This window comes from Rhineura floridana, chromosome 11 (genome assembly GCF_030035675.1).
Source record: "Rhineura floridana isolate rRhiFlo1 chromosome 11, rRhiFlo1.hap2, whole genome shotgun sequence".
Lineage (NCBI taxonomy): Eukaryota > Metazoa > Chordata > Lepidosauria > Squamata > Rhineuridae > Rhineura > Rhineura floridana.
The window spans coordinates 41,986,774-42,275,131 of NC_084490.1; the positions used below are offsets into that span (position 1 = coordinate 41,986,774).

At 45.0% G+C, this 288,358-nt stretch overlaps 4 protein-coding genes and 1 pseudogene across 9 annotated transcripts; 2 read left to right on the forward strand and 3 right to left on the reverse strand.

Moving 5' to 3' along the window:
- The first annotated feature begins 5,018 nt into the window (after positions 1-5,018).
- On the forward strand, positions 5,019-38,593 carry SAMD14 (sterile alpha motif domain containing 14). Of its 2 annotated transcripts, none has more exons than XM_061588132.1 (10): positions 5,019-5,354; positions 12,206-12,257; positions 24,866-25,023; positions 26,973-27,282; positions 27,973-28,060; positions 28,202-28,276; positions 32,111-32,270; positions 34,807-34,926; positions 36,503-36,658; positions 37,600-38,593. In XM_061588132.1, exons 2-10 carry the CDS (start codon positions 12,218-12,220, stop codon positions 37,759-37,761), a joined length of 1,269 nt encoding a protein of 422 aa, XP_061444116.1. In that variant the 5' UTR covers positions 5,019-5,354; positions 12,206-12,217; the 3' UTR covers positions 37,762-38,593. The 2 variants fall into 2 exon arrangements, with proteins under 2 accessions (XP_061444116.1, XP_061444118.1); XM_061588134.1 differs by having other exon boundaries at positions 24,887-25,023.
- An 8,687-nt stretch (positions 38,594-47,280) lies between these two features.
- On the reverse strand, positions 47,281-78,194 carry PDK2 (pyruvate dehydrogenase kinase 2). 3 transcript variants are annotated; one of them, XM_061592223.1, is made up of 12 exons: positions 77,952-78,194; positions 74,024-74,165; positions 66,490-66,561; positions 64,806-64,990; positions 64,461-64,550; positions 62,800-62,877; positions 61,351-61,380; positions 56,260-56,336; positions 54,453-54,551; positions 53,780-53,887; positions 50,967-51,080; positions 47,281-49,221 (listed from the first exon to the last, which is right to left on the reverse strand). In XM_061592223.1, exons 1-12 carry the CDS (start codon positions 78,070-78,072, stop codon positions 49,081-49,083), a joined length of 1,257 nt encoding a protein of 418 aa, XP_061448207.1. In that variant the 5' UTR covers positions 78,073-78,194; the 3' UTR covers positions 47,281-49,080. The 3 variants fall into 3 exon arrangements, with proteins under 3 accessions (XP_061448207.1, XP_061448209.1, XP_061448208.1); XM_061592225.1 differs by lacking the exon at positions 77,952-78,194 and adding an exon at positions 75,256-75,375; XM_061592224.1 differs by lacking the exon at positions 61,351-61,380.
- Positions 78,195-84,926: 6,732 nt separating this feature from the next.
- Positions 84,927-208,461, reverse strand: ITGA3 (integrin subunit alpha 3). 3 transcript variants are annotated; one of them, XM_061588974.1, is made up of 28 exons: positions 208,400-208,460; positions 191,017-191,146; positions 190,249-190,917; positions 143,033-143,160; positions 139,068-139,150; positions 136,205-136,454; positions 131,528-131,611; positions 130,310-130,517; positions 130,020-130,213; positions 126,637-126,725; positions 125,320-125,453; positions 124,643-124,729; positions 118,455-118,522; positions 115,223-115,356; positions 113,355-113,501; positions 111,216-111,313; positions 109,189-109,354; positions 107,127-107,195; positions 106,106-106,185; positions 104,684-104,761; positions 103,509-103,611; positions 101,983-102,165; positions 99,173-99,289; positions 98,256-98,369; positions 97,226-97,324; positions 96,034-96,159; positions 93,348-93,505; positions 89,214-89,301 (listed from the first exon to the last, which is right to left on the reverse strand). In XM_061588974.1, exons 3-27 carry the CDS (start codon positions 190,476-190,478, stop codon positions 93,395-93,397), a joined length of 3,180 nt encoding a protein of 1,059 aa, XP_061444958.1. In that variant the 5' UTR covers positions 190,479-190,917; positions 191,017-191,146; positions 208,400-208,460; the 3' UTR covers positions 89,214-89,301; positions 93,348-93,394. The 3 variants fall into 3 exon arrangements, with proteins under 3 accessions (XP_061444956.1, XP_061444957.1, XP_061444958.1); XM_061588972.1 differs by lacking the exon at positions 93,348-93,505 and having other exon boundaries at positions 84,927-89,301; positions 208,400-208,461; XM_061588973.1 differs by lacking the exons at positions 93,348-93,505; positions 208,400-208,460 and adding an exon at positions 193,800-193,819 and having other exon boundaries at positions 84,927-89,301.
- Positions 106,643-106,761, reverse strand: LOC133368171 (5S ribosomal RNA; annotated as a pseudogene).
- A 42,927-nt stretch (positions 208,462-251,388) lies between the features above and the next one.
- On the forward strand, positions 251,389-266,407 carry DLX3 (distal-less homeobox 3). Its single transcript, XM_061590409.1, has 3 exons — positions 251,389-251,916; positions 254,977-255,167; positions 263,501-266,407. Exons 1-3 carry the CDS (start codon positions 251,586-251,588, stop codon positions 263,846-263,848), a joined length of 870 nt encoding a protein of 289 aa, XP_061446393.1. The 5' UTR covers positions 251,389-251,585; the 3' UTR covers positions 263,849-266,407.
- Positions 266,408-288,358: the final 21,951 nt, after the last annotated feature.

Below are 288,358 nucleotides of genomic sequence, written 5' to 3' on the forward strand. Positions count from 1 at the left end.
AGTGAGTACTGCCACAAGAAAACCACTGATGACACTGATTCGTATTGGTAATGACTAGTTTTGCTATTACACTGTGATGGCCACTGAGTGATGATAGAATGTCTCTCAAACTCCAAAATAGTTTATTTTATTTCATTTTCATTATTTATTTGAGTTCTATAGCACTGTTCCTCCCAAATAGGAGACCAAAGACATGTCAAATCATATCTGTCCCATTGTACACTATGTATTTGACAGCAAGGGTTCAGTGTGGTTTTCCACCCATACACTACATGTATCATGTGTATATGCAGTGGAACTTATCCATCATTGTCAAACTGATGGTAGATTCCATGCTAATTCCTCTGTTGAATTGTTTTCCATGTGGGAATTGATTAATACATTTATATCAGCTCCTCATCTGTTGCAGCAAAAAATGAGAATATTGTGGCACCTTAAAGACTATCATAGAAGAGCCCCTTGAATATATTTTAATATCTGCTACAACAGGATTTTGAAATTCCATTTCAATTAAACATGGCCAGCAGAGATGGCCCTGGTTACCCATGTATCCTTAAACATGTTTATTTGATGTAGCAGTGTTTTCTAAATGCCCAGGTGAGCATCTCCCTAGCTGATAAAGGCTGATTAGACTGACCACAGGTCTCACCTATCTGGATATCCTGGAGAGGCCAAATTACCACCTCTATTTTGTCCTTGATTTTCCCACCTTTGCATTTTAATTACAAACTCTGCACGAGGTGAAGCTCAAAGACCTATACCTGATTGGTCAGAAACCGCAATATGCCTCAAAGTGAAACAATGGACCCCTCCGATTGGCTGGACACCCTTGGAATCAGATTGCATCTTCCACATTCCTTTGGGATTTTGCCTTTGCATGTTTAAAATATTTATGTTATGTTATGTTATGTTATGTTATGTTATGTTATGTTATGTTATGTTATGTTATGTTATGTTATGTTATGTTATGTTATGTTATGTTATGTTATGTTATGTTATGTTATGTTATGTTATGTTATGTTATGTTATGTTATGTTATGTTATGTTATGTTATGTTATGTTATGTTATGTTATGTTATGTTATGTTATGTTATGTTATGTTATGTTATGTTATGTTATGTTATGTTATGTTATGTTAATGTTTATTTGTACCCCGCCTTTCGGCCAAAAGGCCCTCAAGGCGGCTTACAGAAAAAGTAAACACAAATATAAAAATACATCCACAAGGCAATACATCAATAAAGCAATACATCAATAAGCAATACATTGTACAAACAATTAAATTAAATAGCAAATAACATTATATTAAGAAACAAAAATATCCAGGAAAGGCATTCTGTCTCGCCTGAACTTACACCTATTTCAAGGGGCGGTACACCAAATGAGCAAATTTGATCACATGTCCTGCCTTTTCATCCATTAGGATCCACAATACAATTTTTTAAAAATAAAATTGCTACATTATAATATATAATGAATTAGAGCAAATCAACATCAGTCTTCAAGAGAGGTTTCAGCCCCTATCCAGTTGGCAAAGATTCTTCCTTGTTATCCTCTTCTGCAAGCTGGTTGAGCAATTTCCTTGGAGCTGTCCATTCAGCACCAGCCATTCTCCATACTGAAAACATATTCTTACCTTATCCCCTCCCGCTTCTCATTTCCAAGAGCAATTTACTCCAGGAAAAAGCTGGAGTTCAAATCTTGATTTGGAGGTGCAGGTACAAATGTCTATTCCAATTTCAGTTTCTTCATCTCAGGGAGGCAGGAATGAGAATAATTATGAGGGTCTTCTTTGCAAGTTCACACCAAGGAATTAATTGGGTAAATAATTTACCTGCTAAGGAGGGGTTTTCACATGACCTGCTCATCCAGAGATAAATGCATTAACTTTTTTGACCTCTGAATTGTTTACCTTATATTCATAAGGTGCAATAAACAGCAAAGTGGGCTAAATGGAAGAGAGAATAAGAGCTCTTGAATCACTTCTGTTTCATGTCAAGATGAATTCTAAATTCCACAAGATGTCCAATACCTTTATTAGGACCAACCAAAATGTAACAAAACAGTGAGCAAGTTTTTGAGTTTTCAAGAACATCAGACTGCATGTTACACAAAGCACACAAAGTTTAGGGGGGACAGGAAAAACATCCCACGTCAACAAAAATATAGTTCATTCTTGCAACCATAGGGTCTGCATCTATTCTAGACTAAGTCCCAAAATGGAGTGAGGAGAAGACTGAAGACTTTATTATATTAATCACTGCCATATGCTATGCAGGTCTCCTACACCTAGGGGAAAGAAGCAATAGTTGATCCCCATTTTGACATTATTCCGATAGCATGTCAAGAACAACATTGCTGGAGTCTCTGTGTATGTGGAATTCAAACAATCCTTGCAGCTAAAAATCTGATGTGCTGATGAGTGTATGTCCTCTTAAAATTTATATGCCTGATTTATCCAAACTGAACATGAATATTGTATTTATACAAACTTTATACATAATGTGGCTTGCATTACTCAATATAAGAAATAAACAATAATTTATTTAATACAATTTATATGCCACTTAATTTAAAAAAGAAAAAAATCTCTAAGCAGTCTAAATAAAATAAAATCCATAAAAATCAATATTAATTCATATAAAATACAACATCAAACAAAACTTTTCAAAAGCTAAATAAAATCAGAAGAGAACTATAGACCATAGATAAAACTGAGCAATACACAAAAAGAAAAAGTGTAAGAATTAGGGATCAGGGTGCTGGAAAGCTCAGGTGAGATATGTTTAAAGCTGGTTACTGTCACCACCTCTCTATCTACCTGGGTAAGGCATTCCAAAAGGTGGGTGCTACCACTGAGGGGGGAAAAACACTTTTGTGTTGTCACCCAGTGACATTTCTCTCGTGAAATGACCAGGAGGGTTTCTCCAAAGGATCTTAAGGCTCAGCTTGATCTGTACTGGGGGAGGCTGTCTGCTATGTATCCTGGTCCCAAGTTGTTTCGGGTTTTAAATGTCAACAGCTATATACGGTATATAAATGTAAATAAATAAATAATACAGTGATCACAAATTAAAAGTATGGTAGCAATACCAGCATTCTTCCTTTTGCACCTTGTTTGCAGTACCAAGAGGTCTCCAACTATATTTTTATGTAAGCTGCCCTCTATGAAGAAGTAAGCAAGAATCTGCAGTGACTGACAGCATAAAGCTGTTGTCTACCTTTATAAATATAAATAGGTAGTTCATGAGAAGTAAGCAGGAATTGACCTTGAGGAGCACCTGCAATCTGCAGCTTACCTTGGTTTAACACAACTTGGTAGTTATACCCTAGTGTAGTCCAGAATTGCTAAAGTGGGGGGCCACAGGTTCATTATGAGGCTGTGGGTAAGGCATTATCTCAGCCTTAGTTCTCCTATCTAGAAAATGGGCCAAACATCAGAAAGAATTAAGAAGAGGCCAGCTAGATCTTCCCATTTAGCCCAGCATCCTGTTCTCACAGTGACCAATCACACACCACTGGGAAGCCCACAACAAGGGCATGAAGGCAATAGCCCTCTCCTGTTATTTCACAGAATTTTTTCTAGTAGCATACTGCCTCTGCAGCTGGAGGGTGCATATAGCCATCACACCTAGTAGAAATTGATAAACTCATCCTCGATGAATTTGCTGAACCCCCCCTTTAAAAGCCATGTAAGTTAGTGGCCATCAAATGCAATTTGCAATTAGAAATGTTAATCAGCAATAATTGTACTACTTCTCTAAACAGTGCCTCCAGATCATTCATTAGAGATGTCCAGGGGGAGGAGTGTAGTCACCGTAACTTATTTTTGAGTATAATTATGGGGACAGAAGGCAGCTACTGCTGGGTTTAAACAGAGGAGTGTGTGTGTGTGTTTGTATGTGTGCATGTGTGTGTGTGTAAACATGATCTAAGCATACCTTCCCTACATGATATGTACAGCAGTAACTTTGTTATATCTGGATCTGGAAATTAGAGGGGTTTAGGGACTCTTTATGCTTGCAGTGATTAAAGGTCTATCTGTGATGTTATATGTAAGACTATAAGAAGGATCAGACCAATGGCACATCTAATTTAGCACCCTGTTCTCACAGTGGCCAACCAGATGACTTCACACATGGAAGTTTTTTATTGTTATTTTCATTTTACTTAATAGCATGTATAAACCACTTAATATATAAAAATCTCTAATCGATGTACAACACAAAAGCAAGAAACAATATCATTAAAACAACAATTCAACATAAAACGAGTAAAACAGTAGTATAAGAGCATACAAAAACAGGAAATCGTGTGATTCAAACAATTTTTTTAAAAGGTCTAACCTTATGGATCAGGGAAAGCTTGGACAAAAAGATATATCTCTTTCCAAGATGTCTGAAGCAACTGATGGTTGCTGCCTCAGCTTTGGCAAAGGGAAAGGCATTCCATAGTATAGGGGCAACATTGGAAATAAATGCCTGTTCTCAGGTCACCGTGCTATGGTTTTCTGTAGCGGGGCGATGTCAAGAGTAACTTTCCCCAGATCTTACCGGTCTACACACGGGCAGGCAGTTTATTTATTTATTATTTTATTTTCGTAACCTGATGCTGTCACTTGATGTTGCAGCCATCAGGGGATGAACAGGCACCTCGGAATCATCCTTTAATTCCAGACCTGGATGGGGGTACCGAGGAGCGAGTGCGCAGATTTTTGTAACGTTGCCTGCCCTTGACTCTTCTTCCCCTCCACGCCTTCCCCTTTTCTCATCCACGCCACCCTTTTGCTCCTTCCCCTCTTTTATCCTCAGGAGGGACGCCTCGCCTAGTAAAATCGCATCCAGGCCCCCTGAGGATGCAGAGAAGCCAAGCCAAGTTCCAAGCCAAGCAAAAGCATATGGGAGGGGATTTCAGGAAACAAGCGCAGCGATAACGTCTTCCTTCTCATGACTTCAAGCCAAGCTGCTGCTGCTTCCGGGTTCCAGTTAATCCCCGCCTCCTTCTCCCCCTCCCACTAACTCCCTGGGACCATCCCAGTCCCAGTTTGGGTATTTCAGAGGTCAGTTTAAAAAAAATAAAAACCAGCACCGCAAAGCTGCAGTCTTCACCACGAGAGCCCTGCCTTGGATCTGTGTTTCTTCCTCCTCTCGTCTCTTGCCTTTCTCCTCCGCCGCCCGATGCTTTAATTTTGGAGGCGAACATCACAGGGACAAAAAGATAATCATCAGCATAACAATCGGAACCGGCGGGAGACTCGGAGAGGCAATGGGGGGGAAGAAAAATGGCCCTGGAATCCAGGCATGGAATTCGTAGAAGATCTCTAGGAGATTTTTGGGGATGCCTCCGTGCCTCAGGTAAGCCACTCCTACGCTTCCTTCAGGGGTTTACATGGCAGTTTCAGTGTGCTAGTCAATTTCACTTGCCCTGGCCTTTGATTAGAGTACTTAAACACTAAAAAGGGCCTTGAAAGTAGTAGTACTATTAAAATCATGAATGAATTATAATGCAGGCCCTTAGATGGCACTTTTGCTTGACGCTAATCTTTCCCCTTTTCCTTGCTATTTTTCCTACCTTGAATCTAACCTGCTGCATTGTGGTTTGAGATTTTCCATTACTATTATTAGTATTTCACTTGCCCGTTTGGCCCTGCTCTCTTGCCTTTTTTCTTTCTGATCCCACTGGCAAAGGTTGATTACAAGATTCCCCACAAGCCAGATCAGAATGGGAAACAGGAAGGAAATGTACATAGTGGGAGATAAAAGAATTTTCATTCTTAACGTCTTATCATGGAGGTATAGCAGAGACAAGGGACAAGTGGGTCTTTTGCATGTTTGGGAGTCTTGAATTCATGGCCCTCCACATTTGCATATTATAATCAACATTTTGTCATAATTTCTGCAGTATGCAAAAATATTTTGATATTCTTATTTCACTGTCCTCGTTTCATCTATTATGGTCCTTAAAATATGCCCTCACCTGAAATGTGGACAGTATTTTGAACAAGGATTACTTTCGTACTTTGCCTTCAGAATACTATTTTTTCTTTCCTTTATTTTTATGCCATTTTATAGGTGTGCCTTTAACTGCTACATGTTTGTGTGTTTTTTATTTACAGTGCAATCCTAAGCATGTTCACTCAGCAATAAGCCCCAGTCACCTTATACCCCAAGTAAGCGTTCTTAGGATTGCACTGATATTTATTGATTTTCTGTCCCTTATCTGGCCTCCAGCATTAGCCACTCCAAGTGTGTTTTTAAATCCCAGTTCTGGGTGGATTTCCTCCCTCCACCCCCATTCTATTGCCTTTCTCCAATCCTGGAAGAGAGTCTGGCAGCTAATTGGTCTCTCCCACCCTGTGCATGTCACTGTGAATTTGGAGGGTTATAAAGAGATGGTGCAGTGACTATAATGTTTGGTTTGGATGTAGGGAAACTAGGTTCAGGTCCCCACTCAGCTGTAAAGCTCTCTGGATGGCCTTTTTGACATCTCCCTCCTTCCCTCTCTGAGCTTAATCTACCACACAGGGTTGTTGTGAGGCTGAACTGCTGCTGTGAGCCAAATGGAAGGGTGGAACCTAGTAATGCAACACAGACATTAGGCTCTTACTGTTGGACAGCACATTGCTTTCCTTTGCAAAAAAGGCAGGGTGAGGCAGGGCAGTTTAATAATGCTGTATGCTGAAGAGGTGGGGTGCTGGCTTAGATCTAGGCTTTGGGTGTGATTCTGGCCTAGTTACAGCTTTTCACTTCTCTTGCATACCATTGTATAGATGGAGGATCTCCAACCTTATGCATCCATTTCTCCTCCATGCTTTTCATTCTCCATTCTATATCTCTGCAGATCGACCTTCTCCTGAATCCCTTCTTCCCCCTCTTTGTTTTTCTACAGCCCCCCCATATTCCCACAAGCTCTTCTGTCCTGCTCAGCTTTTTCTTCCTCCTCCCCCCCCCTCCTCCGGATTTTCTCTCTCTCGAGATGTCAGATGCCTGGGAATGTGGAAAGCATGTGAGAAAAGGAATAATAATCAGAAGCTGTTCACCTCTAGAGGAAAAACATGGCCACGCTGATCCAGCAAATGTGCTGAAGTGAGCTTCTGGGGCACATCTGGAACCAAGTGTGCCTTGTACAAGATGCTTTGTTGTGTGGGAGACAAAAACAATTTCCAGGGAAAGAATAATATAATGCATGTGCAGCTCTATGCATAACTGCCATAAAGGTTTCCCTCCACATGCCCAATTACATGCATTCAGCACTGTTCCTCTTCGGGTGCTCCATTTGTTTTCTGGATTGGGACTGGTCTGAGTTTCATATTCCCCCCACTCCAACAATGGACATTTTGATGAAAACATAGATACCTGCAGCAATTATTTATGTGATCATATCCTTTATAGCCTAGAAAGATAAAGTATTTCTGCATCTACCTTGGCCTTCATATTATCATTCAGATCCAAAAGAAACTCCTGTTTGCAAAGATGTGGCTGGGACATTAAGAGATCATTAATGAGAATAAAAATGCAGCTGGGCCATCACTGAGGGAAAAAGTGTTGTACATACTTCAACTTCTTCCTGTCCAGGCTATGAGATAACAAACAATGCTGAGTGGTTGTAGCTCAGTGGCAGAGCACATGCTTTGCATGAAGAAAGTCCCAGGTGCAATCCCCGACATCTCCAGGTAGGGCTGGGAGTGTCTCCTGTCTGCAACCCGGAAGAGGCCCTGAGCTAGGTGGACGAGTGGACTGACTCGGCATAAGGAAGCTTCCTATGTCCCTAAATACCCTCCTCCCAAGCAAAGCTTTTGTTTTCTCTCTGTCAGTATTTCTCTTTTTATATTTACTTATCTCTCCATCCTCTTTTCTAGCCCCTACAAGAGACAATTCCTCTCTTCTTCTTTCGCATATAGATTCTAGGTAATCTCATTGTCCTGGTAGGTAGGCCTAAGCAATAGATATTGCTGAGCTTGGGTATGCCCCCCCCCCGTTTGGTTTCTGGCTTTTCCCATCAGCCCTGTGTCAAGGCAGAGGGTGGGATTAGATGAGAAGGATGGAATTATTCCCTCCCCCAAGCTGGTGGTTGACTAGGGAGGTGTCAGCTGTTCTCTAGTGAGCAGGCCCTGTTGAAAAGGGCTCTTGCAATGCAAGAACGGAACACACAAAGTGTGTTCTCCTGGGACACAAACGGCAAAAGCTATCAAATCCATTAGTGTGGCTTATTCAAATATATTTTGCTTGTAAGTGTGAATCCTGTTTCCCATCCTTCCTCTCCCACTCCAGCAACTGAAAGCGGTAGAAACACAAACACAGCACATGGGCTGGGATGAATTGTGTGTGTTTAGTTATCTGGATACCTAAAACCAAATAACAGAAAGTGAATATATCATCCCACAGCTACTTAGCTGCTAAAATGAGCATAAAACGTGCTAAAGACCCTACCTCAGACGGCAGATTTGGGACAAATGTTAGGGGTATAAAATTAGAAACAAATGTTGTCCAAAACACGTCTTTTCTGGACTGCACTTGCTTCAGCCTCTAGTCTTAGCCCCTGGACAGGCCTCCAAGATGGGGCCAGGCATGCAGGCATCTTAGGATGGTTGCTGTGGAAGGAACTTGTGTCCCTCCAGATACTGTTGGACTCCACCTTTTATCAGCCCCAGTCAGCATGGCCAGTGATCAGGGATGAGGGGAGATGCAGCAATTTCTGGGAGTTCAGCAACACCTGAAGAGCCACAGGATTCCCACTCTTGCTGTACAGTAAATATTCTCTTGTCCAAGAAGGTGTCACCCAGAGAGAAATTACTCAAGGAAGCTGGTGTGCAGTATGCACGCCTAACACTAGCATGCACAATCAGGTGTCCCAGTTACATGGAGCCCCTCCCCCTACTCACAAGCAGGAGCTCACACTCTGGGCTTTATTCTCACACAACCATGTGCAACAACACAGTTGTGGCCCATAAAAGACTCGATGTTGGGGGTGGGACTAAAGGTACAGTGCCACTCCTCGCTCTACCAGCAAGTAACTCATTCATAGGGGTTTAGCCACCTTACAAGAGGTTATCAACAGTTCAAAAGACACCTCATCAGTTGCTGTGTGCACTGTGTGGGGCCATGGTATCCACACATGTGAATTTATAGACATGCATATTAGTAATAAGATGGGTGATATCTGGTGGTGATCATACTCAGAAGAGACCCATTGAAATTAATGGACTGAGTAACTTGTATGACTCAGTTGAATGTCACCCAATGTCTCAGTCCCCCACTCAGAGATTTAATCTGGGGAGGCAACTAAACTTTGAATCCCCAAAAGCCAAAAATAGAGACAAAATGAGGACAGCAATTTACGGGGGGGGGGAGAAGCAGATACCAGAAAATGGGTTGTTAAGGCACACAAGGAACAGAGGAAGCTGCCTTGTACTGAATGAGACCTTTGGCTCATCTAGCTCAGTAGTGTCTACACTGACTGGCAGCACCTTTTCAGGGTTTCAGACGGGAGACATCCCCAGCCCTACCTAGAGATGCCAAGGATTGGAACTGGGGCCTTCAGCATGCAAAGCAATTGCTCTACCGATGAGCTATGCCCCCTCTCCTCAAAGCAAATTGGGACAGTTGTAGCTCAAGGAAAAGCTTTTCTGAAAAGACACAATCCCCCTACTGCCGTCAACTGTTGCCTACTCCTCAGGGTTGGTTTCTAAGACATTTTGCTGCCTGAGGCAAAGGACAAGGTGCCAGCCCCTCCCCATCTCACAGACAGAAGCCAACTAGACGGGCAATTGAATCTTAATTCAGCACTGGTAATGGGACAGTGTCTTTCATTTCTCCAACAGAGGGGAATGGCCAAGTGGGCTCTTGCTGCCCCTAGTATCTGTTGCCTCAGGTGGTTGCCTCACCTTGCCTAATGATAGGGCCAGTCCTGCCAGTCCTACCCCCTTTGTTCTTTCCACCACCACCACCACTGCCAGTACTCTTTGTCCAGTGTCACATTTCAGACTTTAATGAATCTGCACTGCCACACAAGGGGAGGTTTGGAAGTTCAAATCTGGGATAGCCCCATGTGGACAGTGTACAACTGCTAAACTGAGAGGGAAATTTTGCACGTGAAATCCTCTAATTGGGATGCTCTTTGTGCTCACTTGTGTATTTTATTAATTTAATTTATATCCTGCCCCCTGTCTCTACGGCGCTGTCAATGTAATTTCAAATACTCCAGATTATTATTATTTTTAAATGGCAAGCAGTGCCACCCATACTTAAAACCTGTAAAATATAGCATCAGCAACATACATCAGCCTAGCCAGCTCCTTGTCTCAAAATGAAACAATCTTGGCCAGCTTCCAAAAAGCCATAATGGAGTTGGTCTGGTGAGCATTTTGCACAAGGCATTCCATAGTGGAGGGTGGGGTGGACCCTGAAAAGGGTCTACTTTTTCTAGCCTAATTTCTGCAGGCCTAAGCACTGAGAGCAGAACCTCTCCCGTTGCTCTAATGTTTCTAAGCTATGCAGAAGCAATAGGGAGTTGCTGGAGAACCACCATTTATGTTTTCTTTGGTTCTTGCCTCCTCATCTGTTGTGAGGGAAGGCAGAAGGGAGGAGAGCAATCTCCCCATGCACACATCAAGAGGAGTTTGTATTATGCACTGAATGGATAATGGGAGTGCAGGACAAAAGGAGTGTGGAGGGCTCTGATTACCGGCGAAATCTGCAGGGATCCTCTTCCATGCTTCTTATGCAGATGATCTTTTTTTTCCCCTAACCCAGCAATCTCGTAGCCAGCAAGAGGCCCAAGGACTGGTTGTGGTTGCAGCTACTCAGTGATGACTTTATGCTAGGAATGGGGAGCCTATGGCACTCCATATTTTGCTGGAAACATAATCCCTGGTCGTTAGCCATGCTGGCTGGGGATGATGGGAGTTGGAGTCCAAGAATGTCTGGAGGACACCAAGTTCCCCACTCCTACACTATGCTCAAAGCATTCTCAGATGCAGGTCCTGCCCCTGAAATTTGATCATCAATGCTCTTCATGCTCATTTCAAGCTCAAACCAACTTCCTTCATATTGGCAAATTGACTCACTCATCTAAGCAACAGGTCTTTGGGATCTATTCATACCCACACTGAAAAATTGAAGACTTGATCAAGAATCCATCACCATTTACATTTCTTTCAGCCCTACTGTAGATACACTGACTGAAATCAACATGCATGTGTATTCTTCATAAGTGCGAAAATCTAAGCTGCCTTCATTAAAGTTCTCCATGGGTTTTTCCACCCCTTGTCTTTCTGCTTTTATGTCCCTGCCCTTGACATCTGCTCTGTCAAACTCTACCACCTTCAAGCACCTGAAGCTCTCTTGTTCCTTATCCTGACTCTGCTTGTTCACTCTTGAGGTCCCCTATGAGTGGAACTCCCTCTTTACATGGTGCCAACACAAGCTCTTCCATCAAGTTCCCCCTTTAAAAAACACCACCACATACAAACATAAATCTTTTCTAAGCAACCTTTGGCATATCATCTTAATCTTCTGTCTTCGTCACAACTGACGGCACACAACTGCATTTCCTCACGTTCATCCCTCCCTTGTCTCTTCTCCTCCCACCTCGATTCAGAGTTGTTTCCCTCCCTTGTCTGTTTTCGAATGTAAGCTCCTTGTCTGTTTTTGCCTACATAGCTCTGTAAGGCGCCGTGTGAGGCTGTGAGGAAATGTGGTCTATGAATTTGGTAAATAAAGAAATCTACCTTGGCTCTCGAGGAGTAGTAACCCAGCAGCACTGAAAGTATTTTGTTCTGGTTTCCCTAAAATGGGGACTCATGGGAATGCTCTGAAAATAAGCTCCAGTGTTCTAGAATCTACCCCTCACTCTTTAAAACAGGGGTGTGGAATCTTCTTCATGCCAACCTTCCAGGGGCCACATGCCTGTGGTCTGCAGGGCCAGAGGCAAAAGTGGGCAGGGCCACACCAGAGGTGTTTACACACATGCCCCACCCACACAGATCTCTATCCTCCATCCAGGCAAGTAAAAGGCACTATCACAGTTCAAGGACACATTCCAGTCAGGCAAAAGCATTTGAGGAGGGCTGGGAAGGGGTGTGGCTTAGAGGGAGTCCCAAGGGCCAGATAGGGAGGTTTGAGAGGCTGAAGGTTCCATATGTCTGCTCTGAAAACCAAGTTAGCTGAATATTCTGACTGGTATTTGTTTCTCTTTCCCTTCACAGATTTACTTCATTATGTCTTCCTCCAAACTCCAAGATGTAGATGAGGTTTTTGGTAAGCTCCTTATGCTTCCCTAGCTTCACCCAATCCCCACCCCATCCAGTGGCTGCTGCCTAAGCAGAAGCATTTGTAAACCTCCTAGAACCTTCACTGGGGTGGGGGAGAGGAGCAGGCTCTGTCCTCTGCTCGGGAATCCCTACCCCCTAGACCCAGATGTTGGGGAGTTGACTGTCGTGAGGTAAACATTCTGTATATGCTCAGAGACCCAGTCATATTACAGCTTCACACGTTCAAGATGAGCCTTGACCCAAATTAAGAACTTGGCAAAGCCTGAGTTTATCATCGCAGGGCTACATGGGCTAATGACATCTTGAACAATATAGCTAAGGGGCCTTCTTTCGCATCATATAAACATATGAAGCTGCCTTATTCGAGTCATACCATTGGCCATCTGCCTTAGCACTGGTTCTCCAAGCCTTGTTATATGGGACCCTTTTAAATGGAAATGCTGGAGACTGAACCCAGGCATGGCTTTTTTTTAGAGTGTGAGAGCTCCAGGAGCTCAATGTTCATTTGAGCCCCTCACACTTCCTTTTCTTCAGCGTAGAGTGTACTGTTTGTCAATGCCGATGTAGCCCCTCTACGTGTGAGGCCCAGGGCTAGGCCTAGCATTATCACACAGCATCCATTAGCAAAGAGAGAGTTCACCTTCCATCAGAGGACTGACAGCTCCCCATAGAGAGGACTGTCCTCTGTAAAGGCCCCACTACCCACCACTGATGATTGACCTGGACCCTGCTTTTAAAAAAACACTGAATGTTTGTGGGGTGGTCATGCATCTTAATTTGCAGAGGGCAGTCCTCTCTATGGAGGGCTGTCAGTCCTCTGCTTGTAGGTGAACTCTTTCTTTGAAGGGCTGTCCAGTTAAAGATCAAGAACCCTAAGGAGGGAGACCAGCAGAGGACCTTGAAGTTGCCCATCAACAGTTAGTACCTGGCCAGCTGACTGAGCAGGCACACGGTCACCTTATTACGGTTTCCCCCACTATGTTGAGATGTATTGCATTTACTGTTTAAATTATGGTACTTATTTCTAAATTAGTATCTATATAACTTAGCATATGCAAATACTCTTTTGGTGATGCATTTCCCCTGTTTTGGCAATGTGCAGATGGCCCCCCCTAGATGTTAACTTGTTGATTTTTATTTAACAAAATTTATATACTGCTTGACCAACAAAAGCCTCTAAGCAGTTGGCAAAACACTAATATAAAATATTCATTTAAAAATACTGTTAAAATCAGTCATTAAAAACCCTTGTCATAAAATTATCAAAATATAAACAAAATCAGCAGTTTTAAAACACATATACACAATAAAATTATAGGTTTCAAATTACATGTCTGCATAGGCTTGCCTTAACAAAAAAGTGTTTAGCAGGCACTAAAAACAAAACAGCGAAGGCATCAGCCTAATATAAATGAGCAGGGGGTTCCAGAGAGTTGGTGCTGCCACACTGAAAGATTGATTCCTTGCAAGTGGCTAGGAACATCATTTTAATCTCTCTCAATGCCTCAGAATAATGGTATCTTGGGGGCACTGTGGGAGTTAAAGCAGGACTTCCTGACTGCTCAGTGACAGTGCTGCTGCTGCCCACCACCATTAATGGGGCCCTGTGGTAGGAGGGTACCTGTCACATGACACTTTGCTGAGAGCCCTCTCAATCTTGGAATGGCCCTGCTCAGGGCAATTGTACCCATTGTCCTTCTCTAAAAATAGGCCTGAACCTGGAATCTTTTGCATGAAAACCATGTGTTCCACTGCTGAGCTATGGCCACTCTTATAGCCTCCCCCTGTTCTAGACCAGAGACGGGCCATGGGCCTTATACAGCTAGCACACTTGGGAAACATGGCTTTCGTTAACCGTTCTCACTTTGGTGGACCTCTTGCACACACATTCTATTATGCTCCTGTTCAAAAATGTGTTTCCAGTGGCTCCTCACAGGGACTGAGACCCTTCTCCAAGCAATCATACAACCACAACATTTATCCAGGGCACTAAATTTGAAATCACAGACATCACCCTGACAACTACCTGAATGATCTCTACACACAGCCATGTACAGAGCTAGCTGAGTAAGGATGGAACAAAAAAAGAAAAAAGAAAAATCCTCAGCCTTGATCACTGCTGTGTGTAGAATGTGATACTGCTGGCATGATGCCCACTGATGCCTGCTGGGCATTTTCCATTTCTGTGCTTTTGAGCTCACAAGCCTGGCGTCAGAGGGAGAAAGTAAAGAGGCAGGGTTTGGTTTTGGAGCAGCCATCCTAGCTTCCCAGATGTGTCTGGGGGAAAGTCAGTTTGCATGTATGAATATGCTTTTTTTTTTTAATGAAAGGCACAATCTGCTAAAGCATGACCCAGCACCATGTCTTCCTTGTGTGATACTCCCGTTTCTTTCTTTTCAATGCCAAAAGACTCATATCCTGACCACCCTTGAGATCATAGGAAGCAGCCTTATGCCAGGTCCGATTATTGGTCAATCTAGTGCAGAGTTGGGAGTCTAGGCCCACCAGGCCTCCCCGTTTGACCCACAAGGCTGTTTTGGTCATGCCATGCCCACCTGGCTGGGCCAAAAGTGGGGCTGCAGGCTTCTCCCATCAGCCCTGACCATTGGCTAATGGGAGTTGTAGTCCAATAACACCTGGAGGGCCATAGATTCCCCAGCCCCTCTGTACAGTCTCAGGGTGCAAAGGTTCTTTCTCTTTCATCTGCTACCTGATCTTTTTAACTGGAGATGCCAGAGATTGAACGTGGGACCTTCTGCAGGCAAAACACATGCTCTATGACTGAGCTACTGTCCCACACCTAGATATATAATAGATGTGTTGGGGGAATAGCAATGTCACATTATTTAGTACATTTACATCCACCCCCATGAAGCCTAGGAGGTCAAGGTGGAACACAGGGTTCATTTCATCCATTTCACACAGCAATCCTATGAGGTAAATTAGGCTGAGATATAGTGACTGGCTCAAGGTCACCCAGTGAGCTTCCCAGTTAAATGAGGATTTGAATCTGGGTCTTCCCAGTGCTAGTCATAAGAACATAAGAAGAGTCTACTGGATCAGGCCAGCATCCTGTTCTCACAGTGGCCAACTAGATACCTATGGGAAGCCTGTAAGCAGGACCTGAGCACAAGATCTCTCTTCCTGCAATTTCCAGCAACTGGTATTCAGAAGCTTGCTGCCTCCAACCATGGAGGCAGAGATAGCCATCATGGATAGTAACCACTGATAGCCTTATCCTCCATGAATTTGTTTGATCCTCTTTTAAAGCCATCCAAGCTGGTGGCCATCACTGGTGCCCCTTGCGGGAGCATATTCCACACTTTATACGCTGCATGAAGGATTACTGTCTTTTGTACATCCTGAATCTTCAAACATTCAGCTTCATTGGTTGTCCATAGGTTCTAGTATTATGAAGAAGAAAGACAGCCCTTTCCAGGACTCTAACCACTCTACCACACTTCCACAGGCTTTAAAAAAACATAGCTAGATAATGTTGCAAAAGGAGAGGAAAGTATATAACTTCCAAATAATATTTTTTAATTTCTTTTTTAAAAAGCATTCAATAAATATAAACAAAAGTTTTAACAAAGCAGTAGGGGGAAAGCCAATTGTTTGCTTCTTTTCAGCACTTGAAAGAATCTGCCTATTAGAACTGCTCAGTGGGGAGTAGAAAGCCTCCACAGTATTAAAGTCAAATAAAATAAAACTCTTTAAAGATTTTCAAAATGGTGCAGACATTGTGGGGGAAAAGGATGGCCTTATTAATTTTGAGTCACATCACAAAGATACATTTAGAACCGCACTGCAGGGTGCCATAATTTTGAAGAAATAGTAGGAGGGGGGAGGGCTTAAGCTCTCAAGCCTCACTCCCACTTTTCTGTTCTAAATTCCCCCTCCCTCCCTCCCTCCCTCCCCCCCGCTGCCAAAATGAAAAGTCACTTTAAAAAATATCTGCCTGGCACAGTTGAGACATATTTGCATATACAGTGTTGTGAGCTCCTTTCAGTTCCAGAGGAGTATTATTTATTAGTCTCATTTATATACCATTCTTAATTTAGAAAATCCCACATGGTTCACAAATCAAACTGTCATATACATGACAAAACAAAATCAAGCCATAAAATCATCTTCAGCCTTAAAACAGCAGCAAGTTAAAACAATCTCGTAAACTTTTACAGTTTTATAAAAACAATCTAATGATTTACACGCAATGAGGCAGCTAAAATAACTCAACGAAAGGGAAGGCATCAATACCAAAGTATTTGTCTCCCCCTCTATATTAAATCGACTACCTTCCAACCCCACACAGTGTGACAGTAAAACACACCTTGAGCGGTCAATCAACCAGGGGGGCAATGATATTATGACACTATCCACCGCTTTCTTCCTTCCCAGTCTGCCTCTTACTAGGTTCATAGTTTTGCCCTAAAAACTGGTTCTCATCCAGCAACTTTGGGGGACCAGGCTGTGTAAGTTTATTAAAGCTGTTTGCAATCTGTTTTGCACAGGGTGCAAGTAGGATGAAATTAGCCTCAGAATGTATACTTGGATTTCTGGATCCCACTTGCCACTCCTTTGATGCACTCCAGGGCTCTTGAGACCTCACTCCACCATTCTCTCAGATCACTGCCAATTAAAAATGCATTATATGACAAAGGACTACGGAATATGCAGAGGATGATGACATACTTAGATTCGATAGCATGGCCACATCATCGAAAAAAGTGGAAATACAGCACACAAAGAGAACATAATTTGCACATGCTAAGTTCAAGGTGCTGGTTTTGGTGTATAAAGCCCTATATAGTTTGGGACCAGGATACCTGAAAGATTATCTCACCCCTTATATACCCAGTCAATCACTGTGCTCTGCAGGTGAGGGCCTCCTGTAGGTAGCATCTCATCAGGATGTCCTTTCTGCACAACATAGGAAGTAAACCTTTAGTGCTGTGGCACCTACCCTTTGGAATTCCTTCTTCTTAATTATTAGACAGGTGCCATCTGTGAAGACCTTCCTCTTTCAACAAGCCTTTTAAATAGATACCTTTTCCCAGACTGCATCTATATTGTAATTGTTTTTAAGATATTTTGTTTTAAAAGATTTTTGGTGCATTGTCACTGTTGTTTGCTGCCCTCAGCTCCCTTTGGGAGGAAGGGTGGGATATTAATTAATTTATTAATAGGTATAGATTAACATTTAGAAATTATTAACATAATTTGAATAGAGCTGTGATACATCTCACCCTAATGGGGAAGACTGTGACCAGGTGACCTGTGTGTCCACTCAGTCTGCTGCCCTGGTATTCACTATTGAAAGGAAAATTTGAGGCCCCTGCTCTCTTTAACTTTAACCTGGATTTGGACCAGATGGCCCTGCAAATAGAGGACACCTTCAACTAGAATACTGTCCTCTGACAGCTCTTTAAATAGAGGAAGATCTTCTGTAAAGTAAGCCACATGCCCACCATAACACCTGGAAGACTAAGCTGTTTCCCTACTAATTTGTCTTAAACTGTTTTTAATATTGAATTTTAAATTATTGTAACTCACTCTGGGACCTTAGGGTGAAGGGTGAGTAAGAAATCAAATCAAATCATTTTTATTATTAATCTATATGCTACATCCCCAAAGTTCCCCGCCCCTTCACACACACATCAACTTACACCAGGAAAAATAGCACTGATAATGTCAACATAACCTATTTTGAATAGGTTGTAGTACTTCACAGGCTTTTGATTTTCACATAATTCTTCCCCAGGTACACAACCTGAAAGCTCAGTCCAGTAAAAATAATGTAATTTTGCCTACTTGGCGTCTTCTGCCCTTTAACACCCATACACAGCACCCATGGCCTATTTTGGGCATTCCTCTCATGTGATTAACAACTGTGTGAGGAGGAGAGCAGGGCTGTTTCCCACCTCCAGCATTGGGTCCTTATTGGCCCTACATACATATCACATGGGGCGAGGGGGAAGTAGAGGGGAGCTTGCTATATGCAGTAACTAAGAATGTTTAACTTGGAATCCTGGCAATAACTAAGAACTAATATTCACAGGGTCACCATAAGTCGGAATCAACTTGAAAGCAGTACATTTACATTTAATACCTGAGTTTGCTTATTTCCTCCCCCCTCCCAATCCAGTTTCCTTTTGTGTCAAGTTTTTATTTTAAGATTATAAGCCTGAGGGCAGGAAAGATCTTCTTTTTTTAAGTGATCCTGTAAGCTGCTCTGGAATCCTTTTTTGGCTGATGCTCAGGCTAAACAATCATTTAAATCAATGAATAAATAAATAACATATGTATGTAGGCTCCCTCCATGATGTGGAGCACTTACAAATCCTGATGAGTTTTTATCTTTTGACACTGTCTTTTTATTATTGAATTTTTATTTTACTTGTATGCCACATTGGAAGGATTTGTATCTTTAAAGGCGTGATAGAAATCAGTGCAATTAATTAATACTCATTGTGGAGTAACCACAACCAACTTTCACACGGCTGGGATTTGGGGAGCAAGTGTCTTATGGCAGAGAGTATCCTTGCAACCTGAGTCCCAGCATTTGTCATGTCCAAAATTTAACAGTGTTGTGTTTGCCTTGTTTGTGTGTGAATTGATATGCTCTCTGCCAGCTCTCTAACTTTGCCTCCTGATATTTCATGCCCTCCAGTATTGATGTTCCTCATTTCCCACTCCCAGCATCTTTGTCTAGTCAATTAAGCAATGGCTGACTTTTAGCTCCCAGGAGACACTTTGCCAGACACATGGCTATACACACACGCAGGCCCGCCCGTCCGCATACACACACAGACCGCTTGCATCTTACCAAGAGGTGCCGAGCAAATTTGATTAATCCATGATTAATCCATTATAGCCCTGGCTGTTCTGTATGCAGGGAAGGTGCTGTTGAGAAGGTGTGCAGACACATATAGCAAATTGCAGGGGAGTCAGAATCACACAGTAGTGCAATTTTGTGTGTATGGCAGAATTTGAGCATTTAAGGCAGTGTATGAACAAGTTAGTGTGTGTGTGTGTGAGAGAGAGAGAGACAGAGAGAGAGAGAGAGAGAGAGAGGTATGTACCAATGAATGGTGCAGTCTCAGAATTAGAATCTGTGCGTGAGGGGGCAGAGGTTTGTGACCAAACTACCTGCAAACGTGTGTAACTGTAATCTGACAGCCCTTTTTGTTTGTTTTAAAAGCCACTTCAGGAGGACATCATTGATAACAGAGAAGTGGCAAGAAGGGAGGGTGTTTAATCTTTCTTCAGCCATTCCCGCAGACTAAATGTCACATACACAGTGGCTGCTGGTGGCTCCGTGTCAGTGAGGCAGTGGAAGCACCTTGGATGGCTCCTTGAAAGTTAAGCCTAAAGCCGCTGCCCCGCTGACATGAAGCCACCAGCCACCACTGCAAACATACAATTCTATAGTTCTCCTCCCTGAAGGATGTTGAATGTGTATTTGCAGAGGGAGGAAAGAGAACAAATAAAGAGTTTGCGTAGACAACAATGTGTGTGTGTGTGTGAGAGAGAGAGAAAGAAACAGAGGTGCATATATTATTATTTCCATTTATAGACCACTTACTATCTAAAAGATCTCAAAGTGGTTTACAGTAGAATACACAAGGTACAATTTAAAAAATCAAATTAATTTACAAAGCAAAATACAGAAACAATATCCATATACATAAACGTATACATAAACACAGTATAAAATTCACCAAGGGAAGCCCATAAGCCGCCCTCCCCGCTCTATAAAAGTGTCAGAAAACTGAAATTATGTTGATCGTGGAGGAGGGTGACAAGCAGGTAAAAGGTTATCGCTCCCCTGCTGCGGCTTGCCACCATTTCTCTTGCCTCTCCTTCCTCCCGGGGGGCTGGGGTGGGAGCACCCGCCGGCTGTGAGGCTCCAGGACTCAAGCCTCGGCAGGCCTGCGTGTCCATTGTTCTGAAGGCGGAGCATCTCTCCGGAGGCCGGTTGTGATCACAGAGCAGGACTGGCTTTAGCTGGGGTCTAAAGAGGGTGGCTGTTGTGTTGATGTTGATGGGGGACTTCATGTGACCCCCACAATAAGGAAAATGTCTGTATGTATCTCTCAGGTACATCTGGGTTTGAAGAAAAAAAAATCTGTAGACTTGAATGAAAAAGAAATATCTCTGTATGCAAAACTTGGGCTGCAATTAGGGTTGTGTTCTACTCAGAGTAGACCCATTGAAATTAATGAACCTCAGTGAGGGTGGTATTTTATCTGTATGTTTCAATTTTTGAAGGCCACCTTGCATCCCAGTTTGTGGGAAGAGGTGGGATATGAATGAAATAATAAATAAATAACAAACCCTTAGTCATGTTCATTAACTTCAATGGGTCAACTCTGAGTAGGACTAGTACTGGATACAACTCTTATCTGGAAGTAAGGTCCATCGAACTCAATAGAGCTTGCTTTTGAGTAGACATAAAGCAACTATATTAAGCACAGGTAATTCAAGTTAGTGTGTGTGTGTGTTACATCCAGTATTTGACTGTGTGTGACTTGTAACAGTGTTTTGACAGCTGATTTGCAGTGGACGTAGGGTGCCCACTTATGCATCCCCAAGAAAGAGGAAATCCATCACACACACCCAAAGCAGGACAAAAAAAGGTACATATTTGCATAAAATTGGCAGCTGCTGATTTGTATGTATAGATGCAAATTTAGAAATCATTACTATAATTTAAATAGAAATACCATATATCTCAAGTTAGTGGGGAAGACTGTGACCAGATGTCCTGTGTGCCTGCTCCATCTACTCTCCAGGTGCTGCCCACTCTTGAGGGGCAACTTCAAGGCCCCTGCTTGCTCTCCCTTATTATGGTTCTTGAACTTTAAACTGGACTCAGACTGGGCAGCACAGTCCCAACAGAGGACCGCCTTATCTGACAACCCTTCAAACAGAAGACTGCCCTCTAATATAGGACACAGGGCCACACTATGCGGGTGTTCAATATTAAACAATATATGAGACCTACAGCAATAAACATTTGACGACTGTCTTTTTATAATACTTCTTGTGTTCTTTTTTTTTCTTGTACACCACTTAGAGATATCTTTATATATTAAGCAGTATAGAAATAGTCTAAATAAATAATAGGTAACTTGTCATAGAATTTCAACGTTTGAAATGTACATTTCTTTATCCCACAATTTGGATATTGCAAACTTCCAATATCATCCAGAATGGGGGTGGGAGATGGTGGATATCTCACAAATAATTTTTCATAACTCTCTATACCAGCCTTTCCCAACCTTTGGGTCCTCAGATGTTGCTGAACTACAACTTCCATCAGCCCCAGCCAGCATGGTCAATGGTCAGGAATTATGGGAACTGTAGTCCAGGAATATCTGGAGACCCAAAGGTTGGGAAAGGCTGCTCCATACCATGCTGAAAGCCTCTATTTTATTATTTAGTTAAGATGTTTCTATCCCATTTCTGTACATCCTTGAAAAGGCTTGCAACAGAAGTTAAAATCATAAGCCACACAACCCAGAACACTGATTGTAAAAACTGTAATAAGAAAACTTATTCTTATTAATGATGATGATGATGATGTAGTCCCAGTATTCTACGCAGACCTGACCTAAGACATTTTGCTACCTGAGGTAAAAAAGCATTGATGCCCTCCTCACCAAGTCAAGGTGTACAATACCCAAGTATGGTCTAGTTATTTTGGTAGCTGAGGTCAAGAAATCCCACAAGTGCTACTCCCTTGGAAAAGGAAGAGTTATGACAACAACTTGCTATCCTTTTGCAATACCTAATAACAAAAACAATAACAATTTGCTATCCTTTTGTAACACCTAAAATCTGCCAAATTGCAGAGCTAGCCCTGACTTCAGGATTTGCATCCAGTCAGTTGTTGGTTGCTGTTTTTAAACACCACCCCTACCCATTTTCAAAACAGGACCTGAGGGCCAAATTAGATATACTGGCAGCCATGTTTGTGATTCATCTGTCTTGGCTGTTTGTGTATGAAGTGAGGGGTGTGTGTGAGCAGAGTGTAATTTTAAAACCAAAAGGGAGCAGGGGTGAGAAGAGCTGAAAGTTCCCCACATCTTACCTCCTAGAAGTCTGTCTCCTCTGGTTATTTTAAATGTACTTCTACCCCAGCTCAGTTACTGAAATCATCTGCAGGAGCATCTTTGATTATCCCCAGAGTTGGTGAGGCTCACCTGATGTCCACACAAAACCAAGCCTTCAGTACCATCGGCCCAGTCTTTGGGAATGCTCTTCCTATACAGCACGTGTGGGGAGCTTTTGGCCCTCTCCATGTTGCTGAACTTCAACACCCATCATCCCTGGCCACTGACCATGTTTGCTGGGGCTGATGGAAGTTGTAGTTTGGCAATGTCTGGAGAGCCAAAGTTTTCCCACCCTTGCAGCAGGCACCCTCATTATTACCTTTAGACATGTACTGAAAACAGATTCACACAGATAGTTAAAAAAAAACTTTTTTTTACAGTTAAATGGTAATTTGTGATACTGCACATTTTTATAGCATATATATTTGTACACAGCTCTAATATTTTTTCTGCCATTGCAGCATTCAGGGTTGTCTCTAACTAAGTCCTGATCAAAGTACCCACTGATATGATGGACCTAAATTAGTCATGTCCATTAACTTCAGTGAGTCTACTCTGAGTAGAAGTAGCATTGGCTACAACCCTCTATGTATTGCTGTAAAATAAATGTATGTATATCTATGTGCCTGAGAGGGCAGATCACGGGGATGAACTGTGGGGAGAAGAGAGCTCCCAGGCAACAGCATAGTTCCCTGGAGCTGACATCTGCCCTAGGCCTCCTACACTGTTGGGTGGATGGCTATGAGCCACCATTTTAAATTTTTCAAAATGCCCTGGAACACCCATAGGGTTGCCAGGCCCGGGGCCTGAGACTGATCCTGTATCTTTAGGAGCAGAGAAAGTCAGCCAAGTGCAGGTGTACTTGCAACCCTGTAATGGGAAAAACCACAAGGTGGAATTCTCCCTTCCCCTGCACAACTTTTAAAGATACAGAAGACCTCTTGGTTGCCAGGCCCAGCCTCCAAAAGGTCTTCTGTATCTTTAAAAGTTGTGCAGGGGTAAGGGAGAATTCCACCTTGTGGTTTTTCCCATTATAGTTTTGCAAGAACACTTGCACTTGGCTGACTTTCTCTTCTCCTAAAGATACAGGATCAGTCTCAGGCCCTGAACCTGGCAACCCTAAACACTCACTGTAGCATCTCACCATGGCACTGTGGGGAATCTTAAAATTATGGCTGTTGCTGCTGTTATGGCCTGGGAATGCATGGAGGGCATTCTGCTAAGAGCCCCCTCAAACTTGGAGATAGCCCTGAGAGCTTCTCTCATTCACATATCTCTTTTGTTGTTATCATTTGACTTTGGTCCCATCTGCACTATACATTTAAAGCTGTGTTATACCACTTTAAACAGTCATGGCTTCCCCCAAGAATTTGGTAAGGGTTCTGAGAATTGTTAGGAGACCCCTATTCCACTCACAGAGCGGTTTAACAATCAATCCCTCTTCCCAGGGATCTCTGAAGACTGGCTCTGTGAAGGGAATAGGGACTTCCTAACAACTCTGCACTTTTAACAAAATTCCCAGGATTCTTTGGGGAAAGCCATGACTGTTCAAAGTGGTATGATACTCCTTTAAATGTAGAGTGCAAATAGGGCCTCTCTGCTTCCTGCTTTGCACAGTAACAGGACAGACGCATGAATAAAACAAGACTTAGGGCACATGAATGGAGTGCATTCTCACACACAAGCAGTTTGCTCTGCCAATGCAATGTCCACATGATGGACTGCTCATGTTCAAGGGGCTCCACACCACTACAAAACTTGTAGAGAGGGTAATGAGCAGAAGCAACATGGAAAAAACGGCCACATTTGCCCAGCAAGCTGCATCACAACAATGGCCCATCATGTCAAGAAATAACTCAGAAGGGCATCTGCGGGGAATCAGTGGCCCTCTAGATGCTGCTGGACTACAACTCCCCGTTGTTCCACACTACTGACCATCCTGGCTGGGGCTGATGGGAATTGGAGTCCAACAATGCCTGGAGGGCCACAGGTTCCCCACCCCTGCAGTAGAGGCAAGTGACATGAGTCTCCACATATCAGTAGCTGTACCATGATGCCAGCCCTAAAAGTGCAGTAGCCTGTTTTGTCATGGGAGGCCAAGGCCATCCTCTGGTCATGTATTTTGAAAGGATGATGCTGAATGATGATGTGTTCTTTTCTTCTCTGAACACTTTCTCTGTGTCTCCTTCCCTTCTTACCCTCCATTCCACCACACCTTTTCTGTGTCCCCTACTCTGCGGGTTTAATTTTAACCGTTTACCCTCCCCCTTCCCTTCTTTTATGTTGCATCTGTCACCGCGCACCCCCCTTTATGCCTCCCACCACACTGCACGCCATACTTCCTCCCATGGCTGCCTTTGTCTCTCACATCACCTTGCACCTTCTCTCTTCCTCTCACTCTCGCGCTTCCTTGGCTGCCCTCTCCCCCACTCTGCCCCCCACTGCCATCCTTCCCGTTTCTCTCTTTCACTCCCAGATTTTAATGATGTGATTCCAGAGACCCAGAGGCTGGACAGCAGTTTGCAGAAGGCCCGGGCCCAGCTCTCCGCCAAGGGCAGACGGCAGCGTCCCTCTCGGTCCCGTCTGAGCGACAGCGTCAGCTCCACGGAAGGGGATGAGATCCTGGAGAAGAAGGTTGGTGCCCAGGTGCTGCCTACCTATGCATAATTCTCGTCGTGTGTCTGCCTTGCTACTTGTACCTCTAGAAATTTGTTCAGCCTCCAAGAAAGTCTTGTAAAAGAAGAGCTGCAGGCAGGGTTCTTTGGTTGTGCCTTGCACTCTAATGAACTCCTGCACCACCGGACTAGATCAGTCAATGCATCTACCACAATCCAGCCTTAGAAAATCTTAAATGTTGGAAACTGCTTCATACTGAGTTGGACCATTAATCCATCTTGCCCAGTATTATCAACACTGACTGGCAGCTGCTCTCCAAGATTTCAGGCAGGTAGTCTCTCCCAGCCCTACCTGGAGAGGCCAAGGATTGAACCTGGGACCTTCTGGATGCAAGGCAGATGCTCCACTACTGAGTTACAGCCCTTCCGTGGAATATGATTTACAGCACTGGTGGGGAATCTCTGGCCCACGGGCCTAATTAGCCCACGAGGTAATTTCCTGTAAACCAGGTGACTGAAAAGTGTCTTGACCCACCCCCCTGTCAAAGTCGGCCCACAGCAGGTGGGGAAGTTTGGAAGTTGGCCCAGAGGGGTGGGAAAATTTGGAATCTGGCTCACCAGCCAGATCCAGTTATCCATCTCTGGATTATAGGTTCAAATTAGAAGAGTATTTTGACTAAACGTGAGGAAGATCTGAACAGTGTGAGCTGTTCAGCTATGGAACAGACTGCCTCAGAAGGCATTCTGCCTCTCCTTTGCTAGAAGTTTTTTCAGCGGAGGCTAGATGGTCACCGGTTAGGGATGCTGAAGCAGATTTCCTGCATTGACAGGGTGTAGGACTGCATGATCTTTTAGGTCACTTCCAACTCTAAAGGTTCTCTGTGAAACAGTGGGCTCCGTTGGATGATACCTCCACCCCAACCAGGCCCAACACTGGAGGGGAGCAAATGCACCCATCTCTACTACACTAAGCATCCAGGACACCTGCCCCACCTATACATATGGGGACAGCATGTCCAGATGGCATCTGTATGTGTGCAGTTTGTCATGCATGAGGGGGGAAATTGTGTGGTTCCTGATTCAATTGGAAAGTCAACCATGTGACTTTTGAGTATATGTGAATGTGGCATTTGGACAATACATCCCCATGTGCACAAGAGAGATGGGGAGGAGCTGCATGCCCTCCCTCCCCTCCTTGTGTTGGGCCAAGTCATGGTACAAATATCATCAGGCGCAGACTACTATTTCTCATTTTCAGTGGTTTATCAAAAGCTTTTAAAAGAAACAGGTTGTAGGATTGAACCTGTGCCCTGTCCAGCTGTTAGAGTTGTTTTTTATATATAAAATCATAAATGGCTTGATAGTTTTCACCCATTTATTTAACCAATAAGGAGATACTCTGTGAAATGGGTGGCAATAATTTTTTAAAAAATCAAGGAACAGCCTATGATAGCCTTCCCCAACCTGTTGCCTTCCAGTTGTTGGATTACAACTCCCATCATCTCTTATCATTGGCTATGGTGGCTGGGGATGATGGGAGTTACAGTCCAAAACATCTGGAAGGCAGCAGGTTGGGGAAGGCTGGCCTGAGACAAATTTCAAATATAGTTTTACCTGATTTAAAAAAAAAAGTTTCCTTAGCTTTTGTCACCACTTCTTGGGTAGGATAGACAAAAAGCTTAAATCACACTGTCTCATATCTATATGGGCATCCTCCAGATTCATTTAGAACTGAGAACATGCTAGGCCCTGTATAAGAAAAAAAGAGTAATGTATTCCCTGCCAAAAACAATAACTGAGTGTTTTTAACAAGGAACGTGCACCGTGGATGGTGAGATGGTTGAGTGTTCCCTCCTAAGTGCTTCTTGAAGGGGCCCCCGGTCCACCAGGTGGGAGGCACGTATGACTTCTGCCAGAATGTCCCCAGCAGCTGGACCCCTTCTATCTGCTCTCTGCTTTCCTCTGCAGGCGGGCGATAGCTGTGGAAGTCCACTCCACCGCCTGAGGTCCCCTCTTCATGGTTCACTCCAGGCCTCATCGCCCCTCTCTGGTTCCTCACCCTTCACCCGCACTGCTGAATTCTCCTTTGATGCCCCGACAGTCCGACGGTCGCTGGAACAGGAGGAGCATGCTTCGTCACCTCTCATCCGTTATCGACCTCTGACCAACACCTCTTCCCAGGAAGCCTTAGGGGGCACCCCTACCAGCTCTTCACCCAAGTCCTGCCACAGTTCAGACAGTTCGCCTATCTATGCACGCAGAGAGAGGCACAGTGGAGGTAAGCTGGCTCTGGGCATTTGGGAGTTGGGGGAGACATAGTCCTTTCCACAAGGAGGGTTGTAGAGAGAAAAAGTGCATATGGTGCAATCCTGTGAGATGCATGACCTACCAGTGCCGGCTGGTGGCTCCATGTCAGTGGGGCAGTGGAATCCGCTCCAGATTTTAGTCTGAGCTTTCAAGGAGCTATCCAAGGTGTTTCAGCTAAAACCTGGAATGGATTAGCCTGCACAACTGGCATGGAGCTACCAGCCATTACTGCTGCCTACCTGCATCTCTTTCTAGATTGACTTGATGCAGAGAAGGTTATAGCTCAGAAAGATCCCGTTAGGTCTTAAAGAAAATAAACGTGTAGCATATTTTTGCTCCTTAATAAACTTGCTCTTGAATAATTTTCTCTGCACTTCTTCCCAAGGCTTAATTCCATCCAGGGCTTCATTTCAGAACTTAATTTTCCAACGCCAAGCTATGGGTGCAGAGTATGAGAAGCAGTGTTCGAAAAGACAGAGTTCCTGAGCATGTGCAGAATGCCTTTCCTTCACTTAGCCAGCCCCCACTTCTCTGGGATTGGAAGGAAAAGTGTCAGTGCCTGCCAACTCAGTTGTGAGCCAGGCTTTGGCCCAAGCACTTCTCATTTCAGAAATAAAACGCTTCCTTTCCCCTCACCTCCCTGCCCCATTTCCCTTTGCAGACGACAGCCAGGACACGAGTCCACCAGAGCCTGCAAGCCCCACTATTGGGCTCGACAAGAAAACCCGGCGAAAGTTTCTGGATTTAGGGTGAGTCTTTGAAGCTGTGCTACTTCTTTTGTTTCCTTGGGGCTCCTTTCATGTCCAGTTCTGCCCATGTGCTTTCTACCTGTCTCAGAATGGTGCCAAGTTCTTCCGTATGTGCCCAGTTATCCCTTTCCCTACCCGCAGGGTCACCCTCAGAAGAGCATCTTCTGGAAAAAGCAGGAAAGAAAAAGGGAGCAATCGGCTCTCCATGGGCAACAGGTAAGCAATTTTTGAATTTCCTAAGGCTCCTCCCAATTAATTTCTTGTTGTACCCTACAGTTATTTGCAAAGTGGGTGATACATACATACACACACACACACACACACACCTTGGGGCATCAGAAATGTCCACCAAGAAAACGGTGTGGTCTTGAGTCCAAATAAGATGCCTCTAGCAATGACTCAGAAGACGGCCTTAATTCAAGCTCCGGGTCCTATTATGATAGGAATTTTGGGGCAGAGAGGTGGCATGATTAATCTGGATATTTTAAGCTTCCTCCCCATCCTGCACTGTGTTGCTTGTACATAAAAACTGCCTTATACCAGGTCAGACTATTTGTACGTCTACCACAGACTTGACGACTGCAATTGACAGTAGCTTTTCAAGGTCTCGGGATAGGAGTCATGGTTAGGGAGAAGATTTGATGACATCATCACTCTGACTGAAGCATATCGCACTGTGATAAAATGCTGTAAAAAATGTAAATGTACTGCCTTCAAGTCAATTCTGACTTATGGCAACCCTATGAATAGGGTTTTCATGAGGCTGAGAGGCAGTGACTGGCCCAAGGTCACCCAGTGAGCTTCATGGCTATAAGGGGATTCAAACCCTGGTCTCCCGGGTCATAGTCCAACACCTTAACCACTACACCACACTGGCTAATGCTGTAGGCTCCCTCAATGCTGTAGGCTCCCTCAATTAATTTGGGGGAGCCTAAAGCACAGAGTTGGTCAGAGCACAGAGCATCCTGCTGTGACTTAGAACCCACAGTATACAAGCCTCATTCATTCCTCCAAGCCCCACAATTATAATCAGTGGCAAGGATGAGGTGGGGTAGCAGATCAAATGGAACTGTTCAGAAAGTGTGAGTGCACACACAAGTATAGGAGAGGAAGGGTAGAAGGGTGCCCAGTCCAGACTGACCTTGTGATGTGACATGTGATGTGCACCTGAAAGTCTTAAATTACCAGCTCTTCCAGTACAATCTTTCTACTGTTAATCAGGGTAGTGACATCACAAAAAAGAAAGAAAATGCATCACCCAAAAAGATGGCATATATTAATTTAATTCAAATAGAAATAAAATACATCTCACCATCGTGGGGAAGACTGTGCCTAGGGGGCCTGTGTAAGTTGTTCAGTCTCCTGTCTAGGTGCAAACTGATGATGGTCAACTTCTTGGCCCTTTGCTTTCCGTTCTTAGGGTTCTTTATCTTTAAACTGGTCTTGGATCATGCAGCCCATCAAATAGAAGACTCCTTCAAATAGAGGACTGTCCTCTGACAGCTCTACAGATAGAAGACTGTGCTCTGTAAATTTGGGTGCATGGCCATCTTAGGGCAGAGGTTAATTCATTCATTAAAAGTGCAAACTGTTTAAATCAACACAACCTTGATTTCTCAATTGTACTGACATCATTAAAATGTTGAGATCATTTTCGGTTTTGCACATTACATGTTATTTATGAGCCCAAAGATTATAATCAAATGTGATTGTCAAGTAAATACTGCAATTCATCACATTTATCCCCAAATTTCCCTATTTTTTCCAAACAAAACTAGGACAATATTGTTTCCCTCCCTTCACACACACCCCTATGCAGCTTGGCAAGCTTTAATCTATGGGTTAATGAATCAAAGCTTTCATTGCACATTAGTGTATGTCACCCGGTTAATTGGGATGGAGACTGAAGGGGATATTAACCTGCAGGTCTCACTGGCAGGAATGCTTAGCTGCCTCTTCGCTATCTAAATCTAAGAAGCTTCAAACAAAAGGATTTTCTTTGTATCCAAAAAGTAACAGGCAAAATATGTCAAGGATCAGGGTGAAAGGAAAACACAATGGCTCCATCTAGCAACAAGCACAGCAGCTGAAGAGCTCGATGCTGACACATCTTTTTTAAAAACAGCAACTGCATTTTGAATAAGCATTTTGGAATTCAAAGCAAAAACAATCACACTTCAAACTGAACAACAATAAAAAAACACTTTGCTAAAAAAGAATAAGAATAAAAAGAACTATGCCTGAAATATTACAGTCATTAGGTGATGATTTTGAGGATTACAATAATCTCTTTTTAACTTGGATCTTCTGCACCACAATCTTTATAGCTCTGATGTACTTGTGTTCAATGAATATTCTATAGTGTAGATTCTCAGATTTTAAAAGTGGCCTTTCTCCTTTTAAGAACGAGGGGTCGCATGAAATGCAAGTTATCTCCCACTTAAGAGAACTGTTTCCTTCCATCAGTTGCCTGTTCTGGATTGCAGAAGCAGCCTCCTGCTTCTCTCTGGTGCTTTCTGGAATCTGGTATTCAAGACACTTTCTGGAATGGGGCCCGGCGGACATTTAAATGAAATATCAGAGTCAGGAGTGGAACTGCGTGGCTCTTTCTAGGGCCTTATCATGACTTAGTTGTCTGGAAATCTCACAACTGTGCTGAGAGAACAGAAGGATGCAAGTGAAACTAATCAGCTGCTGACCATTTTTCATACTTGCTACCTTAATAGAAATGTATTTCAATGTGATTAAGGTATTATTTAGTTGATATATTTATGCATTTAAATAAATTATACCCTGCCTTTTAGGAAACCTTTCCTTAAAAGGAGGCTTATGAAAACAAATTAATAACAACATAGTTAATGCACAAACACAATATACAATTCACAATACTTTCAATAATCCAAAACAGATGAAAATATTAAAAACAGCATAGTCCATTAAAAGCATAAAATTACAATTGATTAATTGTGATGAATCAATTAAAAGCCAAGTGATTAATCAACTAAAAATGTTTTAACTCATTGACTGACCCACTTTGCCCGATTGTAACAGGCCAATGATTCTTATGTTCCACAGGCCACCTCATGGAAGCTTAACAATGTGATTTTAGGTTGCTTTTAACCATTTTTAGTGATATAATTTAAAACTTTGTGACCTGCCGTGGGACCTCTGGGTGAAGGGTAGGCATAAATCATCATCATCTCTGGTGCTCATGCAAGTTTAAGCAATTGCTACCACCAAATTCTGCACACACAGAATTTAATTTCAAAACTGTCACCTGTCGATAGAACCACACGGAAACAGAGAATTTAACAGACCCTGGTATGGTTCCACCCGTTCTGGAGCCCTTGATGACATGGTAAGCCTTCTTGCATATCCTCGGAAGCCTCTTGCACCAATGTGGCATGACAATATAAAGTCCATTGGATTGCAGTGGTACTTTCTGGAATCTGGTATCCAAGACACCTTCTGGAATGGGGCCTGGCAGGCATTTAAATGAAATATCAGAGTCAGGAGTGGAACTGCGTGGCTCTTTCTAGGGCCTTATCATGACTTAGTTGTCTGGAAATCTCACAACTGTGCTGAGGGAACAGAAGGATGCATGTGAAACTAATCAGCTGCTGACCATTTTTCATACTTGGACTCTGCCCCCTCCCCTTCCTGATCCTATTATTAGCTTACTTTTAAAAAGATTTAAAGGTTTATTTTAAAAATGAATTTTGTACAGAGGGTGTAATAGAATAAGGAAATAATCATGTAGTTAAATAAAAAAATCATACAATTGATTCTTTTAACAATTATAATTATTATAGATCAGTTCAGATTATCTATAGTTTCTCATTTATATGATTAAAATTATATCTGGTACTAGTTTTCCAACATCTTGATCACTAGTTCTCAGATTCCAATATTGCATAAAGTTAGACCATCATTCCAATGGAGTCTCTCTTAATGCCATGACCTTCCAAATTTTTCTTACAATCGATTTTCTTAGACATTATCAGCTTAATAACCCCCTTTCCTTGTTAATATTTGTCCCCTCTCCTGCAGGGACCTGATGGAGGGCTCCAGTCGTTCCTCTGCCTCACCCTTCATGCCTTTCTCCTGGTTCATGGATAGCAGTAAAGGCTCCGCCTCCTCAGGAAGCACTGCCTCCCCCACCTCCTCCCCCAAGAATGAGGCCTTCAGCCGCAAGAAATCTGCGTCCCAGGTTGTGAATCCATCTGTTGGGTAATGGGTTGGTGCCCCATACTAGTGCACTGTTCGTGCTGATGTGGTGAGGCCGAGAAAGAGCGGTTTGTGTTACGGAGCTGGGTTGCCAAAAAAGAGGACACAAATTTGTGCATGCTAATGCAGAGATGGATATACATATACCCCAGATACAAGGTTTTGCAAGTTGATTGCCAAAAAACTGAACCCCAAACCTTGCACAAAGGTTTCTTGCATACTGCTGAACTGCTTTTTTTATTAGTAGCTTTGCCAGCAAGCTAAGCCAGAGATGCCTAGACTTGGCTCTATTGAGCCTAGCAAATGGGGACTCTCAAGAAATTGCAGTGGAGAGCAGGGGGAGGAAAGACATGCTTTTCTTTATTCTGTCATTTCTTCATTCCTTCATTTCTCTAATGCAGTGTTTCTCAACCAGTGTGCCTCCAGGTGTTGTTGGACCACAACTCCCATCAGCCTCAGCCAGCATTGCCAATGGTCAGGAAAGATGGGAATTGTGGTCCAACAACATCTGGAGGCACACTAGTTGAGAAACACTGCTCTTATGCTTTCTTTGTCAAGCATGTGCTTGCACTCATAATCCACAAATGCATTATGGCCTGAGCAGATGATATGTGAAATATGTGATTGCATTTAACGTATTCTGTTGTTGCTGTTTAAAGGATAGCAGCTGCTCCGGTGGGGGAGGAGGCAATCAGAACATGGATGGGGGCAAGCAAGGAGGGCTTTCCTCACTTTCCTTCCGTGCTAAGCTCCTGATGAGAATCCTGCCCCCCAAGTTGCTGTTCTATGGGAATAGCAGCTTGATGGGAGTGATTTTATTGGGCCTGCAGTACAGTGTGAAAGAGTTAAAACCTCATACAGTAGGGCCCCGCTTACCGGCGCTCCGCTTCCTGGTGTTCCGCTAATGTGGCGGCTTTCCTCCCCTCTTTCAAAGCCGGTTTTGCGGCATTTGCGGCATTTTTGCAGCATTTTTGCACAACGCGCCCCATTAAATTCAATGGGGTTCCGCCTTACGGCGATTTCCGCTTTATGGCGGGGGTCCGGAACGGAACCCGCCGTATAAGCGGGGCCCTACTGTATGAGCCGCAGTTCCAATCCTGAACACACAGACACACACACCTTTACAGAACAGATATGTGAAATGCAACCACACATTTCATGTTTTAACTGGCTTGATCCTCACCCATATATTTATATAGACCAGAATGCTTGCATCCTTTCCTCCTGCCCCACACATGCTATTGTATAAAAGCATGTGTATTGTATACAAACATGTGCTCTCTCTCTCTAACACACACAGAATTGAGGAGAGGGAGCATCCCTTCTCCCTCTCCCACCTCTTTCTTTCTTATACCCTGTGCCCTAGCCTAATCCTTCTCTCCCCCTCCATACCCACCTTTCACGCTTGGCTTCCATTAGGTAGTAAGTGTGGCACAGAAAGTGCCCTTTATCTATTTATTTATTTATTGCATTTGTATACCGCCCCATAGCCGAAGCTCTCTGGGCGGTTTACAACAATTAAAAACGTTAAAAACAAATATACAAATTTAAAAACACATTTTTAAAAGCAATTTAAAAACACATGCTAAAATGCCAATCGCTAGATGTCATTCACTAAGAAATGCCCTTAGCTGAGCAAGAAAATGAGAGGAAGCTGCCAATCTGTGGAGCACCGAGGCAACATTTCCTTGCCAGTCAAATCCCTGTTAAAGGGACAAAAGCAGCCCAGGCTGGTGTTTTTCCCTCCAGGATCGTAATTGTTTGTTTGTATGCCACTTTCCCATGGTAAACCATGCTCCCAGCAGCTCATAACATGAAAAAGTTAATTTAGTAAGAATTGCAAAACAGAACAAAACTTAAATAATAAAATAAACAAAGGCTCATATGAATAAATATACAATAAAAATAAACACCCCACCGATATTTATTTATTTATTATTTGATTTATATCCCGCCCTTCCTCCCAGCAGGAGCCCAGGGCAGCAAACAGAAACACTAAAAACACTTTGAAACATCATAAAAACAGACCTTAAAATACATTAAAACAAAACAACTTTAAATACTTTAAAAAAAAGCTTTAAAAACATCTTTAAAAAAAGGGTTAAAAACACATTATTTAAAAAAAATATTAAAAAGCGATTCTAACACAGACGCAGACTGGGATAGGTCTCAACTTAAAAGGCTTGTTGAAAGAGGAAAGGTCTCACAATAAAAATACAAGAACACAGACGAGATAAAAAGCAAAAATAATGCAAAAATAATACAATTTTAACTCCAGCAACTCCCCCTAAACAATATCTCATCCCAGTGGTCTCTAGGCACCTCGGTCATCAGAAGCATCCTGTGTAGCTGAAGTCAATCAGGGCCTCAGCCTCCCAGGTCAGGTGGAAATGGGCCAGACAGAGTAAAGGCCGGGTCTTGCAGGGCTGTTCCTGACCACTTGATAGTTGTCGTCCCAGCAGCTTGTTTAAGAAATGAACCATTATCCTAACCCTTCCCTGTTTCCCCCTCTTTGATAGGAATCCACCCTGAGCGATGACTCCACCCCTCCCAGCAGCAGTCCGAAGACTCTGAGCACAGCCCCTCCTGAGCCCAAGTGCTCCTACCCCTACCACACCCTGTCGCAGTCATCTGATGAGGTAAGCTTGGCAAGCAGTACCCTGGCACATCTGTGTCTTCAGGCAGGTATCGTGTCCCAGTTTGCTGTTACATTTAAGCCAGTGGAGGCTGGCGCCTTAGGGCAAATGGGGCACTGCCCCACCACGCTCTGCCTGCCTCTTACTTCCAACCAGTCTAGTGGATGACACTAGCTGTCAACCTCCTCCTCCTTAGTCTCAGTGTTGCCCTTGTAGAACTCAGCAGGGAGGAAGATGGGGGCAAAACCAGAATTAGTTAGCTCCATCTATGGCTACGTGCACATCAGCTCCTTAAAAAGCAACAAGAATGTTTGTCGGTGCAGTTTGAACCGAATCTGTTCCCAACTGTATACATCTTTATTGTTTGATTCATTTTTCGTCGTATTGACCCCATGTGCACACCAGTGGGTGGAGCAGGGCAGAGGAGAGCAGTGATGACAAAACAGTTATGAAGTCAGTGTGAAGCTGGCTGAAAGGGAAAACGCATCCGATCTTAAAAATCCCAGGTTCTGGAGTAAAATGGGGCAGAGTTTGATTGACACCTTGTGCCTCCAGAATCACAACACAGAGGTGGGCACGCACTGAAACCAGTACAACTGCACATGTGTCTTATATAGCCTGCCATTGGCTCTGGCTCCACCTACTGTTGGTCTCCCTGCCTTTCAGCCTACCAGTGCCAACAGGCACCAGCCTTCACTGATCCAAGGACTTGTAATTTTTTATACATAATTTTTCTTGGATTCTGAACTCACTTGGTTTTGGCTCAGCCGCCTGATATAATGTTTCTCAGGGTTTTGCCTGAGCCAAGGTTCACCAGAGTTGAACCATGTAAAATAATGAGGGCCTCTGAGACTATACAAACTACATCCCTTACTACTGACTGACTACAAATATACCTGGATTAAGGTTTCTCCTTCTGTAACATCAAATTGTATTATCACTCCAGTTGTATAGACCGGATAGTAGATTGGATTTAAAAGTTTGACTCTCTTGATATATAATGGAATATTTTTGTGTGCTTGTACATTATGACCTGTAGTTACAGCATTAAATTAGACTTGACTTGATATAATGGAATAAGTAAGAATGGAAGTAAACCCAGCAAGAAGCATTATAAAGAAGCAATGATAGATGTCAGAAGTAACTTTTTAACTTGCAAATTTATGAAACACATAGGATTAATGTAAATTCCATCCAATGGTGTGGACTTAATGGAAAGTATTTCCAGTGGCACAATCACGTTTTTGCCAGTTCCCACCACCACTGCTGCAGCCCTCCATGCCATGTCCTGTACGGTTCTGGGAGAGCAGTTTGGGAGGGGAGCTAAGGTAGAAGGAAGCAGTGAAAATTGGGTGCCTCACCTTCTGTGAGTGGAGTGCTTTCTGCTAAGGCAAAGTTCACCCTTGGATACTTCCCAAAGTTCAGGAGAGCCCTCTAAAATAATCAGTTGCATCAATGATGTACGTTTCAGATTTTAATAATGAGGAGGAGGAGTTTAGACTTTGGAAAACTTAAGAGCAATCTGTAGGATCAGGTTTCTTGGAATTCCCTCCCCCTTAATCCATAATCCTTTCTGTAGTTCCTGGATGAGCCTCTAAGCACAGCTTCAACATGGAGCACTCAGAAAGTGGGCCAGTGGTTGGAGAGCTTGAACCTGGAACAGTACATGGCAGAATTTGCTGCTCAGGAGGTGGATGGCCATCAGTTGCTGCTCCTTGATGGAACCAAACTGAAGGTAATGGAGGAGGTGGGTGGGTTTTTTACATCCAATCCAGTCCTGCTTTGAAATCACTACTGGTGGGATGTCCTTGCGTTAGCAGACTGCAGAAGACTTGTGGCTTCCTGATTTGGGTAGTGGGTGGGTGGAGGTGTTCTTATTTATATTGTTTATGCTACTAATGTAAGTTTCTGATATGGCAATTGTCCATCTTACAGATGAAGTTCAAGATAAAAATACAGAACCTAATTTTGGGCATTTACTACTGGGCCCTTCTTGAACTTTTGTGTACGCTACAAAATGGTGCAATGCCAAAATCTTTAGGAGAGCACCTGCAGAATTAAAACGCCTGCAGGCACTTTTGAAAGGCAAGGAGTCATAGGGATCCATGAAGCTGCCTTATACCAGAACAAACTATTTGTCCATTTAACCCAGTACTGTCTACTCCAAGGGTAGCCTATGTGGTGCCCTCAAGCTATTGTTGCATTGCTTCCCATCTTCCCTGACCATTGGCTATGCTGGCTGGGGTTGATGGGAATCATAGTCCAAAACATCTGGAGGGCGCCACAGTGGCTACCCCAGTCTGCTCTAACTAGCAGTGACTTTCTCATGTAGAGGGCTTTTCCTTCACCTGCTGATTTAAAAACAACAACGATGGATTGAACTTGGGACCTACTATAAGCAAGGCATGAACTCTTTATCACAGTGCTATGGTCCAGCCAAGATGGGACTCTGGAAAGGAGATCAGATGTGCCACCCTGAGTGTCATGCCACAGCACAGAACCGATAATCAACCAACTTAAGAGCAATAATGGTATCTTCACCTGCTGATCTCTACTTCATTGAGACTGAAGGAGAAGGCTTCAAATGCAGGAAGTGATGCCGTTACTGACCCTACAAACCCCGCTATTGTGTGTGTTGCCTGTTCCTTCAGTCTCCTGCTGTTTTCCTTCCCGCAGGCGCTGGGAGTCAGCAACGCCCATGATCGGTCTATTCTAAAGAGAAAGCTGAAGGAGCTGAATGCAGCAGTCGAGAAGGAGAAGAAAGCTCAGGAAAAAGTGGAGAAACAGAAGGAAAAACAGAAGAAGAAAGAGCGGGAACAGGAACAGAAGAAGAGTTAGAAAAAGAGGGGAAACATGGGGATGATTGTTCCCAGTGCACGTGACTTACACCCTTCCCCTTCTTCACCGATGGAGCATTTCTAGGGTGGGGGGGATGGATCATCTACAACCAGAAAAGAGTGGGGGGACAGGGGAGACAAGAAGCCGGTAGGGTCCTGCTGAAGGTTACAGGTTTGGGTGGGGTTTACAGCAAGGCTGAAGTTGCTGTGGGCCCAGGCACGGTGGGGATAGCTAAGCACCACTGCTGATGGCAAGATGGGCCATGAAGATGGAGAGGGTGGTATCTCTGCACATGGTCGTCCCCCCGCAGCGCCTGGACTGTCCAATCGCATGTTCAGTAGGCTAACAAGCCCTCCTGCCTGCTGTGCTGTGGAAGGGTGGTGGCGATATTGTTGTTGTACACTGAGCCCTTGCTCTGTGAATTCCTTCAGATAACCCCTCCTTACTTTCCTGTCACGTCTACCCCTGTAATGATGCTGCCCATGCCAGAGGCCTAGAAGCGTTCACGCTCAGTGCCAATTAGGTGGCCTCTCACACCATCCCGTTCCTATGAGCCACTGGTGAGCCACAGCTGCCTCACAGGCAGAAACCACACACGGACACGCACACAATCTCCTGAAATGCACCAGGAGGAGACAAATGCACAGCAGTACCCTGTATGTCTTCCCCTCCCCCACCCACCCCCAAACAGATTCTGCATCAGGACTAATCAGGCATGGCCCCCTTGACACCTGCCTAGACACCTGCATTGTGGGGAAAGGGGGGCAGGCTCAAATAAGAGGAAAAACTGTGTGAGAGAGCCATATATGTCTGGTGATGCACAACGAGAAACCACAAGGAATAAAAGCAGTTTTAAATTGTTTACAGGATGTGCTTTTTGCACTGAAGGGAGAGTTGTGGTGTAGACTGTGGGAATGGGTTATAAAGAGTAGACAGCTCCGTGTCTACCTTAGTTTTTTTTCTTTTTGCATCCACCACCACCACCAAAAACAATGGGTTCTTGTGGGGTTTAGCAGAAGATTTGCTTTGGGGCCAGATCAAGGTCAGCCACACTAATTTTAAAAATTAATCATGCATAGAGGCCCAGCTACACATTACACAGGAACACAGCTAATGTATTAAACAGCCTTTCATAAACACACACACAAAGCAGAAGTTGAAAGTCTCTTCAGGAGGTTGGAATGGGAAGCAAGAGAAAAGGGAGAGGGCCCTTCTCGCTGCCCACTCTGTCTCCAGTCCAAATCCCCACCAACCGTTCATGGACTCTCTCCTACCTCCCCAAAGTTTCAGATGGGTGCAGTTGTCTTCAGGCACGCATAGCTCTAGTTATGCTTCCTATAAACATGATGTAGATGAAGGGTGGGGGATTTTTTTGCCCTGATGGCCAGAGCCTTATCTGCCCCTACCCAGTGCATGGGACAATTTTGACAGGCAAGACAGCTGTCAGTCATCTGACCTAAAGTGACTGTCAAAGCCGCTTGCACAGCACTTCCCAGCTGGCTGTTGGGCTTTTAGGGAGTGACCTATGAAGCACTTTGCAAGCCCTGCCTACTTTTCAGGCACTTGGAAAGTGGTGTGCAATGGGGCTTTGCAAGCACTGCCAATCAGCAGTGCCTGTAACACCCCTTTTGGCCAAGCCCCACCTTTTCCTGCCCCACACCTGACATTGTATATGACATCAGGTTTAGGGCAGGTGGGCATTACCTGCATGCGACAGCCTGGTGGGCAAGGTGTTCCTCTCCCCTGATGGAGATGATGGGAGAGATTCCAGTTCAAAAACCTTGCAGATGTTGACATGCTGAGAGTTTTAATGTTAGCATAGTGTGCAAGAACCTATAGCCCTCCTTATGTTCTTGGACTGCACCCCCTTATTAGCCTCAGGCAGCATAACAAATGGGCAGGGATGATGGGAGCTGAAGTCCCATTTCCATTTTAGGAGATCAGGGTGGGAAGTGTCAGAAAATTTGAGAATGTAGCATTTAATCTCAAGGCAGAATGGAGCAATGGTTACCTCCTCCCAATATAAAGCCTGGGCTACATCTGTGGTAGAATGTAGCTGTTACAATGGACTATACCAAATCAGCTGGTGGGAGGTTGGTGTGTGTGTGTTATTTTGGAATATTGCCCTATGTGGACAAACACCTCATAAACAGAAATCTAATGGGACAGGCTAGACAAGGATCTTTTGCCCGAGGATTTTTTTTTAAAAAATGGAATTTTGTAGGTAGCGGGCATTAAAATCGTGATCCACAGAGAGAAATGTGCCCTAGACCTTCAAGATCCCACTTCAGTCTCCTCACAGCTGGTGTCTCCACGAGCTAGAGGGAGCCCCAGCTGATGAAGCATCAAGGCGAGTTAAGCAGCAGAGCGAGTTAAGCAGCAGAGCGAGGAGGCCAGGGCCCCCCACTCTGCCCGTCTGTTCCCTGACTTCAACTAAACCACAGTCTCCAACCCATTGACGTAATAAACCTTAAACAAAACTATGCAGGTAAGAAGCCAGCAGGGGTGTGGGGGCTTTCCAGTGTTTTGCACCGCCTGCAGCATGTACGACTATCTGCCTGTTGGACAGAAGTCGTGGGTGTGCTCTCGGTGCAATGAGCTCCTGGCTCTCCGGGAACTTCATTTCCTTGAGGCCAAGGTGGCGGACCTGGAAAAGCTGAGAGAGGCAAAGAGGTGTGTGGAGGAGGCCTTCAGGGACGTTATAGCTGTGTCCCACTCCAACGATGATAGCTCTCCTGCTATCATGGACAACAATGGTCTCGGGGAAGGAGAGCATTCAGCTGAGGAAGAGGGACACGATCCCTTAGAAGGGACCCATTCCTTGGGGGATGAGCAGCTATCCTCTCGTGCCGAGGATATATCTCCAGGGGGTGGAGGGATCCTTGTAGTGGGTGATTCGATCATTAGGAACATAGACAGTGGGGTGTGTGATGGGCGTGTAGACCGCAAGGTGTTTTGCCTGCCTGGTGCGAAGGTTGCGGATATTGCCCGTCGTTCAGATAGTTTGGTAGACAGTGCTGGGAAGGAGTCAGTGGTCGTGGTGCACGTTGGCACCAACGACATGGGGAAATGCAGCCGTGAGGTCCTGGAAGCAAAATTTAGGTTGCTAGGTAGGATGCTGAAAGCCAGGACCTCCAAGGTGGCTTTCTCTGAAAGCTACCGGTTCCACGCACAGGACCAGCCAGACAGGACCAGCTTCGCAGTCTCAATGCGTGGATGAGACGATGGTGTCGGGTGGAAGGGTTTGGATTTGTTAGGCACTGGGGAACATTTTGGGACAAGCCGGGCCTGTACAAAAGGGACGGGCTCCACTTGAACCAGAATGGAACCAGACTGCTGGCACTTAAAATTAAAAAGGTGGCAGAGCAGCTTTTAAACTGACTGAGGGGGGAAACCCGACAGGAGCTGAGAAAGGTCCGGTTTGGAATAAACCTCCCCCCTGGGATAAAAACCAAAGAAATGATGAAATTTTAAAAGGGGTAGGCCTAGAAGTAGGCATTGTGAGAGCAGGGGCACAGGATATAAATTCAGAAGAGCAAAATTACCACAGGCCTAACCACAAGTGCCAAAGACACTTGAAGAGAGACACTGCTTACAAGTGCTTGTACGCTAATGCTAGGAGCCTGCGAACCAAGATGGGAGAACTGGAGTGCTTGGTCTTAGAGGAGAGCATTGATATAGTGAGCATAACGGAGACCTGGTGGAATGGAGAAAACCAGTGGGATACGGTTATCCCTGGATATAAACTATATCGGAAGGACAGGGAAGGACGTATTGGTGGCGGAGTCGCTCTATACGTAAAAGAAGGCATTGAATCCAGCAAGCTCGAAACCCCAAAAGAGGCAGACTCCTCCACAGAATCGTTGTGGGTGGTGATACCGTGCCCCAGGAGGGACTTAATACTGGGAACGATCTATTGTCCCCCTGATCAAAATGCTCAGGGAGACCTGGAGATGAGATATGAAATTGAGGAAGCATCCAAACTAGGAAATGTGGTAGTAATGGGTGACTTCAACTACCCGGACATAGACTGGCTGCATATGTGTTCCAGTCATGACAAAGAAGCAAAGTTTCTAGATATTCTAAATGACTATTCCCTAGACCAGTTGGTCATGGAACCGACCAGAGGGACGGCAACCCTGGACTTAATCCTCAGTGGGGACCGGGACCTGGTGCAAGATGTAAGTGTTGTTGAACAGATTGGGAGCAGTGACCACAGTGCTATTAAATTAAACATACATGTAACTGGCCAATTGCCAAGAAAATCCAACACGGTCACATTTGACTTCAAAAGAGGAAACTTCACAAAAATGAGGGGATTGGTAAAAAGAAAGCTGAAAAACAAAGTCCAGAGGGTCACATCACTCGAAAATGCTTGGAAGTTGTTTAAAAACACTATATTAGAAGCTCAACTGGAGTGCATACCGCAGATCAGAAAAGGTACCGCCAGGGCCAAGAAGATGCCAGCATGGTTAACGAGCAAAGTCAAGGAAGCTCTTAGAGGCAAAAAGTCTTCCTTCAGAAAATGGAAGTCTTGTCCAAATGAAGAAAATAAAAAAGAACACAAACTCTGGCAAAAGAAATGCAAGAAGACAATAAGGGATGCTAAAAAAGAATTTGAGGAGCACATTGCTAAGAACATAAAAACCAACAACAAAAAATTCTATAAATACATTCAAAGCAGGAGACCATCTAGGGAGACAATTGGACCCTTGGATGATAAGGGAGTCAAAGGTGTACTAAAGAACGATAAGAAGATTGCAGAGAAGCTAAATGAATTCTTTGCATCTGTCTTCACAGTGGAAGATATAGGGCAGATCCCTGAACCTGAACTAACATTTGCAGGAAGGGATTCTGAGGAACTGAGACAAATAGTGGTAATGAGAGAGGAAGTTCTAAGCTTAATGGACAATATAAAAACTGACAAATCACCGGGCCCGGATGGCATCCACCCGAGAGTTCTCAAAGAACTCAAATGTGAAATTGCTGATCTGCTAACTAAAATACATAACTTGTCCCTTGGGTCCTCCTCCGTGCCTGAGGACTGGAAAGTGGCAAATGTAATGCCAATCTTCAAAAAGGGATCCAGAGGGGATCCCGGAAATTACAGGCCAGTTAGCTTAACTTCTGTCCCTGGAAAACTGGTAGAAAGTATTATTAAAGCTAGATTAACTAAGCACATAGAAGAACAAGCCTTGCTGAAGCAGAGCCAGCATGGCTTCTGCAAGGGAAAGTCCTGTCTCAGTAACCTATTAGAATTCTTTGAGAGTGTCAACAAGCATATAGATAGAGGTGATCCAGTGGACATAGTGTACTTAAGACTTTCAAAAAGCGTTTGACAAGGTACCTCACCAAAGGCTTCTGAGGAAGCTTAGCGGTCATGGAATAAGAGGAGAGGTCCTCTTGTGGACAAGAAATTGGTTAAGAAGCAGAAAGCAGAGAGTAGGAATCAACGGACAGTTCTCCCAATGGAGGGCTGTAGAAAGTGGAGTCCCTCAAGGATCGGTATTGGGACCTGTACTTTTCAACTTGTTCATTAATGACCTAGAATTAGGAGTGAGCAGTGAAGTGGCCAAGTTTGCTGATGACACTAAATTGTTCAGGGTTGTTAAAACAAAAAGGGATTGCGAAGAGCTCCAAAAAGACCTCTCCAAACTGAGTGAATGGGCAGAAAAATGGCAAATGCAATTCAATATAAACAAGTGTAAAATTATGCATATTGGAGCAAAAAATCTGAATTTCACATATACGCTCATGGGGTCTGAACTGGCGGTGACCGACCAGGAGAGAGACCTCGGGGTTGTAGTGGACAGCACGATGAAAATGTCGACCCAGTGTGCGGCAGCTGTGAAAAAGGCAAATTCCATGCTAGCGATAATTAGGAAAGGTATTGAAAATAAAACAGCCGATATCATAATGCCGTTGTATAAATCTATGGTGCGGCCGCATTTGGAATACTGTGTACAGTTCTGGTCGCCTCATCTCAAAAAGGATATTATAGAGTTGGGAAAGGTTCAGAAGAGGGCAACCAGAATGATCAAGGGGATGGAGCGACTCCCTTACGAGGAAAGGTTGCAGCATTTGGGGCTTTTTAGTTTAGAGAAAAGGCGGGTCAGAGGAGACATGATAGAAGTGTATAAAATTATGCATGGCATTGAGAAAGTGGATAGAGAAAAGTTCTTCTCCCTCTCTCATAATACTAGAACTCGTGGACATTCAAAGAAGCTGAATGTTGGAAGATTCAGAACAGACAAAAGGAAGTACTTCTTTACTCAGCGCATAGTTGAACTATGGAATTTGCTCCCACAAGATGCAGTAATGGCCACCAGCTTGGACGGCTTTAAAAGAAGATTAGCCAAATTCATGGAGGACAGGGCTATCAATGGCTACTAGCCATGATGGCTGTGCTCTGCCACCCTAGTCAGAGGCAGCATGCTTCTGAAAACCAGTTGCCGGAAGCCTCAGGAGGGGAGAGTGTTCTTGCACTCGGGTCCTGCTTGCGGGCTTCCCCCAGGCACCTGGTTGGCCACTGTGAGAACAGGATGCTGGACTAGATGGGCCACTGGCCTGATCCAGCAGGCTCTTCTTATGTTGTTATGTCTTCCTAACTTCCCATCCCTTAAGTCTCCCAGCACTTTTTGTATTGCCTTTCCACTAACAGGACACAGATCTTTCTGCCTTAAGGCCTTTCCTAAGGATTATCCCCATCTCAAAACAGCATCTGCTTCATTGTCATTGGCACATGCAGTTGGGGGAAGGGGGCACATACTGCTACCCACAAGCTGTGTGTGGGTGCATGTAGATATGCATTTCCCCCAGCAAAAAATGATGGCGGCTTAGAAACCTTGAGTTAGATAATGTGGGATTTCTCAAACCTGCCTTGCATCTTCAAAAAGAATTCTCTTGGCTAGAATGGATAGAAACCCAGTTTTTACAAGTGTTGCAAACAATCCCCTTTCTGTAATACTCAGCTTTGTCTCTGTTGAATCATACCCAGGAAGGGTTTTAGCCTTCGCATCACCATTTGACTCCTGCCCGGCACTTCTGCTCGCCTGTGAACCCATGGCAAGGACACAGATGGCGGGCCCTGCAGCCAAGTGTGAATTCCAGCCTGCTTTATTTTTAGAGCTGAAAATGTCAGACTGCACTGTTTTATATGTTTTGAAGATGCACGACAAACACAAGTTGGCGCTGCCTGGGTGCTGTGATGTCATTCAATGATCTCGTATGTTGCAAGTCACAGTTGCCCACAACTGGCATGTGCCTTTTAGCATCTGGGATTCTACCCGTATATACTGTTACACTTTGAATCTGGGGGAGAATTTGAATAGATTCTTCTTTCTTCAAAATGAAAGGCACAATATTCTAGAGACACAACAGCACACACTGAACACCTGTTTCACAGTTGCTCACTCTTATGCATGCACAAGAGGGCTACATTAAAATAAACTCTCTATACATCTGATACCAGGAGTTTTGTGCCACCTTGAAAAGGTGTTCCCAAACCACCAATAGGCCTTCAGAGAGCAGAAGCCACAGCTGTGGGAGACAGGAAAGGACTCTGATTGTCAAAGCTGGAACACAATGCACAGCCACTACTAGCAGCTAACACAAGCCACATCCTGGAACTAGCAGTTATGGGAGAAGTTGCAGCGCCTTTGCGACGGGTACAGCGTGTTTCGGAAGCCTGCCTTGCAAAGCTTCCTTCAGGCTCAGAGAAAAGGACAGGAAGGGAGGAGGTCCTTCAAAGGACATTCGCAGCGGCTTAAAACACTGCATCAACTTGTGTGTGCTAGAGGAAAATGTACCAGGAGTGGGTGCTCTTCTGTGACCTTGCTCCACAATAAGAAACACAAGCAAAGGAAACAATACCTGGCAGGTTGCTGATGGCGAGTTCTATTCCCGAGTGTGCCCTGGCTACTGAGGGGTATGCTTGTGGGCAGCCAAAGTACTGCCATTGGGTCGGAGAGGCCTAAAAAAAGACTGCAGACAGTGTAGACAACAGCTGATCCATGGAAGAAACAGCTGAGCCAAGAGCCCCTTCGATGGCAACGTTCTCCATCTTTCCTCAAGGGAATATGAGTTGCTGCTGTTCTCAACAGGATGACAAAAGCAAAGCACAGCACCAGTAACTTAATCCCCACTGAAGTGACTGTAATATGCAAAAAACAAGCTAAATGGGACATTCATTGCATGGATTCTTCGGTGTGCACTAATGTTGCATGATTGGATGTCCTGGTTTCTGTTCATATAAGATATGGCAGGCTGGGCAACATGCGGCCTTCAAGACATTGTTGAACTTCCAGCTCCCATCATTCCTGACCATTACTCAAGCTGGCTGGAACCAATGAGAAGTTATCAGCTCTGACAACATTTAGATGGACACAGATTCCCCATGGCTATAATATGGGGATGATGATTTACACTTGTGATTATTTGGGTGTTTCTTCCTGACTGTCCAATCATAGATCTCATGTGAAGGGCCCATCTGGAAGTTGCCAATCCCTAGAGGCTTCCTCATGTTATTTGACAGAACATGTGTTTGTATACTAGCTTTTTTTTTTTGCAAAGGAGTCCTGTATCCACATAGATCTGACATAGAACATCATTCATCCTCCTCTTAAACAATGTTTAAAGGAAGGAAACATATATCCACTAGGTGTCATCATGACACCTTGGATAACCAAAATCTTCTCTCCAAAAGTCTTTCCATACAGCAGGGGATATTAAAGCCAATAATTAACACGCAAAAGCCACACAGGAGTGCTTTGATATCCACTTTACAAGGCTTACAGTACCGTAGGGCCCCACTCACATGGCAAGTTCCGTTCCAGGCCCCCGCTGAAAAGTGAAAACCGCCAGAAAGTGGGGCCTTCTCAGCTGTAGCACTGGAGCTCCCTGCCCTACAGCTGACAGAGATCAGCTGGAGCGCATGATCAGCTGGAGCGCGGGGAGCTCGTGCGCTGCAGCTGATCGCTGTCAGCTGGAGCACGGTGGCTGGAGCTCCCCGTGCTACAGCTGATTGCCCCGCTGGTGCCGCTGTATTAGCAGAATGCCAAAAAGCGGTGCGCCGACAAGCGGGGCCCTACTGTAATGTGTTAACAAGTCAAGGTGGCTGCTGCTTTCTGCACTTAATGGAGGCCCTCAACCTGCATCTTCTCAAGCCAGAAAGCTGAGGAAGCTGCTGAGTGGGCAGCTTGAGAGCAATATTGTGTTTTCACAATACAGTCCTATTGGCTGTTTCTTTCCCACCTAAAGGATAAAGGGAGAGAAAACACCATAACAGGAAGAGACCTAACGTGTAACCAGGAACCCATCTGATGACCAACATGTTGCGAGTTAAGGGACAATCTCAAAGGAGGAGCTCCAGAACAACTTCAGGAGGCACCGGCACTCTCCCTGAGCATGTCACCACACTGCAATTTCCTGAGATGTTAGTACCAGTGGGGCAACCAAAACCGAAAGTTAATTCACACTGAGGTTGATGCCCACATCCAACACATCACACAATCAGGAAGATAAGGTTTAACATTTAATGGTTCTTCCCATATGCTATTTAATTCATCAGTGAACAACAAATACTATGGCAGCTTTTGTGTCTTAAACCATGACTGTGGTTCCACCCAGAGAATAAAAATATATATATTTATACATGGACACTTCCAGCCAATTCAAGAGCATGCCATGCAAGAGGGGCCAAGGGAAGAATGGGAGGCTGGCTGGCAATGGCTTAGAGAGTCAAAAAGGAAGGGAGAAAGGTATGCAGGTGAGGCTGGAAGAATCTGGGGGCATGGATGACTCCTGCTTAGAAGAATGGGGAAGAGAAAGACAGGAGGCAATCTGCAGTCACTCCCCTCTCTAATCAAACTTTGACCATGTACCCAAATTGCTCTGAACAAAGACCAGAAATGTGATATCCTAGCAGGAGCTACTGGAGGGGGAGTATGAGAAGAAGGGAGGGAAGAGGGTCTGCAGTCTTAGCTCCTCCCCCAGTGGACACCATGTGCCGGTACTGCAAACAGCTCCTTTTGCCAATCTCTTCTATGCCCTGGAAGCAGCTGGTCAAGGAGGTAAACAGCGTCTCCTCTAGATGCATATCCCACTTGCTCTGTTGCAGTTGAAGGACAAGGAGAAAGCCTTAAATACTCCCATCTCTCTCCCCTTCCCCGCCAAATACCCTGATGAACAAGGCCCAGTCTTGCTTTATGCTCTTTTCTACTATCATGTTCTCCGATGAGAATGTGTCACTGCGCCACTAGATGCGCATGGCACCTGCAATGGCCAAAAGGAGATTTCATCTTCACAGGGCTGACCCAAACTGTTCACCCCATTCACCGAGACTTTTTTGCTCATGGAGAACGGGGCGTGTAATTTCTTCCCCACAAAGGGAAGCGGGGGATTTGCACGCCAAGATAGGCCGCGCGGGGAATGGTCCAGCGCCGATTGACAGAGCCATTTGGGCACATGGCGGACAAATCGAAAGGAGCAGGGAATGACCAAAGGGTGTGGAAAGAAATTTTGAAGGCCTTCAATGCTGGCATAGATTCCACAGCACACTGAACATTTGGCCCTCGTTTGGACGCCCAACTTCCCCCACTGTTCCAATGGCCAATTTCCATGTTGACTTGCCCAAGTTGGAGATTCATATGTGTGGTGGAAAAGGTACAGAACCTAAAGCAAGAGCGTCCATGCACCACTTTCCCCCTCCTGGTGCTTGCATTGAGAAGGAATCCAGTCCCCTTGCTTTTCTCCAACTTTTCTTCTCATTACAGTCAGTATCTCTGGCTCTGTCATTCCCATCTCCCTCAGCATGGGCCATCCTCTCCATGTTTGGAAATTAACATCACCTGCCCACACACAGCAGCTCTGCCATCATTCTCTTCTGCAGATCTCTTCGGTTCTCTCCAAAGCTGAACGCACAGCACTTTAAGCTCTTTGAATTCCTTCCATTTTACAGTCCAAGAATAATAAATGTGGCTTGAGAAACATCGAATGTGATAAAAACCAGACTCTCGGAAGGCCAATTCCAAGGTGCTAGACCAGAGGGCAATATTGAGGGTGGAGCAGGGAGGAGAAGTTCCATGCTGTGGCAACACAGTGAAAGAGAGATCTATGCTACATACGTCTGAAAACAAGTATGAGAGAGTTAGTGGGCGCCGGATTGCCTGATGAATTGACCAGGCCAGCCAAGAGGTTCGCAACATGAGGTGGGTTTCTGCTGGTGATGATCAATTTGTCTCTCTTCCTTCACCAAAGTTTGGCATCTTCATCTCTGAGGCTAGGCAGACACCTTTCCTTCTATGCAAACAAAAGCTTGGCTTAGGTCACCCGGTAAGTGGAGGTGTTCTTGGGTTCCGTACTGGGCACACACCAGTCGTCGGCTTCCTGGATGGTTTGGTAGTGGCGCCAAGCCGACTTGTTGTACACTGGAAGCCGCTCCACGGAGTCCGTTGACAAGGCCTGGAAAGGTACAAAGCAGTTTAGGATGGCCTTCTGACAGAGTCAGGCACATATCCAACTCGGGTCCTGCCACAGTGACAGGCTACACTTGCCCAATCCAACTCAGCCTCTTAGCACAGAGTGGTTTTAATCTCCTATGCCTGGCATTGCACCTGGGGGCCTCCAGGTGACTGATAGGAGCCCTGCAAGTTGTATATCTCACTCTAACAAGGACAGCCAATGTGGTACCCTTCAGATGTTGTTAGACTACAACTCCCATCATCCCTGGCCATTGGCTATGCTAGCTGGGGCTGATGGGAGCCGTAGGCCAACAGCATCTGGAGGGCACTGTGTTGGCTACCCCTGTTCTACAATATTAATATGGGTTATTCCTGTAAGCAGAGACACTTGAATAATGTAAGAGGCTTTGGGTTCATTTTTGTGAAGAAGAGCAACTAACCAATTTAATAAATAAATAAAGCATACAGATTCCAGAGAGAAAATCCTGGTAAAATTTAACTGAAGAAAACAGTGCATAACTTAAGCGGATAGAGAGAGGTTTTTCCTTTTTCACAGCCCTTGTTCAGAGCAGGGACACATTCAACTAAAAATCCACAAGAAAATTCCTTTGCGGCTAGACGGCCTATCAGAGCATGTGCTGCCTCACTAAAGTTCATGCCACCTTCCCTGATTGCGATGCAAGACCTCCACCCCCACTGCCCTCTTGGCTAGTTGATTTACTGACGACAATTCCAATGCCACACTCTACCTCCATTCGCAAAAAATAGATAAACAGAAAGGAGTGGCACCCTTCTCATTATTCCTGTTTTAATAAACCAGACCTGTAGGAAGTTATTTGTAGTGGCACAAAGCCTGTGAAATTTCTCCTAACTCAAATATACATTTGAATTAAGTGTTTTTCTAGCCTAAATTTCTTTTGGCATTCCCAAGGATACTTCAGGAGGGAGAAACAGTAACAAATTTGGCATAGGTAATGTTAGCGCCTTAAAACTTTATCCAAAGATTTAGCCCGGTCCTATGCATGTGAGCTCTGCTGAATTTAATAGGACGTACTCCAATGTAAATGCAGATAGCATGGCAGCTTTGAAAAGCAGAGCTTTAAGAAGAGGGCTTCAGAATGAATTTCTTAAAAGTGCAAAAAAACCCACAAATTTGACTAGTAATCACGTTTTGTATTTGTTTGAGGTCTTCTGCTGCCACTCTGGGGACACACTCTTAGTGTGCTCACATTCCTCTTGGCTGCCTGGAGAGGAGGCCACTGACTGGCAGGAGAGGTTACAAATGTTACATCCAAAACTCTGCTACTGAGTGGACAATCGAACAAGTGGGAAAGGATCCCATGGAGCAGTGATATCAGCCAATGGAAAGAGAGGCTCCCCACGCACGCCCACCTTCGGTGCTATGGGACAGTGACCCTACTGGTGTCACTAGCGGACTGCCTGTATTCATTTTTTATCCAAGGCAAATGACCTCAGGAGCACAAGGCTGAATGAGCACAAGCTAGAATTGAAATCTTTGGCTCAGTTTAAGCTACCCAACAGCCCACACCTTTGGAACAGGCATCCCTACCCTCTTGGGGAGAGATCTATGAAAGACAAACCTGTTTAAATTTCACATACGACTCCTGAGAAGTGGGAAAGGGACATTTCCACAATTGGTCAATAGATATTGAAGAGTCTGGATCAGCACTCAGAGAAAGAATATTGGGGTGGGGGAAAGAGAGGAGGAGGAAGAGGCTATCTCACCTTCAAATAGATGACAGCATCTGTCCCAAACCCTTCCATGGAGAAGAGCTGAAGATCACCTTGGAAATACTTAGCATAGAGCCTGGAAATAGGCAGTCCATAGCCGAAACCAGCCTGGTTTTAGCAGGGAAAGGACAGAAGTATGGTTAGTAACTGGTTCTGTCTCTGCAACCCAGCTGGCACTCATTGCTCACCCCCTCCACAAACAAACTGAGAGCAACCTTGAACATTCCTGCTAAGAGCCTGCTGGCAAATCCTCCCTGTAGACCAGGGATGGGGAACCTGTGGCCCTCCAGATGTTGCTGGACTATAAGTCCCATTAGAGCTGACCATTGGGGTGCACTGGCTGGGGGCTGATGGGAGTTGGAGTCCAACAACATTTGGGAGGGCCCCAGGTTCCCATCCCTGCGGCAGGGTCTCCTTATAATGAAGCTTCTCATCTGCTCTCCCCATTACCTCTGCCACCAGGCTTTGTCCCTCCTAATAAAAAAAGGAGCCAAAACAGATGTGACATGGGAGAATTACAATCAGATCCCCCTGGTCGTATTTTATTTATTTTAATGTATTCGTTATTGTTTTCAAAGTTCATACCCTGGCTTTTCATCCAAATGATTCTCAAAACCCCAGTGAACACCAGGTGCTGGGAATCACAGGTAAAGAGTGCTGTTGTGCTAAGGTCATTTGTGGGCTTTCCATGGGCATCAAGGGTCACATTCACACCATACATTTATTCCACTATTATTACACTTTCACCAGTCATGGCTTCCCCCAAAGTATGGTTTGTGAAAGGTGCTGAGAGTTGTTGGGAGACCCCTATTCCCCTCACAGAGCTACAATTCCCAGAGTTTTCTGAGGGACTGTTAAACCTCTCTGGGCATGGTAGCTCTGTGAGGAGAATAGAAGTCTCTTAGTAACACTCATTACCCTTTACAAACTGCCCTTCCCAGGATTCTTCGGGGGAAGCCATAACTGTTTAAAGTAGAATAATAGTCGAATAAATGTACGGTCTGAATGTCACCTAGTTGGCCATTGTTGGCTGGACTATGATGGGCCCTTGCATGAATGAAACTTTATTTTTACCCCGCCCTTCTTCCAAACTGGAACTCAGGGCGGCTTACAAATAAAACTATATGTAGTTAAAATCATACAAAAACATACAATTAAAATACAATTAAACTATAAGCAACCTTAAAACCATGAAACAGGCACTTAAAATACTAAAAAACAATTTAAAATAATACAAATAATGGCATAAAACAATAAAACAAACCTTGTAGAGCCCAATCCTAAACACCTTCTATCCCAAAAGCATCGGAATAAAAAAGTCTTTACTTGCCGACGGAAGGATGGCAAGGAGGGGGCCATTTGTGCCTCCCTAGGAAGGGAGTTCCAGAACCTAGAAGCAGCCACCGAGAAGGCCCTATCTTGCGTCCCCACCGATCGCGTTTGCGAAGGTGTTGGGACTGAGAGAAGGGCCTCTCCTGAAGATCTCAGGGCCCGGGCAGGCCCTTGGCCTGATCCAGCAGGATTCTTCTTATGTTCTTTGGTAAAACTGCTTAAAACAGGTTGCAATCCTGCCAAAACAAACATATAGCAAAACTCACACAACCCAGAAGCCCACAGTCTTCTGGAAGACAAATGGGGCCACAGCATGCTTTCCTTCAGTTCTGCAGCGCCAGGGCAACTGTCAGAACAGAGTATTTCTTCTGGTCGAGGAGAGAGGGAAACAAGCACCCTGCAACTGGGCCTTCCCTGTCCAACAGATAGAGAAGGGTAGTCTCTGCCTTGCCATGATGCCCTTCCTGGGAGGCAGGTAGGGAGCAGCCTCCCAATGGCCCTTGCTCTCCTGGCCAACGGCAGAGGCCACAGTGCATCCTTCTTCACCCCTGCAATCCCAGGGCAAGTGGCAGCTGGAGAAGGGTGTTCTTTCTGGCAGGGAGGAGGAAGCAAATTCCCTGCAACTGCTCCTTCCCTGGCTGATGGGACTTTAAATGTTATGAAGCAGGGAGGGTTTTTTGGTGGTGGAGGGGATTTCTGTGCTGTTTTCCTGATCTAAACTGCCTCCCAAAGCTGGCCCTGCTGGGACAAAAATACACGTACAACGTTAAGGTTGCCAGGCTCAGGGCCTGAGACTGATCTTGTATCTTTAGGAGAAGAGAAAGTCAGCCAAATGCAGGCGTTCTTGCAACACTGTAATGGGAACCTGGCAACCAAGAGGTCTTCTGTAGCTTTAAAAGTTGTGCAGGGGGAAGAGAGAATTCCACCTTGTGGTTTTTCCCAACCTGCACTTGGCTGACTTTCTCTTCTCCTGAAGATACAGGATCAGTCTCAGGCCCTGAGCCTGGCAACCACCAGGCATATTTCGCAACTTCCAGAGCAGTTTAGATCAGGAAAATGGCAGAGGGTTAAACCTTCCTTTCCCTATCAGCGCTGCTCTGATAAAAATCAGAGTGCCAATCCTCCCCAGCTGCTTTAATGTTACTTTCTCCAAACTTCAGAAAATCCAGTCATGGACCTCTCACATCACATCTGATTTGGCCCTTTAATGGTCTGCCAAATTCTTATTCCATTCCTGCACTGATTTTTCCAGCCTGCAGAAGCAGAGGTTTCATTCACATATAGTCCACAGGGGGGGAAATGTTAAGGCACATTTACACATTACATATTTTAAATTTAAAACCATTTGAAAGCCAACTGCCATGAATTTTCGAGACATACACCATTGTCAGAAGCCATGATGGGCTTTTAAAAGGCTGATGACAATTTAAAACAGTCTCTTCCCCCACCCCTCTGGCCCAGTTAACAGCATGTACCAGGGGAGTCCCACCAGTGCCCAGCTCCGGTTTGGGTGCTGTGGAATACATATAGCTGAAGAGTCGCTCAATCTTGCGTAGAGGAACCCCACCTCCACGGTCACTCATCTGCCCCAAGACAGGAGGAAAAAAAGCATCAACAGAGATACGGTGTATTTATTATTATTATAAATAACAAACAACAACGTCATTTATTTGTTGCTTACTACAAAAAATGTCTCAAAGCATACATAACACAAATACAAAATTTGAAATACATAAACGTTTTAAAAAATGATGAAGTGGTGCCCATTTTGCAATAATATTAAAAGGGCAGATTCTATCCTGCCCTACCAGCAATGACAATGAAATTCAGGCTGGGTTATGATAACAGCCTATGATTTCAATTCAGATCCAAATAGTTAGCTGAACAGGAACGTCTTTATCTGCCACCTAAAAGTTGGTAATGAAGGTGCCAGGCATCTCTCTCTGGGGAGGGCATGCCACAGTCGGGGAGCCACCACTGAAGAGGCCCATTCTTGTGTTGCCACCTTCTGCACCTGCCTCGAAGGGGGCACACAAAGGTGATGAATGCAGGGGCCAGGTGGAAAGGCGGTCGCTAATGTATAGGTGTGCAGTTACTACTGACAGACTGTTTCTTTCCATAATTCCTCCCCGTCCCAGCCTCACTTACCCTGATGGAGAGATCCTCTTGCCCCAATGACACCATCACCTTAATGGGTGGGAAAGTGGGGCTGGACTCGTGACTTTCTACGGTGGCCCTCATGGCATTCTGGAAGACAACGACAGACAAGGACAAGGCTATAAAAATAGTCTCCCTAGACAATCTAATTGGCCCTCCTTGCCCCAGCTAGGCACTTCATAGGTTTGGTCTGCCATTTTTATCCCAGCATGCATTTGCTTGTCATTTTGAAAATGCACTTAGGGTAACTCAAATGGGTCCATGCCAAACAGCTTCCTATGAATCCATGAATCGCTTCAGATTCCACTGGACAAGTCATGAGATTGTTTCTTCCGATTTTTGCTTCTGTTGTTGTTTTTGCTTAGTAAGATTTATTGTATTAAGCTACGTATGTGTTACAGAAATTAATAATCATAAACATCTCAAAAGTACAATTTTGGTTTATCAGACTTAGACAAAAATAAACAAAATATCTAACTACTTACAAAAGAGGGGAGAAAAGATAAGGTGGCATTTTATCAGTTTCAGAAACAGTAACTGTCAGGATAACAGCCATCTTTCCATGAATTTATCTGATTGAGGACTACAGTTACTTCTATTAAAATACGTTAATATTAAAAGTGCAAGTTTCCCAGACCTCAATCAGCCACTCAGATAACTGCAGAATTTCATCCAATTTCCAGTGTTCAGCAATCCATATTTTTGCCCCCAATAATCATTTAAGAAATAGTTGTGAATCATAATTCTATTTCTTTAAAAACGCAAAGCAACCTTGCAATCAAGAATGAGAAGAGCAGGTGTTGGTGGGTGCTTAACTCTTTTCCTTCCTGCTTTTTATCTCCTCAAAATCCCCCCTCCCCAAAGTTGGTTTCACATTGCACTCAAAGCTGCATAGAAAGAAATTCCCTTATGGCTAGCAATACAGATGGTGGGTGATTTGGAGTAGACAAACAGCAGGAAGAGAAAGGGTGAAGCAGCCACTGAAGCTGCTTTGTATTAAAAAACAAATACGGGGAGGAGAGAGAATCACACAACTGAGCATGACATGCAGTTTGAGCCTCACAAAAAAGGAAACCACAAGTAACCAGCATAGCCCCTTCCCTCCTTGAAACTTCAAGCAACTGTCTTCACCAAGAACACAGGAAGAGCGTTGATATTCCTTCTGCAAGGCAGTTCATTACATGATTAAATTTCATTCCCTTACTTAAGGGAGGAGCTTTCTTAAGACATGAGCAGGGAATTATGTTGCTATCCTCCCTCTGCCCATTGTGCTCCACATTCTGCAAAATCCCACAAGAGAAGTAATCCCAACTGCAGGATGCGGTTACTTTCCACTATTGGCAAGAAGCCCACTGTCGCTATAAATGCCCCAAGGGTATTTGGGAACAAAAATGGCTGCCGGAGATTGATTGAGCGACTGGGATCCCTGCAAACAGAGAACCTTCTAAGGGAGCTTTTGGCTGAAGTGTCACGGCCCTACTACTTCGGGATGGAGCAGACCTCCCTACGCCCACCCCAACATTTAACCCAAAGTCGTGGTGCTGATGCCCAGCCTGGGTTATAGTGCAGCTCGTAACTCGGAGGTAGAGTGTCTGCTTTGCATGCAGAAGGTCCCAGGTTCAATCCTTGGCATCTCCAGGTAGGACTGGGAATGTTCCCTGCCTGAAACTCTGGAGGGCAGCTGCTAGTCATTGTAGATGATACTAGGGGTGATGGAACAATGTGCCTGACTTAGTATAAGGCAGCTTCCTGTGTCAGAGTTAGCAATGGAGAAAGACTTCCAGCCCCAGAGAATTACCTTGAACAGCTCAAAGAGCATGTGGTACAGGTGAGATGGGACGTAGACCATGTGGATGGACTGGCCAGGGTGGTTGGCTACAAGCAGAAGAGAGGTCATTAAGAGCACGCAGGTTACCATTCTCTGCCCTCCCTTCTCCCAACCCACCATGCACAAGCCGCCCATGCTCCCGCTGCATTTACCTGCTCACAACTGTACAGGGAACTTATTTTCAGAGATACTGCTTTATCAACACAGGTTTTAATGTTCAAGACCATATCAGAAAGGTTAGGTGTCAGGTGTTATCCCATGAGGCCATACCTCATGCCAAAATACAGAATATGCCTCAGCCACTCAACTAAGCAGAGAACATTTCACAAGCAGCAGAGATTCCTCACCTTCCCCTGCTCCCCCCAGGTTCCTTGCTTGGTTTCCTGATTGGTTGGGAGCTCTCTAGAACTTCCTTGGGTCAGTTCAGCATCAGGATGACGTCTCTTGCCACCACGTCAGGACAGCCTTTCTATTGCTTTTCCTTAAGCCCCACACTCTCTACAAATGCACAGTTACCCACATTTCCTCCCCACCCACCCCTCCAGGCCATTTTTCACAACGAGAACCTCCAATACCTCTGTGGAATTCCAGTTGCTATAGAACCTTCAGAACTTGTAGATGGTAAAAAGTTACAGGGAAAATTATGGAACGATGCACATTTATCCAATGATACAATGCAACTGTTTGGCTTTAGAAATAACTGACAGAGCAGAAGCAGGTACACACGTTCCCCTGTTGTGAGGTGGAATCTTTTTTTCTAAATACCACTGGACAATTTGGAGGTCCACTTGGGGATTAAAGGGTATTTTTTAATCATAAAAAGAGCAAAAGAATAATAACAAATAAATAAAAAGAGCCCAACTGAATCAGACCAAAGGTACATCTAATCCAGCAGGACCAACGGGAAACTGACAAAGAGCATGACTACAGCCTTTCCATTTTGTTGACCCTAGCAACTGAAATTCAGTGGTATATTGCCCCTGAACATGGAGGTTCCATTTTTATTTATTTATTTATTTATTTCAAAAATTTATATACCGCTCTAGTTCCGAAACTCAGAATTCAGAGCAGTGAACATTAAAAAACAGAGATAATACAAAAATAGCATAATAGAATACCTAAAAACAAATAAGTAAATTAATACTAAAAAGTTCGACAACAATCTCACTTCAAACATTAAAAGCTAGTTGAAACAGGTATGTTTTAATCCGCCGACGGAATTCAATGAGAGACAAGGAACGTCGTATCTCAGATGGTAAATTATTCCAAAGAGTAGGGGCTATGACTGAGAAGGCCTTCCTCCTGGTGTTCATTTGGCGGATCATGAAAGTTGAGGGAATAATAAGAGTGCTTTCAGAAATCGATCTCATAGGGCGATAGGTTTTGAATTCAACGAGACAGTTTGTCAAATATACCGGCGCCAGTCCGTGAAGAGCCTTAAACGTTAGAACCAGAATCTTAAACTGATGTCTGGAGCTAATAGGGAGCCAGTGAAGATGGTAAAGAAGAGGTGAAGTATGAACCCGAGGACCAGTTTTAGTGATCATCCTCGCGGCCGCTCTTTGTACCTGCTTGAGCGGTCGAAGTGCTCTAGCAGAAAGGCCAACATATAAAGAATTACAATAGTCCAGTCGAGAGGTTACTAAGGCCTGAGTTACTTTCATTAATTCTGATGTCCCTAAAAATGGGCGGAGTTGACAGACCAGTTTTAGTTTTGCAAATGTGGCTCTAGACACGGCTGCAACCTGGGGTTCAAAGGTTAGGGCTGAGTCCAAGATTATACCTAAACTACGGACTTGAGATTTTAAAGGGAGAAAAACTCCGTCAAGTGAAGGCAGATGTCCAGTTCCTTGGGGGAGATTTTTGCCAATGAGAATGACCTCTGTTTTTTCTGGGTTTAGTTTCAATTTGTTTTTATTCATCCAACTTTGCACTGCTAGGAGACATTGATTAAGGCAGTTGACAGTCTCTACAGTGTTCGGTGGAAAGGAACAATACAGTTGTGTATCATCGGCATATTGGTGATAATGAATCCCAAATTTTCGAATGATTTTTCCTAAAGGGCTTACATAAATATTAAATAACATCGGGGATAAAACAGAGCCCTGTGGAACGCCATATTTTAATGGCCAGGGTTTAGAACAATGATCCCCGAGGGCAACTCTCCGAAGCCTTTTTTCCAAAAAGGAGCGAAGCCATTTTAGTACTGTACCTCTGAGACCCATTTTAAAGAGACGGTCTAACAGAATGCTGTGATCAATTGTGTCGAATGCGGCAGATAAATCCAATAAAACTAGAAGGGACAGATTGCCTTTGTCATGTTCTAGTCGAAGATCGTCGACTAATGCGACTAGAGCCGTTTCAGTCCCATGATTCGGTCTGAAACCAGATTGGAAGAGGTCATAACAGTCGGAGGTGTCTATAAACTTTTGAAGCTGTGAGGCTACCACTCTCTCAATGATTTTACTCAGAAAAGGTAGATTAGATACCGGTCGATAATTATTTAATATTTTAGGGTCGAGAGAGGGTTTTTTCAGTAAAGGTGTAACCATTGCTTCTTTTAGGCATTCCAGTAAGTGGCCTTGTTGAAGAGAAGAATTTACGATTGTACTAATCCAGCTTGCTAATTTCAAATTTGATGTTTTTATCAACCAGGAAGGACATGGATCAAGTAAACAGGTTGTTGGATTCATTCCATTTAAAAATCGAAGAATGTCATCTGAAAAGATTAATTGAAAGGTGGCAAAAAGCGCAGGGTAGTCATTTTCTGATCTGATGTTCTTTTCCTCTGCCATTTCAGTATGATCTATATTAAAACGAATCTGATCCACCTTAGCTTCAAAAAATGAGGCGAATTCTTGGCAGCGGGCTTGAGAGCAGATTAAATGAGAGTTTGTTTGTGGTGTTTGAAGGAGATTATTCACTATCCGGAACAGTTCTTTTGGATGATTACTCGATGAGGCAATAGAGGTCGAATAAAAAGATTTTCGGGCTGCCATTCTCATCTAGGCATAGGTTTTTGCACATTTGTTGGCTTGAATCTTATCAAATGAGCTAGTTGACTTTTTCCAGTGCCGTTCTAGACGCCGGTAGGAACGTTTCATTTTTAATAGGTCTTTTGAGAACCATGGAGCTAATTTCGATCTCACCATTTTCAGTGGGCGGAGAGGGGCCATTTCATCCACTATTTCGGTCATCCTATTATTCCAAGAGTTGGTCAAAATTTCGATTGACTCTCCCATATGGGGGTCAGCATACTCTTGTAGCCTAGATGCGAATATATCTAGGTCTAGTAATCTTTTTGGACGATATAATCTAGAGGAAATATTAGTCTCAGTAGAGAAGGACGGAATTAATAATTTGAATTGGATCAAATAATGATCCGACCATAATAATGGCGAAGTAGCCACATTATCAATTTGAAAATTCTTAGCATCTGGATCTGATTGAAAAATAAGGTCGAGAGTGTGGCCTGCCATATGAGTTGGAACACCTACTAATTGTTGAAGTCCTAAGGTGGACATCATGGTCAAGAACTCTTGTACCAACTTAATAGAGGGGGATTCCGCGTGAATATTAAAATCTGCTAATACTAACAGTTTTTGGGATTCTAGCCATAATCCTGAGATTAGGTCAAATAGCTCTGATAAGGATTGATTTAAAATATTGGGGGGGGGCAGTAAATTAACAAAATAACAATAGGGTCTTGTGAATTAAGTTTAAGGCACAGGGATTCAAAGCTAGAGTACTGTTGACAAGATAGTCTAGAAAAAGGAAGTGATTCACGATAAATAATTGCTACACCCCCTCCTCGATTAACAAGTCTGGGTTGATGGAAAGCTGAATAACCTGGGGGGCAGAGACTGTTAAGATTCACTCCCCCTGGTTCTTCCAACCATGTTTCAGTTATACATGCAAAATCAGCCTGTTCATCTTTAATCAGATCATAAATGATCGCCGTTTTGTTATTTAGCCATCGTGGCTATTGATAGAACATTCCTACATGAATAAGGTTGCCCCTTTTTATTGCAGGAGTAAAGAAGGATGAATGGCATGGCAGTTGTGACATTCAACCACCATCATGACAGAGGGCATTGAGCTAACTGGCTAGCTGAGAAGGGATCACAGTGGAGGAAGGCAGTGTGGTGGGGAGAACCAAGCACCACACATGAGTCAAGGGTGGTATAAGATAAGGGGTGAATCTGATTTGGAACAAGAGGACCGCTTTCTGTGAGTGGCAGTGGATGGGCATTGCTGAGCTATTCTTAAGCCAGAGATTGGAAACCTGTAGGCCTTTCAGATGTTGTTGGACTACAACTCACATCATCCCTGGTCATTGGCCATGCTGGCTGGGGCTGATGGGAGTTGTGGTCCCAACAGCATATGGAGGGCCACTGGTTCCTTATCCCTGGCTTACGCTATTCCCTGGCTTTTAATTAGATGTTCATTCTTGTGTTAGATGGGAGTGTGAATCTTGGGGTGGGGGGTTGGATGCACAATGCAGTTTACTTGCTCCACATTGTATTGTTTTCATCATTATTTGATTGTGCTTTTTTGTACTTTGCTTTTGTATTTTATCTTCTGTTCTGCAACTTACTTCTGGACTTCTGCTGGTTGTGGCAAGCAAATGACAAATTTAATAAAACTTCTAATAACTGAATTTAATGACTCATCCAAACCTGGATTTCGGCTAAAAGCACTGGGATGATAACAGGGTTCCCTTCTTATAGTTCACCTGAATTATTATTTTATATATATATTTCAAAAATGCTGTAAACTTGCCCCAAGCCTTGATGAAAGGGAGACAACAATCCAATCTAAATTTTCCATTAACTAGGACCTCCAGTTACTGCAATTTCTGTGTTATAAACAGCTGCACTTGTTAATTCTCCATGCCATGCTGCCAGTAATGGGACAGGAACAGCTTGTCATTTAGTTTGGGAGGCGAGGCAAGAAAAAGCCACAAGGAAGGAAGCCAGGATTCTAGCAAAGCTTTAGCCGTCGAGCTGCCGTGCTAACTCCAGGAGAGCCTGCTTATCAAATGAGGACTTTGCTACTTACTAAGCCATGAGTGAGGTCCTGTTCCAGTGACTGAATTAAAAGGGGGGGAAATGAATGAGGCCAATAGTCACTCTACCAGCTCAAACGATGCAGATTTTTTTTAAAAGCTCATTTAAAACGGAAGCTCAAAGTATTCAAGTCTGCCAAATGCAAGAGGACAGTATATTGTCCAAAACAGAAATAGACCATCCTAGGGCATTTCCAGACTATCAAAATGTTACCTTTATATGGAACTTGTTCCCAAGAGTGAAAGGAGATGATCACAGATGCATCTCAGGGTTTAAAAACATACACACACCCCGGTGGCTACCAAACTGTAATGGCGGAACTGTTAATTTTTACACACTCTCTCATCACACACGTGCGTAACGTAACAATAGGTGTATAACCTTCACATTTGGGGCTAAGTTTCAGAAGTGGGTGTATTACTGAGGGGTTGAAAAAGGACTACCTATAATGAGTAGACCTTTGATTATTAACAAAGAATTGCAAAGCATTTTGGGATTCCCAAACAGCACGAGTAATAAAATATAGTATTAAGAGCCAGACTGAGTGATAGATGGACTTGGATCTCAGAGACCTAAGAGGTTTGGCATCCACCCAGACTATCACCACTAATCAAGCGGAAATGACGGTTACTTCCAGTCCCTCCTCCCATTCTCTCTCTGTCTCCCTCCCTCCCTCCCTCCCAGGGCTACAGCTTCAAGGCTGCCTGCATAGCACCCACACCCACCTCTTAGGCATATTCTAGGCTCTTTCCCAGAGTTTTCAGCTTCTACTTTCTCCACCCCCTTTAAAAAAAAATCCTTAGTCCTTGTGGAAATGTAAGGAAAAGTATGCAAAGCCGTATTCTGCCCAGCGGGTTTGGTAAAAAGCAAACCTGCTTCCCTCTCCCAGTTTTCTGGCCAACGAGTATGATGGAACTGGGGCAACTGACAAAGAACAGGCACATTTTAAGATTTTAAAACAACAAACATTTATTTTTACAAATATTTAATACTGTTAAATAGCATACAAGGCTCCCTGTATTTCACTTCTACTTGTTTTGCTGTGATTTACTCTGGTATACATTTAGGCCCCCTTACCACAACTATTCTGAATTTATGCCTCACGCACACATTTGGGGGGGGGGGGAAGAGAGTGAGCCTGCAACTTTTCTGTACAATGGGAAGCTTTGCAAAAACACTCTGCAGTCAAGAGGGCCCGCCACAGCTGGCTCGCCACACAATCCTAACCATGCCTGCTCTGATGTAAGCTTTACTGAATTCAGTGGGCTTTCTCCCAGTTAAGCGGGGCTAGGATTGCAGCCTTAGTCAATGTCCACCATCTTTTGGCCTAAGCACCTCTTCAGAGCCCATCATTCCTTGAGCACCCGTCCCTCTTAAACAAACTTAAACTAACCCTTCTCCTCCTGCCCCCCCCTTCTACTCTGGCCCCTGCAGGACTTACCATTCACCTCCTGGATCTCCAGTTCGGGAGAAGCCAAGTAGTATTTATCACACAGGAGCTTGGCCATGTCGTAAGCATCTGTAGAAGGAAAATACACCCAACGTTTCAGGTTATTGCAGGAGCCAGGCATGCTGCCTTCCTTGAGTGAGGTCAGTTTTGGGCACTCCCAAGTAATAAAACAGAATTAAAGGCAGTGTGAGCTGCTCTGCTTCTGCCTCTTTGCCAGTGAAGATCTGGCCTCCTTTCCCTGCTCCAATTTCTACATTTCCCTTAGAACTGCTGTTTAGGAACAGTCAACCGAGCCAGAGGCAGCTATGAATTGAACAGCCTGGCTTTGGTCGTCTGTGCTCTGGTAACCTCCAGGTTAGACTACTGCAATGCGTTGTACGTGGAGCTGCCTTTGAAGATGGTTTGGAAACTACAGCTAGTGCAGAATGCAGAAGTTAGATGGTTAACTGGAACAAGAAGGCATGGACATATAATGCTGGTTCTGGCCTGACAGTACTAGCTGCCAATTGTTTTCAGGCCCAACTCAAAGTGCTGGCTTTGACCTTTAAAGCTCTACACTGCTTGGGACCACTCTACCTAAAAGACTGCTTTTCCCCATAAAAACCTGCCAAGATCCTGAGATGATCATCTGAAGCCCTTCTCTACAAGCAACCACCAAGGGAGGTCCAGAGGGCGGCAACAAGAGAGCGGGGGTCTCTTTCTCTATAGCAGCCCCCCATTTATGGAATACTCTCCCCAAGGTGGCCCATCTGACACTTGTCTTATCATTTCAGCTTTTTGTTTTTCCAGGCACTTGGGCAGCACCAATGATATCTAATTTTAATATATGTAATTATATCACTGTATCTTTTACTTGGTTGTAAAATCACTTTGGGACGTTTTAGTGGGAAGTGATATATAAAACTTGCAAAGTAAGTCTCCAGCTTGCACTGCTGCCCAAGAAGGGACTGTGAGGTGTCCTTCCTGTATCAGCATACAGGCAGAAAGAGGCTTGATTACACAGGTACCCTCATTAAGTAGGAAACGAGTAAATAAGCCCCTTGACATTTCCATTATAAAAGCTACTCTGCTGGATAAGGCCAAAGGTTTATCTGGCCCAGCATCTTGTTTCCAACGATGGCAAGCCAAATAATCCAGGGAAACCCACAAGCAGAGCAGATAAGCAACAGCCCTTCCCTGTCATTTCATCCTCAAGCAGTTGGGATTCAGAGGTATGCTGCCTCTGAATCTGGAGGTTCCATTTTGCTATTGGCTTACAACCATGGATCAAGCTTGTCTCCATAGACTTTCAGTGTCAGTGGCCACCACCACATCTGTGGCAGTGAAGTCCTTATATTAACCCTTTAGTGTCCATCCCCCCCAAAATATTCCAGACATAGGAATGGGCAGCCATATCAAAACTCACAGACACACACATCCAGCAGCAGTGTGAGAAAGGCACAAACTGCTCCCCTCGCCCCAGCCGGCCAGATATCCTTAGTACTGATGCGTCAACAGAGCCCTTAATTTTGCTGGGTGCCTTTCATCCATCCTCTCTGATCTTAGACAAAATTGAGTGATGTAATGACTGAGAGCACAAAGGACACAGTGGGCGGGAACAGGAATAGAGAGATGCTGCTGAACAGACATGGATGTGCTAGAAGTCCACTGACCTCTGACCACATCCGAGACGTTGCAGTTGGGATCGATGCTGCCAATGTGCTTGGGGTGGGCTGGGTTGGTGCTGCCGTCAAAAATCAAGGCTGGAAGGAAAGGGAGACATCAACGACGGCAGAAAGGCAGAACACGGCACACGACAACGACATGCGGTTTGACAGGGCAGGCATGGGTAGATGCATCAGAAGGAGCGGTGGGGTGACTGCCCCACCCACAGCAGTTAATTTCAAGGTGGCGACATAGTCCAAGGAACTGCAAAAGCAGAAACCAGCACCCCAGGCTGGGAAGAAGGGCAGAGGGAGGAGGAGATGGGATGCCAAGGTGGCTGCAGGGACACTCACTGTGCTGGTTAATCAGCATACGGATGGAGATGCGGCTCAGGTAGAAGCGGTCTAGGAAGTACTGGATGTTCTGGTTGGAGACGGGGTCGTCCCCATAAGCCTCCTTGTACTCGATCACGCCCTGTGCCATGGTGGGGACCACATCGTTGTGCCGGTTACGGATCGTGACTAGGGCATTTGTGAACCTGGGAAGAGAGACAGGCCATCGGTGGGAGGAAAGGAAAGAAAGATCTCAAAAATGATAGGCAGATCTCCGGTCTGAGAGTGGAAGAATGCGCTTCTAACTGTCCTTGTGAGGCAAGGGTACGGGTCTCATGCTTTCCTCTGATGCACTCACAGAGGGTGGGGGTGTGTTCAAGGGAATGTCCGCTCACAGCAGAAAGAGGGGTGGATGGGCAACAATGGCCAATGGTCAGGGATGATAGGAATTGTCATCTAGCAACATCTGGAAGGCATCACACTGGCAACCCCTGTGGCATAGCATGGCACCTTTCCCAAGCATGCACTGCTAGGGCTGCAGCTCAAGGCTAGAGCCCTCTTTAACGACCGTAAGTGCAGTTAGAAGGGAACGCTGAGCAGGAAAGCCGGGGCTGGAGAAAAGCTAGCCACCCCCCCACACGCTATTCACTGAGACTCAGCAACCAAAGATGCATAGCAAGGACTGGGTGGCGCAATGGTCCTCAGGCTCAGGAAGCTGCCATGGGTGGTCTCCCACAGGGCTGACCTCTGAAGCCAACAGCTAAGGTTGCAGCTCAGGCAGTCCTAGTCAAGAGTCACTCACGGGTCACTCCAACAGCACCACCTACGGCTGGTCCAGAAGAAGCAATTAAGCCATCTTCCCCGGCACACACTTCTTTTTTTCAGTCTGAGGGACACATGGTCAACCTTCTGGGGGCCGCACGCCAGTGACAGGCAGGGCCAGAGGCAAAAGTAGGCAGAGCAACAGATGTGACTCTTTCTCTTTGCACAGCAGGCTACGTTCCAGCCCCAGAGAAGTCAGAAGCTCCCACGCATTCCCCTCTCCATTCAGGCAAGCCAGAGGCATTATCACAATTCAGGGACACACTCCAGCTAGGCAAAAGCACTCAAAGAGAGCACAGAGCAGGGCTGGGAAGGCATGGGAAGAAGGGTCATGGCCTGAGCAGGGGGCATTGCCTGGGGAGAGCCCTGAAAGTGGGAAAGAGAGACCTGGAGGCAGTGGGGGGCTGTTGACTCCATGCCAGAGGGGCAGTGGAATCTGCTCCAGGTTGGAGTCCAAACTTTCAGGTGCTTCAGCCCTTGAAAGTTCAGACTCAACCCCAGAGCAGATTCTACTGCCCCACTGACATGGAGCCACCACTGCCTGGAAAGCTGCTTTGGCCCATGCGCTGAGGTTTCCCACCTCTGTTTTAGAGGGTTTTTCAAAGCTTGACCTCCGGAGCACCAACAATGCCATTCACTTCCAAACAGAGTCCAAGGGAAGCGTCATATGGGACTTTCCCCAGTACTTTAAAAAGTACTCAGATGTAGGAACAGACCAGGCCACAAAGCCAAGTATTGCATGAACTCCACACAAGAATGGTCCATTATCAACTTTCTCCATGCAGGAAAGGTGTTGCCTGAGAAGCGACTCTGCAAGACACGTTGAGCTAGGATTCTTCTATGGATTGTGCTCAACAGTTCCTCCCCAAACCCCAAAACTCACTGTCCCAATGTTCCTTGGTCCTCAGGGTCCTTATCCAGGAACACCATGATGTCCAGCAAGCTCTGCACATACCTGAAGGAAGAAAGAGAGAAATAAGAGAGGGAATCACTGATGCTCTAAAATCTCTTGGAGAGAAAAAAAGTTCATAAAGGCCTGTCTGCGGCCAGCAGGGACTGGGCCCGTTCCCCCTTGCAGATGCTGCCTGAAGAACCAGCTATTAGGTGAAAAGATATGGAAGAGCGAGTCAATCAGCAGCCACCCGCTATGGCTGCTACCCCCAGCTTGGGACTGGACTCTGACTTTTCACCAGGGTTCATCTGAGGAAGACCTGAAAAGATGTGCGTATCAGCATGGAGCCCCATCTGCATTTAGAACAGTATCACACCACTTTACAGTCACAGCTTCCCTTAAAGAATCCTGGGAACTGTAGTTTGTTAAGAATGCTGAGAGTTGTTAGGAGACCCCTATTCACTTCAAAGAGCTACAATTCCAAGAGATCCCTGGGAAGAGGGATTGACTGTTAAACCACTCTGGGAATTGTAGCTCTTTGAGGGGAATTGTTGTTGTTATGTGCCCTCAAGTCGATTACGACTTATGGTGACCCTATGAATCAGTGACCTTCAAGAGCATCTGTCATGAACCACCCTGTTCAGATCTTGTAAGTTCAGGTCTGTGGCTTCCTTTATGGAATCAATCCATCTCTTCTTTGGCCTTCCTCGTTTTCTACTTCCTTCTGTTTTTTCCAGTATTATTGTCTTTTCTAGTGAATCATGTCTTCTCATGATGTGTCCAAAGTAGGATAACCTCAGTTTCATCATTTTAGCTTCTAGTGACAGTTCTGGTTTAATTTGTTCTCACACCCAATTATTTGTCTTTTTCACAGTTCATGGTATGCGCAAACTCTCCTCCAACACCACATTTCAAATGAGTTTATGTTTCCCTTATCCGCTTTTTTCACTGTCCAACTTTCACATCCATACATGGAGATCAGGAATACCATGGTCTGAATGATCCTGACTTTGGTGTTCAGTGATACATCTTTGCATTTGAGGACCTTTTCTAGTTCTCCCACAGCTGCCCCCCCCCAATCCTAGCCTTCTTCTGATTTCTTGACTATTGTCTCCATTTTGGTTAATGACTGTACCAAGGTACTGATAATGCTTGACAAGTTCAATGTCCTCATTGTCAACTTTAAAGTTACATAAATCTTCTGTTGTCATTACTTTAGTCTTCTTGACCTTCATAAACTACACTTCCCAGGATTCTGTGCATGCACATGCACTCTCCTTTTACACCTCTCCTTTTGTTTATGATCTGTGGTAAATTAAAAGGAATTTTTCAGACAAAAGGGTGAGCGAGGGATGGATGGATGGATATTGAGAGAAGGCTGACAAAGGGTAAGCCAACTATATATCCACAGGGATCTGCTAGCAACAGGTTGCATCGCGGAAGTTTTTAAAATGCAACCTTCCAAATGCCTGTGGAATGCCCTCCTTGATGAGGTGTGTCTGTCTCCCTCATTATTAACTTTTAGGGGGTACATAAACACATTCCTGTTCACCCAGGTATTTGACAGCTGAAAGATACTGTTCCCGGCAACCATGAAGTGAACAGATGTGAGGTCTGGGACTGTTTTCAAGTGTTTTAAATATGCTTTTATTTTCATTGCATTGTTTTGCTACTTCCGCTTGCAGCCTTGGGCTCCTTTGGGAGAAGGGCAGGCTGGAAATTCAACAAATAAATAAAATATTGGTTTCCAAGTTTCCCGCATAAAGTAGAGTTTCATATTTAGGATTTTAAATATTGCATGTTTTTCACTGAATGGCAAATGCCACTGCTTTCAGAGTTCCAAACCCTTTATGAAATAAGCTGAACTGGAGTGTGTGTGCACCTTTATGTGTTCATGAGCTTGTGAACACTGTGCACGCAAGAGGAAACAAAAGAGGGATTAAGAGAGCGATGCGGAAGTTAACAGTGTTAGCAGGTGGGAAGGTAATGGGATCCTTGGCTACTTAAAAAAACCCTATTGATATTGTGGCCTTCTTGCTTTTGCATTCTCACACTCCTTTAAGTTGTGGGCCCTTCGGATGAAAATGTTATGACTTTCCCTGAGCCCAAAGGACAGCACATGCTATAAATATACGCTTGTGCCTTGTGCTGCCTTCTTCACAGCCTCCACTGCCACATGGTAGGTGTGACTGTGTGCACTAATCAGTGTTCCGTTGGCCATGGAGCGAGACTTGCACCACTTGTGCTCTAGGCTTCGTCTGGTTTGTTTCATAGTTCAACTCCCCAGAATACCAAAGAGCCACTCGGGCTCGATCGTGGCAACCACCCATTTCATCTTGCCATTCCATAGCGAGACTAGGGCTCTGTTGAAAAATCCCCCAGAGCATTCAGGAACACATCAGGTTCCATCAGTCTCTGAGGGCAAGCCATCCAAATGGGCCCACCACCCTTACCCCATATGTGCCTGTCATCCCTTCCCACTCGCCCACCACCACCTCCACCTGGCCTGTAGTAGCAGATGAGGGGGCACGTTATTTATTTCTTCCCAAATACACTTTTATATAACAACGCTGCTTTAGTTCCTCAGCCCTTGCTATATCCACCAGGGTTACAGGCAAGCCTCACCCCCCTGTGCCTCTTTGTATCCTTTCTAAAGATCACAGCTATGGGTTTGCTTCCTTAACCTGCTGCTGTAACTCTGAGGTAATTTCACTGCCACAGGTTGATACTGTTTCACAACCCTTGCTTATTTTTACCAGTCTTTACATATATTGCAATAGCTGACCAACTAATCAGGCGTGTTTTGAACCAAAGTGATTTATTAAATAACAGATCTGAGTATGAACAAGAATACTTTGTGTTCAGGTTCTTAAGTGTGTGGTTACAAATAAATGTTCTTCTAAATGAAGCACTCTCATTAAATTGCTCAATTAACACCAATATGACCTAACTACCCACACTACACACTCTTCCCACCCTCTCTCTTCAAAAATCAAGCCCTTTCTCTTTATAAACTCTTTCCTATCTACTGTTCACCTGCCAACTACTGAAATACAAAACTCTCAACCCCCATTTACTCAGCCAATCGCAAACCAGCCTATCCTAACATTCTGTCTCACTCATTCCCCCTCCCAAATCTCACCACTTACTTTATTCATTCTAACTCACCACATGAATGAAAGCACAACAGAATACCCAGATCGGCAGGGAAAAGGCAAAAAATCAAAAAGAAAAGAAAGCAATTTTTTTTTTAAAAAAATTAAAAATATATAATACAAACACAGACAACATTTGAAACTACAAATGTGGAACATCACATCACTCACTTCAGCATTTTGCTCTGTGGAACAGGCACTCTTACAGGTGCCACATAGTACTCATTCAGCATTTGAAAGAAATTGCTCTTTTAGTGTGGCAGCACCTCCTCTTCGGAACTCCCCGCCGATTGACATCAGGCAGGTGCTTTTGCTATATTCCTTTTGGAACCTGCTTGAAACTTTTCTGTTTAGGCAAGCCTTTCCAGACACATAGATTTGATCTCTTGGAATCTTTTAATTAGTAGCTGTTTTAATTGTTTTAAATATGTTTTGATTACCTATTTTAACTGTTTTATTGGTAATTCTAATGTTTTGGTAAACCACTTAGAGGTCTTTACATTCAAGCAGTATATAAATTTTGTTAAACTAGGGGCTGCCGCCCTTGTTTGCTTTCGCCAACATTGGCTACCATCACCAAACTCCCCACCACCACTCCCCAACCTCAACTCCCCCCATGGTAGACCTTCCCCTTCCACCTCCTGCAACTGCTAAGCCCTTCCCTCCCACAGGCCTAGATAAGCCCCCTCCCTGTTATCCCTTAAACCCCACCCTCCATGGGTTGCCAAAGTGAGGGGGAGCACCATACACCTGCAGGCTGCAAAGGGTCAACAGCCAACCAATCCTACAGAAGGAGGTGCCAACAAGGAAACTGGCAGGCTTCAAAGCCAGCTTGAGCAGTAGGTGGGGGAGGGGAGGGACAACATACAGCCCCCCCGCTTTGCGACAATGAACTTGGCCTCTTTGCTCTGCAGCAGGAACTGTGTTGTGCATTTCCTATGCTGTGTTTCTCCGGCAGCTGTCAAGGGATGTTAAGAGCAGGGAGATCCGGAGCGAAACAAACAAACCAGCTGCCTTGTCATGTGCTCTCTCAAAGTAGGGCAAAGTTCACGCAGGCGGCTTAAACAGCTACATCAATGTCTCCTTCCATCCTCCCCATCTGCCCTGTTCATCTTTTGAATGCCAGTAAACCCAAATCTAGCAAGGATGACACTTTCAGACCAAGGCTACCTGCTAACGGAACCCATAAAGAAAAAGGATAAAAAATAGAGGACAAACAAGGAAGGTATTCCTTAAAGATGTTGGCAAACATTCGAACCAGAAGCCTTTTTCTTCTCCCAGCCTATTAGATCCGCCAGGCGACATACTACAAATTCCAGATAGGGAGCCACATTAGTCTGTTACAGCAAGAAAACAAAACACACAGAGAGAGTCTCGTGGCACCTTAAAGCAGCCTTCACCAATCCAGTGCCCCTCCAGATGTTTTGGACTACAACTCCCATCAGCCCCAGCCATATAGATGGTTCGCAGTTGACTCCCTCATCGCTTTTCCAAGGAGGGATTTATCAGACCCTGCTGGTGTTCCAGTACGCTGCTGGTGGTCTGCCAAGCATTCTGATAACATTCCCAGGAGTCCACCCTGATCCAGTTGTGGGTCTGAACGGCCAGCTATCACATTGTCCATTGGTGTGGACTGGAGACCAGGCCGTACATCCCTTGGGAGTTTATGGAGCGGCAAGACAATCCCACCAATTATAACCCTGTCCCAAACATCTGGAGGGCACCAAGCTGACAAAGAGTACCTTAGAGGCTAACAGACTGGTTGTGGCATATGCTTTCATGCCCTTTCGCCAGCCTCTTTGCTTGTTTATTTTTTAGATGCATACCCCAGGTTTCAACCATCAGGTGGTTGAAAGCAGCTGACATGTTCAAATGAAATCTAAAGTACTTCTCACATGCCAACCCCTCTGCATCTCCATCCAGGCACATTTCCACTACATAAACTCATCCCTCCCCAATGTCTTATGACCTGTCCTTCCCCCACCATTTTTCTAAATCAGGGAAGAAAAACACATCATTATCATCTCTGCTCTAAATCAAACACTCTCCTAGAACCCCAAACAGCCACTCCCCTTACAGCAGAGATGGGCAAGCTGGTGGCCTCCAGATGTTGTCGAACTCCAACCCCCATCAGCCCCAGCCAGCACAGCCAATGGTCCAGGATGATGGGACTTGTAGTCCAGCAACATCCGCAGGCCCACAGGGCCCCCTTCCCTGCCTTAAGCCATTCCAACCTCTCCTCTTCCACTTTCTTGTTCCTCTCACAAGGGAACTTCCTGACCACTGCAAAAAGAATCCACCCTCCTAACTCATCGCTGTCCAGCTGTGGCGCGCACACACAACCATCTCTTCAATTTACGAGAATGCAAATAGGCCCTGTGCTTTCAATGCAATAAAGAGTACCATGGCATCTGACTGGCCACGTAGTATAAGCTTTTGTGAACTGTAGGGCTCTCATAAAGTGTTATCACACAAAAGGGGGGGTAGAAAGGATTAGCTGGGTGGGAATGGGTTTGGGTCAGGAGATTACCAGTTCTAGCCCAGGTTGCATTCATCCCAAATTTCTGTGGAGTATGAATTTGCTTTCAGTACCCCTCAAACAAAAGCCTCTGTTTGTCAACCCTGAGTAATTGTCAGTGAAACCCACCCTTAAAGGGTGGGCACACCTACCTTGTCCCTATACCAGGAACGGGAGAAACCTCTGGCCCTCCAGATGTTGTTGGACCACAGCTCCCATCTTCCCTGGACCCATACTGGCTGGGGTTGACAGGAGTTGAAGTCCAACAACATCTGGGGGCCCACAGATTCCCATCCCTGACCTACACAGTGCTGTTAGCACAGTAAGAGTGGGACCATTGTTTTTATGTCTGCATGCGCACATGCGCGCGTGCACACACACTCACACAGTCTAGAAACACACATTCATAAACAGCGGGACACAATCGCCCATTAAATGTAAGAGGTATAGTCTCTGCTTCTTTTTTAATCCATGTGTGTGCGGGCATGAGAATATACACATACCAAAAGACACCACCTGAAGGATAACACTTTTCTCCTTAGGTTTTTGGATTCCAAGACCGTAATGCTACACACTTACCTGGGAGTAATCCCAGAGCTTGGAAAAGTTACTTTTTTTGATCTACAACTTTTGATCAGCCCACTCCAGTGACCATGCTGGCTGGGGCTAATGGGAGTTGTAGTTTAAAAACTAATTTTTCCAAGCTCTGAGTAACCTCATTGGACTCAATGGGACAATGCACAGACTTGCACTGTAAAAGAGCTCTGCAAGGACAGAAGTCTTCAGGCAACTGCTAAAAGGTGCTGGACATTGTGAGGCTGCCTTATAGCGAGTCAAGACTATCTGAAAATCTAGCACAGGAATTTCTACTCCAGGGTTGCAGAACCACTCGTGTTTGGCAGGCGGGATCAAAGTGGGCAAGCCTCTGCAGGCCACATTTGAAAGGTAGGTGGGGTCTCCCAGCTGTCAATCACCTGATGTCATATGAAATCAGGTGGATCTGATCCTGTGGGAAAGCAGCAGGGCTGGCATCCAGCATCAGATTTAAACAGCATCGAATGCAGGTGCTAAACTGTGCACTCCCACTTGTTCCTTGGTAGCCAAGGCTTGATCAGTCCCGTGCCTGATGTCATATGATGCTGGACGAATGACAGGGGAATGTGGCCAGCAAAAATGGACTGGCAGGCCAAATTGGGCAGCTTTGCCCATGGCTCAGAGGTTTCCCACTGCAGGTCTGCTCTGACTGACAAACATCTCTCTGGCATCTCAGGCAAAGAGAGTTCTTTCCCATCATCTGCTATTCTATGTCTTTTTAAGCCGGGGATCAAACCTGGGACCTTCTGCATGCAAAGTGACGTGCTCTACCACTAAGATATGGCCCTTTTCCTAAGGCAAGGATGGGGAATCCTATAGAAATTATTGGACCACACCACCCATCATCCTTGACCACTGGCCATGCTGGCTGAGGCTGATGGGAATTGGAGTCCAATAACATCTGGAGGGCACCAGGGTCCTCACCCCTCAAATAGATGATCCCCAAAATTCCCACTCCTCTCTACAGTTTGTACGGAATGGCACACATTTTAGCCAGTTTGCAGGTTCTGAAAGCAAAACAGGATTTGGCCCATTGGCAGGAGTGGTTCAATCTGCTATTCTCCAGCATATTGGTCCCAGGGTATGGCGAGACACATGAAGCCACCACTTTGCTAGAGCTAAGCAGGTCTAGGTGTGGTCAGTGCATGGATGGCTGACAGCCTGGGGAATGTATATGCACCGCCTTGGATTTTGTGATGAAAGAGAGGTGAGATCTAAATGTCATTAAAGTCATAAAAAATGGAGGGGAGGAACTCACCAACTCTGCACCAGCTGAACAGAAGGGGTGCTCAGTACGCGGTCTGGAAGAAGGTTGATTTCCTTCATGATGTTGGCCAGACGTACAGGAAGTTCTTGGCGGAGGAAAGTGAATGAGGTTTTCTCACAGGCATTGCTGGATCCTAAAAACAAAAACTCCCTGCCATTAGCTCATCTTGCATGTCCCCCGGGGGTGGGGGGTTACACCAGCTAATGGCCCCCCCAAGATCAGTACAGGAAAGTTAGTACATGTCGGTCTGTCATGTCAGGGACCGCATAATCCGAGGATAATGTTTTAGAATTCTAGCCTTAGAGACACAGCTCCTGGAATTAACATTGGCTCCAGGTAACCACAGCATATTACATCTACAGCATGCATGTGCACACAGGGACATGTGTATATATTATATCTTCCTTCGCTGCCTTCCTCACACATATGATGCCAAAGGTTATCATCTATGAAAGGTCAGGTTACCCTCTTAGTATTTAAGGAACCACAGGACTCTTGGTTGCTTCTACTATATAGAGTAAGGTATTGACCACAGAGTTACGTAGTGGCAGAAACAGCATCAGAGTCTGCTCTTGGAGAGCAAGTTGCTAGACCTCATGACTGTAGGGAACAACATGAAAAGGAAGGGGGGCAATTTCTTCTCAAGGCTTGGAAACCAAACGGGGGTTTAAGTAGTCAGCAGCAGGAGTTTCTTCCCCATTATGGCTGCCACTGAATCCCTTCACTCAAACCCTATTGCTCAGTTTCAGGGATGGAGCCTGGATTTCCAACATCTGTCATGTATCACCTCGGATTTCCACATGGTCCCCTACTCAATGGAAAAGAATCTAGAACAACCATTTCTTGGAGTGGGAAGCAAAAGAACAAAGAAAAAGAAATGAACAGTAGCAATTAACAGTGCAACCCTAACCATGTCTACTCAGAACTAAGTCTGACTGACTTCAATGGAGCTTACTCCCAGGTAAATTGGACTAGGACTGCCTGTCTCAATTCCTTACATGCAAACCACAGCCCAGTTCTGGAACCTGTTCACAGTGCCACAGCTCTGCCCTGAAATTCAAGAAGATTGTAAAACAACAAAACAAATCCCGGTTTATTTTACAAAGGTCCTAAAGCGCTTAGGAAAATTAGACACCACCATAATGTATCTAAGAGGGAGCACAGAAAAACACCTTTTAAAAAACAGTTTAATCCCAACAATTGTAGAGGATCCTGGAATTCACCTTATTGCCAAGTCTTAATTTTAGAAACCAGCCTGTACAGACGCAGCAGGCTTCTTTACAAGCAGGAGGGAGGTCTGCAGACAGTATGAACGTGATGACTTTGCTACTGAAGTAGCTGCAGAAGCCATTTACGTTGTTTGAAAAGGGAGAAGGCACCCAAGGCCGAGATCTTTCAAGGCTGAGCAAGCAGAGGGAAACAGAGCTGGAGAGTCAACAGAGGGGAGGGCACAGCCAGCAAGGCCTGCAGGAGAAGGGAGGCTGGGCCACCCTCAGCCAAACGAAATCCAAAGCCGCTTCCAGGTTTTCCTCACCATCCTTCCATCCAAACTCTCCACTAAAGTAAACCTGCACAGGCCAGACTGGGGGCAGGGGCGCTTGGCACCTATTGCAGATTTCCATTTGTCACCAACACCAGGCAAAGATCCTGGCGTTCTTTATTTAGCATCACTGTTTTGGAAGAACGCTAGACACAGTTTGGATAAAGCACTGCAGTAAAAGCGGGGTGGGGGGAGGGGGGAGGAGAGAGAGAGCACGTGGGACTAGGGGAGGTCCTTTCATCCCCTTTGACGCTGAGGATCCCCCAATCAGCACCAGTTGTCCTTCATACCCTTCAGAGGGCATCACAAACTCCCTCCGCCCAACATTTCAGCGATTCACAAGAGCAATTTGCATCTGCTTCAGCCATCAGGGATGTTTAAATCTTGTTTTTCCCCCATCCATCTTTGACTCCCTGCTTTCTGCTATTCAAAAAATGGGCGGAAGCAGGGAAGGAGGGAGGGAGGGGGGGGGATAGAGATTATTAACCCAGGTAGAGAAAAGTGCAGACCTTGGCAGAAAGGACATTGTGGGGAACTTGGTAACTCTGCCAATATTAGGACTGTGTTTGGCTCCCAATGTCATGGATAGAGGGACAATGCAATGCTGTCAGTTCAGATCTGGGTTATTTACCAGCATTAAAAATAAATGGCAAAGAGACACATTCCTATTGCACCAGCAAGTCAACTGATTTTGGGCAGGGGGCTGTACGCAGCCATTCCCTAGCTAATCCACATATATTTACCCCAGAGGAACCCCATCCCTTCACTTCCCATCTCCAAGGTTGTGTAGTGAGAACTATTTATTTACAGAACGTTAAACGGAGCCTTCCGCAGCTCACAAAGCTCTCAGTATCGTGGCTATGGATTAGCAGGAAGGGCACATGCATTATATACCACAGGAAGTATTTATGTGCAGAAATGGGAACCATGCAAGCCCTTTTAGGAGTTGCACATTCATCTAGGATATAAGACATACTTCCTTATGGAAGCACACTCTGTGTCTTGTAGAAGCACAGAGATCAGGCTGAAGTATTTGGCAATGGAGGGGGGGAGTTAAAGGTATTATGGGAGCATGTAAGAGGAAGAGATTGATGGGGGTGTATGGGAGATGAAGAAGAGCGCAGTCCAGTAAATCAGCTGGGTTAAGTTAACTGCTTTGAGGAAAGTTGGATGGGTGGGCACACACACGCTTGTAAGAATATTTATCTACTTATATAACCTTTCAAACAAAGTGTGTGCCTTACTACTGAGCTATGTCCCCGTTTACTCTCTCTCACGCACAGAGAGTTCAGGCCATGGAACATTCCTCCACAGACAAATAGGGAACACTTGTTTGGTGAGCCAGAGTATAATGCCACTTGGTATATTTACCCAGAAGACAGGGGAATCTAAGGACATTTCTCTGTTCAACTGATTACACTGAATAGTTAAGGCACGGTGTGGCCAACCCATCTAACCTGTAAACAAGTTCCAGAGAGGGAGCTGTCTCATCGGTCACTGGACTTCTCTTGCATAACTAAGTTTTGCAGAAATGTCAAAACCTCTCGCTGTTCATGACTACCTGTTTCCAGTTTCCTTCTCCCTCCACCCCCACATGAAGTATAAACATGATCTACCAACTAAGGCTGGCTAGCACTCCACACATCCCCTGAAGCAGACTCGAATCCACAATATATCTGTCAGTCTGCAATTTGGGATGCACTCTTACCTGGCGGTCAATTCCATTCAGCTGTTAAGTCTGTAAAGACACCACAGGGACTTCTGGGGAGGAGGTGTTTTTTTTAAAAAAGGACCAACTTTGGTGAATCCCAGACAAAGATTCTGGGATCAGTTTACCCAGGTTAGGGAGGCGAAGGGAGAAGAGGGCATTTAATCCAGTTTAGTTTTGAGCTGGGAAAAAACTGGCCAGTTCTTGCTTTATTTTATCTACCATGTATATTATTCCACCTTTCTACATAAACCACCCAAGGGAGCTAATTGTTTTATTTAATTAAAAAATGCACTCCAGCTGTAATTTTACACACGTTTAGCAAGGAGTAAGTCCCCCTGCGCTCAACGGGGCTTACATCCAAGTGGTCAGTAAAGGAATGCACTGCAAAAACTTTTTCGTTTTGTTAACAGTTTAAAAATCAATAATAAACCCAATAAAGCAGATACAATCAATCAAAATACCCGGTGCGAGTGCGACCACATTTATGGATTGACACATTTATTGATTTATTGTTGTTTTGGGCCAACCGTGTCCCCTCCCCGCTGCATATTTGCTCACGGGAGGAAGGACTGCAAACCCCATGACTTTGTGGGGCTGCTTCTCTGCCTGCCGGCCTGCCTGCCCACCCTCCTCCCTTCTCCCTTCTCCCTCCTCTCCCTTCCACGCACCGAAGTCGAGGAACTGCTTCATGGAAAGCGGCGACGGCGAGAACTTGCTAAAGTGTTCGATGTACTTGGGAGCCCCGGCCAGCGCCGACTGGCCCTTCATCAAACACCGCAGGAGACGCATCGCGGCGGCACTGGGACTGCCAGGCCCGGGCAAAGCACTCTCGGGTCTCCCTCGACGAGCAGCTTCGCGCTGACCGGGACCCTCCGGCGGCCAAGCGAGCTACTGGCAACGGTGCTGGCAGAGCTGGACTCCGAAGGCACCACCCCTTGCCCGATCCTAGCCAATCCCCGGCAAAGCCCGCCCGCTCCTGGCCAATCCCCGGCAAAGCCCACCCGCTCTGACAGCAGCAGCCCAATCGCGAATGAAAAACAAGACATTGTCACCCAATGGGAAGACGCTTGCACCACGTGGCAAGGAGATGGCAGGGAAGAGGTGGTTCAGTGACTCGATACGCCCATGTAACGCCTTCTTTTCTGCTGCACTATGTTATTGTGACTGTTGTTGCCGCTGCTTCTATTACTTTATAACACAATAATAACAATAACATGTTACTACTGCTGATAGTAGCAGTAGCTGTTGTTATTGTGGTCTGCATGTGCACGGACACTTTACAGAGAAATGTAAAAAAAGCGTATTCCCCCAGGAATTGAAATGGTGGGAGTGTTGAGTAACTTTTCAGAGCAGCAAGAGCTGAAGGGCGAGTCCCTGCGCCCTTGTTGTATGTGGGCTCACCATAGAGAAAAATAAAAAACGGTTCACAAGTATGACCAGCCATTCCACTTGATTTAACTGACGTTTTAATTAAAATTGTGGTATATTTGCATCCTTTCTCTCTGCTTTTTCTCCATTGTTGTTATATACCTTCAAGTCGATTATGACTTATGGCCACCCTATAGGCCATAGGATCGCCATAAGTCGTAATCGACTTGAAGGCACATAACAACAACAAATGAATCAGCGACCTCCAATAGCATCTGTTGTAAACCACCATGTTCAGATCTTCAGGTCTGTGGCTTCCTTTATGGAATCAATCCATCTCTTCTTTGGCCTTCCTCTTTTTCTACTCCCTCCTGTTTTTCCCAGCATTATTGTCTTTTCTAAGTGAATCATGTATTCTCATTGTGTGTCCAAAGTATGATAACCTCAGTTTCATCATTTTAGCCTCTAGTGCTAGTACTGGTTTAATTTGTTCTAACACCCAATTATTTCTCTTTTTCACGGTCCATCGTATGCACAAAGCTCTTCTCCAACACCACATTTCAAATGAGTTGTCTTATGTCCATACCATACATTTAAAGCACATCCAGTGCACATTTAAAGCACCTGACTACCCCCAAAGAATCTTGGGAACTGTGGTTTTCCTTTCACTTAGCTACAATTCCTAGCACCGTTAAACTAGAGTTCCCAGGATTTTTGGGGGGAAGTCATATGATTTAAAAGTGTGTTGGATTGCTTTAAATGTGTGGTGTGGAATTCAGCCACAGTTTCCAGTCGTTTATTGTACATGTGATGCTTCTGCTCCTTCCACTGACATTGAAAGATTGGGGGGGGGAGGCTTCAGCAAGATGCCCTCAGTGGGGATCCCCTTCCTACTTGGACCCACCACCTCCTTGCTGCTGCCACCATAACTCATTCACTTGCCTCCTCAGTGCTGAGAAGGAGAAGAGTGGAAGCCACTGCTCCCTTTCCTTGTTCTTAAGAGATGAGGAACCTGCACCCCTGCACATGTTTGCTGAACTACATCTTCCATCATCCCTGGCTATTAGTCATGCTGGCTGAGGCTGATGGGAGTTGGAGTCCAACAACATTTGAAGGGCCACAGGTTACCTCAGCCTTGTTATAACTGTTGCGTGCCTGGAACAGGTGACCACACAGCAACAGCAATGCAGAGGAGAAGGAGCCCAGCAAAGCCAGGGGACTATGTGGATCAGCAGTGCCCCTCCCCGCTATGGTGTGGATCTTGGCAGGCAGGTGCCCAAGCATACCAACCCCTGGTCCTTTCAGTAAATAGGCTTATTACTTCTTTCACATGATCAGCTGATGGTTCCCCCCCCCCGAGCATAACTATTCTTTACAATTTAATTTATTATAGACATTGCTAAACCAGCCTTCAGTCAAATTCAGTGGGACCTTTAATGTTCTTTTCCTCAATGAAAAAGAATGTGCAGCTGTAGCAGTTGGGTTTGCAAGCAGCCAGAGATGACCTTGTTAATTCAGGGGATGCAGCAGCAACGTTTGGGATGAAATAAGTTTTCTTTTCAACTAGAAAATGACAACACTGTATCTGACTTGACTGGGGGAAGGGGAGTGCATAGAATTCAGAGGATGTGTGCATCCCCTAGCCAGTGGTACACAACTAAGTGTAGGAAACTCCCTGAAAAGACAGATCACGGCCCCAAGGACCTGACAATCATTCTCAGTTTTGACAATAGGGAAAACAATGTTGGGGTGCGCTCCAGACATTTTGAACTACAGCTCCCATCAGTCCCACCTGCCTGGGGCTGATAGTAGTCAAAAATGTTTGGAGGGCACAAGGTTGGTGAAAGCTGCTTTAGCTTTTTGAGGAAGGATTTGAAGGAAGAGAGAGGCAGTAGTGCAGGTAGGCCATTTTAGACTCTGGACTTCATGGTGTTATGGGAGTGGAGGGGGGACCTCTTTAAATTGTAAGGTGTATTAATTTATTTAAAATGTAGTAAGCCAGCACAGGTGTGCTTGGGAGCTCTCCTGCTCATTCCGTTGAGTGGGCCCTGCATGTTTGCCCCAAAGTCCTACCCTGGCACCACCACTAGAGAGAGGTATGAGACCATGTGATATTCAAGAAGGGAGTTCCCAGTCATAAGGGGCAGCAAGGAAGAACAGGTGTTCATTGGCTACCATGGAAACTAAGCAGGCTATTGCTCCATCTATTGGTCCATCTCGCTCAGTATTGTCTACACTGACCGGCAGCTGCTCTCCATGGGTTCAGATAAGGGGCATTCCCAGCCATACCTGGAGATGCCGGGGATTGAACTTGGAACCTTCTGCATGCAAAGCAGATGCTCTACCTCTGAGCTACAGCCGTTCCTTTAGGAGGAAGATTGCACCATCCTTCATCCACTTGTTAGAAAGCAGATTTATCTATTTATTTACTTTTTTACTGGCCTGCATTTCCATGCTACTAGCCTCTTAGCAGGCTAGATAATTGTGCAGGCTGGTTATTTTTGAGGGCTTATTTACAAGGCTTGACAAGAGTTCCATCTCTGTCAGAAATTTCCTCCCCAAGGAAATGCATCTCAGATCCCAGCTTTGCTACTGATAGCAAGAGACACTTGCTGATGCACCTGGGAAGGACAAGAATCTTATACATTACTTACTGCATGCATTTAAAACGTTTCTGTGCTGCTTCTCACAGCAGCTTCCAAAATGAAATGCTACACTAATGAATGATTAATAATTACAATTTAATAAAAGTTACTGCTGAGTAAACATCACTGGCAGCTAGTGGCTTCAAGTCAGAGGAGCAGTGGAATCTGCTCTTGAGTTTTAGTCCGAATTTTCCAGGAGTTGTCCAAGATGATTCAGCACCAGCTGCCACTGGTAAATACATACATGGCTGTACGTATGTCATGTAAGTTGTGAATCACAAGAATACCCATTCACTGATGCCAGGAGAAATTTTCTTAGGTGGTGGCAACACCTGCAATCAGGACTGCATTTCCAAAGGTGGAGAATTTCATTTTTTGTGTGTTTGTTGGTGTTCTTCTTACTTTGCTTCTTTCCTGTGTTGCTACTGTTTCTACAGAGAATCTAACCTAGAAAATTATATTTCTCTCATTATTCATCCTAGAAATCTGTGAAGTTTATTTTTATTAATTTTAAAGCCTTTTTATTGGTCAATATCATAGGACAGTGAAGACAGCCTTTTCTGTTTCAAACTGGAGGTTATGTTCTAAATCTATTTTGGGTACATTAACAGTCGAATCTGAAACTGCAGTTTGATGTCAGATCAGACTGATTACGTTGCTACTTAAGCAGTTAATTTGAAATGGAAATGGACTGCCTTCAAGTTGATCCCGACTTATGGCGACCCTATGAATAGGCTTTTCATGGTAAGCTGTGTTCAGAGGGGGTTTACCATTGCCTCCCTCGGAGGTTAGTCCTCCCCAGCTGGCTAGGGCCTGCTCAGCTTGCCACAGCTGCACAAGCCAGCTCCTTCCTTGTCCACAACTGCCAGCTGGGGGGGAGCAACTGGGCTTCTTGGGACTATGCAGCTTGCCCACGGCTGCACAGGTGGCAAGGCATGTAACCCCTGAGCCACTCCCTGTGGGGGTGATCTTTAGCTGGCCCTTGATACCCAGGAGACACAAGCAGGGATTTGAACTCAGAAACTCTGGACTCCCAGCCAGGCTCCCCTCCCCACTGTGCTATACCAGCTGTTGGAAAAACAGACTTGGCCTGTCCAAGATAGAATCATAGAATAGTAGAGATGCATGTGTTCAGCCTGCTATGATTAAACCACTCCACTTAAGGAAGGGTGGACATGGTTAATTAAAAACATAGAGCACACCTAGAAATTTGCTAGAATATATTTACCTCCCACTGTTTTATCTTGTGCAAACCATTCCTCATGTCCATTGGAGACTATTCTGCAGAATAGTTAGTGCCATTATTACACAATTGTTTGCAGAGTTTTTTTTAATGTAAATTATGCCAAGTGTTGCTGTACTTCACATATTCACAGAAAGAGAAGCAAAAGAAAATGATTTACTATAGGAAACTTTACTAAAACTGCAAAGTAAATTAAACATATTTAAAGTGACTATCTGAACTGTATCAACTGTCTTAATATTGTTGCTTCCTCCCTGCTAAAACAAGATCAGCACACCACATTTTATTTATTTATTTATTATTTGATTTATATCCCACCCTTCCTCCCAGCAGGAACCCAGGACAGCAAACGAAATGCTAAAAACACTTTAAAACATCATAAAAACAGACCTTAAAATACATTAAAACAAACGTTAAAGCATTTTTTAAAAAAGCTTTAAAAACATCTTTTTAAAAAGGGTTAAAAACATATTAAAAAACATGTCTTGTTTCTGTTCTTTGGTCTGATTGCAGGTGTTGCCACCACTCACCATATGGTCAGAGGCACGTTACCAATTTCTTCCAAGTTATATAGGAAGTAGACTGTGAAAGACCAACACAAATTATGTTTGCATTTTGACAACTTTGTAGGGCAGTACAATATCTCAGAGAGGAGGCCAGGTCTCCTGCTCGCCTGGTGCATTCACTATAGCTGCCCAATTTCCCTGCTTTTTAAAGTTTGATAGAAATATCTGTGGGCTATAGGTATGTTATTAAACTGCAACGTTTTTTTGCCTGTTAGTGAATTTCTCTGCTTTTTAATCCGGGGCGTAAGAAAAGGGATCCTATGCAAGTTTGCTGAGAATGGATTGATCGTTTGCATGCTTTTTTAGTTCAACAGGATTTACTCCCCTGCAATCATGCTTAGGATAGTTGAAACTGACAATGGGGAAGGCATGGAGGAGGGCTGGAGTGGGCAGAGGAGAAGGAAGAAAGAGGGGAGGGAAGGAAGAAGGGAGGAAGAGGTGAGGGAAGAGGGGAAGGAGGAGAAGGGAAGGAGAGGATAGAGATGGAAGGGAAAAGGCAGGCCTGATCATTTGCATGCTTATTGAGTTCAATGGGATTTACTCCTGTGCAATCATGCTTAGGATAGGTAAAGCTGACCATGGTGGAGGAGGAGAAGGGGGGAGGGGAAGGATGGGGAGTGGGAAGGAGGTGGGAGGGGATTGCTAGGAGAGGCCCTATTCCCCTCACAGAGCTACAATCCCCAGAAGAGGGGCTGTCGCTCGAGCTGTCAGGGGACTAGGAGTCTCCTAACAACTCTCAGCACCCTTCACAAATTATACTTCCCAGCATTCTTCAGGGGAAGCCATGACTGTCTAAAGTGAAATAAATGTCTGGTGTGGGTCTGGCCACCTGATTAGCCAAGCCAAACAGCTGTGAGTCTGGCTTTCAGAACACTGATAGTTGGTTCATACTGAGCATGCCCGTGCTTATCATTGACTCCAATGTTAATTTCTTAATTAAAAATCAGCCAGGCATTTTTATACTGCAGAGGATGAAGTTCAGAGTATGGGGCAAGGTCAGAAATAGGATTACAGGTACTCTGTGAACATGGCTGATTTTTAATTAATTTCAACAAATTATGATAGAAAAAAGTTCAACAGGGGTCTGGTTTTTTTTTGTTTTACATTTTGAACTCTCAATTCTCTCTGAATACTTTGTGTATCACTATGAAAACTTAAGCAAGCACTTCTGAGTTCAGGACTATAAGGTTTGTAAGGTTTTGTTTTGAAATGAGTTTATGGGAAGCAGCAGAATGGAATGGAGGGTATTTTCAATTTAACATTACAGAATATGAAAAATCCATGCTGACTATAGTATACAGCCCACTCTTGTGGCTGTAGTTATTTAACTCAATCGAGCCTACACCCAGGTAGGAGGGGTTAGGATTATGAAAGAGTAAACTCTTTAAGTTGTATTTCAAAAGCCCAGGGGGGACGTTTTGGCAAGTCTGAGCAGCAGAAAACGTAGTGCCATATCAGAAAAGAGAGACTAATTTATGTGTTAACAGCAAAAAGATGGAAGGGCATTATTGTGGGTGCTGCATGCGAGTCTGTGCCTGTCTGGCAACTCTTCCGTTACCATTCTGCATCTCTCCACCAACAGGACCCACCTTCTGGTTGAGAAGCAGCTTCCCAACACCTATCATGGGCCAGATGAAATTCAGCAGCAGGCCGGATCTAGCCCATGACCAGGAGTTCCCTACTCCTGGCATTAAACAGCTCAGCAGATCCCATCCTTCTTTGAAAGCATAAACAAACATCAGAGGCTGAAGTGAGTTCAGGGATTCTAATTCATTAAATTCAAATAAAAACATGAAGTTGCAAGTTAGAAATCAGAGTCTTTTTTTTATTCATAAAATAACCACTCAAGCTTATTTACAACCAAGGCACAATGATTCAAGACCTCCAGTACCATAGTGATAAATTCCAGTGAGCAACAAATATATATATATATATATATGTATATACATATAGCTATTGTTAAGTACATTCTTAATAATTTAATATACAACTGGATGTTGAGGGCAGTGGGCAGATTTGGTGTGGTCATTTTCTCCAGGACTTGAGTGCATATTAACATAAACCTCATTTCCTTCCCTGTGACATGCAGAACATTTGGAGGTTTGCTCCCTTTTTAGAGGATCTTTTCCACGGTCCAAATCAGCCCTGATTCCAGCCCAATTTCTGCAGCATACATTGGTGCCAGCCACATTTATAAAACGGAGAGGAATTGTGACTGATTTAACAGATGCATGACCAGAAATCAAGACCGTCGGTCAACACTTTGGATGTTTAGATATGAAACCTGAAAGTGGAAATGCCCCTTTTATAAAGATCCACAATCCAACTCCAGCTTCTCCGAGTCAGACATGGCCAAGGGCTGTTTGAAATTAAACAATGTGGACTGAACTGTCCTATGCACACAGAAGCAGTTGACCCCAAACCCACCCCTTTCTGATGCGGAGTGTGGAATACATGAGGATAAGTTTTCTTCAACATTCAAAAGGGCAGCCAGGAAGTGTGTGAGAGGGGGGGAGGCAAGCCTTGCTTCCACTGAAATACAGACTGCCCCCCCACTCCATCCATCCCATTCTGCTTTCCCAGGCACTGCTTAATGTCTGGAAACAGGAGCTGCCAGGCTTTTACCCCTGCATGTTCTTTTCACTCTCTGACCTGAATGCTCATTCCCCACCACCCATCCTCACATCCCCAGACGTGGGGAACCGTTGGTCAGTTTTGAAAGAAAATCACACTCCTTTATTATGAACTCACATATTTCACTGAGGAACGCTGATACTGAAAACAGATTCCAGGGCTGATTGTTAGCTTACAGTAAGTCCTAACTGAAAAATCTTAAATCCTTTTAGCTGAAGAGCATCAGTGCCAGGCATCCTTGAGCAGGTGCCAGGGCCCCAGCAGGGCCTACTGATGCTTGTTCCAGATCTCTTCTTTATTTAAAAGAAATCTGCTCTTGTGCTGAGAGCTGCTCTAGGTGGCTGGGTCTAGCTGCTATCTACATTTCACATATCACTCTTGACATAATGTTGCTCTGGGGCACTGTGAGATATTAAACTAATGGCTAGACCCAGCTACCTGTCATTATTTGGAGCACTGTTGCCACCAAGTACATCAGAACAGGGAACCCTCGGCCTGCAGGCCCAGTTTGGCCCACAAGACTGTTCCCTCAAACATACAGCCATCTGCCCCCACCCCTGATATTATGTGATGTCAGATGTGAGGACGACAGAGATGTACCTGCCAATGAACTATCATGAACCCTAAAGTGTACTCTTGATTGTTCATTGGCAAAGGATGCTTCCTGTCACTGCCAATTAGCTGGTACATGCCGACTTCAACCCAAAGGGATCCGTTGTTCTATTGATGATGCACCATAGCGCAGCCAACCTCTGCTTAAAGCAGGGCTTGAAATCAGCATTGATAAGCTGATAGGTGCTGTCTCCATGCCTGCTGTAACTCCATAGCACAGCCAATCCCTGTTGAAAGCAGGGCTTGACATCAGCCCCAATTAGCTGATCAGCAGTAACTTCAAGCCCTGCTTGGATCTCCCTTTGCAACATGGCTTGAACTCAAGCCACACTACAAAAGAAAAATGGGTTATCTGAAGCCATGGTAACATCAGGTGATTGACAGATGAGCGGCCCTGCCCACCTGTCTAAGTGGCTTGCTGGGAGAAGACAAAACCAGGATCTGGCTGGCTGGCAAAGGTGCCCCACCCATGAGGTAAGTCAACCAGGGCTTGCTGATAGAGGAGGGAACCCACCAAAGGGCGCTTTCCCCATGGCCTCCTCAGAAAGTGCAGAAAGTGGCTTTCACATCTTTTTATAATTCTGCCCCCTCCCTACATTTCAAGCCCAGAAGTCTCCTTTGTGCTACTTAAGAAGCTGGACCACAGTAGTAGTAAAACCACCCTCCTTCCCTCCAAAGAATGATGGAGGAGGTACAAGAAATACACAGTGACTAAAATGATCAGTAGTATGAGCTCCAGTGGCAATACATCCAGTGTTTATAGCAATATGGGGTTGGGGAGGTGGGCAATTGAGGTCATAGCAGGGGGACTGAAGTCTATTCATCCTTCTCTCCAAGGAATGCTTAGTCTAGGGGTGTTCACACATTACATACAATGTGTGTACAATCTACATCCATCCAAAGCTGAGCAATATGTTCATACAGTTATTCACATGTAACACTCTGCCACTGTACTCTTTCACACAAATGCTTATACATATATAGAGATGGCTTGTCTCTGTGTTCAGTGTAATGTGTGAACCAGTCTTCCACAAAAAGCCGGGGAGGAGAGGGGGGAGAAAAAGAATTAAGAGAGATGGCTGTAATCTCAATCAAAGGGCAAAGGAAAGAATGTAGAATTCCCTGGTGCATCAGTGACTAAAAGCGAACAAGCAAATATATAAAAGGAAAAACAAAAGAGTGAGCATCTGAGGTATTAGTGAAAAGTACAAACAACCTGGCTTGTACACATCTGCATTAGCAAGTGACCTCACGCAATGGCACAAATGGTTGCCCTTGCACAAGGATAGGTGTTCACAAGCAAGCGGCCTTGCACAAGTGTCTGAAGGGCAGGCGTGCAAGACGTTTAGTTCAACATACATTTCTGATATATGAGCTGGTGCACTTGAGTGCCAACGAAAATCCAAAGAGCCATAGACAAACAGTTTCTAGACAACCAGTGACTGTACGCAACTCTGCAAGAAAGCATGGCTTTATACAAGTAGGCATACTACAGTGGCTTTGTAAGGCTGTCATATTAAAAAAAAACAGAGAGGCACATGGAGGGCAAGGGCCATAGCCCAGTGGTAGAGCACAGGCCTTGCATGCAGAAGGTCCACAGTTCAATCTCTGGCACCTCCAGGACAGAGGTGAGAAAGACCCATCTCTGAAACGCTAGGCAGCCTCTGCCAGTCAGTGTAGACAATACTGAGCTACATGGACCAATGGTTTGTCTCAATATAAGGCAGCTTCCTATGTTCTCATGTGTTTTGCAACAAAGCGATAGTTTGCATGAGAGTTGGCCAGAGAAGCCCAGGGAACAGTCTGAAGGCGCATGACATGGTCCTGCTGCCAAGTTGGTTTGGCTCTGTAAGCTGCCAGAATGGGAGGCTGCCCGAGAGCCATTCAGAAATTGCTCTAAGCTCTCTGGAGGGATAGTCAAGTATAAATGTAATAAATAACAATCTTGTGAATTACAACTGTGTCTGTGAAACCAAAGCTGTGTGAGTGGGGAGTCTTTGTGTTTCAGTCACTAAGATAACTGCCTATGCACCATCTCCTCGTTGGGTACATGTGTCCAGTATGAAGTTAAGCTGATTTTTGCACCTGTCCCCTCTTACAGAAATGCTATTTCAAGGGCCCTGGCAGTAGTGGAGAGGGAAAAGAAGAGTCTATCACTGTATGTGAAAAAACTGTCCCTTTGTGCCTCGCTTTTCACAAATGCCTAGCACAGGGATGGGGAAACTCAAGCCCAGAGGCCAAAATGCAGCCCTTCAGGCCTTTCTATCTAACCCTTGGGGACTCTCACCAGGCCACATGCCTCACCAGTCCTGCTTTGCACCCTCCTGGCTGGAATGTGTCCTAGAACTGTGATGATGCCTCTTACTTGCCCAAATGGAGGACGGCGAAATGGGTCTGCATGGTATATGCACGTACAAGCCACTGACATTTGCATGACCAGAATACAGCTTGATGTATAAAGAATCATCCATTGCCCCGCCCACATTTTGCCTGTGGCCTTGCCCATCACTGGCACGTGGCCCCCCAAAAGCTGCCCACCAGGTAATGTGGCCTTCAGGCTGAAAAAGCTTCTGCACTCCTGGCCTAGCAGGTCCAACTTGCAAGGACCATTTCCTCCTTACGAATCACAGTGTCTGGAGAAAGCTTTGGGTCATCGCCATCATATAACTTAGGCTTAAATAACAGTTCCCTCTTTTTTTTTTTTGGTCCAGCGCTATATACAGAAGAAAGCAAAGCAGCCGGTGAGCGAGCGTAGAGGGGTGGGTGGGAAGAGGAAGGGAGGCAGGCGTCAGTAGTATCTCCCTGTCTCCTGCCAGTTTGTCACCCACTGCTTCTTGTGCTTTGAAGGCAAGAAGCCACCGGCCGGCTGATAGCGCTCCTCCTGACGGATCCGAATAGCATGGTACTTGGGCATGATTCGGTAGTAGCGGGTTCGCTTGAAGAAGTTGCACTACGCAGGGAGAGCAGGAAAAAAAAGACGTTAGCGGGAGGGCACATATGACACTTCAACCAAAGTTGGGAATTTGAGCAAGGGAACGATTCAGGGAGTGGAGGCAGGACAAAAAGGAAGCAAGAGAAGGAAGAGGGGAAAGTAGTTAAGAGGGCCAGTTCATCGGACCATTTTTCCTTTGGTGGTTGAAAGATGGTCCAGCTAAGGTAAGGCTCAATGTCAGTTCAAGGACTGAGAAACTAGGGTATGGCTCATGGCCCAGCTACCCATCACTAGCTGGAATCCTGCATTTGTTGGCAATTGATTGGCAAAGAAAATACGTTTTGAGGACTAGCCACGTAGATAAAGCACATAAATACTTGCCCCACTCAGAAGGCCAACAAGCCTGAACTCACTAGTGGGGTCTAGAAAAATTGCTTGACCCTCCTGAACACCCCAAACATAATTTTTGGATTTTCAAGGTGTTCATATTGATTGCCCAGAACGTTTTGAAGGGCTTTTTGAGTATCTGATATGAACAGTTGCTGCTCTCACTTCCCCGCTACCCTTCCCCAAGCCACACACACACACACAAAAAAGTGGGGGGAAGCCTTACCTAGGGGCAGGGTTGTCATGCAGCAGAGATCTCTAGCAATGTTGGAGTGGCCCTCTGTAGCCTTCTCTTTGGTGGCAAATGCTGTATGCAGCATCAGTTCTTGCCAGGGATCATGGGATTTGTAGTCAAGTCCCATGATGCCCTGCAGGAACAGATGCTCATCTCCTGAGTTGGGGTAGTCCTCACCCACATGCATCTCCAAGGAAGACATTTGCAGCTTGTGGGAAAAGTGGCCAGGAAGCAGCATCCACAGAAGACAAAAGGAACATTCCTGATTTCCTGCACCTTTCCCATCCTGAACATCAACATTCTCACCATGTCATTTTTTTGAGGGGCAGCCAACAAATGGTGACTCAGAAACCAAGAGGGCAACCTCCTTTGCTTCACATTTTTCTAATTCTTTATGTTGTCCTTCAGGGGTGGCGTGGTGAAGGGAGATTTGATTAAATGGCTTAATGTTGGCTTTGGTGCAGAGCTTGGAAAAGTTACTTTTTTGAACTACAACGCCCATCAGCCCAATCCAGTGGTCATGCTGGCTGGGGCTGATGGGAGTTGTAGTTCAAAAAAGTAACTTTTCCAAGCTCTGGTTTGGTGTCGTAAAATGTTCCATGGACCTTTGACACCTCCCTGATTTTGCCACACAACTATCTGTGCGTGTATAAAACAACTCAAAATATGCAGCGGTGATGTCTGCCAATTGGCACATACATTAGAGTATTCACAAAACTGATCACCGTGCCAACATCAACCCACGCTGGCTTTGCCATCTCCGCATCACCTCAGAATGGTCGCTTGGATTGGCCCACTGAATAGGAAGAATGAGAGTAAAAAGAGAAAGGAAAGACCCTTATCACAACAGTAGGTGCCATCTCAGAAGCCACCTGAGAAATACCTGGTTATTAAAGCCTAGGAAAAGAAACAAATTTGAGTTAGCGACACAAGTAGGTAAAACAGAGAGGCTGACAGACTGACCAACACCTGGTGGAGAGCATTAAATGTACTGTAAGTGACATGCCTCAAAGGGGACTGGGGTGCTGCAATCTCTAGTGCTCGCTGATGTTGAGAGGGCAGGTCTTCCAAATCTCAAAGCCCCAGTGGAAGGTGGGCCCCCAATAAAGAGATGCAAAGGAGCATCAGGACCAGGCTGGAGCCGTATGTGCCTCCTCACCACCCCCAAATCCAGGCTCTCTAGCTCAGGGTCCTTCTCCATCCACCCTATGCATTTAAAACACATTTAAGGCATTTTATTTCTCCCCAAAGAATCCTGGGAACTGTCGTTCATTAAGGGGTCTCCTTAACAAACAGCACCCTTAACAAAACTATAATTCCCAGGATTCTTTGGGGGGGAAATAAAATGTGTTAAATGTGTTTTAAATGCATAGCGTGGATAAACCCAACTTCAGCAGCCTGAGCTTGGGGAACTGGAGTAGGCAGAACATGCTGCCTGTCTGATCAGACAGAGGCTAAATGCCAGGTTGTTATTTTTATACTCCACCTGGCCAATCCAGAGGCTTCTTACTGCCTCCCAGTCACAGGGGCCTGACATTCCACATCTGTTATTTCCTTCTGTGCCTAAAGAGGGCTCTGAAGCAGGAGCATCCACAGTGTATCACTAGGCCAGAGCCAAGCCTCAGGGCCAGGCCACACATGGCACAGGAGACCCAGAATCAGATTTCCTTTTTTTAAAAAACAACAACAGTATACGTTTTAATGTGTTTTTAAAGATGCTTTGTTTTAATGTGTCTTTAAAAATGTTTTGTTTTAATACGTTTTAAAGTCTTTTGTTTTTAAGATGTTTCAGAGTGTTTTGTGTGTTTTCGTTTGCCACCTTGGGCTACTTTTAGGAGGAAGGGTGGGATATAAATTAAATAAATAAATAAACATTTAAAAACAGGTACAGGCAGCTCTGAATTTGATCAGAACAGCAGGGGGGAGGATGCTTAACTCTTTCTCTCCAAAGCATTGCCCTGATCTAAGCCCTGTTCTATTAGCCCTGAGGGGATGAAGGCGGGAAAATACAAGTAGAACTTCTCCCTTGTTACATGTAGTTTGGCCCTCATACTCTACAGCTGCAATCCTATACACTCTTACCTAGGAAGTGTGCCCCACTGAACGCAGTGGAAATTTCTAGTGTAGACAGGTATGAAACTTCACTGTGCTGCTTCAAGCCCCGGAGATGGGAAAAAGCATTGGTTCATTTCTGCTTGCAAAAGGCTGAAGAGCCTCACTCGTTAATTTCTAAACTACAAATATACAGCATATTTTACTATTGCAACAAACCAGCAGCCTCATCCAGTAGCACAGACCATAGCCAATGAACACTTTTTTTTAAAGTAAGTGTTCCTGGCTCTGTGTCACTTTGGGCTTCCTGTGCATGGTTTCCTTAGACAAACCAAAGATTAACTTGGTCTGGATTTTTTTTTAAAGGCATCTGATAACTTTTTATCATAATGAGAATCAAGGATTTCTCTGAGCACTGATGTGCTATGGACTCCTTGAGAGTACCTCCCAAGGGACCATAGCTAATGAGCAGAGGACATGGGTTACATGGAGAAGGTCCCTAGCTCAGCCTCTGGCATCTCCAGGCAAAAGGATAGGGCTATGGAAAAATGGAAATGGACTGCCTTCCAGTTGATCCCGACTTATGGCGACCCTATGAATAGGGTTTTCATGGTAAGCGGTATTCAGAGGGGGTTTACCATTGCCTCCCTCTGAGGCTAGTCCTCCCCAGCTGGTAGGGCCTACTCAGCTTGTCACAGCTACACAAGCCAGCCCCTTCCTTGTCCACAACTGCCAGCTGGGGGGCAACTGGGCTCCTTGAGACTATGCAGCTTGCCCACGGCTGCACAGGTGGCAGGGCACGTAGCCCCTGAGCCACTCACTGTGGAGGTGACTTGTGGAATCACTGCCCATCAGAAGAGGCAGTAATAAGCTACACAGACAAGGGGTTGCATCCAGTTAAGTTTTATTTAGTGGACCCATGTTAGGACAGATCCACACCATACATTTAAAGCACATCCAACATTCATTTAAAAGAATTCTGGAAACTGTCATTTTCCCCTCACACAGCCACAACTTCCCAGCACCCTTAACAAACTACAGTTCCCAGAATTCTTTTGGGGAAATCATGAGCTTCAAATATGTATTGGATGTGCTTTAAATGTATGGTGTGGTCCTGCCCATGTCCATTAATTTCAGTGGGTCTGCTCTGAGGATAACTTAGTCTGAGATTACTCCAACAGTCCAACTTGGTATACGGTAGCCTCCTATGTGCCTGTGACCAGCTGGCTTGTCCAAGTGCCGCTTTTCCTGACTCAGCACTGGACTACAGCTCTCCACACCAGGGTCTTCTGGGAAGGATTAAGAAGTGGAGGGGTTGACAGAGAGAGTGAATGAGAGGTAAACCCTGTCCCCCACCCCACCCCACCCTACCCACCCCACCTTGATTTACCAAGAGACAGGGCAAAGGGATGGGTATTGTCCCCCCTGAGACAGGAACTAGTAGCTATCGGTCAGCTGCTTAGTTTCAGATGGCTGGATCTTCATCATGGCTTTCTGGCCCTTGGCCTCGTACATGGCTCGTGTGCTTGCCCGCCGGAAGAAGCCACACTATGAGGAAGCAGGGGGTCAAAGTCAAGCACAACAGGGAAACAGTGTGATGGGGTGGGGCAAACAACGAACTCAAGTGTTCCAAAGGATATCACTTTCAATGTGCACACTGGATAAGCCTTGTTTTATTGGAAGGTACTCGGCAGGATCACATGAGGCTGGCACTGGTGGTTAGGTGAAACTAGGCCCTTGATAATCTAAAAAACCCCTGAATTCTTCAATGCAAAACTCTCACAATTTTGGGCTGCCTAGGGATTTTCCACAAGGCTGCTACTCTACAGCAAAAATTTCAGGCATAATTAACAGGAAGAGGACGAACAGCAATGGCTAATCTGGTAGCAGCAGGGATGCCATACTTGATGGTCAAAACTTCAAGCGTGCCCTTGAATGCACCTGTAGAGCACTAAAGGTCAATTTCCATGTTGCCCTCTTAAACAGAGCTGGGGAACTTTTTTGGCCTAGGGGAACAGAACTTTATCTCTCTCCCCTCCCCCCAAAGTCAACTTTGATAGGTGCAAGGTTGGCCCACAGGATTGAAACCTATGCATCAGCTGACATCACCCAGAGGAATTAGCTGATTGACAGTTGGGTGTGGTTTGGGGAAATGGCCTAATGGGCCCAACTGGACCTGCTGGCGGACCAAGATAGGGCCATGGCCTGGTGGCTCCCCACTCCTCCTCTCTAGAAAGATAGACACGTGTTTGAGACCTATCTTGCCTTTAGTGGTTTTCCAAAGAAGAGAGCTTGCCCTAGCAGCCAATACAGGCACCCACAGCTGGAGAGTGCTTCTAGCATTTCCATTCCATTTTGCTGTGTCCTGCATGCTGCCCTTGCTACACACCATCAGGTACTAAGCCACAGGGTGGGGGGTGGAATACTTCATCCGCTCAGACAGTGGTTTTTTCCCATGTTCAAGGGAAAGCAGTTGCCAGTAGAGTAAATGGAGGGGGGGGGTGCCCCTTTGGCTCTGGTCGTGAACCCCCCAGGTGAATGTGTCTAGTCATTTCTGGGAGATGCAGAGCTAGAACATAGCAGTAGTAGAGCCTGCATAAAGCCTTAGCTTTGTCAGTGCTCTCCAGCCATGACTACCTTCAGGACAGGCGCCAGGCATGACTGGGCCCTTGGGCACCAGCCTGTCCCTGTCCCTCAATACTGTAGCCCAACACCCCCTGATACAGGCGGCACATGGGTAATATGTCTGCCTGCGCGCCCCACTTACCACTTGTGTTGTGCGAATGACATGTGCATGTAGCATGAATGCCTGCCATCAACCAAGGTGGCGGTGGGGCATCAGCCCCTTACGGCAGCCCCTGCCTGCCATCTTGGGTGATGGCAAGCATGCATGCATAGTGCACATGGCATTCACACTGACAGGAGAGGTAGATGGGGTGCGCGGGCAGGCTTCTTGGAGCCCATGCTGTCTGTATTGGGGGGTGCCTGGGAGCTCCCTCTCTGCGATCTGCAGCAGGGTCGGGTTGCAGGACCTGACGCTGCCGCAGATCATGGAATGCGAACACCATCCTCTCACCCTAAGGAGGCGCCCTTCAGGGATCCCTCTGGACCGCAGGGGCCCTCATCCAGGGCCCAACCTGGCTGCCCTCTGGAATCAACCCTGACTACCTTAAAATGTTTAAATACTTTGAACTCTATGTGGTACTTCCCACAGTGGCCCCTAGGAACCGGGAGCTTGCTTCCTTTTTCTGGAGACCAATACAACAGAGGGGAGCCTTGAAAACACACATTCTCTCAATGACGGGATAATGTGCGAGTTGCCCCTGAGAAACTAGCCGGCCAAGGATTAATGAAAAGCTTTAAGTAAGTGCATTACATAGTATGCTCAAAGCATCAGTGAAGTAAACTGCTTAAGAAACCACAATGAGTTGTTGAGCAAATGGGCATTGAAGGGGCAACTATAACACCAATGAATGATGCAATCATTTTATCCTCCTGAGGCCTGCACCAGAGGGTCCCAAGTATTCACCCAATGCCTAGATTAATTAGGATCTATTGTAAATGTAGTTTCCTAACCATCCAACCAGTTTCTCCAGTGCCAAAATGAGCATACGGAACATCCCACAGATGCACTGAGCCGCTTGGCTCTTCTCCAGAATTAAGTGTGCCTGCTAAATACCAACGTCAAAATCACCCCCTACACTCAGAGCAGATTGCATCACCTCTGGAGAAATGCAGGATTACTTCCTGCTTGATCCGTTTCAAACTGGCCTGGCCAGTTTTTGCTGCAGCCTTATGCGTGAACATTTTGTTCTCAAGCGAGGCCAGCCCATCCATTTGCTAATCAAGCTATTTGTGTCAGCCCTGAAAATACTGCTCAAACATTCAGGCTTGCTGCAAACAATTGTGCAGATTGTTTTTTTCTCTTCTTCGAACTGCTTGCGGTGAGCTTTGCAGCAGCAGTTCTCAAAGTGTTACTATTAGTAGGTAAGGCAAAGAAGGGGAAAAAAGAAAGGAGTTGCTACCCCAAGCCCATCATTCCCCTACTGCCCTACTCAAATTTCTTCTCTTCTCACCTTCCACAGCAGTAAGACGATGAAGCCCAAAAGCAGAAGTCCGGCTGCGACGGCAACCAGCACCAGCCACAGTTCAATCTCAGTCGGCTGCTCCTCGCTCAGTTCAGAGTCAACTGCCACAGTGAACTAAAGGAAAGGGAAGAAAAGGTAGACGTAGTTTTGCCTTAAAGGGAGTAAAGGGCAGAATGGGGGGGGGGGAACTGTCTCAGGTGAGCTGCATGCATGCAGTCGCCCCAGTTCATAAGAAAGGAAGGAACAGCTGCCCAAAGGCAGCATGAGGATTCCTGCACATAAGTTCAGGGCTGGCTAGCAGGGGCATTGCTAGGTATTTAAAGGAATCGGGCCACAAGCCCATGGCACACATTTGCATAAATGTGTAGAGTACTTCTGGGCAAATTAAGATGGCCAGATGAAGGTGCAAGAGGGAGCGGGCACAGAAGACCCAGCGCTCAGGCCATCTGCCCCAGCTATCTGGCTTAGTTAAAAACACAACACACTTGGCATTTATATACATTGCAATGTTTCTGTGCCTTGCGAGTGCTTGTTAGGTGACCCTTACAAGAGCACTGCAAAGTAGGTCAGCATTATTGCCCCCATTGTGTAGACTGGGATGGATGGGGAGGTGCTGAGGTCAGAGACACAGGCACTTTTCACTCAGTTCCTCTGTGTGCTCAGTGAATGCATGGAGTGGGGAGAGCTATGGCGTAGAGAGGTGAGTGGGATCCGAGGTGAGTGGGAACTCACTGGAATCTGCTACGCATCTGTACAGCGCTTCCATTATGCTGGGATTCACTAGGTATGCAGAAGCCTGCCATGCTGACCCAGTGCGTGACGAGCATCATAGCCACACCTAAAAAGGAGGGGAGGGTTCAAGTGCTCCCCATCACCACCAAAGTCCCAACTCCAGCTTCGTATGCTCATCCAGGCTGATGATTTCATCAACCTCTGACAGCATGCAGTACTTCAACCCACGTTACTGACGGGAGCGTGAGAGCAGCCTTGGTCTGAAAATAAATTGATTCTATTGGATGAACAAATTGGCTATCCAGGAAGAATTGGCAGAGTCCCCTAACTGTGGGGGTTTTGGGAGAGAGGAGGGCCAACTTGATGACCTCCTATTGGGATTGAAAGGAGGTTTTGGCCTTGGTGACTTTCTGCAGGTGCCTCACCCTATGAACCCAGTTGCACTCACCGACAGCGTGAGGTTTTTCATGTTGATGGTGGAGGTGTTTGTCCTGAGAAACAGTGTGGCTTGCCCATCTACCTTCACACGGTCAAAGTCGCTGTAATCCTGCATTTCCATGGGGATGGACAGGAAAGGGCACACGTGACAAAAGCAGCAACATCAACGGTTTTTCCATTGTACTCCCACCCATTGATCTCTGAACATAGGAAGCTGCCTTATGCTGAGGACTCCTCTGGACAACCTATTTGCTGAGCATTCATCCCAATTTGCTTGCACAAAGTTTCTGTGGTTAGATTATATTTGGTCTTTATCGAGCATTCATTCTGATTTGCTTACTGGGTTGGTATACGGCAAGGAGCATCCATCCGGCATTCATCCTGATTTGCTTGCAGGGTGTTTATAAGTCTTTCCTGTAGTCATTCATTCATCCCACACTTTTCAATGCATTTCCCTGTCACTTTCCAAACCATAAAAAGTCTAGAGCAGTATCCAACTAAGCAGATCCCCCAGAACAGATTTAGGGAGGCACCGGGGGTGCATGGGGAGAGGAGAGGAAAGGCAAGTTCCTTTGCACAGCTAAAAGTCCTTACGCTAGTGGATCTGTTTAGTTGAATAACGCATCTAGTTTGTTTGTTTTAGTGGATTTGTTGCACCAGGACAGGTGTGGGAAATCTTTGGCCCTGCAGATGTTGCTGAACTACAGTTCCCATCATTCCTGGCCACTGGACTGCTTTCTGAGGCTTGATGAGAGTTGTAGTCCAGCAACATCTGGAGGGCCAAAGGTTCTCCACCCCTGTACTGGGATGACAGAGTCATTTAATCCACTGTCAAGGTGCAAAGTGAAAATTCCCAAATGTACTTCCTCCCACAAAATGCCAACAGTCTGGAGGGGCCCTGGGTTCATCCAGCTCAGTATTGTCTGTGGCTCTTCACCATCTCAGGCAGCGACCCTCACCCTGCCTGGTTCTAGTCTGACACTCTAGCAAAGGTAACATCCTTAACAAGAGTCAAAACCGGAAAGGGAAATAGCATATACCTCAATGAATGTGCTGTTCCAGACCCGTGCTCGGACCTTCACGTCTGTCACACCTGCAATGTCCCACAGGGGGCACTCAAACCAAATACAGCGACATGTTCCTTCGGGACAGCTCTGGAAACAAATGAAGAGTTAGAGGATTAATTTCAGTGGTGGCTCCATGTCAGCGAGGCAGTGGAATCCTCGCTGAGTTTTAGTTTTTGAAGTTCGGACTAAAGTCCAGAGCGGATTCCGCTGCCTCACTGGCATGGAGCCACCAGCTGCCGCTGCATACACGCACATCTGTAGTTTTCCTTCAGCACCTTAGACAGCTTCTTGAAAGTTCGAACTAAAACCTGGAGCAGATTCCACTGACCCACTGACATGGAGCCATCAGCTGGCACCGATTAATCTGGAAGACTTCCCCATATGTACAATCTGAAAAATGTGCAACTTTTTAAAAAAGCAATGCTATAGGACTTTGGGATGCAGTCAAATTAAAGATTCTCCTAAATATATGTAAGAATTGTTCAGTGGTGAAAAGAGTGCCCAGACTCCAACTCCTACTATGCTATTTCCTGCCTGAAAGATGTGTCCCCCATAAACTACTCATTGGCTGCATTTGGATTATCATAACTTGGTTTAATAAGCTGAAATGTGAGCAAGATCTGTGCTCCTGCATGCAGCTACTTCACTCCTCCCTTCAAGCAGGCTAAGCAAACAACCGAACTATGGTTTCCTGTTTAGTCCAAAGGGGTAGACTATGGTTAATATGGAGCTATTATTTGAAGGTGGCTTCATATCCTAGCTTCGTCTGAAGCCCTTTAACCAATTTCCTGGTTGGAACAAATAAGAACGACCCGTCTGGAACAGTTCTTGATAAAACCCTCCTGAGCAGGAGCAGAAATGGCATGGGTGGGCAGGTTTGAAATACTCACCAGCAAAGTTTCTGATTTGGCTTTCTTGGAAGCTGCCAAGGTGATAGGAAGCTCAGTCTTTGGAGATGCCTGCAGCTCACGCTTCCTCCGTGCTGAGGTGCTGCTATGATCTTGTAGCTGGAAAGGGAGAAGAGTCGGTCAACTTTCTCTCCCTGAAACACATCTGCTTAAGAAGACTACAAATGCTAACTAAGGGAACAGGGAAGAGCTCTTAAAGCAGGGGGCTACCTTTCTGGACCTGTCACTGTCAGGTACAAGAAACATGACGCTGGAAAGGGCAGCAGGGGCAGGGCATGCATCTACGGTATGTTAGGGGTGGGACGTCATGTTCCCTTGACACAATCGTCCATCTGGCTCAGAGACAGACTAGAAGGGAGAGGAGGCATCACTTGGCAGCCATTGCCCCACACTACTGGACTATCCAGGCCAGAAGATGTGGCCTTTTCAGAGTCCTCCAACTCAGGGGACACCCCTCCAATCCATCCCTCACCACCTCCATACTGTAGGACCCAGTAGCTACAGAATAGGGTGATGATCCTTTAAAATAACAGAGAGCTCCTTGGAGGGGGTGGGGCTAGCAGGAGGTTCAAGACCTCATGCTACTATGGCAACAGCTCTCCCTGAGTGAGTGCTAGCCAGCACTGGCCACTGTGACCTCTCTAGGGTACTAAGAAGTTGTCTTTTGCCCCACTGCCTTGGTTGTGATCTCGCAGTGCTGACCTAACTGAACCACTGGACTTGCCTTGGCTAGTCCTTGCTTTTTCAAATGTGATGTACGTCTTATCAGCAAGTGCCCTAGTGTCAACCTGTCCTCCCCTGGATCCTAAGATGGACTAATGCTGCTGGACTACAACTCCCATCATCCTTGACCATTGGCAAAGCTTGATGGGGCTAATGGGAGCTGGAGTCCTACAGCATCTGGAGGGCACCATTTTGGCTACCCCGATCTATACCTTTAGATATGCTTGACAAGAATAAAGCACAAACAAAAGGCTCCTGTTTCTCTTCCAGATTTTCTAATGCCTATTTATCACTTAAAATGTGCACAGGAGCTCTTGCTAGGATTGTCTTGCAGCTCAATTTTATCTCACAGCAAAGTTTGTTTTCCTCATTTTGGGTGAATTGCAGAAGTTAACTTGTCAGGAATCCTGGCTTGATCTAGCAGCTCAGCTTTTGCAAAACTTATCTCTCTCTTTTTTTAAATGAATGTACAGAGATTGATCTGGCCATCTGGATTATGCAAGCATTTATCCTCATTGCCAAAAATGCTGGTATTAGTCCTTTCAGGGATTCTTTTCTCATCTTGCTTTATTGTTACTCAAACTTATTTAGATATACTGAAAAGAAAAAAATAGGGATGTTGCAAAACGCTCTCCCACTAAATCACATTTAAAAAAAATGAAATAAAAATGGGAAAAGGGAGACCAGACAAGAACCAGGATGAACAAAACAGGATAAAACAGTGAAGTTGTTGGCTAGCCATCTGCACAGGTCCCAGTGCAGCTTGCACCTGGATAGGGCATTAGAGGCAAAATGTACAGGCTAATTATGGTATATAATACAGCATAGGATGGTGTACCTTATAACCAAAATTCTGGTGGCAATCGGTGTCATATTACCTTTTGCATGACCATGTACAGAGAGAGAGAGAGAGAGAGAGAGAGAGAGAGAGGGAGAGAGGGAGGGAGGGAGGGAGGGAGGGAGAGAGAGGGAGAGGGAGAGAGAGAGAGAGAGAGAGAGAGAGAGAGAGAGAGAGAGAGAGAGAGAGAGAGCGTGTCATCCATGGCCAAAGGTGCCTTTGATGGACTTGCCTCTGATAGGGCACTCCCACGTGTGGCTATCACCTGCTCACTCACCCAGACAGCTAGCAAGCCGCTGTCTTCTTACTCACCTGCCCTCTCCCTCTGGGCACTAATGAATCCAATTCCACTGCTGCCCAGAGGCAGAAGACATGACACGAAAAGATGCTCCTGAATGCCTTTGCTCAGCCTTGTAAATATGCCCACAGAAGTTACCAGTCCACAAAAATGTTTATTACTCTGCCGAGAAGCTAGTAGCATGCGCTTCCATCTGGCTGCGGAGGAAGGGAAGGGGTTTCCTCCCTAGCTAGTGTGGAAATGAAGCCTACTGGAAATTGCCGCCCTGGGCTCCTACTGGGAGAAAGGGCGGGACGTAAATCTATTAAAGAAAGAAAGAAATACTAGCAGGCAAGAAGAGGAAAGAAGCCTTCTACCAAGCAGATGGGGAAAGGAGGTACAGATGACCTCATCCTTCCTACACCAGCCCATTTGGTTTCCATGTTGGTTGCAGGTGGAGGATCCATCTCTCCTCCAGCAGCCTGCTCAATTGCCTGCACCACGGAACTTCTGGTCATCTATGGCTACCAGACAAGTTGTTCATGGCTGGCTTGACTCATCTGCCCAAGTGAGTGAAAGCTAAGAAGATCAGCAGGGGCAAAAGGAGGGTTTTTTGGTCTCTGGCAAATGTCCTGGCACCTGCTCAAAGTTGCCAAGCCAACCCCTGATGCCAGCCCTGCCTCCATGTAAGCACAGCAGAATCCACAACTGTTTATGTGTGGTGGCTAAAATACTGAGGACATAACTACATGCACAACAGTCAAAGGAAACACAGCCGTCAAGACTGGGTACTAGTAGGCAGTACGAGTAGCACATGAACAGGGCAGTGATGGCCACAGCATGGTAGGCCAGAGTGGATGGTATGGCCTGTGAAAAAATATACATAAGGAAATGAGTAAATGAATAGAGAGAAAGAAAAAAGGAGAAAGGGCTGATGGTGGAGATCAGACTCACTGTGAGGTTGCGGTTGTTGATGACGTCCCCGGGGGGTACACAGGCCATTCTCTCATTCCCATTCCCTTTCACAGTGATCTGAGTAGGGTACAACAGCCATTTCCCATTGCTGGCTTCATAAGGCCATTCAAAGCCTAGCGTGATTGTCCCCAAGGAACCTAAAGGCTCACCCTTTGTGGTCACCTAAAAGACAAAAGGCCAGATGACAAGCTGAAGGCCTGTTCCACTCTCAGACCGCTGTGGTCACCAAAGGTAGAAACAGTCTGCAAAGAAGGGTAACTGCGGACTGGGGGCATTGATCACCCTTATTACAAAAAAAATCTTAGGCAAGTGTGTGGGGACAGGATAGAAGTTTATAAAACATGCTCAGTGTCAAGTGGGGGAAATTATTCACTTCAGGTTCATGGCCCTCCAGAAGTGGCTGAACTACAACTCCCATCAGCCCTAGCAAGCATGGCTAATAGTCAGGGATGATGGGAGTTGTAGTTCATCAACATCTGGAGGACCAAAGGTTCCCCACACCTGCTTGAAAGGATAAACAGGAGACTGTAGTGTTGAGATAAAGCTGCTTAACTTGGTCCCTCCCAGCTGTTTTGCTTTTCTCATAACTGTCCTCCTGCAAGTGGTTGAGGGATTGTGAGTAGAAAAAAAGTGGGAGGGAAAGGAGCGAAGTATCCTCTCCCCATTAGTCCTTTGCTTAGGATGACAGCCTCCCAACGCTGCTTTTGGCTTTAAAAAAAAAAGTCAGGAGAAATATATACTCAACAAGATATCACACAATGTTGCAGCAATAGAAGGAAATCTGCATTTAATATCTTCTTTTAAAATCATATTTGGGATAATGGGGTGCTTTGTATTATAGCAGTAAAACCAGAGCCAATACAACTTAAACAGTTTTTTTGAAAAAACAAAACAAATTAATTCAAGGCCCAAGAGTACATAAGAACTTAGCAAGCTGCCTTAAACGGAGGCAGACCTTGGTCTATCTATCACAGTATCATCTACACTGACTGACAGCTGTTCTCTCCCAACCCTACCTGGAGATGCCAGGGTCTGAACCTGGGGCCTTCTGCATTCAAAGCAGATGCTCTGTCACTGAGCTTTGGCCCTTCCCCAAAGTATCTTAAAAGAACCAGGTTTAGAAAATGTGTTGAAAATCAGCTGCAACCAAGCAGTGTTGGCTTCAGTTTACTCATCTATTCTGGATACAAATCGGAAGGAAAAAGCATCTTTTTCAATATTTGGCATAGCATTTTGCACAGGGAAAAGTAAGTTGACAGATGCCCTTCAAGAATCCTCTGCCTTTTGCTTGCTCTCAACTCCACAAATTAACTGCAAATGGAATGGGAATTTTTTAATCAAGTCACTCCTACCTTGCGTCTTAGTTGGTTTCAGTACAAGCGATTAATGGCCCCGTATGGAATCCAGCTCAGGTAAATAAACTCACATTGGTTTTTAACTATGAAAACTCAGGAGATTAGCAGTCTCTGACAATACTAGCTTCACCTCGCAAGGAAGACCCTTACCTGGAAGTCAAATTCGATGGGACTGCCCACATCTTCCTCATGCTTCATGGCTGACTCGCCCATGACTGTCCCACTAAAATATGTCTGGAGCCACCGGTTGACTCTGCCGCAGAGAGAGGAACACAGACAGAGTTAAGAGGGATGGAGAAGTTTACAAAGTGAGGAGCCTCTCACTGTGTGCATGTGTGTTTGCTGTACACTACTTTGATATTTTGTAATGAAATAGGGTAGGTAAGTAGTTTTAAAAATAAAATAAAAAATCAATGCCAATGTATTCAATTTCATCACTCTTGCATGCTCAGTTTCCATTCTGTCAAACCACTTTGCACTTTGCAATCTGTTGCTAGCAGTGGGCAGATGTCACAGGGCTGAGGAGCCTGCAGCCCTTGGGCTAATTTCTTGAAGGTGAGGGGAGTCTGGAGGGTGGGAGGGATAAAACATGGGGAGGGGGGAGATGAAACTGATGGAGCAATGCAAGGAGGTGAGGGAAGCCCCCTGCAAGAGATCAATTCAGCCCTCTAGCGAGAGCAATCTCTCCAAAAAAGCAGGAGGGAGGGAGGGAGGGAGAGAGATGAGGGCGGTGGGAGGTAGACAAAAACGGAAAAGGGGTGATCCTTTTGAGCTCTGGCGCCACCCTCACTGTCTTCAGCCCCACCCACCATCAGCATGTGTTCCCCAATAGATTACCCTCAAGGGAATGCAGCCCTCAAAAGAAAAGGATCCCCACCCCTGGTCTGAGAAGTATAACCATCTTCTGAGACTGTGGGCACTTCCTGTCAACCTGTTAACTGATCATTCATCCTGACTTGTTTACCTGTTTAATGAGCATTCATTTTGATCCATGGAAAGGTTAGACAATGACACTGCGTCAAAGCAAGTGTTATCCCACACTTTCCACTGCATTTTCCCATTACTTTTCTTACAACAAAAAGTCTGAGCTTTTGGGGAAGTGGGTTTGTTGTGCAAGACCCCTTTCCATCAACTATAATTGCACAACCTGAATTTGCCAGTAGAGGATTGAATCCCACCTGAAAATAGGACCAGCCTTGAAGTGCCCTGCCTTTCTCTGCATAACACACATCCCGTTTTAGTGTCACATCTTGCATGGCAATGAAAACCCCATTCATATAACTCTCCTTATTAAACCCATGTTGAACATCATAATGGATACGTACATCCTCAGCGACGCATCAACTGTGTAGTCCACCGACAGGACTGCCGACACTGGCATGAGATCTTCTTGATAGCTGATCCTGTTAGAGACATGACAACATTCAGAGGGTCAGTTTGGGCCTACCAGACTGGCTTCTTAAGGTACATCGACATCAGTGGAGGCTGGTGGCTCTGATGTCAGTGGGGCAGTGAATCTACTCCAGGTTTTAGTCTAAACTTTCAAGGAGCTCAGTGCCTTGGACATCTCTGCTCAAACCCAGAGCAGATTCACTGCCCCACTGACATCAGAGCCGCCAGTCTGTACTGGTTGGCAGAATGTCCACCACAACAGTGCCAGTCCCCTCATCAGAGGAATAATGCAAGAGCCTCAGATCATGTGGGAAGAGTTCACAAGGTGTTCCCTCCCCATGCCATCATCACAACTCAAGAAATTGGGTCAGTGCTGATGTGGGAGGAGCCACAGCACAGGCTCCTCCCATGCAACCCTGGGCAACTTAGTGTTACCTAGCAATGCAGAAAGAAATGGTGGTGCTGCTGTGGCTGCCCTAGTACCAACATTCCATATGAACCCAGCACGACAGGTGAAATGCAGCTGGAGCACCCCGTCATGCAAATGGAACACCTACAGTCCGCCACTAAGGCCAGGCCTACGCATGCAGCAAGTCCTGCATGTAGAGTTCTGCGGTGTTAGCCTGGACTGCACCACTTTAGGCTGCAGGTGGGAAATGTCATTTTTAAAAACACTCCTCTTAAAAAAAACCAAAAAACAATACCAACAACCTTCCTACGAATAGAAATGCGGCACTTCAGGAATAGGGCAGGGCTACAGAGAAAATGTCTTCCTTCCTGTGCTAGATTTCTTAAATGTAGGTATAATTTGCAAGGAGTACTTTGTAATTTTAACGTGGGTGAGCATGTCAAAGTGGTACGCCTCAGTGATAGCAGTGCCTTCCATTCTACTGCCTCATTCGGCTACATATGTACATCCAAGCTAAAGTAGCTTGATTGGCAGCTTGAACAGTTCCCAAGTTGTGCCCCCACCCCAAATGCTCCAATGCAGTGTGAGGGACAGGTAATATCAACACACTTCCCAGTCCCACCTCTTGCCCCATAAGATATGACTATAGCTTCATTCTAGACCAGCCTTCCCAAGCTTGGTGTCCTCCATTTCATGCTGGACTACAACTCGCTTCACCCCTGACCATGGGCCATGCTGACTGTCATCGATGGGAGTTGGAATCAAGAACATCTGGGAGAGCACCAGGTTGGGGAAAGCTGCTTTAGACACTAGTGCCAGTGGTCTGCTAAGGTGACCCAGTTGCTAATCCTTCAGCCAAAACCCAAGTACACTAGTACTGACTGAGCTTCTTGATACAGTCCCCCATTTTCAGCCACACCTACTTAGTAATGGGGACAAGACTCACGTGGAAGGCTGCACCTGTACAGTGACATCCTGAGTATACAGCGTAATTCCAATAATTTCAAATGTGATAGTCAGCTCTGCCTGGAAGGGAGGCAACATTGCACAACCTGATTACCCAACATGCGTTGCTACAGGTCGGAGAAGCAAATAAAAAGAACCAGCATTTTAACTACCTTGGGAATCTTTGGTCAAAAACCAGGATGTAAAACCAATACAACAACAGCATCCTATATATGGAACTCCCAGGGGATATTCATTTGGCCCCCATAGTAAAACTCTTAAGATAGAAACTGATTTTTTAAAACGCATTCCCTTTGGATCAAATTAAGCATTGGTAGATCCAATATATACTCTGATGATGATGTGAGAAATTTTGATGGGATTTGATATATTTTAAATTATGGGCACTTTTGTTGTTGTTATATGCCTTCAAGTTGATTAGGGTTTATGGCAACCCTATGAATCCTTTTTTGATATATTCATAGGGTTTTCATGGTAAGAGGCATATTCAGAGGTGGTTTACCATTGCCTTCCTCTAAGCCTACGGCACCCGGTATTCCCGGGCGGTCTCCCATCAAAGTACTAACCAGACCTGATCCAGCTTAGCTTCCAAGTTCAGCTGAGATTGGGCGTGCTCAGGGTAGTATGGCTGTCGGGGCCATGGATGCTTTTACTGATGTTTTATTTTTATTATATTGTTAGGCTGCCCTGTGCTCCTGCTGGAGGACTGGCAAAAGTACAAAAATTATGTTTCAACAAACAAACATTCCTGAGGAATAATTACATGCAGTCTGACTCTGAAACAGAATGACTGCCCTCCCTAAATGGCCCACCAGGAACAGTCAGCTTCTAGTAAAACGTTCCAGTATTTGGTATGTGGAACATCGAAGTCCCAAAAGTCACTAAGGAGGCCACAGCTCCACAGACCAAAGTTTGAACCCGTAGTTTGTACTGGATGAGACCCCACCGATAGACTTCCCAGACTGGCCGTTCAGAAGCACCCAGACCCAGAAACAACTTACCCGCTGGTCCTTTTTGAAAGGGTTGCCTAATTCACACATCACTGTCTCCTCAAATGTGCAGGCGCCATTCTGAAGAAACGAAAGACCACCTGGCTGAACATTGCTATATTTCATTCACATTTATCTATCTATGCCTTTGTATAAAGAGAGCCTGTGTGTGTGTGATGTAGCACGTGCTGCACTCAGACAGGGACATCTAGTCCAGGTCTGGGGAACCTCTGGCCCACCCCGTGTTGCTGAATTGCAATTCCCTTTAGCCCTGGCCATTGGCCGTGTTTGCTAGGGCTGATGGGAGTTGTAGTTCAGCAACGTGTAGTGAGCCACAGGTTTCCCACATCTGCCCAGTCCTAACCCCCCCCCCGAGTCATTGGGTGGCCTTGGGCAAATTGCCAGTCTCACCTCCTGACAGGTTAGTAACACATTTTGCAGGTTAGTGTCTTTGGTGGGCTCATTTACAAGGCTGGTCTCGTGGGGCCTAAGCAGGCACTAAGGTTTTGCTCTCTGGAGAGGAATCATTTCAGGACACTCAGAAGAAAAAACCTTAGGCTTTGATCTCCAGAGTGGAAGCATTTCAAGGCTTCTGCAAAAACCTCTCCACAACCTCCCCCCCGCTTTTTCTTTTTCCACTCTAAAAGAAGACATAGAGAGATCCCTAGGGCCCCTGCAAGACTAGCTATTTTTGTAGCAGGCACTTTGGTCGTGATGATAAAAGAAACACCTGTATTTTTAAAGTTAATGCATCATCTCATTTGTAACAACTCCAGGTAGCCTGCAAATCATAGCATCTCCATGAATAAAGAAAGGGAGGCGTGAGGGTGTTTTTGCTTTTTTTTGTCTCAAATGAAGCAAGGACAGATTTCTCCCATACTGATTGCACAATGTGCAAAGCACTTGCATTTTGCAAAGTGAATAAAATAAAGGAGAAGGAGAAAGAGTGAAAAACAAAACCCAACTCATTTTGCCGGCAGGTTATGGTGGTGGAAAGGCTTGGCCCGCGATTTCCCACTGGTGCTCCATGTTATCCCACTTGTTGATCGAGGCCCAGAAGTGAACAGGAAATGCAAAAGAATTCCTTGATCAGCTTGCAAAAGCTAAGGGCTCAGGAGAACACAGGAGGAAACACAGACTAGCTCAGTGTTGTCTGCATCAGAGATGAGGAACCTGTGGCCCTCCAGATGTGGTTGGGCTATGACTCTCAGCATCCCTGCCATTGGCCATGATGGCTGAGGCTGATGGGACTTGGAGTCCAACAACATCTGAAGGGCTACAGGTCCCCCTCCTGTGGTCTGCACTGACTGCCAGTGGTTCTCCAGGGTTTCAGAGAGGGGACATTCCCAGCCCTACCTGGAGATGCCAGGGGGACGGAACCTGGGCCCTTCTGCAAGCAAAGCAATTGCTCTGCCACTGAGCTATGGTCCTTATCTGAATGCAGTAAATAGGGAAGAGTACCCCTGATGATGACTGGATTTCTTTTTCTTTACACCTTTAGAAATATATCTGTACACCGCTATTTCATTAAAAAACATCAAAGCAGATTGCAACAAGCTAAAACCAAAACCAAAAAAGTGCAGTAAAAACATTTTAGAAAAAAACAGGAAAAAGAAAGGCCAACTATTGAATGGCGGTATATGACAGAAATGTGTGGGATAATCAACTAGGTGGAGAAACCGGGCTGTGTGGCTGAATTTTTCTCCAAATTCACAAGCTCAGTTACCCCCTGAATTACTAATCAAGGTTAACAAAAGAATGAAAGAAAGTGGCATCTCATCACCAAAGATGTAAGCAACTTGTGGAACTCATGGGGACATGATGATATGAGGGCCATTAGCATAATGGCTTTACAGTGGCATCTGAATCTCTAGGGGAAATGTCTTGTTGGTGATCCATGACAGTCAGAAGCACAACAGAGAATGTGAGTGTAACAGACACTGGGGTGGGGTCTAACACTAGAGAGGACATCACCATACTGCTTGTGACCATCTCTGTGGCTTCTGCCAAATCGTTGACCACTGAGCTAGATAACCCAAAACAAAAATCCTTATAAAAGAGGAAGCACTCTCACCGGCCGAACAGAGGAAGGTAGCAGAGAGGGTGGGAACGTGATGTTGAGGACGGTCTCGTGGGCATCTTCACCGTTAGTAGGTGATGACGGGGTATTGGTGACGGTGATGCCCAAGTTCAGTTTCCTGACTTCCCGGCTGTATTGCAACAACTGCATACCATTCCGACTGTCACAGGGGAGATTATTTTATTTATTTATTAGATTTATATCCCCACCTTTCCTCCCAACAGGATCCCAGGGCGGCACAGTTTACACAGATTACACAGGGTTGTCCGTCCGTCCGTCCATCCATCCACTCCCCCCTCCCCTCACTAACCATCTGTCAGGAGCTGCCAGGAAAAGAACTGCAGGCATGCACATCTGCATGCTGCTGCCCCTAGTGGTGCCCCAGTGAGAGTGCAGATTGGAATGCTGCCTGAACTGAGCCCTCTCTCTCATGCGCCACCCATCTAGGCCAGCCATTGGCTCCCTTCCATTGGCCTGGAAAGATGATAAAGGTTTCGGGATCAGGCTGGGGCTTTCCCTGGGCAACAGCAGTATCCCCTGCTTTGTGACTGTGGGCTCCGGGCTTCTTGCTCAGTGGCTGCCTAAGGTCCAGCATCAACACCATTAATCAGGAGCCATTTCATTCCTCTGGCAAAAAATCTGCACCTTTTAAAAGTGACGGTGTGGGGCAGGCAAAGGGAAACCTCAGGCCCAGAGGCCAAATGTGGCCCTCCAAGCCTCTCTATCTGGCCCTCAGGACTCTCCCCCTCCTCCTCAGCCCCATTCCCTCTGTCCAGCCTTGCTCATCACCAGCCCTGCTCTGCACCCTCCTGGAGCATTTTTGCTTGGCTGGAAAGCATCCTTGAACTCTGATCCCGCCTCTTGCTGGTGTGGCTGCTTGTCAAAGAGGATGAGCGGGTGCAGAAACTAGCCTACTGCACACAGGTAAAATCTGCATCAGGGTGGGGAATCTTTTTGGCTCTGGGAGCCATATCTGGCCAGACCATCTGGCTAACTTTGACAGGTGGGTACGACAACCCACCTGTCAGTCACATGACATCACTATAACATTTTGCAAGCATCGGCAGCTGCCCACGTTGACAAAAGGCACTTTTCTTTCTCCCTTGAGACGGATGGGAGAAAGAAGTGCTTTCCCAGCACAATGCTCGGCACCAGCAAAGCCTTCAAAACATCTCCCCTCCCCATCAGCTGAAAGGGAGGGGAGAAAGAAGCCTGCATTTTGCAAGTATTAGCTATACACAGGAGAAGCCTCTCTTGTAGCCAATGCCTGCAAAAAAAAAACACCCCCCCCAAACCCAGGGCTGCTTGCCTGGGCTGTGTGTGCCTGTTTCCAGTACAGAACTGGTGTGTGTTGCCAAACTGAGCAGGATTTAACTCTCTGCTCATCAGCAAGCAAGCGAGTGTGAGTGGCGTTCAATCCTGTTTTGGCTGCAAGTGCTGTTTTCCTTGGAGCACGCAGCCAAGGCAACAGTGAACTCTGCCCTCCTGCTCATCTGGTGACATCATAAGTAACGTCAGCTGATTGACAGGTGGGTGTGGTTTGGGGGAAAATGGCTTCACGGGCAAAAATTGGCCCACAGGCTGGAGGATCCACCCCTGGTCTACATTCATTGCTCTGCTCATGGCTGCCATGTGGCCCTTGGAAGGTTGCCCAGAAGGGAAGGCGGGCCTCCAGGCTGAAAAAATTGCCCCGCTATTGCTGTAGGGAGCGCCCTTTAGTGGACAGGAGTCAACCATACCCAGTCACATCTAAGAGGATAGGCAATCTGCATTTCTTCAATCTCACAATTTAAATATGTGCTTCGGAATACCTCTGCTTATGATTACTGTTTCATACCTTCTGGGGCAGAGCCCTGGCATTTTCAGTAGGTTACAGGGCTAAGCCCAAGATGGTGAACATGTGACCTGACCATTGGCCATGCTGGGTGGGACCGATGGGAGTTGGGAGTCCAGCAACATCTGAAGGGCAACAGGTTCCCCATCCCTGGACAACACCCAGGTCTGAATGAAAAGATTCTCACCTGGGGAGCTGCTGGTTCTGGTCATTTAAAAAGACAGCCTTAATCTTCAGGTTGCTGTTGCATTTGTTATCTGTTCCACATTCCTTCTGGAACTGAATCTGAAAACAACAGAGTTATTATTATAATTTATTAGTTTGGCTTGCTCCGTTATTTAACGTTAATAAGGAACACTGACAGCATGTGGTTGATCTAACTGGCTAGTGGAGGTGGCCATAAATTTCACATTCAGTTCTGCCACCACCACCCCACAAAAGTTGGCACTCACGTGTAATGGCGTTCACACGTAATGCTAAGCCAGACCATGGCTAAAGCGTAAATGACTGAGCGTGTGGGTACCAGAAGGTACAGTCGCTTCTCTCTTCCCCCTGGTCCTGCTGCCACCATGCTACCCAGAGCTAAGCCACGATTATGTCCAAATCTGACCTTGTGGTTTGTCTCATCTCAGACAAACCATGCACGGTAGCCAAGGTTTGTTCTTGACTTGCTGATTGTGGTTTGTCTCACTTGTTTATGCTTAGTCATGGTTTCATTATATGTGAACTGGGCCAGTGATTCGCTGAAAGCCCTTGCATACCTCTTTTTTTCAGGAAAACAAAAATGGTTCAGCATTGCAGAGCATGAAAAACACAACATAACACCATAATCTATCATGTAAACCTATGGTGTGTTGAAACGTAGCATAATTAACAGCATATTTACATATGATTGTATAACAATTGTATGTTACGTATTTCTAGAACTGGAAAAACCAAGTGAATATATGTAAAAAAAATAACATAACTTGACAACAGGAAAAATGGCCAGTGTAGGGCTTCCCTGAGGCTGCCATTTTTATGGTATATACAAGGCTGCAGAAACATCAGCTGTGATCTCATAAAAACATAAGAAAAGCCCTGCTGGATCAGGCCAAAGGCCCATCTAGTCCAGCATACTGTTCTCCCTGTGGCCAACCAGGTGCCCATAGAGAGCCCATGCTATCACCATGGAAAGCTCTGTTGACATTAGGTACTTGGAGGGCAAAAGATTCAGCATATTTCTCAATCTGTAATTAAGAATGTCTACTATATGTGCATGGGGGAGATGAAGGAGAGGTGCTAAACCAAACCATGGCTAAAGCATGAATGAGTGAGTGTGTGGGTACCAGAAAGGTGCATCAGTGACTGAAAACACCATGTTATTTTGGAGCAAGTCTTTTTCAAAGCCAAGATTTACCTGCCACCTACAGTGGTGATGGTCGTGGTGGTGATGGTGGTGGTGATGGTGAAGGGAAACACACTCCAGCCCCATTCATCAGCCAGGAGACAAAGACCTGCTGGGATATGTGGGTTTGGAGGTTGTGTGTATAGATGTGTGTGTGTGTGTGTGTGCAATTCCAACCTGTTGTAAGTCACCTTGAGGATCATTAATTGAAAGCTGATAAATCATCTGAACAAAATAAATATTGTGCTGTATGATGATCAGTGAAGTAACTCCCTAAGTTTGGTTGGGCCACTTGAAAGCTTTGATGTGGCATGGCAAAATATGAGTGCATGCCAAAGCCATAGCATGATGACTGCACATACATCACAAATATCTCTTCACAGCAAGTCAGTCTGCCTGTATGAACAGGGAACACACACAACTGTTCTTTTGGTATGTCACTTATTCTCTGTCTTTAAAACTATGATGAACAGACTTCCACACCAGGTGGTGCCAGAGGGCAGCTCAGATGTTGGATCTATCGAGTGATGATGGAAAATACCCTTTACTTTTTGTTGATGTTTTATTTTAACTTTCTATTAACTGGCAGTCGCTTTGAGTGCGCATGCGTGTGTAGAAAAGCAGCTAACAAATTTAAAATAGATAAATAAATAAATATTCACAGACATTCTAATTGACGAGGGAGAAAGAGCCAGCAAAAGAATGTTGGCAAATAGTGCAGTATCTGTGTGATAACTGAAAGGTGAGTTGAATCAGTAGAAAGAGGTGGAGAGTTTTCATAGAGCCTAAGGACAGTAAGAAAAGCATACTCACTGAGCAACATAGCAAAAGATAGAAAGTGGAGAAAGGAGACAAAGAAACTCAATAGTAAAAGAGCTTGTGCAAAGTATTTATTATTATTATTATTATTATTATTAATTATTTCTGCATGGTGCTAACCTCAGTGTGATTCTCTCGGGGCTGATCCTCATTCAAGACAGGAAATGCATCAAGTGAGCGCAGGCCCAACTGGAATCTCATCGGTTTCTCAGCAAGAGCATAATTCATGGAGAACGCAATGGGGTGTAGCTTGTCTCGCACATCATCCTGCAGGGTGAGGGGGAGTTCATCTGAGAGAGCCTTTAACTAAGTTCTGAGCCAACTGTACCCTGCTGAGGGAACTGAGGCCTTGGAGAAGAGAGTTGTTTCTCTTCTCATACTCGACTCTGATGGATCCTTACTCTCTGTCACTTTCTCTGAGATACAAGCCTGCAAACTCTGACTTCCTGCCCAGCACTGTCTACTGGAACAAGTAGCACAACGGTTAGAGTTTTGGCACCAGACTGGAGAGGCCCAGGCTCAAATCTCTACTCCTGGATGGCCTTGGGCCAGTCATTCCCTCCGTCCAACCTACCTCACAGGGTTGTTGTGAGAATAAAACTGGAAAAGAAGAGAACCACAGATGCCACCTTGAGCTCCAGGGAGGAAAGATGGGGAAAAATGCAACCCTGATGGGATGGGAGAGGGAGAATCTGCAAAAGAGGGGATTCAAAGCCTTCTCTGATCCACCCCAACACACCCCGGAACACTCCCTTTGGGCCCTCCCTGCCATCAGAGGAACAGCAGCCAACTTTTCCTCCACCCATGGAGAGGGAGATCTGCTAAAACCTATGGCTCCCAGGGTCCATGGGAACATCCTTATTTATTTTTACATTTCTATCCCACTTTTCCTGCAAAAAGCTCAAGGTGGTGTATGTGGGTTTTCACCTTCCCCATGTTATCCTCACAACAACCCTGTGGGGTAGGTTAGGCTGAGAGAAGGTGACTGGCCCAAGGTCACCCAGCGAGTTTCATGTCTGAGAAGGGATTTGAACCCAAATCTCCCAGGCCCTAGTCTGATGCTCTAACCACTACATCCTGTATTAATTACCCTGATGTCTTGGGAACAGTCAAAGGCCCTGCTGTTGGAGATACTTGCTAACTCCTCTTGCTAAAGGTATGTTAACATTACATTTACACCTTGCCTTTCTTCCATGACGGGGAAGGGGACCATTCCGAATTGTATTTAGCTTGTGACTATTTCTTTAAAAAAATTATTCTGTTTTCCAACCTTGTAAGCCACACCAGAACATGTTTGAACAGGTGGGCGGGGTGGGGATGCCTTAAATACAAACAAATAAATAACATGTATGTTACCCTGAGCCCTCTGGAAGAAGGGCTAAAATAAGCTAATGTCACAAGTGATTAAAATATGAAGAATTTTGCCTTGGGGCAACAGGAAAAGTGAAGGCAGCTGAACATACGGTGGACTAGATTGGGGTGGGCAGAAAGACTGGGATCCACCAGTAGATCTCTGGCTGGTTTGCAGTAGATCAACAAAGGTTTCTTGACCCCCACTCGTTTAACCATAGCAGGAAACAAAGCACCCTTTTTTCATCTAAACGAAAGGAAGAACGCTAAGCCGGAGTAGACTTTTATGTGAAAGGACCATAAGTTCCATTTAGTTTTGGTACTGAAAACAAACCCATGGCTCGGAGGGTAGTATTCAACACTAGTCCCACCCAGAGTAGACCCGACATGACTAACTTAGGTTCATTCATTTCAATGGGTCTTCTCTGAGTAAGCCGAATACAACCCAGAATGTGCCCAGAGGCGCCCTATTCTCTTATTCTCACCGTATGACTTTTGCACCTGGCTCTGGTTGGTAATTCTTGAGGTTCTACTTAAAAAAAGAAACCTCAAGTCTCCCTACCCTGGACTGGATGATGTTTGGCTCCCTCCCAGCCATCTGAGTGCATCACTAACACTGCCCACTGCCCTCTCCTTACCCGCAGGAGGACCTTCAGGGTTTGGCACTTGCTCGGCATGGAAAACTGTCCCTTATGGACTGCAGACGGAGTCCCGGCAAAATAAACCCGAGGTGGACGGCGGTCCCGGTCAGCCTCCACCATGTAATTCAGCTCTGAAGTGAAACGGAGGGGGAAAGAGTGGGAGAAAAGCAGGTCAGAGGCACTGCCAAGGCCCAGCAGGAAAACTGAGGCACATATGCACCACGCTCCCTCCACCTGTGCTAGGCAGCTGTGTTCTAGGTAGGGTTGCCAGGTCTCCGGTTTTCTGCTGGAGTCTCCGGCAAAAGGGGGCCGTCTCCGGCCTCCGGCAATACTTCATTTAAACTGGTGGATCTCCGGCTTTTCATTGGCCCCCTCAGGCACGCATGTGTGATTGACACACGCATGCGTGAAGGCTGTGGCTGGCCGCCTTCCCGCCCTTTCTGGAGAGACAGGAGGAGGAGTTGAGGTGGTGCCCTGCAGTCTCCATCGCGGCCGCTAGAGCACCTCGTCGTTTGAATCAGCTCGGGATGAGAAGGCCGCTTTTCATGAGGAGCAGGTTGGAGGCCGGTTCGTAGGCTCTTTGGGCAGTGAGTGAGTGAGTGAGAGAGAGAGAGAGTGGGGGGCAGGCAGGCAGGCCCTAGGCAGGCAGGCTCCAGGCAGGCAGGCAGGCTCCAGGCAGGCAGGCAGGCCCCAGGCAGACCCCAGGCAGGCAGGCCCCAGGCAGGCAGGCAGACAGACAGACCCCAGGCAGGCAGGCAGGCAGGCAGGCAGACAGACCCCAGGCAGGCAGGCCCCAGACAGGCAGACCCCAGGCAGACCCCAGGCAGGCAGGCCCCAGGCAGACCCCAGGCAGGCAGCCAGGCAAACCCCAGGGAGATGGGCTGCATAACCTCAGAGGGGGGGCAGAGAGAGCGATGGGCTGCATAACCTCAGAGACAGGGGGGGCGGCTGTGGGCTGAACAATTCTCAGCGCTGATGTGCCTGTCCCTCCACCTTTATCTTGCTGTAGATAGCCGGGACGAGGTCCGGAACAGCCAAGAAACACGCACAGCAGGATCTTGGTAGGCATGCCTTTATGGAATCATATGGCTTCCTTTATGGAATCAATCCATGTCTTGTTTGGCCTTCCTCTTTTTCTACTCCCTGCTATTTTCCCAAGCATTATAAAAGATTATTCTTATTTTGTACAATCTTTTATAAGACGTTTCATCTTGATGCAATTAAAAACCATTCAATTGCTTCAGCAGGCAAAAAAGTCATTAAGTGGTCTGCCAAGACCCTCAGTAATGTTCAAGTAGTGGTGGTGGTGAGTTTGCAAATCCCTGGTCTATCGCCTTGCTGTCTGGTTGTGAGCTTATAGGATGCGGTGGACACAGGATGCTGGGTTTGAAGAACATAAGGAGAGCCCTGCTGAATCAGCCAAAGGCCCATTTAGTCCAGCGTCTTGTTTGCACAGTGACCACCTAGATGCCTGTGGGAAGCCCACAAGCAGGACCCGAGTGCAGCAGCGCTGCCCCCACTTGTGATTCCCAGCAAATGGTACACAGAGGCATATAGCTTCTGATATGAAGGGCCTTTACTCTGATCCAACAGGGTTCCTCCAGCAGCATTGTGGCATACTTGTGTGCAGGGCTGGATTACCCACTAGGCCCCTGCATTAGTGCCTGTGAAACTCCTACAGGCCTACAAGAAAGTTTGGGTTCTACAAAATAATTTAATTAATGCAAATTATTGTCTGATGTAGCAGTTTACTCAGCCTTCACCCAATGAACAACAAACATATGTCTTAAGTAAATGTAGATTAAAAACTCACTTTGCAGCTGTTGTTGTTAGCAAAATCACAGATTACAATAGAGGAGCACAAGCCAAGATAGCCATGAAGCATTCTCAGTACATGAGATTTTGGCGTGAGGGACAAAATGATAAAATCTGACAGTGAAGCAGTTTGCTTCTCTTGAAGATACCCAGCTTATAAATGATGAGTAATAAAAATAGAGCTCAACCCACAAAAAGAGTGACTGGATAACCAGCCAGATGGGTTTTCCCAGCATTGTTGTCTTTTCTAATGAATAATGTCTTCTCATGATGTGTCCAAAGTATGATAACCTCAGTTTCATCATTTTAGCTTCTAGTGATAGTTCTGGTTTAATTTGTTTAACATGGCTGCAACCATATCTACTCAGAAGTAAGTCCTATTGAGTTCTATGGGGCTTAGTTCCTTAATAAGCATGCTTACAGTTGTTGCCTTCAAGGGCATCCATCTGTGCTCCCATCTAACATCTCTGCAACACTAAGCTCCTTTCTTCCAATAATGGCCTGGCCTGAGGGCACGTAAACCCTTCTTGCCAGAAGCAAGTAAACTAGATTAAATGTTCCCTAAAGGCGTTGAACTGTGACCTGGCAGACCAGGGTTCGAATCCTCACACAGCCATGAAGCTCCCTGGGTGACCTTGGGCCAGTCACTGCCTCTCAGCCTCAGAGGAAGGCAATAGTAAACCACCTCTGTCTGAATACTGCTTACCATGAAGACCCTATCTGGGATCAACTTGAAGGCAGTCCATTTCCATTTTGCATCACCATAAGCTTGTGATAAAGAATGACCTTGTCACTTCAGATGGACCAAGGAACACCCTATTTTAGGTAAGATTTCTATTTTAATCTCCAATCAGAGAATTTTTTTTTTATTGGTATGCTCCAAGCAACTGTGGTTGATACAATGTGTCATGTTTAATGATGTCACTAGGGCCCGCCCCATGATGTCACTAGGGCCCGCCCCATGATGTAACTAGGGCCCACCCCGTGACATCACTACGGCCCGCCCCATGATGTCACCAGGGCCCGCCCCCATTTTCTCAGGGTTTTGGATGGTTCCGACCTGGCAACCCTAGTTCTAGGCCCAAGCCCCTGGTAAGGCCTGGTTCAATTTAAGTTTTGAGAAAGCTCCAAAAAGTAAATGAGCTCTTGGTATGATTCATTTATTTATGAATTTTCTGTCCTTCCAAAGGAGTCCTAGTAAGGGTCTAATCTGAGTCCTGGAAAATGCAAGGCAAAAAGAGGAGGGTGCCTCTGAGCATATTCAGAGCGCCAGAAGAAGCCCATGCACATTTAGGATTAAGAAGAAGAGCTTCAAGGTCAAGGTTTCTGTGGCTACCAGTGGCCGAGCCTCCAAACCGTTCTCCTTAAAAACAAATCCCTCCCAAACTGAGCAGGGGGTCCCATTTTTACTCACTGATGATCTCCTTGTACTTGGGGTCCCCAGCACTTTGGGAGTAGGAGAAGCAGACCTGTACTGTGATGCTGTTGAGTGAGAAGACAGGGAGGCAGAGGAGAGAGAAAGAGAGACGTGACTGATCAGGATGTCTTAGATGAGGGTGAGGTGGGAGCAAACACAGACTTCCCCAAGCAAAGAAAACAGAGCAGCACTTACTTTTGAAAGGGAGGCACACAAACACAAGCCTATTTTGACACCACAGCAACCAGCCCTGGAAGATCCACTGTACATGCCTAATGTACGGTGGCAGATTAAGGATGCTCTGCATTATTTATTTATTTATTTACTTACTTCTACCCGCCCTTCCTCCCAGCACGAGCCCAGGGCGGCAAACAAAAGCACTAAAAACACTTTAAAATATCATAAAAACAGACTTTAAAATACATTAAAACAAAACAACTTTAAAAACATTTTTTAAAAAGCATTCGAGACATCTTTAAAAAAGGTTAAAAACATAGTTTTTTAAAAAAAATTAAACAGATATTAAAAAGCAATTCCAACACAGACTGGTTGGTATCTACAGGAGGCCCTCACCTAAGGAGTGCAGTGATCGACTGGGTATATAAGGGATAAGACAGTCTTTCAGGTATCCTGGTCCCAAGATGTATAGGGCTTTGTACACCAAGACTAGAACCTTGAACTTGGTCCAGTAGCAAATGGGCAGCCAGTACAATTCTTTGTGACTTGTTGGCGATACCCTGCCCCAGTTAGCAGTCTTGCCGCCACATTTTGCACCAGCTACAGCTTCCGGACCAACATCAAGGGCAGCCCCACATAGAGTGCATTACAGTAATCCAGCCTTGAGGTTACCAGTGCGTGGACAACAGTGGTCAGGCTATCCCAATCCAGAAAAGGCCACAACTGTCTTACCAGCCAAAGCTGGTAAAAGGCACTCCTAGCCACTGAGGTCACCTGGGCCTCTAGCGACAAAGATGGATCCAGGAGCACCCCCAGACTACGGACCTGCTCTTTCAGAAGGAGTACAACCCCATCCAAAGCAGGCAAATGACCAATTATCTGAACTCGGGAACCACCAACCCACAGCACCTCTGTCTTGCTAGGATTCAGACTCAGTTTATTGGCCCTCATCCAGTCCACCACCGAGTCCAGGCAGCCGTCCAGGGCTTGCACGGCCTCTCCCGATTCAGATGTTACGAGAAAAGAGCTGGGTATCATCAGCATACTGCTGACACCTCGCCCCAAATCTCCTGATGACCGCTCCCAAGCGTTTCATATAGATGTTAAACAGCATTGGGGACAAGATAGTACCCTGCAACACCCCACAGCACAACGGTCAGGGGGCAGAAAGACAATCACCCAATCCTATTATCTGAAAACAACCTTGGAGATAGGATCAGAACCACTGTAAAACAGTGTCTCCAACACCCATCTCACCTAATCAGCCCGGAAGGATACCATGGTCAATGGTATCAAAAGCCACTGAGAGATCAAGTAAGTATAACAGGGTCGCACTCCCCTTGTCCTTCTCCCAATAAAGGTCATCCATCAGGGCGACCAAGGCTGATTCAGTCCAATAACCAGGCCTGAATCCAGACTGGAATGGGTCAAGATAATCTGTTTCATCCAAGAGTACTTGCAATTGCTGCACCACCACCTTCTCAATCATATTTCCTAAGAAGGGGGTATTCGCGACCATTCGGTAATTGTCACAGATCAATGGGTCCAGGGTGGGCTTTTTCTGGAGCAGTCAGATCACCGCCTCTTTCAGGGTGGCTGGAACCACTCCCACCCACAACGATGTGTTGACCACACCATGGATCCACTCAGTCAAATCCCCTTGGCAAGCTTTAATAAGCCAAGAAGAGCAAGGGTCGAGAGGACATGTTGCTGGCCACATCATTGCAAGCATCTTGTCAGGGGCATCACTACCGGGGTGCGGAGGGTACGGACCGCACCCAGGTGACACCATGAGGGGGGTGACACCCAGAGCCGCCCCGCCCCACGCCGTTGCCTGGCAAAGGAGCCAAGAAGCGCTCCGGGTCAGTGCAGCCAACTCCTCCTCGAAGGCGGGAGGGGGGGGAAAGCAGGTGCCCGCTCGCTGGCGGTGAAGCCGGGATGGGCCTTCCACAGTCACGCATGCGCACATGTAAGGCCAGCAACCCCTGTCCATGCACCTGGGAGGGTGCACGCCGGAGGTCCGCACCCCCCGCACTCCCGCTAGTGACACCGCTGCACCTTGTCAACGTCATCAGGCCACATCAGCTGAAACCGTTCCCAAGAAGTTGCAGCAGACGTTGCACGGACACTTCATTGGGGACTACAGTAGATATGGATGGGGCATCAAGACTGCTACGGAGGTGAGCAACTTTACCCTCAAAGTGCCTTGCAAACAATTCACAGTGGGCCTCCAAAGGGTCTAAAACTCCATTTCCTGGAGTTGATGTCAACAGACCCCTGACAATATGGAAAAGCTCGACTGAACAGCTACTTGAGGATGCAATGGAGGCGGAGAACTGGGCCTTCTTCGCTGCCCTCACCGCCGCACAGTAGGCACAGTTATGATGTTTTACTCATGCCCGATTAGCCTCACAGCATGTCTTTCGCCACTTGTGCTCTAGCTGTTGTCCAGCCTGTTTCATTGCCCTTAACTCACTGGAGTACCAAGGTGCAAACCGGGTTCCACAATGCCAGAGAGGGCGCCCCCCTGGCTATCTTCCTTCTACCCATGATCACTGAAATTGGGGTGGCATCACCCATGTCCATCCTTACTAAGACTACTCCTAAACACCTGATACGGACCCAACAAGAGCCCACCAACAAAACCTACCTGAGCCAATTATCCCAGTAGGCCTCTGTGAGAATTAGGAACAGTAAAACCCACTCAATATTTTTCACACAGGCACATCTACTCCCCTTCTGTCTCACACCCAGGGAGGCCCAGCCTTCTTCCAGTTACAGACTCTTACTCTGAAGGCATCTGGCAACTTTCTCCTATCATTCACTTCACTGCACAGGCTCTCACCCTGTACAGGAACTACGCATGAGCCACACGCCCTCCCCGCTACCCAATCTCTTCCAGATTAGTTAGAAAAGAAGAAGAAGAAAGAGATAGAAGAGGGTAGTGCCCTTGCCCTCAAGACTCACTAAGGGTGAGACTTCCCAGGAGGATCCCTCCGCCTGTGCAGCCTCTGAGACGGGCTCCCGTCTTGGATGAAACTTTTTCAGTTTTAAATCCAGTCAGAAGGGTTTTTTTTGACTGGGGATAATTTCTTCCGGATAAGGAAGAAACGTGAGATTTCCCACACAGCTTTGTTGTGTTTGTTGGAGACTGGAATTCGTCAGAATTGTCTGTGAAAGAAGGTCTTCCAGCAGCTCGGATGGAGCTAGGATTTCTAGCTAGCTCAGCTGAATAAGTGAGCCATTTTTCTTTTCTTCAAAGAAAAACGGTCTAACAGGCAAGCATTCTCCTGTCTATGCTCATTATTTTGTTATCTATACAGCTAAAGAGATTTGTCAAAGAACCAGCAATTAAGAAAACCTGGGTGAGTCAAAACTTTCTCTTTTACTCACGGAACTAAGGGGGAAGAAAATAAAAATAGCCTATCTTTTTTTTACTGCAAAAAGCTGACATGGAAATTAGCATTATAAAGATTACAACGGATGAGGGGTTTCTGATTGGAAGAGAAAAGAAAAATCTTTTTGATTTATAAGACTTTTGTGTAATATATGTCTGGGACTATTTTTTCTGGTCTACTTTTTTTTTTGACGAATCTGCTCATTCTTTCTGCTACTAGTTATTTGGACGCTGTGAACTAAAGCTGTTTTTGCACTTCTGGGCATATAAGAGATAAGGGCTGTCTAGGGTGTGACGTCAGTTGGTTTGAAAGATTAAATCCTTTGTAACTGGATAAAAAAATAAATTGCTCTTTGCTTGGGACATTGAAAATTGAAGGAGTTTTGTTCCTTTGGTTTTAAGAATGAAAATTAAGAAGATCATGGATGTACAAGAAGGAACTTTATCTTTAGATATGTTTCAGAAAATAATGAATGGGATTAAGTCAATAAAACAAGAACTGAGAAATAATAGTCAAGCATTGAGAATTGAATTTGACGAAATGAGACAGGAGCTGAAAGAAATTCAGGATTCTATGAGAAAGGAGAATAAAGATAGATCTGGAAAACCAAAAAAGGATGAAAGAAAAATTAAAGGCAAGGTTCAAACTATGGAGATTGGATTAAATATGGACCTGGAAAAAGATTTGGATTTCCTGGCTGTGATGGATCCTGGAGACAAATATTACGGTTTGGAACTCAGTGCTATCCCTGAAGGAATTGATGAAGAGATTGGAGATAAAGATATTATCGGTTCGAAAAAATTCCTGGACTGGAAGGATTTGATGGAACTTGAAATGGAGAAAGTTAACAGAATTAATCCATGTTTTGTGTCAATGGAAAAATCTTCAAGAGATGTGCTAGTGTATTCTGTAAAAAAGAGGAACAGAGATGCGGCTTTGCAACAATACTTCAGTGATACGTTCGGGATTGATGGCAAGGAAATATCTGTGATAAAGGAAATTCCTATCAGACTCTTATTATATGACTATGACAGCAAGATTATTGGGTGCGTAAAGATGGAAGATGGATCCAATACAGATAATGGAAGAAGAGCGATTTGAAATTACTGGACTTAGTAGACTTGATGAGTTGGATTAATTTACATGTTTATCTAGAAAAAAAAATTGATGGACATATATCTCAAGGATTGGAAACTTCTCTTTGACTTTTTGTGGAAGAATAAAATGATATGATAATGAGATTTGAAACCAATTAAGATAACCGCTGGAGGAAGATGATTTTATAATCTATTAAGAGACAGGCTTGTTATATATTATAGACTTATAGCTGAACTACGACAAATCAGAAGTCAATATTTTAATATATTTTTTCTTTTTTTATTGTATTAGTTACTGATTTGTGTTTTTTCTTTTTGTATTGTTTTGGTTCTGAAAATTTGAATAAAAATTAATTGGGAAAAAAAGACTCCCTAAGGGTGTCCCAAGGGGCAATTCCCTTTGGTGTCACCCCTTCGGGGCATTGAAAAGCACTTCACGCATGCTATTATTACCAGGGCTGTGCCAAATTTTCATGGGCTTTGTTTTTTGCAGCAAAAGGTGACATTTCAGGGGGCACAGAGTTTTCTTTGAAAGAGCAGTTCTCCCCTGGCTGGGGAGGGAGTGCTTTTTTTTTTTAATTGTAAAAGCACGGTTTCCTTCTCTCTCTCAGCAAAGTTCCCCCCTTCTGTTGTTTTTCACCCATTGCGTATTTAATATTGCAAGCTCCCTAGGTCAAGAAGCTGTCCATTTTGGCCTATGTAATTGTAATGTGCCATCTACACTGATGGCTCTGAAATAAATAAATAAATGATGATAGTAAATATAAGCAAATAAATAAAGGGGGAGGTTTGTGGTGTCCATAAGCCTGCAGTTGGCTTTGAGAGGAGCAGGTGCCAGTTTAAAACAGGTGTACACTCATTTTCACACCTGTACATCTATCCTCCTCAAAAATCAGCAAAATGGGAAAGTCTGTTTTTGAAAAAACAAAGGGAGGTACGCCCTGCTTTGGTTCAGTCCTGCTTCATATATTCTAAGAGGCTGAGCCTTGAATTTCAAAACTCACCCCAGAGTTGAGCCCTGGCACACTTTAAGCCCTGGAAGAAGACGCAGCTCATCAAGACTACATCCCTCTGGCAGGGAAGCATATCCTGTATCAAAAGCATCTCTGAGCAATTTTTACTTTAAAAAAAAAAACCACACAAGGGAGGAGACTCTGCAACATCTCTGTGCATCAATGCAGCTTGTTCCAGTGTGCTGTCCTGCTCTTACTGACAGATGTTTTCTCCATTCAAATTTAATCTGAATCTCATCCTTTCTTGTGTAAACACTCTTACTTCTTGTCCTGCACTCAAAGGGAAGGGCAAACAATTGTTCTCCTGATTCTTTCCGACATCCTCTTAAATAAGCTGAAAATTGGCAATGTGTTTCCCCTTCATCTTCCTTTCCGTAGGCTAAATATAACCAGTTCCATCACGGCGCTGCTGTTACATGCCGTCCAAAGGGGCCTGGCACTCGTGCGGATGGGTAAGAAGGAAAAAGCAGTAAGGAGAAAATGTAGAGGGAGGCTATTACCAAGAATCTTCAGTACATCTGGATGGGTCCAATGTGGTCGGGGTAACAGCAAAAGTCTTGTTTAAGATGTTGATCACCGGACGGGCTCTGCAGAGGGAGAGAGGTAAAAGAGAAACCAGTGGGAGTACTGACTAGGGAGGAAGAAATAATAAATTTTAAATATTTTATTTTATTTAAAATATTTCTGTCCCAGCCTTCTACGCCACAATGACACACTCAGGGTGGCTCACACGATGCAATCGTACACAGTAAATAAAAACACAATAAAACATTAAAATAAATATACATAAGATACAGTTAAAATGGATTTATACATGGAATTTGGTGGTTCTGATCTGATTGACCTTTGCCTACATAAGACTGCCTCTTACGTTAAGCACCCACTTACAATGGAACCGCTTGCACATTGACATGTTTTTTTAAAAAAACAACACACCAACCTAACTACATGCAAAAAGGATGCATATTATATGTATAAAAGTGTCAAGTCCCATGCAATACTATATTTCTGCAGCATAATTTTATTTATTTATTTATTTATTTTATTATTTGATTTATATCCCGCCCTTCCTCCCAGCAGGAGCCCAGGGTGGCAATAATTTCTTAAGTATTAATAAGTATTTTTATAGAGTCATCTGCATTGTAGTATGGTATCTACTGACCAAGTCCCATCTCACCTGAGCAGCAGGATGTTTTCAGAGAGTGTTCCCACCAGCAGGTCAGGGTAGGAGTTCCCATCCACATCCATTCCACCACTGAAGGAGTAGCCAAAGGTCTTGATGCCTGGGCCAAGGTCTTCCCCACTAATAACCTGCAGAGGAACAAATGAGAGAGGAGTAAGGATGGCCGCCAAGGGGAAAAGATGGATGTTGTGAGTAGTGGGTTTGCAATCTGGGATGGCAACACCCCAGGGCTGATGGTGTCATGGCCAAGTCATGGGCTGTGGGAGAGATCTGAATCTTGGACCGGGGTGTAGTTGTCCAGGGTGTCCGGGAGGCTAAGACCCGTTACTTTTTTGGAAGCAGGGTCCCAATGTCTCCAGAATCTTATGAGCCAATCAGCATGAAAGCGGAGCATGTTAGCCACTGAGAAGAATATTCTAGCATGCTTCCTTGCCCTTTCCTGATGATTGGAGCCAATCGGAGTGAAAGGAGGTGAGTCAGCTACTGAGAAGACCCTTCTCAATAGCTAACACTCTCCCCTCTCATGCTTATTGGCTCCTAGGGACGTCTGTTGTTGTGGGAGAAGATACTAACAAAGATCTCATTCTCAACCCAGCAGCAAAACCAAGGAGGGGGCATGGCTGTGACTAACACGAAGAGACCCTACACTTCTGAATTTGCCACTACACTACTGATCTTGGGCAAGGGAAAGAAGAACAAAGAAAGCTGTCAGACCGTTGGTTCTTCTCACTTAGTACTGTCTACACCAATTGGCATCAGCAATCCAGCATTTCATACATGGGTATTTCCCAAGTCTACTAGGAGATGCCAGGGTTGAACTTGGGACCTACTGCACGCAAAGCATGTGGTTGACCACTAGGTTATGCCCCTTCTGTAACTAGTGCCGACTCTTATATTGCACACTCAGGCTAGAAATATCTCCAGCACAGCCATGATGTGGGACCTGGCTCAACCGAACCCCAGTTGCTGAATTCCTAGTGCCTTGGGGCTTGCAACATTAGCTGCAAAATGTGGGGAAAGCACACTGCACGTGATCAGAGGCAGTGGAGGCTGGTCCTTTTGGGCAGGCCTTCACCTGCCTTTCTTCCTGGGGATGGAACTACCTGTCCAGCTTCCTCTTCCTTAACCTCAGAGAGAAGGAGAAGGACAAACTGGAAACCAGTTGGCTCTGCCTGTCGTCGGCTCTGGCTCTCTGCATTCTGCCATACCAGCCTTCATGGACGCCAGCCACCACTGATCACAGGCAGTTTCCTCACCAAGCGTAGAGAAAAATGTTATGATGATAAAGAGGGAAGAGCAAGATGCGTTTACCTGCAGGGGCTGATCGACAAGGCCTCCTACGCCACTGTGGTAGATGTATACCTTCCCCGAACCTTCAAATGGAGCCCCAACTGCAATATCTGTGGGGGGAAAGGAGGGAGAAAAGGGTCAGATGGACTTGTTCCCAGGCTGCCAACGGGGGCACCAAAAGCAAACCCGTTGTTAGCACAGTCACTTTTCAAAACAAATGCCACTAAAATTCCCCATCGTCAGTCATAACCTTTAAACTCCAGAATCTTTTATCCCCCTTGAAAAAAAACACCTTCCCTAATTCTTCCTCTGTGTTACATTTCTGAATGTTCCATCATTTTAAAGAAACATATTTCTTAATTAGAAAATGAGAACAGCAGGGAGAGGGCTAAGCTAAACATAAGAACATAAGAAGAGCCTGCTGGATCAGGCCAGTGGCCCATCTAGTCCAGCATCCTGTTCTCACAGTGGCCAACCAGGTGCCTGGGGGAAGCCCACAAGCAGGACCCGAGTGCAAGAACACTCTCCCCTCCTGAGGCTTCCAGCAACTGGTTTTCAGAAGCATGCTGCCTCTGACTAGGGTGGCAGAGCACAGCCATCATGGCTAGTAGCCATTGATAGCCCTGTCCTCCATGAATTTGTCTAATCTTCTTTTAAAGCCATCCAAGCTGGTGGCCATTACTGCATCTTGTGGGGCAAATTCCATAGTTTAACTATGCGCTGAGTAAAGAAGTACTTCCTTTTGTCTGTCCTGAATCTTCCAACATTCAGCTTCTTTGAATGTCCATGAGTTCTAGTATTATGAGAGAGGGAGAAGAACTTTTCTCTATCCACTTTCTCAATGCCATGCATAATTTTATACACTTCTATCATGTCTCCTCTGACCCGCCTTTTCTCTAAACTAAAAAGCCCCAAATGCTGCAACCTTTCCTCGTAAGGGAGTCGCTCCATCCCCTTGATCATTCTGGTTGCCCTCTTCTGAACCTTTTCCAACTCTATAATATCCTTTTTGAGATGAGGCGACCAGAACTGTACACAGTATTCCAAATGCGGCCGCACCATAGATTTATACAACGGCATTATGATATCGGCTGTTTTATTTTCAATACCTTTCCTAATTATCGCTAGCATGGAATTTGCCTTTTTCATAGCTGCCGCACACTGGGTCGACATTTTCATCGTGCTGTCCACTACAACCCCGAGGTCTCTCTCCTGGTCGGTCACCGCCAGTTCAGACCCCATAAGCGTATATGTGAAATTAAGATTTTTTGCTCCAATATGCATAATTTTACACTTGTTTATATTGAATTGCATTTGCCATTTTTCTGCCCATTCACTCAGTTTGGAGAGGTCTTTTTGGAGCTCTTCGCAATCCCTTTTTGTTTTAACCACCCTGAACAATTTAGTGTCATCAGCAAACTTGGCCACTTCACTGCTCACTCCTAATTCTAGGTCATTAATGAACAAGTTGAAAAGTACAGGTCCCAATACCAATCCTTGAGGGACTCCACTTTCTACAGCCCTCCATTGGGAGAACTGTCCGTTGATTCCTACTCTCTGCTTTCTGCTTCTTAACCAATACCTTATCCACAAGAGGACCTCTCCTCTTATTCCATGACTGCTAAGCTTCCTCAGAAGCCTTTGGTGAGGTACCTTGTCAAACGCTTTTTGAAAGTCTAAGTACACTATGTCCACTGGATCACCTCTATCTATATGCTTGTTGACACTCTCAAAGAATTCTAATAGGTTACTGAGACAGGACTTTCCCTTGCAGAAGCCATGCTGGCTCTGCTTCAGCAAGGCTTGTTCTTCTATGTGCTTAGTTAATCTAGCTTTAATAATACTTTCTACCAGTTTTCCAGGGACAGAAGTTAAGCTAACTGGCCTGTAATTTCCGGGATCCCCTCTGGATCCCTTTTTGAAGATTGGCGTTACATTTGCCACTTTCCAGTCCTCAGGCACGGAGGAGGACCCAAGGGACAAGTTACATATTTTAGTTAGCAGATCAGCAATTTCACATTTTCTCCTTTGTTACAGTTTTTTTCCCCCTTCATGTATCTAAAGGGTGCTTTTAACACAGGAGAGCATTCAGAAACAGGGCCACCATCCACCATGATCACCCCTGTTTGAAGTGGTACAACCCATCCCACCACCTCAGAATGCCACCACCTTCTTCTGCTCCATGCGCAGACCAGGCCCAGCAACCTAAGGCTGAGGCACCTCCAAGAATCGGGAAGCTACAGCAAAGGAACGTAGGAAGCTGCCTTATACCAAGTCAAACCACTGGTGCATCAATCTCAGTACTGTCTACACCGGCTTGCAGGGGCTCTCCAGGGTTTCAGGGAGCCTCTCCCAGTCCTACTTGGAGCTGCTGGGGATTGAACCAGGGACCTTCTGCATACAAAGCAGATGTCCTACCACTAAGCTACAGCCCTTCCCCCCAAATTAGGATACATCAGACCCATTTCATAGTCCTCATTTTGGAAGATGGGGAAAATGGGAGCTTCTGTTTTGAGTTGGGAAATGTGCATGGAAGAGGTCCAGAACTCCTCACAGACTGAGGGGAAGGGATAAGTTGACTTACTGGCATTCCCTTAAGGGGGCCTATGAAGGATTGCTGATGCAGAGGAAAGTCAGGAGCCAATAGCGAACAGAGCTAGATCTGACAGAATGTGGAACCACCACTTCTCTTTCTCTTATTCTTAGTGGGGGAGAGCAGAATGGAGTATCAAAACTGACACTTCTCAGAATCAGAAAATTGAAAGGGACCATGGAGGTCATCTAGTCTAACTCCTTCTTAAATGTAGAATCTGCAATGGAGGATGCAGCTACAGCATCTTTGACAGTTGGCCATCCACCTGTGCTTGAATACCTCCAGCAAAAGACAGTCCATCACCTTCCAAGGCAGGCTATTCCACTGCTGAACAGCTCTTAACACTAGGGAGTTTACTCTTCTACAGTAAAAACTTGGAGGTGCACCAGCGTGACTGGTCTGCAGTGCCCACAGATTTGGAAAACCTACTACTACTGCTGCTGCTGCTGCTACTACATTACATTTATATCCCACCTTTCCTCTAAGGAGCTTAAGGTGGCATCCATACTTCTCCCTCTCCCCATTTTATCTTCACAACAACCCTGTGAGGTAGGTTAGGCTGAGAGATAGTGACTGGTCCAAGATCACCGAGTAAGCTTCATGCTTGAGTTGGGATTTGAACTGTGGTCTCCCAGGTCCTAGTCCGACACTCTTAACCACTATACCACTCTATATCACTGCTTGAGCCTTCTGCTTGACCAATCCACCTTGCCCAATAACCACACTCCCCTGAGAACTCTCCGACACATCAGATGTGCTACTCTCAACAGCAAAACATGAGGTCAGTGTACCAAGAGTGAAGCATCCTAACCTTGGAAATCATCTTTATCAATATCTCCAATGTTTGCCACCGCAAGGCCAAATGATGAATTGCTGGGACCAGTCAGAGTGATGCTGGGGCTGCTGTGGAACATTCCACCAAGGTTCATGTACACGTAAACGGCCCCACCCTTCTCCTCTTTCCGGTCGAAGTAGTATGGTGCTCCAATGATCAAGTCTTGCCACCTACCGATAGTAAAAGAGAGAGGTGTGACCCTAGCCCATCCACTGGGCAAATGAGACATTTGCTTCTCTCCCGTTTCTGTGACAAACGGGACTCACCCATCATTGTTGAGGTCAGCCACAGCAATGGAACTGCCAAAATAGGAGCCCACTTGTTCCCCTAAGATCATCAGTTTCTTCTGAAGGGTCATGGTGCTGTCAGTTCCCACCAGGAAGACAGCTCCTGTGTGATTATACCGAGGGGCCCCTGTGATTAAGGTGGTCTCTTGTTTGCGCAGTACATCATGGCTTGCCTCAGTTGTATATCCTACAAACAGAGGAGAAGTATGTATAAGCATTCCTCTTTATCCTAATCCCCTTCCCAAAAATACAATCCTCACTCATTGTCTCCTTGTCCCTTACTTCTGAGTCTGAGCCTTGGGATGGCCTGGTTACAGTCTATTCCACCTCCTGTTGTGACATTAATCCTAGCACTAAAATGTGATTTCAAGCTAGTATGGAGAGCACGGACTCAAATTAGGCCCTGCATTAAGTCTTAGGTTGGGGTGGGGTGGGTATCATCCCATCATCACATTTTAAGTGAGCATAGATGTGGGGGAGGAAGAAGAGGTGGTGAGGCAGGAGGGGTGGTGAGGCAGGTAGGTTTGTGATAAGCATGTTGCTTTACTATGGGACGTTTTCCTATGGAAATTAACTGTTAATAATTAAAAACAACACACAATTATGTGGGCCCCTTGGTGCAGTAGTGACTAGTGCCCATTGGGACTGGTAGTGGAGAAGGCATGGAAGTCACCAGTAGGTGGAGCCAGAGCCAATTACAGGCAGAGCAAACTCTTTCTAGCCTTATCCACATCCTCCTCCTGAGTTCTATAAGGGCAAAATCAGGACTAAGAAGGAGGAAACTGTTAGCCGGGGCCACCCCTCTGAGTTGGCTGTGAGAAGGGGGCAGGAGGGCTGGCTAAGGGCAGACTGAAGTTGGTGGGGCAATGCCCCTTTTGTCCTAATGGACCACTCCCACTGACTTGGTGCGAAAGTGATTGTTCTCTGGCGACCTCCCTGTTCTGTAAGAGCTTAGAAGCTCAACCTTCAGGGACTGTTTTACAAAAACTTTTCCGTATGTGTAGTTCACAGTGTTTTTTTACTGTACTTTGTAGTGCTGTTTTTACATGAAGCACCCTGAGTGCCAACTGTCACAATGGTGCTGTAATTACAGATATTTTGTATGTTCCGTTCTGCTTGGTGGGGAGGATGGTAATGCCAATGACACCAACGTCATGTTGCCACCGGCCTGAAGCAGCGTGTATCAGTTGCAGTTACCCATATAGCTGTTGCTATTCCTCTGGTCTGGATAAGAGTAATCTTGTTGGTCCCAGTCCTCTCGACGGATCACGTAATTGGTGCCTGTGCCAGAAAAATGCAAACAAAATTAACTAAATGCAAACTAAGAAACCCACCATGCTCTTTTGCCTTGTGTTGGCCCATCCTGAATAGAACTCAGACTGCACCCTGGTATACACCACGGTTACGCAGTCTGAGACAGGAAGTAAGACGGCTAGAGCGCCGATGGCGGAAATCGTGCACTGAAGGTGATTGGACACTGGTTAGAGCGGCAATAGCGGCCTACCAGTGGGCAACAAAGGCAGCAAAGAGGCAATTCTTTGCTGCCTCTATTGCGTCAGCAGAGTGCTGTCCCAGGAGGTTGTTCCAAGTGGTCCGAAGCCTGGTCGGTCCAGTAGCGCAGGAACCTATGGAACAATCAAAAGCCTCCTGTGACACATTTGTTAAACACTTTGCCGATAAAATCGAGCACCTAAAGGACAAGATTGCGTACGTTGTGGGTACAAGTAGTGGTCCAGAGACGGCCAATTGCAATTCGGTCTGCTGGGATCGGTTTCAGCCTCTTCTCTCTGATGAAGTGGACAAGGTGTTCTCTACTGTAAAACAACCACTTGCTTACTTGATCCTTGCCCTTCATGGCTCGTTATGAGCTGTAAAGAGAGACTGGGCAATGGGATCAAGGCAATGGTAAATGCATCCTTGGAGGAGGGTGTAATGCCATTAGCCCTCAAGGAGGCAGTGATAAGACCTATTCTGAAAAAGCCCTCCTTGGATCCACAAGATTTAAACAACTTTCGCCCAGTCTCCAATTTACCGTTCTTGGGCAAGGTGATTGAGCGTGTGGTGGCAAAGCAGCTACAGACACACTTGGAGGAAGCAGATTATTTAGATCCTTTCCAGTCGGGCTTCAGGACTGGACACGGAACTGAAACAGCCTTGGTCGCTCTGGTGGATGATATGAGGAGGGCATTGGATAGGGGAGAACATACCTTCCTCGTCCTCCTAGACCTCTCAGTGGCTTTCGATACCGTCGACCACAGTATCCTGTTGAATCGCCTGGAGGGACTGGGAATAGGAGGCACTGTTTTACAGTGGTTCCGTTCCTATCTCTCCGGTAGATATCAACGGGTAGTGTTGGGGGATGAGGTTTCAGACCCTTGGCCCCTCAACTGTGGTGTGCCACAGGGTTCTATCCTCTCTCCCATGCTATTTAACATTTATATGAAACCGCTGGGAGCCATCATCAGGAGTTTTGGGCTGCAGTGTCACCAATATGCGGATGACACGCAGCTCTATCTCTCATTTAAATCTTCACCAGAGTTGGCTGTGGATACCTTGTCCAAGTGCCTGGAGTCTGTAAGTGGATGGATGGGAGAGAACAGGCTGAGGCTGAACCCCGATAAGACCGAGGTATTACTAGTGGGGGACAAGGGAAAGTTGGGTGATTTTGACCTGATACTTAATGGGGTGAGTTTGCCCCTGAAGGACCAGGTCCGCAGTCTCGGGGTCATCTTGGACTCCCAGCTGTCTATGGAGGCTCAGGTTTCTGCAGTGAGCCGGGCAGCTTGGTACCAACTTCATCTAGTACAGAGGCTGCGACCCTATCTTCCCATACATCTGCTCCCACGAGTGATACATGCCCTGATCTCCTCTCGATTAGACTACTGTAATGCGCTCTACGTGGGGTTACCCTTGAAGACGGTCTGGAAACTCCAGCTGGTACAAAATGCGGCGGCACGCTTAATAAAGCAGACCCGCCGCCGCGATCATATCACCCCAGTGTTGATTGAATTACACTGGTTGCCAGTTGTATACCGGGCCCAATTCAAGGTGTTGGTTTTAACCTTTAAAACCCTATACGGTTCCGGCCCAGTTTATCTGAAGGACCGCCTCCAGTATCACCAAATATGCCGCCAAACAAGATCAGCCTCACAGGACCTTCTCTCGGTCCCACCGACTAAGACAACTAGGTTGGTGCGGACCAGGGAGAGGGCTTTTTCGATCGTGGCCCCCACCCTCTGGAACTTACTTCCCTTTGACCTTCAGCATGCCCCTTCCCTGCTGACTTTTCGCCGAGCCTTGAAGACCTGGCTCTTCAGGCAGGCCTATGGGATCTCTGGGGTGGGTTAGGTTTGCACGGTATTAGCGTAAGATGGTCTTTAGATGAGATGTTATGATATTAACAATATGATGACTATGTATATGAGGAGATTGTATTTTGGATTGTATTTTATATTGTACGTCGCCCAGAGTGTCCGTTCAGTCGGACAGATGGGCGTCTGCTAAATAAAATTTTATTATTATTATATTATTATTATTATCCATCAAGCTACTCGCTTTTCTCATTCAAGGTCCCTTCCCCTCAAGCTACACAAAATTTCCAATGACATTTGCTGGGTCTGAAACCTGCCAGGAAGCTACTCCCTGTGCTTCATAACCTAGATGTACAAGGAGGTGACAGCTTCTAAAAATGGAAATGGGCTGCCTTCAAGTCGATTCTGACTTATGGCGACCCTGCGAAGAGGGTTTTCATGGTAAGCAGTATTCAGAGGGGGTTTACCATTGCCTCCCTCTGAGGCTGAGAGGCAGTGACTGGCCCAAGGTCACCCAGTGAGCTTCATGGCTGTGTGGGGATTTGAACCCTGGTCTCCCAGGTCGCAGTCCAACACACTAACCACTACACCACACTGGGTCTCGACTGCTTCTAAAGCACTAATGAAAAAGAGAACAGGGATCTCTCTCCCACTGGACCCTGTGCAGTCACTTTAATGGTATCATTTATTTTACTGTCTCTAAGACTGCGATCCTAACCGTATCTACTCAGAAGTATGTCTCACTTTTTCTTCTTCTTCTTCTTCTTCTTCTTCTTCTTCTTAGTACTGCTACTACTACTACTACTACTACTACTACTACTACTAATAATAATAATAATAAAATTCTTGTCCACCCTTCAACAATAGGTCCCAGGGCGATTTACAGTATCTAAAACACCATATTAAAAAGAATTACATTTCAATCACGGAGCTTATTTAGGGACAGGCGAATCTGTCAGTTTTGGTTTCTCTCATTTTTCAAATCTTCAGTTCAGTTCTCCACATTTCCGCATCAGTTTGCATTAAAAAAAAAGTCATCTCAAAAATTTGTCAGCATTTTAGTACAATTATTTCCTAATACACAAATTTTTGTATGCAATTTTACCTAACAGAGACATTTTGGCAAAACAATTTCCCCTAACATAATGCATTTTTGTATGTTATTTTCACAGATACATGCCTTTATATGCATACTTTAGTATATGCATATCTGCATACGTTACATGGGTGGAGAACCAAATTGGGAAATTTGGAGGTGTAAATTTCAAAGGATGGCTGTGTTTCAATTTGTGTATTGTTTCAGAAAATGGGGATTGGCCTTTAAATGCAAACTAGGGATGGGATTCGGTAGCTGGTTCCTATCTGTTTGAATTCTGACAGTCCAGCTTTCAGTATTGATCCGTCATTTTTTTGTTCCTGATTGTTTGCACAACTGCTGGCTAACAGCTTTTTTCCCAGCGGAAAAAAATAACATAATTGCTAAGAAAAATGCTAATGAAAATGCTAATGCTGTAGGCACTTGTTCCACCATTTCCCCCCTATTTAAATATAAATTAGGCAGCTCATTGCCCATTTGTTCTGTCTCTTGCCTCAGGCTAACTGCTGTGCCAATTAACAAGGACTGTCCCCGCCGCCCCTTTTGCTCTTCTTGTTGTAGTACTTTTGCAGTACTTTTGATTGTTAATGGTGATTGCCCATGGTCAGGGATGATGGGAGTTGGAGTCCAAGAACATCTGTTGGTCCACAGGTTTCCCAAGCCTCAAGAGGGAGCAGAGAGGACCTGAGGGAAGGGGGGAGGAGGAGAAGGAGGAGGAGGAGAAGAGGCCTGCAAGAATGGCATGGAGTTTGGAGGACCTGAGAGGACAAGGGTGGAGGAAGTAGAGGCCTTCAAGAAAGAGAGGTGAAGGAAACAGCACATTAGGATGTGGGGTGAGGAACTTTATATAGAAACCAAAGACTGGAAGGGCTCTTTATTCTGACTGTGGGGAGAGGGTGAAGGAGCAGTAAGGAATGCTGAACATGGAATAATGATTTGAAATAGCAAACCTGATCTGTGGCTAATGCTCTATAGCAAAGTTTTTTTTTTTTTTTAAATTACATGAATCTCAAATCATGCAAAAAAAGTTTTGATGTTTTAAATATCATTAGGGTTTATTTGCTTTTTAATTTGACCTTGAGGGAATTTTTAACCAAACTTAAAATGTTACACCTTGATGATGAATTTTCAGGAAGTAACAACTTGCCAATTCAACACCTGCAAGCCTGCTTTTTCTCAAACCCCTACATCTGACAACATCAATAACTTGGGAATATTTTCTCTTTAAAAAATAATAAGATTATGGGTAATATAATGGGCTCCTTCTGGGGGGAAGGGCGGGATATAAATTTAATAAATAAATAAAATAAAGTTGATTAAAAAAAAAAAAAACTACAAGCACATTAATGTGTTTCGACAGTTCCCAGCCCCTTTGTTTCAGCTCTTACTGAATTAACCCATAAAACCACTTGAGTCCCACACACATTATTATAAAATAAGAGGGGGGACACCCGCAGTGCCACTAACCTTGCCAGTTGTAAGCACCAGGAGCTCCAAAATAAACACTGTTGGTGGTGAAACCGCCACTGATGCCCATCTGGCACATGCCTGTCTTCTCAAAGTCGTAGTTGGCGTTGCACATCTCATTGTGATAAGTCTGCCATTCATCCTTCTCCTGAAGGTGCAAGTTATTGCCATGGATGTAGCACTTCCCCACCATGCGCCTCTGGTCCTCGTTGCCAGCCCACAAGACTCTGGTGTACCGGTGAGCACAAGCCTGGCAAAAGCCAAGCAATGAAGGCTTTAGCTGGCATTGAAATGGGAGGGTGAGACTTCTAGTTTCCTGGAAGACTCACATTGTGGCTTCAAGTCCTTACCTGTGATTCTAGGTACATTGGGGATATGGTCTGTACATGCTCAGCCCTAGCGCCAAAAATGGTTCCTTAGCCTAAGAGCTTCTTGATATGGCACGAAAAGGGGGTATTTGCAGCATGTCCATCAGCTGTGTCAGGAGTGAATACCATAATGTTTGAAAAGGAAATACATGCAGTAGAGAGCCATCACTGGCTGAGGATCGCGGACTTGTCTATACGTGTTTGCCTTCAAAGTTATGTTTATGGATCATGTAATCAACACATGGAAAACATTGTGATGTGTAACTGTGGGTGTTTGTGTATGTGAAGTAGCCCACCCTCAAGCCTTGACTCTATGTAGGCCTAGATCTAAACTTTGTTTGCATTGTACTTGAGCCTAAAAGTAAGCAACTCCTGCTTGTTAAGCCTGAACAGTATGGTAGATGCCATCCATTGAAGTGACATGGTCAGTGCTCTGAGTGTATATGTTTCTAAGAAAGCAAGGTGAGATATATGTGAAGAGAGAGAATTACAATGTAAAGGAACAGCACGGAAAGGAAAGAGAGGAGGTCTTACAGACACCCTCGCATTTAAGCAATAATCAATGCTTACTCCAAAGAGAGTATTGAGCCTCAACCTCTTACTCCCATTCCAGATTTCTCTGGCCTGGCTGTGATTCATCAAGAGTGAGGCGTAGGCACTCCAAACATGCTTAAAGGTTCTCTCTTGTCTCACTCTTACCAGGCTGACTGCTGGTACTGGCTAATTCTGACCGAACCCCATGGTCAAATTAAGCCCTGCCCTGGATGCTTTCAAATTTCATGAAGCTGTGAAAAGTGCTCCATACACGCTCAGAGGAACTTCAATCTTTATTACACTATGTGTTCAGGACTTGTGATCGGCAATGAAAACAGATTCTGGGCTTAAGGCCTGGAAAACCCAGCATAAAATTAAGTCTGTCCTTAGCTACAGCTACAAGGGACCACAACTGAGACAGTGAGGTCTATCCTAGTGGATGACAAAACTAGGGGTGACATATTCAAGAACAGAACAGCAGTGGCAGGGAATTTCTCAAGAAAGTTGAACCCACTCCAAAAGGAATTCTACAACTGGCATTTTTTTTTAATAAAGTGAGAGACAATGGGCACAAGTGGCACCTGCATTGTGATCTCCAAGGCGCCTGACCGTCTGGCATCCACTACCCAAAGCTATTTCTTGAATTTCAGCAAATTCCACTGAAGATTGTTTTTATGAGCCATTTAAAGATGCTGATGTGGCAGCGGATCAAAATAGCAACAGGGAGAGATTCAAAGAAGAAAAGGCTGTTGGATAGAAGGCAGAATTGGAGGAGGATTACATTTGAAGAAAAGGCAAAAAGTACCAGGAAGAGAGGGCCAGTTGGCAGCAGGCTTTTGAAGATCATATGGATGTGCATGGAAGCAACTTTGCCTGCTTACAACAGTTTGGGGCAGGGGGGAATAGGCTTCTTAACGGTCTAACCTGTCTCGCTGGGAAAGGTTTGGTTCACTGAACCATGGCCTACACTACAAAATGAAGGACTCCCAGCGGGAGATGTGGTACCCTTCACAAGGACTGGGAAGAATGTGTTTGGCAGGAGCCTCACAAGAGGACTTTAAACCAAACACTGTGGAGGGGGGAGGCAAAAATGGCCAGTGCCAGAGGGCGGCCAGGTCGGGCCCTGGCTGAGGACCCCTTAAAGGTGCCTCCTTAGGGTTGGTGGGTAGCACCCTGCCGCAGATTGCAGAGAGAGAGCTCCCAGGCACCCCTCCACTACCGTGCAGGCCTGCAACACCCACCTGCATCCCCCATCTATCTCTTCCTTGAAGTAAATGCTGGCTGTGCTGGGGGTGCAAGCCTGCTATCAGCCAAGATGGTAGCAGAGGCATCAGCCCCTTAGAGAAGCATCTTGGTTGATGGCAGGCATCTGTGGCAGGGTCAGGAGCCAATGCTGTTGTGGAAGGGAGCGCTACCCACCCACCCTAAGGAGAGACCCTTCAGGGGAAAGATAGGTAGGTGGGGTGTTCATGCGTGTGTGTGACAGGGCAGGGTGGTGCCCAAGGGCCCCAGCATTCCTGGCGCCAGCCCTGGACAAAAGCACAGGGTGAAGTACCTAAAGTGATATTATTACATTGTGCATTTCCCCATCGCTTGCAGCAGCAGCCGATGCCATGGAGCAAATATGGGAGAACATGATGATAGTGCCATGAGATGGAGATGTGAGCCTCCATTTTAACAGGGGAGATGGGATGCACTGTACTTGGTCTGCCAGTTTTGGTGGTGGCCCCATGCCAAGTGTAACATGTAATTCTGCCATAAGCTTCTGGTCCAATGGAGAGATGGTTAAAGGCAGTAGAACAGGGGTGGGGTGGATTCCAACTCCCATCGGCTCTAGCCAGCGTGGCCAATGGTCAGGGATGACAGGATGATGGGAGTTGTAGTCCAACAACATCTGAACAGCACGAGGTTCCCCATCCCTGTAGGGGAAACTCTCCCCTCCCCATGCACACACTACTCACCATCACTCTCCCAGACGTCACTCTCTGACTTGCTATCGTCACCCCCAACCACATGTCTTCAACGATATTATTTCGGGGTTCACCTGAGGGGAACACAGAGGGACAAAAAAGAGAGAAATGCAATTAGGACAGGATCCACCTTCCTGTCATATTCCAACCAACCCCCCCCCATGTAATCCTATGTATGTCTCCTCAGAGGTAAGCCTCATTGAGTTAAATGGGACTTTCTCCCAAGTGTGCATAGAATTAGAGCGCCAATCCTTTTAAGGCAGATACGGGAAACCTGTGGCCATCCAGATGCTTCTGGGATTCCATCGGTCACAGCTAGCATATGGGTGATGGGAGATGTAGTCCAACATCTGGAGGGCCACAGGTTCCCCATCCCCACTTTTGGGTTAGATTTTCCCAGTAATCACAAAAAGGGGCACAGTTTTCTTAGCTGCAGAAAAGAGAGACACTGACAGATTAGTCTCCAGCACAGAAAGATACAGGAAGTAAAAATGAGATATGAATAGATCTTGTTTGAAATTAATCATCAAAGCTATCAATGCTATAGATTAAAGAGTGATGCCAATTAAAGATAAACTTCAAGCAAGTTGCATCTGGATGCCTTGCAGAAAGCAGCTGAGGAGTAATAAGGGGTTGCTGTTTATTACCTCATTTGCAAAAACAAAATGCTCTGCCTTTTTCTTTTTTTTTTGCACTTCCCCTCACAACTTCCCCATGAAGTACCTGAGATGCTTACTCAATTGGGGAACTACAGCCTTCCATATTAGGAAAGGCTAAAGCATTTGGGACTATTTAGTATAGAAAAATATGACTGAAAAAATGTGACTGAAAAATTTCTCTCATTTTCATAGTCCCAGGCACATAAGGCCAGCTCCCTGCTGAAGCTAAGCAGGGTCAGGTCTGGTCACTGCCTGGATGGGAGACCTCCTGGGAACCATATCTAAGCCGCCTTGGGTTTCAGTCATGAGAAAGAAAGGCGGGGTATAAATGTAATAAATAAATAATAATAATAATAACAGTATTATTATTTACTACCTATCATTTGCCCTAAAGTCCCAGGGTAGGTTACAATGGCACGTTAGGGACCACCTGAACCCTTGTATCCCAGCTCGATCACTGAGATAATCTGTAGAAGCATCACCGGTCTCCCCCCCCCCCCGAGGTGATGAGGCTCATCTGACATCTACACAAAACTGAGTCTTTAGTGTTATTGGCCAAATCCTGTGGAATGCACTTCCAGTAAAGATTCAAGTACATCTTCCATATTAACCTTTAAGCATCTGCTGAAAACTTTTCTTTGCTGCCAGGCTTGTGCAGGTAATTTCTGTAACATTCAGCTGGTGATTGGTTTTAATTTTTTATGTGGTCTTTAGAGTGTGTTTGTATGTGTGTGTAAACCACTTTGATATTCTTTATAAAACTGCAGCATACAAGTATTTTTATAAACAAACCGTTTTAAGCCAAACAAAACCAACTATAAATACAAAAATGACGATACATTAATTAACAATTTCCAGGTAGATCACAAAAATAAGCCAGGGTAAAGAGGTGTATATTCAGCATATGACAAAAGCTGAATAGCAATGGCACTAGATGCACCTCTTTAGGGAGGGAGCTCCACTGTTTTTGGGCTGCCACAGAGAAAGCCCTTTCCTGGGCCAGCACCCCTCAAAACTGTGAGGCCCTTCTCTATAGATTTTAACACCCAGAAACATCTGTAGGGAAGGATGCAGTCATTTAGGGATTTAAATCATTTAGGGATTTAAACAGCAATGTGAGCACCTTGGGCTGGGATATAAACTGGCAACCCAGTATATGTGTTCTAGATGTATGAAAATTCAGGGTCACCAGTTGCAGCTGATGACCTAAAGATTCAGGACAGACAAAGGAAAGACCTTCTACATAAAATAGTTAATGAATTTCAGGGATAGACTGGCCACGTGTCCTACTTCAAAGAAGGCAACCCGCTATTTGAAGGTGTCCTCATTTGAAGAAACTGTCCAGTCCAAGTCCAGTTTAAAAATAAAGAACAGGGACCTTGATGTTGCCCATCAACAGCACCTGGACAACAGGTTGAGAAGCCATGCAGGTCAGCTGGTCACAGTCTCCACTACAGTGAGATGTATTATGTTTCTATTTAAATTGCAGCAATTCTTTATATATATATATATATATATATGGAGACCTAGCCACGCTGGTTTCAAGGTAGAGAAAAGCAAGCGGGCAATGATGTTGGGCTGTAGCTCAGTGAAGGGGAGCAAATGGGGAATGAAGGTGAACAAGAGCATGGTAACCCAGCTATGCTGGGCTCAATGCTGGCAAGTGGGAAGAAAGGGCAAGGAAGGTGTCGTGCCATAGTCCAGCTGTGCTGGGCTCAAGATTGGCAGGACAGAAAGGAAGAGGAAGGAAGGCAAGTGGCATGCTGTGGACCAGCTGTACTGGGCTCAAGATGGGGGGGGAGAAAGGGAAAGGAGGGCAAGAGGCGGGCAACACCCTATGGGACCCAGAGAGCCACTTTGTGAGAAGAGTCAGCATTGCTACCTTGAGGCCTCCCTTTCCTCTAGCCTATGTGCTGGGGGGAAGAAGGAAGTAAAGTGGGCAAGACCAGATGGAGAACAGGGGGAGGGGGAGGTGCCTTGGCGACATAGGGCAAGGGGGGGAGGCATGCAAAGTGCACAGGGGCAGAGCCCCTAGTATTTATAACATTTTTTTGTCCTTCTGGGGGATGATGGATACGTAACCACTCTATTGAAGGAGCAGGACAGCTTTGGGCAGTTGAACATGGGAGAGGAATCTGATGTCGGTACAGTAGGGCCCCACTCATATGGCAGGTTACTTTCTGGACCCCTGCTGTAAAGCGAAAACTGCTGTAAAGTGGAACTCGTTGAATAGAATGGCACGCAATGCCCAAAAACCGCTGTAAAGCAGAACAAGCGCCGTATGGGTGGGGCTTTAGTCTAATTGCGTCTGAGACCGCCGCATTAGCGAAGTGCCTTAAAGCGAAGCGCCGTAAAGCGGGGCCCTACTCTACTTCCAAATTCTACATACATTCAAGTTTTAACATAACTCTCTGTCTACTTTTCCCCCCAATCCATTTCCCCCTTACCTTATTCCTTACATTTGTTTCTCTCTCTACATCCATGTGCATGTGAGAGTGTAAACATCAGAGTTTTTTCTTACAGATCTTTGCTTTTTATGTGCAACTAGAGAAAGATGATTTTCTACTACCCGAAGATGGACTTTGTATTTTGAGAGCTACATCCTTCTACCCATGATATAATATTTTACAATTTGGCTTCAGTTGACTCTTTTCACCCAATATGCCATCCAAAGTTAATTCTTGTCTTTGCTAAATTAAAGTCTGAGATGTTTCTCTTTAATCCTAGGAACCTCTATTTTTATTGAAGGTGTAGGGCAGATCTGGGTTACAAGCCAGACTTTAATTTCTCAGAAATGGAGAACAGCCATTTCTTCTTTATCTCAGACCCCTAGGTGTGTAACCTGATACCTGTAGAATGGGGAGGGGGTGGAGAACCTCCAGCTCTTCTCTATTTCAGCCAGGTCAGGTGTGAGGCAGTTAAAAACCTTGCTAGGTCAAAAGAGGGTTGGCAGGTACCTCTGATCAGCTGTTTCCCCCCCCCTTGTCTCCCCAATCCCTGCTTTGTAGGCCATCATTGCCTGATGAAGAGTTCTGGAGAACTTGAAAGCTTGCCACAATTTTTTGTGATGTTTTGGTTGGCCCTCCTAATAAAGATACTGCTCAACTCTGGACACAAGACTCTTTGCTGTTTTTCCTGCAGCTGAGTAACACAGTTATGCCTCTAGAAAATGTCTCATTCTGGAATCTTAACAGTTAAATCCCAGATGTACTATATTGTCTTCAGCCTGGTCCCTCAGTCTTTAACCAAACTTTGCAAGCCGCCCCAACTGGGCTCTGCTTTGCACATTCCACGTACTTGTCACCTTGATGTCCACTCGTTTGCAGTCGTCGGTGGCTGCAGTCAAAGGGCAAGCATACATGGCACCCATCCGTGTAGCATTCTCCATCTCTATAGCTATATCACGGGGCGCTCCAGTAAGCAGCCTGGAGAGAGGGGAGAAAAATATGTCGGATTAGAAGAGAGTGCTTTTGGGTATGTGTAGAATGCCTTCCCTCAATCACTAATGACTGAGTTTCTACACAGGTGGTGCTTGTAGGAGAGGGCATCCAGCTCAAACAGTGGAACTCCCAGGCAAGCTTGAAACTCAGCACCTCTTCTTTTGAAAATTAAATACCACTTAGCACCAAGGACTCCATCTCCAAATTGCTTCCACTTGGAGCAATGCACCTTGCCTGCTCTTCCTCTCTGCATTTATTTTAAAAACATTTTAATCCTTCCTGATCTTTGGTAAAGCTCCAAATGGCTCATAACAGAAGTTTTTTTAAAAATTCCTAACACATAATTAAAAACGCATCCGTTCAAAAAACAATCCATACAAATGAAGGGCCTTCCTCAAGATTTTTAAGGGCTTTTTTGGGGATGAGTGTTGCCTAAGGGATGCTATTATAGAATTACATATAATGTTCGTCACCTTGAATTAGGTCTGTGACACCATGCAAGTGACACACCAACTGAGTTCAGACATCATGTCAAACTCTGGTTTGCAGTGACCAGAGCTTAGAAGCCAAACCATTGTTTGCATTTCAAACAAATCAGTCCAACCCATGATATAGAGCTGTTTGTCTACTGTCATTTTCCATCTGCCTAGCATTCCAGATCCTAGATACAGTGGCCTCCAGGGATCCCCGCTTTCCCTGCCGTGCAGTCTGTAACGGAGGGGATGGCTCTTACATCCCCATACCAGAAACACGCTCATCAGTATAGGTCAGGATATATCACTTCCTCACATGGGACACACACAGAGAATTGGTATAGCCTTCCCTAAACCAGCATTTGCATTTCTGACACTGACTCTTCCACCCCAATCTCTAAACCAGGGGTGATGAACCGTTTTCAGACTGAGGGCCGCATTCCCTCCTGGACAGCCTTCAGAGGGCCACATGCCAGTGGCAGGTGGGGCCAGGGGCAAAAGTGGGCAAAGCAATGATTGCAGATTTTACCTTTGTACAGTAGACATGCTTCTACTAACACTTGCACACCCCTCTCTATCCTCCATACAGACAAGCATTAACAGAGTACAAGGACAAATTCCAGCCAGGCAGAGTCACTCATGGAGGGAATGAAATAGGACTAGTTAAGGCATGTAGCTGGGGGAGGGTGTGGTTGGAGAGAGTCCTGAGGGCCAGATAGAGAAGCCTGGAGGGCCACATTTGCACCCTGGGCCTGAGATCCCCACCCCAATCTCTAAATTGCTATCAAATTTGATCAGCCATCCCCAGAATGAGACAAGTGGCATCAACAAGCCCATCAAAGAAGCTAATTCCTCTGTGGGGCTTCTTCCATTTCAGCAAAATATCACTTCTGTCCTAGTACAGCAGCAGCTGGGATGTGCCTTCCATTGTGTTCTAAAAACACAGCTGTATTTTTTCAGCACCGTGGGCTGGGCGCCTCTTGCATTAGACAGAAAGAAGCAACAATGCGCCAAGGGAACATTTCACAGTGGCAGGTGGGATGGTGGAGGAAAACAAAAAGAGCAAAAGTCATAGAAGAGAGAGAGAGAGAGAGAGTTGTTTGTGTGCGTGCATGTAAGAGAAAGAAATGGTAGAAAAACAGTTGGAAAACAGAATTGCTAAGGACAGCAGTAACCTCAAAAAGGACTCCAAAACAAAGACAAGGGGTCTTTGACAAATCTGGAGGAGCCCTCTTTTTTTCTAGTCTACATAATTATCAAAAAGGCAAGAATCACATTTGTGTGTGTGTGTGAGTGTGAACTGATGCATGAGGTGGAACGGGTGAAAGAGAATTTGGATGCAAATGTGGGGTCAAATATGTGCCTTGGTATTTGGGGACTCTGCCTTGTACACAGTTTTTTGGGCAAGTTACTTGTCCTTTGTGACTCACCAGGCCCCCATGACACCCATTTCATGACCAGCCAAATCTGTCAATGTTGGTTTCTCCCAGTTTTTCATTTTTCTAATCTTAAGTTCAGTTCTCCACATTTCTGCGAGTTTTTAAAAAGTCCTCACGAAAATTCTTCAGCATTGTAGTGCAAATTTCTCCTAATTATGCATTTTTGCAAAGCAATTTTGCCCACTATACAAATTTTTGCAAAGCAATTTTCCCTGATAAAATGCATTTCTGTATGTTATTATACCAATATATGCATTTATGCATACTTTACCCTACTTCATATGCATTTTTGTACACACTGCTTGGTGTGTACATTGCAAACTTCAGAGAAGTACAAAATTTGAAGGATGACTGTGTTTCGGTTCATGCATTGTTTGAGAAAGTGTAAACTACGTAGGTTCACCTTTAAATGTGAACTGAATCGAATTCCTACCACATCCCTTCCAGCCACACACCCCAGTGGCATTTCAAATTTCCAAATGGGCTCAAAAATATCGGGGAGCCCAGCTTTATGGGGATCTGATGTGGGGTTGCAAAATTCCTGTTTGCCTCCATTTCTGATCTTCTTGTATACTTACACATAAAGTAACATGTATAAGTATAGCAAAGGCCCCCTAAATCTCTAGTGTTTTCTTATCCACAGGGAACTAATCTCAGTAACACTGCCCCTGGACTGTATCATTACTGGGGGATAAGCAAAGAGGTATTTCTTTGCCCAGTGCATCATTTAACTATGAAACTCACTGGTCTGGTTTGCACAGCACTCTAAGGCAAATATTTTGCCAGGCAAATAGGCATAACTGGCAGGTACAGACTCAGTACCTATTGCCAACCCACACATACACAGGCAAAATAAGTATTACCGGACCTGTTAAAACAGATAGCGTTGGAAGGTGTGTGCCAGAGACAGGCAAGTGACTCCAGTGGATTTCGGATGTCACTGTCTCAAGAGCACAGAAAATATTATCATCACTGTTTTCAATTTAGAGACTTTCCCTTACACTAATCAGCCTTTCCTTAGAAATTGGTAACTTGTGGGCCTGCCCTAAGGCTTCATGGAGCTGATGGGGCAGAAGATGGCCTGAGACTGCTGTACAAACTGTCGACTATCCCTGCAGATTAAGATAGTATTTTGTGGCAGTCCTCACTCTGTGGTGTAAATACATGGACCAAAAATAATTGCAGAAGTGTGCCTGTGTGCACGCGCACGCCTGTGCCTTAAAGCAGGGGGTGGCCCTCTATATGTTGTTGGAATTCAACTGTTGGCCATGCTGGTTGAAGCTGATGGGAGTTGAAGTCCGACAACATCTATAGGGCCACACGTTCCCCACCCCTGCCGTAGAGGATGGATACAGACGCCCCTACACTACTAACTTACTACACTGTTCTGTAACCACTTGATAAGCCAGTCATCTGTTTTGCCTTGGAAAGAAGTGAGCCAACTCCCCTTTTCTTGTGGTACATATGATCCCCGCTCTTGGGTAGGATGTTACAGCCAACATCCTACCTCTGTTCTGCGCAAGACAACCCTCTGCCCTAACTCTCAGCTGTGCCCACCTCACAAGTTGAAGCATTATTTTATCCTGCTATGCTATTTCCTCCTACCAAGCACCAGGCTGTCTCTTTCTCAGGAGAGACAAGACTAATTTCCCTACGGCTGGAGAGCAACTAAGGCTGCAATCCTGTACCTACTTCCCAGGGGCTTGCTTCTAAGAACATAAGAAGAGCCTGCTGGATCAGGCCAGTGGCCCATCTAGTCCAGCATCCTGTTCTCACAGTGGCCAACCAGGTGCCTGGAGGAAGCCCACAAGCAGGACCCGAGTGCAAGAACACTCTCCCCTCCTGAGGCTTCCGGCAACTGGTTTTCAGAAACATACTGCCTCTGACTAGGGTGGCAGAGCACAGCCATCATGGCTAGTAGCCATTGATAGCCCTGTCCTCCATGAATTTGTCTAATCTTCTTTTAAAGCCATCCAAGCTGGTGGCCATTACTGCATCTTGTGGGAGCAAATTCCATAGTTTAACTATGCGCTGAGTAAAGAAGTACTTCCTTTTGTCTGTCCTGAATCTTCCAACATTTAGCTTCTTTGAATGTCCACGAGTTCTAGTATTATGAGAGAGGGAGAAAAACTTTTCTCTATCCACTTTCTCAATGCCATGCATAATTTTTATACACTTCTATCATGTCTCCTCTGACCCGCCTTTTCTCTAAACTAAAAAGCCCCAAATGCTGCAACCTTTCCTTGTAAGGGAGTCGCTCCATCCCCTTGATCATTCTGGTTGCCCTCTTCTGAACCTTTTCTGCTCTATAATATCCTTTTTGAGATGAGGCGACCAGAACTGTACACAGTATTCCAAATGCGGCCGCACCATAGATTTATACAGCGGCATTATATTGGCTGTTTTATTTTCAATACCTTTCCTAATTATCCCTAGCATGGAATTTGCCAAATCACAGCTGCCGCACACTGAGTCGACATTTTCATCACGCTATCCACTACAACCCCGAGGTCTCTCTCCTGGTCGGTCACCGCCAGTTCAGACCCCATGAGCGTATATGTGAAATGAAGATTTTTTGCTCCAATATGCATAATTTTACACTTGTTTATATTGAATTGCATTTGCCATTTTTCTGCCCATTCACTCAGTTTGGAGAGGTCTTTTTGCAGCTCTTCGCAATCCCTTTTTGTTTTGACAACCCTGAACAATTGAGTGTCGTCAGCAAACTTGGCCATTTCACTGCTCACTCCTAATTCTAGGTCATTAATGAATAAGTTGAAAAGTACAGGTCCCAATACCGATCCTTGAGGGACTCCACTTTCTACAGCCCTCCATTGGGAGAACTGTCCATTTATTCCTACTCTCTGCTTTCTGCTTCTTAACCAATACCTTATCCACAAGAGGACCTCTCCTCTTATTCCATGACTACTAAGCTTCCTCAGAAGTCTTTGGTGAGGTACCTTGTCAAATGCTTTTTGAAAGTCTGAGTACACTATGTCCACTGGATCACCTCTATCTATATGCTTGTTGACACTCTCAAAGAATTCTAATAGATTACTGAGACAGGACTTTCCCTTGCAGAAGCCATGCTGGCTCTGCTTCAGCAAGGCTTGTTCTTCTATGTACTTAGTTGATCTAGCTTTAATAATACTTTCTACCAGTTTTCCAGGGACAGAAGTTAAGCTAACTGGCCTGTAATTTCCGGGATCCCCCCTGGATCCCTTTTTGAAGATTGGCGTTACATTTGCCACTTTCCAGTCCTCAGGCACGGAGGAGGACCTGAGGGACAAGTTACATATTTTAGTTAGCAGATCAGCAATTTCACATTTGACTTCTTTGAGAACTCTCGGGTGGATGCCATCCGGGCCTGGTGATTTGTCAGTTTTTATATTGTTTATTAAGCCTAGAACTTCCTCTCTTGTTACCACTATTTGTCTCAGTTCCTCAGAATCCCTTCCTGCAAATGTTAATTCAGGTTCAGGGATCTGCCCTATATCTTCCACTGTGAAGACAGATGCAAAAAAATTCATTTAGTTTCTCTGCAATCTCCTTATTGTTCTTTAGTACACCTTTGACTCTCTTATCATCCAAGGGTCCAATCGCCTCCCTAGATGATCTCCTGCTTTGAATGTATTTATAGAATTTTTTGTTGTTGGTTTTTATGTTCTTAGCAATGTGCTCCTCAAATTCTTTTCTAGCATCCCTTATTGTCTTCTTGCATTTCTTTTGCCAGAGTTTGTGTTCCTTTTTATTCTTTTTGTTTGGAGAAGACTTCCATTTTCTGAAGGAAGACTTTTTGCCCCTAAGAGCTTCCTTGACTTTGCTCGTTAACCATGCTGGCATCTTCTTGGCCCTGGTGGTACCTTTTCTGATCTGAGGTATGCACTCCAGTTGAGCTTCTAATATAGTGTTTTTAAACAACTTCTAAGCATTTTTGAGTGATGTGACCCTCTGAACTTTGTTTTTCAGCTTTCTTTTTACCAATCCCCTCATTTTTGTGAAGTTTCCTCTTTTGACATCAAATGTGACCGTGTTGGATTTTCTTGGCAATTGGCCATTTACATGTATGTTTAATTTAATAGCACTATGGTCACTACTCCCAATCAGTTCGACAAGGCATAGGTGTAGGATTGTGCTGCTCATTTACTGATCAGACCCTTTTTGCTCTACTGCGTGATCAAAGGAAGCTTGACTTATACCAAGTGGGACCACTGGTCCATCTAGTTCAGAACTGCATGCACCAGCCTTCCCCAACCTGGTGCCCTCCAGATGTTTGGGACTCCAACTCCCATCATCCCAGGAATAATAGGAGTTGTCTAGAGGGCACCAAGTTGAGGAGGCCTGTGTACACTGATGGGCAAGAGCGCTCCAGATTTTCAGCCTGGATTTTGAATCCCATCCGGAGATGCTGGGGATTGAACCTGCAAGCTTGTGCATACAAGGCGCGTGTTCTACCATTAAGTGACAGCCCTTCTTTAAAATGGGCCTTGGTGTCCCTTGACGCATAACACAAAGGCACTGGGACAGGCAATCTGAGTAGCATCCGAGTATCTTTTGACAAGGATCCTGGAAACACCTCTTGGTTCGCACACAGTTTCACTGGAAGCCCTCAAAACACTGATGCCTGAGCAAGCCTGTGGGCTGCTTGTACAGGTGGGCCAACTCAAACCAATGTGAGAGATTCACAGCTCAATCCAAACCCAAGATCGGCCAGGATGAGAGAGTTTGGATTTGGTGGATCTTGGGCTTTCCTGGCTGAGCCGAGGTTCTGCCAGGGCAAGTCCCTCAACCTGCCTGAGCCAGTGTAACTTACGTTGACTTAAGTCCCCCCCCAAAGGGGCATGGTGAGGGAGGGACAGGGCAAGGAGAGACACCTATTCCAGACCCCTTTCTGCTTGGTCACGTGACCTAACAATCCAGTATATTTTAGACAGCAAACAGGGTGGCGTTAGATTCCTCCTAAATGGAGTTTGGAATAGGAGCCCCTTGCGCCAGCTTTCTGTAGGTAGGATTGCTCTGCTAAACTTAAGGGCTAGACTAGAAAGTTGATGTGAAGAGAGTGTCAGGGTGCCAGAGCAAGGACTTATGGAGAGGAGTAACATTCTCATTGCAACGAGAAAAAAAGCTGCATTGTGCCCATTCAGGCAGCACATATAAAAAGACAGAGAGTAAAACAGAGTGGGTAAAATATGGGGTATGGGTGAGGGAGGAAGCCACTGAGCCGTGCTTGTTGATTAATCCAGATCCCGCCTGGCATGCCCCTCACCAGCTTTCAAGAGATGTCTTGGCACAAAGATTCTGGCTCTGTGACTCATGCCTGAAGATGACCCCAGACCATGACATGCGTGCATGTGCTGAGTGATTTGAGTGGAAAATATTTCACCTCCTGGCTAGAAGGTACCTGAGTCATCGGATGAAACACGGCTTGCGGCTTCCCGCAGTGATCTGTAGCCAGTCAGCCTTATCCCCAACAATGGATGTGCAAAAAGGAAGAGTGAGTAGTAGGCATCTCACCTGAACTGAGTCAATCAGGGGGCCATCGGCAAGTGGTAACTTCCCCTGCAGTTCCTGCCGACACTTAGTAAGCTGTGCTGTGACACCCTGCCTAAGTTGTGTGCGAGTGAGCCTGGAGAGTCTGATTTTCAGATCTCAGTGCTGTAACTGCTGCTTCCTATTACTACCAGCAGAGGGGGCATGGATGTAGCCCTCCAAGGTGCATTTTGGTTGTGGGGGGCAGGCAGGGCTCAAACCTGGTTGCTTCACAACTATGATTACTGGTCTTGTCTCACAGCTACTATGCTCAGAAGCACCACTTTATTATTATTACATTTCTATCTCACCTTTCCTCCAAGGAGCTCAATCTGGCATACATGGTTCTCCTCCCTTCATTTTATCCTCACAAAAACCCTGTGACATAGGTTAGACTGAGAAATTGTGACTGGCCCATGGTCACCCAGCGAGCTTCATGGCCAAGTTGAGATTTGAACTCTGGTCTCCCAGGTCCTAGTCTAATACTCTAAACATTACACCATGCTGGCATGTGTACACAGAGAACTAAACGTTCCGGTTCTTACTCTTGATTCATCACATGACCCACTCTTCCATTTTGTGTTTCCTCGCCAAAGCCATGTCTTCCCCATGTACTCTTCCCATAATTTATCTAGACTGTCCACTCTCAGAGCACGGCCTTCACATATCCTCTTGTCTGGTCGCTTGGATGCACTAGCATCAGTTCAGAAGCTGGTGGCCCACTTGCTAGGCCAGTTTGTGGGCTATTTATTTATTTATTTGATTTATATCCCGCCCTTCCTCCCAGTAGGAGCCCAGGGCGGCAAACAAGAGCACTAAAAACACTTTAAAACATCATAAAAACAGACATTAATACATTAAAACATTTTAAAAAACATTTTTTAAAGTTTTAAAAACACCTTTAAAAAAAAGAAAAAAGGTTTAAAATCATATTAAAAAGCAATTCCAACACAGACGCAGACTGAAATAAGGTCTCAACTTAAAAGGCTTGTTGAAAGAGGAAAGACTTCAGTAGGCCCCGAAAAGGTAACAGAGATGGCGTCTGTCTAATATTTAAGGGGAGGGGATTCCAAAGGGTAGGTGCCACTACACTAAAGGTCCACTTCCTATGTTGTGTGGAATGAACCTTCTGATAAGATGGTATCTGCAGGAGGTCCTCACCTGAGGAGTGCAGTGATCGACTGGGTATATAAGGGATAAGATGGTTTTTCAGGTATCCTCGTCCCAAACTGTATAGAGCTTTGTACACCAAAACTAAAACCTTTAACTTAGCCCCATAGCTAATAGGTAGCCAGTGCAATTCTTTCAGAAGCAGGGTCACATGTTGGCAATTCTCTGTCCCAGTGAGCAGTCTCGCCGCTGCATTTTACACTAGCTGCAGCTTCTGGACCAACCTCAAGGGCAGCCCCACATACAGCACATTACAGTAATCGAGCCTGGAGTTTACCAGTGCGTGAACAATAGTGGTCAGGCTATCCCAGTCCAGAAACAGCCACAGCTTTCTTACCAGCCAAAGCTGGTAAAAGGCACTCCTAGCCAGAGGTCACCTGGGCCTCTAGCGACAAAGATGAATTGAGGATCACCCCAAGACTACAGACCTGCTCTTTCAGAGGGAGTACAACCCCCATCCAAACCAGGCAACTCACCAATTATCCGAATTCAGAAATCACTAACCCACAGCATCTCTGTCTTGCTAGGATTCAGACTCAGTTTATTGGCCTTCATCCAGCCCACTGAGTCCAGGCAGCCGTCCAGGGCTTGCACAGCCTCTCCTGATTCAGATATTACAGTCAAATAGAGCTGCGTATTGTCAGCGTACTGCTGACACCTCGTCCCAAATCTCCTGATGACCATTCCCAAGGGCTTCATATAGATGTTAAACAGCATGGGGGGCAAGATAGTACCCTGCGGCACCCCACAGCACAACTGCCAGGAGGCCAAAAGACAATCACCCAATCCTATTCTCTGAAAACGACCCTGGAGATAGGATCAGAAGCACTGTAAAACAGTGTCTCCAATACCCATCTCACCAAGTTGGTCAACAGTATCAAAAGTCAGTGAGAGATCAAGTTAGAATAACAGGATCGCACTCCCCCTGTCTTTCTCCCGATGAAGATCATACATCAGGGCGACTAAAGCTGATTCAGTCCCATAACCAGGCCTGAACCCAGACTGGAATGGGTCAAGATAATCTGTTTCATCAAAAAGTACTTGCAATTGCTGTGCCACAGCCCTCTCAATCACCGTCCCGAAGAAGTGGGTATTTGCGACCGGTTCGTAGTTGTCGCAAACCAATGGGTCCAGGGTGGGCTTTTTCTGGAGTGGTCAGATCACCACTTCTTTCAGGGCGGCTGGAACCACTCTCTCCCACAATGATGCATTGATCGCACCTTAGATCCCCTCAGCAAACTTTAACAAGCCAAGAAGGGCAAGGGTTGAGAGGGCACCTTGTTCACATCAGGCCGCATCAACTGAAACCGTTCCCAAGAGGTTGCAGCAGACGTTGCACTGGACCCCTCATTGGGGACTACAGTAGATGTGGAGGGGGCATCAAGACTGCTATGGAGGCAAGCAACTTTACCCTCAAAGTGCCTTGCAAACAATTCACAGTGGGCCTCAGAAGGGTCTAATACTCCATTTACTGGAGTTGATGTCAACAGACTCCTGACAATACAGAAAAGCTCCACTGGATGGCTACTTGAGGATGCCATGGTGGCAGAGAAATGGGCCTTCTTCGCTGCCCTCACCACCGCACAGTAGGTACGGTTATGATGTTTTACGTGTGCCTAATCAGCTTCACAGCACGCCTGTAGCCACTTGCATTCTAGCGGTCATCCAGCTTGTTTCATTGCCCTTAGCTTGCTGGTGTACCAAGGTGCAAATCGGGCTTCACAATGCCAGAGAGGGCGATTAGGGGCCACCGTGTCAAGCCCGATGTGCCTCACCCTTCCACAGCATGTCAGCCCGATGTGCCTCACCCTTCCACAGCATGTCAAGGGCTTCAACAGGGTCACCTGCTCTATCTACTGGGAACTCCCCCAGGGCGTTCAGTAATCCTATGGATGCCATTAGTCTCTGGGAGCGGACCTTCTTAATCTGTCCACCACCCCTGCAGGGGAGGATCAGAGCCATAAGTCTAAAGTTCACCAGGAAGTGGTCTGACCATGACAATGGGGTGACATCTACCCCCCCATCTCCAGACCACCTCTTCCTCCATCTAGAGCAAAAACCAAGTCGAGGGCATGCCCTGCCCTATGTGTCGGGCCGGTGACAACTTGAGACAGCCCCATGGTCACCATGGAAGCCATGAAGTCCTGAGCCAGAACACTAGAGGTAGCCTCAGCATGGACATTGAAATCACCCAGGACTATCATTCTCCTCCAATACCACAGCCAAGACGGCCTCTGCCAGCTCGGTCAGAGAAGCTGCCGGACAGCAGGGTGGATGTACACCAGCAGCAACCCTAGTCCCTGTCTCCTTGGCCCAACACCAGGTGCAGACCCTCACAGCCAGCTCTGAGACGCAGTGGTTTCCTGGCAACAGAGATGGAAGTTCTGTAGACCACAGTAACTCCTCCCCCCCCAATCCCTGCAGCCTGTGCTGGTGTTACACCGAGTATCCAGGTGGGCAAACCTCAGTCCGATCAACTCCTCCCAGCTCACCCACCCAGGTCTCAGTAATGCACACCAAATCGGCACCTTCATCCATGATCAAATCATGGATGAGTGTGATCTTTTTGTGCACCAATCTGGCATTAAACAACCGCGCACACAGGCCAGTGGGCACAGCAGATGAGCAATGAGGAACCTGTCCATGAGAGGAGCGGGAGCGAGGAACGAGGCATAGAAAGCTAATATGGCAGTATCATAAGGTCCTACATGTTTTGGCTAGCTGGGGTGGGACAGGGGAGAGGCATAATAGTTATATTTGTATATGGCAGCTCTGGCTAACCTATGGCCCTCCAGCTGTTGTTGGACTGCAGCTGCCATCAGTTTCAGCAAGCATGGCCAATAGTCAGGGATGATGGGAACTGTGGTCCAGCAATGCTGGAGGACAAATGTTACCCACCTCTGGAATCTGGTGATAAATGTGTAGCAGCAGCATCCAGCATGTCTGCAACAGTGAGATAAATACTCCTGTGTGAGAGGATTCCAGGCATATGTAGTGGTGCAAGAACAAGACAACAGCAGTAGCCACACAAGGTTCAGAGAGCAAGATTAAAACTTTCATCCAATTATCAAGAAAAAAAATCACACTAATGGTTTTCGGGGTGTATCTTCTACCCCAACGAGATTTCCAATATGTGGTGTCCTGATATCTTCACCCCAGATAACGTTTGTGTCTGTGGTGTCAGAAGAAGCATGTTTGACAATGCCCAAACACCCAGAGCCAGAAAACACTTATTCGGAGGAGGTAGAATGTTTCTGTGCATTTAACTCCAATGCTCTTTGGTGACCTATCCTTGTCCATTTTTTCTATAAAAAACAATGGGGTGTGTTTACTATCCCAATCAAGTAGCTGTGGTAGTAAATACACCTCAATGCCCCAAGTGGTTTATTGTTTCCAAATGGAAAATGGGAAGTGGTAACTGGCTGAAATATGGGGACACTGTATGGGTAACAATGTCCAAGTAGACCTATAGGATAGCCTTTCTACGTGCGAATTGTGCAATGAAAACTGTGCCAGGGGTGGGCTTTCACCCCACAAAACTGGAGACCTTTGAGCATACCATGGACTGCGAAAAAGACCAATAATTGGGTGTTAGAACAAATTAAACCAGAACTGTCTCTAGAAGCTAAAATGATGAAACTGAGGTTATCATACTTTGGACACATCATGAGAAGACATGATTCACTAGAAAAGACAATAATGCTGGGAAAAACAGAAGGGTGTAGAAAAAGAGGAAGGCCAAACAAGAGATGGATTGATTCCACAAAGGAAGCCACAGACCTGACCTTAGAAGATTTGAACAGGGTGGTTCATGACAGATGCTGTTGGAGGTCACTGATTCATAGGGTCGCCATAAGTCGCAGTCGACTTGAAGGCACATAACAACAACAATGTATGGACAGAGAACTCAGCTGAGAGAAGGTAGGAGGAAGCGATTCAGAACAAGCCCAGATATTCAAGATTTTTCTACTGCATCAAGCAAGATACAGGTAGTGAAGAGAGAGAAAAATATCAGAAGCCTAGGAAACTGTCTTATACCAAGTCAGTCCATCTGTCCATCTAGCTCAGTACTGTCTACACTGACTGGCAGCAGCTCTCCAGGGATTCAAACAGGGAGTCTTTCCTCATCCAACCTAGAGATACCAGGGGTTGAATCGGGGACCTTCCATGTGCTCAACCACTGAACTAGGGCCCTTCCCTTGAAGATGCAGTAACAAGACTTGGATCCATTGATGTCAAGCAGACACAGAACTGAGACAAATTGTTTCACTTTAGCCATAGTCATTGGAGCTCTGGGACGTGACAGACAGGAAGCACTCTTTGTCACATTTCTGTCACACCCTTCCTCCAAGAATGGGTGAGGGAGGGGTGTCACTCATTTTAACCTCATAACAGGCCTGTGGTTTAGGCTGAGAGACTCAAGTTAAGCTGAAAAGATGCAACTTGTTCAAGGTAAGCTGAGTATTTGAACATGGGTTCTTCTCCTCCAACCCTCCAAGGCATACACACACTTCGTGATCATAGAATCACAGAGTTGGAAAGGGCCTATAAGGCCATCAAGTCCAACCCCCTGCTCAATGCAGGAATCCAAATGAAAGCACACCTGACAGGTGGCTGTCCAGCAGCCTCTTGAATGCCTCCATTGCTGGAAAGCCCACCAACTCCCTAGGTCATTGGTTCCATTGTCGTACCGCTCTAACAGGAAGTTTTTTCTGATATTCAGCCAAAATCTGGCTTCCTGCAACTTGAGCCCATTACTTTGTGCCCTGTACTCTGGGATGATTGAGAAGAATGAATGATTGTGTGCATTCCATGCTTGATGCAAGCGCCTTTTTGGGGTCTGTATACTCAATGTCATTCCCAGGTTGTCCGTGTCTCACACACTGTTTGTTTAGAGCATAGTCGCTGGAACAATCACAATCCGTTTTGTGCCAAGAATGCACTTCTCAAGTGTTTGCTGCCTACATGTGTGCAAAGAGTGCTTCTCAGGTCACTCCCATGGGCAGACCTACTGATGCTGCAAGGCTGTGCAACTCCCTCTCACCATGTTTAACTTGTCTTTGATAAGCAAAATAGGAAGTAGCACAGTAGCCTCTATATACCAATATATATTCCTGTATATCAGAATACCAATAACCCAGTTTCGAGCCCCTTGTACTCAGGACATTTTACGCAGGACCCTTCAAACCCAGAGCTGGTCCCCTCTCACAAGAGGGGGCTGGACTGGAAGGCCCCTTCCGCCTCTGTGATCCTGTGAATGCCTTTGATATCCCGGCAAGCTAAGCTTTTTGCTCTCAATCAAGCTGGCAGCTAGCAAAGGCTCGGGAAGCTCAACTGGCATGACAAGGAAGTCATTGGGACAAAACACAATAGCTTTGAGTGAGGGCCAGGAATAGTACCAACCCACCCTGTTAAGGAAGAGGAAGGAGGGGCGATGCAATCCCAAGGCCAGAACCAAGCTGAGCTTTTCTTTCTTTCTTTCTTTTTGCCTCCATTTATATTAGCAGGCCTTTGCCTTCTGTGTCAAAAATGTGGCTTTTGTGCAGCCCTTGCTTGCATTGCTCAGAATGGAGGCAGAATTGCAATGGGGGAGGGGGGCAGAGTGGGTGGAGAGAGTACAATTGCAGCTTCAAATGTCAGCTTAACCCAGAATGGAGCAGCAGGCCTCATGGAAGGAGTGAGGGCAGTCCAGACGCATTCTCTAGAGTAGACTTTGCCAACTTGGTGCCCTCCAGATGTTCTAGACTATAACTCCCATCAGCCTCAGTCAGCACAGACAGGCTGTTGGGTACCAAAGAAAAGGGGCCCTTGTCTCCGGGGACCTTTCAGAAGACAATGGATGGGATCCATTCACACTAGGGTTGCCAGGTTCATGGCCTGAGATGATCCGTATCTTTAGGAGAAGAGAAAGTCAGCCAAGTGCAGGTGTTCTTGCAATGTTGTAATGGGAAAAACCACAAGGTGGAATTCTCCCTTCCCCTTCCACACCTTTTAAAGATACAGAAGACCTCTTGGAGGCTGGGCGTGGCAACCAAGAGGTGTTCTGTATCTTTAAAAGTTGTGCTGGGGGAAGGGAGAATTCCACCTTGTGGTTTTTCCCATCACAGAGTTGCAAGAACACCTGCACTCGGCTGACTTTCTCTTCTCCTAAAGATACAGGATCAGTCTCAGGTCATGAACCTGGCAACCCTAATTCACACACACCCTAAACCAGTAACCAGAAAAGCACGGCCTGGAGGAGAAAGAGCGTGGGTTGCAATTCAGGATACTTTATCATTTTTAATCACATGCTTTCAGTTACCCTTTAGGATCTGGAAGCCCCACCACCACCACCAATTATGTTTGATTTTATTTGTTACATATTCATCCCAGCTTTCACAGACAGCATCAGCACCTGATGGGGCCTATCACTGATGTCTCCTGTAAGCTCTCTCTCTCTCCCTCACACACAATTTATGTCCAGTTCTGTTCTCTGAGCAACACTGAGTGGCTGAGTTTAGCCACGACCATAATTTCCCACAATGCCCCCATGTAACATCATTCCGGGGCACTAAGGAAAATTTAAATCATCATCATTATGATTATTTCAGCCACTTATATACCATTTAACACCATAGTTTCTAAGCAGTGTACAATGAAGTCCACAAAGAGACAAAGGATAAAATCAGTTAAAAAGAAGCAGAAAATAAGAAAAGCTTACTTAAAATGCCTGCTGAATTTTTTTTTTAAAAAAGTATTTGCCAGGCACCTGAAGTTCAACAGGGAGGGGACTTGCTTGATTTCAACCTGACAGTGGCCATTTGCTGTGGCTTCCAAAGGCCTGTATGGATTTTCTTTTTTTTAAGTATTTGCCCACCAACAGAGAAGTTGGTGATGGTGGTGGGGCTTCCACATCCTAAAGGGTACCTATGAAAGCATGTGATCAAAAATGATAAAGACATATTTTGCATTCCCACTGAAAGCACTTCAGAGGTTGGCAGGGCAGCAAAAGGGTCCTAGCTCAGCGGCAGAACATCTGCTTTGCATACAGAAGCTCCCTGGTTTCGTCCCTGGCATCCACAAGTAGTGCTGGAAAAGAACCCTGTCTAAAATCCCAGAGAGCTGCTGCCAGTCAGCAGACATTAGACAATACTGAGCTGATGGACCAAAGGCCTGACTCAGTACAAGGCATCTTATGACCTTAAAATCTGGGCAGGCGCATATGGGAGAATACGGTCTTTCAGGCAACCTGGTCTCCAAGTTATGTAGGGCTTTGGGGATCATCACCGGCACTTTGAATTGTGCCCAGCAAAGGCACAAATTTGCATGAAAAATGGCATATACTAATTTTTATACATAAATGCAAACGTAGGCCTCTGAGCAAATTAAGACGGTGGCTGGCTGGGATCTCACTGGCACCTGGCGTTCATTGTGCTTTGCAGCATGACCAGCAACCCTGTAAGGAATTTTTTAAAAAAAATAAGTTTGAAAAAGGAAGAAAGGACCGGGAGATCCAGGGCCCAGGACAGAAACAGCAGCAGCAGAAGAGAACTCGGATCCTCTGGGCCACCTCCTCAGAAAGTCCTTGGTGCCCAGAAATGTACCAGCAGCCAGCTAAGCTGATCCTCTCCCTTCAGTGTCACACTGAAGGTTGCTGCAGCTGAAGACAGAGAAATGGATATAATGGATTTTCCATCCATAAAATTCCCTAGTGATAATTCAGGAGACAGGCTTAGGGGGCCAATTCAGAGCAGACATGGTGCCGGCCACTTGCATCACTGTTAGAAAAAGCCCTTATTCACAAAGCAGCTCTAGTGTCACATTTAAAATTTATCAACCCGTGTGCCAGTGCAGACTCTTGAGCCACAGAACAACAAGTGTGCAAGCAGCATTGCTGCTCAGAGCAAGAATATTTTCAGTGTAATGCTGGCAGCAAGGAGGTTGCATAGTGGTACCCACTGTTTGGCAGTAGCTGATGCTGCCTGTGAGCAACAGCATACCTAAATTAACCCATTGATGCCCTGTCTAGGCTGGAAAGAAGTCCTTCTCCCATGCACAGGTCAGGCTGGCTAGTGGCTCTGGGGTGGATTTATTTGTGTAGAACATTTTATCTCATTTTTCCTGTTAAAAAGGCCCTCTCCACTTGATCTCATCCAGATGTATTTCAGTGGTTGTTGGATGGTGCTTGGTTTCCTTACTTGTTTTGCAGCTTCCATTTTTGGGGGGAGCAGTCTGCTTACTTATTTGCTCTCAGATCCATTTTTGCAATTCACCTACTCTCCAAGTAGGGCAAAGGTGGGGAAGCTGTAGCCCTGCAGACATTGTTGAATTCCAGCTCCCATCAGCCCCAGTCAACCAGTAGCGTAGTGGCATTCAGAAGTGCAGGGTCCCTTCATATTAGTCATAGCCACACACCCTCCTTTATTTGCTGCTGGGTTGAGAATGAGACCCTTATTAGTACTTTCTCCCACAACAACAGACATCCCTGTTGTTGTGGGAGCCAATAAGAATGAAAAGGGAGAGTATTAGCTATTGAGAAGGGTGTTCTCAGTAGCTGACTTACCTCCTTTCACGCTGATTGGCTCCAATCAGCAGGAGAGACCAATGAAGCATGTTAGAAGACTCTTCTCAGTGGCTAACATGCTCCCTTTTCATGCTGATTGGCTTGTAAGATCCTGGAAACATAGTGACCCTGCTGGGACCCTGCTCCCCAAAAAAGTAAGGGGTCTTAGACCCCCCCCTCCCCAAGACCCTGGACGACTACATCCGTTGAACCAACAGTCAGGGATGATAGGAGCTGTAGTTCAGCAAAGCAGGGCATGCCATATCTAGATCACATGGAGCCCACATCATAGGCTGACTCTGTGTGTATGTATGTGTGTAGTGGACTGAGATAGCTTTTGGGTCCCTTCTTGTTGACTCTGATGTTATGGAATTCAAATTCCAGCATGCAAGATCACAATCTTACAGAATGCCCAGGCTTGTCAAAGATTTCAGATTTGTTCATCTTGTTTGACTGCAACTCTCCTGGGACAGAGCCAAAATCTCTCTCTCTCTCTCTCTCTCTCTCTCAGTTCTTCATCAGTTAAAATGGGAATGACCTCTCTCTCTCTCTCTCTCTCTCTCTCTCACACACACACACACACACACACACACACACAGAGGGGGGGGGGAGTATAGAGACAGAGAAAACTGTAAATGCATGGCCAGGAGCAGTAGAAGTGATGGAGAGTTGTGAAGGTCTGCACAGCAGTTCCATTTCCTATTCAGTCTCCCTGCAGCTCCTAGGGCTCATTGCAAATTACTGCAGGGGTCAGTGGGGGTGGGGGACAGAGAGGCGCTGCACTCTTCTAAATTCCATTCTCTCTGCTTGTCATTTTGAATGAGGGCCTAACCGTATGTTACCTTCACAGTGTGATTAATTACACACTCCCATTTCCACCATCCAAAAAAAGTCTCTCCACTTTCCTAACTGTATGCAAAGTTCTGTTTCAGCATTAACAAAAATGCACCAGGAAGGCAGACCATCAAGAGAAAGGTGCGTACACTATGCCCCAAGCATCTCCTCTCCTGGCGCCAACGGTGGCACAGTTTGCAGAGCCAGTCGAAAAGGGATCTGCAGTGGTGTCAGCAAAGCCAAATGTAAACACAGGCAGGGGGGAGAGAGAGAGAGAGGCCTCTGGGAGGCAACCTCTGGACAAACGTCATTCCTCATTAACCCATCCGCTCAAAGAACTTGCTTAGATCTGACTGACCAGGGAATGAAAGGAGGGGACAAAAAAATGGAGATTACATAGAAGGAGACTGGAGAAGGAAAGCTGTACAGGCCTACCTCTCGCCCTTGCCACTTTAATCAAGCAGAAAGCCGTGAAGCAAACCATAGCACAATGCCTTCGTTAGTCCACCCACAGGAAAAAACAGGAGTTAGAGCAGGAAAAGCCCCGTCCTGCCATTTCCAGGATCTGAAGAGGGTGGGACGAAAGATTCTTAGGATAGGAGTTCAGCATTTGTTCCCCCCCTCCCGAGTCCACCCCCACTCCCATTTCAGGAGAAGGCAGGCTGGACAGAGGAAAAGCTGGTTCCAAGGTTCTTGCATTCTGGCCACATTAAGTCCAGCACATGCCCGTGGCAGTTGGAACCCAGGAACGAAAGACAACAACAGCGGGAAAATTGTGAAGCGAGAGCCTGGCTAGATCTCGCGGTGCACCAGCTGCATGCATTGGGCGATTTAACCTTCACACCTCTGTCGAAAGATAAGCAAAAGCCTTCTAGGGAGATCCTTTTGGAGGCTGGACCATATAGTTAAAACAGTGCTTAGCTTGCCAAGAGAGATGTCCTCAGGCTGTCCCAAAAGCTGCACCCTCTGCCTGGACTCTAAGCCCAGAGGTAGGAAGATGGCGAGTGGCCTTATACCAGGCCAGGTCATTTGGCCATCTAGCCCAGGTGGCACTTCTCTAAGGCAGTAGTAGGCACAGTGGGGCAATGTGGGCAGGGTGGCATTGCTGAGCTGGCTTCCCAATGCAGCGCACATGGCTGCTGGTTACTGAGAGGGAGAGGGGCAAGGCAACGGGGAGCTTGGTGAGGTGGGGGCACAGCGGTGGGGGCATCCGATTGGTTCCCCTGCCGTGCCCACACTGCATTGAGCTCTCTGCTGCTCTGCCTCTCCTGTTCTGAGTAACTAGAGGAGAAGGCAGGTGAACAACCCCTCCTCCACGGCCGCTACTGCTCTAGGGTCTCAGGCCTAGGTCTGGTAGGAGGAAGGGCTGCAGCATTTAAGCACTTGGTTTAAATTAAGAGCCCAAGAGGCAGATCTCTTTTGTTCCCAGCTTGACTGGCTCATGCTTGGTCTCTGGAATTGCAGAGGTCAGCCTGCAGAGATCTTCCACAGAGCTCTGGTTTTCTCTGCTGTTCAAACTTATGCCACTTATCTAAAAGAGGAACGCTCCCCTTGACAGCACCAGGTCTGACTGGACCAGGACTTGGGAGACCGGGGCTCAAATCCCCTTCCAGCCATGAAGCTCACTGGGTGACCTTGGGCTCGTCATAGTCTTTCAGCCTAACCTACCTCACAGGGCTGTTGTGAGGATTAAATGGGGAGGGGGAGGAGAATCATGGAGGACATCTTGAGCTCTGTGGAGAAAAAGTAGAACAGAAATGTAATAAAGAAGCAAACAAATATTATAACTTGGAGGGAGAGTGCATCAGTATGCAATTCCAGACTGCGAGTGATTCTGGAACACACTCTTAACATTGAACAAAGCAAGTAATTTTGGGCAACAAAGTGGCACCTAAGAGGTTTCACCACCACCATCCAGGGAACCATCAGAGACCTGCCAACTCTCTCATTTGAGACGGGAGTTTAACATGGTCTTAATTTATTTATTTATTTATTTGTTAGATTTTTATACCGCCCGACTAGCATAGCTCTCTGGGCGGTGTACAACAAAGTGCAAAAATATACAAAAATTCCATAGTAAAATACAACAACAATGTAAAAGAATAAGAAAACTAAAAGCAATTACAACAAATGTTAAAACTAAATTAAGTTAGATTAAAATGCCTTAGAAAAGAGGAAGGTTTTGACTTGGCGCCGGAAAGACAGTAACGTCGGCGCCAAGCACACCTCATCAGGGAGACTGTTCCAAAGTTCGGGGGCCACCACTGAGAAGGCCCTAGTTCTAGTTACCACCCTCTGAGCTTCTCTATGAGTCGGAACTCGGAGGAGGGCCTTCGATGTAGAACGTAGTGTACGGGCAGGTTCATATCGGGAGAGGCGTTCCAGCAGGTATTGTGGTCCCACGCCGTATAAGGCTTTATAGGTTAAAACCAGCACTTTGAATCTGGCCCGGAAGCATATTGGAAGCCAGTGCAAGCGGGCCAGAACAGGTGTTCAGACCGCTTGGTCCATGTTATCAGTCTGGCCGCCACGTTTTGCACAAGCTGTAGCTTCCGAACTGTCTTCAGAGGCAGCCCTACGTAGAGCGCATTGCAGTAATCCAATCGCGAGGTTACCAGAGCATGTACCACTGATGTGACGTCCTCCCTGCTCAGGTAGGGACATAGTTGGGCTACCAACCGAAGTTGGTAGAACGCATTCCGTGCCACCGAGGCTACTTAACAAACCATATGGGTTCCTATATACATATTTTGCCCCACAGCAGCTTTGGGAGAGGGGAGTTCAACTGAGAAGGTAGAGGGGATGAGATGAACACTGTTCCCCCAGTGCCATGGCCCTGATCTGAATAGCCCTGCCCCACCCCAGCTGTGTTTACCTTTGTAAGGAATCACAGGAGATCCAATCTTGGATCTCCTGATGTAATGTCTGGTTTGACCTTCTATTTCCAAATTTGATCTCATAGCCTGGCTTTGTACTTGGTCAGTGTCTAGTTTCCTACCCAACATTACTGACAGTTAACAAGATATTTCAAACATGCCAGAACAAAACAAAGCACTTTGGCAAGACAACTTCAGCTCACCTGCACCTTTGCTAAACCCAATCTGCTAGGTGGCTAACTCGTTGAAAACAAGCCTTCAAGGTTAAGGGACTAAGCTCAAACTCTCCCCCTTTGGGATTTTAAAGATGGCAAATCCGCAGACTTAAGTTACACACAAGAGATAATGGAGGGTCCTCTATCATACCAGCAGAAAAGTTGAGTTAGTCCCTTTTCTCTCGAATCCTTGCTGCAATTAACAGCTCGGGGATGCTGGCCTCATTCCACATTAGCTACTTTCCAGAAAACTCTTTGCATTTATGATTTTGGCTCTTTTTGTCCAGCTAGACCACCCACAGTTCAGACCAAAGGAGCAATACCAAGGAAAAACAAACAGAATACAGTGTGCGGAAGATCTGAGGCTGTGCAGGTACAAACGGGATTAGAATCTGTTCCTCTGTCTACTCAGCAGCCTTTCCCAATAACAGCCCCTGCAGTCATATTCATTTGTTGCTGGGGGGTCCAAATGTCCCCACCACCATGATGGGAAGACGTCTCATGCTTCTCCACCCTCAGTCTGCAAAATTTATTACTTGGAAACTACAATTAGTCCCAGCAGCTACCATGCACAATGTCTGCCGCAGATGATAGTACTGAAATGACGTGTTTTCAGATGCCATCTCTGCCAAAGACTTCTGTTGTGGCCTTTGGCAGACCACTTCTTTGTAGCCTCAGTTCTTCATCAGTTAAAATGGGAATGACCCCTCTCTCTCTCTCTCTCTCTCTCTCTCTCTCTCTCTCTCTCTCTCTCGCACGCACGCACGCACGCACGCACGCACGCACGCACGCACGCACGCACACACACACACACACACACACACACACAGAGGATAAGGGAGAAATTCACACTTCTCCAAAATTTGTAGTGCAGTTCTCTTGCCAAGTAATGTGTACAAAAATGCTTACACTAGGGTAAAGTGTGCATACAAATACATATATTAGTGAAAATAACATACAAAGTTATATTATTTTAGGGGAAATTGCTCTGCAGAAATGTGTATAGTTACCAAAACTGCATACAAATGTATATTTTAGGGGAAATTCACACTAAAATGCTGATGAATTTTCATCAGTTTTTTTTTTTAAAAATCAAGAATTGCTGCAGAAATGTGGAGATCTGAATTTAAGAAAAATGAGAAACTGGGAGAAAAGTAATTGACAGTTCCATCCATCCATCCATAACACACACACACAGAGAGAGGGGGGGGTTTACCGGTTCGATATTAATTTGGGCAAAATAACTGAATTTAATGTGGTTTTGTCTAGAGATGATTTGGGGATGATGAAAGGAGGTAACTGAAGAGGAACTGATTTGGAATAGGATCTGTTGGGAAATTAATTAGGTGGGGATTAATTGAACTGAGCTGGGATGTTCTGGGATGGAGTGGACAATAAGTAAAGAGTTTATCAGGGGTGATTTGGGTGGGAAGTTAGTTGGCTTGTCTTCTGCAAAATTTAAATTCTGAACATATCTATTCCCATAATTAGCATATATATGCATGCTTTCTGCACATTTGCATCTATGGACCCATGTCCCAAATCTTTTAGCAATGCCCCTGGTTATATCCAAACTGGGAAACTATGGTTACCAGCAGTCCTGGCTTCCAGATTTTTGGGGAGCCTCAGTGCCTCCCCCTCATCTACAAGAGCGGGAACATGCAAACTGAGAAACTTCTGAGGCTGCATCTGATCTTCTTGCATTCCTTACGCAACGCGGAAATGGTACTATTAGGGCAGTGGACCTTCTGCTGGTCTCAGGGGCCTGGCAAATGGCTAAGCTGGCCAACCTCTGGAGTCAGCCCTGGTTACTAGGCTTAGAACAAACTAGGATCTTTTAAAAAAAATTGTAGACTGTGGTTTGATGGGTTCCAAACTTAATAACCATAGTTTCCCCCATTTGGTCAGAATAGAAAACCTTACTCAACTACAGAGTTCTGTGGCTTATTGCAACACATCAAGAAATGTAGTAGGAAGGGTCACTGGGTGGAGAAAGCATGCAAAGGTCTCCTGACCTATCTCTGTAATGAATATACATATGTCTGATGAAACCACAGCAAGTGCCATTCCACGGTGGGCTCACTGCATAAACCTTTTGACAGGTCACACTGCCTATATGGCTAGTGGTCCTATTCTAGTTCTTCTTATGCACTCGGGAGTGCTCTAAGTGTGGGGCAGGCACAACTCTGACTTCTTCAGGAAGCAAAGGACATGCAAATAAATGTATATATGCAAATAAATAAATGTATAGAGTATTGTCTTCACCCGGCCAGACCCAAACAAAGTAGAAGCCAAAAATGAAAAAACCTAAGCACCAAAATCCCTAAAAAAAACCTAGAAAGCATGCTTGGGATGGAGTCTTACCTATTAAAGTTCATCCCACTGCTGACACTATGTATTGTCTTCTGCTGTTGAAAGAGAAACACACTGCAAGCTGCGTTTATGGTAGATCACACTTTATTTTGATGAGGTCTGGGAGAGTAGTAATTCACTTCTCCAGCCAGGTCCTATCTCTGAGTCAGCTCTCCAGGAGCTGGCTTCCTGGGTCACAGCTATTTCTCTTAAAGGGGGCACGTGCCAGATATTTAGCTGACAATGCACACATTACAGACAGGTAGACAATATTTGTTCTTGGTGCACAAACTGCAATGGCTGGTGGCTGATGCAGATAAAGATTTGAGATGAACTGGATTTCGGAACAGCTGAGTCAGAATGGTCTGATATCCACAGAAGGCCACTGGAAACCTGCTTGTGGAGAAATGGCTCTTCAGGCAGGCTTTTGTGGTTGGCTAGATTTTATCTTCATTGTTTTTAGATTTTTAATGTCTAGGTATTGTATGCCTATTTTGTACATCGCCCAGAGTGGCTGGACAGCCAGCCAGATGGGCGACTAATAAATTCAATAAATAAATAATAAATAAATTGTGCCAGTTTAGGAAGCAGCAGGGCCCACTTGGCTGTAGGGTACTGATGGGTGACTACAGCAATGTTTTCCTTTCCAGGGAGCTCCTGGGAATACAGGAGGGAACACAGCTCCGATAGTCTCTTGCCTAGCCATCTCCCCAAATGATTACTCATGTCAATGGCAAGTGCAAAATGATCACCAATACCCAGTGGTGCTAGTAGGGCAAGATTTGGGGGACAGATTTCCAGAGCCAGTGCTGAATTTGCACACAAGCTAAGTAAGCTACAGTTTAGGACCTCAGATTATGAGGGCCTCTAAATACAAATAACTAAAGTTCTACATAATTTGTTAAAAAAAACAAAGGAAATCGGAAACAGACTCATATTATTCTGATACAACAAAATATATTTTATTATTCCTATGTTCATTGTCCTTTCCAATAGAACATACTTTTCCTGGTACTGCTATGGGGCTTCAAACTTGACCTGACTTAGGGCCTTACCATGTTTTCATCTGGCTCTGTCCAGAGCCCCCCACTCAGCAGAATGACCAGGAAGGTCCCCCAACGCAGCAGGGCTGGCTCACCACATTCTGAAGTGAGTAAATTAATACACAGTCCCATCTAAAGAGAGGGCCCCACATAATACCATTAAGGCTAAGGCCGCTATCTTTTGCACCCTGGGCTGGAGTGTGTGGATTGACGTCAGCTAACATAGAACATGCAGGTGGGTGGAAGTGACAGCAACAGGGATTGCCACTGGTGGCAGCCTGGGGAAAGCCCCAAAACAGGGTCCAGGCCGCTGCAGCATTTTGTCTGCCCCCTGCTTTCTCCCCCAGTCAGTGCAAGCAGCAGAGATGTACATGTGATGGTGGCCCTTGTTGGAATAGGCAAATGCTGCATGTTCCCTTTAAGGGATATTTGGTGAATATCCCATGTACCTGTTTTACCATGATGTAACTTCCTAATGGGTGAGGTTACTTACCTGACTTCCTCCTCCTTTGTCCTGGGGGATTTTTGAATATTCTCCTTTGCTGATCTTCCTGCCATTGGGAGAGGCCGCATGGCAGATGCTGTCTCTGCTGAGAGCATCAATACTAAAGACTAAGATGGACTGAGACTATTTTTTCTTTCACCTAAGCTAGAGCCTATGTTTCTGAACATATGAAGAATTCGTGAGTAAATGTTTTATCTTTTACCTAAGAAAATTGTGTCTGTTGTTATTTATATACAGAAAGGTGGGCCTGGTTTACATTCTCATTCTGCTGCTTGTGTTTTTACAACTCTGCTAAGAAATAGGACCAACCAAATTAGTTCCTATTTCTCTCTGGTATTTTTATAATACCGAACAGCCCTGCCATGCCATGAAGCCCTGCTGCTCCCTGGCTATGAGTTTGGGTTGCAACCTGAAAGAGGTCATTTTAAGCCAATTAAATAAGTAACTGCACCAGTACTCTGCAAGTATGTGATAAGTAGCAGCTAGTGCTGCAGTCCTGAGCCAAGAGCCTCACAATAGCTGTCAAGGAACGTGAAGCTAGAACACTCTTGGCCTGGGGTCTATGCTGCACTGTATGTCGTGATGATGAATAAGGAGGATAGGAGAAATGTAGTGGACTGATACCTGCTTGTACGTGCCTGGGAAACAGGCAAGCTCATGGAGAAACCACTCCCTTAGTCAGAGCTTCCAGGTGGGGAGGAAATGGGAAGCACAATAGGGAGACATAAAAGAAAGAACACTGATTCCAAGAGAGTGGACATAGGCACTCCAAGACTAACAAATGTCATGGTCAAAACAACCCAGAAAAGCTATAGCTATAGCTATAGAACTAGCGATGCAGAAGAATTCCATCAGAAATGGAAACGGGAATGGAAATTGTCACAACTGCATGTTTGTCCCATCACTGTTTTTTTTTAGCTTGCAAATATTATGAAAATAATTACATTGCATTGTTCCCCTTGTACTGAAATTCATTATATTATTAACTACACAATTAATTATATTAGTTTCGGCCATAGTAGATAGCAAGACAAACAGTGTAGGTTTTAGTGGAAGCCGAACTGTAGCAGTACGGAAAACCGAACTGTAGCAGAATGGAAACAGCGGTGATTGTGACAAACACAGAATGGGATGGAAACTGCTGTCTCCTTACATCACCAGGCACAACACATTCTTTGCATGCAGAAGTTCCCAGTTTCAATCCCTTGTATCTCCAGGTAGAACTGGGAATGACCCGTCTGAAACCTTGGAGAGCCAACACCAATTCTGCTGTATGTAGGGATGGAGAACCTTGAAGGGATGGAGAACCCTGATCATTGGCCACACGAGCTGGGGCTGTTGGGAGCTAGAGTCCAACAACATCTGGGGGGCCATTGGTTTTCCACCCCTGCTGCAAAAAAATGCTGAGCTAGATGGACCAATTATATGACTTCATTCAGGGCAAGCTTCCTGTTTCCACCCATGATCCAGGCCATCCTGCTGGCCTGCAGCTGTTTCAGTCACATCACCAAGGGCCACATCCAGATGTTTGAGACAGACCAGGATTATCTGAATAAGACAAGAAGATTCATCATCACTGACTGAATTGTCTTGCCTTCTGCAAACTCCCAAAGGAAGTAGGGCCTGGTCTCCAGTTAACACCATTGGACAGTGTGCTAACTGGCCATTCAGACCCACAAATGGATCAGGGTGGACTCCTGGGAATGTTACCAGGATGCTTGGCAGACCACCTGAAGTGTACTGGAACACCAGCAGGGTCTGATGAAATGCCTCCTTGGAAAGCGATGAGGGAGTCAGCTGCGAACCATCTAACTGGCTGGGGATGATGGGAGTTGTAGTCCAAAACATCCAGGACACCAGGCTGGAGCAGGCTGATTTAACCCAAGATCACCACCCACTACTAAGATCCCAAACTTTATTTCAAATTAGGCTGCTGTGGTTTCCTGGAGGACAGCACAACCGGCACTAGAAGTGAGGGTTAGATTGCTATTTATTTTTTGCTGCTAAATTTTGACCTTGTTTCTGCATCTGAAGTTTATATATAAGTTAAGTGACAATTGTGAATTGCAGCCATGAAGCTTACCGGATGACCTTGTGTCAGTCACTAAAGCTCAGGCTAACCTACCTCACAAGGTTGTTGTGACCATAAAAAGGAAGGGCATATAGATCTCTTTGAGCTCTATGGAGGAAAAGTGAGACAAACATGCAATAAAAATAAAACAAGATAGTGGACTGAATCTCATTCTTGTGATATTGTATTTATTGAACGGATGGCTTCATTTCCATTTGTTTGACATGCTATTATGAATTGCTAATTGAACTGTTTTCAAATTTAATATTGTAGTTTGATGTTTATTTCACGTTTACTGAAAGCGGCTTTGAGCACATTCCAAAGGAGAAACTGACAAAAAAATAAACTAAGCTAAACTAAACAGCACCAGCCTGAATTTTTTTTCTATGCAAGATAAGTGAGGATTTGGGGATGTGAAGATCTGTAGGGGAGGGACTGGATTAAACAGATTTTGGAGAAACATTAAGAAGAGTTATTATTCTGTCTGTGCTTTTAGAATACACACACACAGAGTGTGGGTGGTGTGAGTTTATACTCCAAGACAGTTACATATATATTTAACCACACGAAATACTAGGGTTAGCTCCAGGTTTAAGGGAGCCCTCACTATCCAGGGGGCGGGGGCTATCATATCAATGCACCCCATCAAGGGCATACCTAGCCATGGCAAGGGGGGCAGTGGAGGTGCTCTGCACACTGCTAGGTAAACCAGGGGATGGGGAAGGCTGGGAGCTACCTTTTCAATGTCTCACAATACCCCAGAGTGATGCTATATCAGGAAGTTTAAATGGCAACCTGGCACCAGGAAATAGCTTAGGACAGGTGACAGCAGTAGGCATTGGCAGGGCACTGGGGCCCAAAGATGCCAAATCTAACAAAAACATTCCTCCTTGTGTCAAGGAAACCTGAATTCTGGAATTGAAATAAGGTGTAAAACAAATTAAAGAGATTGCTGTAAATGTGTCCGTTTGGCATGAAAGTGGCCCCAATTCACTTTCATGCTGATCATGTAAATCATAGAATCATAGAATAGTAGTGTTGGAAGGGGCCTATGAGACCATCAAGTCAAACCCCCTGCTCAATGTAGGAATCCAAATCAAAGCATTGCCAACAGATGGCTCTCCAGCTGCCTCTTGAATGCCTCTAGTGTCGGAGAGCCCACTACCTCTCTAGGTAATTGGTTCCATTGTCATATGGCTCTAACAGTTAGGAAGTTTTTCCTGATGTTCAGTCGAAATCTGGCTTCCTACAACTTGAGCCCATTATTCCATGTCCTGCACTCTGGGACGATCGAGAAGAGATCCTGGCCCTCCTCTGTGTGGCAACCTTTCATGTACTTGAAGAGTGCTATCATATCTCCCCTAAGTCTTCTCTTCTGCAGGCTAAATATGCCCAGTTCTTTCAGTCTCTCCCCATTGGGCTTTGTTTCCATTCCCCTGATCATCCTTGTTGCCCTCCTCTGATCCTGTTTCAGTTTGTCTGCATCCTCCTTGGTTAACGAGCAAAGTCAAGGAAGCTCTTAGAGGCAAAAAGTCTTCCTTCAGAAAATGGAAGTCTTGTCCAAATGAAGAAAATAAAAAAGAACACAAACTCTGGCAAAAGAAATGCAAGAAGACAATAAGGGATGCTAAAAAAGAATTTGAGGAGCACATTGCTAAGAACATAAAAACCAACAACAAAAAATTCTATAAATACATTCAAAGCAGGAGACCATCTAGGGAGACAATTGGACCCTTGGATGATAAGGGAGTCAAAGGTGTACTAAAGAACGATAAGGAGATTGCAGAGAAGCTAAATGAATTCTTTGCATCTGTCTTCACAGTGGAAGATATAGGGCAGATCCCTGAACCTGAACTAACATTTGCAGGAAGGGATTCTGAGGAACTGAGACAAATAGTGGTAACGAGAGAGGAAGTTCTAAGCTTAATGGACAATATAAAAACTGACAAATCACCGGGCCCGGATGGCATCCACCCGAGAGTTCTCAAAGAACTCAAAGGTGAAATTGCTGATCTGCTAACTAAAATATGTAACTTGTCCCTCGGGTCCTCCTCCGTGCCTGAGGACTGGAAAGTGGCAAATGTAACGCCAATCTTCAAAAAGGGATCCAGAGGGGATCCCGGAAATTACAGGTCAGTTAGCTTAACTTCTGTCCCTGGAAAACTGGTAGAAAGTATTATTAAAGCTAGATTAACTAAGCACATAGAAGAACAAGCCTTGCTGAAGCAGAGCCAGCATGGCTTCTGCAAGGGAAAGTCCTGTCTCAGTAACATATTAGAATTCTTTGAGAGTGTCAACAAGCATATAGATAGAGGTGATCCAGTGGACATAGTGTACTTAGACTTTCAAAAAGCGTTTGACAAGGTACCTCACCAAAGGCTTCTGAGGAAGCTTAGCAGTCATGGAATAAGAGGAGAGGTCCTCTTGTGGATAAGAAATTGGTTAAGAAGCAGAAAGCAGAGAGTAGGAATAAACGGACAGTTCTCCCAATGGAGGGCTGTAGAAAGTGGAGTCCCTCAAGGATCGGTATTGGGACCTGTACTTTTCAACTTGTTCATTAATGACCTAGAATTAGGAGTGAGCAGTGAAATGGCCAAGTTTGCTGACGACACTAAATTGTTCAGGGTTGTTAAAACAAAAAGGGATTGCGAAGAGCTCCAAAAAGACCTCTCCAAACTGAGTGAATGGGCGGAAAAATGGCAAATGCAATTCAATATAAACAAGTGTAAAATTATGCATATTGGAGCAAAAAATCTTCATTTCACATATACGCTCATGGGGTCTGAACTGGCGGTGACCGACCAGGAGAGAGACCTCGGGGTTGTAGTGGATAGCGTGATGAAAATGTCAACTCAGTGTGCGGCAGCTGTGATTTGGCAAATTCCATGCTAGGGATAATTAGGAAAGGTATTGAAAATAAAACAGCCAATATAATGCCGCTGTATAAATCTATGGTGCGGCCGCATTTGGAATACTGTGTACAGTTCTGGTCGCTTCATCTCAAAAAGGATATTATAGAGCGGAAAAGGTTCAGAAGAGGGCAACCAGAATGATCAAGGGGATGGAGCGACTCCCTTACGAGGAAAGGTTGCAGCATTTGGGGCTTTTTAGTTTAGAGAAAAGGCGGGTCAGAGGAGACATGATAGAAGTGTATAAAATTATGCATGGCATTGAGAAAGTGGATAGAGAAAAGTTCTTCTCCCTCTCTCATAATACTAGAACTCGTGGACATTCAAAGAAGCTGAATGTTGGAAGATTCAGGACAGACAAAAGGAAGTACTTCTTTACTCAGCGCATAGTTAAACTATGGAATTTACTCCCACAAGATGCAGTAATGGCCACCAGCTTGGATGGCTTTAAAAGATGATTAGACAAATTCATGGAGGACAGGGCTATCAATGGCTACTAGCCATGATGGCTGTGCTCTGCCACCCTAGTCAGAGGCAGCATGCTTCTGAAAACCAGTTGCCGGAAGCCTCAGGAGGGGAGAGTGTTCTTGCACTCGGGTCCTGCTTGCGGGCTTCCCCCAGGCACCTGGTTGGCCACTGTGAGAACAGGATGCTGGACTAGATGGGCCACTGGCCTGATCCAGCAGGCTCTTCTTATGTTCTTATGTTCTTCTTGAAATGCGGTGACCAGAACTGGACACAGTACTCAAGATGAGGCCTAACCAGTGCTGAATAGAGGGGAACTAATACTTCACACGATTTGGAAACTATACTTCTGTTAATGCAGCCTAATATAGCATTTGCCTTTTTTGCAGCCACATCGCACTGTTGGCTCATATTCAGCTTATGATCAACGACAATTCCAAGATCCTTCTCAGATGAACCAAGTAATGGCAACAAACTCATACCAATAAACTTTTCACAGTTGAAAACAGGGACACATTTATAACAACACTGTCGAGGATCGCTTTGCGAGCTCTCTCCACAATTAAAATGTCATCTCCTTCTCTTGCACACTGCGTGCATTTATACTTTGCAGTAGCATGTCCTGCAGTGATTTTTAAAAGCCGAGGCAGTTATGGTTCTTTGTTTAAATCGGTGATGGGGAAACCTGTGGCCCTCCAAAGGTTACTGGATTACAGATCCCTTCGCTGCTGACCATTGAGCTGGATGGGACTGATGGGGGAGTCCAAGAACATCTGGAGAGACACAGGTACCCCACTTCTGGTTTAAAGGAAAACAAGGAAAATAATGATTGCCCTATAATTTATCAACTTCAAAGCATAAATGTGCCAGCTTTAGAATATGAAATCAAAAGCTGTGCACTGTTTTGTGGACACACATTCTCTGGTGTGTGCACTAGAGCAATCTTACATTTAAGCGCTAGGCTGGTAACTGTAGGCAACAAGGAATTTCACGCAGGTGAGTGAGGGGGTTGGGCAGGAGGAACAGAACACCCCATCCTTCCTCTGTGCCCAGCATGGAAGCCAGGCAGGCTGCCAGAGGAGAGATGGAATTCTCCATCCTTCCTCTACCAATCCCCAGCCGGCTAGTACTTTTTCTTTTTTCCATTTTTTGAGCAGGCTAGTCACTTTTATGAGCTTATTTACAAGGCTAAACTAGAACCAAAAGGGTTCTACCTAACCAGGGATTTAGCTTTCCTAGGGAAGGGAGTTGAACCATGAAGAATGGCAACTGTTGCAATTCTTAATAGGTAGGGTGGAAGGCAGAGAGACCAATAGTAATAATCACTAATAATCACGTCATCCCCAAAAGACAAAAACGGAAATAGTAGCTTAACTGTAAAAGGGACCAGAAAACAAAGACTGTTGGAACAATTGCCACTTAAAGAAAAGCAGACAGTGACCCTTGCCAGGGCTGAGTTAGTACATCTTGGAAGAGTGCTCTGCCAGGGTGTCAAAAGCTAAAGATTTTTTTAAAACATCTTTCTAATGTACAGGTTTAACCCTCACCATGAAATTTGGGGAAAAGAATGGCATTTCACTTTGGTGAGATTGTGCCATAAATGAATTAAGATAAGCAAGGTACACAAATTCAGAAGCATAACATTATGGACTGTTGCTAGTTTAGTTAAGATAAGCCAGGTGCATATTGCAAAAGGGTAACTGAAGCCCTGGTTCATATTTGAAGCTACAAATGGAACAAACCTAAATCTAATATTGAGCCTTAAAAGTAAGTAACAGGATTTATGACAAGGTCAAGGTCACTTTTAAACAAAAAGATGTGCATCTGTCTCACTGCAGCACTAATCTGAAATTAACATGAAACAGACACATCAAGGCTGGATAATAAAGGAGGGCGATACTATAGCAGGCTTTACCAACTTGGTGCCTTCCAGATGTTTTGGACTACCATCCCATCAGCAGAAAGCCAGTACAGAGTTGAAGAAGGATATGATGCTCCTCTTTTTATTATAGCCTTGCATAAAATCCACAACCCAAATCCCAGCTCAAGTCAAAGAGGTAAGTAAGTCATGCAAAGCACAGGTAGTCACTCACAGTTATGGGAAACTGGCAAACAAGTGTGCAGGGTACATGTGCCAATAGGGACGCTTAAGGAATGATTCCTAGACAAAACTACCTGATCCGCTCTTCAACTAGTGTGTGATCAAACTCACCAGATTTCACACTTCTGAGAATGTTGTATGTTGCATAGTTCTCAGCAGTTTAAACATAACATATGCATTTAAATATGCGTTTAGAGAGGGTTTCCTAAGTCACAGATTAATGCAGAAACAGAATTATTGTAAAAAAAAAAAAATCCAGAAGAGAAACAGACTCTTCCATCCTTCGAGTCAGATCAGTGGTAGCTGGTTCCCACTGGGACAGGTAGGGCAGGAGGCAGAGAGACCAGCAGTAAGTAGAGCCAGAGCCAATGACAGACAGAGCCCATTCTAGTTTCATCCCCCATCCAGGGCCGGATTATCCATTAGGCTTAGTAGGCTGAAGCCTAGGGGCCCAGAGCTCTTGGGGGCCCGGGGGCACTGGCATGAGGGCCCCTGGAACTACAGGGGGCCTTCCTCTCTCCTTCCGCGATCTACGGACCGCCATCCCCCCGCTTTACCTACCTTTCCGTTTTCTGCAGCTCGCAGATTTGCCATCAATAAAGATGGCAGCTGAGGTTTCCTTAAGGGGTTGAAGCCTCTGCCACCATCTTGGCTGATGGCACGCATGCGTGCTACAAGCGCGCGCGTTGCTGCCATCTACAAAGATGGTGACAGAGGCTTCAGCTCCTTAGGGAAACCTCAGCCACCATCTTGATTGATGGCAAACCTGTGCGCACTGCAAAAAACAACAGAAAGGTAGGTGAAGCATGGGGATAGGGCCCCCCAAACACCAATCAGCCTAGGGGCCCTCCTCAGCTTAATCCGACCTTGCCCCCATCCTCCTTTTCCCTGCTGAATTCTACAAGGGCAACACTGAAACTAAACAAAAGGAAGCTGACAGTCAGTGCCCACCTCCTGGACTGGGTTGTTGCAAGTAAGAAGGCAGGCAGGTGGAGACTGGCTGACAGCAGGATGGTGGGGCAGTGTCACATTTGCCCTAATGGAGCAGCTACCATGGAGAAACCTTCAAGATCAGCAGCTTCTAGCTAAGCCTCCTGAATTCTGAAATGTTAGCCAGCTCCTCAAAACTTTGATCAAGGCTTTTTATTTTTTGGGCAGCTCAGTTGTAAAACCCCGATCTAGGCTCCTTATTAAGGAGGAAAGGATAGTGATGGAGGGAGGCTTTCTCTTCAAAGCTCCCTTTCCAGGATTCGCAGCAACCAAGAGTCATCAATTTATCGGCTTTTATCATTAGTCCAAAGTGTAGCGTTGCAGCACCTTTTCCAAGCACCTGTTCCTTTTGATTTGTGCTTAGATCCTAGATCCCATCCAAGAAACCTAACAAGGAAGCATGCAACTTTTTTTCAGCTGGGAAGGTCTGTTAATTTTGCAAGGGTCAAAGCAAACAGCTTCTTGAAGGAGCCAGAATGGTGCTTTCTAAAGGAATCCAACAATTGCTGCTACTACAGGAGCCATTAAATGTTACTAATAGAAAAGCCTTTGCAATCAAGAAGGCCGCCACAGTGTCCCATTCTTGGTCATAAAAGCTTCACCTGGCAAGAGTGTCTAGACTCTGAAGGACCAGTGGGCCAGGCTCTGCATAAACATGCTGCAAAATTCAGAACCGCCTGCAAATTTGTGCCAGATCCCTCTCTTTGCAAACTGTATTTCTATCCCCTCATTTAGTCAGCACCTGCAATGTGCTTGGGGCTATATATAACAGGAAAGCAACGTACGCCTTGTACCAGGGGAGAGGAACTGGTGGCCCTCCAGAGACATTCCTCCGCTGCAACTCCCATACTCTGTGACCGTTGGCCATGCTGGCTAGGGCTGATGGAAGCTGGAGTCCAACAGCATAAGGAGGGCCTTGAGATGGATGGATGTGCTCATTTTGTCTGTCAGATTCTCATTTTTCCAATCTTAAATTCAGTTCTCCACATTGCTGATTTTAAAAAAATCCTCATGAAGATTGGTCAGCATTTTCATGTGAATTTCTCCTAATAAATACATGTTTTGTTTGCAATTTTGCCTTATATGCACATTTTAAAAAACCTTTATACAGAGAATATATATACAAATGTATGGTATGAACACAATATTAAACGTATAAAATGTATGCATTTTACAAAAATTTGCAAGTCTTAAAAAATATACAAAACATATATGAGATACATTTCTTGGGAAATACAAAATTATAGATTTCATAAAATACACGTTTTTGCAAAGCATTTCCCCATAATCTAATGCATTTTGTATTTTATTTTCACAAATATATGCTCACTTGACCCCAGTATATCAATTTTTGTGCACATGGCTTGGCCGGGGAACTGCACTGCAAAGTTTCAGAGACACATTTCAAAGGATGGTTGTGTTTTGTTTCACATATTATTCCAGAGAATGCAAATTTGATAGGTTCACCTTCAAATAAGAACTGAACTGAATTGTTCTCCCATCCCTAGGAGGGAAACAGGTCCCGTCCCCCCATTTTATATTGTGCTAGACAGGTGTGTGACTGTCACTCCTGACCTGTCATTGCCACATATAAAAGTGGGATTTATTTTGGGGGGAAAGGGGATTTCAGTTCTGCTCCAGATTCACAGTTTGAAAAATGCACAATATGGATCCCCATTAACCCAGCCCAAATGAACCCACTTGCATCAGTCACGCAGTATTGAGCACATAGCAGTAAAAAATATCTGCCTTTTAGCACAGGGGTTTCTCCAGCCTTATCCCCTCTCAAAGGAGAGACTCAGAGTAACACTTTTCAAACAAACCTTCTTGCCCTTTGGACTTTATTCACCATCGTTCTCTCAAGGGTGTGGAGCATTCTTCAAGAACTCCCAGAAGGAACTTTGTCTCCCAGGGACCACTTTGCTAGCAGAACATGCTCAATGCGGGACAGAAGGATACCCAGACTACACATACTCAGAAAGGCAGTTAGTCACTGTGGCATTGTGCTTAGAATGTCAGAATAGGGTTCAAATCCCCAGGGAGACATAACTCTCCCTCAGTGAGTTTGGGCCACTCTCTCACAACCTAACCTACCTCATAGGGTTGTTGTGATGATGAGGGGGAGGAAGAACCATGTACACTGTCTTAAACTCCTTGAGGAAAGGATGGCAAAAAGGTATTAAGGAGCAATGACTAATGGGGAAACTATGTCTTGGCTGATTTTGCAACTGCAGACTTAAGCCTTGTGGGACCTTAGACACTAGAGTCCACAAAACCTGAGGCTTTAATAACTGATGGGGTTTCACCCCATTTTCAAATCTCCGTCCATACATATTATATAATAAATACTAAATTAAGATTTTTTTTAGAAGGAAAACTAATATAATACATATTGATATAATACACACACATACAGCCGTGTGTGTGTGTGTGTGTGCGCGTGCACATTTGAAAAATCTGCAGCTGTAGGTTAAGTCATTTTAAACCATTGTCAAAATATCCATTGTTGCTAGTCCTTCAAGAAATGATTGATTCTAAGAAATGTGTTAGCTTTTAAAGGTGGCACAAGACTGTTGTTATTTTTTAAGTAACAACGCACTGTGGACACACGATACATTTAAAGCACATTCCCCCCAGCCCCAAAGAATCCTGGGATTCTGGGGTGTGTGTCTGTGTGTGTTTTAAATGTATAGCATCTATGCAGCCTGAGCCCATTAGTTCAGGAGAAAGCAAAACTCCCATGCATTCAAAACTGGTCCCAGGGATAAACTCTGGATGAAATTAAACTCTTGGGCTGTTCCTCTCTTAGCATCAGACCGCATTAAGAACGCAAACACCTGGCCAGTGGGGAAATCCCGCACTTCCTAACACGCCACTCAATTCTCATCTCCAAACTTTCTCGACGTGCGTGCGCGCGCACACACACACACACACACACACAGCTGCCTCCTTTGCCTTTTTGCCTATTGAGGGACTGCTCTCAAGAAAAATGAGAAAAACATTTCTCTGACAGAGAAGCCCTAAACTTCATCAAGAGCTTTGCAAGTGAATCTTTGGAATGTCTCCACAGATGCTTTTCAAGCCCTGCAGCTGCTGCTGTCAGAAATCCTCTCCAGGGCACAAGACATCCTTCTTAAGTGGGTAAGAAAGAGAGGGAGACCCTCCAGCTGCCTCAGAAATGTGGAAGCCAAGAAATCAGTTTTTTTCCCTCCTCTCCCACTGTTTTTGCCTTGGTGGTGTTAAAAAGTTTGTTTTGAAAAGCAGAAATTAAAACTGGCAATAGGAGTAGCTGCATGTCACAACTTAGATGGATATGCAATAAAATGAGGCTGTTGCAAAATTGGTCTCTGAGAGGTGACTGGAGCTCAGTCCTTCTTGGGAGCCATGACATCTGCCCTGGAAGCCTTCACTGTTAATCCCAGATGCATGGAGGCTGGCTGGGGTCGCTTCAGAGGCATTGGGAAGGCACTCTGCATACACTCAGAAACTCTGTTACTACTATGTTTTAAAGCTGGGATGGGGAACCTATCACCCCTCCAGATGTTTTTGGACGCCTCAACTCCCATCAGCCCTAGCCAGTATGGCCAATGGTCAGGGATGATGGAGTTGGAGTCCAGGAACACCTAGAGGGCCACAGGATCCCCATCAACTATTTTATGGCTTAATCCTAGAACTAAAAACAACAAGATTCCTTCAATAACCAGGTCTTCTGAGCAAGCCACAATTACCTAGCTATCGCCCCTTCCCTTTGGGGAAAGGCCATAGCTCAGCGGTAGAACAGATGGTTTTGTCCACAGAAGGTCCCAGGTTCAATCCCCAGTTATGGCTGGGGGTGGGGAACCCTGTCTGAAGCAAAATTATTCTGAATACCTGCACAGTGGAAATAGTCTCCCCTCCCACTAGATGCCAAATGTGAAATAATCAGGGTTGCCAGTTCTTTTCTTTGGCAGAGTTGCTGGGTCTTTTTAACATCTGCCTGAAGCACAGGAAATGGTGCTGGCTTTCTCTGTCACCTCCATCTCCAGGAAAAGCTTTAGTTACTAAATTCCTGCCTTGAAGACCACTATTAAAGGCAGAGGAACCGTGCTCTGACCATCAACAACCGAATGTGGCCGCCCCAGTAAAACAGAAGAAGGCAAACAAATCACTGACTGAAACACAATCTACAAGATCAGTACACTTAGCATTAGTGAAGCTAGCCTTGATTTATACCAAGGTTAAGTAAGGAAGAAAAAAAACCCCTGCCTTTTAAACAACATAATACACGTCTCCATGGGAACGGAGGCCTGAGCGAAGAGAGGCAGTTAGTTAATCAAGAGGAAAAATCTGGTGGTTTGAAAAGGTCTTTTGTAAAGCACCATAGAATTTAGCCAACCCAACAAAAAACTACAAGAATGTTAACAGGTCCATGAGAACCTCACACCTCGACATGCTCAAGGATGAATCTGCACTAGGTTAGGCCTTTGTGTTTAAAGGAATAAGCCCAAAATGGCCATGGGTGAAAAGTCACAGCAAGAAATTCTTTTGGGTCATCATGCTGGATTAATCAACCTGAAAAAATGTGTCAATTCAAAACCAAAAAGACCCAGAGTTACTCTTATTTTCCTGGGAGTAGGAATCGGGGAGAAAAATGATTCAGTTCACAGTTAAAGGTAAACCCATATAATTTGCAGTTTCTGAACAATAGGAGAACCGAAACATGGCCGTCCTTCAAAATTTGCACTTATCTGAATTTTGCAATGCAGCTCCCCGACAAATAATATGTACAAAAATGCAGATATTGTGGGAAAGTGTGCATAAAAATGCATACATTAGTGGTAAATAACATACAAAAATGCATATTAGGGGACATTGCTTTGCAAAAATGTGTCTATTAGGCAAAATTGCATACAAACATGGGAGAATGTTAGGAGAAATAAAATGCTGCTGAATTTTCATGATGGCTTTTTTGAAAAATATAACACAAACTGCTGTGGAAATGGGAAGAACTGGATTTAAGACTGGAAAAATGAAAAAGTGAGAGAAACTGAAACTGACAGATTCGCCCACCCCTACCTGGGTGTAAGCCCCATTAAACTGAATGAGATTCACCTCTAAGTAGACATGTATAGAACTGTGCTAGCAAATGCCTGCTGTTCCTGTTCTCTTGCAAGTTAAACGAAATGAAATGGACTGCCTTCAAGTCGATTCCGACTTATGGTGACCCTATGAATGGGGTTTTCATGGTAAATGGTATTCAGAGGGGGTTTACCATTGCCTTCCTCTGAGGCTGAGAGGCAGTGAGTGGCCCAAGGTCACCAAGTGAGCTTCATGGCTGTGTGGGGATTCGAACCCTGGTCTCCCAGGTCGTAGTCCAACACCTTAACCACTATACCACAATGGTTCTCCCTTGTGAGTTAATTTTTCCATGTTACTTTTAGAACAGTGTAGTTCTCACAAACCACAGGCAAGGTGACAAACCTGTGCCATTTCAGACTGCAAATGAGAAAAATTGATGACTGAATGTTCCAAAGAAGAAAAAAGGCACATTCTTGCAGATAGAAAATGAGCATGTCAGGGAGAAAGCTAGGCTAGATCTCTTCTCCCTATGCTATTTCATACATACAAGGAGATTGGGGGGGGCATAATTCAGACATGTGAGCCACCACTTGCAGTCTGCAGTGGTATATCCAGACAGTCATTTACCACTTCATCTTGGAGAACCATGAATAATAATAGCATTTATTACAAATATTTTTAAAATTGCTTCTGCCCACAAGGCAATCTGCAATAATTAAAAAACAATCCAAATCAAAACATCAATTAAAAGCTGAGCCATTATTAAAATAAAGCCAGAGAGCGGAATTTAAAACTCAACAAAAGCCAAGTGGAACAAAACAGTTTTACAACCCACTCTAAAGCAAGGCAAAAATGGGGCCAATCTGAGCACCTGGAAAGGGGGGGGGACGTGTTCCACAACTGGGGTGCTGCTATAGAAAAGGCCCTGTCCTGGGGATCCACCAACCTAGCCTCTCTTGGTGGTGGGACATACAACAGGCCCTCTGAAAAAGATTTGTAGATTCTAGGCAGGCTGATATGGAAGGAGGCTATCTTTCAAATATCCTGCTCCTAAATTAGGTAAGAACCAGAACCTTGAATTCTTCTCAAAACCAAACTGGAAACCAGTGAAGTTGATATAAGACCGATGTGATATGGTCGATAAAGTTAGGGCATGGCAGACAATAGTCTGACTGCTGCATTTTGTACCAGCTGCAGTTTCTGAACACTCCTCAAAGGCCTTGAGACGAGACCTTTAAAATGTGCAAAAGTGAATATGCAAAAGTATCCATTTGTTCAGGCTGAGAAGATACACACCACCTCCATTGTTTCCTTCTGCCAATTTGCTCTACCCATACTAATTTTTGGCAGTTAGGCTCAGCTTAATTCCCTACCACCACCACCAAGAGGCATTGGGGCTCACACCTACCACCAATGCCAGCACTGAAGGGCTGTTGTGCAGAAGATGTAGCAAACGTAGTTCTCTTTGGCTCCAAAAGCAAAACCAATGGGAATAACCTCTCCAAAAAGGTACATATGGTGCTGACACTTCAGTGCCAGCTTAAGACATTTTTAAGGACTCTAAAAGCGTTATTTTGTATTGGTCTACTTGCAGTTTCGATAGTCTTTTATTGTCTCTCTGCCTGTAAATGATCATGAGGGATGTTATTGTATTGGTACTTTGCTTGAATAATTTTTATGTCTTTTGTACACTGCATGAAGGCTGGCTCAGAAATATTTTGAATGAATGAATAAATAAATAAATAAATAGCAGGGAAATCAGATTTTGCCTAAACATTAGGTGGAATGGTTTGACAGTGGAACAGCCTGCCTCAACTAGATGGTGAATTTTCCTTCTCTGGAGTTATTTAAGCAGAGGTTGGACAGCCGTCTGTCAGGGTTGCTGTACCTGCCTCTTTGCAGATTTTCACAAATGCACAAATTCACCAGACGGGCCACATTCACACCACACATTTATTCCACTATTACTCCACTTTGAACAGACACTGCTTCCCCCAAAAAATCTTGGGAAGTGTAGTTTGTGAAGGGTGCTGAGAGTTGTTAGGAGGCAGTTCTCAGAGTGGTTTAATACTATCAGTCCCTCTTCCCAGAACTCTGAGAATGGTAGCTCTATGAGGGGAATAGAAGTCTCCTCTCAGCACCCTTCACAAACTACACTTCCCAGGATTCTTTGGGGGAAGCTGTGTCTGTTTAAAGTGGAATAATAGTGGAATAAATGTGTGGTGCGAATGTCGCAACACCCACACTAAAAAAATAATAAAATAAAATAAAAAGCTGAATGACCTTTGCTCCTTGCTGTATCAGAGGTAGTTTTTCCACAGGAATCAGTAGTTCTTATCTACTATGTAGTGACAACTCAGAGCCAGTGTGGTGTAGTGGTTAAGATGTTGGACTACGACCTGGGAGACCAGGGTTCAAATCCCCACATAGCCATGAAGCTCACTGGGTGACCTTGGGCCAGTCACTGGCTCTCAGCCTCAGAAGAAGGCAATGGTAAACCACCTCTGAATACTGCTTACCATGAAAACTCTATTCATAGGGTCGCGATAAGTCGGGATCGACTTGAAGGCAGTCCATTTCATTTTTTTCAGGTACTAAACTAAGGAAGATTCATAAATAACAGGTGCACAAACAGGAGCATTTTAAGGGTCTTTACAGGATACGATGAACTATTACCTGCCCAAAGATGAAGGTAAATAAGAGGTTCTGGCCCAAAGGAAGGTGTTTTAATATGGTTGGAGCAGTTTTTTTAAAGTACGGAAACTAAGTGCATTCTACCCTCATATAATATATGTACCTGCTATCCCTGGCATGGCCCTTTATCTACGCACTTAATACATACATACACCCAATGTGTCTAACTTTTACTCCATTTTTCAAAATGCACACTATCAGCGTCCCAACTTCACTTTTTCCCCCCAAACTCCACATTTGGTGTCCAGCTGCACGTTTTAAAAAAAGCTTGCCCTGAGTCTGCTGCTGCTCCTTTTGCCATTGCCATCCCTTCCTTCCTCTCTGGTCCAGAAGGAGACCCCTAGCAAGTTAAAGCAGAGGTGGGTGGGAGAAGGAGCAAGTGGCCTTTCCTAGTAGTGTAGTGGCAAATTCAGAAGTGCAGGGTCCCTTCATGATAGTCACACCACGCCTCCTGACAGCCATGGCCCCAAGATTCACCATCTCTTCTGCAATTACAGAATTACTGAACCAGAATAAAACTGCTGTGTGCATAGCCCACTACCATCACCGCAAATCTCTCTGGGGGCTAAATGTTGCCAGAAACGTTGATTTTAAGAATTCTGAAATCAAGCCAAGCTTTGGGAGCCCAAGATACTTTGCCATGAATCTCACGTCTCACTTTTCCTAGGAGCCAATCAGCATCAAAGGGGAGGCATGTGTTAGCAACTGAGGATAGTCTTCTCAGTGATTGACTCACCTCTTTTCACTCCAATTGGCTCCAGTCGGCATGAAAGAACAAGGAAGCATGTTAGCCTAGTGAGAAGACTCTTCTCAATGGCTACCCTGCTCCCTTTCATGCTGATTTGCTTGTACATTGGGACTCTGCTCCCAAAAAAGGAAGGGGTCTACAACCCCCTACAACCCTGGATGACTACACCCCTGACTTCCCTCTTGGGGATTGGGCCCAGAGTGAGGCAACTGGTGAGAGGGAGGGAGGGAGCTACTGGGGGAGTTTTGCTCAAGAGCTCCTGAAAGCCTGGAACCCGCACTGCTTAAGATTTTCCAGGAACGATCTAGAAGCAGCAACAGCACACACACATACACACAAAGGTCGGGGGGGCACAGACACCAGAAAAAATAATTCAGAGGGGGCACAGAAGGAGCAAAGTATATTTCTAGGTGGGTAAAATATACTAAATGGGGAGGCAAGCTTCTTGTTTAGGAGGGGCTTGCCCCTCTCGCCCCCCTTTGTGCCGCCACTGTCTGGAAATGATACCGCTTGGGATTTTCCAGGACTGATCTGGAAGCAGCACACTAGACAGCAAACATAGTGGTTAAGGCCTGGGAAGACCCAGATTAAAATCTTTTGAAGCCATGAAGCTCTCTGGCTAATCTAGGGTCAATCAGCTGCCCACATCACCAGGATAAAGGACAAAATGGGCAGGGGGTGAAGGAAGAGCGAGACAAAAATGTCATGAAAGTATATGAAATAAAGTTCTGCTGTCCTAGGGTGAGAAAGAGTTTTCATTAATTCTGCTTTCCATAATCACATTTGCCTCAGCACTTTTCAATGAGGACAATACCTTTACATTTAACCTCTCAGAATTTTGCACATGCCTGTATTTCTTCTCGATGCTTCGTAAGTTTGTGAAAATGCACATAAAAAAATCTAAGCGGATGACAGATAACAAAAGCCAGAGGGACAGACTGTTTAGCAAGGCTGGAGGAAAATTTCAGATTTTTAGATGTCAGCATCAAAATCGACAGAATAGTTAGCTGGCCATGAAGAGAATTAAGACAAGATTTTACCCTGCCGTGTTTCATATACAAGCAGTTCACAATTAACATGAGAAAGAGACCTCAAGCAAGAACTCCCCAATGACTCCTTCCCAATAGAAAAATCCTAAAGCTTTGGGGGGTTCTAGCGAGCGGATTGTTAAATTTGCCTTGCAGGGCAATCTTGTAAGTGTCTACTTGGAAGTAAGGCCCATTGATCTCAACTGCGTTTACTCCCAGGTAAGTAGGTGTAGGATTGGAGCCTTAGAGCAACGGCTCCCCATCAATTGGCCCTCCGTTACCAACCCTTTAGCTGCATTACATCTAGATCATTCTCTGCCTAGCAGGAGGGAGACAAGTGGCAGGAGTGAATGAGAAGGTATGAACCGCAGGGAAACATCTGCAAGACAAGGCATGTGCTTGCTAGAACAAACCCAGAGGGATAAAGCAAGACCGGTGTGCCACGTGCGGTAAGGAAGGCAAAGAAAACCAAGCCAAGAGCCTCTGATTCACATGCCCCAAAGGGACGTGAAGAATATATGAAAAGCCCTGCTGGATCAGACCAAAAACTTATCTGGCCCAGTACTCTGTTGTCACAGTGGCCAACCAGATGCCTGTGGAAAGCCTGCAAGCAGGACATGAGCGTCACAGCACTCTCCCCAGTGACTGACATTCAGAGACATGCTGCGTCTGACCCTGAAGGTAGTAAAAACAAAAAAAACAATCAGCCCATGGCTAATAGCCATGGATAGCCATATACTTCATGAATTTGTCTAACCACCTTCTAAAGCTGCCCAAGTTGGTGGCCATCACTACCTCTTGTGGTCAGTTGCTTCCTGCATCTCCAAATACAGCGATACCAAATCGCAAGGTACAACCCTCCCAAACAGGGAACAATGCGCAGACACAGCATCACTAAGAGACATCCTCAGGCAGCTGCTGGGCCCCTGGCAGGGACTTCCACTGGCACATGCCCTAGACCCCTCCTCTTAAGTTATCTGATGCTCAGGATTGGGCAGCTGCCATTTTTATTTCCCACCACACCCTCCATATAGTGTCGCTCTGAGGCATTGTGGGAAACTTAAACGGCAGCCACACCATACTTTTCAAAGGAGCGCTGCCAGCAGATTGGTCTGCTTGTTTAAGGAGGGATGTGACGAGACATTTCCTTTCCCATTCTTAAGCCAAATAAATAAATACTTCATAACTTAAATCCTAACAATGGCCACAGCCATTGTCCTACACCGGTATCCAGAAATGAGAGAAGTAACTCAACACACATAGGCACATGCCATTAGGATTTGCACTCTCCAGTCCAGACAGCCTGTACATGGCTCAGAGGTTTGTCCACAGGCTATACTGTCAGACTCCCTAAGGGGAAAAGGCCTGTAGTCATATAGGACATATACTGAATAGCTGCAGAATGGGTTTATATTGAAATGGAAGGGCAGTGGCTCAGTGGTAGAGCGCATGTTTTGAATGCAGAAGGTTCCAGGTTCAATAACCAGAATCTCCATGTAGGACTAGGAATGACCCCCATCGGAAATCCTGGAGGGCAGCTGCCAGTCAGTGTAGTCAGTTCTCAGATAGGTGTTCCAATGGTCTGATTCAGTATAAGGCAGCTTCCTGTGAGGATTGAGGGAGAGGAAGGGGACTATAAGCAGTTAGCCATTCCCAAGCCTTTATGAGGATTCTAATGTATTTCATTGGTTGGGCATTTGGAAGGATAATTCATTTTAGAATCAGAACTGGGGTGGGATGAGAATGGGGAAGGGAAGTTAAAAGCACCAAGGTATCATTCATGTTTTTTGATGGGGGGGGCTCCCAGCTGCATTTCTAGGGTTTAAAATGGCATATTACATTGATATGGCTTGACACCAAGACATCAAGTTTGGCTACCTGGAGAGAGTCCCTAAAGGCCACTGCATAAAAGTCAACCAAACCAATCTGCCTTGGCTTCAAGCATTTATTTCAAGGGTCATTGGAGAGTTCAGCATATGCCCATTCAGAAAAAAAAAATTGGAAATCTCTGCCCAGAGAGTCTACCCCCCTCTCTATTGGCCTTCCCCTGGATAGCAAAGATCCAGCAAATCAAAAGTATGCTTCTATGGCAGCATGCTTTTGACCTGCCAGGTTGATACCTCCGCTGTGCTGAGGTATGGTTTTACAGCTCTTAATGGCTATTGTTTTAAAGATCTCTATGTTTTAAAAAAAAAATTTTTTTTATTGTTAGTCATTTGGTTCCCCTCCACCCCTGCAATGGTAAATGTGGCCCATACATAAAGAATGATGCCAGATCACTGGTAGAGTACACATATTTTAGCCAACTAATAACAGTTGAAGAGTTTTAATGATAGCTTATTTTTAATGAATCTCCAAATTATCTAAATGAAATATTTATTTGGATTGTCGTATTATGGTTTGAAATGAATTAGAATTAGACTGATATTGCAATGATTTTTTCCTGTTGTGTTGTGAGCTAATTCAGACACATTTATGTGGGAAAGCAGCACACCGCTTCTTCTGAATGATGTCCAACAGATCCATGTGTCTGCATATTGCATTTGCTGCGCCAGCACTCATTGTCTGCTGTCGATGACATAAGAAGGAAGCAGCATTCATGAGAGGCAGGTGTGCCCTTTACCCAGGGGCACACCCAGCAAGCGTTAAGGGAGCCTCATCTTTACACACATACCCCAGGCAAAAACTGTATTGCTCTGAATTAAACTAACTCCCAGGTTTGGGATAGTAAGGATTTATTCCTAAGTAAGTTACTATCTGCCCATTCTGTTTCGCTTAGAAGTATGTTGTAGTAAGTTGCGCTATTCTTCCCCAGTAAATTGTCTCGAGCTGCTGATTAGCGATAAGCTGCAATGTGCTCTGGATAGATTTACATTTGCTTCAGTACAGGAGTTGCCATCCTTTTGAGCCCCTGGGCACATTTGCAGAGAAACTGTTGGGGCTACCACACATACCCCACAACCAAGCACGTGCTGCAGCCTGTTATATTGGCTACAGTAGAATGCTTCTTTCAAGACCAATTCCAGTGGGAGGAAGAGACCCTGTAGATACAAGGGAAACCCTCTGGGGCCACAATGTACCCATGGGCACCATGTTCATGACTCCTACTCTAGTGTTATCAGGGGCCACTGACTAGCAGCAAGTTCAAGTTACCCTGAATATATTCTCAGTTATTAAATGGCAGCAGTTTCCCAGAGTTCAATAACTTCTTGGTTCAGAAGGAAAGGGCTGAAGGAAAATGTACACACAAGGCCACTTGCGGTATATGAAACCAACACAATAGGGCACAAATAGCTCTCAAACACACACAAAAACAGGCATCAAGTCTGTAAACAGATAAATTCCAGCTAAATCTAAAAGCTGACATGTTGAATAGCATGAACAGATGTGAATTGCAGCATGTCTGAAAAAAACAAACCAGTGACTTCTCCATTTACATACATATGCTAATTTTAAAAGTCCCTTTGCTAACCAGCAAGAAACTCAGAAATAAACTTAACTTTCCATCCCAAGAGAAGGAACCAAAAACCATGACATTTAATTAAAAGCAGACTGGGGAACTGCCAAACTTCAATGAAAAAAAAATCAATGCTGAATTAGAAACTCTGCCTACCTGTTGTTCTATGAGAAAACAGTAAGGAAAAAAAAGAGTGCACCTTTCAATACAACCCTATGCATGTCTACTCAAAAGTAAGTCTCAAAGAGTTCAACTGGGGCTTATTCTTAGGTAAGGGGACATAGCATTGCAGCTGTGAACAGAAAAGGATGCCAGCTTAAATTTTAAGGATATCTGACAGGTCTCTAAATATCAGATTCCTTCATGTTGGAGAGTTCTGTGTAACTCAAAAGCCTACCACCCTCTTAAATTGGGCACCAGTGGCTCAATGAGATCTCAAGAATTAACCTCAGTTCAGAAAGAGAGATCCAGGAAAAAGGGAGCCTCTCACAATATTCAACAGTACACTCCCCTTCCCCTCTAGAACATGGCATCCCAGAGCCTCTATAGTCAGCTGTGGATGCATTTCACTTACAGGTATTGTTCCGGATCAGTTTGATGGTGCAGCGCTACAGAGAGTCCAAAGAAACTGTCTGGGGTCTTGCCTTTCTTGAGGACCAAAAATTTAGTGTCCAGGTTGAAAGCAGCACATCGCGGGGCGCAAAGGGAAATCCACACGGTGCATCCTAAAAGGAACACTTTTTGCCTCCAAAGCCGGCTTTTCTGCCTTGTGGTTCTGCAAAGCTGAAATTGACTAGAAGCCATGTCGTGTCTCGTCAATTTCTTTGCGCCGGTTTTGTTGTTGTTTTGAAAATCCCTCCCCAGGAGTCTTGCTGTGTGCTTTCTGTGATGTAGTTTGTGGGTGGCTTGCTCGTTTTGCCGGAGTAAAAAGGTTGCTGTTGCTTTCAGTTCCTGGAGTTTGCCCTCCTCCTTTTTCTCCTTCTTTGTTAATGTTGCAAATCCTTAGCGATTAGATTCCTCACTCGCCCGTTCTTTCCACCCCGCAAAAGATTCGTATGGAGCGGTTCTGTGCCTGGTATCGCAAAAGGGAGGCGCGCACGTTTGGTTACCTCCTCCCCACCTTACACGGACTGTGAGCAGCCGCTTCTGGCTATACTTTTCTTCCGGGGGAAAAAGAAACACAGTCGAAGCCAGCAGGAGTGACAGGCACTGGTTCTTAAAGGGCCCCGGACAGGTTGGACACCTGCCCAGTACACAAACAAGAACATTACAGATAAAAGGCAGGGACTGTTTTTTTTCCCTTAAAAAAAAGCACCCCAAAGGTACAAAGACCCAGGATTACCTGGAAGGCTCAGGCACTCGCTTTCTCTTAGAAGCCCTGCGCCCACCATCACAGGTGTGCTGGGGCTGGCTGCAGTGGATAGGGGAAAACACTCTGCACATGTCCAGGGTTGCTTGTGTTTATTATTAAACTGCATGGGAAAGAATAAGAACAGGTTCTGACACACTTGCCAACTGTCCTGGGTAAATTGTTGGGCTTATCTACAGGAAGCAGAAGTTCACCTGACTCAGAACCAAAAATTGGATCAATGAGATTTACCAGATGTACCTTCCATTTCCTGTAATCAGCCCTGCAAAAGCCTGGCATTTGCTGCTGTGAGGCTTGTTTGTTTTATTATTGCATTGCTATATCCTGCTCTACGCCCAAGAAGCTCAAGTGCTTCTCTCCCACCCCCCACAAGAGAACTCTCATAACAACCCTAAGAGGTAGGTCAGGCTAAAAGGCAGTTACTGGTCCAAGATCATGCAGTGAGTTTTGCAGCAAACCAGGGATTTGTAGCTGTCTTTCCTTAATCTAAATTCAACCTTCTAGCCACCCCACTCCACTTGAGGTTCTGGGACTGATCTCTGGTGAGCAAGCCCTGAGTCAAATAAACTGTACTGAAATTACATACAGTTTAAAGTGAGAGGGTCTCTTTCCTCCCTCAGATTTATAATTTTCAAATTAGAGCAGCAGACATCCACAGCTCAGAACCTGTGGATTTTAAAATCAGTATGTGCTTATTCATATATCTACATTTGGATATCCTTTTTATTCCCAAAAGGGACCCTGAAGCTGCTTTCCATTTGTGATGTTTGTATTTTAAAGTGTGCATCCTTCCTAATTCAAAATTACATAGTTCCAAAACCCCTTGCCTCATTTATCCTTCCATATAACCTATTTATTGAGCATTTGTCCTGATTCGTTTTCACAAAGTTTGCAGGGAGGTCAGACAACATTACACAATGAGCATTCGTTCTGATTTGTTTGTGGGGAGGTTAGGAGACATGGGAGTCAAGCAAATGTTATCCCACACTTTCCGGTGCTTCCCATCACTTTGCTTATTGCAAAAGGTTTGGGTCATTGGGGGGGGTTGTTGTGCAAGAGCTCCAAGTTTCCTTTAATTGCACAACCTGCATTTGCTGGTACATTATTAAATTCCACCCAAAAATAGGAAGTTTGGAAATGCCCATAGAAATCAGTAGAATTGTGAATTTTATATCGAATCCCCTCTCAGTAGAGTTTTTGTAGAAAGGCCCAAAGTGGGCATCTGTTGTGGCAAGGGATGTGCAGGTAACAGCTTACTGTAGCAGATGCATAGAGTGGATGGAAGAGATGCCAGAATTGCTCTTGACACATAAGAACACACCTATTCTTCTGTGAAGCTTTAAATTGATTGCTACTGTGGCATAGTGGTTCAAGTGTTGGACTACAACCTGGGAGACCAGGGTTCGAATCCCCACACAGCCATAAAGCTCACTGGGTGACCTTGGGCCAGTCACTGCCTCTCAGCCTCAGAGGAAGGCAATGGTAAACCACCTCTGAATACCGTTTATTATTTGATTTATATCCCTCCCTTCCCCCCAGCAGGAGCCCAGGGCAGCAAACAATAGTGCTAAAAACACATCAAAAAATCTTAAAAACAGACCTTAAAATACACCTAAAAAAAACAACTTTTAAAACATTTTTTTAAAAAGCTTTAAAAACATCTTTTAAAAAGGGTTAAAAAACATATTAAAAAGCAATTCCAACACAGACACAGACTGGGATAGGTCTCAACTTAAAAGGTTTGTTGTCTTCAACAGGTGCCGAAAAGATAACAGAGATGGCACCTCCCTAATATTAAAGGGAAGGGAATTCCACAGTGTAGGTGCCTCCACACGAAAAGTCCGCTTCCTATGTTGTGCAGAAAGAACCTCCTGATAAGATGGTATCTGCAGGAGGCCCACATCTGCAGAGCGCAGTGATAGACTGGGTATATAAGGGGTAAGACAGTCTTTCAGGTATCCTGGTCCCAAGCTGTATAGGGCTTTGTACACCAAAACTAGAACCTTGAACTTGGCCCGGTAGCAAATGGGCAGCCAATGCAATTCTTTCAGTAGTAGGGTGACATGTTGGCAATACTCTGTCCCAGTGAGCAGTCTCACCGCCGCATTTTGCACCAGCTGCAGCTTCCGTACCAACCTCAAGGGCAGCCCCACATAGAGCGTATTACAGTAATTGAGCCTGGAGGATTACCATGGCTTACCATGAAAACCCTATTCATAGGGTCGCCATAACTTGGGATTGACTTGAAGGCAGTCCATTTCATTTTTCAATAACATCTAATTCCTATTTAGTGTTTTTTAAAAAGTTGAAAAGTAGTATGGGAAATGCAGAAATCTACTGCTTAGATTTGTGAATTCTGAAAAATCCAAATTCTGATATCAGCATGCAACATTTCAGTTTGAAGTGGCCATTGTTAATATCTTCAAAGTTACATTCAGAAAGTGTTCACATCACTATCCATACTTCTTTCATCATTTTCTTTAAATGAACTTCACCTTAAGCATATGGAATATCAAAAGACAGAAATCAAACCTTGTATAGCAAAATTAACAATAAAAATGAAAGAAAAACATTAAAGCAATCACAATACAATAACAACATCCTAAATATACATCAGTTGAACAAAACTACTCAACAATACATTAAAAAGTCTGACGAAACAAAAAAAAATTTTTCAAAAGAGAAGAGGGGCAAGCGTTCAGTAAATATTGGGCCACTGTTAAGAAGGTCCTGTTGAGATCATCCATTGATCTGACCTTATGGGGAGGAGAGTCTTGAAGCATAATTGTTTCCGTAAGGTCTTAATAGTCATCAAGGATCATTTTATTCACAATTGGTTCACCAACAGTGACCTATCTGGAGAATGTAGATCTGGTGGCTTCAGTTAGACATGCACTGGTTCATTACATCCAGACTAGGCCACTCAGAACATTGGCTGCCTTTAACAAAAGTCTGGAAACTTCAGCTGGTGCAAAATTCAGCTGCCAGAATGTTTTTAGGAGCTAGGTGGTTTGATCATAATCACCAATTGTGCATCAATGACCCATTCATTTCTGGTCTTAATTTAAAGTGCTGGTACTAATCCTTAAAGCCCTGAACAGTTTGGGACCAGGCTATTTGAAGGACTGTTTACATTCATATGAAGTTATAAACTTGCCCATGCCTCAAAACTGACCGATTCAGGGCTGACACTACCATTAGGCAGAGTGTGGGTCATGAAAGGGCAGCAAAATGTGTATTTATTATTGTTCTATTTTTACTTCCAGAAAGGGGGAAATGTGCTTGTGGGATCTTCTGCCTCAGGTGCCTAAATAGCATGGTAGCCCTTGTGTGCTATGTTCCTTGATGTGGGAAGGGAGCACCATTGGCTGTTCTGCCTTGGGCACCAACATGTCTTGAGCCATTCCTGCTCAGAGGCCCTGATCTCTGGCTCCCCTCTCAGGTCAATCAGATTGTCAGTCCCAAGACTTTGTCAGTGGTGGCCCCAGACTTGCGGAATTCCTTCCCTGTGAACTCCACTTGGCCCCCTCTCTTATAGCATTTAAAGGGTCCCTAAATATATATATACTAGGGGCTGTGCCCTTTTCACGCTACCAACTCCCCGCCACTCCCATTAACCCCCAGAGCTTCCCCTTCCCACCCCACACAGCTACTAAGCCCACTTTTCCCCTTTCCAACCCCATTCCTGAAGCCACTTCTCTCTTCTATTCTGTAGCCTCACTTTGCACCCATTTTCATCTTCACCCCCATGTCTATGCCTCCCCTCCTTTTGTGCATCTCCCCCTTGCACACAGACACACCCCTGGTAACCTCCTGACTCTTCCTCCTCCCACACATTGCAACTACTAAGCACCCAATCTATTCAGACCTCTCTTGTTGTTTTAAACCACATTTCCCCTGCCAGTGTCCCTCTCTTTTTGCTGCCATACCACAGCCACAACTGTTGTGCAACCTGCCTCCTTTTTGCTCCCCTATCCTGCCCTGACTTCATGCAAATCCAGGGCTGTGATGCAGCACTACAAATTCTCCAATGGAGGCTGCATGATGACATTCTTACGTTTTTTATTATATATATAGGTTTAGAATCTGATGTTGGTTTTATCATATGTTTGTCCAATTGTTTTGTTTTTAACATTTTTATTGTAAGTCTGTGTCTGTGTTAGAATTGCTTTTAGTATGTCTTCTTTAATAATATGTTTTTAACTCTTTTTTTGTTTTTGTTTTTAAAGATGTTTTTAAAGCTTTTTAAAAATGTTTTTAACTTTGTTTTGTTTTAATGTATTTTAACGTCTTTTTATTATGTTTTAAAGAGTTTTTAGCGTTTCTGTTTGGCGCCCTGGGCTCCTGCTGGGAGGAAGGGCGGGATATAAATCAAATAATAAATAAATAAATAAATAAGCTGCCTTGTGAGGGCTTGCCCTGAAAAGCAAGGTAGAAATGTGTTACATAAAAAATAAATATATGCACTTTCCCTCTACACTCTGGCGACCCATGCACTGGTTATGTCCAGAATGGACTACTATAGTGCTTTCTCCCTGGGACTGCCTTTTAAAGACAGTTCAGAAACTCTGATTGGTTCAATCTGTTCTATAGGATGCTGGGAGGAGCCAGGCGGTCAGCACATATCCCATTCATGGGCTTGTCAAATACAAACAGCAAATATTTGAGCAACCAGGGAATATCTGGAGAACAGTCAACATCAAAATTCACACCAGAGAACTTGGGGGGACAAATTGTTTCAGTTTCTAATAGCATCAGTGACAGGGCACAGGACACACGCTAGGGTGGCAAAAAGTGGACTTTCAGCAAAAAAAGGCAAATATCTACATTTTTCTGCTCTTAACCGCAAAACATTCCCAGGAAATTTGCTTGTGTAATATTGCAAGCTCTTCTGATGAGGAATGGAATGCATTAATTGCTGTTGGACATTTTCTGCTTGATAATGTCAGGATTCTAGAGAAAAGATGGATTGGAGGGAGGGAAAAATGTGAAGTCCTGGGATTTAGTGCAGAATCCTTGATGCTCCCATCAGCAGCTGAAGAATCTTGAATAGAGCATCACTCAATATGAGCTTGATTTCTCATCCTAAATCTAATTCTACAAGACAGCCATGCCCTCCCTTCCATGAGAGATAAGAAGTTTTGGATTGCCTCCATTTCCCATCCTGATGCAGGCTGTGTACACATCAAACATTTAAAGCACATAGCTTCCCCCAAAGAATCCCAGCAATTGTAGTCTGTTAAGGATGCTGGGAACTGTGGCCCTTGAGGGATAAATTGCAGTTCCCAGGATACTTTGGGGAAGATAATGTGCTTTAAATGTGCTGTAAATGTATGGTGTGTACACAGCCACAGCCTTTTCTTAGATACCCTCTTGATGTTTGATCTCTAAAAGGAGAAGTGTCCATGCTCAAACCAACTAGGAAACCATCACTTTAAACTAGGGGTGGCTAACCTGTGACCCTTCAGATATTATTGGACTCCCAAATTCCATCAGTCTCAGCCATCATTGCCAATGGTTGGGGATTATGGGAACCAAAACTTTGTCCCTTCATTCCCATGTCTGCAAGAAAGGCAGTCTGTGCATTTCAAGAACTTAAGAAGAGCTCTGCTGGATCAAACCAAAGTCTATCTCATGGGAAGCCAACATGGTAGTGTCCTCCAGATGTTTTTGACTATAGCTCCTATCATCCCTAGCCATTGTTGGCTGGGGTTCACAGGAGTTGGAGTCCAACAATATCTGGAGGGCACCACATTAACTACCCCTGATTTATTACATTTATTATACTCCTCTTTCCTCCAAGTTGTTCAGGGCACCCATGGTTTCCCCCTTCATTTTCTCCTCAGGATACTCCTCTGAGTAGGTTAGGTTAGGGGGGACAGGCTTCAGGCTCCCAAAATCTACTTTGTGTTTTACTAGAACCCTGAGATCCACAACCCGAACCAGGTGCAAAAGTCATAAATGTGGAATTAAAGAACTTTGAGGCCAGGAATTTGTTTTGAGTAGCAGAAATGAGCTCACAGTACTTCCACACAAAAATCCACTCGTAGTTACATCCTCCCATCAACTTTCTTCAACTTTCAGCAGGGTTGGGTGTCATTTTGTTGTCGCCCCTGTTAAACAATTAGAACTCAGTAATCCTTGCCAATCTACTTAAAGCCATCCAGTTATCTACCAGTAGATCCCAATCTACCTTCTGCCCATCCCTGGGCTAAAAGATAGCGTGTGGCCCAGGGTCACCCAATTACAGTGGCAGCTGGTGGCTGCATGTCAATGGGGCAGTGGAATCGGCTCCAGGTTTTAGTCTGAGCTGTCAAGGAGTTGTCCAAGGTGCTTCAACTCCTTGGACAGCTCCTTGAAAGTTCATACTAAACCCCAGAGTGGATTCCACTGCCCCACTGACAAGCAACCACCACTGTCCAATTAGTTTCATAGCTGAGTAGGGATTTGAATTTCCACATTTTAGTCCAATCTTCTAATCTCTTGAAGCACTTTGTTCTTGAGCTTGCTTTTTGCTCCTCCTTTTCATTCCTTTTTCCTTCTGCATCATGTCTTTTTAGCTTGAGAATCCAAGGGTAGCGATTGTCTTGGGAATGATTTTTGTGAGCTGATTTTTTTGGGGGGGGGGATAAAGGGCAGAGTATAAGTGCTTTAAATAAACAAGTAATATTAAAGAAACCACTACACCATCATGGCTCTCAACAATTAACACAACCCTGTTTACTACTCAAAGACTGCAACATCATCATGTACTGTCTCGCATTCGTAAATCAGCCATCACAGATCAAACACAACAGCTAGCTCTTTTCACATCACCTCAAAATACTGTTTGAGGATGTATTCTGTGGCATGGAACTGATGCAATAATAACGCATTATTAATGGTGGATTTATACTGGACTGTCCACCCATCATTCCACTTTGGTCATTCTACAATGCTTGCCCACATCATTACCATGTGGAGGATTCTTGCACTATAGTGCAACAAAAAGAACATTTGTAGTATAAAAAGTTACAGGATTTCTGCAGAAAGCTATGGGATGTGCACCAACTGGAACTGAAACAGTATGTCCAATCCCAAAACTTTTGCAGGTGCAAACTCTATTGAAAGTAGGGATGTGCATAACCAGCCCGATTCCATCATGAGCACAAATCACAATAAAAGGGCGTCAGGAGGGGCCCTAAAGCTTTGCATGGAGTCAGCTCATATATTCAGCAGCCAGCCATCAAGTCTTACGTAATCAAATGCTGTCCCTTCACATGCAAAGAAGCCCAAAGGAATCCTGACCCTGCAGAGCAGAACTGGAGGTGGTCTCGGCTGTACGGGCGTTGTCCCCAGAATTATTAGTGCTGGGTGACTTCAACGTACATGCCGAGACCACTCTCATTGGAGCCCCTCGGGATTTCCTGGAAACCATGGCTTCCTGGGAACTGCACCTTAGTAACATTGGGCCCACCCATGTAGCCGGCCATGCTCTTGACCTTATGTTTGTCCTGGGAGGGGAGGGAAGTGCTCTGAAGTTGGGGGTGGTTTCTTCCACCCCTGTGTCATGGTCAGATCACTATCTGGTAAATATAGACTTCTTGATGCCACACACCCTCCGCAGGGGAAAAGGACCTATTAGAATGGTCCGCCCCAGACGCCTGATGGATCCAGAAGGATTCCTGACTGCGCTTGGGGAATTGGAACCTGCTGAAGGCCGCCCGGTCGATACCCTGGTGATAGAGTGGAATGAGGGAATCACCAGGGCATTGGACCGGGTGGCTCCGAAACGTCCTCTCCCCCTGAACAGAACTCAGCTAGCACCATGGTATACACCACGGTTGCGTAATCTGAGACAGGAGGTGAGACGACTAGAACGCTGGTGGCGGAAATCACGTTCCGAAGATGTCCGGACACAGGTTAGAGCAGCAGTAGCTGCCTATCAAGTGGCAGTGAAGGCAGAAAAGAAGAGGTTCTTTGCTGCCTCCATTGCGTCTGCAGAGTGCTGTCCCAGGAGGTTGTTCCAAGTGGTCCGAAGCCTGGTCGGTCCAGTTGCTCAGGAACCCTTGGAACAGTCAAAAGCCTCCTGTGACAAATTAGCAAAGCACTTTGCTGACAAAATCGAACACTTACGGAACTTGATCCCGTACGCCGTGGATACAGTGAATGAACCAGAGTTGGCCAGTTGCAAGCCGGTTGAATGGGATCAGTTTCGGCCTCTCCCTTCTGAATATGTGGACAAGGTGCTCTCAACTGTGAAGCCTACCACATGTCTAAATGATCCTTGCCCGTCGTGGCTCCTTGTGAGCTGCAAAGAGAAATTGGGCGAGGGGATTAAGGCGGTGGTTAATGCATCCCTGGAGGAGGGTGTAATGCCATTAGCCCTCAAGGAGGCAATTGTAAAGTCCATCTTAAAGAAGCCCTCCTTGGATCCCCAAGTTCTGAACAACTTTCGCCCAATTTCAAATTTACCATTCTTGGGCAAGGTCATTGAGCGAGTGGTGGCTAATCAGCTGTCGACACACTTGGATGAAACGGATTATTTGGATCCATACCAATCGGGTTTCAGGACTGGACATGGAACTGAAACAGCCTTGGTCGCTCTGGTGGATTATATGAGGAGGGCACTAGATAGGGGAGAATTCACCTTTCTTGTCCTCCTCGATCTCTCAGCGGCTTTTGATACTGTTGACCACAGTATCCTTTTACATCGCCTGGAGGGATTGGGAATTGGAGGCACTGTACTGCAGTGGTTCCGTTCCTTTCTCTCCAATAGGCATCAACAGGTAGCACTGGGGGAAGAGGTTTCAGACCCTTGGCCTCTCAATTGTGGTGTGCCACAGGGCTCTATCCTCTCTCCCATGCTATTTAATATCTATATGAAGCCGCTGGGGACAATCATTAGGAGATTTGGGCTGCAGTGTCACCAATATGCGGATGACACTCAGCTCTATCTCTCCTTTAAATCCTCACCAGAGTTGGCTGTGGAGACCATGTCCAAGTGCCTGGAATCCGTGAGTGGATGGATGGGAAGGAACACGTTGAAGCTGAATCCCGATAAGACCGAGGTGCTACTCGTGGGGGACAGAGGAAGGTTGGGAGATATTGACTTGATGTTCGATGGGGTGAGATTGCCCCTAAAGGACCAGGTCCGCAGCCTTGGGGTTGTTCTTGATTCCAAGCTGTCCATGGAGACTCAGATCTCAGCAGTGAGTCGGGCAGCTTGGTATCAATTACACCTCATACGTAGACTGCAACCATACCTTCCTGTTCATCAGCTCCCATTGGTGGTACATGCCCTGGTCACCTCTCGTTTGGATTACTGTAATGCGCTCTACGTGGGGCTACCCTTGAAAACGGTCCGGAAATTACAACTTATACAAAATGCGGCGGCTCGACTACTTACAAACTGTCGACGCCGGGAGCATATCACCCCACTGCTGTTCGACCTGCACTGGCTTCCAGTTGTTTTCCGGGCCCAATTCAAGGTGTTGGTATTAACCTTTAAATCCCTACACGGTCTCGGCCCAGTTTATCTGATGGAGCGCCTCCAACGCCACCAATTATGCCGCCCGACAAGATCAGCCACACAGGGCCTTCTCTCAGTCCCGCCAACTAAAACAGCTAGGTTGGTGGGGACTAGAGAGAGGGCATTCTCAGTGGCGGCCCCCACTCTCTGGAACTCCCTCCCGTATGATCTTCGGCATGCACCATCCCTGAATGTATTCCGCCAGGCCTTGAAGACCTGGCTTTTCAGACAGGCCTTCGGGACTTCCGGGGAGGGTTAATCTCTATGACAAATTGCCTATTACTCTGAACTGTCATTGTTTATAGTTTTTATCATTTGTATTGTATTATTATGATGTATTTTATTGTAACCGAGATGTACGTCGCCTAGAGTGGCCACTGGCCAGATAGGCGACACATAAATTAAATTATTATTATTATTATTATTATTATTATTATTATTATTATTATTATTATTATTATTATTATTATTATTATTAACTCAGCCTCCAATGCCAGATTCTGTACCAACTGTCAGTGCTCAACAGTGTGACGCAACAGAATTTTTGTGCCTCTGAGCACATGCAGAGTGCTTTGCCACATTAAATTACTCTCAGCCAACCTACACATATCTGGGTTGAAGAGCCAGGCTTCCCAGCCACAGGAGGGCTGGCCGTAGGCCAGGAGTGAGGAGCCTCCAATTTGCATGCGGAATGCCACCTTCCAGTTTCCCTATATAGCCCTCATGACTCCCCTTAGGCTATGCCCCCTTTTCTTGGACCATGCCCCTCACTAGTCTGCTCCATGCCCTCCCCGAGTGCTTTTGCCTGGCTGGAACGTGGGCTTGAACTGTGATCATATCTTTTGTTTGGCTGGAGAGATTTCTCTGTGCCTGGCCTTTGTGTGGCTGAAATGTAGCCTACCAAAAGGCAAGAGTCACACCTCTTGCTCTGCCCACTTTTGCCCTGACCCTGCCTACTGTTGGCCCTATCCACCGCTTGAAGGCAGCTCCTGGAAGGTTGCCTATGAGAGGATGTAGACCTCTGGCTGAAAAATGTTCCCTGCTCCATAGCTTCATAGTGCCACATATGAGGACCGACTTCTGCCATGCCATTTGCTCCACATCATTTGAATACCGGGGGTTCGTTTCCATTTGTGGCCCATTTCATGACTTTGACTTGCGATCTACATGTATGATTTATTCCCTGTCATGCTATGATCTGTAACTCTATATTCATCCCATAGAAACTGTATGTGCTATTTCTTTCAGCTGTTGATAGTTGAGTAGATTAGTCCATGACAGGTGTGTCCCATATGCCCCGGGGGGGGGGTTGCCCACCCTTAAATCCATTCCTGCGTGCAAACTTTTAATGGAAAGAAAGCCTTGTGGTTCTCAAATTTTGCAAACGCTTAGCTCAGGCGCATCTAACACCCTTGGAAAAAAGTTTCTTCATGAATAATAAAATAAAGGCAAGCAAACACATTCTGTAGCAAAAGCTGGATCGAGATAACATTACAGCTACAGCATTAATTGCTTTTAGTGGCAAGGAAGACCCAAGCAGGGCTCCTCCAGGTAACTGTAAATGGATTCCAATGCATATTCCCGGCATCAGAAAGCAGGGTGCTGTACACGTTGCCAAAGAGCTTCTCTTTGATACCTTAAAACAATTTTGACCAAGATTTTTTTTGTACAAGATCTGAACAGGGTGGTTTATGACAGATTCTCTTGGAGGTCACTGATTCATAGGGTCGCCATAAGTTGTAGTCGATTTGGAGGCACATAACAACAACATGATCCCCGGTGATACAATGCATCAGATGTCACGTCTGAATTGTGCTGGATAGCCACTTGGGTTGGAGAAAAAACAGGCAAGCAGTGGTTGGGAAAGAAGCAGGCCCTTGCATGCATGAAGTTTAAAGAGATCAGCAGATGAACAAGCCTGATTCTTTTTAAGCTGGAGATGCCAGAAACTGAACCTGGGTCCTTCTGTATGCAGAGCAGGTGCTTTGCCACTGACCTATATTTATTTATTATTTATTTATTTATTGCACTTGTATACCGCCCCATAGCCGAAGCTCTCTGGGCGGTTTACAGCAATTGAAAACATTAAAACAAATATACAATTTAAAACATATATTATAAAAACAATTTAAAACACAATTTTAACATTTAAAACAACATAAAAACAATTTAAAACACATGCTAAAATGCCTGGGAGAAGAGGAAAGTCTTGACCTGGCGCCGAAAAGATAACAGTGTTGGCACCAGGCGCACCTCGTCAATAAGATCGTTCCATAATTTGGGGGCCACCACTGAGAAGGCCCTCTCCCTTGTTGCCACCCTCCGAGCTTCCCTTGGAGTAGGCACCCGAAGGAGAGCCTTTGATCTTGAACGTAGTGTACGGGTGGGTTCGTATTGGGAGAGGCGTTCCACAGTTCAAATGTGGCATGCACATCTCCTGGAGTTTCCAGTTTGAATTGCTGCTGCTGCTGCTGCTGGATTTAGGGGCTTCAAAATCCAACAAGCAGTGTAAAACTATTGAATTTGACAGCTGATCCCTTGATTTTATTGGCTTAGAATTCATCAGCAAGACTGCAGATTCACAGTGCAATCCTAACCATGTCAGACTCAGAAGTAAGTCCCACTGAGCTGAATGGGACTTACTCCCAGGGAAGTTTGGTTAGGGCTGCAGCCTTAGTGAGGGTTTTTACGGTGGATTTCAAGGACAGTGTTTTGCTTGCTTCAAAAAAACACACCAAACCTTTGTTTTGACATTTAAAGTTCAGCTTTGCGTAGAAGCTCTTCCAGTCTACAGCAGCAGAACACTGACAATATCTGTCTAGTCTCAAAGCAAGGCTTATAGGAATATAGGAAACTGCTTATACTGAGTTAAACCACTGACCCATGTAGTTTAGGACCATCTACGCTGACTGGTACTGGTTCTCCAGGATTTCAGACAGGGGTCTCTCTTAGCCCTACCTGGAGATGCTGGGGATTGAATCTGTGACCTTCCGCGTGCAAAGCAGATGCTCTGCCGCTGTGCCATGGCCCTTTCCCTCAGCAGATGAAGCAGTATTTGAGAAAAAGAGTGCTTCTCTTCCTCCTGTGTATGTACGCACAGAATGTCTTTTCTTCATCACTGATGATTCATGAGTACTGACTGTGCCCAGATATATTTGGGGTATGGTTCCATGCAGGCTGTCACCTCTTTTGACAAACTCACTGCTTGCCAAACCGCTGTCTGAGGTGCAGGAACTTGTGGCGCTTCTTTGAACCTGGCTGGCCCGAGCTTGATGAACAGGCTGCACAATTCCTTCAGGGCCAGGCAGGTGCAACAACAGCACATTTTTTTCTTTCTGTTACACTTTGCATCCGCCTCTCCTTCCTTCCCGGCTCTGCGGCCCAGGTTCTGTTTGCATTAGGGCAACCGCAACAGCTATTATAATCTCGGCGATAAGTGTGCTTCCTACCAAAGGCCCACAGAAAATGCCATTGATCTTTGGGCATCTCTCTCCCCCCTCCCCCGCCCCAGACGGCAAGATCCCATTCCTGGAGCATGCCCACAGCTGTTCCTGGCCCCCCCAAGCTGCTGAGAGGATTTCTGAGCATCAGAGCAAATATAAGTCCTCCTTGCCTAACTTTCTGACAATGATCAGCAAAGGTTATTCTCAAAGCCTAGTCCACTCCTTACTAAAGACAGGCAAATCTGTCTGTTTTTGTTTCTCATCTCTTCCCCCTCCCCCATCTTTTCAGTTTATTCTATGCATTTTCATGTGCCTTTCTCCTCTCCTGTTTTTGTACACCATCCTGCTTAACATACACACTTTGGTTTGTTTAAAAGCATTTACATTGTTGCGCACCACCCCAGTCTCTGAGTGGTGAGAGATTTCCAGGGGTCCCTGCGCTCACTGAGGTGTTTGGTGTCCTTGGAAAGAAGGTCGGTGGAGACTGTGGTGTCTTTATGAAATATGGTTTGCTTATTTACCCACATTCCAACCTGAGTACAAGATGGAGGGGTTCAAAGCATAGGCAGTCCAATAGATCTTTCTTTTCCATCAGGCTTACAGGAGACACCCTGAAGCCATGGTGCAGACAGCCAGCCTCTCTGCCTGTCTCCAGCTCCCAGCCTTTCCTCAGACTCAACTCAAAAACACAAACCTCTTTTTGGCTGCAGAACTGGGGGGGGGCTCTCCTGAAGAGTTTAAATAACAGTGGGATCTCCTTGGCTCATTCACCAGTTAATGGACACTTGATAGGCCCGTTAACTCATTTGGCCACTCTATCAGACTAACAAAGGGAGATCTGGCCAGCAGAGCAGATTTCTCACCTCCAGGTGCAGGTTCCCAAATCAGAGGCTAGAAGGGGACACATAGAAATCATCCATCTCAACCCCAAACCCTTAACAATATATTGCTTAATATTCCAAAAATCTCTAAGCAGTTTCCAAGAGATCTCTAATTTTCTTTGCAAGCAATTCTCCCTAATATAATGCATTTTGTACATTTTCCCCACTAGTATAAACATGTTTCTGCACATGTTCCCCAATCTACACTTTTTGTACACACTTTCTGGTTGGAGAGTAGCATTGCAATATTCTGAGAAGTTCAAATTTTGAAGGACATCTGTGTTTCAGGTCACTGTTTGGTTCAGGAAGTATGAATTAGGTACGTTTGCATTAAAATGCAAACCACGCTAATTCTCTCCTAACAGTTCTTTAATCAGTGGACATCCATGGAAATAAAAACCCTTTCCACTGCTAGATACTATCATTTTCAATTATTTATTTCTAAAAATATCATCAGTGTGGATCAGGGTGTCCAGATGCAAAATAGGTTCTGGCTCCTGCAGATTTAATAGCTAGTTTAGAAGAGAGGACTTCAGCAGCTATTTGAGGTGCAGGAGCCCTGCCATTCATTTATTTTCTGGCCACCCAAATTTGAATGCCAGTCCCTGAAGTAGAAGATCTCTCCAATCTCAGAGATGGACTGGCTGTTGTTACACTCCAAGATCTCTGCACAGTCTCCAAAACACTGTCTCTTTCAGTATTGCTTGACATTTTGCAAGGCTCTAGGATCAAAAAGCACACTCTGACGGTAAAGCCAAGTGAGCCCTGGTTCAAATTAACCCCCATTTTAAGCTGGTGTCACTTTACCAGTTTGTTAGGTCTTTCATTTATAATTTTGTCAATTAAAAAAAAACTCATTACAAATTTCCCCTTCCAACCATGCATTTATCCACTTGTGACTTGATTGTGAAGATAGGGCTGTCTAAAATCTGTATTAGGTGATTTTTTGTTATTATTTTTACAGAGAATTGCTTCCTTAAAGGAGAGTCTCAGAAAATCTCACCCACGTGAACAAGCTTATATCAGACTTTTGCATTAACCCTTTAATGCTCATTCCCAACCAGGGTGGCCATGTGCCCTACTTTACAGAAGATAGTTCTCTAATTGAAATGCTGACCAGTTCAAGTCTGAAGAACCCTAGCAAGGGAGAGCAGGAGGATCTCTGAAGTTGCCCATTAGGGTTGCCAGGTCCATGGCCTGAGACTGATCCTGTATCTTTAGGAGAAGAGAAAGTCAGCCAAGCGCAGGTGTTCTTGCAACTCTGTCATGGGAAAAACCACAAGGTGGAATTCTCCTTTCCCCCTGCACAACTTTTAAAGATGCAGAAGACCTCTTGGAGGCCAGGCTTGGCAACCTCCTCTCCTCCTACCACATGCCTCCTAACTCTGTTCTGGTGGTTCCCCAACCCTTTAGAGCAGATTTGGGCATGGCACGGGGCACACATGGGGGGAAGGAGGTGGGGAGTCTTCTTACAGTTGAGGTAATTTTTACTTTTATACACACTTTCATGTAGCTGAATATTGCCCATTTAGATTGCAGGTGGTTGTGAAAGAGACCAGATTTGTTTGTTTGTTGGCTTATGTCATATGGCCACAGAGGTGGGGGAACTGAATCTGGCTAGGAGGCTAGATCTCCACCACCTGTCACAGGCCAAGGTGGGTGGAGTCAACCACCTGGTGACACAATGACATCAGGTGACCTTTTTTGCTCTCATGGGTTAGGAGTAGGGCAGGTAGGTGTGGCTTGGCTAAAATGGCCTTGAAGGCCAAATGGGGAGGCCTGGTGGGCTTGAGGTGCTAGTTCAACTCCACATTTTTAAATGTTTAAACCTTTCAAAAGTGTGCTCTCCACACCTAACCGGGAGAGCCAAGACTCCAGCATGAATGTTATCTAGCGACTTGCTACGGCAACGCCATGTTTTATGCCTCGCTTTCTCAAACCTCAGAAATGAAGCCTGAAGGAGCCTGCCTTGAGCTCCTTGGTTGCTGCAGAGGACAGGAAGCAACAACAACAGTATCTTAGGAATTTTGCAGCAACAAATATAGTGCAGCCCAACCCAGTCCAAACTGGAGGAGGCTGAGCACATTTCCATCAAATACTACCGGCAGAGCCCTTGAGGGCGGCAAGCAGCTTCCTTATCTCTGATTAGCTCTCTAAATATTTGCCTGGCTCAGTGGGTGTGTAAGGGTAAAATGCCTGGACCAGACTTTTGCAGGCGTTCAGAGTACTTTCAAAAGGAACTGGGAGGTAAAAAGAAAAGAAATGAAGTGGACCAAAAAAAATCAAATTAAGAAATCTCTTCACCTGGGACTAGCATGCAGCCATAGCTCAGAGGTAGAGTGCTTGCAGGGTTGGTTTAAGAGGGTGGCGTGGTGAAGAACCTGTTGATGGGTTTTGAAGGGCCCACTCCCAAGCGTATGTCCACTGTGTAGAGTCCGTGGGATCTTTTTCAGCCTGAGGGCCATATTCCCTTCTTGGCAACCTTCCAGGGGTCACATACCAGTGATGGATGGGGCCAGAAGCAAAAGTGGCACAGCAACATTTTTACCTTTGTACACTAGGCCGGTTTCTACATACCCTCACACATTCAAGGACACATTCTAGTCTTGCAAAAACACTCCAGGAGGGTACACAGCCAGGCAGGTAAGGGTGTAGCTGGGCAGAGTATGTGGTGTGGGGAGAGTCCTGAGGGTCAGATAGAGAGGCTGGCAGGCCTGCATTCAGCCTGGAGTTCCCCATTTCTAGGGGAGATGGTCCCAAGTTCAATCCCCAGCATCTTCAGTTGGGGGTCGGGCTAGTATAGATCCTCTTGAGATCCCAGAGAATCCTCACTAAGTCAGAGCAGATACAAGAGGGAGGGGGGGAGAGGGGGAGGGAGAGATTGTTTGTTTTGACCCTTTTACTCCCCAGTAGGTGGGCAGGGAAGCCACAACTCCTAGCCTAATTTCACTGAAGGTGAAACATCACTTCCCTTTCCCCTTTAACTGGGGAACCTTTTTAAAGGTGGGACCTTTAAAAAACAAAACAAAACTAGAACCACCAAGCAGAGCCAGATGGAAAATAGTGGCTCAGGGGTACGGGTAGGGGTAGGAGTAGGGGTGGGGGGTGGGAAGGCAGACATATGCACATATGCTGAGAATTAAGGATGGCGAGATGATGCTAAGCCCAGGACAAAGATCCATTCCTGCTTTTCTTCCACTCTTTCAGCAGTCTATTTCAGGGGGCAGGGGACCCTTTTAATGTTGCTTAATTAATTAGTTAGTTAATTAATTTTTTTTATATAGCCACCCCTCAGTAAATATTCCCTGGGCAGCTTACAAACAAAGCAATACTTAAAATGCAATATGTAAAACTAAAAGACAGCAAAAAAAAAAAAACCACCCTTGCTTACAACAAAGGGTGCTTCCAGGTGGATGTTTATTCATGCAAGGTTTTTGCAGTGGCCACAACCAGTTGTTGCCATCAAAATGCCAGCCCCCCCCTTTTAACATTTCCAAAGAACCCTGTTGCCAATGACTCACCTGGAATATCTCAATGATCCATTTGCAATGTTAAGCCCCTATCTGAAAGCATCCAAAGACAGCATCAAACTGTTTAGAGCCTGGATTTAAAACACAATCAAACTAGGGTTGCCAGGTTCATGGCCTGAGACTGATCCTGTATCTTTAGGAAAAGAGAAAGTCAGCCAAGTGCAAGTGTTCTTGCAACTCTGTAATGAGAAAAACCACAAGGTGGAATTCTCCTTTCCCCCTGCACAACCTTTAAAGCTACAGAAGACCTCTTGGTTGCCAGTCATTTTTTTCTGGATGAGTTGTTTCTTTGCTTTGTAAAGGCTAATCTAGGCATGTGTTCTCCAGCTTGCTGGCAAAGGAGCATATTCACTAAGCAGCTTGCAAGATTTTGGTTTTGCACTGTTTAGCAGCCCAGGTTTAGAAAAGATCCTTCACTGATGCTCAAAGAAGCTGCCACTCTCCCCAGGGAGCTGGATTTGTAATCAGCTCAGTTCACCTTAATTGAGGATACATTAAAATTGGGTACCTCCTATCCAAAATAAGAGAGTTGGTAAATTTGTGCCAAAGGTGTGCAAAGACTTGTGTGCAATGATAACTGGATAGGTATTTCAGATTCAAGATATTAAAGGGCTCCATTTGGGTGTGTCTGGGACTTTCACCTACAGGTATTTAGAAAGCATTTAGTTATTTATCTAGATTTTTATTAAGCATTTTCAATTTAGTAGAGTTGAGGTAAAATACTTAATTGTGAGTTTGCAAACATGAACTTCTAAAAAATATTTCATAAGATGAAATACACATTACAAATATTCAGAAGGGCACCCCTATATTCTGCTTATGGGCCATGTGCCAATTAAAAGTGAGTGCTCCTTTGAGGAATCCACTAGACACATTTCCACATGAAGTCCTCTTCAGTGGCCAAACATTTGTAGTCCATAGGCTTCAGAATAAGAACTTCATTGGGAGAAAAGCTCAGATCTTTCGCCCTCCATTTCACCTGAGCTAAGATCCACCAGGTTCCCCAGATACACAAGCACAGAATGGCAGCAATATTGAGAAATTCCAGTGATGTTTAAAAGCCAGATAGCCATTTCCGCAGCTTCAAAAGGTGTGAATGGGCTTCCTGAGAAGCGTGACTTATGACAGGATTGGCTGTCAGGTGCCGGCTGTCAGTCAAATGCAAAGGGTAAGGGACCCAGGAGAGGACAATGTAGTCATGGATGTCCGATCCAGAGAATACTCAAAACTAATTCAAGACGGACCTATTCCTCCTGTGCTTTTACCCAGTCAGGAGAGGCTGGTAGCTCCAATCTCAGAGGGGCAGTGAATCCGCTCTGGGTTTTAGTTCAAACTTGAAAGTTCAGACTAAAACTCGGAGTGGATTCACTGCCCCTCTGACATCAGAGCTACCAGTCTCCACTGTACCCAACATATGTTTATGTACCCTCGGGGATTCCCTTGTTAGGAAACTCTTATAGCTGGCTAAGTAGGGATAGAATGCATAGTATAGCGAACCTTCTAACTGCATTGTTTTAGTGTGAATTGATTTTGGAATTTAAAGACCCCCCCCAAATTCATTTATTTTAGGGTGTGGCTCTGGGGAAAAGTGCTGATCTCTTGATCTCCATTTCTCCTCCGCAAGTCAAGTTCCCCAAATACACATGCATAGGATAGGTTCTGTCTGGCAGCAACATCCAGAAATCCTGGTGCTAATTAACATTAGGACAGCCATCTCCCCAGCTCTCAAAAGGTTTGAAGAGGCTACCTGAGGTGGGATCTCATTGGCTAGGAGGTGACAGTTGCCAGTCAAAGGCAATGTAAGAAACTCTCAAAGAGGGAGAGTCCTTTGTTCCTCTCACTGACTATCAGAAAACCAGCAACTGACCATCTGCGCTGTGTTACTCATGAGGAGACCAGACGCCTGCTTCCTAATTAGCAAGGGTAGATAGACTTGAGCGAAAGCTATTCTTTTATTTTTAATAATGTGCTGTGTCCATTTGTCCCCTTACCCTTGCTGTTCTTAATAAACTTAATTATAGTTTGGCTGTTGGGGTTTTGCATGTATGGTTGCCAAACTCACAGGGTTGTTGTAAACCCTCCACAAACTTAAGCCAATTGGACTTGGTTCATGCTACAGAAGTATAGGATTGGGGCTGACGGAGAAAAGCAGGCTGCTCTGATCTCTGGGACAGACAGGGAGCTGGGTGCTGGCTCCGCACCCCTTGTAAGCTCAGTGAGATCTTGGCAGAGAAAAGCAAGTTCGCTTTAACTCTGGAGAGGGTCAAGCAAACTGGATGCTATCTTGGGGTCCCTGTTTAAGTGTTTACCTGAGAGCCCCAGAATCCTCTCCTGTCTCGGAGATGCCGGTACTAAAAGGGGAGGGTGGTGGCAGCAATTACCAGATAGCTTGGGAAGCAACTGGTCTACCTTACAAGACAGTTGTGCAAGGAAGGGCCGAAGCAGGCTCTCCTAGCTTTCTCCCATCTGTCACATTCATAACTGAGGCAGATATAAAACCTGTCTAAATGCAAGACATTTAAATCCCCTTTAGGTTCTTGTTCCAGGTCAGACATCCAAATAAGGATGATAATTATTTTCAAACATCATTAAGAATCCTGAAAACCATTTCTAGGGCTGAGCCTTTGGTTCAAATGAAGCCCTTGCTCTCCCTGATTCAGGATCAGAGTCATCTCTCTGTACAAATATCCATCCCAGATCTATAGGTTTGATAGTAAGAGTGGGGTGTGGGGGTGTGTGAAGAAGGGTGACGGGGCTTCTGCCTAGGCACATCCTGTCCTGGGCAAGGCTCAGGCTACATCAGGGAAAGAAAGGAAGTGACTCACTCTGGTTACAGGGCTGTGCGTTCTGGACACAGAGATGACTTTCCTTTTCAGGAGGAAATTTATTCATTGCTCGACATGAAAAGCAAGGTGGGGCACCGCTGGCCAAGTTGCAAGTGTGGGGGGGGCGCAGGGGAAGAGGAGCGAGGGTGGATCAGAGCGGATATTAAAGGAGGTTGTTTGCATTGGCTCATCCTCCTATGCCTGCTGTAACAAGTGCACGATGCATGATGGGGCTGTCTAAGCCTCCTAATGAAGCCTGGCAAGAGTCCAAAGGCCGAGTTGGCAAAGGTTCCACTCTTTCACGCTCCTGTCTCCTCCTTTGCTCAGGTGCACTTCCAACCCTTCGCTCAACCCCCCACCCCAGACCATTGGCTTTTGCAGGGGGGGGCACAAACAAACACCTGTGATTATGGCCAGAGCATAGTAAGCCAAAGTGCAATGATATAATGACAGGCTTATATTATCTGCACTGCAAACTGAGGTCTATCCTGTTCACAAGCAGCCAGTGAGAAGACAAGACTGTACCACGCTAGACTGCAGGGGAGGTCTTATGTAATCATAGAATAGTAGAGTTGGGCCTATTAGGCCATTAAGTCCAACACCCTGCTCAATGCAGGAATACAACTTAAATCATAGTCCAACTTAAAGCATATAATGCTCACACTCACCAGTAGCAGAATATCATACTGAGATCATACTGAGGTGACAGACGAAAATATTATCACATCAGAAACGGTCTGCCCTTCCATCTATTCCACCTTTCAACCTGTTCTTCCAGATGACATTCCTCAGTTTCTCAGTAGAATGAATCCAACTACCTGTTTACTCGATCCATGCCCGTCCTGGCTTATAAAAACATCGAAAGCTGAATTGGCAAATTGGCTTAGTATAATTGTTAACTCTTCTTTGCAACAAGGCCGCTTACCTGAATGCCTGAAAGAAGCTATTGTTATACCATTATTAAAAAAACCCTCTCTTGATCCCACAGTGCTTAATAATTTTCGCCCGGTGTCCAACCTACCTTTCCTGAGTAAAGTCATCGAAAGAGTCGTAGTTACAAATGTTCATTGACAACTTCGACTGCTACGACTCCCTACAATCAGGTTTCAGGCCAAATCATGGGACAGAAACAGCCTTGGTCGCATTGATTGACGACCTTCGGCTAGAATTAGATAAGGGTAATTTGTCACTACTAGTTCTATTAGATTTATCAGCCGCTTTCGACACCATCGATCATGACATCTTGCTAGATCGTCTCTCGGAAATTGAACTTAAAGGCATGGTCCTACAGTGGCTCCGCTCCTTCTTAGAAGGCAGGCTTCAGAAAGTTGCCCTCGGGGATTATTGTTCAGAGCCCTGGCCTTTGAGATATGGCGTTCCACAGGGCTCTGTCCTGTCCCCAATGTTATTTAACATTTATATGAGGCCTCTAGGCAAGATGATTCAAAAATTTGGAATCCATTACCATCAGTATGCGGACGATACACAACTTTATTGTTCTTTTCCATCAAATGACAAAGAGGCCATCCTTCCCCTTAACCAATGTCTCACTGCAGTGCAGAATTGGATGACCAGAAACAAACTGAAGTTAAATCCAGAAAAGACAGAGGTCATCCTTATTGGAAAAAGTTCTCCACAAGAAGCCGAATTTTTACCATCACTAGATGGAATATTACTCCCTCTGAAGACTCAAGTCCGTAGCTTGGGCATAATTCTGGATTCAAACTTAACCTTAGAACCTCAAGTTGCAGCTGTCTCCAGAGCTGCATTCGCCAAACTAAAGCTGGTCTGTCAACTTCAACCGTTTTTAGGAATGGCTGATCTAAGAAAAGTAACCCAAGCCCTGGTAACTTCGCAACTAGATTATTGTAACTCCTTATATGTTGGACTCCCGGCTAGATCGCTTTGACCGCTTAAGTTGGTACAAAGAGCAGCGGCAAGGATGATCACAAGAACTGGCCCTTGGGCTCATACCACGCCTCTTCTATATCAGCTACATTGGCTCCCCATAGAATTTCGGCACCAGTTTAAGTTACTGGTTTTAACTTTCAAAGCTCTACAAGGATTAGCACCAACATATTTGGCGAATCGTCTCTTTAAATTTAAATCCCATCGGCCCATGAGATCAATTGTTGAACATACCCTTAGGGTCCCTTCAACTTTCACCATCCGCCAAATCGCCACCAGAAAACAAGCTTTTTCTGTCGCAGCACCTACCTTTTGGAATAATCTACCACTTGAGATACGGCTCTCTCCCTCTTTTATGGACTTCCGTCGTCGGACCAAAACTTTTTTATTTTATCAAGCTTTTAATTTTTAAAGGGAAACGCTTCCGATTTTTTAGCAATAATTGTTATATTTTGTATGATTCTGTACTAGTGACTTATTTACTTGTTTACCGCTCTGAATTTGGAATTTCTGAACTAGAGTGGGATATAAATCTGCAAATAAATAAATAAATAAAATATATGTACAGTGTTTATACATCCCTGTGCAAATTAAATTAGCATATCATTGTGGTGGGCAGGCTACTCGGCCAATGCCCAACCTGACCACCCACTGGCGCCAGGCCTGGAGAGTGAAAATTCTTTAATTGCAGAAGAAGAGATGTTGAATCCTGATAATAGCTTTTCATCTACAGTATATCATCAAGCAGTTTGTTAGCAGCAGGAGATAAATGTGTAGACACTGAATTCAGTAATTCAAGCAATATCTCTGACAGTGAAAAAGAATAGTCAAATGCTGGCAGTGATACTACTACTACTACTATTATCCCACCCTTTTTATTATTTATTTAGTCCATTTATATACCGCTTATATTTAAATAAAACTCTAAGCTGTGTACAAGTCCAAACATCTTAAAGCAACAACTACAAAAAACCTTCCTCCCAGAAGGAGCCCAGGATGGCAAACAAAAGCACTAAAAGCATTTTAAAACATCTTAAAAACAAAATAGATTCTAGAGAAGCAGAAAGCAGTATTCGAGCCTGGCCAGGTTATTCTATAACCTTAGAAGGTTGTATTGTCTTAGAAGGTGACCATGGCTGTGATGATCATGAAGAGAGCCTGTACTTCTGAATTTGCCACTACACTACTGCTCCTGGCTCATATTTAAAGCTAGGCAGATACCATGTTCCAAAAGGACAAGTGGTAAAGCACCACCTTTGCATGTAAAAGATCCCAGGTTCAATCCCTGGCATCTCCAGGCAGGGCTGGGAAGGACCCTTGTCTGAGGCCCTGGAGAGCTCCTGCCAGTCAGTGTAGACAATACTGAGCTAGATAGGCCAAAGTCCTGCCCTGATGGCACCACTGCAACCCAAGGCTAAGCCCCAGTAGACCGAGGCTCCGAAAATAAGGCTTGCTCATCTTCCTCAGGAACTGGAAAGCCCCGTGGTTTCCTATAAAAAATTCAGTGGCAACATTTCAGGATTTCCTGGCTGATCAGTCTTCCTACTCTGTTGCACTGGTGATAAGGTGTGAGTTGTCGGGGTGAGGTTACCCCAAAGAAAGTAGAGGGAATGAAAACAGGAGGAGGAGAGGACAGGAAATGCAGAGTGAGCTGGGTTTTTTGTTCCCTTTGGCAGAAATCTCATCCCTTTTGTTAGCTACTGTTTCATGTTGAGGTCAGTCACAAAGAACATCTACATTATAAGTGTGAACTGGTTTGAGATCAGTTTAACTGTGATGGTTCCCATCATCACCACTAGGAATCCTGCTTCAAAGTAAAGCTCAGCCCCAGAATATGAGGTGGCATACAGATGGCTTTTGCACTAGTGTTGGCAACTGGGTGGGGTGGGGCAGAACCCACCTGGCCTCCACCTATTCCATCACCAGGAGTCTGATCTGGAGAATCCAGCCAGTGCAGTTTCCCATGGCAGGGAACTAAATATGACTGTCACCTGCCAGAGGTATTATTGTTAGGGAGTAGCCCAGAGGGTCTGAGGTTAAGGATGTAAGAAGGCATTGATTTCCATTCTGATCCATGCTCATCACATGCGGCACTGTTTCCATTCTGCTGCAGTTTGGATTCTGATAAAAGTAACATTATTCCGCTCCTTGTCTGCTATAGCAGAATTATACATAATCGTTATTCCACACCTTCTTTTCCATGCAAAGGACATTCATTTCAATGCAAAGGAAACACATGGCAAATAGGAGGAGGAAACTATCAATTATGTATCATTTGCATATTGCAAACAACAGCAGCAAATACTGATCATATTCGCTGGATTGATTTCCATTCTGGACATGGGATAAGTAAGTGAACATTGGCAATTTCCACTCCTGTTTCCATTTCCATCACCGTTCTTCAACATCCCTATCAGAGACCCGGGTCGTTAACATCAGGTCCTCGATCTCTTGCCCTTCCCCACCTTTTAACTTAATCTAAATTTGCATCTATATACATAAATTAGCACTTGCACACTTTATGCACGTTTATATCATAGTCCTGTGCCCTGAGTCTTGTAAGGAATGGACATCTGCTTTGCATCCAGAAGGTCCCCAAGTTCAATCCCCGGCATCTCCAAGTATAGACTGGGAAAGACGCCCTGTCTGAAAACTTGGAAAGCTGCTGCCAGTCAGAGTAGATAATATCAAGCTATATGGACCATTGGTTGGACTTGGTATAAGGCAGCTTCCTGCATTCCTAAAGTTCTAATAATGCCTCTGTCATCTGATAATTGCTGGAGTTAACAGGCTGCCCCAAAGATTATATTGCGCCAACTATCTCTTTTGCTAAAAGGAAGGGAGCCTCCTTGCCTGGCACCTTCCCTGGATGTTGCTGTCACTTTTCCATGGAAGTGGCTTGGAATATCCCACTGAATCCATCTGTCTAACCGACTGGTGTGTTCCCAGTAATCCATGCCCTGCAGCTAAGCTCCTGTGGCCAGGTTGCTTTTACACACTTCTAGCATGTTTAAATTCCACCGTGGCTTGCGAAGGGTCATAGCTCAGTGGTGGAGCATCTGCCTTGCATGCAGAAGGTGCCAGGTTCAGTCCCCGGCATCTCCAGGCAGGGCTCGGGGAGACTCCTTGTCTGAAACCCTGGAGAGCGGCTGCCAGTCAGTGTAGACAACAGTGAGCTAGATGAACCAATGGTCTGACTCAGTACAAGACAACTTACTAGGTTCCTCTGGTTGTCGATCTTGCTTAAGAGAAACAAGAGGTGCACTGGAAAGCAGCAGATGAACATATGACGCTGCCTTATGCATTCAAGTTTCTGTTGTTTGGGGGGACACACACATGAAATCTGGGTTGAAAATGGAATGGAGTATCCTGGAAAAGGGCATAGCAGACTGGCTAGAACCCTGAACAGGAGCACATTGCAATATTTTGATGCAGGTCCCTATTTATGTTTTCTACAACTGAGTAATGCTGCCATATGGGATGCAGCTACACCAGGGAAAATTGCACAAAGGCTGCCACATGGGATCCTACCCAAGCATTATGTGGTTACTTGATGCCGTTTTTCTACAGACTTTCTAGGGCTTGTTTCGCTGGCAATTAGTAGCTGATTAACATTGCCTGTCTCAAATTGCCCTGTTGGAAAGGGAGTTGACAGAGTAATGTGGAATTTAGGATTCAGCTCTAGGGTTTACCTCTGTTGGGAGTGTGTATGTGACTCCAGCCTCCAGCTCTCAGGATCCCATAAGCAGCTGTGGACTGCCTGACATTCATCAATTGTCTGTCCAAGCTGTTAAGGGTAGAAAAAAACCATCCTTCCGTCCTGTTATCCCTTTGGCGTAGAAACATAGCAGCTCCAGCGACTGTTTCTTATCTTCCCCCATCTGTATATTTACAGGATATTTATGTGTCCCATATATCTGGATTTTGTTTATGCAGCTTCCCCAGATGAAAGGAAAGCATGGGACAAACTGATGATGGGAAAACATGACCTAAGTTTTCAAATGGCTGAATCTGACAGAAAGAAATTCCAGCAGTCTTAATAGCCAGTGGCAGCAAAACAAATGCAAAGATGTTCATCCAGAGAATCTAACAAGCCACAGATGGGCACAATGCATAGTTAGCAATGCTGTTGTATGTGCCGATTGACAGGGCCTAGCAAATGTGCAAGCATAGGGATCTCCATAGGGCAGCCTTTCCCAGCTTGGCGCCGTCCAGATGTTGTCGGACTCCAACTCCCATCAGTCCCAGTCAGCATGGCCAATGATCAAGCATTATGGGAGCTGCAGCCCAAAACGTTGGAGGTCACCAGGTTGCATAACTCTGCCATAGGGTATGACGGGTGTCTGTGTGCATGGATGACCACATGGCTGGATATGCCCTTCCTATCCGTGTGCAGAGTATGTTTCAGCATACCAGTACAGCATGCAAAAATCTGTTCTTTGGCATGGAATCTGGATCTGGGCTCAAAATGCTTGGAGACTGACTAACTTGAGTCTCACATGCACATAGTTTCATTCTCCCATCCCCATTTGTCCTCACTGTAGGTTAAGCTGAGAGATAGCAATTGGTGCTAGATCACCCATCAGGGAGGCATAGAAGGTGCATTATACAGAGTCAGACTACTGGTCCATTGAGCTCAGCCGTGTCGACACTGCCTTGCAGTGGCTCTCCAGGGTTGTGGGCAAAAGTATGCCAGGGGTTGACCCCAGGACCTTCTGCATGCCAAACATGTACTCTGCTGTCAAGCTATGGGGCAGAAATGGCAAGGGCCTTACCCACGAATGGTGCCCCTGCCTTTAAAAGCTGTGAGCGAGGCTGTGCATCCACTGCATGTCCCACCCTGTTCTTCTACTGGTCCCTTTGTTTGCTCCTTGGCAGGTGGTGGGGAGGAAATGGGGGCTGGTAGAGGACACAGACCACCTCTGACTCTCTCTGAAAAGAAGTGGAGAGTCCTGCTCTACCAAGCTGGTTTGGCTTGTTACTCAAGAAAAAAATTCTCACTCAAATGTCTTTGCTTTTTAAAAGTCAGTCTAGGATATTTATTTAATCTGTAGGGCCCAACTGTTTCTTATTGTGCTAGGGTTATGGTCTTGCAAAAGGGGAGCCCACAACAGTGATTACCTGCTCCAGGGGGTAGCTGGAGGGAGAGTGTCTAGATACAAAGGAGAAAGCAAGGAACTCCGTGTATTATTATGTGCATGAGTTTTGTGATTAAGCGGTCTATAAATTACAAATCAAAAATCAATCAATCATACCCCTGAACACTCTTAAAAGAATGCCCCTCCCCCGAAATAGGTATCAAGTGCCTCTAGGAAACAAGAGATCCTTCAAATGGCTATTGGACACTTTGGCACCTACCCTTTGGAATTCCCTCCCCTTACATATTAGACAAGTGACATCTCTGTTATCTTCTCAGCACCTACTAAAGACTTTCCTCTTTCAACAAGCCTTTTCAGTAGAGACCTCATCCCACTCTGCAGCTGTGCTCAAATTGCTTTTTAAGTTGTTTCCAAAGTTTTTTTTTAAAGGTGTTTTGTTTTAATATGTTTCGAAGTCTTTTGTTTTTAAGATGTTTCAAAGTATTTTTAGTGTTTTTGCTTGCCGCCCTTGGCTCCTTCTGGGAGGAAGGGCGGGATATAAATTTAATAAATAAATAACAATAAAATAACGGTTATATTACCTCCAGAGTCAGGAGCAGTATGTCTCCAAATACCAGTCGCCCTGGATCATGAGCAGGATAGGGCTACTGTGCTCCTAGGAACAAAGATGCCAAGTCTGACTCGGGTGGCTCTCCAGGGCTTCAGAAAGGGAGCCTTGCCCAGTTCCACCTGCAGATGCTGAGGACTGAACCTGGGACTTTCTGCATACCAAATCAGATGCTCTACCAGTGAACGATGACCCTTCCCCAAATGTCCTGCCTGTGGGCGTCTCATATGGACCTGGTTGGCCATTGAATGAACAGAATGGTGGACTAGACAGGCCTTTGGCCTGATCCAGCAGGGCTCTTCTTAGGCTCTTAATTCTTAACCAGCTGCACGGCTGTGAGCTGCCATTTACAGTTTCCCAAAATGCCCTGATGTAGCTTGGCTCTGATGTAGCTTGGCTCTGGGGCACTGTGGGAAATTTCTGGTGGCTTCTGATAGCCCTCTGCTGCTGCAACGTAAGGCTGTGGTGTAGGAGGGGGACACTGATGTAGGAGAGGGCACTCAAGAACCATTTGTTGGTTTAAAATCCTACACTCCAGGGCAAACCATGTGACACTGAGTGCCGTAGTTTGGCCCTTAGAGGCCCCTGAACATGTAATGCAGGAATGGAAGCCCTCAGGCTTGTGGAATCTATTCAGTGGAGCCTGGCGGCTCCAATGTCAGTGGGGCAGTGAATCAACTCTGGGTTTTAGTCCAAACTTTCAAGGAGCTGTCCAAGGTGCTTTCAGTTCGAACTAAAACCTGGAGCGGATTCACTGCCACACTGACACTGGAGTCATCAACTCCAGTGGATCTACTCTTTCTTTCTTTTTTTAACAGAACCCAAGGTCTACCAACTGGAGGTGGGTGCAAAATAATGGCTCAGAGGGGGAAAACACAGAATTAAGGAACATGGTGCCCTTCAGCACATACTCAGGCCAAGAATTCCTTTCTAGTACTAGCCAGAACTGAGCTTACTGTTTGTTAATATATATATATATATATATATAATTCTGGTTCCTTCCCCACGCTTCCTTCATCTCAGGAGCCTGGGGTGGGGGTGGGAGGCCTTTTTGTTGTTGCTATCGTTAAACAATTGGGAGTCAGAAACCTTGGTGATCTACTGCAAATCACCAGAGACCTACCACTAGAGCTCAATCTATCTTCTGCTTACCCCAGATCTAACAGTTAATTCTATAATAAATGAACACAGCATACAGAGGCAAACCAGCATCTTTTAGCAATGTTGAACAGTACAGAGGGGAGGCATGCTAGCTGGAGAAAAGAGGTGGAATAAGAGAGCAAAAGCATCCCTAATGTCATCGCTGAGATGTTGGAAGGTAAATCCAAGTGCTGAAGACCTCTGACTCAGAAACATGTATGCCCTTTACAGTGGACAGATTGTATGCATTTTATCAAATATAAAAGCAGGGGTTAATTTCTAAAATGAAAGTTACCAGAGCTCAAGACATTGTAGAAGATCTGTCTCCCCCTTCCCCCCCCCCAATCCCCGATCTGTACGGACTATCTATGGCTCTTCAGTGGTAAAGCAAGGCACTTTGCACATACTTAAAAGACTCACTTCATCCTCAGCTTGACACATTCCAGATCCCTGATTCAACAGGTCCTGGGGCTTAATTCTAGTCACAAGAAGTCCGAAGATTTATTTGTTTTTGCAAGAAAGAAGCCTTCTGTACACCTTGATGAAGGCCAATGCAACCTGAACAAGCAGCGTGTGACAGCAGGGATTAACTCTTCCCTGCCCATCCCCGCCACCACAAAATGCACAGCATCCCATACAAAGCACACAGCATCCCTCCCTACTGAGCCCCCACCCATAGAAAGTGGTAGTTAGTTAGACATAACTAGGACAAAGGAGGTTTGGGCAAGCTCCATCCTGAATAAAGCATGCCTGGAGGGCAGAGCTGTTATTGGGAAGGAGAAGAAAGGAATGTAATAAAATTTGGAGAATTTTAGCTCATGTGCAGAGGGGGGTGGGCGTGGGGAAATGGGCAAGTCAGGACATCTATGAACAAGCAAGGCAGGAGATTGTGTAAGACACACACACACATACACACTTCAGTAACAAAGAATAACCCAACCTAAATATGAGCCACATCTTATTTATTTGATTGATTTTATATTATATTTTTATCTTACCCTTCCTCCAAAGAACTCAAAGAGGCACATCCTCATATTTTGCATTGTATGCTTCAGGGTTAAACTCAGATATTCAGAACTATTTCCAGGGTGGAGAACCAGCTGAAACAAAACATCTGTGGCTCCCAATGGATGCACTTGCATAGGTTAATATCTGGAGAATCTTGTATTTCCTTTTGTCCAGACCTACGATCCTTTCAGGGCCTAACTAGATGTGACAATGGAGAACTATGGTCAGGTCTCCCAACTCTAAATTTTAGCAAATAGCAGCTGGGAGCGGGGGGGGTGCCTCGGATCAGGAGTGGTGCTAACAGAGGGGAATGAACCATTCACCCAGCATATCTCCTTAATAAAAATCTCCACATCCGCTGCATCAAACGTTGCTATTTGTCCCATTAAGGGAAACTTAATCGACAGTCCTCCTGAGTCATCTCACAGTGAAATGTTCATGGATCATTGCCCTTTTATCACCTGAGGCAGCAACATCCTTAAGGGCAGTAGTCAGCAGAAGCAAAGATGAGAAGCAATTATGCATAATGATGAGTAAGGCTGCCAGCTTGCACTTGCCAAAAAAAAGCATCCACACCCCAGGCATTAGGGAGTGCTTTTCTTACCGAAAGGACCAATGAATCCAGTCATCCGGGGCACAAGTTCAGGGCTAGAAGGTCTAGTGTGCCATTTCCTGTTGTCTTTATTGGCTTTGGGGTATTGGGGAGAGATGCGGTCAGTGATCAGCTGCGGCAAAGATCAGGAAGTTGGGTTCTAGGGTCTAATCCAGCTCCATAAGGGCTACTAGTTACTGTCGCCCAATTACCAACCTAAAGCTAGAAATGTGTGTGGAGGCAGGGAGTGATGGCTGTTGGGACGGAACTTACTGGAAGTCCACTTTGAGGGGAGAAGAGGGAAGCCCTCTGGTCTGTCACTCTTCCTTCATTCTTCCCTTCTGTAAAACATTGTGGTTCCACTCTCCCTATTTATCAGGAACAGTCTCTATTTCACAGAACCCTGTGAAACCCTGATAAGATTTTTTTTTAAAAAAAAATGTACAAGCCTTACTTTAGAGAGAAAAAGAAGGCAAAAACCACAAAATGGGGAATAACACAGGTTAAAAAGAGGAGGGGGGGAAAGCACAGGTTTCTATCCAACCTTACGTGGCCACAATGCATATTCCAGTAAAATATGACATTCATCCACTTATATGCTGCATTAATTGACTGCTGCAAGCCCTCTCTTCTATGAATTGCTTCTGTTAATAGATCCATTTCTGGCAAATCTAGATATTTAACAGCCATTCCCCAGCCAGTGGAAGCCGAGAGTTTGGCCAATATCTGGCCTGTACTTTCTCAGCAGAAGCCAAATAATTTGTGATTCCATGGTACTGGGCAGGCTTTCATTAATTATTTTAAATAATATCAATAAAGGATCTAAACACAAAGTATGACCTATTGTTTGTGAAATAATAAATTTGCTTCCAGTAATTTTGTCACTGTTTTGTTTTGAGGGTGCAATGTGTCAGGAGCTGCTGGAATTTGTGTGTGGCTGTCCCATGTGGTGAACTGCTGAACTGCAAAGCAGCAGCCTTCTCCGTGAATAACTTTCTGGACTGCCTCTGCTCACCCAGGCTGACCATTGCATCCTTCTTCACAGGAAAGAGTATTAAGGACTTCCTTTTCCACCTGAGCTGCGTTTGATTAACAAGGTCTACTTGGGCTCCAGTCTTGCTCTTCAGTCCTGACCCCTGCTTTGCACACTGATCCTGATGGTTCCTTGCTCCTGGCTTTTACTTCCCTGCTCGTGATTCACTACAAGTCCCAGGCTATAAGACCAGCTTCCTGCTGAAGCTAAGTTAGTGCCTGGATGGGAGACCACCTGGGAACCATATGTAACCTACCTTGGGTTTCACGAAAAAAGCGGGGTATAAATGTAATAAATAAATAAATACAACCTGCTGCACGAAGCCCAATCCTGACTCAAAGTTGGAGGGGCTTTTAAAAAATGGTGGTGTGCACCCGTATCTGTTACATTTATATCCCCCTCCACTTCCCCCAAGGAGCTCAGGGCAAAGAACGTAGCTACTCCTTGCCACATTTTATCTTCGCAACGATCCTGTGAGGTAGGTTAGCCTGAAAGATAGAAATTGGCCCAAGGTCACCCAGTCAGCCTTGGGGTTGAGTGGAGATTTGGATCTGGGTCTCGCCAGTTCTAGTTCAGCACACATCCATGGATCGGGGTCTTGCCAGTCCTAGTTCGGCACACACACACACACCCAACCACTGCACCCCACCCTGAGTAGACTAGAGCTCTTCAGGTTGCAACACATCTCCTGGATCTCTAGAGCTCAAGATCCTAGTAGGGCATTGGGTGCATCTTGTCTATCTAATAAAGAAGCAAGTGGATGTGCATGCATTGACTCAAAATGCCAGTCCACTCTTTCTCTCCATTGCTACCGCCGCCGATGCTGATAAATGCTTGTGAATGCGTTTTTTGAGTCGCAGCTATTCTCTAAACACAGCCCCAATTCCATTGCAAGATGAAACATTCCATTTGACATTCTATGGGAAATGTTACAACCAGCCAATCAACACTACACAGCCCAGTTTGGAAGCCAATGCAGGGCGATAAAGGAACATAACAAGCAGTACACAGGGAAGAGCTTCCCGCAGTATGTAATGGGATGGCTCTGTCTTAGGAAGGGGACAAGTGGAACCTGCAAGAAAACGAGGCAGTGTGGAGTCCTTCTGCTCAGGGGGTCCGGCCAGCCATGCCCTTTCCCAGGATACTCCATTCCAGTGGAAGAGGCCAAATGGGGCACTGCCTCACCATCTTCTGTCTGCCCTTTGCCAGCCCCTACCTACTTGCCTTCTTCCTTGCATCCAGTCCAGGGGATGGTCCTGGTGCTCAGCTTCCTCCTCTTAGTCTCAGTATTGCCATTATAGAACTCAGGAGGGCGCAGGGTGGGAGCAAAACTAGAATGAGTTGTCATTGGCTCTGGTCCATTTATTGTTGTCCTTTCTATCTCCTGCCCCACCAGTCCCAATGGGCACCATCCACTACTGCTCCATTCCATTCTCCTTGTTCTCCCCTGGTTTCCCTTCCCCTCTCCAACAGTCAGCATTCTGTGCCCAATGAGAATGCTCAGCCCTCTTAGGGTTTTTTTAACCATCTCCTACCTACCCCTTAGGGCTTTTTTCCTTTTTCTTGTGTGTGTGTACTTCTATGTTTTCTCCAGACGTGCTGATACTTCCCTCTTGGTGGTGCCATTTTGGCTACAGAAGGATCTGCACCACATCAGTATATGAATGAAAGAGAATGAAATCATTTTTAATATATACAGAATCATGATCCTTTCTATACGTGCAGGTATTTCAAATACAACCGTCACTATTTTCCTCTGTGGAGTTGTGGGAGGGTATGCAAAACTAGATGCCAACCATGGCATTATAGATTGGGTACTACCAGATGCAGACACATCATATCCAATGTTAGTCCTACTCAGAGTAGACCCACTGAAATTAATAAATCTCAGTCATGTCCAGTAACTTCAATGGATCTTCTCTGAGTAGGTCCGGCACTTGATACACCCTTTAATATTGCAAACAATTTGTTCAGAACCAGTGTGGTGAAGTGGTTAGAGTGTTGGACTAAGACCCAGGAGACCAGTGTTCAAATCCCCACTCGGCCATGTGACCTTGGCCCAGTCACAGTCTCTCAGCCTAACCTACCTTGCAGGGTTGTTGTGAGGATAAAATGGAGAGGGGGGAGAGAAGCGTGTACACCACCTTGAGATACTTGGAGGAAAAGTGGTATATTTATTTATTACATCTAAACAAATAAGAAATGAATATTCCAAACAAGTCACTGGCAACAGGCCTTAAAAAAAAATCATTAACTTTCCCCCAGAAAAGGTAAATCAAGGGGGGGATGCAAAGTGTCAGTTTGATGCCAAGATTTTATTTTTATTTATTTTAACAAGGTTTTTAGACTGCTTAATAAAAAGTGTCTAAGCGGTTTATATAACATCACATGGATGGTACAAAAAACTTGCATGCATCAGCAGCACCAATCCCACCATAAACACCCTCCTCAAAGCACCCTGTGTGTAAACTGCTTTAGGGATTTGATTGAAGGGTGTTATATAAATATCCACAGCAAACAAACTGCACAAGAATCCTAAATTGGGAACATGCTCAAATCCTAATTCACCCAAAATTGGGCAAGGCATATGTATTCCACCCATACCCCAACAGTAAATGAAAGGGTTCTGTCACCCTCTAAACCCAGAGTTCAATTGCTTGCTGTGATTGTCAGAAACTACCTAAGATTATTGAGGTCCCCATTTCTCCGGAACAGACTGCAGTTACCCTCCTCTACACTCCCTGAAAATGATTCTTTTACCACACTTTGCGAGAGCGATAAAATTTCAGACTGGCATAACAACTATTATTAGTTGTTTATGTTTTAAGTACTGGGTATGCTTTAAGTTAGATTCCTGCATTGAGCAGGGGGCTGGACTTGATGGCCTTATAGGCCCCTTCTACTATTCTATATTTATTTCTATCCAGTTTAATGCCAAAACAGGCTTTGAAGCAGTTAAAAAAAGCCAGTTACACAAACATTAAAAAAATATAAACACTCCTAATTAAAAGACACAAGAAAACAAACCCATTAAAACATTAGAATATAAAATATAAGCACCCTTAATTAAAACATACAATTTTTAAAAATCCCATTCAAGCAACACAATAACATAAAGGAGAATAGACCAAGATTAGCCAAGGCAGAATCTTGTGAATGCTGGAGCTTAGCCCAGGGACTTGTAATAATAACAACAATTAATGCCTCTGAGCATGAATATCTTCCCTGTGCCACTGAATAACCACAACCAGCCCCAACACATCTGGGATTAGGATTAAGGCCTTCCAGGTCTTCACAGGGTTTAGTTGGAGTGCCCTGCTGCTGCTTCCTGGTTTAGGAATGATTCAGCCTTAGGAAAGGCTCCACCTGGGCTCAGTGACTGGGCAGGAAGGACATTATTATGCTGCTTTTTCAGATGGACTGGGAAGCAGGTTTGGAGGTGGAGAGAGGGCCCCTCCACTCCAGATGTCCTTTCTATGGTGCACTCATTACAATTTGTACTCATGATGGTATTGGGGCAGTTATCCACGATCCCACCTGCAATGCAGTTTGTGCCTGCAAAAGGTTCAGGGAGGATATGCTCCTTTGTTTTCAGTCAGTGCATGTCCCGTAACTTCCAGCTGAAATCCTGTAACATTTTATACCCCAAATGTTCTGGCTTATTCTTTTGTCCCCCTTTTTGTTGTGCTACAGCACAGAAGTCCCCCCCTCCAAACAGCAATAACATTGGGTAACACCGCAGAACTACTAACTGATGTATGAACAATCCAGTATAAATCCACCACTAATGCACTACGATTGTGTCAATGACATGTTGCAGGATACAACCCCCCCCCCCCAAAAAAAACACCGGTCTGGAGGAGCCCAGAGAAAAAGAGGATGGCTATAATCCTGGCAAGCAAGAAGAAGGGGTGAGACACTACTAAAGGCCAGCGTGCCTGCCCCACTTCAGCTCTGGTTAAACATTATGTGTGTGAACACAGGCTATTGGGAATGATTTGAGAAGAACACACATTGTTTGCAAAGCTAACATTGCTCAGACTTCCTCTGCAGTGCAGCTGGAATTCCAGGAATGTGAACAACTGGGGGAAAAGCCTGGACTCCCCCATGACACCTGCCATAAAGATCCTTCCCTCCTACCTGATACCACCTGGCACAAGGAATGGGGCTGATGGGGGAGGCCATGACTGACCACCCCATGTACCACTGTTTGGAAGAAGACGTCAGGGTCATGCTGCTTCTTCAGAAATGCTATGGGGATCTGTTTGTTCAGAGCTTCGTTACAGAATTTATTTTCAGTGCCGTTCTGGATCATGCAAAGAAAGGATCTGCTTCTCTCACCAGGAAGAAACCACAACTAGGCCCAACACAGCCTGAAGTAGGGCAGCCTTCCTCAATTGGGTACCCTTTAGATATTTTGGACTACAACTCCTATGAGTCCCAGCCAGTATGGCTAATGGCCAGGAATTTATTTATTTATTTATAGGGTTGCCAGGTCAGAAGCATCCCAAAGCCTGAGATTTCAGGGGTGGGCCCTAGTAATGTCACGGAGGTAGGTCATAGTGATGTCATAGAGATGGGCTGTAATGATATCACAGGGGCGGACCCTAGTGATGTCACTCAGCATGATACATTATGCATCAACCACAGTTGCTTGGAGCATACAGTTCAAACAAAAACATTTCTGATTGGAAATTAAGATAGAAATCTTAGCTAAAAGATACAGCCTGGGTAAGCAACATTTAATCTAGCCTACCTGATTCTGGCAAGAAGGATTTAAGTGCCCTCAGGCCAGGCCAGTCACCAAAAGGCCATTGTAGGAAGAAAAGAAGCCTACTGTTGTGGTGATGTTAGATAGGAGCACTCAGGAGAAAAGATGGATGCCCCTGAAGGCTGCAATTCTAAACACACTTACTAAGCCCCAAAGAACTCAATAGAACTTACTTCTGAGTAGGTATGGTGTGGATTGTGCTGTTGGTAAATCTTGACTAGGGATCCTCTGCAAAGATATATATATCCATTCCAAGCAGGGTTGTCACCCCCTGCCTGGAATGCCCTGCCTGTACCTTTTAACATGGCTGCTCCAAACTTCTTGACAGATTTAACTCTTCAGTTCCGAAAGAGATCTGAGAAATGCATAAGAGTAAGAAGATTCTCAACTCTTTTCTGTCTACCTTGTGGGCTGCTATAAACTCACTTTGACAGCCAACCCAATTCCAGTGAGTAATAACTGACAGAAAGAAAACACATATGGTTTGATCTACCTTCACAGACAGCAACTTGGGAACAACAACAATAGCAGCCACACTTCCCAGTATGTGAATTCTCTTCTACCACTGTTGGGCAAGAAACAAACTGTCATGCAACCAACAAGGTGCATCATCAGTGGGTTTAAGGGGGTTGAGCTGAGCATATGGAACCACAGTTGCTTCTATGGCTGTAAGGGAGTAAGGTTAAAGGTAAATGAAATGCAAACAGAAAAACAAAAACAAAAGATAGTGATGATTTCCTAAATGCAATACCATACAAACAACAACAAAATTCCTATGAGTAACTCAGAAAACTCAGCATCCCACAGTCAGGATTCCTAACCAAAAACCACAACTAAAAAAATCCTGGCAGCCAGTCAGCCAAGGTCACAGAAATCCCCATGCAGCATAACCTGACCCAGGGGCTGCAGCTAGTGCAGAATGCTGTGGCACAATTGCTGACAAGAGTGAGACCCTATCAGCACATAATACCTCTGCTCTGAAATCTGCACTGGTTGCCAATTTGCTACCAGGCCAAGTTCAAGGTGTGCTTTCCATGCTACAGGTGTCACATAGTACTTATTCTGCTCTCATAAGAAATCAGTCCTTTAGTGTGCAGCACCTACGTTTTGGAACTCCCTGCCTATTGACATTAGGCAGACACCTTTGTTGTACTCTTTTCAGCACCTGCTAAAAACATTCTTGTTTAGGCAAGCCTACCCAGGCATGTAGAAGCTATTGTGTTTTTTATCTGTTTTAACTCATTGTTGGTTTTATTATTTTGAATGTTTTTAAATACTTGTCTTTAACTGTTTTTACCAATAATTTTATTCTGTAAACCACTTTGAGATTTTTTTACAATAAAGCGGTATATAAATGTTGTAAATAAATGCATAAATCAATTTTGGAGTTACTGTGGCCCTTGGGTCTCTTTCCACTTTTAGAAACAAAAGAATCTCAGGCAATTTGATACCATCTAGCTCAGTACTGATGACATGGACTGGCATCGGCTCTCCAGGATTCCAGGCAATAATCTTTTCCAGAAATTGAATTTTGGCCCTTTGCATGCAAAGCATATGCCCTGCCACTGAGCTACAGCCCTTCCCCATTTAAAAAAGTATCTTTTAAAATTAATATTTTCAGGTCACTAATGAATGCACAGAATACCTAAGGCAGATCCACATCATTCATTAAAAGCACATTAAACACACATTTGAAGCACATGAATCCCACCACAGAATCATGGGAACTGTAGTTTGTTAAGGGTGGTGGGAACCATAACTGAGGGGGAAACTACCCTACCCAGGATTCTTTAGGGGAAGTAATGCACTTTAAATGCAAGTTGGATGTGCTTTAGATGTATTGTGTGGATCTATTTAATAAACTTTGCCTGCATGTAAATCGTTTTAATTAATTTTTTAAAATGGAAATGAGCTATAAAGGTTATTGGGTAACAATGGGCTACTCACCATCTCTCAGCCTATCTGCCCCTCAGGATGAACACAACAGAGAACCATGACCACCCCAAGGGAAAAGGGCACGCTTAAAATGTAGAGGAAAAAATGTATAACCATAGTGTGAAATCAAATACTTATTGGGACACAGTATGAAGAAATATTTATATAAGCATGACTATCAAATATGTTTATTATTTACACAACCTGTGAAGATATTTACAGTGCAATCCTACGATTGTTTACTCAGAAGCAAGTCCCAATCTATTCAATGGTGCTTACTCAAACAGGGAAGCATGCACAGAACTGCAATCTCAAGTGATAAGAAACTTCACTCACCAAACCCAAAATTCAGAATCATGCCACTTTAAGCTGTTTTGCAACTGTTTATACTTTTTTATGGTTATTGGATTTTAAAGGGATTTATTTCTTGTTGTGAGTTGACTTGGTTTCCAGTCAGCAATCCTACCTCACAGGGTTGCTGGGAAGACTCCATATATACACACACACTGGAGATGTAAAAATACATAGACCCCATATAATAAGTTTATTGTCAAAATGAGTTGGTCACTGCAGAACTTTTTAAAAAAATAAATCAATATTAGTTTCCTACATAATAAAAGCAGTGATATCTAAATCCTGTCTAATTGCTTTAAAAATAGGATTGGAGGGAGAGGGAAAGATTTACAACACAAACACAATCCTTTGCTATGTTCACTCAAAAGTCCCATTAATTTACAGCACAATCCTTGCCACGTCTACTCAAAAGTAAGTCCTACTGAATTCAATGGGGTTTACTTCAGGTATGTGAGATTAGCATTGCAGCTTTACTCCCAGAAAAGCAAATGTTGGATTAAAGCTTTATATTGGGAAGGTTTTCAAAACACTGCCATCCTCAACAGCATTTAAACTTGTTTGACTCCTGAACACAAGAAAAAAAAAGACTTTTTGTACTACTGAAAACTATATACTTACTCAATTTATGAGATTTACAGGTAAACAGGAAAAAACATTAGTTTTCTACCTTGCAATGGAGTCTAGGTACTGCCTGGAGGCCCAGAAATCCCTTGTTAATCACAACCCTGACTTGACTTATTGGCTACAAACTGAAAGGTTAGAGCAGCCAGCTAGGAGATCATTTCATGGAATTTGCGGGGCGGGGGAGCAGCTGATGTTTTGGTGTATAGCTCGTGAACCAGACCACTTAGAAACTTAATTTTTTTAAAATGAAAGCTGAGAGTCCAGAGATTAAGCTGAGAGGACCCCAAAAATCTAGAGTCTGTAGGTGAAAACCAGACATCTGGCAACTGTAGTCAGGAATGATTTGAGTTGTAGTCTAAACAGAGAAAAAGGTGGAGGACACCAGGTTGGAGAAAGTTGAATTAGGATGACATAAGGAGAGCCCTGATAAATGAATCTGAATCTGAAGACTGCCATAGAGACAACAGGCCTTTCTTCCCCTCTACTGACCCCTTCAGTGGAATTCAGTGATATACAGCCTCTGGACATGGAAGTTCTACCTATGGCCAATAGTCATAGATTGATCTATCCTCTATGAATTTGCCTAAAGTCATCTAAACTAGAGGTCCACACCACACCTTGCAGCAGTGCATTACATACACTGATTATGTTTTACGTATGTGTCCCTGGACCACCAGTGGTTCACAAGCTTCATTCAGGTGGTCCATGGCACGTCTGTAAGATTTTAAAAAATCATACTTTAACTAGCACAGCATATCACAACTGCTACAACAGGCAGAAAAATCATTAAGTGGTCTGCCAAGATTCTCAGCAATTTTCAAGCAGTCTGTGGGGGGAAAGGTTTGGGAATCACCATGTTACATGAAGTAGTACTTTCTTTTGTCTGCTTCCTGACAATTAATTCCACTGAGTCAGCCCAGCTGGAAAGCAAGGGTGCTTATGTGCTCCCTCTAACCTACACCAATTTTTGAACCAACTGAAGCTTTGGTACCATCTCCAAGGGCAGTTCCAAGAGTGCTGGGTAGTAGTCTAGCTATGAAAGACTGAAGGCCTGAATGATGGCTGTAATGATATGTTACAGACAAAAGCACTTTGGAAAACAGTTGCTCCAACTTGGGTTTGTCCTGAACAGTTTCACATGTGTATTTTTGGGTAGACTCTCTCCTTGTCTGGCTCTCTAAACCATGCAGACAGGGGTGGTGGTGGAGGGAAGCCACAATGTTCTTGAGAAGACACCAGTTTCCGGGCCTTCAGGCAGCAACAGCTACTGATCAGTTTCATTGCATTCTTTAATCAGTTTCACTTCCTTCTCCAGGACATCAAAGGAAGCTTTAGAAATCTTAGTTCTTCAAAGTGAGGCGCAGAAGTGGGCGGAGGGTTGGGCCTTTCATTGTCGGACACTCAGAACCAGGGCCTTTCACAGCCGACCTCTAAGCCATTAGCTCTCAGTGTGCAAATGAAGTATTTTGAACAATGAAAAATGCTACTTTGGGCCTTAACTTTCTCTGTGGGTGCTTTCATACAGTTGCTATATTGAGGTGGGATTCAATCACATACAGTACCAGAAAACTTTGGTTTGTGCAGTTTAGTTGATGAAGTCTTGTGCAACAAACCCACTTCCCAAAAAGATTGAACTTTTTGCAATAAGGAAAATGATGGGAAATGTTTATTTATTTATTTAATTTATATCCCTCCCTTCCTCCCAGAAGGAGCCCGGGATGGCACTGGAATGTGTGGGATAACTCTTGCTCTGATGCAACATCATCTAACTTCACCAGAAAGAAATCAGAATGAGTGCTCATTAAATAGCCAACATTGTCTAATCTCCCCATAAACAAATCAGGATGAACGCTCAGTAAACTGGTCATCTGGAAGCACCTTTGGTCTCCCTCTCTCTCCAAAGCAGCAGGGAATGGTTGACTTGTCTGGTGGGGAAAAACATTACTAAGGGGCCAGAGACAGGAGGGGTTACATACTGTTTATTAGGGATAGGGGAGAAATTTAACTGAGCTCACGTGTAAAGCAAAAGTATTTGATTTGCATTGCCCAAAACAAAATGCATACTGAAACAGCCACCCTTCAAAATTTGCACTTCTCCAAATGTTACAGTGCAGTTCTCCAGCCCAGTAGTATGTTCAAAAATGCATATACTAGGGTAAAGTGTGCATAAAAATGCATATATTAGTGAAAATAGTCCATTATATTTGGGTTATATGTGCAATGCTGCATCTCCTCCAGTTCAAATAAGATTCAGATAGTTCTTGGTCCCTCCCTACATCTTCCAACCCCCCCCCTTCACCATCTTTTCCCTCTGAAGTAGAGTGTAAACAGTTCTCTGGGCAGGAATCATGTTCTTTACAGCACTCAGAGCCCTTCTGAAGCTAGGGAAGATTCCCTGGAGTGGATGGATGCCTCCTGTTTAGAATAAAGCATCCACTGAGCAGTTAGAGCACAGGTTGCACAACAGAAAAAACACCATTTTTTGTATCCCTGGTTCGTTTTTTTTTAAAAAAATCCCAGAGTTTCTTCCAAATTAAACTTTTGGCAGACCAGGTGATCACAGTGACAAAGTAGTTTGGCAGGTTGAGACTTCCTAATCCTCTCAAAGTTTTGTCCATAAATCCAACACATGCAAAATCCTTTTGAATGGAAAGGAAGTAAAGTTGAATAAAGCCTTTAAAGGTGAAATTTGCAAAGTATGTTCTAGGGGAAGGGCTCATGGCAGATGGTAGAGAATCTGCTTTGCATGCAGAAGGTCCCAGGTTCAATCCCTGGCATCTAGATGTAGGGCCAGAAGTGTCCCCTTCCTGAAACCCTGGACAACCACTAAGCTAGATGGACTAATGGTTTGACTCAGCGTAAGGCAGTTTTCTATGTTTCTACATTCTAAAGCTGGGAGTTCCTCAGAAACTTATTGAGAGTTCCTCCATGTGGATCAGAAATGGCAGGTAAGAGTCATATCTAAGATTCCCTGTGCAAGTACAGGGAACCATGACATCATAGAATTTTAGAATTGGAAGGTATCTTGGAGATCATCTAGTCCAGGGGCGTCACTACCCAGAGCTGCCCCACCCTGCCCTGCGCCGTTGCCCAGCAAAGGAGCCGAGAAGCGCTCCAGGTCGGCGCAGCCAACTCCTCCTCGGAGGCAGGTGGGCGAGACTGAAAGCAGGAGGCAGGCGGGCGAGACTGAAAACCTGGGAGGTGCGCGCCGGAGGTCCGCACCCCCCCCACACTCCTGCTAGTGACGCCGCTGATCTAGTCCAACCCCCTACTCAGTGTAAGAACTGTAATGCAAGATACACAACTACGGCAACCCTGACAGGTGGCCATTCAACCTCTGCTGAAATTCTTCCAGCAAAGAAGAGCTCACCACATCCCAAGGCAGCCTGTTCTAATATGTTGGCTGTGTTCGTAGGAGGCACAACAGGTGTGGACAGAAGCTCATGCGAACAAAAAAGTGGAATCTAGAATACACCCCATCAGCATCCTGTCCAACAAATAAAGATGCCCATTTGGCAGCCAAATACCTATCTGGAAATGGTTCCTTGACAGTAGAAAGTTTAAGATCCATTTCTACCATTATGATAAAATTGTTTTATTCTGCCACCAAGTGGCCACTGGAGCATATACATATTAATCAAAATTCTAAGTGTGAATTCCCTCACTCGAGTCGCTTCCAAAGACCTGATTTGTTTGCCCAAAATTTGCGGGAAGGTTAGAAGATGCCAGCTGTTTGTTGAGCATTCATTCTGATTTCTTTACAGGGGGGTTATAAGACATTGTGTCAAAATGTTATCCCACACTTTCGAATGCATTTCCCTGTAGCTGTCTTTATCATAGAAAGTCTAAGGTTTGGGGGGGTGGAGAGAGCGAGCAGGTTTGTCACACAAGAGCACCCAATCAGCTTTAACTACACAACCTGAATTGGCTGGTATGTACCTGAATGTAGAGACACTCTGGAAGTACCCTTAGATTGATATTCTCCTGTTCTTAAATTTATCTTCTCTCCCCCTACCAACTGCCAGATATTTCTAGTTATTGAGGCTGATAAATTTTAAGGGGGAAAGGTATAAAACAATTGACTTTGACAAGTTGATTTTTAACAGTTGACGTGGAGTCCAGCAAATGGACCAAAGATTCAAGATGAATTCCTACCCTTAGTTTCGTAGGAGTAAGCCCCATTGAATTAGTTTTCTAAAAGTATCCCTGCTTTAAGTTAAGCACCAGGAAATGCTTTTCATCAGTCTGTAATGACAGCTCAGTAGTGACAGAGGCAGTCCAGTAGAGGGGTTGAGGTGTTGGCCATGAGATCTTCCTTTTTATTTATTTATTTATTTATTGTATTTATATACCGCCCCATAGCCAAAGCTCTCTGGGCGGTTTACAGTAACTAAAAACATTAAAAACAAATATACAAATTTAAAACACATCTTTTAAAAACAATTTAAAACATAATCTGCCAGAAATCCTTTTGTAATCCCTGGCAAGTTATTAAGGGCCAAAAGAAATGAATTTGCAAAGATTTAATTAATGACTTGTAAACTTTTTTTCATTTGCGAAATAAAGCATAACACTAGGTATTTTGTATGGTTCTCAGCTCCCAAATACTTAAAAAATCATTGTCTATGAGTCCTTTTTTTCTGGCAAATATCTTTACAGTCAACTGAGAGTTCTTTTCTTTAGTTCTAAGGAAATGAATCACTTTGTACTGTTGCTCTGAACTACAGTTTCAGCGAGGTCAAGAAAGGCCACAGGTTCAACAAGTCCCTATGATTATATTATATACAATCCTTCTTCTTTTCATGGGTAGGGTTTGCTCTGACTTTACCCCACCCACAAGACTGAACCAACTGAAAGCAGGCTTCAGGGGTTATACTTTCAGCAGAAGATGCCTCATCTTTAGGCAATAGACTGCATAAGCCAGCTTTATCTAAAATATTTTCAGTTCCTACCTCCCCTCAAATGATCCGAAAGGCAGCTTACATCACCATAAAACCAAGCCACATCTGCTCTTCCCTATGTCTTACCACACCCCAGCAGAGGCTGGTTCATTAAGGCAAATTGGGCACTGCCTCGCCAACTTCCGCCTGCCCTCAGTCAGCCAGCCCCCCTCCCTCTTACTTACAACCGGGCCGGGGAGGGGGCAGAACTTTTTGTCATCTTCCTCCTTCGAGTTGCTCTTCTAGGACTCAGCAGGGAGGACAAAACTGGGATAAGTTGGCTCCGCCTGTCATTGGCTCTGGCTCCACCTACTCTTGGGCTTCCCTGCCTTCTGCCCTTCCAGTCCTGATGGGCACCAGCCACCACTGTGAGAGCCTCATCTCTGTGCTGCAAAGTTTATGACATGCAATTCTGCAATACATAATTGCACGTGGGTTGTTTTGGGTTTTTTGTAAAAAGAGACATTATTGCAAAATAAAAATGTGGTGGAGGCATGTCCGGTCAGACCCCTTCACAGAAGGTACTCATTCCTCACTGCCACACTGTGATCATAACCTAAAGTAAATGGACCAGTTTTCCTATGTTGTATTAGTGATGATGGGTGGGATGAACAAACACACATAGTAAAAGGACAAAATTCTGGTTTTGCTGGTGATTGTCTTCAGACCTGTTCATCCATAATTAGGGATGGGTGAGAATTTCAATTCAGTTTGAATTTCAAGCAGAATTTTATCAAATTCGCAATTTCCAAAACAGTATGAGAACCGAATCAAAATTTGCATTTATGAGACTTTTGGGATGCAGTTCACTAACTAAACATGTTAGGGGGAAATGTGCAAATACATGAATGAAAATAACATGCAAAAAGGCTTGAAAAGATTAGAAATGGCTTGCAAAAATGTGTACCTTTGTCAAAACTGCCTACAAATGTGTTTATTTGGAGAAATTTGCACTAAAATGGAGAATTTTCATGAGGATTTAAAAAAAAATTCACAGATCATCGTAGAGAACTGAATTTAACATTGGAAAAATGAGAAACTGAGAGAACTGAAACAGACAGATCTTTCCATCCTTATCCATAGTTCATCCAGAGGACCAGCCTTACCATCGAGGCTACACAACTGCTGAGGTGTCAGAATCCCAGCATCACCTTCCTCAGCTACCTAAATAGATAAGACAGCTACTGGAGGGGGTGCACAGAGGCAACTCAGAAGATGATTTGATGATAATTTGGGGGCCACCACTGAGAAGGCCCTCTCCCTTGTTGCCAGCCTCCCAGCTTCCCTCAGAGTAGGCACCCAGGGGAGGGCCTTAGATGTTGAGCGTAGTGTACGGGTCAGTTCATCTCAGGAGAGGCGTTCCATCAGGTATTGTGGTCCCAAGCCATGTAAGGCTTTATAGGTTAAAACCAGCACCTTGAATCAAGCTCGGAAACATACAGCCAATGCAATGCAAGTCAAAGCAGACAAGATTGGGCTACATTAGGGTGAGGAACCTCAGGCCAAATATGACCCTCCAGGCCACTCTGTCTGGCCCTTGGGACTCTTCCCTAGGCCACACCCACCTTCTCCCCAGGCCCCATCCCTCACTGGTCAACCTTTCTATGCTCCTTGAGTATTTTTGGCTGGCCAAAACGTATCCTTGAATCCTCATCATGCCTGGATGGCGGACAGAGAGGGAGGGGTGTGAGTGTGTGTAGAAACTAGCTTACTGCTTCCTGTACAAAGGAAACATTGACATTTTGTTGCTCCACTCACTTTTGCCTCAGGCCCAGCTCACCACTGGAGTGAGGCCCCCAGAAGGTTGTCCAGATGAGAATGCGGCCCTTGGGATGAAAAAGGTCTCCCACTCCTGGTTTAAAATTGATTAGGGTGCATGTTAACTCACGTCCCAGTGGGGGGAGAAGAGACTCACCCTCAACAAATGAAATAAAAGGGGGCGGGGAAATAGTTTATTAAATGTCAGGGGATTGCTCCAGGAAACCGGGGTAGCTTTACTGCTGCCCATCATTGGCAGACTTAATGCCATTGTGGCTTAAGCTAATGATGAAATCTCTCCCACTGAAATAAAAGGGAATTTCAAGTAGCTCACTCTGGCTGTGAGTGCCTTTTCTTCTTCATCTTTTTCTCTCTCCAGAGGCTAGAGCAGCTTTCCTCTGTGCTTGAGCTGAATGGTACAGTGGGAGAGCACATAGCCCCTAAAGCAGTCTGAATTAAATTAAGTTAAAAATACTTCTCAGAAGGGGTGTAGCCACGTTTGCAAGTTTTCCAACCTGCTGTTGTTGCCAGGCACTCAGCCTTGGGCGGGCAGGTACTTCAGAGGCAGGTGGGCTTCAGGCTGACAAGCCAGCCAGGCAGGAGGCCAAAAGTCTGGAGGTATAGATCAGGGTGCCACTCCCAGCAACGGATTGTCCAGATTGAGCAGGTACATAAGCCGCCTTATGCAGGGCCGGCCCTACCGTTAGGGTAGCCAGTGATGCACTGCAAGGGAAAAAAAGGAGGAATCACATTTCTTAAAAAAGAGGTGAAAGTGGGCACAGCAACAAATGTGAATGTTACCTTTGTACAATAGGCTAGTTCCTACACATGCTCCTCTCTATCCTCCATTCAGGAAAGAAAAGAGGTGCCGTCAGAGTTCAAGGACACATTCCAGCCAGGCAAAAACATCTGAGGAGGGTACAGAGCAGTAGGGCCAAAGAGGCCTGGCTAGAGTCCCAAGGACCTGATAAAGAGGCCTGGTGGGCCACATTCAGCTTCTGGATCTGAGGTTCCCTGCCTGTGTTTTAAACAAAAGAACAAACAAATAGCAGAAGTGGCTTGCTGGAAGGGTGTAGGTGCTCCTCTAGCTTTCTGGGAGGTGGGAGACTGTGGTTTACCAGGATGGGGAGGGGCAAGGTGTTGGGAAGGCCGGTGCAGTGCAAACACCCCAGTGGAGCCAATCCAGCACTCCTGTGTGATGCATTTGCACTGCTCTGACCTCCACCACCTCGCCCCTCCCAGGAAGCTGCTTCTGTGAAACAGGTAAGCAGTTCCCCCACCTTCCCCTGCAACACCCTGGCCCCATTTCCCCATAATAACATAAAAACAGCCCTGATGGATCAGGATATGATCTAGTTGCACACTTTTAAATCTCATTGACTTCACTGGAAGAGTTAAATGCATATTTAAGATTGCAATCCTAATGCACACTCATCTAGGGGAATGAGTCTAGTTGAACTCAATAGGATGCTTCTGACTGAATATGCACAGGACTGCAGTGCATCAGCGGCACCTTGTGCCCTCTTAAACTGGTGGGGCTGTGGTCATAGGGACATGGCCAATGAGATCACAGGGTCATGGTCAAGGTCTGGTTTTCTTCCCATCCTCTTGCATTGAAAGATTCTGTGGATGCTTAAACATTACAGTCAGGGCCGGCTCCAAAGGGTAGCCAGGTGGGATCCTGGCAGACGGCCCCCTGCACTCCCCTTCTGCGATTCGCGGCAGGATTGCTGTCGCGGATCGCACGGCGAGAGCTCCGGACCCCCGCCATTCCCACCATTGCTTCAACCTGCCTTTCTCGGCTGTTGTGCGGTTGCACACGCAGCGCTGCCCTTAACCAAGATAGCTGTCGAGTTTTCCTAAGGGGCTGAAGTCTCTGCCGACATCTTGGCTGATGGCACGCATGTGCGTGCGCATCCCTGGCATGAGGTTGAAGCAAGGGAATGGCAGGGTCCAGAGCTCTCACCGTGCGATCCGTGGCAGTGATCCTGCTGCGAATCACAGAAGCAGAGTGCTGGGGCCTGGGGCAGGCTTGTGCCCAAGGGCCCTGGCATGTCTGGGGCCAGCCCTGATTGCAGTTTTACAAATAGAACCTAAAGAAACTGAAAAGTGCCTTACTTTGGTTTAGAAGGGGTCCACAAAAGACAATAAAATTATCGATAAAACAAAATGAGGATTTATATATGCAGGGCCGGCTCCAGGAATGCCGGGGCCCTTGGGCATCAGCCTGCCCTGGGCCCCTCTGCTCCCCTTCTGCAATCCGTGGCATGAGCTGCACCGTGGATCACAAGACAAGAGCTTCCGAGCCACCCGCTGCCACCGCCCACCACCATCCCCCACCACCATTCCCCCTCTTCACCTACCTTTCTCTGCTGTTCTTTGCAGCTGTGCACACTGCGCATGCATTGCTGCCATCAACCAAGATGGCGGCAGAGGCTTCAGTCCCTTACAGAAACCTTGGCTGCCATCTTGATTGATGGCAACCCTGCGCATGCAGTGCGCACAGCCGCAAAGAACAGCAGAGAAAGGTAGGTGAAGCGAAGGGGATGGTGGCGGGCGGTGGCTCAGAAGCTCTTGTCTTGCTATCCATGGCGCGGCTCGTGCCACGGATCATGGAAGGGGAGTGGAGGGGCCCCCAGGGGCTCCTGTAGCTGCAGGGCCCTCAGGCCAGTGCCCAACCTGGCCGCCCTTTGGAACCAGCCCTGTATATATGTATAAATGCAATGGTTAGAGCATTGGACCAGGATTTGGAAGTTGCCTACTCAGCCATGAACAACACTAGCAATGCTTCTAAACAACTCTCTCTTTCTGCCTGTCTACACACGCAGACAACACAGTGGCCACTCTTTTATTTCAAGCTACACCTGGTTAGATGCAAAACATCAATTAACACCCCCTCACACACACAGAGCAATCCATTTGGGTCCTGCTTTTCCTTCCTCCTCCTGTCCCTCCCTCTTCAACAGTTAGCAAAAGGCCCATCAGGGCTGGGGTCAAGGCATACCCCCCCCACACACACACACTGCCATACTCCTCTCCCTCCCCTCAAACATTCAGCAAAAGACCCATCAGGGCCAAGGGCCCAGGGCCTACCTACCACCAGCACTGCCATCCACCACCTCTTCCTCCTTCTCCAACAGTCAGCAAAAGGACCATCAGGACCAAAGCATACCCCACACTCAGGGCTGGATTAAGCTGAGGAGGGCCCCTAGGCTGATTGGTGTTTGGGGGGCCCTTCTCCCTACCTTTCCGCTTTTTTCCACGCAGGTTTGCCATCAATCAAGATGACAGCCAAGGTTTCCCAAAGGGGCTGAAGCTTCTGCTGCTATCTTGGTTGATGGCAGCAATGCGCGCATGTAGCATGCATGCGTGCCATCAACCAAGATGGCGGCAGAGGCTTCAGCCCCTTTGGGAAACCTCGGCTGCCATCTTGATTGATGTCAAACCGCAAAAAACAGCAGAAAAAAAGGTAAGTGAAGCGGGGGGATGGCGGGCGGTTTGGAAGCTCTTGTGCACGGGCCCCCAAGAGCTTGGGGCCCCTAGGCTTCAGCCTACTAAGCATAATGGATAATCCGGCCCTGCCCACACGCCACTCTGCAGTGTTTTCCCCTTGCTCCCCATGCAGCAACATACACACACACACACACCTACTCTGCACAATCAAATACTGAACTGAACTCACACAGAAATGTTGCTGCTACTTTCAAAGGCTGGCTGAGGAGAAAGAATCATGCTTCCTGCTGCTTTAGCCTGCTGCTTGCAAAAGTGAGGGAACAGCAACGCAAACTCAGAGAGGAGTCAATAAGATTACAAATGCATGCCTGCAGCTGATTGGCTCAGATTGAAATACATTGGGGAGGCTCTTCATAATCCTGCCCTAATGCTGTGGAACTTCCAATGCATTTCTGAGGGACTCCTCCTGATTGGTTTGAGCTTATTCTATGGGAAATAAAATCAAACTGGAGGTGCTGAGAGGACCCCTGCCCTCCCTAAGCCATTCCTACTATAATTTTAACCCTGGAGACAGGTGTGGGACCATAGCAATGATTGTGATTGGTTGTGCTATCCAGAGATGATTGGCCAGAACAGACTGGCAGAAACAAGTTCAGAATGTCTTTAAATATGAGGTACTGTGCTGAATATGTATACTGTATAAGGAACAGATAAAGGGTACTGGGCTATAGGTAATGTATTGAATATGAATGTAAGGAACAGAGAAGGGACTGGGGTATAGGTTAGGGTGGTTAGGGTGGACAGTGCCCCACCTGTCCTTAATGAGGGGCCTCCACTGCACTGCATGTGCCTTTGATTCCTATTGACTTTGCTGGAAAAGTTAAGTGCATGCTTAAAAGTAACTGTTAGATCAGTGTGACAATGGAACTACAGACCTAGGGAGGTGGTGGGCTCTCCAGCAGTGGAGGCATTCAGGGCCGGCTCCAGGCATGCGGGGGCCTTTGGGCATCAGCTTGCCCTGGCCCCCCGGTGGGTGGGTGTGCACGTGCACGCATGCGCACGCCCCCCCACAGCCCCCCTACCTGTCTAGTCTTTACCATTGCTCTTAATGAAGATGGCGGCCACGGTTTCCCTAAGGGGAATGAAGCCTCCGCTGCCATCTTTGTTGATGGCACATGTGTGTGCTATGCGCGCACATCTCTGCCATCAACTAAGATGGCGGCAATGGCTTCAGTACCTTAGGGAAGCTGCGGCCGCCATCTTCATTAAGGGCAATGCTAAAAAGCCGGCTGACAGGTAAGTAGGGGATGTGGGGGTGTGGATCATGGAAGGGGAGCGGAGGGCCCCTCAGGGGCTCCTATAGCTCCGGGGCCCTCGGGCCAGTGCCCAACCTGGCCACCCTTTAGAACCGGCCCTGGGGGCATTCAAGAGGCACTGTTGGGTATGCTTTATGTTGGATTCTTGCACTGTGTAGGGGGTTAGATGTGCTGGCTTTAGAGACCCCTTCCAACTCTGCTGTTCTATGATTCTATGAAATGTCTCTCACTGAATCCCATGCCGACCAGTTCTTGCTTCTCAGTAAAAAGCCGTTGTTGTTTATCACATTGCAAAAGCCAGCAGATGGGGCTGTTTCACCAAGGAAAAGTTCAAGATAAAATGATAGTGTATGATGCTGACGTTGGTTACTAGTTCCCAGTTTCTTCTTTGAACAAAAGTTTGAAACACAGCTCAGTTAGAAAACACAAAAAAGAACTAAAGTATTATAGCTGTGATTGTTATTAAATTTATTACTCACCCTTCACCAGGAGGTCCCAGGGCAGGTCACAACAATATAAAATACATTAGTAAAAACAGTTTAAAACAAATGTGTTAAAACAAACTCAGTGACTTAAATTTTTTAAAAACAAGTGTAAAAACAAGACTAAAAACTGTAAAAACAACAATATACTAGGGGCTACACCCCTCCTCGCTTCACTCACCACAAAAGACCCACGGCTATTGGGGGGCTGGGCCATCTCCTAAGAAACCCCCTGGGAGGGGTGATAATAGAAAAGACAAACAGTGCTGCTAGGTGAAAGCAAAGGGTACCCAAAGCAAAGCCCCAGCTGATGATCTGAATGGATGGTCACACTCCTATGGGAGAAGGTGATCTTTTCAATACCCTGGTCCCAGAGGTGGAGAGATTTAGAAAAGAGGACCAGAAGTTTGCAATTAATGCAGAAAGGGAACATATTCTGAATATTCAGAGCATATTCTGACATTTACAGAGCTGTTTTTTCTGAATGGAGTAGAGAAGAACATTGGGCAACAGAGCCCAGGAAAAGCCTTCAAATAATAGCTGCTTGGCAGGAGGGGGATGAGACCTGGGCACGGCCTAGGTAGAGGTTAGAGTGTTTGACAATGACCTGAGAGACCAGGGTTTGAATCCTCACACAGCCATGAAGCTCACTGGGTGACCTTGGGCCAGGCACTGCCTCTCAGCCTCAGGGCAATGGTAACCCCCTCTGAATACTGCTTACCATGAAAACCCTATTCATACGGTCGCCATAAGTTGGAATCGACTTGAAGACAGTCCATTTCCATTCCAAAGCTGAGATGGTAAAAAGGAAGATGAAGAAAAGAAGGATGCAACACCCAAAGTCAACAACAAATTCCTCTCCACCTTTACAGCAGGAATGGGAATCTTCTGGGAATCTTCCAGCATCCCTGACTATCGGCTATGTTGGCTGGGGTTGATGGGAGTTGAAGTCCAACAATGTCTTGGAGGGCTGCAGGTTCCCAGTTCCTGCTTTACAGGATATGGACAGTATTGCAGTACTAGACAATTCCAAGTAGGTGGTACTGTTGTGCTGTGCATTCCTAAATTGACTTTTTCTATGTAAACAAGAGGATACCATATATGAGTAATGCACACGTCACATGAGTGTCACATTCGTTCAGAAAGTTTTCTTGTCATACAAACACATTAGGAGCAGAATGTCAGCATGCAGGCACTAAATAAAGATGTTACTCAATATTTTGAAGGTCACTTCCTTTGTAGCTTTGGAAGGCATGGACTGGAATTTTGGTGGCCGTTATTGAACAACATCTTCCTCCATCACCCCAGTTTTTTAAAAAATAATCTGGGGTGGAAGAAGGAAAAATGGCAAATTCCAATGACTATCCCGTGTTGGATTTTAGATTGTAAGCTCCTTGGGGCAGGGACCTGTTCTCTTGTACTCTGTACAGTGCCATACACAACTGATGGTGATATATAAAAGAAAAGGCAAATAGGGTTTTCGTTGCCACACAAGAAAAAGGCTTGTAAACTGGCCAGTTGTAAAGAGAAGAAAATAGCACTAAATATTTAAATTGTAAAAAGAGGAAAGAGAAAAGAAGGGTGAATGGTTCCACTTTATTTTCCCCGCCCACATAATGTTTAGTGACATGTCTGGCTGTCTAGAAAAAGCAAAGACCAACTTAACAGAAAATGAATTGTTGGGCAATTATATAATTTATTAAAGGATATATGCCATACAAGGCACCTGAGTTATCTTTTTCGAAGCCAACACTACATGAGATATCTCCTGGTATAATTGTTAATGTTGCAGGAATAGAAGCTTCTCCAGAGTAGTTCATTTCTACAAGAGAGTTTCTGGGAGGTGGGAGGTAGGTGGGAGTGAGTATGGGTTCTAAGCTGACCTGTTAGCCTCATTCTTTGACCTGGAAACTGAAAAATGTCAATACTTTGAAATATTTGCATGTGCTTTGATAGGGTTTCCCTCATAATTCATGTGCTAAGTCCAACATTGGCGATGAAAAATGGAGTGTCACTGCCAAAATTTGACTACAGTTATTCACAAAACATCCCATCCAAACCAAAAACTCAGCTCCGTACCCCAAAATGCACAAAGATGTTTTGTCCAAAAACTTTAAATCTGAAGACTGAGATTCAGACACAGAAACTGCCAAGTTAGAATTTCAAGCATGGTTTTGAACTGGTCATGTTTGTCTTTTAGAGTTCATTTATCTTATTTCCTCAAGATCAGAGTTTAAATGAACAATGTCCCCTTAAGGAAGAAAAAAGCAGAAAAATTATAATGGAGATCTGTCCAGGATGTTCCCTTCGCCTGCTCTACAGCATGTTGCAAAAGGGAAGCAGAGGGAAAGGCAGAGATCTGTGGCCTTCCAGATGTTGGCAAACAACAACACCCACCACCTCTGACCATTGGCCTTGCTGGCTGGGGCTGACGGGAGTTGGAGCCCACTTCCAGAAACATCTGGAGGGCACCTCACTCACACACACAGGAGATGAATTTGTGGGATGATTCTAAAACTGCACACATGTAGAAACATCAGATGTGAATTCACTCCGCACATCACTTTTCCAGGGGGGTGATGTGGGTATGCCTATTCACAACTCTAGAAATGCTTGATGGATAAGCAGTTCTGACATAATGATCCTCATGTCTCCATGCTCATGAGATCCATTTCAAAGTGTTCCTAGGAGCACCAAATATTATGCTGGAGTTTATTCAGAGCAGGAATGTCGAGGGGGGGGAAGAAAAAATGCCAGAGGTGAAATTAAATTTTCTGACTAGGGGAGGGAAAATTCTAATGAAGGGGGAATCAATTACACTATTATATCCTTCAGTAACTTTGCCACTGGTCTATTTCTGTCTTCTGTACCATTAAGCTTTTCTTCTTCTGATGGAGAATACAATTAGGGATAGGTCAGAGACCTCAGCAAAGTCCACATCTGAATGGCATGAAGTCTGTACATGCTCCAAAGTTTGGCCTAAGTTTTCCAAACATGTTCACGGTGTGAGCCCTGGTTCAAATTAAGCATCCTATGTACTTATTTATTACATGTATATCCTGCCTTTCCTCCAAGGAGCTAAGCGGTCTTCCCCACAATAGCCCCGAGAGGCTGAGAGACACTGGCCCAAGGTCATCCAGTGAACTAAGTGGGGATTAGAACTCTGGTCTCCCCAGTCCCTTGTCTAACTACTACGCCCCATTTGCTCTCAAAGCCATAGATTGCCATTCAAACAAGGGAATAAGGAAGAGCCCACTGTTGCACCAAACCAGACAGCACAGAAGAAAGCAGTGGTGGCTGGCAGCTCCATGACACTGGGACAGTGAAATCCGCTTCAGCGCCTTGAAAGTTCAGACTAAAACCTGGAGCGGATTCTGCTGCCCCACTGACCATGGAGCCACCAGCTGCCACCAGAAGAAAGAACAGTAATAAAAATCTCATTGGCTCAGAGGTTTGTTTCAGCCTGGAGAAAGAAGGATGGAAGTTCAGGAGCTAAATTAGAAGTCAGGCCAAGCCATCTGGTCCCTTTGTTTCCCAGTTCTGCAAGGCACCAGCATTTTGGCAGAGAGCTTTGCTACAAAGAAAAGCAATTGGGTGAGGTAGTATGGGGGGGACAGGGAGCTATAAAGGCCTGGAAGTGCATCTGGTGCAACCAACTGAAGGGCAAGGTGGTATAGCGATTGGAGTACACAAATATAAGAAGCTGTTTTATACTGAGTCAGGGCATTGGTCCATTTAGCGCAGTCTTGCCTACACTGACTAGCAGTGACTATCCAAGGTTTTAGGCAGGGAATCTTTCCCAGCGCTACCTGGAGATGCTGGGGATTGAACCAGGAACCTTCTGCATACAAAGCAGATGGTCTATCACTGAGCTTTGGGGGGGGGGAACCAAGGGCAAAGAAATGAAGGTTCAAATCCCCACTCAGCCATGAAGCGCACAGGCTGACCTCAGGCCTGTCATGATTTCTTACACTGATGCACCTCACAGAATTGTTGTGAGGATAAAAGCGGGGAAGAGAACCACACAGACCACACCAGCTCCTTGGAGGAAAGGTGAGATGTAAATGTAACAAATGAATCATCAACAGCAGGCCAGCCCTAAGCATTGTGAAAACACAAGGCATTCATTTGGGGAGGGGGCATTCACACTGCAGCCCCATACTGCTCTCCCCCTAAAGACACAAACAATTGCCCAACTGGAAATAAGTGAAGAATCCCCAGGCAATGTAGGTAGTTTAGCTATGCAGGGGAAACGGGGAGGGGGTGTTATTCGAAGGCTGTGTGCATTGATCAGCCCATGCTGGGACCAGCACAAGGTGAACAAACAACTTGCAATAACCCCCTTTACACATGAGCTCTCTGACATACATATGCACCTTATCTTGTATCCCCCTGCCCTGTTACTTGGATCCTCTGGAGAGACACTCCGGGTAGGGTCATATGCTCTCAAGGTTTGCATGATGTCCACCAAGGCCACCATGGCAGTGGCACCTGCCCTTTGGAATGTGCTCCCAATGAACATCAGCCTGGCACCTACAATGTTGGCATTTAGGCGCCTGCTTAAAACTCACCATCTCTTCACCCAGGCTTTCCCTGACAGGTGAGCCAGCTATGATTACGGATTACGCTGATCTACTGATTTGTGATATATTTTGTGCTTTTATGAAAGTAATTTTATTGTTGATTTTACATTGTTCACCGCCACAGTGTTGTTGTTTTTTCTTCTTAATGTTGGTGGTATATAATATGGGCATGGACAGACAGAGATAAGAAACAGAGAAAACTATAAAAGGGTTGAAATAGATTGGGGGAGGGAATCTCCAATACATTCTCCTCATTTGTTCTATTTTGATTGTGGAGGGGGAGCAATTATTCCCCATTATGGATACTGCTAGAGTAGTTTTTCCGGTGCAGTCCTAGACACGTCTACTCAGAAGCAAGTCCCACAGAGTTCAATGGGGCTCGCTCCCAGATAAGTGTGTATAGGATTGCAGCCTTAGAAATACAAGGTTGTATGTTACTGAATTTGGGGCCAAGTTGCCTTCAAATCTATCAACAAGGCTTAAGCAAAGGTGTCCCTGAAAAAACAACAAATGTATCCAATTTCATAATAAAATGTTTCACGTTTTGAAATGGCAGCTTCTCAAAGGCTGCACATTCAGTCCTGTATGGGGGTTTTGCAAAATGTTTTGGCTCTCTGCATGGCATATCCCTATGCACATTTTGATGTGCTTGGTGCCCACCACTCCTTAGCATATATACATGTACACACCCTGCAGACCTTCTCTCCCACATATGCTTGCTCAGACACATATCTCAGCCATGTACTCAGAGATGAACCTTTTTGCCCTCGCATCTATTTAAATCCATGTGCACTTAACAAACCTATGTACGCCCTAAACCTAGCCACCTACACAAATACTCTCCTCACATTCTTAGCCAGCGCACAGCTTCAGCTGACCCTTATCCCAATCCTGCACACAAACCAGGATACATTGGTTTAGGGGAAGAGCCATAGCTCAGTGGTAGAGCATGTTCTTTGCATGTGAAAACTCCCAAGTTCAGTCCCTGGTATCTCCAGATCTGGCTGATAATATCTCCTGCCTGAAATACTGGAGAGCTGCTGCCTGTGCAATACCAAGTTAGATGGGCCAATGACCTGACTCAGTATAAGGCAGCTTCCTCTGGCCCTGTGTACCAGAAGTATCTCTGCACATTCCCCCTCCCCATCTCTAAACATCAAGACTCACCCACAAACTTTAGCAAGCACATGACAAGCTGCCACATCTTTGCATATATGCAAAACAACGACAACAACACATCACAGCAACTCAGAAGTTCAGGTCTGTGGGCTCAGGGAGCTGGGAACCATGAATCATGGAAAGGATTGCAACTTATTGCACAAGTGCATTCAACCTTAAAGGGCATGTGCACTTTTGTATGCACACCCACGCACAACATACTCCATCCAAAGTACAGATACAGAGGACAACATACACGTAGGAAGAGCCCTTGGCTCATAAGAACAGTCAGGTGGAAAGCCAAAATAATAATGTAATTAACAAATAAATAGTGATTTTTTAAACAAAAACAATAATGGGAGAAGGAACATAATAACGTAAGAAAATAAGAAAAGCCTTGCTAGATCAGGCCAAAGGCTCATCTAGTTCGGCATTCTGATCTCACAGTGGCCAACCACACGCCTATGGGAAGCCCAAAAGCTGGACCTGCAAGCAACAGCTCTCTCCCGCCTCCTGTGCTTTCCAAGAAGGGGCCACAAACATCATTATAAGTATGTGTATATTTCCACATTTGGAAGTGATGAGTATTTAATAGTATTTGCCCTCTCAGGGCCAAACCACAAGCATGTTACTTTAATCTATGTTGTTGTTTTTACAACAGTAAGTGGCACTGCGGTAAGTTGTAAGTGGGGGTGGGTGACCAGGATCAGGACCGTGGCACATGGGGAGGAGGAGTTTAACTTTTTCCACCCTGCAGCAGTCCCAATTAAAATCTCCCCCATCCCCACCCAAAGCTGCTATTTGCATTGGGAGAAAAGCTCCCATTGCCACCAATGACCCTACAAGGTAGGCACTGGATCTCTTCGAGATATGAGCTGGAATCCCTGCTCAGTCATGGGTTCATTAGCAGCACTGGGAAAGTTGTTATTTTAAGCTTAATTGTGCCTCATCTATAAAAGGCTTGCCAAAGCTAAGCCCAAGGAGAAACTGGGATCTGAACTCATATCAGAGCCAATGTTCTCAAGCCACTGGACCATCCTGTCTTTTACTCATGTCCTGCACTGAAAGGTAGGTACAAGATCCAGCAAACAATCTGACTTAATCCTAGGTGTGTTTACTCAGAAGTAAGTCTCATTGTGTGGTATTCAGTGGCAGTCCTACTCAGAGTAGACCCATTGAAGTTAATAGACACAACTAACTTAGGTTCATTAATTTCAATGGGTCTTCTCTGAGTTGGACTTAGTGGAATACAACCCACTGTATTCAGTGGTGCTTACTGTGACAGTAAAGTGTATATGAGATTGGAGCCTTTACATGTTCAGAAGACGGATATCTATGTGACAACTAGTGGGAAATTCTCAAGCAACTTCTCCTAGTTTGAACATACTTGCAGAAATTCAAATCTGTATTCTAATGTGAATGTTCTTCAGAACAAGTAAAGACGAAAAAGTCCTGACTTTGCCAACCAAATGCTATAGCCTTAAAAGTCTTATTTAAATTGTTTAAGATTTCACCTTTCCAAATGTGAACATTTGCAAAATTCAGACCCAAAACTTTTGCCAAATGTCAAATTGGTATGATTTTGTTTCATCTCTTATCTACACAGTATATATGTATATATATAATCACAAAACCTCCACATGGTTTTCTAGAAATATTAAACTTATCAATAAAAACAGTTAAAAACAAGTAATTAAAAACATTTAAAAAACAATTAAAATCAACAGTAAATTAAAAAGAGATTAAAATACCCCAGCATCTACATGGCAGGTAGGCATAAATGTTTTAAAAGGTAAAGGTGTCCCTGCACTTATAGTGCAAGTCGTTTCTGACTCTTAGGGTGACATCTTGCGACGTTTACTAGGCAGACCGTATATATGGGGTGGTTTTGCCAGTTCCTTCCCCAGTCTTTCTTTACCCACCAGCGTATGCCAGGTACTCATTTTACCGACCACGGACAGATGGAAGGTTGAGTGGACCTCGACCCCTTTTACCGGAGATTCGACTTCCTCCTTCCGTTGGAATCGAACTCCGGCCGTGAGCAGAGCTTCGGCTGCGTTACCGCTGCTTACTGCTCTGCGCCATGGAGGGTCTTTAAATGTTTTAAGCAGATGCCAAAAAGAATAAATATCAATAGGCAGGGAGTTCCAAAGTGTAGGTGCTGCCACACTAAAAGAAAGATTTATAGCAAGTGTGGCACCTCTAAGAGTGCCAGTTCCACAGATCAAAACCACTGAGCAGGCACACCAGGGAGTAAGGCGGTCCCACAAGACATACTGAACAACTGATACTTTGGTTTGTACCATATGCTTCCATGTGTTGTAACGGACCCAGACACCTGGAAGGTAGTTCAAATTCTGTCTTGGCCATGAACTCCCTGGGTGTGTTGTCTTTTGCCTTCACTTCCTTATCAGTAAAATGGGAAGAATATGATCTTTTTTCTGAGGTGGTTATTAAGAGAGGGGGGAACACAATGGCTCAGATCCAGCTAAAAATTAGCCCCAAAGAAGGCAATTATCAAGTCAATCACAACTGATTTAAGTCTCCTTGCTTTCAGTAGGATTTCAGCAGGATTCACTGTAGCTGTACTGGAAGGTGGGGAAGGAATGAAGTTTTGCACAGCAATCTGTAAATAAACAAGTGCTGGATTGGTGCATGGGGGGGGAGAATAAAGATCTAAAAGCAATTTGTAAATGCGCAAGTGCTATGTACATCATTCAAGTTATTAGGGGCCTCAAAAGGTTAGGGAGAAAAACAGCAACAAAAATACAATAACCCCAAACTCTAACAACACAGATTTGTGAGGTGCTTTAAAAGCAAACAAATGATCACTGTACATCATTTTTTTTTAAAGCCATAGAATTCGAGAGTGCATGGGTCCCCCTCTGCCATTCTCTACCCATCTACCACCTGGAATAAAACAGGTCTGCTTTGGGCAGGCCACACACACACACCCTAACAAACCCTCCATCAGGTCTAACAGCACTGAAACACACTTTTCCATAAGTGCCCTTAACATATGTAGAGCAGATTTCCTTCTCTCTCCATCCCAAATTATGCACTTCTTTATAAACCAGTTAATCCCTCCCACAATCAATGGGGGATAGCTAGAGCCACCCTGTTTTCGGCATCATTCTCCTCTCCAAGGTGTTATATATGTTCCAAAGAGGAATAGGTGTGTATGTGTGTGTGCTTAGGGGGTGCATTTATTTTCTCCTCCGCTCCTTTCCCTCCCCATTAAGTATGGAGAGATAGAAAGAAAAAGACATGGGGGGGTGAGTGAGTCTGTTTTGCCTGCAAGGCAATATTTCTGGAGCCAATCGGAATGCATCATCCACCCTTTCCTGCTCCCTAATTAAAGGGTTTAAGCAAGCTGGCTGGGTTGGATTTCTTACACATTTTCCCTGGAGGAGGGCTGGAACAGCAACAGCAGCAGCAACAGCAACAGCTATTACTGGAGCAATGACTGAGTAAGCCTACTCAAGAGGAGGAGGAGATCTGCCCAAACCCTACAAGCAAGCCCTTGCACACTTTTTGGTTTGGTTTCCTGTGCCCAGCTGGTGGACCTTCCAGTGGTGGGACCTCCTCAACATGAGTGGAACCTTTGATAAGAAGATCACCAGCATTTTGACTGACATCTCCAGCTCCCTCAGTTGCCATGCGGCCACCAAGGACTCCCCTACACTTCCCGAATCGTCCATCACGGATCTGGGTTACTACAGCACCCCACATAACCAGCACGAGTATTATCCCAGCCAAGCTTACACCCAGCCTATGAACCATTATGCGTACCACCCCCAGTTTAACCTCAATGGGATTGGGGGTGCTGGGCCGTACTCCCCTAAATCTGATTACCCCTACAGCACTTCCTACAGGCAATATGGATCTTTCCGGGATCAGCAGTTGCCCAGCCAAGAAACAGGTATGAAGACTATTTATTATATACCCCACAAGTGAAGTCAAGAAGAGTGTGGGTCGCGGTGTGTGTGAGGGAGTGATACAATTGGGGAAGGGTTTTTGTTTTGTTTTTTGAGGGAGGAAGGGCAAGAACCTCCTGAAAAGTGGAATCTCTTTTCCCCTTTCTCTGGAATAGAGGGAGAAGCTGATATACTTTGATAATACCTCCTCAGAAAGTATTGTGGAACAGGAAAATTGGACACCGTGTCTGTTGTCTATGTGATAGTGCACACTTTCTGGAGGGTTCAGTAGTCCCATTGGACCCTATGCACAAATATCTTGCATGTGGTTATATTGGTGCCCATGCTCCCTTCAGGGCTTGCTGTTGTTAAATGTTGGTAAATCACTTGAAAAGATCACTTGTCCCATCCATAAAGTTATCCTGCAAATATGAATAGACTGAAACTGGTATCCCATTAAAAAAGCACAACCCACATCACTGCCACCCACCCGCAAATGGAAATTGGAAGACAACAAAAATGTAGCAAAAGGGGATCCTACTCTGGCCCAACCTCATTCACTTATTGCTTGTCACTTGCCACATTTAGACTTTTCCATAAAAAACATAATAGTGAAAATGAGTTGGAGACTTCATTCTGGCATGGAGTAGCAAAGCCATTGGCGGAGATCTTTGGGTTAGACAACTTTTTGTTCCTGGTTCCAAGGGGATTCTCTCCAGTGAAAGAATTAAGAGCAATGAGGGGCTATCTCTGCTCAGTTGAAGAATGAAGGGAGAAAAGTATCTGAAGCCTGCCTTTCTTCCCTTGATCCATTTCATCAGCATATTTAGCAGATACAGGTTTAGGGATACTCAGATATAATCTGCAACATGATCTTCTTAAAAATTATTATGAGCTGGATCAGGAGTTTTGATCGCTGTCTGTTCTTTTGTAAAATACAAGTGGTATTCTGCCTTTTACTGTCGCAACAATACCTAGAATACCTTCTTTTTTTCAAGGGAAATTTTAGGTTTTTTATATCTTTTTTTATTTGGGATGAAATGGCTGATTCTGTGACTTTTTGAAGGCAAAAAGACCCCCCCATGCCATAATTTTATCCTTTCTATGTATCTATTTTCTGTGAGTGGCTATTTCTCTTGTGTACAAACAGGTGTGCAAAATTTTCTGAGGTTCTCCCCAGCTCCCCCCAAAAATCTTGAGACACATTGGAGCTCAGGACTGGGGGGGGGAATCAGTTTAGTTTTGTTTATTAAATCATTGGGGGGGAAGAACGGAAATAAAATGGACAATTTGAAAGGCAAAAGATTCCAAGGAGAAGGTGATCTTTTTCTTTGATTAAAGCAAAAGTGAAGAGGGTATACACAGCAGTTATGAAAAATAAAAGCTTCATGGAAAACAGTAGCTCTTGCTTCCAAGTACTTGGATTTAGGACAGAGGTTTAAAGGCGAGAAAAGTTTCGATCTGTAAACAAAACTGAGTATGTCAATTTTGAAAGTGAAGTAGACCAGAGATGCTAGCTGGCTGTTTGAGGCCTAGAATTTACGCCCTCATTCTCCACAAATATTTTAGGAAGGGAACATGGGGGTTGTGTGGTTCCTACTGTCCCCATGTAACCGGACAATGCTTCCTGCCAAGGAGAAAATATATATATATATACACACATCAGGGATCTAGTGAGACAGAGAGATGAAGACAGTTTTAGAAAGGGAACCAAGGTCAGAATGGAAGGAGGGCAGAGGAGGCAGCAGGTTTGTGAGCCTGGAGGAGATTGTGAGACGGGAGTAAAGGCAGCTAGACCGAAGCCCAGCGATGCATCCCAGAGCAGAACTGGGACTTGGAAATGCTGAAAAATTTGGTAACAGACAGACAAAGAGAAAACTGAACAGAGAGGGAAAAGGAAATCTGAATATTGATGTGAAATTTGAAACAATCAAATAGAAATAAGCAGTCGAGCCATGTGAAGACTAAAAAACTGGAAAAAAAGAAAAACACCGTACAGGAAAAGAGAAATGAAAGTGATAAGATCCTAGGAAGTTCAATTATTTTCTGAAATCTTATCACTGGAATCTCCTCCTAGTTTTCCCCTGAGTAGGATGATGCTACAGGCTCCCAAAACCTTGGGCAGGGAGGGGGGTGTTTTATCTTTTCAGTATTCTTGAGTAAAGTTGTTTCTGTCTCGTGCCAATAAAGTGATTGTTGGATTGAAGCAACCTCTGAGGTACAAACTCTGGAGAGATGAATTGACTGGTCAAACCCAAGCACATGCAAACATACGGCAAGTTGTATCCAGTGTTAGCAATAATTAGAGTAGACCTATTGAAATTCATTGAAATGACTAACTTAGGTTGTTTAATTTCAATGTGTCTATTCTGAGTATGAGTTGGATACAACCTTATGGGCCTTCCTGCCATGGAATCTAGTCCTAAAAGACGGAGATTATGAAGGTGTTCACCTTTTAGTTGAGAATTGGGATGGAGGAGGATGGAGGTACCATGTCTGTGTGCAGTATAAATGTTGGTGCTGCATAAATGTTAAGAAAAAGTATCAGGCCACCACAGAGGGCTGTGTGATGGGTCTTTGAGGTCATGGGTCGGCTGGATATATTGATGTGTTCTGCACTAACGGGAACTGGGGGGGGGCTTTTGATGTCTTCTTAGAGGGCAGAGATTGGATGTATTCTTGGGGTGCACAAGAGTTTGGGGAGCAGCCCAGCAAAATAAAAAGAGGTCACAATAGGAGATCACAGTTAAGTTCTGGTAAACCGCCATTCCCAAAGGAGTGATCCCTTTGTCGTTCCAGAGAAATGTGCATTGATTGCAATTAGGCTTTCATTCATTCTCATCTCCTGCAGACTGGGACTGAGGATTTGGATTCTTCTGTTGAAATGCAGCTCACCCCTCCAAATAATACAGAATATTAAACTGTATGAAAGCAAGATCTTAGGGAGCCTCTGTGACTCCTTTTCTGGCACTGACCCAACAATTCGCTGTGATTTTATTTTTTTTCTCTAATATTGCTTTTCTCTGCTTTATTCCTTTTGCCCACCTCCCACCCCATCTCTCCAGTTTCAGTGAAGGAAGAACCTGAACCAGAAGTGCGGATGGTCAATGGAAAACCCAAAAAGATCCGAAAGCCACGCACGATTTACTCCAGCTACCAGCTGGCTGCCTTGCAAAGGAGATTCCAAAAGGCACAGTACCTGGCACTACCAGAGAGGGCAGAGTTGGCTGCACAGCTTGGACTGACCCAGACTCAGGTAGAGTTTCAGAAACAATCACACTCTAACAGAGAACACACCATTCTGTTTAGCTTCCTGACACTGTTTAGGGAAACGTGAGCACAAGAGGAACATGTCTGTGAAACTCTAGCAAAATCTCAGGAAGCTGTTGGATTTAGTGACCCTAGATAGTTGAGAAAACCCCAGCAGGGCTTTTACAACCCCACAGGATAAAACACGAAGTTGAATAAATAAATAGCCTAGAACAATAAAAGAAATTTCAGGGGCTTGGATGCTTGATCTTGAGACAAGCCTTTCTTCTTGAACCCACAATTACCTTTGGGTTTCCAGCTGTCAACATTCAGATTAATTAAAATACAAAACTGGAATCCTGCAGCTGATTTTATATTGAATCCATATGTGAAATTTAGCCCCGTCCATATTTTTCTACACTTCTTTCCCCTCCACTTATCCCTAAGTCCTGTGTGAAATTTCCCTCCATCTACCACTTTGACCACCTCATTTTCCTCAGCATCTCCAGTTCCTAGCCATTTGTGAGGGTTCTTTTTCACCCCCTACAAGACCAAAATTTCACTTTTCTTTCTTGATAGCTGTGTGGAGTGACAGCATTCCGGGACCAGCCTTTTTCAGCCTCAGAAGTTAAAATGTTTTTGTGTATTCCATGACATCACAGCAATTGCTTGGGAATGGAATTGAGGGGATCACAGATAAGCAATAGCCAGTTTTTATCTCACCACATAAGCGGCATAAGTTGATGTCTTTTTTGACGATAGCAAAAGTTCTGTTTAAATGGGAATCATGCGTTGACGTGGGTTTAGATGGTATTGACAGAAAAGTTTCCAGCAATCTGGGACAGAACACAGGAGGGAAGGAGTCAAGTCTCTTTCCCTCTCTCCCCTTTGCTGCCACTAGCCTACTCATTCATATCTGGCTGAGGCTCAAAGATCCAGAGTGGAATGCTGACTGCCCTGAGAGGCGGAGGAGGATTGTTGCAGGAACCACGTAGGTGGGGCAATGCAACTTTGTGTTTTGGCAAAGTCTCTTTTTTCCTCCTGAAGCCAAGGGAGGCTAGGCTGAGAGATGGTAACTGTGACGGGAAGTTAGTTGGGGAGGGAAAACAACTCCTTGTTAGCCTCTAGATCAAGGGTGAGGAACCTTGCCCTCTGGGTGTTGTTTGACTCCATCTCCCATCATTCCCAGCCAGCATGGCCAATGGTCAAGGATGATGGGGGTTGTAGTCCAGCAATATGTGCAGGGCCACAGGTCTCCCACCCCTGCTGAACACGAGTGACGTGGACCAACTAGGGATTCCAAGCCGGGTTCAGTCTCTGGGCTGCTAGTTGTCAAACAACTGAAGGCACAATGTTCCAACTGTAATTGTGTCAGTTGTTTATACATAGTTGTTTATACATAATTTTTAAGATACAAAATGTTTTGGTCTTTTTGCTCCTCCACACAAACCATCATATAAGGTGCCTCATTGTTATTTCTATTTTACAGGATTTTGTTTTTTGGGCAGAGTGGGAGCTAAGTTTGAGAGACAGCAACTCACCCAAGGTTGCTGCAAGCATGGCTGAGCTGAGATTGGATCTACCAGAATTCCAGCCCAGCAAGCTATCTAGTAGTAGACCACAGCAACAGTTGTGTAGTTTTTACTCAAGGCAAACTCTCCTTAGATATTTGTTGTTATATGCCTTCAAGTCAATTACGACTTATGGCGACCCTATGAATCAGCAACCTCCAATAGCATCTGTTATAAACCACCCTGTTCAGATCTTGTAAATTCAGGTCTGTGGCTTCCTTTATGGAATCAATCCATCTCTTGTTTGGTCTTAAAGAAAACCAGAATAAAGGGAAAATGTAATAGTGGCAAAATTATACTGCTGTATCTAATTTGCTCCACTTGAGCTGTGTTTCTCATTCTCTACTGTTCCAGAGTAAGGCTGCAATACTAATCCCACTTGTCTGGGAGTAAGCCCCTTTGAAATCAATTGGATTTATTTCTGAGTCACAGTTAGGACTGTGCTGTGTTAGTCACACTTACCTTGGAATCAGTCCCATTGAACTCAGTGGGTCTTATTTCTGAGTAAGTATTATAGTAGAATGGTCAGATGCAAAAGAGGGATGGGGTTCCTGCACCTTTAGCTGAAATTTCCTCTTCTACACAACTATTAAAGGTAGTTAATGCCTCTTTTGCATAATGGCAGTCTGATGTATAGGATTGCACTGAAGTGTGTAGATGATCACAGACTGCTGCATACACTCCATACAGTTAAAGCACATTTAAAGCACATGACTTCCCTTACCCCTTAAAGAGCTACAATTCCCAACAGCCTTAACAAACTACATTTCCCAGGATTCTTTGGGGGGAGGTCATGTGCTTTAAATGTATAGTGTGTGTACGTTGCCTCACGTCTAAGTAAATCTTTAGGAGTGGAGCTCGGTTGGTCCTTTGTTTCGTTTAGAAGATGGAGGGATTCCTTGTCCTTAAAATCACATTGTGAATGACTAAGTTTTACATATTGCAAACTCACAGAACTGCCCATGGAAAGCTCATCTTATTGTCCAGCTCCATACTGAGGCAAGATCTAGCAAATGCTTTACATAAACCAAGGGAAATCCTGCTAGATTCTCTCTGGTAGATGGAGAACATTCGACTCCAGAACAATTTGACCCAATTACTCTGGCAGCAATTTGGGGAGGCATAGGCATGAGGATATAATAGCAGTAACGCAGCTTCCGCTGTTTACACCCAGCGCTGATTGGAAGGCTATAGTATCTAGGCAGGTAGTAGGCAGGTGAAACAGGGCTATGCAAGAGGCACTGACCTTTCTTTCGCTAGTCTGGTGCAATCGCAGAGATTGGTTTGAAATTATTCTTTTCATTTCCCTTGCCAAACAGGGCTCAGCCCTGGAATCTTTTCAACACCAGGGTTCTGTTCTAGAATGTTTACAATAAGGATGAAGATTCCTGAGCATGGGTCATAGAGTTGGAGGAAGCCATATAGACTATCTGGTCCATCCCACTGCTTGATGAAGGGAATCCAGACCTAGTTCATCTCTAGCCTCTGCTAGAAGAGCTCCAGTAAGAGAGAGCCAACCACCCCTCAGCCACACTGAAAGCAGATGGCTTTCCCCCAAATCCTGGGAACTGTAGTTTACTCCTCACAGAGCTACAGTTCCCAGCACCCTTCACAAACTACAGTTCCCAGGATTCTTTGAGGGACGCTTTAAATGTGCTTTAAATGCATGGTGTGGAGTGTTTTTCCTTGGCTACTGCCTTTCCCCACAAATGCTTGGGATTAGAGAGAAGACCTACCAAGCAAGAATCACAGCACTTCTCTGTGTTTTTTTTAAAGAGGGGTGTAGGGAAGCCGCAGTTGATTTCCCCCATTTTGTAAGGGCACATCAAAAATTTTGATTTGGCAGAACATGGGCTGTATTCCCCGGTTAGCTCATAGTGAGTGGACGCTTTCAAGGTGGTTTTGTGTTGTTGTTAGACATGGTGTATATCAGTCCTACATATGTTTTTTGACACATGTGAAGATCGCCGTCACCCTATCTGGCACAACCTGCTTCTCAAAGGTTTCCCAGGGTGGTGAGAGAGTGAGGGATTGAAGATCTGGCAAACCTTGAAAAGCATTCACAAGACCAGTTTACCCAAGCTTAAAATAACTGGAGAAAGCTGTGCTAAAATGTCTTGGCAAAAAGTCAAGATTCAAAGGCTTCTTCACCACATAAAGCTATATGCGTGAAGGAATTTTTTGTCTCTCTGTCAGGAGACAGTACACACACGTAAATTGAAAACAACCACTTATTTTTGTGGTAGGGACAAGCTTGGATTATGGGCTCAACTGAAAGGGAAGTTCGTTGTGAATTCAAATATGTGAAGATTTTTTTTTAAAAAAAAATATAATTTTGAGGAAACTAACATCTTGAGACTGAAAATATTAGGGCAGTAGAGTTAATGCCCCCTCTTCAATATGATATATTTCCTTTTCTAAAAAAAAGTGTGAATGGACAGCATCTGTAATTAGAAATGTGATAAAAATATGAAATGAAATTGGACAATTGTATAAATCAGAGGTGGCTCTCCAGATGTTATTTAGCTACAACTCCCATCATGCCTAAGCATTGGCCATGCTGGCTGGACTGATGGGAGTTGGAGTCCAACAACATTTGCAAGGAGCTAACTTCCCCTCCTCTGAGTTATATAGTATTCTCTCAACTTATTTTCCCCCCTCACTGCATTACAATTATAGATGTTGATCCGTTTTTAGACACTCTTGCCTGAATATTTTCAGTCTCAAGATTTTAGTTCCCTCAAAAGTGTTTTTTTAACGTCATCTTCAAATTCTTGAGTATAAATGTTGAATTCCTGTAAGTCTCCTCCAGGTGGCCATCTTTACTTCCTCAGTTCCAACCCTCCCATCTTCAGACATGGAGCTTGCTTACGTATTTCCTTCTCACCTAGACCATCCCTCTTAAACAGGTCAGCCAGGGAGTGTTGAAGAAGCTAGGATGGAATGCAAAGCTGGCCAAGCACATTGATGACAACAAGGCTTCTCTCTCTCTTTTAAAGGCCTACCTTCTTAATTGCCTTGATCAAAATAAAGTAACAGACTGGCATGCTTCCAGGCTCTCTGATAGGCCAAGAGCATTGCAGTGATGTGGCATGGTGGTGGTCCCCTGAAATCATCGAAAACTGCACCCAGTAAATGTACTCAGGATGTGTGTGGATGGAGTTTTGCTTGTGCTGACACTGATAGCCCCATGACAATCAGGAAGGAATTTTCCCGAGTGTCACATTGGTTAATGATCTGTGTGTGTACGTACACATATAATGTAGTGCTTGGCTTACTTACCAGAATCATCTGAAGCTTTTTTTACCATTCAGGATGGGTTTTGCTCATGCTAACACTGATGGCCATGTGATTGTCAAGGCAGGAATTTTCCCCAAGGTCAGATTGGTTAGTGACCAGGCATGATGTTTGCTACCTCCTGCAGTGCAGTGCTTGGCTCACTTCCCTAAGTCATCTAGACTGCTTTGCTCAGAGTGTTCCTTTGTTTGCTCAAGACATACTGTGTGGTCAGGATGAGATGCTTGGAGGCCTGTGGATAGATGGTCCTGACTCACAGCAAGAGGGCCCTTGCTCCTTCCATGACTGTAAAATTCCACATCACTGAGACCAGGTTTGGGGAACCTGTGGCCTTCCAGATGTTGTTGGACTCCAACTCCCATTAGGCATGCTGGTTAGTGCTGATGGGCGTTGGAGTCCAACAACATCTGGAGGACTGTAGGTTCCCCATGTAATATAGAGTTCACCAAATGAACTCAGCAGTTCAGGTGTGGGGAACCTTTGGCCCTCCAAATGTTGCTGAACTACAACTCCTATCAGCCCCAGCAAGCATGGCCAATGGCCAGAGATTATGGGAGTTGTAGTTCAGCAACATCTGGAAGGCCAAAGCAAATACACCTGGTATAGTTAAAAGGCTAAGATATGGTTGCTCCCGCCCCAAATGTATGCAGCCTTTTTTGCTCTAGATGTCATCAGGATTTGTAGGTTGGGCGCTTCTGACCTCCTGACGAGGCTGAGAGGTGTTTGTTGTCGGAAGGTGCACCGAGGCTGGGAGAGGAAGCATTGTGCGCTCAATCATTTTAGGAAGGTTTTCAGAGCTGAGATGCTCTAGAATAAAGAACTTGCCACAAATAGATCAAGGGTGCTTCCTTTCAGGGATTTAATTTGCGAATGGGACACTGACATATTGCAAATGGGTTGTTGGCAGCAGGTTTTGTTTTTTTTAACTGATTGGATTTTCCCTAGAAAAAGCAAATCTGGATTAAATTGGGGGGGGGGAGGAATCCAGGCTGGCATTTTGATGCCAGCAATGTTGAGTGGACACTGCAGAAAACGTGAATACTTGAGGAGCATCGATCCCACAATAAGCCTCTGCCTGGAGCACAGAAACACAGGAAGTTGCCTTATACCGAGTCAGACCGTTGGTCCCTCTAGCTCAGTATTGTCTGCTTGCCTGGCAGTGGCTGTCCAGAGTTTCAGGCAGGGAGTCTCCCCTAGCACTGCCTGGAGATGCCGGGGACGGAACCTGGACCTTCTGCATGCAAGGCAGATGCTCCGCCACTGAGCTAGGGCCCTTCCCCAGATCATAGGAGTCTCTTTTCTTCTAAACTATTTTTAGCGGAACCCTCTGCCACGGCTTAATTTAAAAAGACCCAACAGCCACAACTGATTTTTCTTTGGACATGAGGGGGAGCTGCTTCTTTAACCTTGATGGATTTCAGAAATATGTCTTGGGTTTTGGAAATCGAGCTGATCTTCTTATGTCATTTTCTGCCTTGGCATGTCTTTTCTGTCGCTCCTCCAAAAGAAAAAAAAATGTAGTGATTTAGTATAGTTCCCCCCCCCTTCCCTCCCTCCCTGTCAGTATTGGACCTCTAACAATTCAGCCCTGTGCATTTGCACTCAGATGTAAGCCCCACAGATTTCAGTAGGATTTACTCCTAGGTAGTTGGACTATGACCTGGGAGACCAGGGTTCGAATCCCCACACAGCCATGAAGCTCACTGGGTGACCTTGGGCAGTCACTGCCTCTCAGTCTCAGAGGGAGGCAATGGGAAACAACCTCTGAATACCACTTACCATGAAAACCCTATTCATAGGGTCGCCATAAGTTGGAATCGACTTGAAGGCAGTCCATTTCCATTTCAGATGTATGTAGGACCGCCAGCAGTCTAGGTGGGAATACTTTGGGGGGGGGCAGGGTGATCAGCAGTAGTGGCCTTGCTTCTCACTCTTTTTCAGTGAGGCTTGCCTGGTGGATTGTGCCCTTTGATCTGTAGCAGAGCGAAAAGAAACGGGCCCATTTAAAATGTGTGACGGCAGGGTTGTGCAGGCTCTAATGCATACTAAGTAAAAATTTCCCTTTACCCTCTAATGCAAGCACATTCTATTGTGAGAACTTTGGCTGACTTCTGGTAGTCTGTTGAATCCTTTGTGAGTGACCTTGCAATCCATCAGTTCACAATTTAATTAATTAATCAGACAAGACATACTTAAGGCAACAATTTAGAAGACTGAAGATGACTTTGCTCATACTAGTCAGTTGCCAGCTTCACAGCATCAGTCACCAGCTGGTGGAAAATCCACCCCCTCCCCAAATTTGGCAATTTCTCAATTCAACCCATAGGATTCCTAATCTTTCCTCCTTCCTTGTTTTGACTACCAGGAGTTTCTCTCTCTTGTCTTGACTCCCTTGTTCTTCCTTCCCCACCTACCACCCACTTTCTTTCGCTCTTCCTCTGCTCTTTCTCCAAAGTGGGGCGCGGATAGAGCACTCCAAGCACTATCAGAAAGGCTTCAAGCCAGTGAGGCCTTCCTCCCGGCCCTGCCCTAAGTTTCATCACTGCTGCCCTCCCAACCCAGGAGGACTTGTAAAACGTTCCAAGCAAGCTTGTCACCAAGGCTTTTGGAAGGATTGTTTTGAAAAATCGACAATTGTTTTTTTAAAAATGGACAAGTGTAGCACCTCTTCTTGAGAGTGTGGGACGTGTGCATGGGGGGGCCCTGGGGAATATATTTCTTATTTCATTTTTCTCTCACCCTTCTTCTGTGGAGCTCAGAGCAGAGTACATCATTCCCCCCTCCAATGTTATCCTCGCAGGTTCTAGAGCTACTTGCAAGTTCCAGAATCATCCAGGAGGGAGGATGTGTAGTCCAATAAGCACAGGGGTTTCCAATTCTTTTTCTCTGAGAGCAGCTCCACATACCACTCAAAAAGCTTTCTCCCCCATATTGATGGGAGCTTCTATAATCATCTCCAGAGTGGCAATCAAGAAAAGACGTGCCACCCATGTGTGCATGAAAAACGCTCTTTGGATTGGGGTCATGCTATTTAATGTGCATTTCAGATGGTGGCACATTGTCTTGATCGTGAGGAGACTTCTCATTGGGGTTCTAAGGAGTGGTTTGGAATAAGTGATGGTTCAGCGTAGGAAGCTGTATTATGTAAAAAGAGACCACTGGTCCATCTAGCTCAGTATTGTCGGCATTGACTAAGAGTATCTCTCCACGGTTTGAGGAGAGATCTGGAGATATCAGAGACTGAGACAAACTTTTGCATGCAAAAGCATGCACTCTACCATTGAGCTATGGCCAAAGAAGGAGCACTGACACAACTCTCTCTATTCAGGATCCCATGGTGGGAGTGGGAAAAGGCATGGATATTTCAGCCTTACTTCAACCCCATACCCTGTTTTCAGTGCCATAGACTAAGAACAGTTCTACTCCATTGCTGTGAAACCACATTTTTCAGTTTCATTCTGTCTTTCTCCAGGTGAAAATCTGGTTCCAGAACCGAAGATCCAAGTTTAAGAAGTTGTACAAGAACGGAGAGGTCCCTTTGGAACACAGCCCCAATAACAGTGACTCCATGGCTTGCAATTCTCCACCGTCTCCCACCCTCTGGGACAGTAACACCCACAACAACCCAGCTAACAGGAGCCAGCTCCCTCAGCCACTCTCCTATAACTCTCCCCCAAGCTACATGGAGGACCACAATTCTTGGTATCATCATCAGAACCTGAGCGGACCTCACATACAACAGCAAGGACCTCCGCCCACTACTGGCTCTATGCATCACCCATCTCCGGGGCCTCCTCCCAATCCTGGAGCAGTGTATTAACCTCCTTTGTCTCCTTGATGAAACCAGTGGAGCAGGAAAAGAGGAATGAGGGAACAGAGAGAGGGAGACAGAGAGGGAGAAACAGACAGACAGTGACAAGTCAAAACTCTTTGATGTGTTTCGTAGGACATGTACACATTCCATCCCATCTCAGGAACAACTGCCGTAAAGGTTAAGACTTTTGAGAGATCATCTAAAAATAGGGGAAAAGGAAAAGTGGGTGGGAGGGAAGAGACCTTGTGGTCCATGTTGTATCTCAACCAAATTGGTTTCACCCACACTTCATTACCAACCTTGACTTCCTGCATGGTTTATCTGTAGGCAGTTCCTATCACCACCATCAGCTTCATTCGGAAGACCTGTGTATGGGAGGCTCTGCTTGGTTGGAGAGGAGCCAAGAGTCAACATGGCACAACCTCAGTTTCCAAGAAGAAAGTATACAACTGTTTTTCTTGATCCTCCTCTTGTTTTGTTTATTTTATGACATTTGTTCATCTTCCCAAGCAAAGTGGTTTAGAGAGGGATCTCCTTGGAGTAGTCTGAAAGATCTGGCAGGACTTCAAACACCAATCAGTGTCAACTGTGACAGAAGTAGGATTTGTGTCATTACTCATCTGTACAGTTAGGGAATGGGGAACTATCTAACAAACCTCTTCTCCCTATTCCTACATGACATCCCAGAAATAATATCCAGCTAGACACTTTTTTAAAAGGAAAGTTTAAGAAATGGCGGGAAGAGGTATACACTGTCACCAGCATTTTTAAAAAACACAACTATATATTTTAATAAATTTAGGATTAAAGTCAATTTCTTAGAAATATGTATGACTGTTATACAAAACTGGACAGTAGATAGTGTTAACATAGTGCTATTGGAGAACTTGTTATCACAGAGAATAGAGAAACAGAGAGCGGTGGTGGAAAGGACCGATTCTGATCTCACTGGTAGCTATCTCAGGTTTACTCCAGAAGCCCTCCAGCATATATACAAGATTAGGAAAGCCAAATGGGAGGGCTCAGAACTGGTTCTTCAGCTCGTGATAAACTGAGGATAAAAAAACCCAATGCAGGAAGAAAGGTTCCCAGGTACACTAGTCCAGGTTTAACATGGACCATAATTTGGCTTTTTTTGGTATGTGTGTGTGTGAGATATTCAGGTAGTATGAACTGGAGGAGGAGTTGAGTCCTAGAACTATGGATTGTGAGTGAAAGGTTTTGATCTCCTTTACAATTCTGCCAATCTGAGGTCACTCTGTTTTGAACTCAAGTTACTCAAGAGTTACAGGACAGGAATGTTCAGTTTGGACTGGATTGGAAGGACAAAAGTTTGGATCCTTGGTTTATACCAGTTGCTGTTGCATAGCAGGGAGGAGGAAGAAGTAGAGGAGGAGAGAACCTGATCTCAGTTATCATAGGTTATTCCAGGATTACACCAGGTGTACCATAACTTAATGATAGAGCACATGCTTTGCATTCAAAAAGTCCCAGGTTCAATCCTTGTATCTCCACGTAAGGCTGGGAAAGACTCCGTTTGAACCCCTAGAGAGCCACGGCAAGTCACTGTAGGCCAGGATGGGAAACCCGTGGCCTGTAGATGTTCTTGGACTCCAACTCCCATTATCCTTGACTATTGGCCACATTGGCTGGGACTGATGGGAGTTGAAGTCTAACAACCATGGTGGGCCACAAATTCCCTGTCCCTGGTATAGACAGCACTGAGCCACATGGACTAATGGCCTGATTCAGTATAAAACAGGTTCTGTGTTCCTATTAGGACTGCAATCCGGTATCCAGTTTCATAGGAGTGAACCCCTCTGAACTCAACAGGACTTTTGAGTAGATATTGTGCTGCAAAAGACCAAATTTTTTTTTTGCCAAAACCAAAATCCCAGTTTAGAAAGGGAAGAGAAATCCTAACCCTTTCAATGTCAATATCCATGCCTTCTCCAGGTTCAAATCAGAGGTGCTTCAGCATGGCATCAGAATTACCACAACATTTAAAAGATTTGGGTTGCATCAGATGCAAATTTACACCCTGTGAGAATTTGATCTTTGTATTAGGTTTTTAAGGGGTTGGATGGCGGAGAAATGTTTATTTAAAAATTTAGGAAAATATTTAAAATACTTTGGGGATAATTTAAGTTATTTTTTCAGAAAAAAGTGAAAATTGTCTTAAGTATTGTGCTACTTATGTCATTTTAAGCTATTGTCCAAGAGGAAATCTTATTTTTTAAAGAAGAAAAAAGAACAAATCCATCTTGGATTTTTTTTAAAATAAACAGAGCTGTGTGTGGGTTTTTTAAAACAAAAAAGAGCTACAATTTTAATAAGCATTATCTTATGTTGTACAGTGTCAAGGTTGCTATTTATGTCACCTTGTATAATAAATAAGGAGAGAAGGGTGAGGGGAATGTACATACGGCTGATTTGTATAAAGCTTATTTTAAATTTCAAAAGTTTCTTTTTTATCTTGGCTTTGAAAAAAAGGAGCAATGTGAAGACTTTGCTTGAACTTCTTTCTGCTTTGGTAGTGAACAGAAACTTTCTTGTATAATGTTAATAAAATGTTCTGAACTTCACAGAATAAGGCTTTTGTTTTTTTAAAAAATTGCAGTCTTTCAAATGGTTGTTTTTTAATTTTAAATTGTTCTTTTAAATTGGGGTTTGTAACTCTGGGGCTGCAAATGTCCTTACTGATGTCTGGCCATTCTTTGGCAATGTTGACCATTTCCCCAGAATTCCCCATTTCTTATTTGCAGCCTAAGCTTTGCAAGAGATGAGCTGCAAGGTTTCCAATTTAGCATTCCAACCTTGACTAAGTAAGACTATGAGATAATTCTCACTGTTGGTTCTGCAGCTGATGTCTGTAGTTTGACATGCAGTTAGGTGGCCATGTGACTAATATGTAGGACTCACTGCTCTGCCTGTCTACGTTCTGGTTGAAATGTGATTTGATCTGTGTAGTGCTAAGCTCAGCCCAGGGTCTGTGCATGCAAGTTCTCAGAGAAGGCTCAAACAGCAATGTACACTATGGCAGTCTTTCTAGAAAGATGATAAGAGATTATGGGATAAAAAGGGGTTTTTTGTCTCCCCCACCCTTCTTTTTTTTTGGCCCTTGCTATTCTTGCCATAGTGACCTCCCACAGATGGTCAAACTACCTTGGGGGTAAACCTCTTGCATTCCTGGATCTCTTAGCCATGCTGTACCAACCTGCAAAGTGAAGAATTTGACCATTAGGAAGGTCTTACCACACATCAGATGCAAATGCATGGTGGAATTTGTGAATTCATGAATTCAGCCAAAATGCCGACAAAAACGTAACCCACATTTCAAAACTCAACCCATTTTGCAAAGTCATCTATTCGCAGGACAGATCATATACAGTGGCCCACAGTTTTGCTTCTGGCATACACTTAACACAGGGACAGGAAACCTGTAGCCCTCCAGATGTTGCTGGACTACAGCTCCCACCATCCCTTGACCTTTGGCCATGCTGGCTGGGTCTTATAGGTCCAACAACATCTGGAGGGGCCACAGGTTCCTCATCCTTTCATTTCCCAAAGTGACTTAGACACAGCATTACCTGGCCTGGTTGTGAAGGAAATCAGGTTTTCCTGGGGGGGGGGGTAGAATAGGATCCAACTACCACCTTTGGATTTTCCCCCTCTCTGAGTTGGCAAATATGCCACAGAAATTTAATTCGTATGGCTCTTGCTGTAGCACTAAAAGTCCATCCTTTGGCAGGCCAGGGTCGATATTGCCATTTGCAAACAACAAGATGGGAGGAGTTTGATTGCAAACAACCTCACCCCGTAGCAGGGATGGTTGGTTGGTTGGTTGATTAGATTTATATCCCGCCCTTCCTCCCAGCAGGACGAGTGTGTGAAACTTTAAGAAATGAGAGGCCTCAATTCACCCCGCACACTCAATAGTTGAAAAAATCCTCAAACTTGGAGAGAGATAAAGCCAGGACAAAAGACTTAGATACTGAGGAGAAAACATTCTGGTCTTTCATAAGCAGCAAAACAAAGTGATACTAACCCTAAAATTGATGAAAAGTCCCAACACCATCTGGAAGGCCACAGGTTCCCCATCCCCAGTTTAGTCCCCCACAATGTCTCCAACACAGGGCAGCCAACTGCTGTGGAATCTCACAAACAGGTTAAGGTGTTAATTCATGCCCTCAGAATCGAGTCTCAAGTACTTTCTCTAAACTTGAGACCAAGTCTCAGCATAGCATCACCATGAGACATCTTCAGGCAGCTAATGGGGCCCCAGTGCTCTGATAGGGTCCGCTGCCCTGGGCCCTCATGAAACACACAAACAACTCCTCCTGGCAACTGCTAAACAGCTCGACTCATCTTCTGGGATACTGTGAAGGAAAAATGGCCAATCCTAGGAGCTGGTCAGAGATTTTATGTTTGTGTTTTAATGAGGGCCCAGGGCAGGAATCCATAGTGATCCTGCTAGGAGTACACCCACGAGGGCTTCCCATGAACCCTAGGGGCACAGCTCAGCATTGTTCGGGAGTGAGAAGGGGTCACTAGATTGCACTTTGCTGAAGGCCCTCTTCAAACGAGCTGGCCCTGATGGAGATAACCACTGATAAACCTGCAGTTTTGTTGTGCAAGGTGGGGTCTTGAGAAGAACTTAAGAGTTTCAGTTTGACGGGCTTTAGAGGAACTAGGGAAGTCTGATAAAAGGTGTCCCCAGAACCATCCCGAGAAAAGATAGGATAGATAAGACTTTTCAGAGATCTTTGATTGCTAGCTTAGCAGACACCAAAGTGGTCGCCAGCAGCTACTAGAAGCGGTAGCAAGTAAATCCAGAAGAACAGGAAAGCCTGGTGAGAATAAGCGACATTGCAAAAGTGAAATATTATGTTGAAATCATGGAAAAACCTCACTAACGATCAGGGACCCTTGACAGATTTGGAAGAATGAGAAGCTGGATGGGCTGACAGGGCTCAGTAAGAGATCACTTCGAAGATGTTTAAATTGCAAATGTAAATAAGCTACCATGTCAGGGGGGGATAATTTAAGCTAGTCTTTGACATATTGGCTTTCTACATGCAGTGTGTATGTGCATATGTGTGTGTGCGCGCATGCATGTGTGTGTGCTATTTATGGGAGGATTCAAACATAGAAATAGGTGGATCAAGCACCGGGTTGATAGGTAGAAGGATATCTGGACAACCAGGTCATAGATATTGGGCAGCAGAGAGCCTTGCCAGGTTCTGCAGGACCTCAGACAGCTCCAAGGTGGCACAGAGTTGCTCTTGATGGAAGCTTCCCTCCACTGAGCTCTTTGACATCCATTGAGCCATTTTACAGCCTGGTGCAGGTCTCTTGATTATCCAAGCTCAGCAGAGAGCCAGGAAGTTCTTGCAAGAGTAGTGCTCTGGCTTGCAGCTTTGTACTCCAATGCCACTGAGGGGCTTTGAGGAATGCCCTCTGCCATCTGAAGTAGGGATGTACAGGGGAGCAAACAGAGGTGCTACTAGATTTAAGTGGCCTCATTTGGACTCAGTACGAAAGAAGGCACCCAGCTCATGAGTGCAGATCCTTTAGGATAGGTGTTACATGATGCCACTTCATGGTGCTGGTCAATAACCTGGCTGATGCATTGGGCCCCTACAGCCTGCTGTTGTTGTTGTTGTTTTTTGTAGGTGTATCCTGCAACATGTCATTGATGCAATAATAGTGCATTAGTGGTGGATTGATACTGGCCCATCCAGACATCATTCCACTTTATTAGTTATTCCGCAATGGTTTCCCAGTGTTACTGCCTTATTGCCATCTGCAGAAGCATTCAGATACCATAGTGGAGCAACAAAAGTGGGACGAAAAACAAATTGGAATATATGTGGCATAAAAAACTACAGGCATTCATGCACTGACTGGAAATGAAGCAGTATATCCAGCCTGAAACGTTTGCAGGTACAAACCGTATTGGCTTCAGGATTGTCTATGACCGCCCAAATACCATCATGAGCACAAATATTTATGAATGCATAACAAAAAGGACATCTGGAGGGGCACATTCTGCACCATCTTTAGCATCAGTTTTCAAGGTCATTCCCATGTACAGTGCATTGGAATAGTCTAATCAAGAGGTTACCAGAGCAAATTAGGACCATAGCTAAGCCATTTCAGTACAGGAACTTGCAAACTAGCCATAGCTGGGCATAGACACTCATTGCCCACTGAAGTCATCTGGACCTCAAGAGACAGCAAAGGCTCCAAGATCACCCCCAACAAACTTGCAGCTCCATACAGAATAGGCTCCTGCACCTAGGAAGCACACACCAACAGTACCACAGTAAAACAAAAAACTAGGGAAGGAATGGAATACCCTGCTTCAGTTCCTTATAGTATCCTAGAGGAGGACATAGCTAGCTGGCTAGAACGCTGAACAACAGCATTCCTCTTAGGGGGTGAAGAGGCACTCTAACATTTTGTTGCAGGTCCTACTTGTTTTGTACAAAATGGAAAACTATATGTAAAGCAAAGGAAAGGAAAGTCCCAGGGTGTGGTCTGAAGGCACATGAGGCCATCACATTGCTGAAGTTAATCAGGTCTGCATCTGGTCAGTGTCTGGATAAGGGAACACTTTGGAACCACATGTATGCCACTACCTTGAGTTTCATGATGGAAGAAAGGTGGAATATAAATGTAAGGAAATAAAGAAATAAGATTCAGTGCAGTAATAGATTTCAAAATGATAGGACAGAGTGGGGAACCTTCTTCAGCCCAAGGGCCATATTCACCTTCTGGGGGCCACATGCCATGGGGAGGGGGCAAGGGCAGAAGGAAAAGTGGACAGAACAATGAAAGTTAATTTTATCTTTGTTTTATGGAGCCCTTCCCCAATTTTACACACTCATAGATCCATCTCTATCCTCAATCAGGCAAACAAGAAGCATTATCAGAGTTCAATGACACATCCCAGCCAGGCAAAAACATGTAGGGTGCAAAGGAGGGTCAGTGAGGGATGTGGCCTGTGAAGAGTTCTGAGGGCCAGGATCAGAGGCCTCAGGGGCTATGTTCAGCCCAGGGCCTGAAGATCCCCATCCTTGTAATAAAGACATTGGATCCCAGACCAGAAGACTTCCACTTCCTCTGCCCATCATCTTAAATGAAAGTCACTTGATTTCATTGAGTGCCTTCTACCAGCATGATTTACCATCCCCTGTACTTTGCACCTTTGCTCACTTACATGAGCTATCTGGAGCATCTTTTACACCTTTTGGCACACTTTTTGATTGGCAGATGTGTGGATTAAGTGGGGGTTGGAAGAGTTGATATGTGCCAAGCCCTAGTTTGGGGAAGAAAATGAAATAGACTTATTGTCTGCTCCTTTGAATCGTCATGAGGCTGCTCTAATTTGGTTTGAACTCGCTGTTGTTCACCCCATACCAATGACACAAAAAGGGATGGAAATTCAGATTACAAACTGAAAATGCTGTGCGCACATGCTTTCATTTATGAAAACTAACATAGTTAGAGGCAGTGTGGTGCAGTGACTAGAGCACTGGGTTGGGCTGCAATAAACCCTGATTTGAATTGCTGCTTACCTTTGAAGCTTCCTGTAGAACAGGTTTGCCAGGTTTTTGGTCTGGCAGTGCTTCCATGCCTTTGCAGCAGCCTCTGCCAACCTGGTGCCCTCCAGCTGTTGTTGCAAGTCCCATCATCCTTGACAGCTTGGCCATGCTGACTGGCGCTGGTGAGAGTTGGAGTCCCAACAACTTCTGGAGGGCACTAAGTCGAGAAGGTTACTTTATGGCTATGTGTTAGGATGAAATACAGCACCCGTAGTGTAATGGCAAACTCAGAAGTGCAGAGTCCCTTCATGATAGTGACGCCATGCCCCCTCACAGCAACACGCCCTTTTCTACTTTCCCTCGTCTCCCTTATTGTCCTCCACCACAACAGACATCCCTAGGAGTCAATCAGCATGAAAGGGGAGACTGTTGGTTAGCTACTGAGAATAGCCTTCTCAGTGGCTGACTAATCTCCTTTCATTCTGATTGGCTCCAATCAGCACAAAAGGACAAGGAGTCTTCTCAGCGGCTAACAAGCTCCCGTTTCATGCTGATTGGTTTGTACATAGGGTTGTGGCTGGGACCCTGCTCACAAAAAAGTAAGGGATCTATAGCCCCCACAACCCTGGATGACTACACCCCTGTAACAGCACACAGGGCTTTCCATATCACTATGCCTGCATGCTAGGAAAAGCTTTTTGTGCTCAGTCTCTACTTGCCACACAGCAAAAGAGGCATGAACAGGAGTTAAGAATTAGCCCATCTTGGTAAGCCATTTGGAGAATAGCGATATCTCAGTGGCAGAGCATCCGCTTTGCATGCAGAAGGTCACATGTTCAGTCCTTGGCATCTCCAGGTCAGGCTGGGAGAGACTTCTGTCTGAAACCTTGGAGAGCTGCTGGGAGTCAGGGTAGACAATACTAAGATTGATGGACCAATGGGTCTGATGCAACTACCTAGTATGGATCAACCTAACCTCCTTTGCAGAGCTCTTGCTGCTATGGATCCTTGGAGCAGTGGTTCTCAAACGTTTTTGGTTCGCGGCGCACTGTAAAACATACAAAAAATTTCTGGCGTACTTAGTGTACAAAATTAAAAATAATATATTTTAAACTATGAATAAAAATAACTTAAACTATAGAAAACTATTACTTACCCTATACAAATGGGTTTCTTCTCATTTTAAAAATATACTTTCATAATATTTAAGGCACACCTAGCCACCTCTTAGGCGCACCAGTGTGCCTGGGCACACCATTTGAGAATCACTGCCTTGGAGGGAGGCCTTCATACAAATCACATAATGAAAATGCAAATATAATTATGCATTATTATTTTGATAGGATGCCCCAAATCAGGATAAAATATAATAGCATTCTTCCCCCACTGTTCTAGATAACTAGCTCTATGCAGTGGCTTCTTTAAGACAGAGGTTGAGTGACAGAGAGCCAGTGTGATATAGTGGTTAGAGCATAAACAAGGGTTAAGGGAGATCCAGGTTCAAATTCCCACTCAGCCAGGAAGCTCACCGGGTGATCTTGGGCCAGTCACTTGCTCTCATCCTGCACCGTCTCCCAGGTTGTTTTGAGGCTACAATGGCGGGGGGGGCATAGGAAGCTGTCTTATTACACCAAGTCAAACCATGGGGTTTATCTAGCTCAGTACTGTCAACACTGGCTGGCAGCAGGTCTCCAAGGATTCCCAGTTCTACCTGGAGACAGCAGGATTAGACCTGGGATCTTGTGCATGCAATAGTATGTGATCTACTATGGAGCCCTTCTCTAACTATGGCCCTCTCCCAACCAAGCTCCTTGGAAGAAAGGGTGGGATTTTTAAAAACGTAATTAATAATAAGAGGACCTGGAGCTCAAACCTCCAAGAAGCTATACTCTCTGGTCAGGCCGTATTAGCACTTTGGGGCCAATCATGTCTCCGGTTGCCCTGAATGCAGGATGAGGCCAGGTTTCACACCTCTGAGTCTATGAAAGCCCTTGAGGTCTTGCCAGAAGAAAGGGTGTTTTTGACATCAGGAAGACTGACACCACATAAACAAAACGCCAAACATCTGGGGGTGACGAGAGCCTTGTGTTTGTCCTCCTGCACCTCTCCCTGAGGGGGAGGCCTAAGGGCTGGCTGATTCATTGCTCTTTGTGTCCTGGCCCCATGGAAACACGACTGCCTTCTGCTGCGAAAGCTCCTTGCAGAAGGCTGCCTGCAGCCCAAGGGTTGTTGATCCACTCTAGAGCCTGCTTGGGAAGAAATGGATTGGGGACAAGGCCAGGGAAATGGAAAGGTGGTAGTGAAATTCACTTCTCAGGAGGCACATGCTGAGACTTGGAAATGCCTGGGAAGACCCAGCCTCTGACCTGAAACCCCATGCTTTCTCCAGAGCCCTGATCTATGAGGACGTTCAGTAGTAAAAGCACTCTGTATATGCTCAGGGGCACTGTTCTTCCTGACCGTATGATCCAGAGCCGTGCTCAGATCTTCAGACAGCTTCTGGAATTGAGAAATATGGTGACTACTTCATATAACTATAATAAGCCATCCATTTGAGTGCGTAAGAAGCTGCTATCTACTGAGTCAGACTACTGACACATCTAGCCCCAATCCATTATCTGCTCACACTAGAAGTGGGGGAGAAATTTGTTTCTGTTTGCCCTCAAAGGTGAATCAATTTAATTCACAGTTTCTGAAACAGTGTATGAAACATACTGCGCACAGTTAAATTATGGAATTTACTCCCACAGGAGTTAGTGGTGACCACCCACTTGAATGACTTTAAGAGAGGATAAGGATATCCAAGGCTACCACAATGGCTATGCTCTACTTACACTGTTGGAGGTAGTATGCCTGTGAATGTCAGTTGCTGGAAACTGCAGGAGGGGAGAGTGCCCTTACACTCAGGTCCTGCTTGCAGGCTTCCCAGGAGCATCTGGTTGGCCACTGTGAGAACAGGATGCTGGACTAGATGGGCCACTGACCTGATCTAGCAGGGCTGTTCTTATGTTCGCATGTTAATGAAACACAGTTATCCTTCAAAGTTTTGCAATATACTTCCCTTCTCTGATTTTTGCAATATAGTTCTCCAGCCAAGTACACAAAAATGCATATACTAGGGTACAGTGTGCATAAAAATGCTTACGTTAGTGAAAATAGCATATAAAAATGTATTATATTAAAGAAAATTGCTTCCAAAAAGGTGTATATTAGGGGAAATTGCATACCAAAAAAAATGTATATTAGGAGAAAAGTGCCCTAATTTTTGCACTAAATTTTCATGAAACCCTTTTGTTTAATCACAAATGAATGTGAAAATGTGGAGAACTGAACTTAAGATTGGAAAATTAGAAAAATGAAACACAATTGACAGATTTGCCCATCCCTAGCTCTCACAGACAGGTTCTGCATGGGTCTCAAGTGGGTCTCAAGCAGAGAGTTCTTCTACCACCTGATCATTTTAACTGGAGATCACGCGCTCTGAACCTGGGACTTTCTGCATTTAAAGTATGTGCTCTACCATTGAGCGATGGCTCCCTCCCCAATTCACTGTAGGTCTACCACTTTTAAATTGAGTGTGTCCTTATCAAGCACTATTTAAGCACTGAATGCTCAATACAGAGTGGGAGTTGTGTAACCTCTGTGCAAGCTCTGTGTAAGCAAATCAGGATAAACGCTTAATAAACAAGGTATCTGGAGAATCCCTTTATTTCACTTGCCTTCTTCTGATCCCAAAACCATTTGATTTCCTGGTGATTTTGAGCAGTGCTGGCTCCAAGATCTGCCGGGGGGATCAGGGCTTGGACGAGCTATCTTCAGAGGGCAGCTTCCTTGAAGGAATCACTGCCCATTTTCCCACCCTCTCTGTCTGTGCTCAATCTGCACAGAGGGAGAACGGAAGTGAAATGAAGCATGTTGTACTTTCTCTCTTCACTCTTGTCATTGTTGGATGCTCCGAGTGGGCAGGGTATACAGGCGGGAATAGGACCAAGAGGCTCCAGAGACTAGGGATGGGTGAGAATTTCAATTCAGTTGCATTTCAAGCAAAATTTATCAAATTTGCAATTTCTGAAACAATATGAGAACCGAGACACAGCCATTCTTCAAAATTCGCATTTATTAGAATTTTGGGATGCAGTTTGCCAACTACAAAAATGCTTATATTAGGGGAAATGTGATGAGTGAAAATAACATGCAAAAAGGCATGAAATGATGAGCAACGGCTTGCAAAAATGTGTACCTTTGTCAAAACTGCCTATAAAAATGGATTTATTTGGAGAATTCACACTAAAATGGTGGAGAATTTTCATGAGGATTTTTTTAAAAATCACAGATTGCTGGAGAAATGTTGAGAACTGAATTTAATATTGGAAAAATTAGAAACTGAGAGAATTGAAACAGACAGATCTTTCCATCCCTACCAGAGACTGGGTGGTATGCACTTGCAGGGATGTGGGCCTCAGCCCAACTATGCCTACCCCTGACACCAGCCCTGATTGTAGGTCCCCTGGGGACAGAACTTTTCATATTAATAAACACTGCTGTAGGTCACTCTTGAGCTGAGAGATCGAGCAGGATGATGAATGAATGAGAAGTAACTTCAAAGATATCCTCTGGTCCAGCCTTTCCCAACCTTTGGGTCCCCAGATGTTGCTGAACTACAATGCCCATCAACCCCAGCCAGCATGGTCAATGGTCAAGAATGTTCTGGGGACCCAAAGGTAGGGAAAGGCTGCTCTAGTCCAATCTCCTACCAGTGCAGGAATTCAGCTGCTATAGCATCCCTGGTAGATGGCCATCCAGTCTCTGGTGAATAAATGAATGAATGAAATGGATATCGGGTTAGGTTGGCCATGTTCCTATTTTTCAGAGCGTAGTTCTTTATTTGAAGGCATCCTCTATTTCATGGTCTGTCCAGGGCAAGTTTGATTTAAAGATAAAGAACCCTAAGAATGAAGAGCAGAGACTTTGAAGTTGCTTATCTACAGTTTGCATTTGGACACCAGACTGAGCAGGCATACAGGCCATCTCCTCATAGCCATCCCCATTGTGCTGAGATGCATTGTATTTATTTTAAATGATGGCAATTATTTTTAAATTGGTATCGATGCTTATAAATTAGCATCTGCAAATTTTATGCAAATCTGTGTGCTTCTGTGTGAATATGGCAGCTCCTCTTTTTTGGCAATGCCTTATGTGGCCACCCTGCCAAGAGTATTGATGGAACCAGCAGCCTAGAGCAGTGGTTCCCAAACTTTTTCCCCCACAGACCACTTGAAAACTGCTGATGATCTGGAGGACCACTTAATGACTTTTCTGACTGTTGTAGCAATTGTAATGTACTGTTCCAGGTGCTGTATGTTTTTTAATTGTATTTGCATTATCTTACAATTTGCATTCCATAGAATTCAAACTTACTTATTTATTGAATTAATTAATTGATTGATTGATTTATATCCCACCCTTCCTCCCAGCAGGAGCCCCGGGCGGCTTCAATACAACAATTCAATACAATAAAATACAATATGAGAAATAAAAGAAACAATAAAAACACAATATGAATATTTAGTGGGAAATGTCGTGGACCACCTGAATGAAGCTCATGGATCACTGGTGGTCCACAGACCACAGTTTAGGAACCCCTGGCCTGAAAAGCATTCCTTCTATGCCTTGAAAAGTAATGTAGCCCCACTTGTAATCCAGTCTTAAAGGAAATATCCATAGGAGGTGCCCAAATAAGGTGTCCATATGAAGCTTTATTCTAGCCATAGTGCTCTTCTCACTCCTGCAGATGCATTTCTGGTGTCACCCAAATTTTCACCTAGTGCTAACCTACCAGTTTTACCAAGCTGGCTGGCATGATGCTGCCTGTCTGTACAACTTGCAAATGCAATTTTGCAATTGTCCTGGTCTGTGTACTGAATTGAGAGTCTGCAAAAGTTGTACTGGTGCACAAGCTGAGCACACCTAGTTTCCTATCTCTGATTTGGAGATTCTGTGATTTTGGGTCTGTAGATGCATGCCTGCTAAGGATATGGGAGGAATTCAGTTCAGTTAGCATTTAAAGGTAAATCATCCTAATTCACACTTTCCAAAACAATACACAAACTGAAACAAGTCAACGTTCAAAATTCATACATCTCCAAATTTTTGCAATGCAATTGTCCAGCCAAGTAATGTATGCAAAAATGCATATACAGTAGGGCCCCACTTATACAGCGGGTTCCGTTCCGGACCCCCGCCGTAAAGCAGAAAATGCCATAAAGTGGAACCCCATTGACTTTAATGGGCCGTGTCGCACAAAAATGACGCGAAAATGGCGCAAAACGGTGCAAAAGGGGGAAAAAAACCTTTAAAATTGGAAATGAAAGGCGCCGCATCAGCGGAACGCCATAAACCGGGGCCCTACTGTACTAAGTTAAAGTGTGCATAAAAATGCATATATTGGTGAAAATAACAGACAAAATGCATTATATTAGGGAAAATTGGGCTCCTACTGGGAGAAAGGGTGGGATATGTCTAATAAAATAAAATAAAAATAAATAAAATTGCTTGACAAAAATGTGTATATTAGGTTAAGTTTCTTACAAATGTGCATATTTGTAGAAATTTGCGTAAAATGCTGATAAATTTTCATGAGGACTTAAAAAAAATAACTCACAAACTGATGTGGAGAACTAAACATAAGGACCCCTCCAGATGTCCTTTTTTTTTTAAGCATTCATTATGATTTGTGCTCATGATCCTGCTTTTAATACTGTTTGCACCTGCAAAAGTTTTGGGGTGGTCATACTGCTTCATTTCTAATCAATACATATCCCATAACTTCCCACTGAAATCCCATAACTTTGTGTATATTGCAAATTGTCTGGTTTATTTTTGTCCCACTTTTGTCGCAGTATAGCCCCTCCAGACAGCGATAACATGGTAGCACTGCTGAAGCATCGCAGAACAAACTAAAGCAGAATAAATCCACCACTAATGCACTGTACAGTGTGCCAAGGATATATTGCAGAATACACTCCCAATACAGCAGCATTCTTGAGTGGCTATAAAATTGGAAAATTGAGAAACGGAAATAAACGGAAATGGAAAGATTCACCCATCTCTGCACTCCAGCTAGACATTTTCAAATATCTGCAAAGTCTAAGTATCATGCATAGGGAGGGAGAGCAGCATTATGTATCGCTTGAACAACTGGAGCTATGATGCTTCTGTAAACCACTTTGGCTATGGAATTGCAAATCGGGTTTCTCCAAGCCTAAACTCTTTCTGAGTACAGTTCTGGGAACAGAAAGTCTTGAAACAACTAAAGAGTTAATCCAAGTAGTCACACAAACACACACACAGAACTTTCTCCTTTTAGGGCTGCGTGCAAACAGGATCCTTGTGCCGGCGGGTGGGCAGACAATGTGGAGACAGCAGCATATTTTACTACAAGGAGGCTGCCAACTAAAAATATAAGAGAGAGAGAGAGAGAGAGAGAGAGAACAAGACAGGGGGAGTTGACTGACATGTTAAAATCCATGCTGGGAGCTCATTTAAAAGCACACACACACCTCACTCACTCACACACACTTCTGCACACCTCTGGTTGTTGCATATTGAAGAAGGGCCATAGCTTAGTGGCAAAGTCTGTATGCATGCAGAAAGTTCCAGGTTTGATCCTTGGCATCCTCAGGTAGGACTGGGAAAGACTCCAGTCTGAAACAATGGAGAGCCATTGCCAGTCAATGTAGATACAGATAATACTGAGCTGGATGGACTAGTGGTCTGACTTGGCATAAGGCAGCTTCCCAAAGGCAATTTGAATGTCCAGTAAACCAGTCTGAAAGAAAACAAGCAGAATCTCTGTGTATCATTTTGGTATTTTTGGGGGGGGGCTGTATTTATTTAGCAAATGGAGGGAAGGATTCTGCACATGCTCAGAAGCTATGTCTTTATCATTACTTCACAGCTAACCTGGGATGGGGGTGGGGAAACAGGTTACAGGTCATCTAATTCCTCAGGCCCACAGACATGACCCTTTCTCTCTGCTTTGTATTTATTGGCTGGCTCCCAATATTTTCCTGTTTTCAGTTGAAGTTATTCCCCCTTGGAAATCTCTAGATTTCAAGTTCCTCCGGCTAGTCTTCTTTTGTCCATCCGTTCATGTTTCCTTTCTTGTCAGACTCTAGAGCGCTTCTCCTATTTCTCACTTTCATTCATTTTCTTTGCTTTCTTCCTCCATGTAGTTCAGCTTTTGCCAACCTGTTGTCCTCCAGATGTTTTTTTACTACAATCCCCATCAGCCCCAGCCAGAAGTAGGTATGGCCAAGTCGTTTTTCTAGATGAGGCTTCCCCAACTTGCGGCCCCTGCAGATGTTCCTGAACTACAACTCCCATCATTCCTGGCCATTGGCAATGCTGCCTGGAGCTGATGGGAGTCAGAGTCTGACAACATCTGGAAGGCCACTGATTGGCTGAGCTAGTTGCTGGCCACTTATTTATTTTCTAACACTGCTATCCCACCCTTCACTGTCCAGTTGGCAAAGCAAGCACACCTGAAATGTTGCACCTCTGTTATGCTTTTGAAAGACAGCAAACTGTTGCAACAGAAAATTTGTCTTTTTTGAAAACAACAGCAACAGCCTGGTACTGCTTTTAGTCCACTTGTAAGTGTTCAATACAAATAAATACTAAAGGTAAGAATGACAAAAATACATAGTTAAAAAGATTCCAAAAAAGCAAGACTGGTATAAATGAGGGAGAAGACATATTCTGTTATTTATCAATAATTACAAGGCACATGGGATGCATGGTCACCAACTGACTTCTACTCAGAGTGGACTCATTCTGATTAATGGACATAAGATTCTCATGTCTGTTAGTATCAGTGGATCTCTGCTCTGAGTATGACTAAGGGCACAGTCCAAACCCAAGATCTGCCGTGATGAGCGAGTTACGAACTGCAAGATCTCCAGCTCAACTAGGGCTATATTGGTTAGTCCCTATCCCCAGCTGAGACAGAGCTGAGCCAGCTCAGCTGATCTTGACTCCATTCAGCTCAGTCATGTGACCTGGCAACATACTGGAACTTACACCAGCAAAAAGGGTGTTGTAAGTCAGACTCTCTTCTAAAAGCTTGTTTTCTCTGCCAGGCTTGGGCCAACTCAGCTGGCAGTACCCCCACTCTGAATGGGGTTGGATCTGGTGTACTTTATAATGGCTTAAATTAAGCTGGTGCAAGTTAAGCTGGCTTCCCATACTTAGGATTGCTCCCTAACATAGGATACAAGCCATAGTTTCTGAGGGGGGCCCATGATAATTGATACTCTTTTGTCTATTAGCCACAACAAGATAAAGTATAGCACAAAATATTGTATGCACACCACCAGCCAATCACTTACTTAAAACCAGAAACTCAGTATTTGATTTCCGGGGGAAAAGCTACAGCAAACATGACTGAGCTAAAACTGGGGGCTGGGGCTTGTGGAATTCATCAAGGCCCTCCACCTACACCCCCCAGGACAGTAGTGGGGGGGAAATGGGGCATTGCTCCCCCAGAGCTATGCTTTGCCCCCCCACCTGGATTTTTTGGGGGAAATGACTTCTTTTTAATTTGTGACATCACAGACAACTACAATTTCCATTCAAAGAACAATAGCTTGTTTTAAGATCAGGAGCAATTTAAGAATAGGCCCCTCTGAAAAATTCAGTGAATAAGACAGAGCGAGTGCACAAGAAATGCCTCATCTGGAAGAGCCCCCAAAAGTCTGCTCACTCAAGACTTGCCTTGACTGAGGGTGGATTTTTCATGATCACAAGCGCCCTATAATTATTTAAGTGATCCTGGGGGGAAAAACATGACCCTTGAAGAGTTAAATATTAGAACTTTGTATTATGGGTTAGAGTTAGACTTTCCTTTGCTCTGCATTTCAGTTGTAGTTTCAGTTGTGCTGTCTACTCAGCCAGCAATAAAGAAGCATGTTTGTTTCCCTGCAGTAAAAAGTAAGTTTGTTTATTCTGCAGTCATTATAGTGAGTAGAGCAGGATTGGGTGCTTATTGCTAAAGGGTGAAATAAAGATATAACTTAAAGTGATCTGGAAAAATGGCTACCCTTTACTCTTTTAAAGCACTCACTATACTCACAATCATAGTGGCTATTTTTTCTTCTTTTTCTTGATGACTTGATGGCAAAGGATGAAAACAATCATGGAGGAATAGAAATAATGCTGTGTACAGTACGGTTAACTAGCTGGCTGACTGGACATCTAGGGATAACTCAGGCCTAATTTCTGAGTTTACCAATATGTGCAGCTCAGCATGAAGCCTTTTCAGAGTTTCTGGATAGAAATATCAACCCAGGGGAAAAAATCCAATTGCTTTCCACAATTAGTTTCCAATTGCTTAGTTCGTCCTTTTATATAGCAGCCATTTAAAACATTTCCCCTTGATTGTCCAACATGAAGGAAAATCGAAAGGCCAGGAGCAAGACTAGAAGGAGGGAATCTCAAGTACGAGTTAAGAAACACACCCTATAGTATTTATTTCCTCTCTGCCCTTCCCTAAACTTGGAATATGGCCAAGTTTGTTTTTCAGATGGAATCTAAAACTGAGATACCTCATGCACTGTCTTTACCAATGAAAGGGGACTATAGCTACAGGCAAAGTCAAGCTTTTGAGTATGGTATTCCTGGGGATCTCTCAAAAAAGGTGAGACAATTCAACAGATTAAACTTCATTCATGTAAGTTGACACACTCTCTGGATGGAGGAGGAGTGACTAATAATAATAATAATATGAGGCCCTGCCCTCATATCCTCTCCACTGGGGGGGGGATTGGCTGGTACTATGTGCCTCTTCCCCCCTTTATGCCCCACCTAGAAATGTGGCTGCCCTGCCTAACAAGGAAGGCTGGCTACAGGGCTGTCCCCCCATAATAATTTGAGTACTGTGAAAACTTGTCTCTACAGCACAATTTATAACCTGGTGATGGACAAATCTTCAGCAGTAGATTTTAATAAAGCTAAAACAAATAAAGCCACTAACAATAAGTTTACTTCAATGCTACTTTTAGCAAACAAAATCTGATTTTTGAAGGATAGATCCATGTTTACACTTCACAGGGACACATTTTGCACAGTAAGCACTAGAGTAAGGAATACACTATTGGGCTTAGCCCTGGGGAAAGACTGTAGCTCAGGGACAGCAAATTTGCCATTTTTAGTAGTAATAGTAATAGTAGTAGTAGTAGTAGTAGTAAAAAAAATCTATCCCGCCCTTAACATCTTAAAAACAAAACATCTTAAGAAAATCTTTTAACAAAACAGCTTTGAAAACATCTTAAAAAGCAATTTCAACACAGACACAGACTGGGATAAGGTCTATACTTAAAAGGCTTGTTGAAAGAGGAAGGTCTTCAGTAGTAGGCACCAAAAAGATAACAGAGATGGCACTGGTCTAATATTTAAGGGGAGGAAATTCCAAAGGGTTGGCGCCACAACACTAAAGGTCCGCTTCCTATGTTGTGCAGAGCAGACCTCCTGATGAGATGGTGTCTGCAGGAGACCCTCACCTGCACAGCACAGTGATAAATTGGATATGCATAACATCCCAAGTTCAATCCCCAGCATCTCCAGGAAAGGCTGGGAATGTCCCCTGTCTGAAACCCTGGAGAGCCACTGCCAACCAGTGTAGACCCACCCAGTGTGGCCAATAGTCAGGGCTGATGGTAGTCCATTGGCATCTAATGCAGGTGTGGGGAACATCTGGCCTTTCAGGTGTTGCTGAACTACAATTCCCATCATCCTATTAGCCATGTTTGTTGGGCTGATGGGAAATGTAGTTCAGCAAGATCTGGAGGACCAAAGGTTCCTCACACCTGATCTAGAGGGCCATCAGTTCCCCATCCTTAGTGTGGACAGTACAGAGCAAGAAGGACCACTGAAGGACCACTGATCTGATTTTTGTATATAAGGCAGTTTCCCATGTTCCTGTTGTGTGGGTACTACAAACCACTACAAACCACTACATGCTCTGAGAGCTTGGAGAATACCGATCATCTCAGGAACACAAGCACTAACTTGAGAGATAGAGTGCAGGTCACACAAAGCAAAAAAGAAACACAAGGTCTTGCAGCCTCGGGAGTGTGAGTGATTCGGACATAGGCCTGTCAGATCCTTTACCATTCCTCCTCCCTCCCACTGGTGTCCCCAATGTCCTGCCACGACAGGAAGCTGTTATGACATGGGAAGAGAGGCATTCTGCCCACGGGTGACAGCCCAAGATCACCTCACCCTAAGAGCAGCCACGTGCCAAACAGAAGTTGCCCAACTTGTTTTGCTGACTAGGCCGAATGGTGACTTGTAACCAAACCGGTGGGACGGAGTGGGTGGTGGCTACAGCCCAGAGAGAGAGAGACAGTGAGACAACCAGGGTGTGGTTAGCAAAATTTGGGACATTCCCTCCCAGTTGTCCCTGCTTTGTAGGTGTGTTGCTTGTCAACATGGAAGAGCTTATCCCCTAACCTTCAACTATTTAATAGGTGCAGTAAAGCAGGAGGCTGACTTTAAAAGTTCTGGAGGAGCTTTGAAAATTAGCACATTTTTTTCCTGTTCGAGACAGAACCCAAATAGTAAACAGAATGGTCATTCCTCCAAGTTATAGCTGATTTAGGCAGCAATTCTAAACCCGCTTAACTGGGTGTAGGGATGGGCAAACCTGTCAATTTTGGGTTTCTCGGTTTCTCACTTATCAAGTCTTAAGTTCAGCTCTTTGTATTTTCACACATGCAGTGTTGCTGTTTTTAATCCTCATGAAACTTCATCAGCATTTTAGTGCAAACGTCTCCTAATATACATGGTTTGTTTGCCTAATATACACATTTTTGCAAAGCAATCTCCCTTATTTTAACACATTTTTGTATGTTATGTTCACTAACATTTTTATGCACACTTTCCCACAATATACACATTTTTGTACATATTACTTGGCTGGAGAAATGCATTTGGAGAAGTGTGAATTTTGAAGGATGGCTGTGTTTCGGTTACTTGTTTCAGAAAGTAAACATTATGTAGGTTCACTTTTAAATGCAAACTGAATCGAACTTCTCCCCCATCCGTACTAGGAAGTAAGCCCCACTGAATTCAGTAGGACCTGCTTCTGAGTAGATATGGTTAGGACTGCACTGTTATTAGCATTGCAAGTTCAGGGACAACACCTGCAGTATGGCTGCCACTGTCACAGGAGGCCATCCCCTTCGTATCTGACTCCACGTGAAGAGTTTTTCACATGAACTAGGTCTCTACTCTGATCAGGCATTTTCTCCACCACACCAGTGGCCTCTTGGAACTGACCTGTTTGTGTGCAACAGTTTGCCACATGGATGTGCTTGCCACATCCTGGTTGTCCTCAAAGTGCTTGCAAAATCTTGCAGAATGTCCAGGGATGGGGAACCTGTTGCCCTCCAGATGTTGTTGGACTGCAATTCCCTTCCGATGATGGGTGTTGAAGTCCAGCAACAGCTGGAGGGCCACAGTTTCCCCTGCCTGCATGTATACTAATAGCAAACTCATTATCTGAGTATGTATCCATATGTAGACAAATAATCACCATTCACACACAAGAGGGAGGTGTCAGCAGGCTTCAGGGAAGCCAAAGCAGTACAGAAAATCTCGGGGGAGGGGAAACCTAAGTGAGGAGAATAGCTCAGTGAGGACTGAGCATGCTCAGTGGGCATGGAATGCTGAACAGAGGGTGAAAGGAAACAGAAAACTGGTAGGAATAGAATAGGCATGGGGACTCTTGGAAAGGGATGTGGCTAGCTGGCTAGCTGCTATCCTGAACAGGATCACCCCATACTGCAACATTTTGTTGCCGTTCCAACTTGCATTTCCTGCTTGGAATTCCCACTTGGCAGTTTATGGTAATATGAGCCACTGCAGCTAGAACTCAAAGGAAAATTTACAAACAACTGTAATTCAACAAAAGTTCCATTTTTTTCTAGTTAGATTTTGGAATTTCAGAAATTGGATTTCAGAACCAAAAATTTCACATGAATCATTCAGAGCTGGCTGCTTTGATTGGTTGCATAAATGTAAGACCAACTTTTGTGTGAGGGATGCCATCACTCCTGGATCAGCTCAGAGTTGCCCTGCTCCCCTCCCCAGAGCTTGGAAAAGTTACCTTTTTAAACTACAACTCCCATGAGCCCCAGCCAGCATGGCCACTGGATTGGGCTGATGGAAGTTGTAGTTCAAAAAAGTAACTTTTCCAAGCTCTGCCCCTCCCTCATATTTAGTGGAACCTCCATGTTGTTGAGGGAGATTTTGTCTTTTCTTTGGGGGCTTGTTTTGATTTAGAGTTCAGCATTTTAAAATTCTGCTTTTTCACCTGCTCTCTTCTTCTTACCTTCAACCCCCCCCCCAACTTTTTTCATGGATCCATTTCTTAAGTGTTTTAATTATTTTAGTGCAAGGTATGAACGGGGCCATATGTTTCGCTAATGTTGCGAGTGGCTTTGGGGTCCAACAGTAGGAAACAAATCCAGCAGACAAATATATTGAAGTTCATATAGCACTTACTCAGTTCTATTGAATCAGCCAAAAACGGTCGACTATTGCATGTACTGCATATCAGCTACCAACATGACCAAACCCTGATGGCATGGCTTGCAAGGCAGATACTGTCAATTATATGCCAAATGTCACATACTGATAACATGTCAGATCTACTGTCAAATACTGACTGTTGGCAATATCTAAATGCTGTGGTTCCATATTAAACATTTGCCAAATATTCAGTTAATCTCTGTGCACTCAGGATGTTTGAACATTATTCACATTGGGCCATTAGCGCACTGGCACCCACCCTCTGGAATTCCTTCCCATTACATATCAAACAGGGCAGCCTCTATTATCTTTATGGCATCTGTCAAATACCTTTTTTCAACAAGGCTTTTAAGTGGAGATTTTGATCCTGGTCTGAATTGGATTTGAAATTGTTTTTACATATGCAATTGCTTGGATTGTTTTTATATCTGATATTGTTTTAGATATGTCTTTATTGTTGATGCTTTTGTGGTTAAATCGCTTCGAGATGTTTCATAGAAAGCGATTCATAAACAGAAATAAATAAACCTCTCAAAGGAGAATCATAAGGAGAAGAGCCTTATGGGGAAGGGCTGTAGCTCAGCGGCAGAGCATCTGCCTTGCATGCAGAAGGTTCCAGGTTCAATCTCCAGCATTTCCAGGTAGGGCTGGGAAAGATTCTCTGTCTAAAACCCTGGAGAACCACTGCCAGTCAGTGTAGACAGTACTGAGCAAGATGGACCAATAGGTCTGACTCAGTATAAAGCACCTTCCTAGGTCTCCATGAGGAGAGACTGAAAGAACTGGGCATGTTTAGCCTCAAGAAGAGAAGACTGAGAGGAGACAAGATAGCACTCTTCAAGTATGTGAAAGGTTGACGCACAGAGGAGGGCTGGGATCTCTTCCCGATCATCCCAGAGTGCAGGACACGGAATAATAGGCTCTAGTTACAGGAAGCCAGATTTCAGCGGAACATCAGGAAAAAACGTCCCAACTGTTAGAGCATACAACAATGGAACCAATTGCCTAGGGAGGTGGTGGGCTGTGCAACTGGAGGCATTCAAGAGGCAGCTGGTCAGCCATCTGTTGGGCATGCTTTAAGTTGGGTTCCTGCACTGAGCAGGGGGTTGGACTCGATGGCCTTATAGGTCCCTTCCAACCCTACTGTTCTATGATTCTATGTTCCTATGAGATATCTTGAGGACAAATTCATTTCTGCTCAATTGGTGGCCTGTCCTCGCATATAAATAGCTTGTCATGGGGATGAAATTTTGATGAGCCTCTGCACTGATGGGGGGCGGTTGGCCTGTGAAGCAGGCCTTCCTCATCTAGAACAGGGGTGGACAATCTGTGGCCTGAGTGCTCCATGAAGCCCTCAGCCTAAATTCATGGGAAGGGGCATGGCAGAGAGAAAAGTAGATGTCAAAAAAGAGAGGGGAGTAGTACAGAGAGAGAGAGAGAGAGAGAGAGAAGTCAGAGCTTGGAAAAGTTACTTTTTTGAACTACAACTCCCGTCAGCCCAATCCAGTGGCCATGCTGGCTGCGGCTGATGGGAATTGTAGTTCAAAAAAAGTAACTTTTCCAAGCTCTGAGAAAAGTCCTATCCACTTTGGCTCTATCCACTTTTGACAGTCCCCCCACCCACCACTGGCTCCAGCCTGGCCCTGCTCTAATGTGCCCCCTGACAGGTTACTCCTGAAGAAAGGACAACTATAATAAATGTATATGTTGCTTAATGCAAAAAAAAAAAGGACTTCTAACAGCAGAATCCAAACCCGCCAGGATGAGTGAGTTTAGACTAGGTGGATCTTGAGTTGTGTCATTCCCTCCTTCCAGCTCAGCCACGGATATGTCAGTGTAAATCCCTCAATCCAGCTGAGTGTAAGTCCACCAAAAGTGGCATTCTGAGGCATGGCAAAGCAAGGAGAGACTTACACCTATTCCAAACCTCTTTCAGTTCAGCAACGTGACCTGGCAACCAGTGGAACTTATGCTGGCAAAAGGGCAGTGTCAGTCAAACTCTGTTTAAAAACTTGTTTCTCTCTGCCAGGCTTGGGCCAGCTCAGCCAACAGTAACCCAGCTCTTGAACAGAGTTTGGAATAGGGGTAGCTTACGCTGGCTTAAGCTGGTTTACATTCCACTGGCTGCCTATGCTTAGGACTGCTCTTCTAAGTAGTTCACAAGTATAAAAATAAATGCCACAATGTGGCCCTCAAGAGAACAAAGATTCCCCTCCCCAAGATTCAGAAGCCAACATGAATGCAGCCAGTTTTCCTGATAAATGACAAGTTCCGTAATGCCAGCAATGCATAGAGTGGGTTTTTCTTAGGGGAGTGGAGAGAGAGACAGAGGATGGCTTCACTGCCCCACACTCCCACTTTGGACACAGTGTAT

Bases quoted from the DNA above. Each gene is read 5' to 3' on its own strand.
- SAMD14 (XM_061588132.1), top strand. From the start codon at position 12,218: ATGTCTTCCTCCAAACTCCAAGATGTAGATGAGGTTTTTG. The intron at 28,061-28,201 runs GTGAGTCTTTGA...CCCTACCCGCAG, and splicing joins CGAAAGTTTCTGGATTTAGG to GGTCACCCTCAGAAGAGCAT. The intron at 36,659-37,599 runs GTAATGGAGGAG...TCCTTCCCGCAG, and splicing joins TTGATGGAACCAAACTGAAG to GCGCTGGGAGTCAGCAACGC.
- PDK2 (XM_061592223.1), bottom strand. From the start codon at position 78,072: ATGCGTCTCCTGCGGTGTTTGATGAAGGGCCAGTCGGCGCTGGCCGGG. The intron at 66,562-74,023 runs GTGAGTTCCTCC...TTCTTCCTTCAG, and splicing joins GTTCAGCTGGTGCAGAGTTG to GTATGTGCAGAGCTTGCTGG. The intron at 64,991-66,489 runs GTGAGTTTTGGG...CTCTCTTCCCAG, and splicing joins GACCAAGGAACATTGGGACA to GTTCACAAATGCCCTAGTCA.
- ITGA3 (XM_061588972.1), bottom strand. From the start codon at position 190,478: ATGGCTTCTAGTCAATTTCAGCTTTGCAGAACCACAAGGCAGAAAAGC. The intron at 131,612-136,204 runs GTTAGTGGCACT...TTTCTGGCACAG, and splicing joins TGGTGCTTACAACTGGCAAG to GCACCAATTACGTGATCCGT. The intron at 124,730-125,319 runs GTGAGATGGGAC...CTCCCTCTGCAG, and splicing joins GAAAACATCCTGCTGCTCAG to AGCCCGTCCGGTGATCAACA.
- DLX3 (XM_061590409.1), top strand. From the start codon at position 251,586: ATGAGTGGAACCTTTGATAAGAAGATCACCAGCATTTTGACTGACATC. The intron at 251,917-254,976 runs GTATGAAGACTA...CCATCTCTCCAG, and splicing joins GTTGCCCAGCCAAGAAACAG to TTTCAGTGAAGGAAGAACCT. The intron at 255,168-263,500 runs GTAGAGTTTCAG...GTCTTTCTCCAG, and splicing joins TTGGACTGACCCAGACTCAG to GTGAAAATCTGGTTCCAGAA.